The sequence below is a fragment of the Centroberyx affinis genome, unplaced genomic scaffold (genome assembly GCF_046629955.1).
Source record: "Centroberyx affinis isolate AG114_WGS23_722 - 3 ecotype Tasmania unplaced genomic scaffold, CSIRO-AGI_Caff_v1 ptg003958l_1, whole genome shotgun sequence".
Classification (NCBI taxonomy): Eukaryota; Metazoa; Chordata; class Actinopteri; order Beryciformes; family Berycidae; genus Centroberyx; species Centroberyx affinis.
In genome coordinates, this window is record NW_027281780.1 from 175,896 (window position 1) to 460,000 (window position 284,105).

Genomic DNA, 284,105 nt, shown 5'->3' on the forward strand with positions numbered 1-284,105 from the left:
GAAAGGTTTGTTACCATGGTGACAGTTCTAAGAGGTGGACACTGGACAGTCACAGGAGTAGTTTGAACTTCTGTCTGGGCAAATAAGACAAATATCTGAGGTTTTGAAAAAATTAAAAATAATTATGCATTTTTAAGTGACTTTGCAAGATCAATCAGTGTGTCCAGTACTGTGACGTCTTTATCATTGCATTTTCTGTTTTGCAGTTTTAGTTTCTGTAGGTGGCGCTCTTTTCTTTATCTGTTCAGCCATGGTGGCTATTGCTGCTCATGCTAACTACCCAGTTCTTCTTCTGCTTATTCCAAACAAACCGCTGTTGCTGCTGCCGGAGACATAAAACACATCACATCCTGTGCACAAGAGGATTTTTCCCCGGAAAGACCTACCAGACAGCAAATGTAAAAGCTTTCATCAGCTGAGTATAGGTTGAATCACTATTGTGTTAGACCAATCAGCAAATGAGAGTAGCAAAACAGGCATGTATTTATAGGAAAATGTCACATTACTTTAACTGATCGTAGCTCAACTGAAGTTTTGGCTGAGAAAATAGTCACATTCACACACACTGGATCCTCCGATAATGAATGACAAACCTCAGGACATTTGCGCCCTAAATGGATATAGCTATTTTGAATCTAACCCTTTGATCTGAGAACTAATGATTTCAGTCTTTCAAATGTTTAATGGTGGAGACAACTCATTATACAGTTGCATCTCAACAGAACAGCTGCTAAATGCCCTGTACATGGAGTTATTGCACCAACTTACTAACTTAAGATTCCATGTAGTAATATGATGTGCAAGCTCCTGTGAAAAAGATGTAGTGCATGTCACACTTTATACAAACGTGTCTGAGACATCAGTAATACCAACGCAAAGATGTGTCAGATTGAAAATGGAGCACAGATGGGGGTTTTTTCCACACAGTTCATTTACTTACATTGCCTTCTGAGGACAGAACTGCAGAAATCCAGTGTGTGCATTGAGTTATATTGTATATAGACAAAACTCAAATCTGTTGTGGCTCTGAATCTCTGTCAAGCTCACAGATGGACTGTTGTCATGTGGAAAATCAGTAATGATTCCTAGTGTAATGTCAATGGGTGTTCCCTTTCTGTAGGTGTTGCACAGTGAAGAAGGTTTTACAAGACTAAACACTTAATATGTGCAGTGCATTCAGTATCAGATGTCCTATTGATCATTATATTTTCATTGGTATGTTTGTAACCAGGCTTACTGGGGGCTTTGATACCTTGAATTACCGACTACGCCACCTAGGGAATTGCACCCCCGGAAATAATGTTCTATGCAATACTCCTTTTCTATGAAATGCACACAGGTAAATTTGTAAAAAAAAAAAAAAAAAAAAAAAACAGAGACGTGGTTTCAATCTCACAAAGTTAATTTATTAAATGTTGCCTGTGAATGAGGGACGCCAGAAGCTGCTATGGAAAAATAGTTTAACTTTATTTGTAACTACAATATAAAAATATGTCTTATTATGATTGTTATATTAAAATTGGTAAAGTACAAAAATAGAGAATTTCTTATATAAATGAGGATTTGCGTACCCAAGGGGAGTGGAGAATTGGAGGAAGCCGATAACAGGGGAAGACTTGCTAACAGGACAAAGCCAACAACGTACCACACCACACGTGTTTGTGTCCAGGTCACACACTGCAAAAAGGTGTTTAGTGCAAATTTAACTCCAGAGCATGCAAGTGTTTCAGGGAAGGGCCCCCCCCCACACTGCCAGTCCCGGTCAACACGGCCACTCTCTCCTCAGGGTCCACAAAGGGCAGTTACCTACAGCTGGTTTGTCATCTAAACAAAATGAAAAACAAATACACAAAATAATTCAAAAGGTATTCCCAGACCAGACAGAAGGTAGCTCCACACTACCACCACACAAGTGGCAATGCCGGACCACGTCAGCCGCTTAAGGCAAAAGGAAAAACTAAACCATAAATATAACTAAGGCAAAACAGCAGGGGCGGTAACGTACGAAAAGAAACACAAATCATAGTTACGTAGTCTGGATTTCAGACCATTACAAAATGAACCAAATTTAAACAACAAGAAAATACCTCTGGGCACATCAAACACCAGCTTGTACCAAAAGTCACTGGAATTGCTACACTCCTCTGGGGTGCAATGCCAGGACTTGGCTTTGCTGGATCATCCCTATTTGAGGATAAGTATTAGTCAGCCAGCATTAAAACAAAGAAAAATAAGAACACAGGTTACCTTGGTTCCCATTCAGTCCCAATCTAATAATGGGGAGCCATAAAGATCCAGGCTGCCCAAGCCTAGAATAAAGGGAACTACTTGGTGAAATAGTTATAAACCAATTTACCATCAACACCACTGACCACTGCCTTATATACACCCCCTATGATGAGGAGGAAATGAAACTCAGGTGTGTCTAATGCTACCCATTGGCTGATAATTAGCCCATTGACTTCCCTGATTATCCTATGGGAGGGGGCATGTCACACAAACAAGGCAGGGATCTACCTGTGCTCTCTACCTGTCACATGTCGATTGTTAACTAACGGCTGCTGAAAGAAAAGAGCAATAAAATATGAAGGGTTTAATTCCGAAATGCTGTATGTGGATTTGGAAAATGAGTCCTGAAATTCACTGGTCAATATTTAATAAAAAAGGATGAATTCATCTTCAATAATATAATGATTTTGTACGCAAAGGTCTTTGGTTGAGTAATCACTCAATAGTATTCCACAGTGAGTTGTACATCCATGCCAGCAATCGTGAAATATAGCTTCCACTTGCAAAATGAAAATAACCGTAAGTGCAACACAAATGCCCTGCTCCCAGAATAGAAAAGTAAAATCTGTTGTAAAATGAATCCTAAGAGATGGAGTCAATCTAACATGTACAGTAACACTAAATGTTACGAGTAGATTCAGTAAGGCCATATCCTTCTTTACAGTACTGTGTTGAGACTGTGCTGTGATTCATCAAGCTCACATTTCATTTTGCAATATGAACTTAGGAAACTTGCAAAGTTAGTGGCTGTGTTAGTGATTGTGATTTGATAGGTTGTCTATATCTGATTAGCTTCCACTTTATCATTTCATTTGATGGCTGATAAAAATTAAGACTCAAACAGGCACCATCACCAAAAACAACATTAATCAATATAACTTTGAGCTGCAGAGTAATATTTTTTGTGCAAATTGTCCAAAATATAAAGAACACATGTCATAAAACAGACTGACTTTGGGATCCAGATGAAAGCTGCTACCAATTGATTTTACCTCTAAAATCCATTTTAATTATGCAGGTGAGACAGATGGATAGGCGACAAATTAAAGAGGGATTTGCAATCCTTGATACAACTGAGACATGAATTGTGCAAAAGGAGTGCTACTCAATGTGTATTTCTCTTATGTGTATTTGGTTTTGTCTTACACCTCCTCTCCACTGATTTTGCTCCTCGTATCGATCTCCAACTTTCTCCTATGTCCTCCTCACCTCCCATCTTGTCTTTGATGTTACCTGTGCGCACTGCCACTTTCCTCCATTTTAGTTTCTTCTCAGTGCACAGCCCCGCTCCTGAAATCCATTTTCTCACCACTCTTCCGGGCCGCTCACCTCCCTGGGGTGAGGCCGGCCCTGCTGTCATCATCTTTTCTCTGCTTGTCTGCAGGTTGAAACCGTCCCCCTTTTATCTGCATGGTCCGAGGAGGCATGAACAATACTCAGATAAATGAGGAGAGTTTTTTTTTTTAAAGCTCCCTCATAGGGATAAACTGCATTCAATACAGCTTTTATACCCAGAATTTACAAGAGTCAGACCTCCGTTCTCCTCTGGCAGAATTCTAATAACTGATTTGCATTAGAGATACCAGCGGTTAGTTAAAGCAGTAGAAGCTACAAGATGGTAATCTGTGAGATCTGCATTTTATTTTTTCAAATTTGGCGATATCTTTGGTGCTAAGCGCAGACTGTGACGTCTTTTTCCTTGGATTTTCTGTTGATGAAGTTTGAGTTTCTGTAGGTGGCGCGCTTTTCTTTGTCTGTTCAACCATGGTGTGTAGTAGATGTAAACAGTACATGTAAAAGCTTTCATGATCTGGGCATAGGCTGATTCACTATTTTATCGATATCAATCAACGACAGATAGAAGAACATTTATTTATATGAAAATGTTGTGAATTGTTATTTTGAGAATACTGTTAGAGCCATTCCCAATGGCTACAAACAAACAGTCAGTGGAAGAGGCTAAGAGTTATAGTTTTCAACTTTGTTGTGGCTTCTAGGTGTAAAAATTATTCGAGATAGCTGCCTTGGAAGACGGCATTACAGAGATCATCAAAGCAGTCGCTGGATGTTTTGGTGCTACTTTGTTTGATTTCTGCCTGCTGAGTGAATTCATTTCTTTTGATTCCACAAGTTTTGATTTCTTTTGTCACCGTCAAGGTCCATTTTCTATGTGGAATGTTAGCTTGGAGTTTTGTTTTGATTTATGGCGAGACACATGACAAGTAGGCCTATACTATCTACTGTATCTATTCAAGCCACTCCATTCAAAGAGCAGCACAACTGCTGGAGTCATAGTGGATGATCAAACAGTGAGTAATCAACCAAATGCCAACAGCGTTGATCACGACTGGTGTAATGGTGTCTCTGTGGGTAGCTATCTTGAATATATTGTAGTTTATGCCTAGAAGCTGCAATAAATATTGCCATTTGTATGGAGTTTTTTATTATCTTTCAGTAGTGGAAAGCAACGACTTTCCATCTACCCCCAACAACTTCATTTCCAATCATTGCCAGCAGAAACATTGATGGCTTCCAATTTCTGTAACCTTCAGCTGAAACACTCCCAAAGGACTTATTTTTTCATCAACGTTATCTATTATCTTTGCAGTAATGTTGCCATTCATGTGCTGAATATCGGATTGCATACTGTTTCACAAAGTTGGAGCATGAACAAAAATACAGAATACTGATATTTCAATGAAATTCACAAGCCTGGCGCTGGCGTGCGAGGCTGCTGAGGGAGGTGCACCACCTTACCTCCAGGCTACGGTCCAGCTAGACTCTCCAGCCAGGTCTTTGTGTTGTGTTTCTTCCCAGCGCCTCGCTCTCCCTTTCCCTGCGGCAACTTCCCCGCTGCTCCTCCAAAGGGCCTCAGCTCCTCCACCTCCTGGATCCCCAACGGTACGACGACCTTCCCACCTCAGCCAGGACAGCAGAGTCTCTCCCCATCTTCCATCGTAACCTGAAGCCTCAAGAAACACTTCACATCTCTCCTTTCTCCCCAGAATCACATGCCAGTCTCCCATACTGTCCTCTGCTTACATTCAAAATGCTGCTGTCTTGTTAGAAAAAATATATGAATAAAATAATGTTTTTCTCCCAGGCTCTTATTTCTTCATCTGCAACTTCTCTATCATGCATGGTAATTCTAGGGATATTGTTATATTTATGGCTTTGACCCTTGCACTGTCTGCTATCGGTTGCTTGTCATGGTAGTGATCTTAAAGCTGCAACAAGCGAAATTGTTTGACCACTAGAGGGTGACAGAAACCGCAATACAGTTGTAAATAAGACACATTAGCAAAGCCACCGCACTACGGAAGCCAGCCAAGGACAAACATTGCAAAGCACCGTGCATAAAGGCTAATAGCTAAGCAAAAAGGACCATGGAGAAGTCTCACCAGTTACCAGTCTCACTTTGACAGAACCTTCTCTCGCTGAAGGTTACATGTCCCACAATGACAAGTGAAGAGGTAGGTAGCAAGTTTACTAGCTTAAAAAGTTTACTTAAGTCTTTATCGATTCCACCATTACGAGAATTTTTTTCAAGAATGGGAGGGAGAGCCGCTTTTAAACAGCAAGGGAGGAGACAAGCTAGTTTTAAAAACATGAAAAGCTACTGAATGGGCCGGGAGGAGCTTCGTTACGGAGCAGAATTTGACAACAAGCTTTAGAAAAGAGGTGAAAACAGCAACACAGTTGGCTGCTGTGTGGATATTGGTTTATATCATTATGTCTCAATGAAATCTCCACATAGCACACATAAGTTTCAGCACTTGTCATAAGGTATTGCTTATTGCAGCCAGGTTTAAAGCTTATTCTTACTGTTACACTTATTGTAAGTCATTCTGGATAAGAGCATCAGCTAAATACCTAAAATGTAAATGAGGTCAGCTTTTCCATTTTAACCAAAGCACTGCATGGCAGTTAAAGCTGATCCCGAGTCAGCCTTAGCTGCTGGTAATCCCTTCTAAAAGCAAGCCTTTTCTTCTATAAGACACTGTGCTGGATAATACAAGAAAACAACAAAGGTTTGCATGATTAAATATCAATGCAGACACAAACTGCAGACCTGGTACAGACTTACAGCTTTTGTATTGGAGCCAATTGGAGCTGAGAGATAAGAAGCACAATTAATTTTTGTTTTCATCTTTATTTATCCAGGGAAGGGTTTTGCTGAGCTTGCATGATCTTTTTCAGCACACCATCCTGCGTCACATTCATACACTCATTCATACATTTACATTCATAATTACGCTCCTTCATATCTTGAAGTAGTACTACTATTTTCTCCTGTACTGTACTGTACTGTACTGTACTGTACTGTACTGCAGCTCCACTAGAACAACTGGGATTTACGTTGCTCAAAGGCACCTTGATGGCTGTTGATGGAGGAGGGAGCATCACTTCTTCACTTCCTTGCCAAAAGTTTTCCGAGCCAGCACAGGAATTCAACACAGTGACTACAGGCCAACTTCTCTGTTAAACCATTACGACAACCCAAAAACACTGTTTGTAACATGCAAATGGGCCTAAACAGTAAACAGCAGAGAGTTATGTAAGGAGATAGATAAAAATGCTGAAATAACAAAGAAACTTGATGATGCTGGTATACAGTGTTAGTGTGCAAAAACACTGCAACCACACAACAACTCATAAATCTTTTTACAATTATTTGAGAAGAATGAAACATCAGTAATAGATCTCAGCAAAAATGTTCCATCTTATCAAGTCAATCAGTCTCAAATGTCATAAAATCATATGTAAGAATGAATTTTTCACATAAAACAAGCTAGAAAATTCAGCCAACAGGGTGAGATAGTTCCTTGTTTCCAACGCACAATGCACTTGTTTCAGGGATTTTGGGGGAAACGTGTCAATATCTTGAAACCAGGCAGAAAATCCACATTTTTTGCCGCAAAGCCACTGCTTGCCCTTCCCACCACACTATAAGATTGGGCAGGCTCATTGCAAGAAAAAGGATACAGCAACTGTTGTGGAAGAGAACGGGCAGGTGAATCAATGAATGACAAATTACTGTCTGTCAAATGCGTATGCAGGCCTACGTATGTGTGTATATGTGTGTGTTTTTGTCTGTGTGTGTGTGTGTGAAACACAGAGACAGCAAGGCAGAGACAGGCAGAAATAAGTGTGCTGTGTTTTTAGAAGCCTGTGTTTTTAGACAGTGACATCTGACGAAGGAGAGGGAGGGGAGGTGTGGGGGGGGGGGCCAGATGTACTTTGTTCATGCGTCTGACAGGTGTACCAAAAAAGCCCTCTCTCCTCTCCACTCCTCTGACATGCATGCATACACTCCTCTCCAAATCTCCCCTGAGCCGCATGCCTCTCTCCTCCCTCTTCTGTCCCCCAGTCACAAACCAACCTTCCTGCAGGTGGAACCTCACCGGCGACCGAGCGACGTGCCTGGGATCCTATTAAAAAAGCAACTCTATTGCTCTGTGTTCTCTCAAGTGTAAAGCCTATTTCTTTCCCTATGAGCCAAACAGCTTGCAGTCGCTTGACGCTCTGGTGGTTTGTTGCAGATGGAAAATAGAGCTGCAGAGGCTCGGGTTTGTTTGTTTTGCCGTTTGGTTCGGATCCAGACATGTGACATGCAGTTGAGGGGGTTCTTGGCTCGGTTCAGAAACGAGGCACGCACCTATAAGCTTCTGTCGGTCGTTCCCGAGCAGCGAATTAAACCAGTTTTGCTCGGTCCTAATTCCAAATTTGGGATTTTCTGTTCAGAGAAACTTGAGGATCAAAGATTAAAATGGTTTTTAAAGGTGGAAACTTTCAAAAAATCAAAACTGTTGACCAATCATGATCATTTGGGAATTATTTATTATTTAAAGGTTATCAGTAAAGCATATAAGATTTTAAAGGTTGAAATCGTCAATCAATATGAAGCGGTAATCCTCAAAATCTATGTTTGTTTTTTATTTTTGCTCCATCTTTGGTGATAAGTGCTCATTGCTGTCACCTATCAATCAAACAGTGTGGGCGGGACTGTGACGTCTTCTACAACTTCTACTTGAGTGAAAAATGAAAACAATCTTAAATTTGACACCAATGCTATATCTTTCCCCTTAAATGGAAATCCCAAATCAAATTTGGTATCGTTTGAATCAATCAAAACTTGAGGGTCTCATTATTTAACATAACCAGCGTAATTATTATTGCTTTCAAGAAATATTTCACTACACGTCACATCTCTGACGTCTGTATCAATTCTTGTAAAATTGGAAGAAGGTAAAGTGCAAAAAAACAGTTTTTCACCAAGACAACAACAACCAAGAGAAAATTGGTCAGACAGGCTACTGTGTGTTTACCCTTATTAGAGTTCTACCGTTTCAAGACTGCAAAGGAGGATCTGGGAAGGACTCAAATGAACCCCATCTAGCAATATATCACACCTTTGTATCTCACCACTCTATCGCTAATAAACTCACAGCACATGCAGTGGCTTTCTCTTCTGTTCTGCTGAAACTTTAACTTTGTGGCTCTTAAAATGGAGAAAACCGGGCCATAGTGAAATTACATTTCTAATTCTAAGAAGTTGCATCATGTCTTTCAGTGATGATAATGTAAGTTCTGGGGAAAAATACCCAATATCAGTAACACTCACACCCACGATACAGGGTTCACGATTCGATATGATGTAATGAATAACTGTTCAGTGACAACAAAGTCTGACTGTGCAGAATTATGTTATTTCTGAGCCACAAATCTCTCTAGCGGTGGCATTGGCTTGCTAGAATGTAAACATAAAAATACAATTTTATTTTTATTTTTTATTTGTGAATACTACAGTAGAATAAAATGGAGCTAATATCACCATTCATTTTTCTGCCCCACGATACATATTGTCACATTTCTGTATTGCAATATATTGAATTTCGATATACAGTATATCTTCCCATCCCTACCCAAATCTCACGTTGCAATGCAGTAAACCCTTGTGCAAATGTCAAGATAACTTTTATATTTAATTTGAATAATATTATATTTTTCATCATGACTAATAGTTTGAATGACTTTGTGACCTTCAGACAATTGCAATCCATTCAACTTCACATGGCTCTTTTAAATCAAGAGTGCTTGGCTTTTGAATAGTTCACTCTCTTAAGCCTTGACAGAACAAATAAGACTAGGCTGTTAGATAACAGAAGTAGAGCATTTACTATTAATATTGAAAAATATTTCATTTGGACATCAAAGTTGACGTTGATGTCCTTGACACCTAACAGTCCTTTTAAATTGTGGAATGGGGTAAGTGCAAGAAAAGAGTCTATCAACCTCAAGTCTTTGCAACATCAATGTCCAGGAGAGGCTTGTGTCTTAAAATGTGCAGTGACTTGAAAATGAGTCTGAAAGCAAATCTGCACAGGCAAACGCAAGCAAGCAACACACACACACGCATACACTCTCCCTCTGTCTCACACAGTGATTCTTATTGCTGTCACAGGGAGAAGGGCAGGTGCTGTAACCTTTTGCTGCTAGTCCTGTCAGAGTGAAAAACCCAGCTGTGCAGTGGGAGTGACATACTGCAAATGGGCCTTCAGCCTCTTATTGGCATTCAGCGAGCCTAACACATCTCTTTCTCTGTCCCCAACCCACACACACACACACACACACACACACACACACACACATCCACCCTCCTGCTTGTCACTGTGCATAATGATAAGCCCATCCAGAGCACCATCTTGTGGACGTTTTCAACTTCAGTGGGTGTCACTTTAGATTACTTTCAATTAACCATCTGACTAATCAACTTCAATCAAATGTGTCTGGGAGTTTTTATTTTTATTTTTTTTTCTTTAAGACACAATTTTAATTATGAATTTAATTTATGAAAATCAATTCTCTGTTGTTTACTTTTAATTATGGAGCATAACATCATTAGCGCTGTCGTTGACTGACTCTCCTTGGCATTAGGTTTAGTGAGATGTAGGCTACTGAGAAAAGTTTTGACGTTTCTTTATATGAAGTTGAATAAAAGGAATAAGTTTGAGAACAAGCGGCAGAACTTCTACTGTCTTTTACGACTTTTTGTACAATAAAGATGAACAGCAACACTTTCTGGCCCAACACACACACACACAACCCACCCACAGATCCTGCTACCCCCTACCAGCTCATGTAGATTACATTCAAAATTCTGTGTGTGTGTGTGTGTGTGTGTGTGTGTGTTGGCATGATATCTCTCTCCCCGGGGTGTGCAGTGTGTGCCACCCCACTGCCTGTGCTCTGGTGCAGCCATCTGGATCACAGTGGGAAGCACCTGCTTGCGGGCTGACACCTTAACACCGCATCTGCTACATTCTCCTCGCCTATCATTTCCCGCTGAAAACCTTTTCCTCTATATTAGAAATAAATGTCTCTGCCCAAAAGGCATCGGTGTAACGCATTTCACGGCAAAGCTGTCCTGTTTGGTGAGCTTTCCTGTGATTCTGCCGTCTTTTTGGAACTTTTACTGATCCTAGAAAGCAGGGTCGGTCAATTCACGAATTAACTCAATTCCAACTCAACTGAGGAATTGGAATTTGGAAAAAACCTGCAGGAAACAGAACAGGAATTGAACTGGAATGAAATTGTTAAATTCCATGTCTTTTGTTTTAACTTTCCACAGTGTTATATTATCAATACTGAATATCATAACAAGGGACCTTTAAAAGGGACCTTTCATGTGTTATTTGATGCATAACATGTAATCATAATACATGCATTATGATTGAATGTATTTGTGTCAACTTCTCTTAGAAGTGGAATATCATGGAATTTTAAGGAATTCAATTCTGTTTTCTGTCATTCCAATTCAATTCACATTCTGTTTCCTTGGAGATGGGTGACATTCCAATTCCAACTCCAGGAACTGAATTGGAGTTTCCCATGCATTCTCAATTCAATTCATGAATGCCCCCCTAACCTGCTAGAAAGGTTTGCTGCACTTTTTCAGCAACACTCTGCTTCATAGCAAGACAGTTAAACCTGGAATCTTACCCAGTAGAATAATAATCTACTCTTGGTCACTGAGCAGCTTGATAATACAGGCTATCTTCACCTATTTATGCATAATAGTGGATTAACACTATCCATTAAGTAAACACAGCACTCATTTTATCTTTATCGGCATCTTCATCTTTATTTAACCTTAAAAATCACATTTTGTTTGCTTATTTATATGTTTTCCTGGCAGAGTCAAGACAGTCAAGTGTTGGTTTGTTTACCAATCTCACTTAGGTTTTCAGCCTGCTCCAGATTTATTGACCACCTAACTCAGTCAGAAGTCGCCACGGAGACAAGCAATCAGCTGGGCACTGGTATACCCATGACCTCTGATGTCAGGCTGCTGCTGCAGGAAGCACCAGCAGCATACTGATAAACAGCCCACCGCCCGCAGGTGCAGCTGGAAAATCTATAGTTCATCCTCAGTTGCACTCTTAATAAAATGATCATGTGAAAACTCAAAATAATGCTCAAACATATCTGTGTGCATGACAAACCAAGAATGAATTGATCGCTGTAAATAATCAATATTAGATACTTAAGGATGCTACATGTGTGGTTTTCTCATTTAAGTGCTGTGAATTTAGTTTTGAGGAAAATAGGTAACACTGATGCTTGTTAACACTTTCACCATTACAAACAGTAACCCCAATGATCTCCTTTGTGTCTTTGTTTGCACTAAATCAGAAGTGCTTTGAACCTAAGAAATCCCTGCTATAGGCATCAGAAGCAGCAAAAATGGGGGGAAAATTATTCCCTGGCAGAGTGTATCACATGGAGGCTATAATATACTGCCAATGGTTATATAATTTGTTTGACAATGATCTATTTTGCAAATAACCGTCATAGGTTACCTTTAAATTAATATTGATTCAAGATAACTGTGAGAACCAGACACCCATATTAACACCTTTTAATATAGAGAGCAAAATAAGCTTAAACATAAGATTCCTAAACCAAAGAATATTACTCTTTCATAAAACAAAAGTCTGCCATCATCTGGACAGAATATCACAATTGACAGTACACCATGCTGTGCTGTCGACTGATCACATTTCTTTGCATTGAATATACTGGATGCTTCAAATCATTTTACTATCATACATGCAACCTCTTCCATTTTTCAGCACATCATCTGCACTCCTCATTTTGGTATCAAATGTCCAAATACGTGGGGAGTGAGTTGATAGTTCATTTAGGACTCTTTCTATTATTTTACATTTCCAACATGCAGAGACATTGCTGGTCGCTCAGTTCGTCCTCAGTATTTGTGACACACATTGCCATATTCGGTTATAGCTGAGAGAAGAGTTGGGCAGCATTGTCCACGTTTACAGATTCCTTTGGTGGCTCTCTGACAACCTAATAAGACAAAGTTTTACAAAAAATTTAAATGTTGAACGCTCAATAAGAGTTTTAAAATGTCTGCAATTTTGATGATAAGGCTCCACCTTTACCTTTGCTGGTTTCTTGGGTTCAGGAGCAACAGATTTGGAAATGCTCTTCACATCCCTCTGGACTTCTGTGAAGATCTGATTGAGGCTCTCCACCTTCTCCTTTTTCACTGCATTGATCTGTGAAGCCACAAATTATGCTAGAGCATGTGCACCAACAAATGCTATGAACAAATGCATACAAAAAAAGATATAACCGTTGCTTACGTGTTTGAGTGTTGTCGTGACGGGTTTTGCTTTATTCTTGTGCTTCGTTTGCTTGTTTGCCACTTGAAAGACATTCTTCTGTTTCTTCCCTTTTTGTTTATTCTTCGCCATGTTTACCTAGGGAGAAAACACCGATCATCTTGAATAAGTTCATGTGACAGTTTTCCTTCTACGCCATGGGACAGTGTTTCATCCTGTGCTTTTCCCTCACTGGTTTCAAACCCACAAGTGCTGTGCTTGCTTTCTTCTTTCAGGGACTGTTTACAAATTGATCGCACCAGCTCACCACTCTCCTAAGCGAGACAGATATTGAAGGTGTTCCTTTATTCCACCTACACTCAGCGGCCACTTCATTAGTTACGCCTCTCTGTTTACCTCGCTCAAACAGCTCCCTCCTCCAGACAGTGAGTCACGTATGAATAAAGCATAAAGTATAAAGCATGCAGACAGGGTCGAGAGGTTCGGTTACTGTTCGACTAAATGTTAGAATATATAATACATGTGATTGAAGCAATTTTGAACGCGGTATGACTGTTAGTGAACGGCCGACCTCCGGGGATTTTCATGCACTAACAGTGTCTGGAGTTTAACAGGAATGGTGCAATAAACAAAACAAATCCCGTCAGCTGCGGTGCTGTGGGTGGAAACACACAGTTGTGCTCAGAACGCACAACTCTTTAAAGGTTGAAGCAGACGGGCTGCAGCAGCAGAAGGTCACGCCGGCTTCCACTCCTGTCAGCTGAGAACGAGGAGATGAAGCTGCAGTGGGAACATGACGGCCAAAATTAGATGATTGAAGAGTGGAAAAACATTGACTGGTGCATCGAAGCCTGGTTTCTGTTGCAACCAGGGGTGGAAAGAGCACTAAAACATCCTACTCAAGTAGAAGTACTGTTATTTTGCTGAAATTTTACTGAAGTAGAAGTAAAATTACCAGTGTAAAAATCAACTTAAGTAAAAAGTAGCTCATTTAAAATGTACTCAGAGTTAAAGTAACTGAGTTACTTTTTAGAAAAGAGAACGTTGTTAGCTGTGATCTTTTCCATGTGATTCTAAAAGGACGAGAGGAAAGAGTTCAAACTGGATTCTTTTAATTGGAAAATTTGGAAATTACAAAATAAAGTGCACAAACAAAGTAAAGCCAGATTACTCTTCTCTTCTTTGCTGACTGACCGTTCACTGTAAATGGCTCCACAGTGGGCCAATTTATGATTGTTCAGTTTCTGTCACTTATGGAGAGCCACAAAATATGTACTCTGTAATAGATGTGATTTAAAATGTAGCCTAGCTAAGTACAATACCTCAGCAAAAACATACTTGAGTAAAAGTAAAATTACTGACTTTTAAAAAAAACTGCTCAATTACATTAGTTTACTTCCATACTTGGTCAGGAGGAATGATGGGAAAGTGTACAAACAAAGTAAAGCCAGATTACTCTTCTCTTCATTGCTGACTGACTGTTCCGAATCGCTGCACAATTGGCCAATTTACGAGTCTTCAGTTTCTGCTGCTTATGGAGAGCCTCAAAATGTGTACTCTGTAATGGATGTGATTTAAAATGTAGTTATAAGTACAATATTACTGACTTTAAAAAGGTACTCAAAAAAGTGCATGTACACAAAAAAGCTACTCAAATACAGCAATGTGAGTGAGTTATTTCCACCCTTGGTTGCAACCTGATGATGGCAGGGTCAGAATTTGGCAGAAACAACAACACAAATCTATGGATCCTTCCTGCCTGGTGTCAACAGTACAGGCTGGTGAAGGGAATGTTTTCTTGGCACACATCAGTACCAATGGAGCAGCGTTTGAACACCACAGTGTGTGCTTCAACATTGTTGCCGGCCAGATGCATCCCTTTATGGTCACTCTATTCTGTTTCAAATGGATACGTCCAGCAGGATAATGCACCAAGTCATGAAACACAAATCGTCTCCGGCTAGTTTCAGGAACATGACAGTGACTTTACTTCACTCCGATGGCCGGCACAGCGGAGTGCCTTTGGGATGGGGTGGATTTGGGATGGGATGTTACATAGTAGGGCTGAACGATTTAGAAAAAATGTGACTGATATTGCAACTGCAATATGATTTGTGATATTAGAGGGAATGAGAATTTTTACATCATCATTCTCATTTTCATTGAAAAAGATTAAAACATTAAACATTCAAATGATTATGGTGTGATTTTTGCGGGGATCTGTACCAAACAAAGATGTTTTCTTAAGTCTATAGAATATGATGTGTAGGCCAGGACATCTCTGCAGCACGACAATATTTAATTTAAAATGGTATTTTGACACACATTTCGCCTTTAACAAATATTGCGCCTCCTGTGATTTGAAAATTGCAGTAGGCCATATTGCGATTTGGATAAAATTTCAATAATTCTTCAGCCCTATTACATAGCATAAAGCACTAAATCTGCAGGAACTGAGTGATGGATCAAGGAACTGCTGAGGAAATCAGGACTCAGCTCAGGTTCTGAGAGTCCAAGAGTATTGCTTCTTTATTGTATGCATATACCGTACGTATGGGTCAACATACAAAGTCAGAGCATGTCTAACAAGAAGGCTACACACCTCAGAGGAAGTACTGTGAAGTAAACAAGGGCCTCTAGCTACATACTTGGCCTTGAAACATGTAACTTGTAGCAGTGAATGGCTAGTACAAACTGGAACAGCGAAGGAATGTGAGGCACAAGCAACTGTAACAGAAGATTCAAGGATAAGTGATTGGGTCTTAAAAGATTGAAGACATGAATTCAGGCTGTTCTGAAGGCAAAGTGGGGGTGTGCCTAATAAAGTGGCCACTGAGTGTATAATCAACCTTATGTCAAGCCTTATGACCTGCCTGTTGGAGAATACATTTAAATGAGTCTACCTTTATCCCCATTACTCTGAATAAGGCAAAAAACGACTAGTCAGCCACAAAATTACAAATGTTATAACCCAGTATGTAACTTAAGTTATGGAGTATGTCGAGTATGTGCATATGGGTTTGCGTGTTAAGAGCGGAGTGTGTAACGCTGTCCCTACTTCAAACCACTTATTAAACAGGAAGGACAGACAGTTTCGGACAGTCGAATACGGTTGCTTAGTAACACGTTTGAGCAAAACAACGCGAAACAATATGCGTGCATGCTAATTTAAATGTTAACATAACAATTAAAAATAAAGACAGACCTTGCTAGAGAACTAGTTGGTGTTGACGTCCGCATGTGCTGAAGTGTGCCCACTTCGTGACGTCATTTGCGTGCGACAGTCGTTGAGTTCCAACATTATCAACAGTGATTCCACTTCATTTTTTTTTCTTTGTCTCGAAAGATCGCTCAAATTAAACACAGCGAGAAATTAAAGGTTGTACACAAGTTCAAATGATCTATGGTATGGCTTATCATTACTTTTCGTCAAGATTAGCCTAAAAACTAAAGAAAAGGGGAGCAGAAGGAAGTATCGATATATGTTGGAACGCGTCCGCACCCTAATCGTCGATTTAAAGCGCTTAATATTGACGCAAGGGTGTGCCGGGAGGGCGGAGGCTTCCACAGGGAACATGAAACTGTTATACAGACTGTAGGCTACAGGGTGTAAAACATTGACAGCACAATACCTGGGTTTGTGGTGACTGTTATGTACTTTATGGTATGATGGTATTATGCTACTATAGGATTTTCTGTAGTATTTTTTTTTTACCTATATTCACTGCATTATAAAGTTTTCTTGTGATATTTGTATAGTATCATCCTTCTAAAATGTATAGGATCTTTATCATAAATAACAATCACAAGAACAACTGCAACAACAATAATAATAATAATAATAATAATAATAATAATAATAATAATAGGCTAATGATAGCCTAATAATAATGACACCTCAGCCCAAACCTAAAACAGATTATAAAACTGCACTGATTGTTACTTAGATGAAAATATAAAGTTAACTATGGCAAAGAATAACGTGTATTTATTTTCATTTTACAAGTAAAAAGAAAGTAGCCTATAAAAACACACAACAATACCTCTGAACTGGCCTTTGGACTACAAGCCCGTGTAGTCTCATGGGTAAACAGCAGGTGGCAGCTTCACATCGCCGCAGTGCGGAGACTGACTGCTGTGTTCATCACTTCACACTTCTATCACCTTGTGGAAAAACCGAGCAAGAAGAAGCAATGGCCATATTTAGAGAGCTGAATCATACATGAAAGATGGAAACAGATAGGCTTTCCATTATGCATGCACTCATAGATGTGGGAGGAGACAGGGAGACACGACACGTCCTCCTCAGTATTAGGAGAAGGATGAAATGTATTGATATGCTGCTTCAGCCGTGCGTCTGAATGAATGAATGCCCGCTCCTCAACCCAGAATTGAAATCAAACCTGCGCCCTTGCGTCCATATAGGATACAACAACAAAAGTGTGGGATCAATGAGGATGCCCAAACTGTAGCCTATAAACATGACTGCAGTGTAAGAACAGGCATATAAGCATCTATTGTCCATCAGAGAGTAAAACCTTTGTATAAACTCATAGTTTTATTGTAATTAAATAGTCTATATGTTGATATGCAATTTAATAGTCAATTGGTCTGATTGATCTACTGTGATTACGAGGTTATCGGCCCGGCTAGCTCAGTCGGTAGAGCATGAGACTCTTAATCTCAGGGTCGTGGGTTCGAGCCCCACGTTGGGCGGTGCAGCTTTTGGGCCATAATGTCACCTGTAGAAAGTGGAGAAACCGTTCTGTAACTGAAGCACCCCAACCCAAATACAGTGTTGGCAGGCAGGCACACATGGCAGACCTGCCCTGAAACAAGGCACCCGACCCGTATCAGTTGGGGCTTTGCGCTATGGAGGGGCATCACACATTGTCATTATTATTATTTTGCATTTAACTACATACCTAGAGCTATTGAAGTCAAATCACCGTTTGAATTAGCTGGTTTTATTATCATTATCTACAACTATCATTTCCAAGATGGCTAAAATGATATTTGTGTCCATAACTGCAAATTTAAATTGCCTTTTCCACTCAAACAACTTTCTTAATAATCAAACAAGAAATCAACGAGTAATCCATGTTATATGTGATGTTTTCCTTAACGAAAAATCATTATAATATTCCTGCAATAGGTAGCCTACCTATTCCTAAAGGACTTAAAGTTGATGTGGATCTCAATAGTGAGGTTATAATGAGTTTATCGTGCCTTATTAGTGTTTTCATTATAATGTTCCTTTTCTGAGATATCTGCATAGTTTATCATTCTAATGTTTTTCATTCATTGCTGTACTTCTTTTTTTAATGCGATAGCCTAACTGTTTTTCGGCTATTTTAAGGCAGTATGGATCAGTGTGCTGTCAGACGGCTACTGTAAACCCGTTACTTCCCAATCATGTCAATAGCCTGCAGTTAAACCTGTCAACTGAGAGGTGGAAATGCGCCCTTAACGCACATGGTAATCAGGGAATATCCACCTCCACCAGCTCATCCGCGCATTTCAATGAAGACTATACTGCAGAGAGAGAGAGAGAGAGAGAGAGAGAGAGAGAGAGAGAGAGATCCTCATTGATCCACAGTATTGCAGTAGCCTATTGCGGCGCATCTAAACTCCTCCCGGTCATTGCGCGGACATCATGTGGCCGAGTCCACCAGCCTGAGGGACACGGCCGCTCACCGGGGACTCTCTATATAAGCTCTGTCAGCTGTCAAGTGGAGGACACTGGCTGTTTCGCACCAGGGGACGACGCACTTTAGGGGAATTACAGCTCTAGATACCCATAGATCCAAACTGTAACAATGTCTTGGGGATACGCAACGGACAACGGTGAGGCACTCTTAGAATATGTATATGCTTTAACCTAGCGTTCATATAGAGTGGGACCTGTTATAACACCACGCATATCAGCGAGCAAGTGCTGAATGAGTGGAAAGACAGTGGCCGTGCGCGCGTGCGTGCATGAGTCATTGCAGAGATTTTAATTAATTCCTCTTTGGGGGTTTTATATTTTGCGCGTTTTAACCTCACCTCACCGTCCCACAAACTTGCAATTGATCTCATGAATGAAATCCATATCTTAACAATAAACAATGTCATCCTTGTGTCATTTTTAGGACCAGAGAAATGGGCTGATAACTTCCCTGTTGCCAACGGACCCCGCCAGTCTCCCATTGACATCGTACCTGGCGAAGCATCATACGACGCCGGGCTGAAGCCGCTCAGTCTGAAGTACGACCCTTCCACCTCCCTCGACATCCTCAACAACGGACATTCCTTCCAAGTGACCTTCCTTGATGAGACCGACAGCTCAAGTTAGTGTAACATTAATATTTTATTCATGCAGACAGCTCAGTGTGTGGCTCGAGGTGGTCTCTCCGCGCTCTGATTGAGAAATATGAGTTGGCATCTTCATATTTTCTGTCAACCTGGTGAAAACACTTTCTTTCCTCTCAGTAGTAATTATTGCTACAGTATTTTTTGTTTTCCGTTCAAAGTCTAACTGAAAGTTGCCATAATAGAGTTATAGGACTCAGTACCGTTATAAATCTTAAGGCAATCAAGGCCCCCTGATGATTTAAAGGGTGCAGTACACAATGCGTCATTCAGTTTTAATGGATGGTTGTTGTGTGTTTGGTCTGCAGCTCTATAGACGGATCCATCTCAAGGATCTACAGGCTCAAGCAGCTCCATTTAGTGCAATATTAATATTAATATTAATGCACGAGACAGGGATGCGCCCCAGACAACTTGGCACCTTATAGGACCACAGCAATATTGAGTAAATAACGCAATAATGCTGTTTATCATTTTTATCAAGCTATTAAAAACCATATGTTTAATAAAAGAAAATTGCCAACAGACGCGTCTTGTGAATAGCGTGGAGGAGATTCATTCAAAACCCACGCACAAGACATGTAGACAATAGTGACTGAATTGGTAATGTAACCCCTGCGAAACCTTTCCCACGCCGGTTCTTTTGACTCCCGGTGAGGTCAAAAGCCGAATAACGAAGGTTACTTCTTGCAAACAGATCTTAGTTAACCATTAATGTGTCAAGGGTGCATGGGAATGTGTTTAGTGACCGTATAAAACAAGTGTGATCCGACTCTCCTTTTATGTATAATGAAAATTGCATGATTAAATATATTTGCGCTCTTCAGTCACGCTGAGCCTGTTCCATCGCATTTAGATTAGACTGTAAAATCCCTAAGCAGCAGTGCAAAGTCAGGAAAGATGATTGATTTTTTTAGGCATAAAGACAAACTAATGAAACAAAGGTAGCTTCATACTGTTAAATATTAAGTGGGATTGTTTTCATGTTGCTGGAAAGTTTTCTGCATGTCCTTAGCTGATCTGAGTTAGAATATTGAAAAGTATGGTTGTGCAATGGTTGCCTCTAGTGGATAAAAAATTTGAAAATAATTGCATAATTATTGCTAAGATACTCTTAGATAAGGTGTATTTGTCATCCTTACTGTGCTTATTTCTCATGAACTTCCCAGTAAGAGATAGACTTGCTGGTCATAGTCATGCATCCTGTGTGCACACACAGTGGAAAGAAGAATACCACAGCTTCTCTATAGGCACTGTTCAGTGTATAGCTATTGTTATTTGTGCAAAGTAATCCCACTTAAGACATGCACACCCTCCTGCTGTTTTGCTTCAAGATCAATTCTCCACCTTCTTATCATGTGAAGCCAACTGTTGTGAAGCAAATATCCTGTTTGGAGAGGACAGTGCGTTTCTGGCATCAGCATTTACTGACATAGGGCTGGAAATAGAACAATATACGGGATTATCTGCTACTGCATCGACTACTTTGTATAAATAGATCCGTTATGTAACGCAGAGGGGAGGTTTGATGTTAACAATACCTGGACATCATCTTGGACTGAATCTAACCTTCAGTTTGACGAGGGATTACACAACAGGAACTGAGTCTGCCTCCATTGCATAGGAAGTCTGTCTGTCTCTGATGCATACGTGCGTTTGTGCGTTTAAATGTGTGTGTGTGTGTGTGTGTGTGTGTGTGTGGGCAGATCTTGTTCAACAACTCTGTGATCTTTGGGTGGATCCCCATGCATTGCTTCTGCAGTAGCTGTGGACTTCATCATTTTCCCTGTCACCTTGCTCAAGAAAACACTTCCTTATCAATCTTTTCTTCCTCTCAAAATCTACCCAGGTGTTGCTGTTGCTGTATTTTGCTATTTTTTTGTTCAAAGTCTAACCAAGAATTGTTCTATCGCTGTATAACAAAACTCAACGGAATCAAAGAACTCAAACTCAAAGAACTATGATCATCCATGATGATGATCTCAGGGAGGCTAAATGTGCCGTTCTAAATCAGTGTGGGTTTAATGGATGGGTGTTGTTTGTTTGGTCTACAGCTCTGGCAGACGGACCCATCTCAGGGATCTACAGGCTCAAGCAGTTTCACTTCCACTGGGGAGCTTGTGACGACAGAGGCTCTGAACACACTGTGGCTGGGACCAAGTATCCCGCTGAGGTAACGGCCCACCGAACCATCATACACATCCTGGAATATTTACATGGCTACTTTTGTTGGCATACTTTTGGCAGATGGGAGTTTTAGTTATGCTAAGAGCTGCTCTGCAGAGCTGCTCTGGAGGCAGAAATAATCTCATTGGTTGAGTTAAACCTCAATGGGCAGAGCCAAAGAACCAGTTTTTCTTGGCTAAGGAACGATAGGCTGAAGCTGTGAGAATGGCAAGAGGTAAGAGAAGAGGTAGCTAAAATTAACAAGCATAGCCCTCCTACTAACTGAAAAAAATGCAATCTAGCCATACTAAGTTCAAACTAGCCTATAGCTATTTAGGTAAGCTAGTTAGCTAGCTGCTGACCTTCCAAGATCATAAATGGTCATGAATGAATGAAAGAAGTCAATGGTATTCATATTTTTTATTATATTTTGACCAGAGTTCCTGATTTTGCCATCCAAGTTTGCCCATTAGCTAATCCTCCACAAAATTGTGATTCTTTGGCTCCGCTCACTGAGGTTTAACTTTATTTCTGCCTGTAGAGCAGCTTTGCCTCCAAGAGATGTTTGCATAACTAAAACCCCAATCTATAAGTAAATGTTTGTGTTTCATTTGTTTTTCTTTAATACAATTTTATGAAACAAGTTCCCAAAATGGTGTTTCAAGTCATTTGGTCTGGCACCATCAAGTCTTTTTCCACTAGCTTCATCTAAAAAAGCACGTTTGGAGAAAAGTTCAATTTCTTTCTTTGAACAAAACTCATTTCTATCCACATAGGCTATCTGCTTTTCACTGAATAGAAGCCTTCAGGCGTGAAACTCTACAATTGGTCTAAACCACTCTACAAAAGGTCCTAAAGCTAAGGGAACAGAACTGACAGGCGTCCCAGGGCTCTGAAAAGGGATGAATCTTTGAATAATCTAGTTATGAATGGCTTTGTCCTGCTTTCTTTTCTTCTTTTCCAGCTCCATCTGGTGCACTGGAACACCAAGTACGCTAGCTTTGGTGAAGCTGCCAGCCAGCCTGACGGCCTTGCTGTTGTAGGAGTGTTTCTCCAGGTCAGTAGCAATGGTCGAAGCCATTTCAGTATTACATTCACTGTCACAACGCATTGCATTACTGTGATTTACAGTTTAATTAAAGGGATAATACTGTTATCTATTGATCATATAATTAACTCTTGACAATATGTGTGTGATTGTTTTTCAGATTGGTGCTAAAAATGACAAGCTTCAGAAGGTTCTTGATGCCTTTGATGCCATCAAGGCCAAAGTAAGTCTCTAAACTCCATTTTTATACTATTGATGCTGATTAAGTTGTTTGCCTGAATCAGTCGATAGTAATAGAATTGGTCTGCTCTTCTTCACTTTCTGTGACTTCCTGCTTTGTTTCCAGGGAAAGCAGACCACCTTCACCGACTTCGACCCTGCCACGCTGCTCCCAGGTTGCCTAGACTACTGGACGTATGACGGCTCTCTGACCACACCCCCTCTGCTGGAGAGCGTTACCTGGATTGTCTGCAAAGAGCCAATCAGCGTCAGCCCTGACCAGGTATGACTGGTCACATAACCCCATTCACTTGTCCAAGAGGGATTTGACTCTCTCTCTCATGCTGGCTGTGTGCCCATAGTCTAGAATAGCCTCGTCTGCAAATCCTGTCTTTTATTACTATCCAAATCAAGGAGCTGATTGTTGAGATTAGCGGGATGGCTGAAACGAGAAGAAGAAACCCTCTTAGCTCGATGAAACGCAATACAGCAGCAGAGAGAGGTGTACCTATTTCACGTTAGAAATATAAAACTCACACTTGCCCAACAAGAGCAGCCGAAGTCTCATCAAACTTCACACAGTTCTAATCATGCTTCCTCACAGTAACCCATTCTGAATAAAATTTGTGAGAGTCACTGTGTGGGAACCGACTATGGTGTGGTGCAAGCAGGAAATGTTCATGCCACACAAAAAGTGCATACTGTAGGTGCAGAAACCATAGCTGCACTGTGGTGTGTGGTTTGAACTATGGCTGAATAAACACAGCATACATCATACCCGCATTCGCAAATTATTTACTTACCCAAATATATGTAATCCTACCAGTGAAATGTTATCTTACTTCTGGCCTCCCATTAATTTACTTTGCCCAGTTAAGCCCACACTGTCTCCTCCTTCAGTCCTGGCCCTAGTAGCTGGAGTCTTTCGGCCATGTGAAAATTAACACTGCCTGGTGAAATGTTTATTTCAATGCCGGCGAGTAGGTGTCTCAAGGGTAAACATGGGGTGTGTGTGCATGACCTTTAGACATGGTGCCATATACGGCTGGTACAGCAGATAATGAAAAAGAAGTCATTCATGCACAGTAAGAGCCATTACTGATAACACTTAAATCAAAGCATTTGTTAAGCATTTATTATCAACTAATTAGAGTTAGTTACACCCACAAATATCCTGAATTATTTTGCGCCAATGATTAATTGTTATTTGCTGTGTCCAGTAAGAGGGCTTTACACATTATATTGAAGTGGCTGAAGCTGTGTAAACCTATTGCCATGGACTTGTTCATTAGCCAAAGTTAATGGCAAATCCCTTAAATAGGTCATCTGATACCATCCTGTTGCTGCTATTGCAATGACTTGTTCTTCCTGCTCTGACATAAGAGTCAACCAGAAAAACAGATAATAATAATAATTAATAATAATTGATTACATTTATATAGCGCTTTTCTAGGTACTCAAAGCGCTTCACATATGGGGGGGGGGGGGGGGGGGGGGACTCAACTCATCCACCACCGATGTGTAGCACCCACCTAGCTTCATTCCACGAATCAACGCGCAGAATTCAAAGTTGAGCGCTTTGGCTGACTCGCCAAAGCGCTCAACTTTATCTTTGCGGCGTCTGCGGTGAGGCTGGTGATGTGCTGGGTGAGTGACAGTCACAGGAGGTCAGCAGGAATGACTAACTCTATGACCGTCTTCTTCCCTCTGACAGATGGCCAAATTCCGCGGCCTGCTCTTCTCCGGCGAGGGCGAGTCCGAGTGCTGCATGATCGACAACTACCGCCCTCCTCAGCCCCTCAAGGGCCGCAACGTCCGTGCTTCCTTCCAATAATACCCCCCTCCCCTCCCCTCCCCCCCTTTCCCCCTGCCCCTTTAGGCCCTGCTGCCCTCTCCCTTCCCCCTGCTTTAGTCAGACACCCAGAATTACCTCTCTTCCAGTGAGCACACATATCTCTCCGTCCAGTTTGTTTTTAAAACTAAATGAAATTCCTGTGGCCCATTCCTACAACGCTGGGCTGTCTTACTGTGAAATGGAGCACTTTCAGCATCAACCGTGTTTGTATATCTGTTTCCCTGTATGATAATAAGCCAGCGAAGACGCCCTGTCATAATTTATTTCAGAAGACAAACGCCCCACGGTGGCTCTGCGACACGTTCACTGGGATTTTGCATCTGGTGCCAATGTTTATCCAGACATCAAACTGTGGTGTGTAGCTCCTCTGTGTGTCAACCAACAAGCAACACGCAAACAAAGCTGAGGCTGAAAATGTAGAAATACAATCGAAATGAGGTTGTCGAGCCAGCAGGAAGCAGAAAACACACGCAGTCCTGACTAGGGGGAGTAGGCAGTGGGTGGATGGAACTATATCACCATCTGTGAGGAGGGAAAGGTGCAGAGAAAGACGCTTGCACATTCAGAGACACACAGATACACAGGACACACACTCATCCTGCCAGTCTGTCTGTAATCTCTGACTGACTGCCTGCCTCAGGATCACAGCAGCTTAATGAAACACTGCGGCCGCTTCCATCACACCCGATTGACTCAGAAAATCCCCCTCTGGCACACACACACACACGCAACGTCACACGCACTGTCTCATGCAGACATGCACACAGGCTGTGCCTATAGGCACTGACCTGCTTATTGATTTTCATTCTGTGTACAGCAATACAACAACAGAGGACATGAGGACACGCTGCTGCTAGTGCTAGCTACTGAGCTCCATCATGACAACGGCTTATTTCTCCATTTTAACAGCCTAATCTTCAAAGCTTTGTTTCATGTGTTGTCATCCCATGTTGTATTTTTAGTAACATTATGGATGTTTTTTAGCTTGACAGCTTATGCAAAATTAAGTGTTTTAAGTGATTCCTGAATTGTATTTTGTAACCAAACAGTCCTCTGTATTTTTTGTTGTCCTGATGATAGAACAATAGAGAGGAATGGTCCTCCTTTTCAGAAATGTGCAAAAACCCTTTCATGTGTTGTTTAAGACCCCCTTGTGTCATGTGCTAATGCTTAAAACGCACAGTCGCCTTGTAGGCGATGCCATAGTGGCTAATGCACAAAGCCAAGGAAGAAATTAACCTGCCAACAGATAAGCGTATAGTGTCACCCTGCTGTCAGGCCCTATATAGGAACCAAAATTAAAAGATCATGTGAGGTCACCTTCAGTTTTGGGACCACAGAATCTTGCCCTGTCAGCATTTCTAAAACAATGATGAAGTTTGACAAAAAATCATGTATTTCCAGAATGGATGATTGTACTTGATAATTAACTTAAAAAAAAAAAAAAAAACGTCTTATGCCAATCGTTGTTAGGGCCGTCCTGGGAGTATGTCTTGTTGTTATGCTATTTTGGAAGTGGACGTTTTATTAGTTAAATAAATATATTTTATGACTAATCTGTGTCTGCTGTACTTTGTCTGCACTCTTGTGTTTCTTACCTCTTTACGATCCAGTAAACTCTAAACTCTTTTTTTGCAGCAGCACTGTAGCTAGGCTAATTCCTACCTTTCATATATCTATTGTATATATACTTATTTCTTTTCTTTTTTGGTAAATGTGTTTTCAGAGATAATGAAGGTATTGTATAAGTGTTTCTCTTTTAGTAAGTGAACGGTCATTCTATTAATTATCAATTATTATTATTAATCCAATAATTCAATTCAGTTCTATTTGGTCTTCACAGCTAAAAAGCCTTGCTTAGCACTCAGTCAGCTGCTCTTGTATATTCCCCTTAGTGACTCCATTTTGACCTACCAACCCCTGAACCCCGACCAGCAACAGAGTCACATGACTGCCTGATTAACACCTAACATCTGACCCCCGACATCCCAACTGTCCTCTGAAGCATGACCTCATTTTTCCACCAAAATAAGGGATTCCGGATCCCGCCCCCTTTCAGTTTAACAGCGGTGCAAAATGATCGGTTGTAAAAAACTACCAACAACACTAATGTTGACATTTTTTTTGTTTTGGAGGGTTCCTCTATGATGCATTTCTGTATTTGTTGAGGTGGATTCTGATTGGTTTTGATTATCTTAATTAGCTTAGCATTCCTTGGCTTTGTGACGCAAGGATAACCCAACGTCCGCACCATGGATGTTTGCAAAATATTTTGTTTTAAATTCAGAGAACGTGATAAAATATGTAATAACTTTGTCAATTCCACTTCCATTATTTTGCCAATTTTAAGAATAGAACGATTGGATAGAACAGGATCCAAACGTTCCCATTCATTTTCACCATAGGCAAAAAAAAAAAATGGATTTGGATAGAATCTGAAAGCTCCAAAATGACGACTTGAGAGGACAATGATGCACATATTAGATGTTTGAAGTCTGACAGCACCAATCAGATGATGGTGATGATGTCATAATACCCAGATGTGGGGGCCAGCAGGAAGAGGAGGTGGTCCCAACACTGCTGGCTGCTTTCACCTCAGTGTATTGAAGACTTCAATCAGCAAAAGCATTTCTCCCTCCATCAACCACGGGGGGAACATTTATGATCGCACCTCTCTGGTAAAAAACATTGACGGGAAGACGAGACAGATTCTAATCAAAGAGGTGTCAAGTAACATTTTTACCTCCTCTCTGTGAAGGTGAGAGCTTCTCAGCTTCTCAGCCTCTCAGTGTCTCAGCTGGGCTTCAGGCTCTGCTGAGGAATGTGTGTTTCTCTCTCTGGTCCAGTGGAACACACAAAACTTGGCTTGACCACACAAAGCCCTGAATAGAGCTGGCCTCGTCCCCAGTTCATCCCCAGTAATAGAGCTGGCCAGTCCCCAGTGTACCCTCAGTCAACCCAACTGTAGCATGCATCGTCCAAGAAAAGAGTCAATAAAAATATGAGCTAAGGCCTACTGAGAAGCATGTCTATATCTAACCTGCTGAGAATCGGTAACATACTATATCACAAAATACACAGTAAGTTAAATCTACAATCCCCTGCCTGCTAAAAGAAGTGTGTGTAGGTGTGCATGCATAAAGGTGGGTTTGTGGGTGCGATCACACCTACAGTTTGTGCTCTTTTGCATTTTCATTTTTGGTTTGTCTATGTTCTCACTGCCCAAGCAAACAAAAAAAGTCACATGGACTCGCTAGTAGCTGTATTGAACAGAGTTTTGTAACCTGTCATCAGGCGAGAGTAGAGATTTTGGCAGCGGGGTGTAACCAAAACAAATCCATTTCAATTCCCTGCAACTTTAATTAAACATGATTAACTTGTGTGCACTCTTTGCCATAGTTTACCTTCACAGCAGTTCAAGAACACATGAAGAAAGAGCTCAATATGAGTATCAGTCCAGACTGCGGTTTACCTTCGGTTCATTTTGTTATGCTAGGCTTTCCGCTGAGTAACTGCTAGCTAACAGATTTCAACATCCGTCCCCTTGTACCCATAAAACCTTGCGATTTGGGGTTGTTTCCTGTAGTTCGTGTTACATTCTCACTCCTAACGAACGCTAAAGTTTGCTTGGAAGAGGACCGAGTTCGAGTCTCACCTGCTGCCCATACTGAACTGAAGGGGTAAACGCTCCAAAACCGCTCCAGACACGCTTGGTATGAGCACGGCCTTTATCATCCTCCCCTGCTGGATTACATAAAAAATCACTCACATTGATCTCTTTTATCCCCTACTGCCATTTCAAAATAGCTTCCCTCTTCCGCGGGTTAGTTATCTCACCGCTGCCGGCTCTTCATTGTTTCTTTTCATCTCTCTTGGTGTTGTGACAGCTGGGCGAGAGGAAAGATCCTGCTGGCTGCCATGCAAGACAGCTGTGGCCATGCTTATTTGTATGTTTTGTCTCCTCCATCATATGACCCCATGACATGATGAGAATATAACGTGTGCCGGTCATTTAGTCTGCAGTATGAGTGTTTTAAACCTCATTTTAATATGTTAATTTGATGTTAGTTGTTGTCAAATTGTATTTTATGTACTACTAATATCTTAGTCTTTGTTCTTATCTTGTATTGTATTTATAAGCCTAGGAGGTTGCAAATTAGCTTTGGTTAGAAACCCGCATGCATGGGATCTATTTTGTATTTTACACATGAAACAATATTTAATGTATTTCTCCCTGTTAATTAAACAAGTAAATAAATAAATAAAAATTCTCAAGGTCAGAAACAATGCCATAATAGATTCATATTGGACAGGCTGGCCTTGGGGCAACACATGAAATGCATGAGAGGACGATTGCACATTGTTTTTTAAATAGATTTTATCGAACTTAACGTGAGGAGAGAGAGCAAACAAATTGGGGTTAATTTGTATGGTCAGTGCATGACGGGCATTTGACGCACACCACTGTCAGCGAGTCATACTATGATTCTCCCAGTCTTTTTGCTAGTTGTGCAGCTTGTTACGCAATCTAGCGTGGCGGGTGACATATATTAAGCAGACAGGAACTACGCGCACATCCACACTCTGCCCTCTGCAACTGTCTCCCTTTCTCACACACACAGAGAGAGAGAGAGAGAGAGAGAGAGAGAGAGAGAGAGGGGAAACCCATCTGAATGCAACCCACTGCAGCGTGTGGTCGATTGGTCTGACGTTGTACTTCTGTGTGATTAACAACCGGTGGGAAATACAAGCCGTAGTCAAGGACAGGGACGGCCTTTTCCCCAGACCCCAGACGCAGAGGCAGATCAGCCTCCAGCAGCACTGCAGCACAGACGCAATGTCACACCTATGACCTCATTTTCTCCATAGAAAAAATTCAATAATATCGAATATGGCAGTGGGTGCAGTATCGATTATACCCTGATTTCAGATTTCCATTTGAATCAATATTATTTCCTGCTGTTATCTTTGACATTGCTTCAAAGTGTCAAAGATGATGGACTAGAAAAGCTATATGAATGTCATATTCATAACATATCAAATGAATTGTCACTGTTTTTATCATGGCTACCTTTTCAGCTCAAAGGAAAATGACTCCTTCAGTTTTTTCAGATTACTATATTAGAATGGTATTATTTAGTATCAGCAGTATACAGCATCAAAGCATAATCAAATTACAGTCATCATCACCAATGTTAGTGTCATGTTGCGTGGTATTCTCAATGAGTCCCAGCATACCATGGTACTCTATTACTGTACTGTATTATCATGGTCAGTAAGCGGACCGGTCTGAGCTTTGCAGAGGTCAGACTGACAGTAACACCAGCGGTATTTAAATTCTTCGACAGGCATGAATGACAAGCAGAACAAGATGGAGATGTTGTGGACACGCTATTTCCCTAGACTGTATCTCCTAATTCCAATATACCAGTGCAGGGAAATGGAAATGTTTGACTTGCAAGCAGTGTCGCATGAAGTTCATTTCAAGTCAAGAGTTAATTTCCAAAAGTATATATCAAATTAGAAAAAAAATCATTGCCTAAAGTTCAACAGTCAATAATTCTAAAATACAGAAGCTTATTTTGTCAACTGAGGACTTAAGTTATCTTAGATTATATTTGAGTTATGGAGAATAGAAATCTCATTTTGCAGCAAAACTCCTCAAGTCATCAGTTCGTCAGTATTCACGAAGCTCTGTAATTGGCACTTTTAAAAATTGTGAATAAGAATGGCCCCATGTAAACTTTAAAACAACAAATATACTCTGTAATTTCCTGTCCACAGCCCTCATTGCCGTTTATGTAAGCTTCAGTCTCAACACTCTCAACCGCTGTGTGGTTTCACTGAAATATCTGCATGACCTGTAATCCACTGTGATGGAAAAAAAAAAAAGCGTCTCATTTCATTTTCCTTTTCTGTTTACTTAGGAAATGAATGTTAAAACACACATTGCCCTTTAACCTGACAATATAAAGCATGAGACATTTCCAATTTAAACAAATGTATTATACCGCATAGGCCTAATCCTTTGTGTAGAACATTGTGTACTGTGTTTCATAGCCATGCAATGTATTACAGTAAAGATTATAGGCAAGGTCTAAAAACTGTGAAGATTAAAGAGGTTGGTGTATTTCATGAAATTAGTTGAAGATGAAAGAAAATGATGCATCAAAATAATTATGTTTGTGGGTACATTTTCTTGAAAAATGAAATAAATTCATTACAAGTCTATAAATATAGGCTATTAATATGCTGCGTCCACCAAGCCAGCTGCTGTGGTTGTAGCCAAGACACTTACAGACAACAGGATATTTGCCTCAAACATCAACAACATTGTTTTTACATGTTAATCCATGGGAATGATGCTGATGGCAAGAAAACATACTCTCTGTCAACAAATGAAGAGAAAAATGCAAATATTTGCGGAGTGGAATTAATTCATAAACCACTCTTACTTAATTTCTCACGAGAATACCAAATAAGAAATGCGAATACGCCAACTGTAGTTATAATAGTAGATAATGTTTTTTATCTTCATTAACCATAAGCAGAAAGACAGATTTTGCTTCAAAATTAATCACTTCCCACCCTACTCTCAACTCACTGTATTAATACCAAGTACTATGCTGTAAATTTAAAACTTCAACTGATTCCCACTGATACAATTTAAAGAACAATGAGAAGCTATTTCTTTCATAAGGAGCACTGAAATCTTTTGTAGAAGTAAGTAGAAAGTTTGACATTCTTGATCACATGTAGCTTTTAAGTGAGTACAAATAGAAGAAGACTCTATTCGACCACTCAGTACACTATGTTACTACATTGCGTATGATAAGTCCACGTAGCTGTAACATTAATGAGATCATGGGATAATCCCTGTTAAGTGGAGGGTCATGCTACTGTTGAACCATACTAATGCTGTAGCACTACATTATCTACACACAAGTAGATTATGCTGTGGATCATTAGAAACCGTTGTAACATATGGGCTATGTACTGACACACAATGCTCAACATCTGTCTGATATTGTTCATAATTTGTTTTAATAATTAATAATTCCTGCTGCAGTTGTACAGGATAATGATGACTGTGCATTCTGTGTGTGGGCTTGCTGCTCGTCGCTCTAGTCTCTCTGGTTTAAAGAGTAACTAACAAACCCAAATCTGTGTAAAACCTGGCATCTAATGGTAAAAGGCATGCTACTAAAATGGCCATCTGCTACTGGCTGATCTTTAGTACCAGGTGATGTCACCTATAGAGTACAACAGGTGGTGACATCACCCGGCACCAAAGATCAGCCAATAACAGGTGGCCATTTCAGCAGCATGTTTTTGAAGTTTGAGTTTCTGTAGGTGGCGCTCTTTTCTTTGCCTGATCAGCCACAGCGGCTATCGCTGCTCATGCTAACTACCCAGTTCTTTTTCTGCTTACTCCAAACAAATGGCTGTTAGTGCTGTTGGAAGTAAAATGCATCATTTCCTGTGTACCAGAGGACTCTTCCTGTGAAGAACGCCCTATTTTCACACATTTCACCCAGATTATGTGCAAGGAGGTGTTTTTGTAAAGCGTGCTGCACTCAACGTTTTGTTTTATGTGTTCTCAAGTAAAACAATGTATGTAATAATTTGTGTATTCAAGTTAATTTGTGGTTAATTTGTGTGTAATGTGCTGTGCGTAAACTGCTACCAGGTGTATACAACAGAAAATCTGCAAATCTAAAAGCTTTCATGACCTCAATATAGTTTGAATTGCAAATTGTGTTACATCAATCAACAAAGCAAAATATGAAAATGTCGTAGATTATTACTTTAATCGTTTCTCTAGCTGTTTGGTCTGAGGGCACACTGTCTCCTGACCATCACCGCAGTATTTTCTATACCTATCACAGAGAAGGGGCTTTGATAGCAGAAGGGTGCGGCAACTTCGGAGGCCGTCCCGTTCCCGCTGCACGCCGCAGGAATAACCTTATCTAGGTCACCTACACGGAACCTCTCCTCCTCTCCTGGCCACGCTGATAAGAAAGCGTCTTTTCAACGAGGCTCTCTGGCAAGCGGTTTGCTTAGTGAGTGTGCCAAACCTGTACCAGTCCCAGCCATTTCTTTGTTCGTTCAATTGTCCCTGGGCTCTCTTTCTCCCTCGCTCTCTTTCTCTCACAAGGAGACTTTTTGAGGCGGAGAGATGTTTTGCCTGAATAGATAAGAACAGTCGGTTATTCACTTTCTCATTCCCTCCTTTGTCCCCACCTTCCCATTCACCCAGCTTAAAAATCTTACACCATGGCTTCCTTATTCACTGTCTCGCCCTCATTATCCCCTGACCCCCCCCCCCCCCCCCATCGCTCCTCCTGACCTAGAGTAGAAGTAACTAATTACATTTACTCCTGTTAGCTTTTTTGTGTATTTGTACTTTTTTGAGTATTTTCAAAAGTCAGCAATTTTGCTTTTATTTAAGTATGCTTTTACTGAAGTATTGTACTTCACTACATTTTAAATCTCATCCATACAAATTTTGTGGCTCTCCATAAGCAACAGAAACTGAACAATCGTAAATTGGCCAATTGTGGAGCCATTCACATGAGAAGAGTTATCTGGCTTTACTTTGTTTGTGCACTTTATTTCCAGATTTTCCAATTAAAAGAATCCAGTTTGAACATCGTCCTCTCATCATTGTAGAATTGCATGGGAAAGATCACAGCTAACAATGTTGTCATTTCTAAAAAGTAACTCAGTAAATTTTACTCTGAGTCCATTTTAAATGAGCTGCTATTTACTTTTACTTTTCTACTTGAGTAAAATAGCACCAAAGTAACAGTATTTCTAGTTGAGTAGGATATTCTAGTACTCTTTCCACCACCGCTCCTGACCACAGTCAAGCACGTCTGACCCTCCAGTCCAGTTTTCTGTTCATGCTCCCCTGGTCTCGGTCGGTGGTATGCTGGCTAGCGTTACCCGGGGAGTAGAGTTTCCTGTAGAGCTGCAGGAGGTCAACTCTCTCACATTACCACCTGTTGGCAAGTGCTCGCCCTGCACTTCCCTGCATTCAACATCATGCACATAGGGGAAAAGTAGAGATGTGGGGACATTTGCTGTTCATCAATCAATCTTTATTTATATAACGCCTTTCTAAAACAAGGATACAAAGTGCTTTAAAGGAGATAAAAGAGCAGTAAAAGACCATACAGTGGAATCGAAGGACACATATAAAAGAAATCGTCTTTTTATTTTAAATATATGGTCAACAAAAGCATTTATATTTTGTAAAATTTCTCTTTGCTTGATGATGTCAGAACTTTGATTATGGTTGAGCATTATTTCAGGAGGGAGTTGTCAATGATTCATAGTAATTACATTTAACTGGTCAGACCATGCCCACTATCAGTATCTAAAGGTGTGTAGGTATTTGTTTTAGATTACGTATTAAAGATCTTGTGTTTGGTTTAGCTCTCTCTTGTATTGCACCAGCTATCAGTAGATTGCTGTAATCTACATTTTAATACCATTCCCCCCAACATTATGTGACTGTCAAAGCCGCTCCAAACACACTGCATGTATGTAATGTAATGTAAATGTAAAGTACTTCTTACATTGAATCTTAAAAACCTTTTTCTCAGCATACAGTGACAAAAATCTGCCAATGGGATGAAATACAGTAATTTCACTTTTTTCAGTCCAATCCAATTTATTCAGGAGTTTTCTTGAAACAAAAGACAATATATCTTGAAGCAAATGGAGTTTAACAAACCAATGTAAACATATGACACACTGTTAGTTTATATTTTTATCAACTGCTCTTGCATACGTAAGCAGCATGCATAACTTATAAGAGATTAAGTCAATTCGAGATAAAACCAGATCCCCTAAAATAAATAAGTCAGACATAATCCCCACAAACAAAGAGATTTATCAGCGCAAGATGGCCGCCCTAAGATGCCGTGAAACGATGCTGAGTATTATGGTGCCAACTTGCATAACATGTTGCATAAGAGGTGGAAAACAGTAAAATACGAGATTGGGGCATTTTCATTTTCACTTGATTGATTTACAAACAACAAAACAGGCAGATATGCTGAATATTCAACTGTCCTACTCTGTAATTACCTGAAGGTGCTTTGTCAACAAAACATAACCTTTTCGTAGTGAAACGTCATGCACTGTTCTCCTCTGATCCACAAATGGATAAAGACACCCAAAGAAAAGAGAAATAATCAAAGGTTTATAGCACTCATCACATAATGCTGGGATGTCTGTCACCACACCAGCACTTAGACAATATATCACAACAACTGTTGATATTTCCAAAGAATCCCTTTCGTTTCAAAGCGCCATGTGTCTGGCGCCATGTATATCAGGAAGGAAATTCTTTGAATGTAAACGGATGTACAGAAAGATAAAGCCTTTGATAGGCCAGCATAGCCTCAATACGGGGGTGTCATGTGTAAGGAAATGAATGCTGCAGCGTGGGGTGATGGGGTGATAAAGTTCTCCCTCATCGTCTTTCAGATTGGAGATTGCAGAGTGTCTGCAGGTAGAGGCCTCATGACAAGTGATACACATCTGTGGTCATGAGTTTTGTAGAATAAATAACACTTAGCCTCAATCAACCACTGCAGAAAAACTAATTCAGCTGTGTATCAAATGTTTCATTGCTGCACTTTGGCTCCATCCCCAAGAGGAATTGGAAAAATAAAGTTTTGCTCCGTTTTCAACCGTCAAAATTTGCAAGGAATAGTCTTGTAACTAACTTATTGAGAGAGGTTGGTTAATTTGGTTCTGCTGTACAACATTCAAGAAAGAATGTACAGCAGTAATAATGGAGAACAGAAGTTGGAGGAATGTATGAAAGAGGACTTATACAATGGTTACGATTGTACTGTGCCTCATACAACCATTTTATAAGCCTAAATCAAGTGGGGAACAGAGAAGAGCGTATTTGCCCGAATGAAATTCTGGTGTCAGGTATGTATATACTTCTCCCCCCACAGGAAGTGACAAATCCAAACTTCAGAATGAAAAACAAACTGTCTTCCAAACAGCAGAGAGCAGCGCTCCGTCCAGAGAAAGCTGGACTCACCAACATTAGATCTTTTTCCTCTCTCGTCTCTTTGGTTTCCTTTGGTGTAAAGCATCAAGCATCATCATGTTACATGATTTCTGTGTTTTGAAGTTCAAGTTTTTCAAACAGTTACCTCTCACTGCCATTTGGAGCAGCCAACGTGCAAAGTTACCTCGTGCAGTCAATATATTAACTTCTATCAAATTGATGATGACAAATATGTCAGAGAGAATGGAATTTCACTCAATATTATAATAATAACTAGAAGGGCACTCGGAGAGCGCAGCCAAGGTTCGTGCTATTATTGCTTGTTCGTGAGTCGGATCCTGATCCACTCCAAAATTTAATGGGTTCTTCCTTGGCCCATGCTACACCCTTCCACAAAGTTTCATGAAAATCGGGCCAGTAGTTTTTCCATAATCCTGCTAACAGACAAACAAACAGACAAACAAACAAACAAACAGCACCGAAAACATAACATAGTAGTGGTGGTATCATAATAATTATAATCATCATTGTCATCATCGTCATGTGATACTTGTGAATGTCGGATGCTTGCCAACACACAGGGCATGAACCCAGGAACTCTGAAGGATCGTCTTTCTACTCATTATATGCCACAATATTATAAAGGGAGTTGATAATGGTTATGACAAACTTAACAGCCTGTATCTCAGTAGTTGGTTCCCTTCTATATTCCCCAAACTCTGAACAAGGAACATGATCAGCCCTTCATCACCAACGTCACACGAATGGCGATCAGTTTTGGGGAAGTTGGGTTTTCTTTCTCACAGGAATGTGCACACAGTGGGTTTCACATGAACCAGAGCATCAGCAGAGATAACATTCTCATAAAGTGTGCTGAGAAGGTTCAAAGTTAAAAGACACTGCGCAATGTTATGAGGAAGGAAGGACTGGGGTGACATTGACATATGGATTTTAAATGGGAATTTTGCCTGCAATTGTCAATGAAAGGATAATGACTTGCTAAAAGGACATAAGTAAATATGTGTACCCAAGGACAGTCCTGTGTAAGGAATGCAGCATGTCTGGTAATTGCATTACTGTTGTTTGGAAGCGTGACACACACTGTTGTTATACTGTCATCCGACTGAAGGAAATGATAAACAATAGGGGATAGCTGTGTAAATGTGATGTTTGATTAATGTGTTTGGATTTCTGGGTGGACAAGAAATAAGACATCATGTTTGAATATGGATGAACACAGAAGCTTTGGCATTAAGCTCATGAAGAAGCAGCAGTCACCGGTTTCCATTTGACAGCTACTCAATAAAATTAACTCATAAATGATGCTCATAAACCATTTTTTTTTTTTTTATCACTGATAGTTTTACTCACCCTGTGCCACACCCTGTATTAAGTTAATGACCACTTCAGTCATGAATAGCACACATGTTTATATTGATGGATGCATGTAATTACTGTTAACAGAACTCACTGACAACTCATCACTTCTATGGAGTTATGTAATGGTTTATTATAGGAGTGTATAAATAACAGTGGTATAAGTGTATAAGTCTTGGCACTTCTTGAATTGATTTTTTCATGAGCAACCCTTCAATTTAACGTTTTAAAAGCTAAAGTCAGCACAAAAAATTACGTATCATGGAAAAATTGTCATCATTATTACTCAACCCTCTCTCAGCAACTATCAGCTTCACATTTGTTTTTCCATTTGTTTTCGTGATTTGCATGTGTTTTTGAATTTGCAGCGCGTTTCCCGTTAATGTATTCGCTTTGGCATTCTGCAGCGTGTCTTTTGAAGCATGTTTCTGTTCCGCTTCGGATTTTTGTGTGTGTTTTTGAATTTGCATCCTTTCTGAAGTTGCAGCGCGTTTCTCTTAATGCAATTGCTTTGGGCTCTTTGCACCCATCAGCCACCGCACTCTATAGTATTTAGGCTGTGTTTGAGCACTGTCTGTATGTAAATATTTAAATTATACTCCACTATGTATTAATGTTTAGTCTCATCTCCAAAATATGTATTGCTTCAGTTGTAAATCTGACTGGAGTGTGCCCACACTAAAAGAGACAGCATGTCTGTGCAGTGTAGCGAAAGCAGAATCCCAAAATGTCCTGAACCGCAGTCCCTCGCCCCGCGGCCCAGGAGCTGTACAAGGGAATAAGAAATGACAGCTTCACAGTAAATCTGACAAATAGCAAGACATGAGGAAGACCTCAGGGGTCAAGGCTGAGGGATGTGGGATGTGGATGCAAGCGTGTTTCTGTGTGTGTGTGTGTGTGTAAGAGAGAGAGAGAGAGAGAGAGAGAGAGAGAGAGAGAGAGAGAGAGAGAGAGAGAGAGAGAGAGCACAGTGTATGTTTGTGAGTGTGCATGGGCATAAAAAAAAATGGACAAAAAGCGAGTGCTGTGGAGCGGTCAGTGCAGCTGTTTCTCCAGATGGACATAACCTCTCTCCCTCTCCTGGGTTAGTGTATCATTAAACGAATTCTCTCTGAGACGCTCCAGAACAGCTTGGTGGAGCAGCTTAGATGCCGAGGCCAGCATATTTCTCCTAGTATTATCCTAGTATACTAGTAGTAACGTCCTAGTAGTATATTCCTCCTGTTCCTCACTACAGATAGTTGTGAAATTTATTTTTCATGCTCCAACTTAACAATACACAGGATCTGATGCAACAACACAGACACAGATAAAAGTTTGTGACATGTAGATTATGTGTTGTGGCTGGACACGAATAATGTGACGATTACCTTCCTCCGCAATGAAAGCATTATTTGAGAAGAGCACAAATTGGACATTAGAATGGGGGAAATCCAGCTAAACAAGTCATTGAGGTTTTTGCATTTTTGGCATCCTTAGGACGTCTAGTCAACATTTCTGGATGATAACATTAAATTTGGGCGGTGGCAATTTTTATTTGTGTCATGGTTCTGCCATGTCCTGCCTTTGTGTTTCTTTGTGTTTGTATTTTCCTTGTTTCTGTGTTTCCTGTCTGCCCTTGTGTCTCGGCCTCCTGGTCTATCTCTCTCTTCACCTGTTCCCCCCCTCCTGCTCCCACACACCTGTACCTCATCACTAATCACCCATCCCCACAGTATATCTACCCCGGTTCACCATCCACTCCTTGTCAGTTCGTCTGTTTTGCTTCCTGTTTTGCTACCTGTTCTGTTTCGCTACTTGTTCTGTTCTGCTACCCGTCCTGTTACCTGTTCCTGCTCTGTTCCTGTTCCTGCTTGTTCCTGTATTCCCTGCCTTGTCACCAGTTTTTGGACTTCTTGCCAGGTTGGGTTTTGTTTTCCTTGTTTTGCCTTTTGCCAGCCTGTTGCCTTTTGCTTTCTGGAATTCTTGATTTTTGTATTTTACCTTAGTTCTCTATTAAAGTCTCTACTTTAGTTAATCCCTCTGCCTGCCTGTCTGCATTTGGGTCCTCACCACACCTACCCCCTGACAATTTGCATATTTTCAAGATGGCTGCCACCCGCGTCCACCAAAAACAAAGAGCAGCATATCACAGCAACTAATGGGTCGATTTTGATGATTTTGCTGTTAAATTATACATTTTCTGGGGTGCTGAGTCAATTTCTGAGGTGACTGAAGCGAAGCAAGTCAAGGTGACATGGTCAAGTTCAATGTCAAGGTCATTTTGAACCCAAAAGCCAATAAAAATGGCATATAATTGGTAGATTTTGATTATCTTGCTACCAAAATTTATGTTTTGGGGTGTTGAGTCGATTACCAACTCCACTGAAGCAATTCAAGGTCAAGGTCATAGTGTTGAGGTCAAGGTCATTTTATCACCTGGAAACAAAAAACAGCATCTATCAGCAACTAATGGTCTGGTTTTGACCAAACAAAAGTTTCTTTGCAGGGGGTGGCAGTTTGTTTCTTCAGGGAGATCCTACCAGGTAGTAGGCCTAGTATGCCTTCATATTTTGCTTGAAGTTTCTAATAAACATGTCCTGGGTATATCCAATATATTGATATAAAAATATAAATAAAGTGATAGTTTTTGTAAAATGTTATGAAAATGATAATTTTATGAATGGTTATCGTCTTGCAATGTTATGCTAAATTCCTGTCAGTACGTTAGCTAGCTAGCATACATTCCGAGCATTAGCTAGCGAACAGCCCATACATTCTGAGCATATTCCACTCGCTAGCTTTGCGTAAAGTTAGGATCTGTTAATGTTCCCATCAGTTATTGATGGGACACTTATTATTGTAACACCGTAACATGACAAGAAGAAGCATGTCGTACTTGGGGGCAAGAAGTTGTATGATCAGGAAATGATCTATGCAAGGATCATAGGTCTGATGTCAAGCAACCGATCAGTACTGAAACCAGAAATGCCCACACCACCCAAGAGTGCAATCCTTGGTGTCTGCAAAAACAAGATGCAGCTAAATCGAATGATTGCTGAAGCCCTGCTGGATCCCGACTTCTACATCCCCGCCACACAGAATGGACACAGCTTGACTCTCGCTTGTGTGGATGACGTGCCTGTGGAGATTATGATGGGGGCACGTCTGGAGCGTACAGATCTCTCATCAAGCCATGAAGAGGCCGATCCCATCCTCGCCCAGCATGCCATAACACGGTGTATGCAAGGGGAGAATGTTCGAGTCATCTCTGATGACACAGATGTGTTCATCCTTCTCCTCCATTTCTGTGTCTCCCACAAGTGTACAAGTGCTCTGTACATGAGCGCTCCAGTTGAAAATCGTTCGATTGTGGATCTACTTTCCACTGCAGTATTTCAATGTCAAACTGCTGCCTGTTTCTGGTCATGTCTCCTCCACGTAATTCTTTTGTGATGGGGAAACATATTTCTCTCACTTTGCATACAGGGAGCATGTTATTTGCATTTTTAGACATCCGTGCTCATTCCACGAAATTTTGTAAGACCAGGCTGGATGTTACAATCACTTGTGCTATTTGGCTAAGTAGAAATCTCACATGTTAAAGCAGAGATGGGTTAAAGACGCTTGATTGAATTAGGCCCACAGCACCTCCAGAAGGCTCAACAGTAAGTCATGATAACTTGCAACACTGATCACAGCTATACTCATATACACTTCCCCATATCTCCACTTAGGCTTATACCTACTTCACAACATTACACCCAATTATTTCTAGATTCACTCCTCGTCTCATCAACAGGGTAACAGGATGGCTGCTGGCCTTCAGATATTTGTTTTCAATATGTTTTGGAGTTGTGTGCATCATGAACTTATGTAACTGCAGCACCGTTCCCCTCAACGGCTTTGATGAGCTCCTCTGATCTCCTTGGAGATAACGATGATTGCAGCCAATTAAGGTTCTGTAACACACCGAGCCATCGGAGAGCTAGTTGGGCTGGGTGTTGTTCTCTATCGCTGCGTTTCATCTGGGAGGGCAGCTACTCCTAAACCTGCAGCATAAGCCTGCTGACCTGAATTCCATGTGTGGATGCTCATTTTTTATTTTTTGACACGCAGCGCTTGGGGGCTGTGGCTACCTTTCTGCCAGAAAGCAACAACAGCAACAGCACATATTTCAGCTCAAAATAGTATTTGATGTTGGATATTGTTGGCGAGAATAATTTTTTCTGTTTTCATTCGATGTTCACTCAAGCCACATAATTCATGCGGATGGAACTTTCTCTGGATGACATTTCACTGACCTGTAGTGCTTTCACCGCAACAGCCACCGTATCTGTGTGGTTGAAAAACCAGATACTGAGTGTGTCTCAGTGTTGGCAAAGCAAACACAAATACCTCCGCCATTTCAACTAAAAACAGACAGACTAATAGGCCATCTGATTGCCATCACACTTCCTCCCTAGTGAGCAGTGTGGAGGGGGGGGCATGTGGCCTCCTTATGCAACAAGACATGGTCCGTCTGGCACCCGTACATAAACGCAAACTGATGCACAAATACAGGGAGACGAGGGAACCAGTTTGTCAAAAAAAATGTCGAGAGGGTGTTCAAGGATAATGATCGGAAAGCATCCACACACCACACACACAGAAACCTGTACTGCAAACACCGATGGCCACTCATCAGTGTTTACAGTACAGGTTTATGGGTTGCTTGGAGACATTTTGCCAGGACAAAATAACAGAAACACCTAACAATATATTAATAACAGCTTCATTCCGTGTTGGATTGCTGTCATACAAGTCATGAACGGCGTGTAGAGGGATATTGGACCATTCTTCAAGAAGGAAAGCCTCCAGTTCTTTGAGAAATTAAGTATATGAGATGATGATGATTCCTCTTGGATTTATTGCTTTTGTCATATTAAAAGATCGCTAATAGTGTGGGGACTTTATAGATGTGAACCTGTTGTGATTTTGAGATGATAATGTCCTTCAGTTTGTATCTAAATCCTCTCTCTTTCTCTCTTTCTCTCTCTCTGAAAACACTTTTAGTTTTTAAACTTGAACTTTTAGTTGAAGTTTTATTGTTATATCATAGTTTAAATGTGAAGTGATGAACAGTACAGTCAAGGATGGTTTATTACAGTATGTCAATAAAAGGGCATGAACATGATGAACATACAATAAATAAGGGAAAACTTGTCCTTACACCTTACTGGCTAAATCGTTGTTTTAGAGGCTAATATTTTGAGTTACAACAAAACCTTGTTTTCAGCCCAAGGGATTATAACAACATCCTTCCTTCTTCACCTCAAACCCCTGCATATTCCTTAAGATGCTTATGAACCAACAAAGGTCTGCATTTATTCACATTTAAGGTAGCTTTAATTGTTTTAATTCAGTAGTACTTTGCACCTGGGGCTTAGTTATGGTTGGACAAAAAGAGGGAATTAAACTTTATCCCACGCAGCACTCCCTCACTGCTGAATTGTTTTTAGGAAACAATGAAAACCATTGTGATAAAATGCTGAGTTGCTGAATGACTCATTCACTGTATCATTCATGTGTCAAGGTCGTTCCTTAAGGTCCGTCCTTAGAAAGTAGATCTCATAATCTTAATATAGCACACGACACCATTAAGCGTCTTAGCAAAATCCAAAGCCTTATAGCGAACACACATTCACAGACTAGCTATGACTGTGTGTATGTGAAACTGCAAGCTCACTGACCATTAAATATCTGCGGGAGACAGCGTTCATGGGATTTCAATTTTCACCTCATTCCCAGTGGTTCAAAGAACGCTGATCAGGCCTTTCACCAAGCATGCGTATCTGATCCACAGTTATGTGATGAAAAAACTTCAAACTCCTTGGAGAAATCTGTATATTACGTTTACATGTGTAAGGGCAAATTGCTTTTCTTTTGTGGGAGTTTCCCTTGCAGGTTATTTCCTGAACAAACAACATGGTAAAATCAGTTTTTCACTGGGGCCAAGTAATTAATGGGAACATGTTGTCCAAGTACACCATATCACGCACTGATTTTTATCTAACTGTTAAACAGAGGATACACTTGGGCTAAAAGTTATTGACCAACAGCCTGGAATTCAATCAACCCGACTCTGTCTTATGATCTGAGTGTGGTGGCAGACACTTAAATGCCTTTTTTTCCCAATCATTATTACCCACAAAGAGGATTAGTGCACTGAAGTATTGCACAGTTCAGCAGGGGCAGGAATCAGTCACGACCTTAAGCATCAACAAAAAATGGTTTAAACTTTAGGTTTTACCGAGAATCACCTTCGCCACCAAACAACAGTGTTTCAAGTTGCCGTGACGATCCTCCTTGCCTTATCATACCAATCCATTACTACTACTACACGAAAACAGATCCAACTTGTTGTGGTGGTTAGCGGGTTTTATGGTAACAAGACCTGTTAAGATAAGATAAGATGAAACTTTATTGATCCCCATGAGGAAATTAGGTCATTGCAGCAAAGGTATTAGGATCCAGCAGCGAAAAGACAAATATAAGTACGCAAATATCTGCAAATAGAACATGAAATCGGCATCCCAAAAAACAGTGGAAACAACAAGAATTGTATAAGAATTGAACAATAACAACAACAACAGCGATAATATATAATATAACAATTGTGGGATTATATAAGCATGTGCTGCTGACAATATTTACTTAGGTAAGCTGCAGAGAGGGAGGTATGGGAAAAAGTATGTATATGTATGGATTTACATACATTGTTACTTACAGATGTTACTAACAGTCTCGACTGCTTATTTAAATATGTATTAATAGATAAGATATGAAATATGTGCAGTATGAATATAAGGATACTTGGGTTTAAAGTTTATAAATCATATGAAGCAAAGTGTATTAGCCAACTCTACCTATCTACAAAGTTTAATTTTTGTATACAAATGCACCACACAATCTGGCCAATCATGAAGCTGTATGCTCTGTATTCAGATTCATATGATAAACAAAAACTCATTGCATCAGTATGATTGTTGCTCAACCAAAATGAATAATCCACCAGTTTATAGGCTAAACATTATGATAACGTTGCTGGAATCGTCGCTAATGGCTTGCAGTCATCGATGTTCTCTCTCTGTTAATTTCCACCAGCCATAATTTATCAGCTGTCTGTTAAAAATTAATGTGCATTATGTTCCGCATTATGTAACCCATGCCAAACATTGTTCATCCACCATCTATCCTATTAAAACCCATTCATGCCTGGGCCTATCTAGACTGTGATGGAGAAAACAAGGACATATGGATAATTAATATTCATACAGATTTGTGACTGTTAAAGTTTAAAGATGATCTTTGTGTTGAGACAACAAGGCAGATAACTCTTGGGTTCAACAACCTGCCCAACTGCATTCTGTCACAGATAAAGATGACTTTTGGTGATGAGGATTTTTTTCTAACTGATTTTGATAATGGATGATCTTGGGATTTTGGCATGGAAATCAAATTTTTACATTCTTTAATTTGCGCTCACAATACATATTTATTGGTTGAACGCAGATTGCTGGAGCCCTTGGAAACAACATTCCCCACTTATCCACACCTATTTTTTTATGAATGAATGAAGAAGCTCAAGACCCCAATGTGAAAACCGTGTGTTCATATGTCTGATTGGAAGTTAAAGGCCCGGAAGTCAAAGAAGAAAATGATACATATTTTCATTTCCATGGTTGGAGAGTAATTAATTACATGTAATGAGATTACAATACTTTGTGTGTGGAAAAAGCGGCAAACTTTAACAGTTAGTGTAAAAAACTCATTGGATTGCAGTTACTTTTGACAAAAGAGGTGACAATTTGTTGGATTACACAAAAACATATTTAAGGGAAAAGGCATTTACATTACAAGGCAATACAAAATAAGTCTGTAAATTAGAATAAATTGTTAAACTGTGAAGGTTACATGTTTTGGAGGCAATTCAACCCAAAAGTAACTGCAGTCAGATAGTGAGTTTCAAGAAGAAGAATGTGTAATGTAACACATAATCTAATCTGCCTTCCGCCCAGTGCATGCTGGGATAGGCGCCCATTGACATATAAAAATATGTCAATGTAAGGAAACTCCCTGATGGTGTGAATGTTTTGGTTTGTAAATTGTGTCAACATTTCAAAGCTCGTTCCACTAACACGAGAGAATTTACACCCACCTCTAGCTGGGATTAACTCAATGGGTTTTCGCCTTTGTGTGCTTACAAAAATACACACATCTTGCATCCCCCTCATCGTGCCTGGAAGCCCCCACCCCCAAAGCAGTTGCCCATTCCTCCCCAAGCAAAACACACACACACACACACACACACACCACACACACACACACACTTCCCTGTCTGGCTCTTGGATCTTAGGACTAAGAAAGAACTCTCTCTTGCCAGAGACCCAGAGGGGAGATAGGTATCTGGAAGCCAGAAATAACGGGTGGGGGGAACCAGTGCACACACACACACATACACATACACACACACACACACACACACACACACACACGCACGCACACACAGGACAACACCGTGCCAAGTCTCCCCTCACATAACGTCTGTCCTTGGGATGTATGCCCCGCAGCACAGAGACAAGGCCAGCTGCCCATTGTGCACTTTTCTGCTGCAGCCTGAATGAGTGAAAGCAAGGAGAACTCCTGCGGTGACCCCCCGTTTTCACAAAATATGATAACAAGATGCAAATACGCGCCAGCCTTATCCATACAGCAGTGACATGTGCAGCCTCTAAGGAACCTTTCTGCACTGCTCAATTTGTCTGAAGCGAATCAGCACCCTTTCTTTGTCTCTTCGTCACCACCTGCACTGCAAAAACTGACAAAGTGAAGTCATTTCATCTTGTATCCAGACTTATAAAGCTTATTTTAGGATATTTTTAGTGAAATCATCTTACTGCACTGGCAGATAATATTGGTAGTTTCAACAAATTGGACTTTTTCCAGCATAATGTAACTTGTTTACATTTACTTGGTAAAAGTGAAATTGATTTTCCTCATTGCTTTATGATGATTTCAATTTGGAAGAAGTCAATTTGGCATGTATCAAGTGAAATTTATTGAAACCAGCATATCTGCCAGTTCAGTGAGATAATTTGACTGCAAATATCATGAAATAAGTCTGGAAACAAGATAAATTTACTTGACAACTTGTAATTGTTGGCAGTGTGCACATCATCCACTTATTGTGAGCTGGCCAAATTGGAATCGGCAAACAAAGCCCTGAAAGGCAAAAGGCAGATTTTAGCATTCTGCACATCTTCAACCGGCCCATTCTCCTCTCTCTCCTTGATCAAAAACAGTTTTAAAAGAGCTGTTGTGTAAAGAGAACAAGAACTATCTCACAAGAGCATAACAGGAATAGTTACGTTATTTGTTTTTTCTTTTTTTTTTGTGTTGTATATTGAAACAAGAATTGCATGGATTTTTTTTTTCCTTGTTTACAGCTCCAACACAGTGGATATTTTGATTTGTCCAAGCAACCAGAAAAACAAGTGAAAAAAAACAAAAAAAACAGGCTTGACTGGCTTCGTTCCAAAATCCATGTCCATTCACTGTTCGCTGTGCTGTATGGCACAGGGGAGTTTCACCAGGCTCAGGACTAACGTATTGATTTTTTCACACTGTTTGCACACTAACTATGATATATGTAGGCGTCTTATTTCTAATTAGGAAATCAGTGGGAATTGGAATTTGTGAAACGAGAGTAAACAAACATTCGTCCATAGTGTGCTGGGCTGTTTCTGGTGATGTCAAGGAACCTATGAAGTGTTTTATACAGTAGGTTCCTTGGTGATGTGTGTGTGTGTGTGTGTGTGTGTGTGTGTTCAGCATCTTATGGTGGCTGAGAGCTGTGGCTGTGACCTGAATTTCCCCCAGATACAAGCACTCAAGGACATGGATGGAATATCAATAGTTTGCTGCTGGACAGTTTTCCCCTGCCAGACTGAAACGAACTGGTGCCACGGATCACAGCTCAAATCCGGTTTGTTTCCCTCTCATTCAGATGCATATGAACCCTGCAGGCTGGTCTCTCTATCCCTCTCTCTCCCTCTCTTTCCCTCTCTCTCTCTTTCACTCTCTCTCCCCCCTCTCAGCCTGGTGCTCCGGGTCAGTTTTCTTTTCAAGAGACCAGTTTTCTCTCCGTCTGGCTCTGCAGCTCACTTTGTGTGAATGTGCAGAGTGAATAGCAAAGAGGTCCTTGCACTTCTTTTGCAGCGAACCACATCTCCCTCTGACAATGACAAAACTGAAGTGGAGACATGTTCTGCATGATAATACTGAAGGACAATTCGAGACCAGAAGTACACATGAATAGACTCAAATACATTATAATATTGTCTATGAGCTGTTCATCATCTGTATGCAGGATGTAGGGTCTTTATATTATAGTATTACCTCAGAAAATCATGTAACACCACAGATTTTGACGACTGAACAACTTTAAATGCAGCCAGAGAGAGAAAGAGCAACCTAGAGAGAGAGAGAGAGAGAGAGAGAGAGAGAGAGAGAGAGAGAGAGAGAGAGAGAGAGAGAGAATACTCTATGTGTGTTGGTTCATGTGTGTGTGAGCATGTATGTGTGTTTTATCTCTCTTTACAAGCAGCAGCAGTTGTTCTGCATAAGCTGGCCTTGTCTGGTATGCGGTGCAGGGTTTAACACACTGCCAGTGCTTGCACCTTCTCTATAGCATCTGTGAGGTTATTGGTTCCAATGCAGTGGAGAAGCATGGCAAACTTCCAAGACTGGGAACGCAAAGGTTGCAGAATGCAGATGAGTAGCGATGCAGTCAGCCAAACAGTGTTTCAAGGCTCTCAATAAAACTTGTCAAGTCAATAATAATTACACGTATCAAAATATCACTGATGCATGACTAACTTTAATCAACATTTGATGGACTGTTTTGAAGAAAAGCAAATTGGGGGACGGTTTGGACTCATTCAAATTCATTCATTGAGCACTTTTTAATCCATTTGATCAGTGCTGAAATCTAGTTTAAACACAAATTGTGATTATTACGTGAGGCCTTACATAATGTAATCCGTGAAAGGAGAACATAACTGAAATCAAAGCTGCATCCTAGCGGAGTTCACTGGGAGACTCGCAACCCACAGTGAGAGTTTCTGGGAGAGTTGAACTGCCTAAAACACTTTTCACACCGCAAGGAACATGTGCATGCCTCCATGATTTATACCTTTAACCAGCTGTCCAGCAAGCATACACTATCCAGATGTATACAGTTGAAGCTATTGTTAAAGTCCACCTTCATACACGTATCCTCCATCTATCCTGCATCACTACTGCAGGCATTCCTGAATGTTATACAGTAGAACCAAATAAGTATGTGGTAAAACACAACTCTAATGTCTCTCAACCAAATAATTACCAGACTATTCCTTGTGACTTTGAATTTGTGAAAAGACAGCTAAACATGATTTTCAAAAACAATATCTCTGAAATGGTGTCCAAGTACGGATGTATGCTGTTGATTTATAATTCATTTATTTTAAGTCTAAGAGCCAAAAAGTATACAAGTACTGTATATGCTGACTTTACTGAAGTGTAACAACAGTTTCAAGCAACAGAGATTTGTACTTCAGAGTCATTAGAGTCTGAAATGTAAACCGCTCAGATTACGTAAAACGCTGTCCCCAATCCAGTTCCTCCTGTATCATCTGGGCTCAGTTTGTGTATTTTTGGATCCCTGTCTGTAGAGAAGCCTGTTGGGCACAGGAAAAGGACATAAAAGGTCAGGATCCTTTGGCATTGTAGCAGGGAACTGCACCACTATTATTCACCCTTCAAATGTTTTTTTTTTTTTCAGGCCAGTCATCCATGATAGTCTCTGGTGCCTGGAGCCCAAACTTGCTCTGTATCCCTGTGTTTCTGTGCCTGTGTGTATATGGGTATGCCTCTTTTGTCTGTGCATGTGTGACTGCAAAATGACCTTTTTTTTTTTTTCTAAAGGTACAGGATGTACAGTAGATTATATCGCTACAATGTAGCTGGAGCATAAGCAAACAAAGATGGACATACACTTCAAAAAATTAAAATTATTGAGCAGAACAAGAAATTCAAATTTCAAAGTGCTTTGCAGTCTGTTAAATTTCCTTGCCAAGTTCAGAATGTATGCATGGAGCATTAAAAGTGGTAATCTGCGAGATCCTCTTTTCTTTTTTTTTGGGCAGCATCTTTGGTGCTAAACTACAGAGTAAATATAGTACAAAAACTATCTGCATGTGCTTCTAAGATTTTTGTTTCTAAGTGATTTTTTTTTTACTTCAAAAAACTTTATTCACATTTATGAATCTTAGAAAACATGTGCAAATAGTATTTGCACTATATTCACACCATATTCAACCGCTTATTCCTTTTCAGGGTCACACGGGGGTCTGGAGCCTATCCCAGCATGCATTGGGCAGAATGCATGCTGCAGCATGGACTAGTCCAGCAGGGATCAGATGATACTTGCTGCTCATTTTAGTACGGGTACCACGGCAGACAGCAGTTGCTCACCTGCTGAGCGATTGAGTATGATGGATAACTGCTGTTCAGTTGTTTACCGCTCAGTACTGGATAAAATACATTATATAAATAAATATATATAAATAAATATTAAATACGTACAGTAGCGAGGCTGCACCTGATCTGTATGCAGGGAGAGGAAGCTGTGTGGTGATGACATTGGATCCTGCAGAGTATAGTAGAGAGACTCTTTAATAGCACTGGCACATTCTGTACGCAATGACAGTAAAGGACGTTGCTTTGAATTACTGCTTGATCCTTCGCCTGTTAGCACAATTATCTGAGTGATATAATCTGGTAGCTGGTACTGGCGGCTGAATGATATAAACATGGCGCCACTCCCATGTGGAGTATTTGGCAAAGGTGAGTATTGGCTACAAGGGGAATAAATGTGTCATGATGCAAGAGGATTTAAAGATAGCACAGGCTCATTTATATACTCATAAAAGGTCACAGCCAAAAAAAAATCTCTCTCTCTCCCTGTTCAGTATCATCAAGCAACTCTAGGTTCTACGAGCGAGCGACGAGTGACTGGCATCGCAACACATTTTGTTCTCAAGCCAAAAAAGCAAATGGCAAAACAGTATTATTATTACAGTATTCTGTATTGTGATATATTATCTCTACACTAAACCTTTCTGTAGATCTGTATTCTAATTAGCTAGCTTACCCTAATTAGCTAGCTTGCTAATTTCTATCGTGAAAATGTGATTTTATTATTTATGTCAATTCCTTATTTGGTTGCCGATACAGGTTGTTAAAAGTCATATTACTTAATTCCCCATTCACTGATTGTTATGCTTGCTCGTTACAAACAAAAATCTTCCTTGAGCCGTCTGATTGTAATGTAATAAAGCAATGGCAGCTCATTACATCAGTTACAAGATCTACAAGGTCTAGACAGTCAGCAAAGCATATTAAACACAAATCCTTAAAATCCCACCATGTTACTTCAGGTCCTTGCTGTTAAACGACACTCACAGACTCTCACATTGAAATATGATACTGTGTCTCGCACGGCTCCACTGTCATAAAGCAGAAATTGAAACAGGCCACTCGTCCCCAAAGGGCCGCAGTTGTGCAACGCTGACCTACAATATTGACTCCTTCAGACGGCTCTATATATAGCACTCAATGCCTGTTTCAGGGCCCTAATGACTGACTGCTCAACTTCAAAAGCAGCATAGCCTAAAATCACCATAGTGCCATCTTGAGACTGTTTTGAATTATCTGTGTGATGGACAGAGCAGAACACGTTAATGAATTGGCCTTGGCGCAGAAACACACCTACTGTGCTGCTTTTCTTTGTTTCCCAAAGTGGCACAGAGCTTTGCTGCCACCAAGATGAAACGGTAAAAGATCAAAGGGTGTTTTTTTTGAGAGGAAGGAGTCTTGGAGGTGGGGTATCTACAGAAAATGGATTACGTCATGTTTGTGGTGCAGATATCTGGGGCATCTCTGGCGGCGCACATCAGACAGGCGAGGCAACGTGTGGTGGGACACATTCAGTTTGAGATTCACTTGAACTCAGAGAGAAGTTGAGCAAAATGAAGAGAAGGAAGGACACCACACAGAATGATTAGTCATTTTCTCTGGAAGGAGCGATCCACTTCCACACCTATCTTCATCAGCCTGACTCATTAGTCCAGTATAAACTAGCTTGAGATCGCATTTCAGCAAGTGAGTTTACTGGAAGAGGAAGGATATTTTTCTTGACCCCTTGACCTAAAAACTGTGCATTTCTGCTTGGGCAGTGCAGGAAACACTGCCAGCCTTTCACTGAATACACTTTCATTGGCTGGATTCTTGTTGAAGTATATGAACCAAGTATAGAATATAGAATGTAGATTAATCCCGTTCTGGAGATTAATTACATGGCCCATAATCTCCTCTTTGTACTACATAATTACTTTTTTCAAAGGAGAGATTTAGGCTATAGCAGGGGTGTTATGTAGAGCGGGAAGATAAGGCTGACCACAACTTGTACATTTAGGCTATACCAATAAAGGGGGGGGGGGGTGTGTGTGTGTGTGTGTGGGGGGGGGGGGTTATATAACCCCAACCATTTTTGTTTTTTTTCCTTCTTGAACAAATTGCATGATTGAGATAGGCCTCTCTGGGACCAAAGGGAGGAACGTTTTCCGACCCTCAAAGATTAACTCTGCACAACAAACAGGACAACCTTTAGATGCCCTTACAGTTTTTTGTTTTTTTTTCACGAAGGTTGTCCCGGTATCTCTAGAGAAACGCGGGAACAAGAGCGTGTTGACTCAGATGTCTGTCACCCAGTGTTGCATTTAAATGACCCGAGAAAGAAAACGGGTGAGAAAAAGGCCTCAACTCTATCACCAAGGGAACCAATGTGGCATAGTTAAAAGCTACAGTGTGTGTCATTCAACGGTGCAGTGATGAGATGAAGGGGTTTAGGCATCTGGTGCGTAATGACTACTGTAAAAAAATAAAATTAAAAAAAAAGCCTCGCAATTATGAAGGTATAGATTGGTATCTAAGGGAAATGGTGCAGCAGTCTAAAAAGCCATTAAACGTTAGAGATTGGATCAGTAAAGGGGAATTGAATGGGAGCGTTTATGTGTTACATAACCGCTCAAAGAGGTGAGGGAGGCTAAGAGGGTGAGAAACCAAATACAGTGACATGGGGGAAAGAAGGGGGGGAGAGAAGGGGAGGCTGGGGGGGGGGGGGGGTTACAGATGAAGACACACACAAAAAGAGATAGACGCAACAACATAGGGGTGATAGTGACGGAAAAAATTGTGGGAGGAGATGGGGATGCTGCTGGGAGATGTTTTCTGAGATACTTTGTGGTTTTGTAGATGAAAGTTCAGACCGCTGGCTGCCTGCGTGTGCGTCAGGCGAGGCAGCGGGGGGGTTGTGACCTTGGAGAGATATTGTTATAATGTAAACATCAGGGCTGCTTGCTCTGCCAGCGTTACTATTGACCTGTGTTAAAGGGCAAAATAATGATTTTTCTTTTTACTGTGTGTCTCAAATACAGCCTCACTGTATTTTGTTTGTTGATTTTTTAATGTTTTTTGGTCTGACATTAAGTTTGGTGCGATGAGAGCCAAATAACATTGATGTACAAGATGCTTTTTACACATTTTTAACATGTACAGTACTGTGCAAGTCTTAGGTACCCAACCGTTTTTATATAAATTGTGTCTTAGATGTTTATTCATTTTCTTTCTGCATTAGTGTGTCAGTAGACTGCTCTTTATAGTACATTTTTTGATATTTAGAAACTTTTCATTTAATTATTTTTGAAAGCATCTTCACTTTACTTTTTTTCTTTTACATGTGCCTAAGACTTTTGCACAGTACTGTATGTCCTATGTGTTATCCAATAAATAATTAAACAATAATAACTTTTTACTTTTTGCATGGGAAGAGTGCCTTGGATACAGTTTATCTGCCGAAATGTTGATGTACAATTGTGATAATCTACTTCTGCAGAATTTTACATGAAGAACAATAGTAAGAGGTAGGTGATACGGTGGCTTAGAAGCTGTGATGACTGGGAGATGATAGACTGATCTTGCATGTGTTTTATTCCAGGATGCACATCTATCAGGGCAACAGGTTGGACAAGCTCAGTAAACAGCTATATTTCTATGCCAAGTCTGTTGGAATAACACAACTTCTCCCTCTGGAATGTCATTTCAAGCTTAGCTAATCCAAATATTTTGTTTCAGCAGAATGACTTTGTGTTACCAGAGTCTGTATAGTTTAGCTGGCTTATTTCCTAAATATAGAGCAAAAATCAAAGAAGAGCCTACTATCATTAATCAACCTGGACAGTTCATGGCTACATCGATTCAGGAAACTGCCAAGTCTCGTTTGTTTATTAGTGTTTTTTCCATTCTGTATACAAATAAAAATGTCATCCTTTTGCTTTGCAGCTGCCAAAGATTAAATAAAAAAAAATGTTAATAGTCCCATTATAGCTAAAGGATTGTTCTCACAGTTTATTCAGCAGGTCCAGAACGGTGCATCCTCCTGCCTCTCCATTGTCTCTGGCCTCTGGGAAGCTGCTGATGTGGCGCCAGCACGCTTAAGTAAACTGTTATGGCTGATGTGATGTTCTTAGCCACTAATGACAAACAGTAGCCTATATCAACAATAGCAAACATAAAGCAGGGGGAGGAAATGCAAATCATAGACAAATAAACAGATATTTGGTTATTGTGTCACAAACACAAATGACCTAGAGTATATCCTAACTTAGACTGGCTGATTTTCATATTTCACTGGAATAATATTACTGTACAATGCGTATTGAATCATGCAGTGCCTGTCACATAATTAAGCTGATTTACTGTGAGGCATCCACAGCAAGTCACATTGTACTATATGAAAAATTAATCAGTGGCCAGCCACCACTTGCCATCCCACTTGTAGCTTAAATAAACACGGAAAGGGAAGTTAAAGTGGAGTGGGGGAGGAAACAATGCAATCAGGATAGGTGCACACAAACTTGATTTAGCCTAAATCCTGCTGTTTTCCAATCAGGGCCAATCTAAATATGTCCTGCATCCACATATACAAACACCTCTCCCTCTGTCTTCCGTCTGTCTGACGTTTTCTCGCTCATAGCCACATACACATGCATGCACACACACATTATACACACACACACACACACACACACACTCACTCATACAGTCCTTTGGTGACTGATCTAGCAGGGCAAGGGGAAGGAAATGTTTGCTTACACACAATCAGCTGATGGCCGGCACCATGTTTCCTGGTCTAATGACCTTCTGTCAACTGAACTTAAGAGAGTAAGAGAGGGAAGTGTGATCCTGCTGTATGGTGTAGCCTAATAATGTCTCTACCATGTAAATGAACCATTCATGGTTTTTTGGGTGAACTCAGGATAAGCACGAGTGACCGGGTCTGTTGCTAGGAAGAGAAAGACCTCAGCCAAGGCTTAGCTGTACCCAAATACCAGTTTGTTAATCTGTCTGCAGAAATAAAGTGTGTCTATAGCAAGTAGACTCCACCAGCTGATTCATATGGTGACAGATGGTCATGGGTTGCCACCTGGTGGAAAGAGTTTGAACTTCTGTGGAATGATGATGAGAGAGACTTTTCTGACTAAAAGGCTGCATTTTTTTTTTTTAGGACTAAACTAGAGACTCTTGTTCACTTTAAATGTCGACACCTCCGTTGAGAGGCTTTAATTTATTAATTTATTTTAAATACTTACAGATTGGAAATAATCTTTCTATTTCAATTTGGATGTTATATACATACCATATGTGTTTCAAAAGTAGGTATATATGCATTATTAATACTCACCATATTATTAACTATTTTCCTGTTTCCAGGTACACCTATCTTTATGGGATATTGAATGTTGAATTATTTTGTTGAAATTACTAAATAAGCTGAAAATGACTAATATTATACAGCTTTGTTTTTCATTATTATGATTAAAAATTGTATACCTGCTTTTGAAACACTTCTGCTTGTACTTTTGTGAGTATCCAACTCCAAGGTTGCAGAGAAACCAAGGTATAGTCCATTTTTATTTGATTTTACTCGTTGCCTTTTTATTACACATATATTTCCCTTCTTTCACAATTTCGTTTTATTAAGGAAAGGTCATAAAAATGTTTGGCCCAATTTAAAATTTTACAAAACATGTCAGAGTTGAAATCAGATTAAATCAGTGAGATCAGTCTCTAACAAAAAAGTTTCACCGGTGCACCCCGTATTCACAATCGAACGCACACCACATGGGGCAGACCCAAACAAAAACTTGACCAACCATAATTGTCTGAACGCAATGAAGGCGCAGCTGATTGGCTGAAATCGTAGCCTATCAAATATCAGTATTTACCCACAAACTTCCTCAATCCACCGATTTCAACACAGTGACGCTCCCTGGCTCTGTGGTTTATGGGCCTCGAATAATATCTTTTTTGAGTTTCAGTGGCGAGTTTGTTTTTTTAGGTGTCACAGCACCCGCCCTGTCTGCTGTAGGCCTACTGAATCAAAATGCAGACGTTAAGGTGAGGAATCCTTATACATTTCTGAAAATAATATAGCAGGTTAAACATTTGCTTCTCTTATCCCCATTAATTTAGATAGGCAGTGTTAACCAGTCTCGTGTTACCATGATGCTAAAGACCAGATAGACATTCCAAAAGATTCTAAACAAGTTCAAGTTCAAATGTAGGCTGTTATTTGCCTTAAGTAATGACAAAGCAAATTAGTCTTTTCTTTTCTTTTCCTTTTTTCTCCTCCTGTTTGTCTACTTCACACCCTTCTGCTGATTGCCCAAGTTTGACTGATTTCTCAATACTTCAGAAATTTCTTCCGGAGTCCATGGTCCTCCACTGCAAGACTAGATGACAAGACTGTGATTATCACCGGAGCCAATACTGGGATTGGCAAAGAGACAGCACTTGACCTGGCAAAGAGAGGTAGCCTATAGATACACCATATATATTGTGTAGTCTTATTGTAACCTATAGGCCTACAACACCATAGTGATCCCACTGCTCAAATCACGTCAACTTCACTATGACACTGACTCACTGTCTTTGTTACTGGGTACTTGCACCATACATGCCATAGTTCAGTGTGTGTGGAGGGGCCGGAGGCTACATTCCCCGAGAGCCTGAAATAAGTGAGAAAAGTTTGGCTCATTTTGTATTCTGTGAGGTAATACTGATGTACAGCTCCATAAAGAAGAGGACTGCAAAGGAATGAAAGTTCAGTCAGTAGTTTTCTGAACAGGAACAACATGAACAGTCACATTCATGCCTTTTGTTGACTTTGAATTTGAATGAATAGGAGACTCATTTTGTGTGAACTCGTTCGTCTGAACTTTTCCAGACGGGTCAATTTCAATATGGTTTTAATGATATTCCTCTCAGTTCCAATTGAGAAAATGTATATCCTGATATCCATAAAGTCAACGTGGATGCCGTCCCATTCACCATATTTTCCATATTTTCAACTTCATTCTCTGTGGAGCTCTACAACAGATAAGTGTGTGGGGGGGGGAGAAAGAGTTAAAATGAGAGGAACCTCCATCATATCGTAGGTGACTGGCCTATCTGATTTTTAATCAAAGGTCAATATTAGAACACAATTAAAAAATTTTAACTTCAGTAGCACACACTGTGCCACCCTCTGGAGTTACCGATACATTTGCTGAATCAGAAATTGTGTGTATTATAGAGCTTAGTTGCACAAACAAACCATTTTCCATGCAGTTTCACTCAGTACACTGGAGTGGCATTACAGATTTCAGTTTTGAAATCAGTAGAGTTGTTCCTGTGCTCAAATACTGTTTTGACTGGTCCACACAATAAGAAGAACAGAGCCAATGTGAATTTGTAAATTGAGTGGCATCTCCCTTTAAGAGCCCATCTTGTAATCAGCACTTGTTTCCTAAGATGTTTAATGAATATGGGCCCCAATTCCTTTTGTGTATTGTCAATGTTACTGTCTGTATTCCCTTCTATGAAATATTACACATCCTGTACATAGGCTATAGCCTTCTTTGTCATCAGGGGGCGCTCATTACCCACATATTACCCGTATATCTCGTGTGTATATCTGTGTGTGCATAAATATGTACACAATATGTGTGTGTGTGTGTGTGTGCATAAATTGTTTCTCATATTTTATTTCACTGCAATTTCTATTTAGGGGCAAAGATCATCATGGCATGCAGGGATATGGAGAAAGCGCAGGTCGCCGTGAAAGAAGTCATTGAAGGCTCTGGAAATGAAAATGTCACTTGCATGAAACTTGACTTGTCAGACACCAAGTCGATAAGAGAGTTCGCTGAAGTCATCAACAAAGGTATGGAGCTGTGATGCTGGAATGAAGTTTCTGTCACTCCATGTGGCCACCTGCTTCAATTTATCAGAGATTCTTCAATTGTGCCTTCATGTGCTATAGGATATATTGAAAAAAAAACAAATTTCCTCCTTGGAAATTTCACGTGAACGCCCTCCAAAGTCAGATGATTAAGTGGGAAACTCTGAAAAAATGTTGCTACCAGAGTTTCAGAGTTATGACACAATGGTGACCTTTAACCTTCTCAACAAGGCGAATAAATCAAGTTTTGTGTCACTCAACAGTAAAAAAACAAACAAACACATACATATGCACCTTTATTGCTAGTCTGTTGTCAGACTAACCTAACATTTGTTTGAATGAAAATTCATGAAATTAACTTGAATGATAAACATAATGGGACTAGTAAGCCATATCAATTGACTTCTGCCTTTTTCTTTTCTGCAGAAGAGACAAAACTCAACATCCTCATCAACAATGCTGGGGTCATGGTTTGTCCATATGGGAAAACAGCAGATGGCTTTGAAATGCAGATTGGTGTCAATCACATGGGTAAGTAAAACCAATGTAGTTTCTTACCATCCTTGAATCATACAGCTAATGTTTGGTTTAACTGGACAGTTGTTTCGCCAAATTTCCAGATCCAAATTATTCTGTAGATATTTGGTGTCTTAGGACGCGTTCACATCATAACGGGATGACTTCTCGTTTGGAACCTGGAAGCGTTCACCTGTTTAATCCGTTAGGAGGCCCGCGTCCAAGTTGGCAATCATAAAGTCAATTGTTGACATTAACAGGTTATTTTATAATCAACCATGAATGAACTGCAGCAGATGTTTATCTCTTTTTGTAAGCAGAGTTAACTGTATGAGTAAAAATATAACTGTTGCTGCCAACTAGGAGATATCCACATAATATTCCCACATGTCCTACTTGTAATTTACCACTAGGGGGCTGATGTGAGTGTTTTTAAATCCAACGTAGCGTGAATGCGGCATTACTTCCTTATGCTGTAACTGTTTGACCGGGTTGCCTGGGAAATGGTAGCATCTACAAATTAACCATATTTCACTGTGCCTTTAAGGGCCATGACTTGCCTATACAATGCTAGAATACACCTATAATTATAGGATAAAAATAGAAATGCTGTCTGTCTAGTTCTGTTCTAGCTTTGTTTCAAACACAAATTATAGGGAATTCCACTTTTTGTAAGTCCTGTCATGCTGTGCTGTATATAGCCCTTAATTACTTTATTATTTAGCAGTAATATTATTTTGCTGATAAATATTTATTGGTGTTACACCTGCTTGCTGAACTGATGACCGATAAGGCAAATAGTCCCTCTGTAAGATAAAAAGGCTGCAGTTTATCAGTTATTCAGTACATTTTCTTCCCTGCCAAGGTTTATAGACCACAGTTTGAAAGGGAGAATTCTAATAACTTCCTTGTTTGTTATTTTGTGTCACTATAAAATTTGTGATTTGTGATGGCACATAACTAAACTATTAAAGATGCAGTCAGCAACGTTTTAAGTTTGTAAGCTGTGGTGGATATTTTTGTGCTGATTGTCACTGACATGATTACTATTCTACCATGTGACCATCGTCTGATCAAGCAGCCTACAAACACCTGTACACACAAGTCACATATCTGTTATTAAGTCTTTAGGGGAGAGACTGATAATCTTCCACCTACATTTCTATCTGATCTAGAATGAAAGCATTGATGTGGGACAGACAAGCAGTGTCCTCAGATCCCTCTTTATTCATAATAATGCGACAGATATTTCACTGCTCAAGGACTGTAGCAGGTAAGCATGGCAGGCTGAGCTATTACAGACATTTCTATGGAGGAAGAAAATTCCCATGCCATGAAAAGTGCTTTCCCTTACTGCAAACCTTTTCCCCTCTTTGATGTAAACCTAAGGCCGAAAATCTCTATGAACTACTGTGAGACAAACTGGTGGAACATGGGGTAAAACACCTATTATTTTTGTCAGATGTTTGCCACTTGAGACCAGGATACAAGAGCCTTTACCGTCTTTGAGTCGGCATTTTGTGCAGAATTGTCACTTCTATCGAATATATATAATAATATACTGTATATAATATATTATTATTTTCAGGTATATAATATACCTGAAAATATATTGTATTCACCTTGGAACTCCCACAAATCTCCACATTTGGAAATGTCAAGCTAGATTAATTCATTTTTTTCTCAAACGTTACTCCTTTGCGCCACAATACCTCCAAGAATCCCCTCTTTCTCCTCTCTTTGAAAATATATGTTCCTACATGACACTTATCCGAAGCTCCCTACCTTGTTCTCTAGGTCACTTCCTGTTGACGCATTTGTTGATTGACCTGATTAAAAGATCAGCGCCAGCCAGGATTGTCACTGTGTCTTCCATGGCTCACGCCTGGGGAGCCATCAACCTAGAAGACATCAACAGCGAGAAGGGATATGACAAGAAGGCCGCCTACAGCCAGAGCAAGCTAGCCAACGTCCTCTTCACTCGCTCGCTGGCCAAGAGACTACAAGGTGTGTATTATCCCACACACACAAGGCGAGTTTGCACGTCGGAGGCTTCAAATGGCGATAACAGTTTGAGTATAATGCAACTTTAAGTTCACTGGAATTATTCTGCCCTATAGAGCTGAAACATAGACGCAGGTCACCACCCTTAAATTCATAGTGTTGTCACATAATGACACCAAAATTGGTGCTGTTCCACAAAATCACTGGTGAAAACTGTGGAAAGCATTACAATTAATGCATTATGGAAGTCTGTCATACTTAGTTTCCATAGTTATATGTGCAGTGTACAGATACATTTAGAGACTTTTTTGCCTTGTACAATAATAAAACTTGGTAGAGCTAGCTGGAACTAGCTGTCAAGGTTAGAGGTCTGTTTCCCACTCATGCTGCAAATGTATTGTGCTGTAAAGCCCTTTGGAAAAAAGCATCCTAAATGGTGTATGTTATGCTAATTTGGTATTGTCTTGTGTTTCAGGTACAGGTGTGACGGCGTACTCTCTCCACCCCGGGGTCGTCCAGACTGAACTGTGGCGTCATCTGAGCGGCCCTCAGCAGCTTGTGATGAGGATGATCAGTCCCTTCACCAAGACCTCTGTCCAGGGAGCCCAGACGACCATCTACTGCGCTGTGGAGCCAACACTGGAGACAGAGAGTGGCGGATACTACAGGTAGCTTTGTGTTAAAACATGTAAAATAAGATATAAAGGCTCATGTAAAGGTCCCATCGCAAATTTCCTTGTCAACCACGTCATGGAAGTCCGGTTGTGCCCAAATAATGGCTGAATAAATTCAGAACAACCAAGCTAGAAAAAGAGATGTACATGAAAAAGATTGTTGTGGTGTGGGTGAAGGTCAGTTCAGTAATGTTGGAAGGAAAAGTGAATAGTCTGATAAATTTTAGTCCAAATTTTGGTTGCTGTGACACAGGAGATTTCAACAGCTGTTTTTTGGCTTTGTTAGCTAGCTAGCTAACTAGCCAGCAGGATAAATGTTAGTGTAAACATTAACGTTAGCAACAAGTTATTTGACATAACTAATGCTAGCTTCTACTAGATTTGTTAGCTAGTGTTCAAGTCAGATGTAGGCTAATTATAACATGACAGTGGTTAGCTGACCAGATACTGTTAGCTATCTAACAAGCTAACATTATCTGATGTAAAAACGGCACAGAAATTAACCAGGCCTGTTGAATTCTGTTGAGACCGCCCAGTTGTGCATTTCAAAACGCAATCAGCTGTTCACAGTCACTGTTACCAAAGAGCTGTGGACCTCCAATATGGCTGCCAGAGGGTTACGCCATGTAAAAGCCCTCTATACCATTTGGTGAGCTCCTTCCTTTGCCATAATTGGATACATTTTGAGCAAGAGTGACCCCAGGAAAATTGGACTCCTACTCCTGGCATTGTTAGTGACACGCTGTACCCATTGAACTTCGCAGGGCCACAATTATTGTATGAATCATGTAAGACATACTGTATCTCTCTGCCTACAGTGACTGTGCCCCTGCCACCTGCTCAGCGGCTGCAACAGACGACGACGTGGCGCAGAAGCTATGGGAGCTCAGCTGTCAGATGCTGTCTGTATCATGGGATTGAACCTCTTAGGATGGAAAATGTACTCTTTCTATTTACAGTTTGTAAGGGCCAAACACAAGTGCTTCTTCACAAGTTACAATATATCTTCATTTCTTGACACTCATTTTTATTAACACAGCCTGACAATAAATGGGTTATGTGTTACATTATCGTGATGTCTGATGTGGCCCACAACTATATATTTAATATACAGTTTTCATATTTATTTGTTATGCAAAGGAACACATTTCCACTCTGTTTTTTGCATTAATTATAATGCATCTACAACTTAAGTTTTACAATAATTATCACAATCAAAAATGTTCTGTGCATTTTGACAATACTTTTGAAATTGATATCTGGAATAACCTTGTTAACCTACTTAACTTTAGAGAAAGATAACCTTTTCAAATAGGTCAACATAACTTATTTTTCAAAAGACATATTTTCTGATATTAAACTCATTGTTGCAACCCATACTTTTGCTCTTGTCTCTGCTTACATGGATACAGGAAAGGCAACCACTATTTTGGGTCCTAATTGTTAAGGGGTAATTATGATGGCTTATGACGTATCTGCACTCTTCTTTGGCTCTTTGTGGATGCTGCTGTGCTCAGTTGTCCTAGAGAGCTCTGTTTTACATCATTTGAGGGGAAAAAGAATAGCCAAAGTGTCACAAAAATTGTGTTTGAAAATCCATATCTAAGGGTTTTTAAAACTTTGTTTGAAAACTGTTTAATGTGTTGGGAATTAAAAACCTTGGTGGATTTTAATTACTCCTTTGTTTTTATCTATGGGTCTTGATGGGAGATTTTAGTTCTGGGGTGAAATAGTGGGCAAGGCTATAACTTCTCTCATCAGAGATTATATAATGAGTGGACACAGGGATTCCTGATTTTTACAAAGAAAATTGATGAATCCCTAGCCTGGTGTCCAGCCCCTATGAATCGCAATCTTCAGCACTCTTCGAATTTGCATGGCGATTCATTATTCAATAACACCTAATGAATCACCATGCAAATTCGAAGAGTGCTGAAGACTGTGATTCATAGAGGCTGGACACCAGCCTAATGAATCCCTGGATCAGCATTTGATTTGGTGCATGTAGACTCAGAAAGCTGATGTGTTACCATGGCAACGGCATCATTTGGATGAATGTTCCAGTGGCAGTTGTGATGAACATTCTAACTTCATGAATCTCATGTTCTTTCCAAACATGGAGCAATGTTGATTTGCATGACAACATTATCATAATTCTCTTTAAGCCATGTTCGGTTTACCAAAGGAAATTACCATGATACACTGGGAAGCGTCCTTTCTATCCATTCAGGTTCTGTGTTTCATAGAACAGATGCAGCAATAAAGAAAGCCACAGCTAATCATTTTAAAATCACTGTATGATAATTAACTTATGAAACGTACATAGGTAATAAAAGGACGATAACTGCTGAATATGCATCTCACTGCATATTGGAAAATCCATTAAGGAACTAATAGGATGTAGATAATGCAGCCAAAGTATCAAGGTGTTCTTGGTGCTGCTTTTTTACAACATTCTCTGAAACTCTATTTAAATTCAAAGTGAAAACTTGCCTCATGTAAAACATGTTGATTTCACTGAAGCAGTTGAGAAAACTCTAATGTTAGGCTATAAATTAAAGTGAAAACAATACTTACAGTACATTTAAGAGTAACAAATTGAGGAGGGTTATGAGGAAATATAATTCTTACATAAATGTAAATGCTCTTTGTTTATTCCTATGATCTTTGTTGTTTTAGTTAGGGTGAGTCCAAAGGTTAGTTTTGCTTACACTGGCCTTTATAGACATCATTCCAATGTATGTGAAATGAAGCAGAGGACCTATTGGATGTTATAAAGAACTAAACAACTTATCTGTGTTAATATGCCTCCATCCAAGGTTTGTCAGATGACATTTGATATACAGTTTGTCTTCAATGGCAACGTCTACCTTGACCTGAACATATCTAAACAAAACATATAATGGAATATATAGGCCAAACTCTTACTTAACAAGCATTGTATACATTATCTAATGTTTTGGAATATAGATAACATTGTTCACTCATGTTGATGAGTTATGAATGGGTGTTACTTAATGTTTAGGGTGACAAGTTTGTGTGATTATTTATAGATTAATAAACTTAGTAGGTTTTACAGTTTCAGAATGATGCCTGTGAGACTCTGAGGAATATAAACTTATATAAACTTGATTTTCTTCCTTGTTTGGTTGTTTGTTCCTCATACGGCAAGACGGTAATCAGCCTCAATGAAACAAGACCTAAAGTCACCCCATTGTTTGATAACGTATTGATTTACTCATTAAACTTGGTCTAATCATTTGCAAGGCACCATAAAGGTGTGCATTGAAGTCCTTCATCTCCATGGCCACGTTTACAGTCAATCATTAATGTTTTATTAAGAAAAGAAACTCGGCTATAAGAATCAACTGTAAGTCAGGCAGTGATACCATTACCAAGGTTAAAAGGTATGGTGAAGGAGGCATGGGTGCATGACATGACTGGACTAATATCAGGAAGTTTGACAGAATAATAACCTCATTTATTTCAGCTATTTCAGCGATACTGTCTTAATTAACTTTATTGACTTGATGGTACAATGATAATTATTGTTTTTATTCCCTTTGCAGTTGTTTTCAGTGATGTACCATAAGCATGGAAGAAGCTGAAGATGGTATTGCTGTGGTGGGCATAGGATGCAATTTTCCAGGCGGTAAGCCACTTGAGTTTTGAATCTTTCAAACCTTTTTAGGGTTTCTCTACATTTTACTGAATAAGTAGCATTTACAGATCTATCTCTCTCTCACACACACACGCACCCACACACAGTATATAATAAGATATAAAAAATATATATAGAAAAGTGCGAAACAAAAAATACTAAATCTAGACATATTTCAACACTTTTAGTCAAATTCTGAAATTCATTATTTTGAGTAAAACATGTTTTCTTACTAAATGAAAAAAAAAAACATAATAACATTTGGAGTTAGGAAAATGGGAAAATGGTTCCAATTGGATTTTTTGATTAAATATTCAATAGTTCAGAAGTTCAAAATTCAAAAGTTAATGTGGCCAAATTCTAAATTTGTTTTGATGAAGCAACTTCTCGGCCTTTCAGTACAGATTAGTGTTTATAAACCAGGACAGGGGAATCAATCTTTTAAAAAGTGCTTGAAACAAGGGGTGGCCATTTTAAATCAACAATTATGTTCACAATATCATGATAGAGCTGTTGAAGTATATATCTTTTCAAACAGGAGAAGGGCTTGAAAATTTCTGGAAGGTTCTTGTGGACGGAACAAACTGTTCTGTGCCAATTCCCAAGGAGAGGTTTGACCTAGCCAGCTGGTATGACGCCGATGACAGCAAAGCGGGTAAATCCCGCACAGCTAAGGCGGCTCTCATTGAAGGGTAAGACCTTTAAACCTGCATCTCTTTTTAAATGAAATTAACAACAAATATTTCCATGACTCATGACTAGCATAACCACTATCGCTATTAATATGTGAACAAATGATGAGATAATGAGTCATACTCATGAGTATTACGACTGATAATGATGTGCCAGTTTAACAGCGGCACATCAATCCAAATTATATGAATCTCTTAAGCCATTTCATTTTAGGCTAACCACTAAGTGATATGTGAATTTTCCCAGGTTCAATGAATTCGACCACAAGTTCTTTGGCATTAGTGATAGTGAAGTGGAACAAATGGACCCTCAACAAAAACAACTTCTTCAGTGTGTGTACAGAGCTTTAGAAAATGCTGGAATTCCTATGGAGAAGGCCAATGGGACAAGAACAGGAGTGTTTTTCGGTAAGACAGTAAAAATGGGTCGTTAATTACTGAGTATCCTTAATTGGTGTGATATTACTAATACTGCTTCTGTGTTTTTCTCTGGGTTTTTTTGTGACATTTTGAGTATTTTCCCTTATGTAAGTTTTCACTATGCAATACAGTATATGCTACATTTCTGGACAGCATTAATGAAGTAGCCACTACAAAATGTGTACATTTTCTACATGTTTTTATGTTGTTTCTGTTACAGGTCTAATGAACAGAGATTATGAGCAATCTGCTGCACATGTGCACCCATCTGTGATCAACCACTGGACTGGCACAGGACTAGCTATGAGTATAGCGGCGAACCGAGTCTCCTACATTTTCAACTTCACTGGACCCTCACTGTCCATAGACTGTGCCTGCTCATCATCCCTTGTGGCTCTTCATCTTGCCTGTCAAGCCATTAAGCAGGGTCTGTACAGTATGTCTCACTAAAGGCAATAACACAGGGTAATTATTTTGGCAACTCTGGTGGGAAGCTGTGCCCAATAAGTTGCCTGAACATTATTGTCTTAATCAGAAAGAAACATCTTGTCAGGAAACTTATACTTCTGATGCTGTGGCTCACTTTGTTGCCTGCTGCTTAGAGGGTTGCCAATATGCATTGCCCAATCTATTAGTATCACCATTATAGCATAACATATTATTGTCTGAGATTTTAACATTTGTTAAAATTTGTTTTGTCTTATCAGGAGACTGTGAGATGGCTCTGTGTGGAGGTGTCAGCTGTATCATAGAGCCAAGAGTGTTTGTCGCTCTCAGCAAGGCGAAGATGATCTCACCTGAAGGAACCAGCAAGCCTTTCTCCAGCAGAGCAGATGGCTATGGCAGAGGAGAGGGATGTGGAGTAGTTCTGCTGAAGCCGCTGAAAAAGGTCAGAACATGCAGAAATTAATGAAAGGACACAAACTGTATTTACATTAAAGTTGGGCAACAATAGGAATTTTCTAATTTTGCTTGGGATCCACAATTTCCAAAGCAAGTACTTTTTTACATTGTATCAGATATTAGATCAAAGTAACTTCTCAAACGTAGCCAAAACCTGTATCGTGCTATAGCTCTAATACTCTACAGGCCGTACTTTACTGCTGTGATTTTGAGATGATTTCTGACCACACTGCCCTAGTAAATTGCAATAAAACACATCCTTTACTACTAATGCTTAGGTACTATGGCTTTCATACAAGATGCAAAATAGGACAAAGCAAGAACGATACCTTAGCCTATAGCAACCAATTCTATTTTTGATAAAGCATGGCTATCCATTCTTTATGGGAATTATCAGCGTGGTTGGAATGTGTCTTTGATGTGTCATCAGATTGCTTTGCTGAAATCACCTATTGTATTATTAGTGGCAGTAAATTATATCAGCTCACCTTTATACTTGTTACACCTACTTGACAAGCAAACAGCTCATCCTCAGATGAACTCTCTAATTGAGAATCCATTGATCATGCACAGTGAATTTCTCTTGAACTTTATTCTCTGTAACTTTAACTCACTGTAATGTTAATTTACCTAGCATTTTGTACTGAAGTTGCTTTTCTACAACACTTGCTAGCTTGTACCACTGTTTACTATAGCTATACTACTTTATGCAATGGCATTTTGCTTCTTCTAAACATGAAGTATTTATAACAGTTCATTTTCCATATCAGTATTGGTAACTTCATGATTCTGTGTTAGTGTGTAATTCATTTGTTGTTCTGTAATGGGTTTTAATAGTTCCTATTCAACCTAATAATCTTAATATTTAAACTTGACTGTGTACAACAATATGCCATCATAACACAGTATTATAATTTATAGAATAATATTACAACTTCTTTATATGTCAAACAGGCTATACAGGACCGTGACCATGTATGGGGCATCATTAGCAAAACAGCAGTCAACCAAGATGGTCACACAGTCTCTCCAATCACCAAGCCCTCCATGCTTCAACAAGAGGAGCTGCTGCGGAGAATATACTCAGAGTCTGACCTTGCAAATGTCCAGTACATAGAGGCCCACGGGACTGGAACCCCAATTGGAGACCCAACAGAGGCAGGGAGCATCTCAAACGTCATTGCTAAAGCCAAACCTCCAGGATCAGAGACACTCCAGATCGGCTCTGTGAAGAGCAACATTGGACACACAGAATCTGCAGCTGGAGTGGCAGGACTCATTAAGGTACTCTTAATGATGAAGCATGAAACCATTGTTCCCTCAGTTTTCTACTCTGAAGACAGTGCCAGTGTAGATGCCAAAGCCCTAAATATAAAAGTTCCTACTGAAGCAGAAAAGTGGCGAGCCTCTGGTGAAAGAATAGCTGGAGTGAACAACTTTGGCTTTGGCGGAACAAATGCACATGCTATTGTCAAGCAACACAAACAGTCATGCCTTCTGCAAAACAATAATGGGAAACAAAGGAAGTATTTTGTCATGTCAGCAAATTCTCCAAAATCTCTCACTTTGATGATGGAAGACACCATTAAACAGCTAGATGCAGAAGGCATGGTTGATCTAGATTCTCTGGTGTACACGTCAGCTTGCAGGAGGAGCCATCTAAAACACAAATACAGAAAGGCCATCATGATTTCATCTGCAGTTGATCTTAAAGATCAGCTAAAATCTGCCCTAAGCAAAAACATTGCCCCCTCCTACTCAGATCCAAGGTTAGTGTTTGTTTTCTGTGGAAATGGCGTCACTTACCATGGCATGTGTAAGCAGCTACTAAAACAAGAGACTGTATTCAGAGATAAGATCAAAGAGATTGGAGAACTTTTCCAAAGGTTGTGTGAACTGAACATCTTGGACAGGCTTGAGAGTGAGTTTGAGAGTAGTGACTTCACAAAACCAGATGTTGTCCAGCCCCTCCTGTTTGCCATTCAGGTTGGCATTGCCACCCTCCTCAAGCATTGGGGTGTGAAGCCTGATGCAATACTTGGCCACTCTGTTGGAGAGGTTGCAGCTGCTCACTGTTCTGGCCTCTTGTCTCTTGAGGATGCAGTAAAAGTCATCTATTTCCGCAGTACTCTCCAGAGCAAGGTCACAGGAGGGAAAATGCTTGTGATCAGCAACATGGCTGTATCAGAGGTTGTTAATCTTCTCCCTCGTTACTCTGATAGGGTTTCCATTGCTGCTTTCAACAGCCCCCAGTCCTGCACCCTCTCAGGTGATGCAGATGCAATAAAAAGCCTCCATGATGAGCTAAGCACCTCAGACAAGAGTCAGACTCTGTTCCTCCGTGTATTAGATGTCCCTGCTGCTTACCATAGCCACATGATGGACCCAATTCTGTCTGAAATAGAAGAGAGCATTGGTTCCTTACGGATGAATGATCTGGAGATAGAGTTGTTCTCTACAGTCACAGGCAAGGAGGTAGAGCAGCCTGATTTTTGCACAGGAAAATACTGGGCCAGAAACATTCGTGAGCCAGTGTCTTTTGAGCAGGCAGTGAGATCAGCAACTAAAGGGAAGAAGAATGTAGTCTTTGTGGAGATCGGCCCAAGAAGGGCCCTCCAAAGGAACATCATGGAATCTCTGGGAAATGACACCCCGGTTCTTGCCTCGGTGCAGCCAGACAAAGATCATGAAACGGCAATGAGCGCTGTGTCTAAGCTGTTCGAACTAGGGGTTCAGGTAGATTGGAACCACTTCTACAGAGGATATGAGACAATGCCATTGCCTTTCCCGAGATACCAGTTTGATTGCTCTCAGAGAGATGTTATCATTGGAGCAGCACAGAAAAGCACAGCAGGTAATCATCCTGTGCTCTGTCAGACTGGCAATGGAAGCAATGTTTTCAGCTGTGATCTGTTGTCTGATTCTTCATCTTACCTGAGAGAGCATAAACACAATGGTGTACCCATCATCCCTGGAGCCTTCTATGCTGAGTTGGGTTTAGCCACATTCATGGCCAGTGCCAAACCAAAGGTGCCCCTTAATTCACTTCAGCTCAGTGTCAATTTTCAGAGTCCATTTGTCTTAACCCAGAATGCACCAGAAATGAAAGTGCAACTACAGCAAGCGGGGAATGAAACTAGTTTCACAGTATTCTCCCCATCTGCAGTCTATGCATCAGGCACAGTAGTTTCCAAGCGAGAGAGGTTAATTGAGGAGCAAAGTATTTCATTAAGCTCCATCTACAAAAGATGCAAATCTGTTGTGAGCTCTGAAGACTTCTATGGATATCTCTCTCAAGGTGGCTTTCAGTATGGGGATGTTTTCCGAAATAAGGGGGATGTGCACTATGGGGAAGAACTGATGGAGGCTTTTTCAGTTGTCAAAGTTCCAGAAGAATTACGGTCTCAATTGCATGACTACTGCATCCATCCTGTTGTGCTTGATTTCTTGATGCAGCTTCTCCCAGTTGCAATAGCACATGCATTTGCTGGCAGGCCAGGGTTTCCGGCCAAAATAGGAAGCTTGACTGTGTTTGAACCCTTGCAAGATGAGATGATTATCTATCTGAGAGCAATTCATGTGGGTCTTGATCACTTTGAGGTATGTGGCTGCTTCACAGATAAAGAAGGCAGAGTGTTGGTTGAGGTTAACCATGTGCTAATCAAGTACCTTGGTAGTCGTTCTCATGTAGTTGAGGAATACTTCTACCATAATGACTACAATGTTGTCTCTGAAGACACCACATCCACTCCTCCTCCTAAGGCCTTGGTCTTCTGTGACTTTTTAGGGATATCTAAAGCCATGCAACCACATCTGGACTCAAGATCTAGATACATTCCCTTGACACATGCAAAAGATATCTTGAGCCATGGATTCCCTGCTCTCTTGGCAAATCTCAATATCACAGATATTGAGAAAAACTTTGATGAGATCTTGTTCGTGTGGGGTAAAGAAGACCTCAGTTCACTGGCAGCTGATATTATCCTGCAGAACTTGGTGGAGTGCTGTGAGATTTTCCGACAGATAGTCCTTGAACTGAAGGTAATTCGATTTCCAAACTCCATCAGAGCAATAACCTACCGTTCGTCTGAAATCACAGTAGACCACATAAGTCCAGGTTTTGCCCTCTCTGGCATGACAAGATCATTTGCTGCAGAGATACCAGATCTTTCATTTCAGCTGATTGACATAAATTCTGTCTCTGCTAAGGACATTGCAGCTCTGGCTCAGGTCTTAAGATTATATCCTTGCAGTAAGTACCCAGAATTGGTGGTGAAAGATGGGTTGGTTTTGAAACCTTCCATTGTCCGCACCCCTGTTGAAATCACTGACAGTTCAGAGGGCAGTTTCTGCTCTACATTGTCTGAGCCCTACATCCTCCAGACAGCTGATGCGCATGCAATGACTCAAGTGTGTGCCACTCATTTTGATGATGAACACCAGGCAGTCAGTGAGAGATCAGTTGAAATTCAGCTCAGTAAGATATGTGTTCATTCATCTGATTATTTCCCTGTCAGTGCTTCACATTTTAAATTTGGCCAGACACTCTACTGGAACAAATACTCATCTCAGAATCATAAGCTACTCGCTCTTGATTTCAGTGGCACTATTACAGCAGTCGGAAAGGATGTTAGAAAATTGAAAGTTGGAGACCATGTTGTTTCCTGTTACCCTGTTGTGGCAGCCAACAGGGTCACAGTTCCAGAGGACATGTGCTACAGTATGAAACGGTTCCAATTCCTTCAGAAAACACCCTGTGTTTCATACTTTGTGCTGGCATGGGAGATCCTGCATCGAGCCTTGCCCAGAGCCAAACAACATCTAGGAATCATATCCTCGGTTCCTGACTCTGCTCTGATGAAAGTCTTGGCCCTCACATCTCACAAATCAGGATGGAATGTCATTGCTGGCACACAGTGCAATGGATCATTTGTAGATGTTAATCAAATGGATGCATTTGTCCTCCTGCCTCCATTTGATGAATCTCTGATTGCTAAAATTTGCAGCTTTCCTGGTGTCCAAAATGTTGTCATCATCTGTGAATCTCAGTCTCAGTGTTTGCTTGCTCAAGATGCTTTCCAAAGTGTCAAGGAAAGTGTTCACATACAGACCATTCATATGCCAGCCATCTTGCAGAAGGGATCCCTGAGTGCACGGAGGCCACACATTTATCACTGGCTCAAGTCCTTGAACTTGAACAGGAAATTTGCCCTTGAGAGCTTTACCTTTCAGAGTGTGACATCCGAAAGCATCAATGCCCTTCCTTCAGAGAAATCAGAATCATACTTCAACTCAAAGAAACTGCCTGTTGTGGCACTGGAAAAAGATGTCAAAGGTAAAGATGTCAAAGGTAAACTATCCGACATTCCATTGCTACCAACAAAAAAACTGCTTTTCCGAAAGAGAGCTGTGTACATTGTGGCAGGTGGTCTCTCTGGGTTGGGCTTTGAAACAGTCAAGTTCATTTCTCAAAGAGGGGGAGGACACATTGTCATACTCTCCAGGAGCAGACCCACACCGGACATGCAACAAGAGATAAACAATGTGGAGAAACAGTGTGGGTCATGCATTACTTGCATGGAGTGTGACGTATCTGTCTCCGAGAATGTGCACAAGGTTATCAGTGTCATTGGCCAGAAATTCCCTGCATGTCCAATCAGAGGAGTGTTCCACAGTGCAGTTGTCTTGCATGATGGGCTGATTGAGACCCTTGACAAATCTCTCTATGAGAAAGTTCTCAAACCCAAAGTAAACGGTGTTCTGAATCTGCACCATGCAACACAGAAATGTCAGTTAGATTACTTTGTGTGTTACTCCTCCATCTCTGCTTTTCTGGGAAATGCATCACAAACAAACTATGCAGCAGCCAATACATTCCTTGACACATTCTGTCAGTATAGACGCAAACTTGGGCTCCCTGGTCAGTCTATCAACTGGGGAGCTCTGAACCTTGGTCTCCTCTTGAACAAGGAGCATTTCCAAAGGTTTCTGGAGGCAAAGGGGATGATGGTGTTGGATGTGGCTGAGATTTATAAAAGTTTGGAGCAATGCCTTGTGCTCAACAGACCCCAACAGGCTGTTTGCAGGTTTCACTTCAAAAACATCAGGTACAACATCCTCTCTCAAAATGCTGCCTTGACCATGCGCCTGTCCGCATTGGTAGAGGAGGCTTTCCAAAAATCCAAAGAAATGGATTCAGAATCTAAACAAGCAGATTCTGTCTCACCAAAAGAGTATGTCAAATCACTACTCAGTGAGACCATTGGTACTGACAAAAGTGAGCTGAACGATGAATCGCCTCTTTTGTCCTTAGGCATTGACTCAATGCAGGCCATGACTCTGCAGAATCTCATCTTTCAAGAGAGAGGTGTGAATGTGCCTTTGGTTAAACTGCTGGACCCCAATGCCACGATATCAACAGTGGTAGCAATCCTAAGTGAAGGAGCAGAAAGTGAAAATTTCACTGATAACCAAGAATCTCTTCTGATTAAAGACATTGTTGCTGCTTCAACAAGATTGTAAAACTGTCAAATGCAGATATTATACAGATGTAAGGCATTGCCAGTTTAACCATTATCATAACATAATAATGCTAGACTAATTGAGGATTTTTTTCAGAGAATTCAATAACAGGTTTGCAAAGGTTGTTACAATATAACAGCATTCCTGTGTTTCGCATGCTATTAACATGCTATTAACACATAGCATGTATTCGTTTTGCAGTGTTTTGTTATGGTTATTGTTTTGATTTATTTTTGATATTGTATTTTTAAAGTGCGTTTTACATTGTTTTAAGCCATGTTATTTTGCCCAATTTTGTATAGACATATCCAATTTTGAATGGATATTTTGTATTAGAATATAATTTTACTCATTAACCTGTTTATGATGAAAATGCTCAACATTACAATTATTTATACCATAACTGATGTTTATAAATGATTTTATAATGGGCAATCATTTATGTAAAACATATTAAATTATTTTGCTAATATTTCATAAATTAGAATCTTTAAGCTCCTATCTGTATGTTGTTGTTTTTTGGGGGTTTTTTTTTTGAGTATATCAGATGGAAGTCAAATTAATAAAAACACCAGCGTCAACACTCTTTTATTTTATGCCCATGAGTTTCTTTTTCTGGCATGTTTTCATCCAGTCATCTCTTACAGATCAAGGTCAATGCTTATCATTACTAGTTCATTGATTCTGATTGATCATCAACTTTATGACGGTGATGGAACACAACATCTCAAACACTGTTCCTGCATCTCCCATAAATGTTCAACTGGGGTCATGTATGATTACAGAGGCTTTGGCACATGGCTGACATCAGTATTTTGCTGTTTAGACCATTAGGTGATCACACTTTGTGAGCATTGTTCTCCTGGAAGACATTGCCACACATGCAAAATGGACTGAGGACAAATAATTAGGACCATTATATTGGTAGTGATTAGAATATTTTTAGTCTAGAGGTTTAGTTTAGAGGAATAATTGGAATCACAAATTAAGTTTAGTTCCTACTCTCAATCCAGAATTGATTTGGATATATTATTTTGCTTTCAAATAAATTATATATAAATAAGAGTTTTAAAAAAAGACTTAATATTCCAACCTTTGTAACCCATTGTAACTCAAAATAGACCGATCCTTGTACTTTGAATCTGTAAGTAAGCAATCCATGATACAATAGCTGTTTCATCCTATCAGCAACATGCCTCTTGTATTATTTTATTTTGATCTATCATAACATGATCAACAAGCTCCCAGTTTCTCTGTCCACTTTGGCCTGACAAGGCAGGTTTATTTACAAGCATTCTGATGTAATCAATGCAGATTACACATTGGCAATTTTATCGAGCTGGCAAAGGTGTCAGGACTTCCAATTTGCTCCAAAGGAATTGGCATGGGTGTTTTGGCATCATGCAGGTCTTTTTTGTTTGCTTGTTTGTTTGCACAGCCTGTCTTTGTTTCAATCTTTAGAAACATTACAAATGTAAGCAAATATTTACAGCTTCAAAATACATTTAAAATAAATGTACAGTCTATGCATCATTGTACCAACTGCTGAAACTACAATTAATGGGGTATAGCATTAATGCACTGGTGTGCACAAAACCATTGTGGTAAAAAATGTGACTTAAAAAAAAATAAATAAAATTAAAATAAATAAAAAATGTGGCAGTAGGCTTACCCTCTCCCATGTTTCAAAATGTGGAACTGGACAATGTCAGCTCATTTACTTTTTGTAGCATTGCTACCATCAGTTCTGTCAAAATTGTATGAAAAAACTAGCAGCAGAGTTTTTTGAGTTGTGTTTACCTCAAATTAAAATGGCAGGAGCTATAATAGCCTATCTGTTTTATTAAAGCAATATGGCCTTGAGGAAAGGGATTGTGGAATATATTATCACTGTGCTGTAACACACTTACATAATAATCCACTACCTCCCAGTCATTAATGTTTAATCAAACCATGCCAGAAAATGCACACCTGCACGTTCCCAGCTGAGCCCTCAGCAGTAGACTATTTATGTTTTCTTTAATTTTGAACATACCCTGCAGATTTTTGAAGGTTTTCTGGTGAAAAACTATCTGCAATTTTGAGACTCCACCACAACTCCACAATAAAAGTCAAAATAAAAGAGCCAAAAACCTAAGATACTGAATCCAATTACACAGATGTAAACAATGTCAGTTGTGAGGTGCAAGTGGGCCACAAGTAGCGCTATACTCAGATTGAACTACAAGCCTACCTTTTATTTGAATAAAATTCATTTTAACTAGAAAAGGTACTATTACTATCTTACTACTAGGCTGCTAACTGCTATTGTTGGAAAGAAGTCTGAGTTGTATTTTTTTTTTTTTTTTTTGTATGAGCCTTTTTTCCATCAAAACAATTAAAATGCAATTTATGATGCATGACAAAATTACCAAGGCCACTAACCATAATCCAGTTTTTCTTTAATTTTACATTAATCGAAGGCATTTTTACTGTTACTTTGGCACACGGGTTATTGAAACAGAGTGAGAGGCCCCCATACAGATTATTTCCTGGAGTTTCTCTCATGGAATATTATTAGTGCTCACTGTATTGTGCACAGGCACAAAGTGGAATGAATAGATTGCATCACGTTGCTGAAGACCTTAATTAGTCCTTCAACTCCAGTTTGCTGTCATAATTGAATTACATACTTTGTTGACATGAATGCAGTGTCTTTCTGATGAACGGGCCCGTTGATGATGTGCCCAGTCCCCTCCTGTATTTTCACATAACTGTTACTCTGTTTGCGACAGCACAAACCTTGAAGATGCGCTCGAACCGTGAGTACGACCAAACTCTCCTTTCTAAAAGACAAAATGTTCTACTGATAAGCAAAGTGTAATTGTTGATCAAAATGCGATGTACCTGTCAGTCATAAAACGATAACAAGGATATGCCTGGGATACTGGTCCCATACAAATAAGTTTAGTCAAATAGCCTATTAATAATATTATGATACAATAAAATCGGAAAAAGTCTAAACTAAACGGGATTTTATAGGAATATTATATTGATACTATGCGAGATATAGGATACCACAAAGGTCACTATATAAAATCATTATTGGGCTACCTCAGACACACGTCTATTTAAGTCCATATAAGGATATTATAGCAATATTATAGTGATTTTTTAGTTAGGGTGAGAATGTGTTGACATTGGTGGGAATTGTAAGGTTTACAGAAAACTCCATACTAATAATAATAACTCATTCCCTCGGCATATTGCTTGATGGATGGTGACAGCATCATGAGGTTCACTTCCATTTACAAAGCCACTTTTAGCAGTTCCCAAGAGTGGTCGCTCTAGGCTGGTTAGACTACTTTACAGGCAAGTGCGTCAGAAAATGTTAATACCCGTATGCATTATGTATCCAAGCCTCTGCTAAAATGAAGTTTTCATCGGGAAAAAACTTTTGATTAGGCCCAGAATCAGTCACTGATACCTAAAGCTATCACAGGTATAACGAGTAATTGGGAGTAATTGGTCCTTATGTGAAATAAGGTAACCAACTTAGAAGTTTCTGCTCTTTTTTTTCCTCTCCAAAATGCCTGGATGCCACACAGACTGTGTTGAGAAGCCTTTCTCCATTGGATTCCACAAGTTCGGCCGTTTGGTGGGAAGGCATCCTTGGTATTTTTTTCTTGCGCCTCTATTCATCTCGACTGTGCTTGGATCTGGGTTTTATTTTCTAGAGGATCGCGAGGCCAATGACATTGAAGACCAATTTACACCAACAAACGGACCCGCAAAGCTGGAGAGGCAGTTTGTGCAGGAGAACTTCCCATTGAACAACTCCGTTTTCTCCAACCAGAGGCTTTACACCGACGGTGTGTTTGCATCCTTCATCGCGGTCTCCACAGCCAACAACATCTTCACCGACGCTGCTCTTCAAGAGATACTAACTTTAGACAAAAAAGTCCGGCAAATCAACATCACCGCAGGTCATGAGCAGCTGACTTTTGACGGGCTCTGCGCCAGGAAGTATAATAAATGCATCCCGAACAAGATCATAGATATTGTGAATCGTTATGGCAGCAAAATTGAAGAGACTGAACTCACCTTTCCATTTTTTCGTTTTGGATTTGCATATATTTTTCTCGGATACTCTGTCGGTGGAGTCAATGTGAGCTCGACAGTCATCAAGAGTGCCAAAGCAATAAGACTTTTCTATTTTCTGAAGGAAAGTAACCGCTCAGTAACAGACCTGTGGCTGAACGAATTCCTCAGAGTTTTCCCTTCTAATCTTTCCCTGAAATACATCAAGGTAAGACATAATCACTGACTTTATTGAACACAAAAAAAAACGATAAAGATGTGTTTTTAAACGTTTTAATTTATATTTATAAATCTCCAGACAAAATAATCTAACCTTTCCAAAATAAATGAAAATAGACGCTCCTCAGTTCTATTGTTGCACTATACTCTTGTGTTTTCTCTGCTTGGTCATATCTACAATAACATCAAATGTAAGCATGTAAGCCTAAATATGTTAGTCTTACATGGCAGCTATACCAACATTGTTAAATGTATATTGTTGGCTATACATCTTAAATGGGTCATGTTGCTACAGAATGCCTAATTATTCCACAATGATCAAGCCTAGTGATGATGCTGCTGATGAGAGAGAGAGAGAGAGAGAGAGAGAGAGAGAGAGAGAGAGAGAGAGAGAGAGAGAAAGAGCTCTACTGCTGACGTTTGTAAGGTGATGACAGAAATCCTCGGGCCATGAAGCATGTCTAATCTTTCAGTGAATGGCTCTAGCTGCTGTCTCCAGCAGCAGTAACTGGTCTCCAGTCTCAGAGGAGCCAAGTCTTACATAAGTCAACAGGCTTTGTCCATCCCTCTGTCAGGATGGGGCTGCTGGCCGCCTGCCATATAGCTGAAGACTGATGCTGGATCAGCCATAGTGGCATATAGCAATGCATCTATTACTTCTCTACAGTTCACATGAGTCCATAGCCCTTCTGTTTGTGCTACAGTATGTGAACATGCTTTTTAGTAAGACTTACACTGAATGCCCGACATATTAGGGACACTTTCTCTTTTCATGAAGTACACTGATGAGGTGAATTCAGGTAAAAGCCATTATCCCTCATTGATTTCCCTTATCAAATCTACACCAATCGCAAAGGAGGAGATGCAGATACAGTTACAGAGATGCAGATAAGAGAAGCAGAAGTGTTACAGAAGGATTTTCAAGCTTTGAGATAACTGAGATGTGGATTGTGCAAAGGGGGATGTAGCTCAATATCAGGAAGATGTCCCTAATGTTTTGTATATTCAGCGTAAATACTGCATAGACATCTGATTTTACATTCTTCCTTCTCACAGGTTACCCATTCTACATCGCTGTCCAGGCAGGTGGAGTTTGAGGCCAACACAAAGGATGTTATTCCCCTGTTTTCCATCACATATGTCATTGCCATAGCCTTTTCCATTCTGTCATGTTTGAGGTATGTATGCCATGCTTTGAAACACTCAGCTATGTATGATTGTATTGTACGTAATTCAACTGATTCTAACTTTTAATCCACAAATCCAACATGCCCCATCTTTACTTTCCAGGCCAAAAATCTTGAATCCCTGTTGATTTGGTAGACTGAATTTATTGTCTATAGGGAGATCCTATTTACAGAAAGTAAAGGAAAAGGAACACTGCCTTGGCTTAGATTCTCTTGCTCTTTGGAAAAATGGGGCAACTCTGTGGCAAAACAAGGATAAAAAAAATCCAAGGTGTCTCTCTCTTCAGAAAATATTAAAAAGCTTTAATTTATTTGGACATTGCATCTTTACCTTGTTTATGGGCACATTTTTAACCTTGCAAGATGCAATAGCCAAATAAATAAAGGCAATACTTCCAGAGGAGAGAGTTGCCTTGATTTTTTTGCTGCATTATTTTTTGTTCATATGCAGATTTGACTGTGTGAGGAGTAAAGTATGGGTGGCCACCTTTGGTGTACTTTCTGCTGGACTGGCTGTGTTGTCGTCCTTTGGGATGATGCTGTACATCGGGGTGCCGTTTGTCATGACTGTAGCTAACTCTCCATTCTTGATTCTGGGTAAGTACAGCTTTTTTTTGTGTTTGAATTGATCATTATTCACCAATACTACAAAATAATTGAATGCCTCTCTATTTGAAAACATTTATTTTACCGTCTCGTTTAAATAACAGCAAAATTGTCAGTGTCAATTTGACTCTGAGTGTAAAAATCAACATTATACCAGTGTTACTTTAACTCCACACCCATTAGAGTTAATTTAACACTTCTGATAGTTTTGAACAGCCACCCCAGAGTCATATAAGCTCTGTGAGTGAACAAACAACACTCCAGTCAATGTCAACACAAAATAAATTGTCACTTTGGAAATGTGCTGTGCACCTATCAAGCTGCTTTATCGGAGTGATTTCCTCTTCTCAGGTATTGGAGTTGATGACATGTTCATACTGATATCATGCTGGCAGCAGACGAACGTCCATGACCGAGTGGAGGACCGCCTAGCGCACACGTACAAACAGGCAGCCATCTCCATCACCATCACCACTCTGACGGACGTGCTGGCTTTCTACATCGGGCTGATGACGCCGTTCCGCTCTGTCCAGTCCTTCTGCCTCTACTCCAGCACGGCCATCCTGTTCTGTTACATCTACAGCATCACCTTCTTCGGGGCCTTCCTGGTCCTGAACGGAAGGCGGGAAAACTCCAACAAGCACTGGCTGACCTGCAAGGAGGTTCCCCACGACTGTCCCGTCGGTCGCTCCAAGTGGTACGAGCTGTGCTGCGTGGGAGGAGCTTACGACCGTCATTCTGGAGCCGAGGAGGTACAGCCGATGAATCACTTCTTTAAGAAGTACTATGGCCCTTTCCTCACTAAGCCGTGGACCAAGGTGTGTGTTATCCTGCTCTATGCGGTCTATCTGATCGTTAGTGTTTATGGATGCTTCCAGATCCAGGAAGGGATAGATCTTCGTAATTTGGCGGCGGATGATTCATATGTGGTGAGGTATTATGATGATGAAAAGGCGTATTTCTCTGAATATGGCCCAAATATTATGGTTATTGTAAGGGGTGAATTTCCATACTGGGATGAGAAGAACATGTCCGATCTTGAATCCTGTGTCGAGGACTTCAAAAATCTGTCCTTCATTGAGAAGGATATATTTACATCCTGGCTGAAATCGTACAAATACTATGGATACCACACAAACCTCAACTTGAGTGCTGAAAATGTTTTCAAGACGAATCTAGTCTCCTTCCTGAGATTCTACTCTGACTTCAAGCAAGACGTAAATTTCACCAATAATTCAATCCACGCGTCTCGATTCTTCATCCAGACGGTCAACATCTCCACGGCGATCGATGAAATGAACATGTTGAACAAACTTCGAGATACTGCGAAAAGATGCCCTGTACCCCTACTGGTCTATCATCCTGCGTTTATTTACCATGATCAGTATGCTGTGATAATGAGTAACACCATCCAGAACATTGCAGTCACCAGTGCCGTTATGTTATTTATCTCTCTTCTACTGATTCCCAACCCGCTCTGCTCTCTGTGGGTGACTTTCTCGATCGCTTCAGTCATCGTGGGTGTCACTGGTTTCATGGCCCTCTGGGATGTCAACCTAGACACCATATCCATGATCATTCTAGTGGTTTGTATTGGATTCTCCGTGGATTTCTCGGCGCACATTTCCTACGCCTTTGTTTCGAACCAAAAGCCGAGTGCGAATGAGAAGGCTGTGGAAGCTCTGTTCCATTTGGGCTATCCCATAGTTCAGGGGGCCGCGTCAACTATCCTGGGGGTGGTGGTGCTGTCTGCCTCCAAAAACTACATCTTCAGAACCTTTTTCAAAATCATGTTCCTGGTCATCTTCTTCGGTCTGTTCCACGGCATCACCTTCATCCCCGTCTTTCTCACCTTCTTTGACATTTGCAGCGGAAGCTCAAGCAAGGATGGCTCGGAAGAGAAAAGAAAGCCAGAAGATCAAGCTATAAGTAAATACCAACCTAAGATCGGGCATGACAATGTAGCCAATGAGCAGGAGAAACAGATCTACGATAATCACACGTTTCTGCCCGATAACCTTCAGATCTGCCCAACGCAGACTTGCACATCAGTCTGGACGCTCACAGGCAGCACCAATCACACCCAGAGCAGTCAGGTGTGCATGGCTAGCACCATTCCCATGTTCAGGGTTGATAGTCAAACCTATGAAGTTCAGATGTACACACCCAGTATCAACACCCAATTAACAGGCATCACTAAACAAAGTCTGGATCCAAGTGATCAAAACAGTGTGGTGGGTCACAGCCAGCCACTGCCCCATGAGAATAATATTTCAGCTGTCAACTGCTCAAATTTTTCTCAAAAGTCCGTGAAAAACCCAATCATGTGATATCGTATGTGCAGTTGTTTATATGTGGCTGCTAAATTACACAGATTATTAAAGCAATTATGTCACAATGTTTTATGAATTGAGCTGTCTAAAAGCTATTTTTTGAGCACTCAAAATTCTATATTTCAGACATAAACATCAAAAGGCCCTACAGTACATCTATAACATCTGCATTTAGGTAGTTTTAATTATTTTGTTTTCATGTATTTCATGTGTATTTGCTGTCCATGTTTTTATTTAAAAAGAGAATCAAAGCTTTACAGATGTATTTAGGACCTGTGATATATGTACAATTTAATCACTGTATAATGATCAAATTCATTGTTTTCATTATTGAAATATTTGAGGCAATAGCATGTAGGGGAAAAATGAGTCTCACCCTTGTGGGTCAAAATGAATGAGCAAAGGTTCAAGAGTCTTACGTGGATTCTTTATTCAGACATGTCTGGAGAGAAAACCTTAAGCACACACACTTCAGTAGGCTGCAGGATATTCTCTGACGAAGGGTAGAAATGTCAGTTTCTTTATACACTTCAGTATGTATAGTTGCTTTGTTCATCCTTTTCTAAGAAATCAATATAAGACTAATGTAATATGCACGCTTCAAACTAGTCAAAACCAGTTCTACAATACACACTAACATAAAGTCTATTCTTACATGATTGTCTCTAACAATGAACACTAGTCTGAGGCCTAAACTTTTAATATCATGTGGAAGTCATACATGCACTCATGACAGCTGCATGACTTCTTCATGTGATCAGGACATGATCACATGAAGATCCTTTACTGAATACTCCACTATGATATTCAGGGCAAAGGACACATTGTTCCATTTTATTTCCTACAAGCATCATACATAAAGTTCATAATTGCTGGATATGTTAATTTAACTGTCAAGACACACTATAAGCAATATTGTAACGCTGAAACTAATAAAATACAAGCACTGGTTATTTTCACTTTTGATCTTGTTACCATGAATACTCTTACTTTGTATTCATAGTGTTGAGAGGATTATTACCACAATGGATGCATGTGTACCACAAGGTGGCAATGTGGCAACATACCATGTGGCCCTTAAGTCCATTTCTTTGATGTTTTTCTCTTTTATGTATTTATCCCTTATGTATTGATTAGTTACCTCAATACAAACTTTGGCACACATATGTTATAGAGAGAAATGCCTTTCAAATATAGCATCTACTATTATCTCTTAAACTTAGAATAAGCAGAACATTTTACTTACTAGGATAATTTTGTTTGGGCCATCTTTATCATAAAAATATGCACTGTATATCATAATGAATGACAATGACAATTGTGAATGTTTCAAATGCCCTTCTTACTGTGAATATTTTGCATACTTGTTAGGGGGATTTAGTGCGTGGGTGAGGTTGAGACCTCAACATGCAAAGCCTTTAACTCTTTGCTGGGGCTACAAAGTGCAGTCTGTGAGCAAACAGCAAAACTGGATTTTTCAAAGAACCTAACTGCAGAAAAAAGCTGAAAATGTATATTTTATTCTTTACAACAGAGCAGTGTGTTCCCATTAAAACTGCAGAGGTACAGACAGTAATGGGAGATGGAGTCCCCAAGGTCTGAGTTGATAGTGCTTCTGGTACTATTTGCTTTGTATCACATATATCTTGAAGCAATGCCTTGGCTTTTGACACTGTGGTTATGTCATCCAGTAATTCAATGAACCTTTCTGCAACATTTGATAAAGACTTTAAGCCTACTAACCAACACTCATCAATACTCTAACTTACCCACAGAATGTCACCATAGCACTCTGATTTAATACGATGAAATGATTACAGTTATTATACAGATTAATGTAAAACACACTACAATTGCAAGCAAAAAGTAGCACAGCACTTTATTCAAAAATGTTTCACTGAGCCAAGAGTTAAGTTACTTAAGTTCTGCAATTGTATCACTATCCAATGACTTTCTTAAGATAAGATGAAAGTTTATTGATCCCTTTGGGGGAAATTTGGTCATTGCAGCAGCAAAAGTAAAATGATTCAGCAGGGGAAAAAGACAAATAGAGTATCAGCACAAAAATAGAATATAAAGTAAGCACCAAAACAGTATAAATAATATATGCAATAAAACAATAATAAAATATAATATAAACAATTGTGGGATTGTATAAATGTATGTAGCTATTTCAATACAATTCAATACAATTTCAACCCATGTTAAGTGGACTGTTATAACAGTACCGCAGCAGTGAAGCAGAAGTCCCTTTGCAATAACTAAAATGACTCCATCTTCATGCAATCACAAAAACATTTCTTAGTCGCCATGTAATGATTTAAAGAAATATCACAGAAAATTATCCACTGGCCCTTACAATAAATACCAATGTCTTCAGTGTACTATTGGGGTCCAGTAATCTAACCAAAGGCACATTCACACCTGTCGCTTGGAAAATCCTGTTCTGCAGAGTCATGGCCAACATTGAGTCAATACCCAGTGCATAAAGAGCCAAGTCATCATCCAGCTCATCTTCGCTAACATTACTTATCTCACTGACAATTGTTCTCACACTGTCATGTACGGAAGACAAATGTTGAACCCTGGGCTCCTTCATTATATTGTCTTTCAGTTCCATTTCCACCAAAGCTGACAGTCGTTCCCTGAGAGAAGCATTTTGTGAAAGAACATGGTTGTTTAGATGTCTAAAGTTGAACTTGCATATGACTTGCTGTGGTCTGTTCATCAACAGACACTTTTCCAGAGCCTCGTGAACCTCACACACATCCATAATCATCATCCCCTTTGCCTCCAGGAATCTTTGGAAATGGTCTTTGTTCGACAGGAGACCCAGGTTCAGGGGACCCCAGTTGATGGACTGTCCAGCAAGTCCCAGGTTTCTCCGATAATGACAGAATGTGTCTAGGAAGGAATTGGCTGCCGCATAGTTACACTGAGAGGCATTACCAATGAAGGAAGAGATGGAGGAGTAACACACAAAGAAATCTAACTTGTTGTGCAGTGTTGCATAGTGAAGATTTAAAGCCCCGTTCACTTTTGGTTGTAACACCTTTTGAAAGAGGGACTGATCAAGGGTTTCAATCAGCGCATCATGTAAAACTGCAGCGCTGTGAAACACTCCTTTGATTGGACAAGAGGGGAACCTTTGTCCAATCTTTGAGAATGCCTCCACCACCTGCCTCGACTCAGAAACGTCACACTGGACATTCATGATAGCCACCCCACATCTTTTCTGCAGTGTTTCCATCTTAAACTGCATTTCATCTGATACAATACTTCTGGATAGTGTTGCAATGCAGCCTCCACCATTATGCGCAATGAACTTGACTGTCTCAAGTCCCAAACCGGAGAGCCCTCCAGTCACAATGTAGACATAGGTTTGTTTAAAGAGTTGTCTTGGCCTTGTGAGCAAAGGGATATCAGACACTGGACAATTAGATCCTTCGTGGTCCAAAACCACTTGCTGCACTGTCTTTGCTGTAAAATAGGACTCAACATCTGTACTGGTCTGAGCCTCTCTTGTGCCGGGTAATTGAAACGTATCCCTTTTCAGAGGTAGAGACACTGTATCAAAACCCAATGACATTAGCCAATGAAAAATCTTTCTTTGTTGTGTTTTTAGATTGGTTCTCTTGAAAACATTGGACACATTAAGTTTGTGCACATGCATGTGTTCACTCTCCAATGCAAACGTGTTCGCTGAGAGTGAGGATGACATTTGATTGTTACACACAAAAATAATGTGTCTCTCCAGGTCATCACTTTCATTTATCCCCTGCCAAGACTGATCAAATGGTGGCAGAAAAACAAATGCATGACACTGATCAATATTCAGGAGTTCTCTTCTGAAATGTGGCTGAGAGGTGACATTCCACCCTGACCTGTTTGCTGTCAGAGCTAAAACCTTCAGCAGACCAGAGGCTGGAGTGGAGGAGATGATGGCCAACTTCCTGTGTTGTTTTACCTTAGGTAGCATTCTCTGCAGGATCTCCCATGCCAGCACAAAGTAAGATATACATGGAGTCTCTCTCAAAAATGGAAGTCTGTTTGTGTTGTAGCACACTGCTTCAGGAATCATAATCTTTGAAGTGGCAGCTACTGGATAACAGGAAACAATATGATCTCCCACTTTGAGTTTATGAACATCTTTCCCAACAGCTGTGACAATGCCACTAAAATCTAAAGCCAGAAGCTTGTGATTCTGGGACGTGTGCTTGCTCCAATACATTGTCTTGCTAAAGTTCAAATGTGAAGCGCTGACAGGAAAGTAATCAGATGAATGCACACATGCATTCATTAGCTGAATCTCAACTGACTTCTCTTGGACAAGATTTCTGCTTATGTCACAGGGGGTGGCAGACAGGTTTGCCATTCTGTATGGATCAGCAGTCTGTAAGACAAAGTCGCTCATATACATTGAGTCCATACCATCCTCACATAAAGCCATGTCTTTTATGGGGGTTCGCACTATTCTTGTTGCTGATGCCTGCCCTCTGCTGATCATGACCTCTTGCTTTTTACAGGTGTTCATTACATGAACCAGAGTTTGAATGTCTTCACTGGTCACAGAGGCAAGGTCAATCAGCTGAAAAGAGAGACCTGCCATCTCTGCTGCACAGGCCCTTGTCATACCAGACAGCACACAAGCAGGACTGATATGGTCCACAGTCTTCTCTGTTGATCTATAGGTTATGACCCGCAGAGTGCAAGAACGTTTGCTCTCTTTCAAGGCTAAAACAATCTGGCGAAATAGCTCACAGCAAGAAACCAAGCATTCCAATGTCTTCTCAGATGACAGGTGACTCAGGTCCTGTATACCCCAAATGAAGAGAACCTCCTCCAAATCCTCATTAGTGTAAAGTGAGTGAAACACTAAGTCTCGAAGTTGGTCTGACATCCAATGGTCTCTGCTCTTCACAATGGTTGATTCTGGGTGTACATATTGTCTAAGTGTTTTAGCAATGCCTAGTTTGTCTTCAAAAACTAAGGCCTTTATTTTGCAGTTGAAGTCTATCTCCCCAGGTATTGAGATTGTTTCATTGTGGAAGAACAGTGACTCAGCAACATTTGAGCAGTGGCCCAAAAATGAGATCCTCACCTCCTTAAGCTCCATCAGTACATGCCCCTCTTTAGTGCAAAAGCAACCACATACATCAAGAAAGTCTGGAGTCTCTTGAGTTGCTCTTAAATACATGACCATTTCCTCTTGGAGTGGTCCTGATATGGCAACACAACCAATTGCTGAGGGGAATCCCTGCTTGGCTGTTAGCTTTCCAAGAGCTACTACAGCAGTCATTTGCAGGAAATAGTCCAATAACACAGGGTGGATAACATAATCATGAAGGTGTTTCAGAATCTCACCAGGGACTTGAATTGCCGTCACAGCTTCCTTGAATGCATCCCCAAAACGCACATCATCAAGCTGTTTGAAAACAGAGCCATATTCAAATCCTGCTTCAGAAAGAATTGAATAAATCTCTTTTCTCTTCATAACCAACTTGCACCTTTGGGAGATAATATCAAGGCAAATGGCTTGTTCTTCTAACAATGGCTGGCCAGTTGTACACCTATATGCACCAGATGCATGTGTTGCTGAAGAAGACTGTATTTTAAATGTAGTCTCATTCTCAGCATGCTCAAGTGTTACTTTCAACTGATGAGAGTTTGAGCAGAGTGTAAACAGACTGTGAAAAGTTACACTGAGCTGGAGCAAGGAAATGGGCTTCTTTAGCCTTAAACTTGCCATTACTGAAGCATAAGCTAGTTCAACATACAACGCCCCTGGCACAATGGTGACACCATTATTTTTATGCTCCCAAAGATAGGGTGCAGTCTCTAATGAGAGGCTGCATTTGTACTCTTTATTATCCTGTTTTATTTGGGATACCAGTGGATGGTGAGAGAAAACAGTTGATTCATCCCCTTTTCTTGCAGCTTCAAAATACACTTCTTTCTTCACGCTATCAAACTGATAGACTGGAAAAGCTGTTGGCAGTGTCTCGCTACCGCTATAGAGCTGATGCCAGTCTATATGGACACCCAGTTCAAATAGTTTTGCCACTGTAGACAGGATTGTCTCATAATCTTTCTCTGGCTGCACTGAGGAGAGCACGATGTGGTCATTTCCCAAAGTCTCATGGATGTTCCTTTGAAGAGCCCAGCGAGGTCCAATCTCCACAAAGACCACATTCTTCCTTGACTGCTTGTGCGTGGTTGCAGCCTGCAGTGTTTGCTCAAATAAAACAGGCTCTCTGATATTCTTTGCCCAGTACCTGCCTGTGATAAAGTCACCGTTTGAATAGTTGGCCTTGTCTCCGGTCACTGTCGAAAAAAGTTCACACTCCATACTGTTGACAGCCAAAGTGTCAATACTTCTCTCAATATCATCTACTATGGAATCCATCATATGGCTGTGGTATGCAGCGGAAACATCTAAGACATGGAGGAAGAGGTTTTTATCTGTAACCATGGTCTTCAGCTTCTGATGGAGGGTGTCTATAGCATCTGCATCCCCTGACAGAGTGCAGGACTGAGGGCTGTTGAAAGCTGCTACACAAATTTTCCCAGAGAAGATTGGAAGGATTTCCAAGACCTTTGCTACAGGCACATTACTGACAACAAGCATTTTCCCTCCTGTGACTTTGCTCTGGAGAGTACTGCGATGGTACACCACCTTTACCGCGTCCTCAAGTGACAAGAGGCCAGAACAGTGAGCGGCAGCAACCTCTCCAACAGAGTGTCCAAGAACGGCATCGGGTTTGACACCCCAGTGCTTTAGAAGACTGGCGATGCCAACCTGAATAGCGAAGAGAAGAGGCTGGACTACATCTGGCTTGGTGAAATCATCATTGTCATATTCATCAGCAATTTTTTGCCTGATGCTGGTGCTTTCATAGCTCTGGAAGAGATTCTCAACTTCTCGCACCTTCTCTCTGAACACAGGCACCTCTCTCAGAAGCTGCTTACACATTCCCCTGTAGGTAACCCCGTTTCCACAAAACACAAACACCAATTGGATGTCTGACTTTGCTGACTCAACCTTCTTGTTCAGTGCAGCCGTCAGCTGACGGTCTAAATCCGAGAGGGAAGTTGTTAGGAAGGCTTTTCTATATTTGTGCTTGTAATGACTCCTCCTACATGCTGAGGTATATGATAATGCCTGGATGTCAACTGTTTCATCTCCGCAAAGCCTCTGGTGAGTGTCAGTGATGGACAAGATCAATGATTTCTCAGAGGCTGCAGATATTACAAAGAGCTTTCGACTGTCATGTGGGCTCAATATGGGAATTGCCTGCCTGTACTCTTTTACGATTGCATGTGCATTTGTGCCTCCAAACCCAAAGCTGTTGATCCCAGCTACCCTATCTAATGACCCATTTGTCTCCCATTTCTCAGTTTTGGTAGGAATATTTATACTCAGAGCTTTTACATCTATACTGGCACTGTCTTCAGAGTAGAAAACTGAGGGAACAATGGTTTCATGCTTCATCATTAAGAGTACCTTAATGAGTCCTGCCACTCCAGCTGCAGATTCTGTGTGTCCAATGTTGCTCTTCACAGAGCCGATCTGGAGTGTCTCTGATCCTGGAGGTTTGGCTTTGGCAATGACATTTGAGATGCTCCCTGCCTCCGTTCGGTCTCCAATTGGGGTTCCAGTCCCGTGGGCCTCTATGTACTGGACATTTACAAGGTCAGACTCTGAGTAGATTCTGCGCAGGAGCTCCTCTTGTTGAACCATAGAGGGCTTGGTGATCGGAGTGACTGAGCGTCCATCTTGGTTGACTGCTGTTTTGCTGATGATGCCCCAAATCTTGTTGAAGTCTCTTATAGCCTTTGTACAGAAGTCATACCATTAGTAGGCTAGCTATTATCTCTATGGGTGTGCAATTATTCAGACAATGACAGGACACAGCTGTGAAAACAAACACTATAATGTACTTACATTTTTCAGTGGTTTCAGCAGAACTACTCCACAACCCTCTCCTCTGCCATAGCCATCTGCTCTGCTGGAGAAAGGCTTGCTGGTTCCTTCAGGTGAGATCATCTTCGCCTTGCTGAGAGCGACAAACACTCTTGGCTCAATGATACAGCTGACACCTCCACACAGAGCCATCTCACAGTCTCCTGGTTGAGGAAAAAGTTATGAAATGAGAAACATCTAAAAAATGCAGTAATTCCTTATAATTTATTATGTGAACATTCGTCAGGAAGACAGAACTGAAATACTTTGCTTGATAGCCTGGCAGGCTGAATGCAGAGCCACCAATGAGGAGGAGCAGGCGCTGTCAATGGTGAAAGAAGGGCCAGTGAGGTTAAAGGTGAAGGATATTCTGTTGGCAGCAACACTCATAGCCGTTCCGGTGCTGTTGTAGTGGGTTATTGTGCTCGGACTGTTGTTTAGGAGCGTCTCATAGTCCCTGTTCATAAGACCTGCAACAACATGTTTAATACAGAGTATATTATAATCTGTATATTATTAAATTGTGCTGTTTCATGCATCATAGAACAATAGTGTTTACCTATATAAACTCCAGTTCTGCTTCCACTGATGGTCTCCACAGCCATTCCAGCATCTTCTAATGCCCTGTATGCACACTGGAGAAGGAGTTTCTGCTGAGGGTCCATGAAGTCAGCCTCCGTTTCCGTGATGCCAAAAAACTTATGATCGAACTCATTGAACCTGAAGGGTACATGGTTTCCATCATGAATGCAAAACTTTACCAAAGAAGAATCAATACATAGATCTCGACAGATATCACAGTGATTAGAAAGTCTTATGTCTAGAGCTTACCCGTTCATGAAAGCAGCTTTGGTTGTCTGTGTCTTTCCAGGTTTGCTCTCATCAGGATCAAACCAGCGAGTGTGGTCAAACCTCTCCTCTGGAATATCTACAACACAGTTCTTTCCCTCCAATAGAACTTTCCAGAAATTGTCCAGGCCCTCGCCTTAGAAACAGACATACCACAGTGGTTGTGATTTGTCTAAAATTCAGACTGAACTTGATAAACATTCATTTTAAAATTCGTGGTATTGCATCATGCTTTAGTCTTACCTCCAGGGAAATTGCATCCAATCCCAACAACAGCTATGTCGTCTTCTGCGTCCTCCATTATTTATTTGGTTATCTACTCAAGTAGTAGATCTTACCTGAGGAGTTTGTTGCCTCATTCTAAAGCCTAAGGTGAAAGTTGGCCATTTCAAGCCATTCCATAATGAAGCTTGATGTTAGTCCAAGTTGCTGTTTTGGGCTTGAACTAAGGCCTGTCTCACGAAGCGAGATTAGATTAGTGGCGAACTAACTTTGGGTTTAACCCTGGCTTTTCGGTCTCACTAAAGCGTCTCACTTTTATCCAGGATAGATCACCATGGTAACTTATGCTGCACGGGCCGGCTATAGGATCAAAACGTATGAAAGGCCCGCCTCCTGACCAATCAGCTCTCTGGAAACAGGGAGTCGCTATTCCTACAGGATCCCAATATGGATAAATATACTGCATTCCAATGAAAATGACAAGTTATAAAGGAAACTGTTTGGCTCAGAATTTGAAGTAGAATCAATTTGTTTTCCCTGATAGTTTATTATATCGGAGATATAGCAGGTAGCCTACTTAATTGACCATATTATAAATGTTACAGTTGCATATTAATTGCGACATTCCCGACAGTGTTTGGTTCAGCCCCTTTATGAATAGAAAATCTTTTTACAGCCTCCACAAACTATTTTATCTATGGAAAGTTTGCCCACTGTGTCACGGGGCAGTTCCTCCAGTAATCCTCTCTAGACTTGGTAGCAGAATCGCGGTTAGTTTTGTAATGCTCACATTATTCATTATAAGAGTTCATTATAAGTGAAGAACACAATGTTAGTATCAATTTCTTTCCGATACATGTGTCGAAAATGTCAGCAGTATATATTAGGGCATATATAATCCTATAATTAGGTCTATTTATTGTCTATGGCTTTTATTATTGTATTTTCGCCTATTTCTATTACTTGTTTTGATAGTTTTGCGCATAATAGCCTATTCTTTATCCTTTTCCCCGCTGAATCATATTACTTTTGCCGTTGCAGCAATCTAAGTTCCCCATGGGGATCAACAGTTTCAGATCCAAATTGTCTGGATATGTCCATGTTGCATGTGATTGACTATTTGTTACAAACGCCGCCCTTTCATGTGAAAAGTGAAAATGTGAAATCCTGGGTTGACAGAGCCAGTTTATCACCAGCTATGTGAGACCGCTTATCCGGGATCGCCAATGTTAGGTTTAGTGAAGCCGGTAAACTCAATGACAGCTTGACTTTGTTGAACTCGCTTCGTGAGACAGGCCTCTGAGGACTCTCACAATAGACCGACTTGTTAGATCTGTTTATTATTCTGAGTCGGCTTCATTTGTAACTAAATACGTTAATTGCAGGTTAAGATCTAAAATCAGCAGTAAATAAGCTATTGTTCTGTTTTGCAGGTTGACGAGAAGACACAGGGGGATGTTGATTATTTTCTCTCAGGGGCAGTTTTCAAACTCCTGTCACTAAAAGCTGAGGCCAGCTGGGCCCAAAAAGGATATAGTTATATTGTTACTTCAGAGGTTTCTGATGATGCCATTATTAGTAGATGTCAGACAGCGGTAATCAGGGATGTGATCAGATACAAAAACACAGGAGAAAAAGCAGGAGAACAGTAAACTTCCATTAAAAATAATTTCCAAGGGTGTTCTGGTGGCACACACCATGTAATCGTGATATCCTGGATTTCAAATTCAGCCAGCCTCAAATTCACCCCAAAAATAATACTTAATTGCAAGTTATATATCCAAACAAAACAACACAGTAAAAAGATGAAGTATAGTTTTAAAACATTGTCTCTGTGAGTCTACAGTTACATTTGGCTGAATACATGCAGGATGCTGGAGCGACTAGATTTCTCATAACTGCTCATAATTATTATATTAAAAAATTCCATCCGTTTACAGATTATGCTGTTTTCTATATAAAATCACACACTATAAAACGCATCCATGTAGAATAACTTTTATTTGAGCTTCAATGAGGCCCATTTCTAATTCTGAGAAACAGACAGAAGCACAAACCTGATCCTTACACACACTTACAGTATGTACATGTCCCCTCATATGCCAATTACAGGTTGAGCTTAGAATAGGACATGAGGGCCTAACACTAATTTAAGAAAGAAAAAAAAAAAAAAAAGAATGACACACTTTGGGCACTTAAATAAATAAAAACAAAAAATGTGTCTAGTATAGGTAGTAGATGCAACTGAAATGCATAATTTAGAGAAAAAAAATGGAATATGAAGAGCTCAACAATGAAGAGATGAAGACTATCACTGGTACCTTGCTACAGCCAAATGGTACATTCTATATGCACTTTAAGGTTCTACGGTGTTCACCTATCTGTACAAATCTAAAATGAAGGGTGTGTAAAATGAAATGGACAAATACATGAAACTACAATTTACAGGAATAAAGCCTGATCTGTAGCCAATTCTTTCACCTCATAAACTTGATAACATACCAAATATGAGATTTTGATGTACGAAGCTACTACAGAAGTCATTTGTGATTACGTCTGAGGACAGCGAGCCCTTGTTGAAAACTCAACGATGTTTGCGAATTAAAGTATACAATCTTGTAGAGGGGAAAACTCCAAACTGCTGTTAAATAATTTGAGAACGAAAATTTATGCTATCCAATTTAAGTGTGAAGTGCTTTAAAATAGAACTGAAACAGGCAGTCTGCACTACAGCAAAGTTAAAGTCAAATGAATAAAACAAAAATGTGTACATGGGGTGCAACATCATTTCAGTGTCATTTTTACATTGATAATAAGAGAAATACAAAGAACTGAATGAACTACAAGGCCCTCCATTGCACAGCTTCATATATACTGTATATACATGAAATAAAAAAAAAGTCTAAAAAGCCTTGTCTGCTGAGGTATCTAGTGGTCCAGCGATTTGCCCTCCAGCACCAACTGGATCTCTTTGGCATCCAGTGTTTCATATGTTAGCAAGGCATCAGCCAGCTTCTTGTGCTCCTTACTGTACGTCTTCAGGAGGCTTTTAGCTCGCTCATATGAGTCCTGGACAGAAGAGAAAGATGAATCACAGTTGAATAAATTATTTAATGGCTCTTTGAATGCCACTGTTATCTACATTGAGGAGACAATATCTGCAAACAGACACATCAAAGTTACAAGTGTTATTATGGGGAAGCTCACCTTCAGTAGAGCCCTCACTTCCTGTTCGATGGCAGCTTGCGTCTCGGGGCTCTGCTTTGATAGGTCGGTGTAGGTCATGACACCCAGCTGCCGCAAAACACAAAGAGGTTTAGTGTCAGGGTAGAGGAACAGTAGACACTAATAATTACTGAGCATTATAAAGCTGTGAGGGCGTATTTGAGAGACCGTAGTTACACAGAGTGCTTCAGTGCCTTAGGTATAATTAGGTATAATTGTATGTCATGGTGATGTCAGGGTTGACAGTGCCGGTTAAGTAGGGCAGGGGCTCTCAACCATGAGGCCAAAGAGTATGCTGGTTTTCACTCCAACTAAACTCTAAATCAGATGTGCCAATCATTACATTATTACATTATGTCATTTAGCAGAGGCTTTTGTCCAAAGCAACCAGTAGTCAAACTGACCATATATCACAGTCTTCATCAGCTAAGCCTTTAATAGAAAAGTAGCATTTGTAGAATCAGAGTTTTTTTTAAAATTAGGAGTAGAAGGGGAAGAAGATAGTTACATGATAAACAGGTCAATTTTACATGTAATCAGTGAAATCTGCTGCTGTAGCGTTTGGTTGGAATGGAAACCTACATACTCTCGGGCTTCGATGTTATGATGTATGAGTTTCAAATTGATATGTGAATGTAGATTTACACTTTGCTTTGCAAATGTAAAGCACCAGTGTGGGTTGAGTCTTGTTAGGCGCATGCTGAGTAGTAGTAGCACAAGTCTCTCAGGGTCACATCAGAGCGAGATAGGGCTGAGGATGGGATTATGGCGGAGGTGGGAGTGAAGTCTGGAATGTGTGGCTGCTCGCTAAAGCTTACAATGAAATCCCTGCCACATGTAAAAGCCTGAGAACAGCATTGTTTTAGTGACAAACTCTGCCTTTTATGTTAGTGGAAATGCGTTTTTTTTTTTTGGGCAAAGCTGTTCAGTCATACAAATCAAAATGTTACCTTGTCGCTCATTCCGAATCTGGTCACCATCAATTTTGCAATTTTGGTTGCTCCGTCAAAGTCGCTGGATGCTCCTGAAACGCACAACAGCAGGGAAAGTTTGAAACTAAAGCTGTGTGTTACAAGGAACCTCAGCACACAATATATTTCATCATAGATAGACTACAATATCATAGCATGGCTATTCTGTAATTATCACAATTTTTTAACAAGGAATAGAGATTTTGTATCATAAAAGCAAAGGTATGATTTGATAGCATTAGAAACGATTTTCTTTTAACTTGAGGATACCATTCTGTCAGAACAATATTTAATAAGTCCCAATACACTGTGCCAGAGTATACCACAATATGTTGATATCACCTACTTGAAACATGTCAAAATTACCTAATGTTGTGTAGCAGCACATACACTGCTCCCAAGGATATTTACAAATTTTCACCGTAACTCATGTAGTTTATCTTTTGCAGCATTTTTGGTGCCAGTAGCACAATAACAGCATTGATTCGATAAACTTCAATAAAAAAAAATCCTCTTAATGTCGCACCAGTGGTGATGTAATCGTCTCCAAAGATGAGCTCCTCTGCTACTCGACCGCCCATGCTGACATCCATCTGAGCCAGCAGCTGGGCTCGCGTCTCGCTCCAGCGGTCATTCTCTGGGAGCATGGACACCTAGAGAGGCCAGGAGAATACAGATCAGTTTTAGGACTTGGTTACAAACAGTGACAGCAACTTTATTGGTAAAGAGTGCTAGTTCTATTGTAAATCCACAACAAATACTCACATGGCCGAGAGTCGGGCCTCTAGGCATGATAGTGGCCTTGTTGATGGGCATTGCATCTTTGGTGTAGTAGGCAACGATGGCGTGTCCAGACTCATGGTAAGCTGTGATGGTTTTATTTTTCTTGTCAATTTCAACACTCCTCCTCTCAGGGCCTGGAATGAAAAGGACAAAGGAAAGGGACTCAGTGATTTTTTTTAAACCTCGAACAATGCAGGACTTAATCGACACTAGACGAGAACGACAGCAGGCTCATTCAAGAACAAAGGCCATTAAAACTCACACTCCTATCAAAGTACTGAACTTTCCTACAACAGGCCAGTCTTGAGGCTTGGACCACCAAATTCTGGGAAAACTTCAGCTCAGGAAAATACAAGGGACACCTGACATGCACTGATCTGACATTCTTGCTGTCCAGAATGTCTCTTAACTAGAGTGTGTGTGGATAATCTGTCTCATGTGATGCTCTGCAGGGCAGGACTATGCGCTGTGTGTATTCACCCATGAGGATCTTGTCCTTGGCGAACTCCAGCTCCTTCATTGTGACCATCTCTTTCTCGTCCACGGCTGCCTTCAGGGCCGCCTGGTTGACCAGGTTCTCCAGCTCCGCCCCGGAGAAACCCACTGTGCCCCGGGCAATGATCTCCGCATTCACAGCTGCAAAAGACCAAGACAATAGAAGAACAGTTGATCGATAAAGGTTATCAGTGTTTGAGAGACAATGGTGTACTTTCCCGCAACAGGAAAAAGAAGGTATTCACTCAGGTTTGCAGTTCGGAACATTTTAAAAGGTTTTTATTGATAAGGAGAGTATTCTAGTTTCAGAAAAATGCCGCGCTCCAACAGGTGAGGATCAAAAGAGAATTATCTTCTTTAAAAAGGCATCATGTGCAGGATGTTCTCATCAATGGATCACAAGGGGCAAATCAGAGATCAAGACTCATTTTAAAAAAAACTAACAACAAAAAAAATATATATATTACACAATAAGACCACAGGTAACTAGTAGCTTGAGAGATCTGCTCCATGTTTTCATTTGGGACAATGTGTGGAGCTTCTGTTCAAAAACTTCATTAAAGTCTGGTAGACTTGTGAGGAATTCTTCAAAAAACACTTGAGAAAATGAATGCAAATGAATGCCTTTGGTGAAGTGGCTCACAGATGCTGAAGTAGATGTTACAATGTTTGTTTTAATAGTTCATTTGACTGTGATAACTTAAGTGAAAATCATACACACATCGTTGATTTTGTGTGTATCGTTTTTTCATTGAGACCTACCAGGATCCACTGTGATCTTGGACAGGTACCAGTTGAGAATTTCAGTGCGTCCTTTCACATCAGGACGAGGGACCGTCACCTGCATGTCAAACCTCCCAGGTCTTATCAGAGCACTGAAACGCAAAGAAGTAGTAATTCAGACTCAAAGTAAATATACTCTTCCATTCTGTTAAACAGCCGGGCATTACTGCCATTTTTTGGTGTTTGAGTCCTACGTCATTTGCGCACTGGGATTTAATATATTGAACTGTTCTATAACATAATGTTCACTCATCATTTCAGAGAGTGACACCTTGGAACTGTTTTATAATTTTCATTAAATTAAATGAAAAAAAATAGTTTTGTGGAGTTTTTATCATGTTTTCAGATACACAGGAGGTTTATAGCTATGATTAATAAACAAAAAATGACTGCCCTGTATCTGGGCAAATAAGAATTTCAATAAATCCCCGTCTTGGGTTTTAATTCTTTGTCAAGGTAAAATTAGAATGGCACTGGACGCAAATGATAAAAATAGTTTGGATTTTTTTTCAGCTGCATGGCATGTTTATAAGTTACTTCACTTGCATATATGACAAATTCAATGTAGAATCAGTCTAAGAGGTTGTGCTTGTTGTCTGACTGTAGCTGATGTAACACAGGTCAATGGTCAATTTAGACTGTGAGTGTTTGTTTTGCTCTTTGTGTACATGAAATGGTTCCATTCAAACAGTGTTATGCTGGAACTAGGACAAGGCCACAAGGAGGAAACAGCCAGAGGCATCTGCAGGACAAATGTTGCATAATAGTGGGCCACTGAACTGGAGTAGCAGTGGTGTTTATTTGCATAAAATGTAGATCAATGTTTACACATCTTTGCTCATGAAGCATTTTTTCCCCTGGATGGATTGGCCTTATTGTTGCAATCCTCCAGTTTGTGTGGTATGCAACTCTTAAATCCATAAAGCACTATTCTTGGTAATTATTCAACTTTATCCTGCCAAGCTTGAAAATGACTGGCTTGGATAAAGGCCTATGGAAAAGACTGTTTCTCTAAAATGCAAACATACTTATCCAAAGCCTCTGCGAAGTTTGTAGCACCAACAACGATGACGCCTTCATTTGGTTTAAACCTGTAAAATACCAAAAAAATGACAATGAGCAGTGCAGGTTATGGTCCTTCCAGCAATATTACATCATATCCATGATATGCAGATTAGAAATTAAAAATTTCCCCTTTTGCTATTAGTTATCGTACGTTATAGGAGGGAGAAGGCAGATAAATGTTTATTGACAATGACAGAAAACTAACCCATCCATTTCAGCAAGCAGCTGGTTGATGGTTTGTCTGGAGTAAGGATGCATGGGAGACTCAATCCTCTTTCCACCAACACTGTCCAACTCATCAATGAAGATTACACAAGGAGCATTAGCTTTTGCCTCTTCTGCAAACAAACAACAAAGAGAGAGAGATAGGAAGATTGGAGCTGGGCAGAAATATTTTCAAGTTGTTTCCCTTCATTACCCAAGAACAGTGTGGAAAGGTAAAAGCAACACGGTTGAAAACTGTACAGGCTTTCAATTAAATGCGATTTTACAAGCGAGACCGAATCAGGGACAATTCAATTCTTCTTTTTAACAGCCAACAAACTCACTGAAGAGGTTCCTGATGCGGCTTGCACCAACACCCACAAACATCTCATCGAACTCTGATCCGGAGGCGTAGTAGAAAGGCACGTCAGCCTCTCCAGCCACGGCACGGGCCAAAAGAGTCTTTCCTGTGCCTGGCGGACCAACCAGGAGAATCCCTGAGAGAATGACAGAGAAAACACATTAGGTTAAAATAACAGAACACTAAAAAGTTAGGTGGAGGTGGAAGCAGAAACGGAAGAAAAGAACCGAAAAGGAGAAAATAAGACTATACTACCTTTAGGTAACTTTCCGCCCAGAACGGTGAACTTTTGGGGGTTCTTGAGAAACTCGACAACATCTTGAAGTTCATTCTTCGCCTCCTCCACTCCTTTCACGTGGTCAAATGTCACGTTCTTCATCTGGATGGGGTCTACTGCCGAGTCAAGACCAGACGTGGTGCGGAACCTCACTGTGGAACCCCAAAACAACCCATTCAGCACGATAACTCCTGAGAGACTTCATGAAAATATCTCATGATTACAGAGGATACAGTTGTTGATTACGATAGGCTTACTGCTTATAGTGCCGTTTGTAAATACGGAGATCCAAATGCGCACCACTGCTTTTCCACAATTATCACTTCCAAGTATTCGAATATAATCCCAGCACACAGGCATGAAAACATAAATAGTTGATAGATAATTTAGTATTTAGCAGCAGCATAATCAGTCAAACCCTACATGCACACCATATGAGAAATGTCATGTGTTATTATCTGAGCTATAAAAGAGCCTAATAGCCTAATAGTACATATATCAAAGAAATATTGGATCACAATACTTGCACTTTGTGCAAAACAGGCACATAAAAAAGGCTCCTATGAAACACTCACTTAATTATACATCCATGGAGAAGCTTTGCTCTATTTTTAGTGTGCATGTAGGGTTTTGGGATTGATTTGCAAGCATAGGAATGAATGAAAACTGAAACAAACCAGTATCAGAAAAGGAGCCTTTACCCGATAGAAACGGGGTTCTCGACAGACCGTAGACGCCGACAAGGAGGAGGACCAACAGGATCAACCTGGTCCTCCTCAATGAGTCTGTCAGGACAAGGCAGAGACAAAGGTTAGTTATGAGAGACCTTCATGTCTGTCACGAGATCTCTCTGTAATTTGACTCAGCGCTGCCACCCAATGAAAATTTGGTGCAACTGCTAATGGTATCAGTTAACAACCATGGCTACCAAGGCTTATGGGAAAATAGACTACAAATGAATCCTATGGTTTTATATGGTTTCTGTCTAGATCAAAGTGCAGTGCCACATGCCTTGTGTCCTCTGAGTGAAGGCCTGTGACCTCATGAAGCCCTCGGTGAAACCCGTCTTGAAGGCCTCCTGCTGGTTCTCCGGAAGGTTCCTCTGTTTCACCACTTGGTCCATTGACTGCACCTCTGGTCCCTTTTCCCTCATCAGCAATCCCTGTGAGTGAAATGAAGACTGGAGTAAACACATGGTACAAGTAGGACAGGACAGACTGTTTTGCCCATTGGCCACAATGGTTGGTGGATTCCAAAATTCAGCCTTTTTCACTTCTTTATCACCAATCTTCATTTTTGGAATACAAAGTAACCTCCAAAAATGGCTGGTTATCTGCAAAGTGGCTAGCAGAGTAGACAAAATGTACCAGTCCAAGACAAAAGTTACCAGTATTTGGCTGGTGTTTGATATGAATTATATATAATATAAGTCCAACATTCAAGAGGGTGACAAAAAAATGGTGAGAGTGAGATACAGAGAGGCTCAAAATCCGAGTTGAAAATACACAAATAAGGTCATACTTCAAGCAAACACTAACATTCAGTGAAAATAAAATTGCACTATCCCAGCTAGGGCAAACTTTTATCTACATGGTACTTGTGTGGCTTGTAGTAAACCCCTGTTAAAACCCTCAATGCTACAGTTTCATAAAATACCAGAGAATAAACCAATATTCACATTGGCAGAGAGCAACCAGTGTGTCCATTTCGTTGGAGGGGATGTGTTAAAAAACCTGGAGTGCAGGAGTAACATGCTTACCTTCATGAAGTTTGGAGTGTAGGCCTCCGACTCCACTGGACCATCGTAACCAGACTCCGCTCTTCTAGTCTTCGTCCGAAGTGTCTTGAAACCCCGATTCTGGACCCATACTAAAAGGAAAAAACAAGTGGAAAAGGCAAAATATGAAATGGTGTCCTATATTTTAAGCCTTACACACCCTTTACACACACAAATAACTCACTTAGGTTAAGTACCGGTAATCATAGTCAGTTTCTTACCAGGCAAGAATTGTAGCTCTGAGCAAACTTCTTTTAGAGGACTGTGGTATTGTCTGTGGAATATTGGTGAGCCAAAAACCCCCAACCTTCTGTGTGAAAACCCTGTGAAACAAATTAATAATGTTAAATTGTACATATGCAAATACTCAAAAGTCTAGTTTCATATCGATAAGAGAGTATGCAACATTATGAGATAAAACAGGATGGCAAAGAAGTCGAATTCGCCATCTTCAGGGCAAAAGTGACTAGGATAAAAACAGCAGAATACTAAATTCCAACTCAATAGCAGCATTTTTGATAAAGGCTCGGGTCTGTCCATATTTTGACAGAAAACACTAAAGCGGGAATGGCAGTAACCTTTCCAGCTCGTTTGACTGAGCTGCTCACCATGCTTGTTCTGGTAGAAGGAGTCTGCAGAAACGTGAGACGTCCTCCATGGTGAGGCAGCAGCAGGAGGCTCCTCTGGTCCCTGTGTCGGCAGTAACCTGCTGACCAGCTCATCTAGCTGACCGATCCTGATGTCTGACAGGCCCAAGTCCCTCAGACTCACACTGGGCTGTGGAGACAGGACAGCAACAGTGAGGAAACAGCTGTCGTTGGAATATATACCTTTGCACAACAATTATTTAGGCAGTAATTATTAATTTTAGAACAGTCAAGAGACGTTATTAGACATCTCTCTCGCTCTCCGATAGATAGATAGATAGATAGATAGATAGATAGATAGATAGAAGCTTGATGTGCTTTATTACCATCACAGAGTGAGAGTGGCCTCTTCTTTAATATTTAACATAGCATGCATATAATTATCATCCTTAGTGGCTGACTGAAATAGCCCCCACGGACTATAGCTTCTCATTCCAGTCATGCACAGTACCCAGAATTGAATATGCATAGGTTAATGTGCCAAAATTACTTTGTGCTATTAATATTTACCGTCATAAAGATGCTAGTGCGCTATGAGTAAAGGTTATGACTAGTTATGCGTGAAAGGATAGACAGGTAGGCTATGGGTGAAAACAAAAACTAGCAGTGCTCAGTGGAAGTTTTGGAGAAGTGCTAGTAATGGCTAATAATAGTGAGAACACATTTAAAGCGTAGTGCTCTCTTGCAATTGTTGATGGTTTGCTTTGAGCACTTAAAATGTTCTTCTTTTCCATTGAAAACAACAAATAAAAGTGATATATGCAGCTATGGTTTATGCATAGATTCTTGACTTTTAGGTGCTTTCACAGCTCTAACCCCATTATTTTTTTTTTGCAGAGGTTGTACCAACCTAATCAAACTTGGGTGCACACCAAAAAACCAGAGTCCACCTGACAATTGTTTGTCAATTGGCAATGACATATAACCAAACCAATGACAAACTGCAACTTAGTATCAATTTCACTTCTTATTCAAACCCATTAAACTATAAGGGGAGAGAACAACCTATGTCTACCATGTTCCCATGCAGAACATCTTACCTCTTTGAGTAATGGATTGTGCTCTGGAGTGAAGTCTTTGTGCAGGCTTTGGACTGAGGCTGTGACTGCAGAGTTGGCCGAGCTCTTCAAAGAGTGGAGGGCATTGATGAGCTGGCTGAGGGGCACTATCATCTGTGAAAATATAGAACAGGTGGATGAAGAAATGTTATTATCAGGGAGTGAAAACATGAATTATGTAGCCTGTATGACACTCCAATACACTTATGTCAGTTTCCTGGAGTTTAGCAGAGACAGTGGGGCAGGTCAGTTATGTCATCGGCAAAGCCCCATCTCTCCAGACCAGACAGTGTTATTCAATCTTTCTCCACCACACACAGCAGTGTGTCACACATACGTCAAGTCTGTGCGGGTTATGTAACCTAAACTCTTTAACACTCTTTAATTTCCTTTCACCCTACATCCCAACACAACATCATTCAACAATGGTATGAGCAAAGCATCACGTAGCAAGCTTGCTAGATGTGGCCGGTCGGCCTACTCAGATAACGTGACGTAAGCATGGGCTGATTATCAAGCTATCCAACGTTAGCGAACTACCGTTAGCGTTAACCGGACAATGTTGCCATTTACTGTAAGGTTAAATGAAGACGAAACAGGACACACACTTGGCACCGACGAGATTAGTAATTTTTGCCATTATTGTCATAACATGTTTTACTAGGTGGCGCTGAATAAGTAACTTTATGTCAGATAAGCTGTCAGTACAGCTCACGTTAGCTAGCCAAAAGCTTACCTGCTGTGGCTGAAGCGATGTCGAAAGTGAAAACATTATTCCAGAGTAATGAAAATGAGCAGAAATATTGAGGGTTGATGTATGAGGACAGACCCTCTGTATAACTGAATATGCCCTCCTAGAGCACTGTCCTTTTGTTTTCCCTGTTACACAACTTTCAGCAGCTTACTAACACCAAATGGATTCTTCGGAGGTCACCAAGCCTACAAAGTGACGTAAAAGAGAATTACTACCGGGTACAGCTTGCACCGTTACATCAGTTCTGGATCTCAGACTCAAAATACACGTTTATCAAAATCAGAATAAAAAAAAGATTAAGCTTTACATGGCAAAAAAAACATTTAAACTGTGATTTGACCATTATGTGCATTATGTGGACAATATATATATTTTTTCATTTTCAATGTGTGCCCGAATACCGCCTGATTGAAAATAAATTTTGCATAATAACAACATCGTTCCATTATATTTTTTCCGAGCATACGCGGCTCTTTGATATAATTGATCACTTTTATAATTAACATTTACAGCTAACATTTACTTCATTGCACTGCACTCCGAGAACATGTGATTTTTGCACAGGCAGTTACTTGTGTAACAAAACAGGCGTCACAGGACCCCGCGACAAGAGCAGCGTAATTTCAAATTTCAAAACAAACCCGACCGTGTTGTTTTAGCCTGCAAATGTTTACTTTGGGATAGCTGGCTACAGACCCAACCCGACCTCCTCCTTTCAAACCAGCAACATGGATGCGAATGAAAAGCACGCAATGTCGCCCCATTCCTGTTCAAACGATAAATCAATCGATACTCCCAAGCCGCCTTCAATCGAAGATTTCATCGTTTTGAAGCCCATCAGCCGAGGCGCTTTTGGCAAGGTGTACCTTGCACGGAAAAAATGCAATTCACGACTGTATGCCATCAAGGTGAGTCGGTTTATTCTTTCACAACATTGGAATAATTTACTGAAGCTCTAGCTAAAATATCCGCAATGGTGTTTTGTTTTGTGTTTTTTTTTTCCAGGTGATGAATAAAGCAGACATGGTTGACAAAAACATGACGGGGCAGATGAAGGCAGAGAGAGATGCGTTGGCTTTGAGCAAAAGCCCCTTTGTGGTTCACTTGTTCTACTCCCTTCAGTCTGCCTCCAAAATCTACCTGGTAACACTCGTTTCAAATGACACTTACCTACAGCAAATTAAAAGTACTTTATAGGGTTGTTATCTATGTAGCGTGGTGTTAATTATTCGTATTTTGCTGCTCACAGGTGATGGAATACCTTATTGGCGGAGATGTGAAGTCTCTCCTTCACATCTATGGATATTTCGACCAGGATATGGCTGTGAAATTTATTTCAGAAGTTGCACTGGCTTTAGACTACCTCCACCGCCACGGTATCATACACAGGTACTTTGACACTGAATTCAAAATGCTTGGGTGTTAATGTGTCACCTAGAGTAGGGCTCGGCGATATGGTTCAAATAAATATCATGATACTGATAAGTTTGTTATTTTTACGATATCGATATATATCACGATATGGCTCACATATGCAAAAATCACGTTAAAGTAATCAAATTAATGGTAATATTAGGTGTGATGTCAAGCAAAACTGACATTTTCAAATCATATTCCATAAAATGTTTTAAACCTCATTTTGTTTTTACATAAGATTTGGTTGTTATCATTGGTTTAGACAGCAGAATTGTGTGTCATGATATATCGCAAAATCACCATATCATCATTATATGATTCCACTGAAAGACGATAAACGATAATATTGAATTATCGCCCAGCCCTAGAGTCGTTAATATTTGGGTGTCATTCAATGTGTGACCCGTAATTGATCTGAATCCTAACTTTTTAGGGACTTGAAGCCCGACAACATGCTTGTATCCAACAAAGGACACATCAAGCTGACAGACTTCGGCCTTTCCAAAGTCAAGCTTGATAGAGGTACTTTACTTCATTTATATAGCACCTTTTATAATCGACAAAGTGCTTCACAATAAAAACTAGAGTTAAAAATGTAAACGCACATATCACACAAAAACAAAATTACATATGGAATCTAATATGTTGGAGAAACTATGACCCCCACCACCAGTATTGTTATTTATCCTCTGTTATCTCTGTGTTTTCTGTGTCAGAACTGAGTCTTGTAGATATCCTCACAACCCCGTCCCTGGCAAAACCCAAAAAAGATTACTTCCGCACCCCTGGCCAAGTCCTCTCCTTAATCAGCTCCCTTGGATTCGTGAGTAAACGCGTCTCATTTTGCATGGAGAAACACCCTGCATCTGCATGCTTCATATTTTGTATTGCATAATGACTCTTTATTTTATTTTATTTTTTATCAAACACACAGAATACACCTGGTGTCCAAGGCAAGCGCCACAGCAGTGCGTCAGCTGTGTACAGTCCCATGTCCTGTGGCAAAATAGAGCAAAAGAAAAACTCTTTTTGTTCGCCTTTGATGAAGAAGAGAGATCACCTGTACTCCCCGGTTTGCTACTCTCGGAAACTGGGTACGTCATCTTAGATCTCCCACAGCTCGTATCTCCTTGTCTTTCGGGTTTTTATCTGTTGTGGAATGACTGGTTATCAGGTGTGGCTATTTGTGGAGCAAGTTTTGGCTTATTTGTGTTGTTCCCTCAGGACCCAACAATGGCGTGTTTAGCCCGCACGCGTTGGCCAAGAATCTGACTCCCACGCTGCTGAAGACCAGAAGGCGGTTTGAGACGATGAGTGCAGGCAGCACCTCCGACTCTGAAGGTGGAGTCAGTCCGCTGTGGGAGTGTGAGGAGGTCAGTGTCTGCTAGAGAATGACTTTTGACCTTTGTAAACCTGTAACCTCATTACAAAGCAAGTTATGTTGTGATTAAAGTGTTCATTTGTGTGCTTCCTTAGAAAGAAAATCAACATATTGGTGAAAGGAAGGGGAGAGGACACTCGGTGTCATCTGAAACAAAGCGAGGACCGGTAAATTCAGAGCAAAAAGTGCCGGACCGGGACTGTGCACCTGCAGCATCGGACAACTTTGAGTTCCCTGCTAAGGCCAGCAGAGGACATTCAGATGCCAATCCAAAACCTAATCCAGGCAATCCTGCAGGAAAGAGGCCTCACATTGGCAAAGTGCAGCCGCTCTACATACCTCAAGATGATTTACTTACACCAATATCGGACAGGAATCAAAGTGCAATGGCTTTATCTGTGAAGAGGACATTTTCAGATGTGGAAATAAGCCCAGAGACGCTGGAGATCCAAGCCAAGAAGTGCAATGCAGCGTACAAGAGATGCTATGAGATTCCAGAAGAGGACGTAAGGTTTCACACTGGCCTGACTGGAACGTTTTCCACCGTTCACCTTCATGACTTCAGGCCGTCCACTGAGGGAAGTGGGTTAGTGGAAGATCTGGTCCCAAAGCGCTCCAGTCCTATTGTTGTGGCCAAAAATCTTTTCTGTGAACTGGAAGAGCCAGTAGACGATGACTTTGCAGACGGCACCAGAGAACTGTCAAACTCAAGTTTCACATCGCCGTTTGCTGACGACCATGAGATTTGCAGGAGCTTGAGCCTTGACTCTGACGGGTCTCTGCATGAAACATCCATCACCGTCGACAGCCAAGCGTCCCTGAAGCCAAGCCGTTGTTCCAAAAACAGGAATTCGACGTCATCTGAGGAACTGGAGGAAAACAAAGACTCGCTGCCCCAAACTCCCACTGCCGTCAGCACTGAAACGCCCAAACTGGGTAATTTCGTCCGGAGAGGCGAATCTCAGTGCTCCTTCTTCAACCGGCTCCCTGTCGCCCAGTCGCCCTCGTTCCTCAAGCCGAGGAACGTCGTCGCTTTCCGCAGCTACTGTAGCTCCATCAACCGCTCCAACATCTCCTGTAACTCCCATCTCAGCATGGGATCTGTGGAGAACATGGATGTGTCCACGTCTGCTTCTTACCACACTGTGTCTGCTGCTGTGACGCCAGTGCAGAAAAGACCCAGTTCTAATAGCTCTCTCTATCAGGTAGGCATTAAAAGGATACATTTTAAATTTGAATCTTTTTTTTTTCTCCCTATAAAGACATTTGTCACTGTGTGGGGAAGAAGGTTTTGTATTCTGTTGTGGCATTCCTCATTCAAAGTAGTTGGTACTAGTAGATGCAAGCTAGCTAATTAGCTTGTAGGTAATGGTACCCACTGGTTTCAATGAGGAATGCTCACAGGCCTTGTTTTAGAATTGTTTTACTACAGAGTTAAACCAATATATCAGGCTGGTATTGGCTTTTATCAGCCAATATCTTTTATCAGATATTTTTATGATGGAGGTTCCTCCCTGACCACAGCTACATAAAAACAGTCTGTAAAACCTGCCATGAAATTACATTTTCTTTGCAGGTTGTTCAATAATGTTTTTCAAAATTAATTCTTGATTTAAAGGCAATAATGTATCCCAGAGTTTCCCCGACCATTTAATCAGTGCGGTGGGTCCTTAAAGAGCTGCTAACACCAAAAAGAAATTCATTAGTCTGGGTTTAAATGGAGAGCTTTAGTGTGCCATGACGGTCTAAATGCTGTTTCAGAGGCTTTTCCATCCTGCCAAGAATACAATTCTGGTAGAAACACTGAATCCTTGTAATTTTTGGGCTTGAAAGTGGTCAAATTTAAAGATCATCATTCAAAAACCCACATTGGTTGAACCGTAATATATATTATAGTATGTAGTCAGTGTATTTCATGTACTTATTTGATTCTGTTATTTGTGATTCCACCTTCTTACCTTTTTGTTTTGTTCCTCCTCACATCAGACTCCTCAGCCCATGACGGCCTCCTATACTCCCTTCAGGACTCCGAAGAGTGTTCGAAGGGGTGCGCTGCCCGTTGAGGGTGCACCCATTTTAGGAACCCCCGACTATCTGGCTCCAGAGCTTCTCCTGGGGAAAACACATGGTAAGAGAGGGAACTCAAAATGCCAACTTCCAACAACAACCACAATGCTTTTGTTTCAAGAGATACACTAATCAAACCGTGTGTTTTGGTGCTGATGTTGGATGCTCAACATTGCAGCCTTTGTGACAGGCATTCTCTTTAAGTTTCAGGAAATTCTCAGTGTGGTAAGTTTATAATAATATCGCTCTTTTTGCAAGCAAGCATGCATGTTCACCCAGCCTTGCTAATACGCCAGAGGAAATGAGCTGATTTTCCCAATTTCCCTGTTCCCACTGTTTTCTGCCCTTTTGGATGGGGTTGGTGAACAAACTGTTGAGCCTGACCGAATGAAAATGGAGGGTATTTTTTGTGTGTGATTGTGATGGTTGGAAAACTGGTTCCTTAATATCTACAAGATTGAACTAACACCATTGACAGCAGTATGGGAATCAGATTTGTTGAGGCTGAAATGCTTTTAAATGGACAAAATGGGATTTCTCTGCTTTAAAAATTGGTAGATTTCTTCTTGGTGCATATTCAGTGATGTGTTATGGTACTGAGGATTTTTTTTTCACATTCAGCAACTGACATGCAAAAAGTAATCTAATAAGACGTCTGTGGAACATACTATTCAAATGTTAATGTGCTTAGGGCAGCATTTCTTGAGTAGTACAAAGTCACTTTGTATCATGATTGCTGCCATATGAATTCATGAACAGCCAGTCTGTGACAAACTATCTTGCCTGACAATATTTAGTCACCTCTGCTGTTGAGGATTTTAACTTGATAATGGATAATTTTGATAATTATAAATCATAGCAGTTACCGACAAGCAAAATGACTTCTTTAAAAGTACAATGCTGGACACAAATATGATCAAGGTTCAAGTGTGTTAGATTTCATTGTTGTTTTCAAAATAATGAACGAGAGAGATGGATTAAGATATCAGTGGTTGACTGTTAATGAACTCATGGAAGTTTGCGTGCTAAAAAGTGTTAAAGTGTTAATGTCCTATCAAAGTGAAGTATTGCTATAAACCTAACAATCCCCATGATTGTCTTCAATCATTTGAACCCATAAATTTAATCCTTCCATCTTGTATATTTAACTAACTTAGTCCCTGCTTCTGCCACCGCAGTAGGATTAATGCACAGACTCTAACAGGAATCAGTGGGGAAACTGATTGTTGAAGGCAGCAGTTGTAAAATGAAATGTGACTTTTGTTTCCTATCCCCCGCCCAGACTTCATGGTGGATTGGTGGGCGCTAGGTGTGTGTCTTTTCGAGTTCCTCACCGGTGTGCCGCCCTTCAATGATGAGACGCCTCAGCTGGTCTTCCAGAATATTCTCAACAGAGGTGGGTGGTGTTTGCTTTTGCAGCGGCAATGCAAAGTTAAACTCAGAACTTCTCTGCAACTTCTCTTCTTCACAATACTGTGACGAGATATTTGACATACTGTTTGACTGTCATCTAGCCTGTCCATAGCCCTCTTTTGACAGTTTTAATGCTTGTTTTTTATGTTCATATATCATCATCATACATGCACAGTAACAACATGCACACTTTGATGCCCTGAACATTTTCCAGAATTGGAACCATTGCAAAAATGATGCAGATTGTCTGTTTTTCTTTCTACTCTTTCCTGTATAACTTCTGAATTGACCATGATAGGATTGAAAAAATATGTCTCCACCTATGTTGTTGTTGTTGTTGTTTTGTTTTTTTTATAACTCCTGTCTATCAACCATGTTAGATATCCCCTGGCCTGAAGGAGAGGAGGAACTGTCTGCCAATTCCAGGAACGCCATTGAGATTTTACTGACCATGGACATGACCAAACGGGCCGGCCTCAAGGGTGAGAACAACTTTTCAATATAATTTAGATTTCAGCCTGTTCAACATCAGCAGTGTCTGTTTTTTTTGGTAAAATATATGAATTAACGCTTTCCATGTGGGCTACATTTTTGTTTCGGTGCCTTTTGTTTTCTTGCTTTGGCATGAACAACAATGTGTCAATAACTATTCCAGTAATTACTCCCCATGTATTACAAAACAATTATGATTAGCAGTCGTTTTTTTTTTTTTTTTTGTCTTAACCTCCACCAGAGCTGAGGTGCCACCCTCTGTTTGAGGGCTTGGACTGGGACGACCTGCAGAACCAGCCGATGCCCTTCATACCCCAGCCGGAGGATGAGACCGACACCTCGTATTTTGACGCGAGAAACAACGCTCAGCACCTCGCTATGTCTGGCTTCAGTCTGTAGAGTTAAATAAACAACAGAAACAAACAAACAAATATTTCACTTAGGGCGAGCGTTTTTATTTAAGCAGCAGTCAGCAAATACTGGCTGCTGATGAGTTGACAAGAGTGTCTGTTGTCATGTGGCTCACTTGCTTTCATTCTTTAAAACCTCATCTAAAAATCATCATACCTCTGACACATACATATTACAGTGATGCGGACCCTGTTTTTCTCTGTCTAGGGTTGTGACTTTTAAGATTTTACCTGTTCGATTATCAGTAATGAGAGCCAGAAAACAGCCTGAGTCTGGCATTTGGTTGACTAACTTTTCAGATTGACTTCTCATTAACTCATATGAAGGTTTACAGGCTAGAAAGTTGTTTTTTTTTTTTTTCTTCCTTAGTGAAATATTACCATATTATATAGTTACGTCTCTGTAATGAGGCTGTTCTAACAGCGAAACACTATTTGTTACCGTTTTGCCATTTAATTGCCTTTATTTTCCTTGTTGCTATGGCGTTATATTGATCAAACAAAATAACCGTGTGTGTTTATGTAACTGGCAAGAACGTGATCAATGCCGCACTTACTACCTGGTGTTAACTTTTCATGTTTTTCTCCATTTGTGCTGCACTATTCATCATTGTGTTGTTGCCCTGCTGTCAGCAGACTGGGGGGGCAGGCCTCCTGAATTTTTCTTTTAGGGCTACAATACTGCTGAAAAGAATTTGGTAATATATTCATTAATAATGTATTTTATGTGTAAATCTTGTTTATTACATGCACTGTCCTCTTTTTAAGAACAGAATGGGTACTTTGTATTCTAACCGCACTGTTTTGCTGCTTTTATGTGATTTCCATTTGTTATTGTTATTATTGATGTTTGATATCCTATCTGTTTCCCCACACTACTTATTTGTTTGTTTTTTAGATAAGTTCACTAAAGGCTCCCATTGCTGTGTGAAATTTTATCTTGTTCACTCTAAGAAAAAATTACAAATAAAATTTATGTTTGTAACATGATCATGTACTTGGTGTCTCTTTCCTACACATAAATAAACCAACAACTAGAAATAACCGCCTCGCGGTTGTATGCCTCCGCCAATAAACTTTGTTTTATCATTGCAAGAACAGTCTTTATTTATTGAACATATAGAATTAATGTGATTATTAGGTCAACTTAAAGGATTTTGGTGTCAGCAAAAATAAGTGACAGCACTTCCACCGTTTTTTGTAGAATGACCCAAGAGCGTTTTCTCAGCCACAGTGACCTTGACCTTTAACCTTTGACCAACAAAATCTAATCAGTTCATCCTTGAGTCCAAGTGGATGTTTGTGCCAAATTTGAAGAAATTCCCTCAAGGCCTTCCTGAGATATTGCGTTCACGAGAATGGGACGTACAGATGGACAACCCGAAAACATAATGCCTCCGGCCACGGCTGTCGCTGGCGCGGAGGCATAAAAATCATTCAGTTCCATTATGCATGTTGGAGGAGTATTTGGCAATTCATCTCCAAACAAATCAAACTTTATGCTTTATGAAAACTTTATTTGAGGCTTAGATTATCAATCACATGCGAACACCACTCTGCCCAAAGGCAGAAAGTTGAGAAAGCCTTAGTCCATTTCAGTAGAAAGGTAAACTATTATTCAATAAAACATAATGGCTCTGGAAAGATTAGTGCTATTGCAGACGCAAACCTCGTTAAATATGATATACATTGTACTCTATATTAATATATGGGAATGCAATTAAAATATTGCATTTTAATCATTATCTGAACTGTACAGCTATTGTATACAATTTATATATTTCTCACTGCTTTGCAATATTTGAACACACTTTATAAACCATACATCACTACCATCAGTCGGACAAAATCAGTGTTTAAGTTCCACAATGTCCTTACATACATGTCACTACATTAAACATGAAAATTAGACGACATACAAAAACGTGAGAGAGTAAACAGGATATACAGTGATAGGTGTGACGCTTTAATTAGAGAGCAAAGTGGGAACTATAAGGCTACACTTGGTATAGCTAAGGTTGTGACTGTCAGATGGGGATTTCCCACCCAATCACGGCTCACTGGTTAGCATGATTTGTGTCTTAATTTGGTCCAACAGTGGAACAGGTACGCTACAGTATGTGAAGATGTGTGAACTGTGAACTAAACAGTAATGCCGCCTATGAATGTACCTTATGATGTTGAGGCACTTTTCCATTTGGAAAACAATGATGTTGAATCAGACCACAGTGAAGTAAAGCATGGGCTGATATGCAGTAAATTTGGTGATAAGAACCAATCAGGAACCTCGTCTAACCTATATCACAACATTTAGTGGACACTTAAAACATAAACCTCACTTACACAGCTAAAATCTAGCGATACCTTCATTTTAACTGTTGCTAAAAGCAATAAATATTAGATTAAATTATTTTCAGAATTAAAAGAATATCTGAAACAATATATTATTACATTCAATCCTCTCTAAACTACAGTTATCACAACATTTTAGCAGCATTGCCTGGGCAACTAACAAAAGTGAATTGTTGTGACAATTTATAACCACATCAAGCATTATGCTTCAAAGAAAATATTAGGCCCATTTTATGTGCAATAAAGCCTTAATTATGGGAATAACAGAAAGAGAAGCTACTGTAATTGGTCTATGAACATATTGGCAATGCTCCAACCAGAAGTTTTCCCTCTCAACACAAATAAGCCATTTCTTTCAGAGAAAGGAAAATAGTAATCCAGTACAGCATCATCTTGAAAAGTTTGTAGAATTATAGGCCGCGAGCCAATACATTCATATATATCTTTGATTCCACATCCACAGTACTAGAGACGTGTGAGCTGTCTTCCTCTCACTCACTGCTCTTGGTGCCATCTTCATAGTGCAAAAGCGAATTACTGAGTTGTGTGGGTCTAAGCAGAGGGGAGTTACAGCCATTAGCTACCCAGCCAGACATTTAGGGACTCTTCTTGGTGGTCTATGCCGTGGGTGTTTGGGTCCGAGCAATTTCAGTTGATCCGTCTGTAAAGAGGGTAAAAAAAATCCCACATGTTGAATAAGGTACTGTATGTTTGAAAATGTCGAAATATCTTCGACAGCAATGTTGAATTTCATATACCTTCTCCTCCGCTGAAGGTACAGGCGGATAAGCCACTGCACCACAAATGGCCATATAACAGCAAAGGCCAAAGTGCTGGGAGAAATGTCAAAAGGCCACCAGGTTGGTTTCTGGGAAATAAAAAAAGAAGAAAAAGGCAGATCAACATTATTTCAAATAAAACTAAGGCTTACCATAGTGGAAAAACTTGTTTAAAAACAAAAAAACACTTTGCCTCAATCTATTTATTCAAAAAAAAATTAAATCATTGTAGTTCCCCCCTGTGTGCATGCAAGCTTCATTTAGCTGAGAGACAGGTTTCTGGTGAATGATACAAAGGGCAATATCAGTCTATCATGAATATCGTCCAAATTAAACAAACAAAAAACAAATATCAGTGCAATGTCTTTTGAACTGTTTACCTTGCTGCTCTTATTCAGTGGGGGTGATGCAAAAGTTGGAGACAGAGCCATTGATCTTGCCTGGAGAAAGTATGAAATAGGAAGAGAAAAGTCCAGTAAGTTTACTTTTGTCAAAGGAAGAGGCACTCACCAGCAAGATACAGTCTAAATGCTAAAGTTCAACATGTAGAAATTGATTAAAATACAGTGCAGGACAATGTTTGTCAGTTCTTTCATTTACTTTGCCAAAGTTCAGCCACATTAGCTTCTGTGCTGAAATGCCTCTTCTACACACTGAAATCATAACTCATCAGGATTAAGATGAATTTAGTTATGAACTCAAAATTAACTTTCAATTTAGTCAGATTTTAGTCGTATCATATTGATTAAATTAGGATTTTAGTCCACAAAAATAATATTACGGTAAATGAAAATACATTTGCTGCAGCAGCTCTTCAACTGTCTATTAGAACAATTATCACCACTGCATTAGTGTGGACTGCATTTGCAACATTTAGACATTTTCTCTGTCTGTTGATCGGGGAGCTACACACATTCACTTCATCCATGTGTTTCCAGTTTATTGTTTGTGCTTCATGCTAACATTTTAGCATACACTATGTTAAATGATAGTAGGCGACGAGCATTATCCAAAGAAGACTGGCTAATAAAAAGTTATTAATAATGTTTATTATATGGCCTGCAGATTAAAAATTAATCATTAACTCAATATAACTGATGTAGCCAGGTTTATTTTTGGAACTATTTCAGGTGAGCAACTGTGTTTCCATTCTCTGCACAGGGATTTGTAGCTGTACAGAGCTAAAACAATCTACTGGGGACAACTGGATGATTTTGCTGTTATCATCACTAAACAGATGGGGTTAAGTAATGAGCCAATCTCCCAAAAAACATGGTTCATTCCTTTCACACAGATCAAGGTTTTGCTCATGCCCCTCCTCCTTCAGAAGGCAGTGACAGGCAGGACGGGTCTGACCTGGGTGGCAGTAAGAGCCTCCAGGGTGTGCAGCCTCTCCAGGACGCTCTGCATGTCCTCCTGCAGTCTGGCCAGCGCCACCACGATCTGCTCGTTCAGACTCCCTCCGGGTGTCACCGCTCCTCCCCAGCGCTCCCCGTCCCCGTCCCCCCCGCCCTGCATGGGCCCCGCGGCCCCAGAGCCCAGGCCAGAAGACCTGGAGCCTGAAACACAGACACAGAAATTTGATAGTAGAAGAGCAAATGGTAAAAACAAGACTATTATGATGATTTGTCTAACTCACTAACAGTGCGTTCACACTGCAAGCAACACGATCAACAAGTCACTGAAAGTCTATGGGATCAATAAAGGGTCTAAAAGACTTTGAGCTTGCAATTGTAGCTGTATTTTTTTACAAGTTCAAATCTTTTTAGACACTTTATTGATCCCATAAAACTCCATTCATTTCCTTTGGACCTGAGCGACCAGGGAAGCTTGTCGGCCAAAACAAGTTGGCCGTGACTGAACTTTTTGTGGTCATCGGCCGTCAACAGCCAATCAGATTTCCGCACTTCCTTGCTCCCTAGAGATGTGATTCTGTTTCATGAACAATATCCATTTTGCACTTGGAAGAACCAAGTGCAAAATGGATGAAAAGTTGATTACAGCAATTCAAAGCTTCCCAGTTCTGTACAACTTCTATTTGAAAGACTGCAGGAATAAATGGTAAAAATGCTGCTTGGAGAGCGGTTCCATTGTTGGGATCTGGGATTTGCCTGTGCAAAACTTGCTGAGGCTGCAACACAGATGCAATCAGAGCCTCTGGCACTGCCCACAGTCAGTCAGAATAGAGCGACCCACCAACCAAGCTGCTCACAGTGTGAAAGCACAGTCAGGACAGCCTTACCTCTTCCTCTCCTGACCAAGGAGCCGTCTGGCATGTCTGCGTTCAGCCTCTGCCTCCGAGAGATGGTCCCCCCGGTCTCTCCATCCTCTCCTCCGCAGCGGACGCCCTCTGGCGGAGTGTGAAGATCCTCCTGGTTCTCCTGCAGCGCCTGAGGCTCCTCCAGAGGCGGCAGGACCTGGTTCTCCTCTTCGTCCAGGTCGTCCATGGAGCGGTTATGCTCCGAGCTCTGCAGGAGACACACGTTAAAATATATTTGAGACGGCAGCAGATAACGCGGATGCTCAATTTCAGCTTACTCATCAGTAATAAGCGATGTGATATCACCGCTGTACGTAACACAATCCTTATTTATGGCAGTTTGTTTCACAGTGGGTTTAAGTTAACTGTGTGTGTGACTTGCCTCTTCCTGGCCAAACTGGTCCACAGAGTCGCAGTAGACTTCACTGTCCGAGTCGCTGGCCAGGTGACTGGGACCGGACACTTCCCCACTGGGATCTATGGTCGGTACAAAAGACACAACATCCCAAAAAACATCAGACTTCCCTTTCTTCAGATAAATTATTTTAGAAATTCTCTCTATTCCACTCGATACTTATTGCTGCTGATCTTCTGAATGCTCGTCTATATTGTAATTAACAGACTGATATGGAGGAGGGGCAGTTTTTACTTCGTATGTGGTAGGGATGGGACAATAATCGGTATTGCTATATATCGCAGTACAATAACAGTTATGACACCGGCCCTAATTTTTATTACCGTGACAACTGCGATAACCGCCGACCTGTTTAAAAAGGAGAAATGTCTTGTGATTGATATGATAAGTTAGTTTTTAAGTAATTGAAGCATATTACAGTACTGGTTTTAAGGTTTTCATCTTATAATTGTCAGGATAATTTTGTATATCAAGATAATTTTGGCCAAAATAAAAATATGAAATTGTCATATCGCCACAGACCTAGTTTGGGGCTCTCCATGCTACTTCAACAGAACCATTAATTTACACCATTAAAACTGTCCCTGGATCAGCTGATGTGTTAAGTTTTCAAGTCCCCACGAAATGAAGAGTGTGGAAAAGAGTGTTGTTCATGGTGACCTCATGCTGCACTAGTAGGCGTAAATACACATTTCTAACCAATAAAACGATCCGATTTTTGAACAATCCCGCCCATCAAATAAAATTGCCTTTGTCTCCCTGACTCATATTCCATTGGTTTACACTTTTGAACAATCCCTCTCTGCAATATGTCCCACCCCCGACATCCTGTTTCAACAGGAAATGCATCAAATCCAGGAAGTAAAGATGCCGTTTCATGGGGTCTTTAAGATTCAGTGGTCGTTCCTGGGTAAAACCGCTGAGTTGCTGTGGCTCTGGGAATAAAGCTTAGCAGATTATCTGATCACATGGTCAAGGACACACAGGCAGCCAGAGTGGGCGAGGTGGTAATCTACAGTACAGAGTCCTCAGTAACCATTTTGAAGCATTTCATAGACATCTCGTGAAACTTTGATGCGATCATTGAACAGGAATCCCCAAATGCAAGATCAAAGCAGACATCAAAGCAGAAAGCGCAGTATATTGTCATGCAGGGTTGTGTTTCTCACCTATGTGGTGGCCGTTGAGCTGCGGCTCACTGGAGCCGAGCGGGCCGTCCTGGGAGTCGTCGCTGTTCAGGGAGGCCTTGGAGTGACTCCCATTGGTCAGGTGGGCGACCCCATTGGCCACTTTACCGTTGGACAGCGGCACTTTGGGTCTCCGTGCCGAACCCTTCTTCTTCGGCAGAGACGCTGCTGCTTTCTTGTCTGGAATAAAATTCAAAAGAGTTGCTGCTGGCCTTTTTATGACACCCACATCATTTCCTGATTGTTATTTTAACATGTTTTGTACTTCATTACCTTTTTTGATGTCCCTTATCACAACTTCTTCTTCCTCTTCCTCCTCCTCCTCATCATCCTCTTCTTCCTCCTCGTCTCCCTCCTCCTCCTCCTCCTTCTCTGCCTCCTCCTTGTCCCTCAGTTCCAGGAGCTTTTCGTGTGGTTTGACCCTGGCCGGCCGGCTCTCCAGAGTGCCGTTCAGCTCCATGGTCCTGACGATGCTCTTGGTGACGCTCTTTGACGGCATCGATGACAGCAACGACCCAAACCCTGCGCAGCAAGAGGGGAATTACTTCCTCTAAGGCTAATTATACTTTCTTTATATCAGAATCAAATGGAAACTACACGCTACTGTCAGCGTTTATGAGAATCACTACATTTTATTATCACTATATCAGCTAAATGGAGAACTGTTTTGAGCTGACAAAAATGCTCACGCAGTTTAGGAACAGCGGATAAAGCAGAAGTGTTTTCAGTGCCTTGACACAGATAAAGCTCGGATTTATCTGTGTCAAATGAAACTGAATCCCAACCACATTCTCTATTCTACTAATTTAGCATCCGAAATTGGACTTCTACTGAGAACTAAAAGCATCTGAACTACAGCAGCAGACAAAGCGTGTGCTAAGCTACATCACCAGACAAAAGGAAACCGTGTAGGGATTCACACACAGTGATGTACTTGCCGTCAAGTTGCCTAGCAAACTTTGTCAAACGGGCTGAGCGTATGATGAGAGGCAAATTAAAGAAGGTTAAGCTCCACATACTTGACATTTCAAAGAAAGTAAATGACGGGTGAGATCCACCCGGTAGCTGAACGTACCTGCGCTCAGGTCTGATATCTGACTGATCTTTTTCTTCTCGTCCACCAGCTCATAGAAGGGACCGAGGACCCGCAAGAGCTCCTCCACCTCGTCTGTGATGGGCATGCCCTCCAGGATCTACACAACAAATACAGTAGAAAAGTCTCAAAGCCTCAAAGTCCTAATCAATATACACTACCAGTCAAAAGTTTGGACACACCTGATTGAATGTACTACGTTGTTCATTCTCTTAAAGCCATTTTGATCTAAAGGCTTATGCTTAAATTCTTGAAATTTGTTTCTTAGACAAATATAAATAGTTGATGCCTATGTATGAATTTCTCTCCAAAGCCTTTGCCTTTCCATCAAGGCAAAGGGCGGCTACTTTAAAGAATCTAAAATATGAGATAGTTTTGATTTGTTTAACATGTTTTTTGGTCACTGCATGATTCCATTTGTGTTATTTCATAGTTTTGATGTCTTTACTATTATTCTAAAATGTGGAAAATAGTAAAAATAAAGAAAAATGTGGTGTGACCAAACTTTTGACTGCTAGTGTACAAACCAGAACAAAATAGTTTCCATTTTGAAATCAAAGTACTAGTATGCCTACGTATTACCACTGTGACATCAATGCCTATCTGCACTAAAAGTAAAATTATCAAGAGAGAAAAAAAAAACATACCAGCTTCATTTCGTCAACATAGGCAGTCATCGCTTCTTCCTTTGGCATTTCTCCAAGAGAATTCCACGCATCCCTAAACAAATGAGAATTTAAAAAAACACTGCATTGTATTATTTTATCAAGTAAAAAGTAAAAGTTTCTTCAATATAGGGAATCTAGTTCATCAAAATCAGTTTTGAACTGAAATACTGAAATATGAAAATGAAATCTGACTGTGTGCTGTGTATTCTGCATCCTTACCCCTGCTGCCTTGTCTTTTTCTTTTCCTTTGCTTATTTATATATTTTTCATTTACTTAATTTTCTTTATGTCAGACTGTTTGATTTGTAAATCTTGTCATCAAATTAGGGCTGGGCTATAATTCAATATTATCGTTTATCGTCTTTCAGTGGAATCATATCATGATGATATGAAGATATTTTGATATCGTGACACACATTTCTGCTGTCTAAATTGATGATGACAAGCAAATTTTACTTAAAAACTCTGATAAAATGAGGTATGGTAGGAATATCATTTGAATATTTCTGTTTTGTTGACATCACACCTAACATTACCATTCGGTTCAATGAGATGAACATTAATTTGATTATTTAACGTGATTTTGCATACATGAACCATATCGTGATATATATTGATATCGAGAAAAATCCTTATGATTATCATGATATTGATTTCAACCATATTGCCCAGCCCTACATCAAATCGTCATCAAAATCTGCAATAAAATTTAAATTTAAAAGTTTTGAATACTTGCATTCCAGTTTCCAGCTTTGTCAACAGTGTGAGTTTATTTGAAGACAGTGTGTCTTTGTTTGTTTAGGGTCAAAGGCCTAAACCTAAATATAGTTAAAAAAGCACCACGCAACCTGCGGGGGGGCAGTGACTGACTGAATCTCAATCATAACCAGATCATTAATAACTAGCGCTCTTCCTAAAATAACTGCTTTTGCAATTTCGTGACATTTTCCACTCGTTCTCTAATGTTACTGAAACATGAGAAAAGTTACCGAGCCAAGTGGGTAAGAGGTTACATTCCAAGTCACATTTCACCGTCCACAAGTCCAGAGATCACTGAACATTAACATAACCTGAGACTGGAGGGTAGGAGTAACGTTCAAAAGCAAATCCAGAGAGCAGAATTTAACTCTGCCTGTCCTGTTATGCAAAAGCAGCATGCTGTGCCGTTCCTACGCAGTTTCAGTTCTAAGTTCCTCTCTTTTTCCAGACTTTAGTTTCTTGAATTGCCATGAAGATATCAGAGAGAGATTAATAGGACTTGTGCAGATTGTTGTCTTACCTCTACTTACTATGCCATATTACTCTATGCATGAAAATTATTCTTCAAAGCAACAAATATCAGAATATATGAGATGAAAAAGATGTAAAAACACAGAAAATGTGTAGGAGAGTACAACAATATTTTTCTGTAACTTCTTTGTGCAGTTTCCAAACTTATCAATATCTGGATATTACCAAATTAATTTTCCATATTTCCAGACTCTCCAGACCTGTGTAGGAACCCTATGTGCATTTAAATAAAAACTTGTTGATAGACTATGCGTTTCTATTTTCCATTACCATTTAGCCTTTCCAACAGCGTCCCAGAAGCCGGGCCGGGGGACGTTGCAGGGGCCCAGTGTGGCTTGCTTGTAGTAACTGTAGAATTTGAGCATCATGTCATTGGATGGCTGAAAAGAACCTGAGGGACAGAAAATTAAAGCATTAAATAAGGAATTGCAATTTGCTTTTATTAGTCACAGTTTTAATTGCTTGAGACATGACTTCATGAATGAAGGGAATACTTGAGACTTGACTTTGACTTATACTTTGATGACGAGAAAATGTTTCTAAAGTCTTGACTTGAGATCTTGTGTTTGTGTAAATGACTTGGATTGAAAGTGATGAGATTTGTTCCAGCAGACGACTGAACTGAAAACTGAAGTTTTCTGAATTTGTATGGAATGATTGAATTTATTGAAGCTGAAACTGATTATAGAAATCAAACTCATGATGCTCTTACCAAGTTTTTATCCTATTAAAACCATATTGCATTGAAAAGTCCTAGACATTTTCTTATCTAGGACTGTTATAGGACTAAATACTTGTTAGATTTTGTTATTAAATTGATACTGGACTCTTGATTTGTTCCAGCTTGACTTGTTGGTGTTCTACATTTAGACTTGAGACTTGACATTAATGACATGGACTTGACTTGACTCGGCAATCTACATTTAGACTTGTGACTTGTGCCTCAAGACTTGAAGTTGACTTGGTCACTCTGGTCATTTGTTAAGTCTTTCTGCAGAACAACAAAATTATAATCAACAACAAAAATATGAAAGATTTGAGACTAGAGTTATTAGAATTATTAGAAAGAATATTAGATGGATTGTGAAGAGATAATGTATGTTGCATTATTGCATTAAGTGGTAGAAGCAAGTCTGCACCGCAAAATGGTAATGTGCTGCTTGCAAAGTGGGTTAAGCCTTTTAATTCACACAAAGATGCCAAGCTAACCAAGCTGCTGCAGCTTGCACCTATAGGTCTGCCAACCTGTAACACAACTCAAGCCCTGGTGTAAACTGGTAAAACTGGATTAAAGCTGCAGACTGTTAGCTATACTACTCACCGTCTGGAGGTAAACTCTTGATCACTTTGACGGCTGCTTCAAACCTCACCTCCGTCACGCGCCCTTCATCCACACTGACACACTCCATCATGTCACTCAGATGGACAATTAGCCTAGAAAACCTGGAAAAACAAACACACAACTGCAACATGAGAGAGACGCGCAGAAGTGTAGTGACACTGATTTCTACACGGACATTTCTTTATCATGTTTGCTGATATCAGGAAATAAAATCACACTTTGCAACGCCATGTCTTGCGATATCCTTGTTATGACAAAAAAAACAAAAACAACATAGCCTACTTCTTTGAGAAAGCCACCAGTAGGAGGAGGCTGTGTCGTTTATGTATCTAGGGCACTCTGTTTAGTATGCGACATGCCTCTAACTAACCCAATATTTATGCTTAATACCATCTACACTGATTAATTATCCACCAAAAAGCTGAAAAATAGCAGGCACTTACCATGAAATAGTCTGGCCTATCTGCTTGTAAGAAGGCGACCTGTCTTTTGCTCACGAACAGACGCCATGAACAGAAGAATAACGCCAGGCGGGGTGTGCGGAGGGAGTTGTAGTTTTTGACTGGAAAGATGGGTACTTTGAGCGACCGCCTATTTCCTACACGCCCCACAATGCCCCACCTGTAGACGGCTTAGTGGAAATGTAGTTTCAAGTACAGTAAGCGGCTTACAGAGTTGACCGCGGTATTTTTTCATAAAGAATATGAAGCAAATAAAGCGAGAAAAGTGTGGAGAGTTAAAAATATCAAAGGTGATGTTACAATGTTTCACTGTCGTCACGGATTCATACCATGTATTCACTGTAGCCACTGTACAGTGTAAGACTACGTATCCCAGCATCCTCTAGTCAGGCTCCAGTGGTTTTGTTCTGTGTTTTTCTTTTTTTTTCCCAAGTGGGGGTGGGTGATAAGCAAGAGCTCTCACTCTGCCTCTAGAACCCGGTACCACAAATGTCATCGTCAGACCAGAGTCTCCTGTTTTCCGCTCAAGTGTTGTCGTCATTTCAGTGCTTTCGGGTTCCATTTTTTTTTTTTTTTGCCTATAGCAATGGGATTTTTGGATCCTCTTTCCCAATCATTAAGATCTTAAAATAGGTGAAATAATGTAAGTAGAAATGTCATTTTGTCAAATGTTACTGATTTTTTTTAATACATATTTTGCTAACACAACCATGGCGTGGATGTGTTATTCTTGTGTCATAAAATCACAAAATGCTGGAATGCTAAGTATGGCTAGGGATCCTTTATTTTATTTTTTTCATTTCAGCTTCAAAACCCCATCAGAATCCACCTCAACAAATAAAACAATGCATAGCAACCCTCAAAAGCAAAAACAGTCAATACTAGCGTTGGATGTAATTAAAGTCAATCATTTTACACCCTTATTCATTTTCACATTAGATTGAAAGGGGGCAAGTTCTGAGTAGTTTTTTTTTTTTAATTCTCAATAAATAAATTTTAATCTAGGGGATTCTCATTACAGAGTTCATTCAAAGGCAGCTAACTTTTTTGTTTTTCATTATAATGAAAGAATAATCCCCTAACTATCGAATAGCTTTTTTAAATTTTTTATCTTGGTTGTTTTATTTTATTTCATTTTATATTATTTGATTTTATATTGTATTCATTTATTTCAATTTTCATGTATATATTTTCATGTATATATATATATATACATTGTATATATATTATATATTGTGTATATACACACACACACACACACACACATATATATATATAGTTAATTTCTTAACTTGTAATAATAATATAATAATAATGAGAATGTAATAATACACTTTATTTGTGAAGCACTTTTCAAAAACAGGAGTTTACAAAGTGCTGAACAGAAAAAAATAAATAAATGAGATACAATAAATACAATTAAACAATATAAAATAAATAAATGAGATATAAAACAATACAACAAAACACACAATGACATACAATAAAACAATACAATAATATAGGCTACACAGATAATAGTAGCCTATATTTTTTTTTTACTTTTTGAAATTGTAAACTTTTACTACTAAGTGGGCTAAGTAAGATGTTCCAGTTGTAGATGTAAACGGCACATTCAAAATTTAAATAAAGTATTGGGAAACAATGAACAAAATAGCTGGAGCGCGCATGCTTGCAGACCGGAAACCCAGTACCACCCCCCCCCCCCCACCCCACCCCACCCCACCCCCACCACCACCCCCCCTCATCTATTGAGTGATTCCTCTTCCCAAACATAGACGATCTTCGGCGCCGGAGCCGGAGCGAGGGCAGGAATCCCACAATAGTTTTTTTTTTCTCTCTCCGAGCCGAGGCAGAGCGGAGCTGGTGGTTGTTTCAATCAAAGGGAAAAGGCGAAGGGAAGGGAGGCTCTGCGGAGAGATGTAAGATGGCAGAGCTACAAATGTTGTTAGAGGAAGAGATCCCGGCCGGCAAAAGAGCGCTCGTAGAGAGTTACCAAAACCTCACCAGAGTAGCAGACTACTGCGAGAACAATTATGTCCAGGTAAGAGAGCGGCTATAAATCTCTTTCCACGCTTTTTTAACATATCATCACCTCCTTTGTCGCGAAGCCTGGTGGGTGAACGGCTGGGACAGGAAATGTGGATAAAGAAACTGGACATGGTTGTTGAAATTATATCCTCTCCGCCCAAAGAGTATTTTATTCTAGCGGTGAAATAAGAAGATGGAGCTTTACTGCAGTCCAGCTTGCATCTAAACCGGACTGATCACATCATTGATTACATTTAGTTCGTTTACACAGAGGGTGTGTCTACTTTAAAAAAAAAATATAGTCTCGGGTCAAAACTGCTTTCACACTCACTGCTGATAGAAAGCTATATATATATATGTTTACAGTAGGTTGTTGAACATGTTTGAGCCGTTAAAATGTTTAAATTTCATTGGCAGGAAAGTTTCCCCAACGAGAAAGAACTACAATACATTTTTAGAAGGAAACTATACGTATGTCACATCAAAACTACAAGTCTCTATAGGAATATTATAGTGACATAATAGGCGGTAAAACACCATAAAGTGTGCTAAAGTCATTAAACTCACTATTGGCTACCACAGACTCACTTTAAAATCCCTATAGGTATATTATAGTGACTTCTAATGTATTCAGCTCCAGTCAGTCTTATGGCTTTTATTGATGCTGCCCAATATTTCTTAACAACTCTAACGCCATTTATTATAAGCATGGGACTCTATAGAAGGGCTGTATATCATTTAATAGTTTTTTTTTTTTTTTACCAAGTCATATTTGATGGAGATACAAGCCGTTGTCATACTTGGAAAAGAAAGCTTGACTCAGATTTGGCTTTACAGGCTTGTAAGTAAGGGAGAGAAAATGTAATTGTATTGTTACTTGGACAATAAAGGTTGGAGATATTGATTCCCCCCCCCAACTTATTCATGGGAACTGAACCTGGTTTAATCTGCTAAATGGGACTGCTTGAATTCAGCTTTAATGCTTTAATGCTTCTGATTCAGCTTTAAGTTGATGTTTTTTGGAAGTATCAGCTAATTTACTGGTCATTAATGTTTTTTCAATTGACTTGCTCCTGCCTTAGAATTATGTTTTGACAGTATTTTGATGTAAACGTCAAAATGAAATTGTTCTCAGAGTTGATCAGTGTCAGATGACCGTAGATGTCCTTTTATTTTGGTTATTGGTGAGATGATAGCTGCAGAAATCCTACTGGAAAACTCAGGATCTGCCTTTGGAAAGAATATGCGAGTGACAGGCAGTGGTGAGAAAACATATTTCTGGCCACGGAGCAGGAAGACAGCCCACCATATCAGCCGGAGAGGGTGTGTCCATTCCAGCTGTCCTCCCCCAGGACCAGGACTCCCTGTAATTTAGTTTTCTGGGCAGTTCTCTTACTCGTCCTCAGATGATTTCGGCTGTGTAAGGCAAGGCCTCTGAAGCTTTGTGCCAATTATACACAGACACAGAAACAGTCTCGTTCTCCTTGACAGGGTTTTTGCCATCTGAGGAAGCGCTGTGTCTAAGCCTAAGTGAAGTGGATGAAGCAGTTTCCCCCCCGCTGCTTTTTGAAGTCAGATCTAAAGCTGTGGGATGTGGCTGTTTGTCAATGTGGCTATTCATCATTATACTTCAGATACAGTGAAGCAACAATGTACAGCGTGGGGGCTGAATATATATATATATATATTTATGTATAGTTAAAATATTACTACATATATTCCTAGCATTCTGCCCATAATTTTGTATGGAAATACAAGGCTAAGTATGAGTTATAGTCCAGAGTTTTCTCACTGTGATATCAGACAGACCCACAATGAATAGATTTCCCAAAATGGCACAATAACGAGGGCTTGGAGCCAAAGGGGCATAAGTGCGTTATACTATACAAACTTGGATCAGCTGCCGTTACCACATACTAAGCACAATATTTACACTTTTTGTGTTATCAGATTGAGCATTACTATAAAAACAATACTGCTACAGTTTTAGTTGAATTATATTTGTTAACTTTTTTTAAAAATGGCAAAAGAGTGAAATACGCCTTTTTGGCACAAACATTTTCCCAGTACAGCCATGCAGAATATGGGCGTATGTAAGTAAACAATTGTAAAACACATTCATTCAACAAGATCAGAATGAATATCTTTATCTTGAAGTAATGCTCAGCAACTTTCACCAAGGCCTTTAAAATTGTAGGCAAATTGATATCAAATTGATTGATAATTTTTTTTCTGTTAAAAACTTTTAATAAACCTTTTTAATAAACCTCAGTAGACATAAGAAACTACTTTTGATTCTAAACTACTACTTTTTTTTCCTTTTGCTAGTATAATACATACACTGTACAGACCTGTAAAACTCCTCATAACACTGAGGGAGAACTTCAGCTACCAGCAGTCTGACTACCACAGCTCATCTTGACCATTTCACACTCCTAACATTATAAAATAACATTTTGAATCTGTAGGCCGAAGTATTTCATGGGAATATTAACATTCATCTAATATTGACCTAGAATATTAATTGGGATATGAATAGGATACTAAAAATGATGTGATCATGCTGCCATGCTAGCATTACTTACGTCAGCATGCATTTTGAGTTGACCTAAGTGCTGTTAGAATCCTCTACCCACAATGCTTGTTCAGTGTCAAAAGTGAGGTTTTGCTTGGTGTCAAAAGGGCGAAAGTGCAGTTACACCCTTTTGGCAGCAAACAAAACCCTACTTTTACTGTTACAGCTTTCAGTTTTTGTTTAATTAAAACTTATGGGTCATGATTTCAGTTGTGTCCTTTTGGCATCGAAAAGATCTCACTGAGACCTTCAATTGATATATAATACTCGTATTCGTCCAAAATCGCACTTACTCCCCTTTGGCTCCAAGCCCTAAACATTAACAAAGCTTTTTATGCTATATGTAAAAAAAAAAAAAAGTATTTTCTGCTGCGTTTACCCCACCCACCTCAACCTGAGAATCTATGGGAAACATATCTAGTTGTAGTTATTATATTATCTGATATATAACCTGATATAATAACTACAGCTAAATAACAAAATTCACAAACCAATAACAAAATTCTATATATGGTAGATATTGTTTTTTCCCATATACAGTTGCCTTCAGTTGCCTGAGATACAAGTTGCCTTAACTTCTGTAATAGGCAGCTGTTTACTTTTGAGTTAATTTTTAACACCATGATGATGTTAAGGTTTGTTGAAGGTATGACTGATATGGTTTGTCCGATATCAATATTTGTAGACCAGTCCATAAGCTGCCAATTTTTTTGACCATTTTAATGCCAAAAAATGACAAGGATTCAGTGATTGGTCCCAGGATTTTATTCTTGGCACAGTGGAAAAACCTCTGAAGCAGCATTTAGAGCATCATGGGACACTAAAACTCTTCACTGAAACCCAACCAGACTAATGAAATTCTTCTAAGTGGGTCAGCAGGTCCTTAAGGCACAGTGACCCACCACTCCTTTTCAATGACAAGGAAACGCTGGGATACATTTAGCCTTTTTATAGGAGGAATTAATTTACAAAAAAACAGGTTTTACAGACTGTTTTTATGTATCTGTGCTCAGGGAGGAACATCCATTATATCGAAGGATGAATGACATGTCCGATATTTAATGTAGAGCCAATATCGGCCCCATATATATATCGGTCTAACCCCAGAGTCGTGAGTGTGTCCAAAGCCTCCTGTTCATACTGTTGACACAAAACGCAGGATTTGAAGCTTTTGCGCTACACGTTGCGAGCTCTGTGTGCAGCGAGCGTCACACTAAAAGCACACTTTTCATAAGCCTTCTTTCTGTCTGGAGATACACTCTCGCTCCCTCTGATACATACACACACACACACACACACACACACACACACTGTTGAGCTCCAGACTGAACCGAGTACATAGCAACATGCCTCAGCTTGAATCAGCTTGTCCTTTCAGCGCTCTTGCTTCACATTTCCATCCCCTCTCTCTCTCTCTCTCTCTCTCTCTCTCTCTCTCTCTCTCTCTCTCTCTCTCTCTCTCTCTCTCTCTCTCTCTGGTATTGTGAGTGTATTGACTGTAGTGCAGCTCTGCAGCTCACCAGGCAGAAGCAGATGGTTAAAGCACCGTGTAAAGAAGGACAGATCACCGCCCCACTTTCTGGCTGATAGTACTGAGTTTTGTTTGTCCAAGGGACTATTTGGAAGTGTGTGTGTGTGTGTGTGTGTGTGAGAGAGAGAGAGAGAGAGAGACACCATGACAGGTTAGACTTGCGTTTCCTGCTTCCCTGCTGACTCAAAAGATGAAATGCCTTGTCTGTGTCAGGAAGTAGCTTACCAGGACTATAATAGGACTAGTGCCAAAAAACAGTCATTCGCATTAACTTTAAGACACACTAACAAAGGTTATACTGAGCTCAGCACTTGCCTTCTCTCTCCCAAAATGTTGGCAAAAATCATATGAGAATCTGATTTATATTCTTGCCCTTGACCATAATCTTTTCAGGGATGCAAGTCAGCAGCATGTTTGTTTAACCTCTGTGAAAGTGACAGCCTCTCTGAACGAGGACACATATGCACAGTGGGCCACCTGGCCATGTTGGCAGGCTGCACTGATGTAGGTAAAAAAAAAAAGAAACGGCTGATAAATCCCACATTTATTTGTGTTTGAGATATAAAAGTCAAAGTCATATTCAGGTTGCACTTCTGCTTTTTTCTGTGCTTTTATGTGCGGTGCTGAATGTGTACAAATGTTGTGTAAAAGTGTCAAGAGTAAGCTGCTCTTTCATATTTTATTACGGCATTTCTGCTTTATTAGACAGTATACAGTAACGAGAGACAGGGGGAAATGGCAGAGAGATGATATGTGACAAAGGTCATGATCCAGATTCAAAGCCACAGCCAGCATGTGACTCGGCCTGCTGAGCCACCATGATGCCAACTTGTGTGCTTTTTAAATCTCAACTGAATGAACAAGGTAGATTATGAGCGCTCCCAAACTGGCACGGTGGGAGGCTTTATGAATGTGGGTCCCTGCCATCATGTAAGAGTGTGAGACAAAAGGGGGAGGAAAAAAAAAAGAGATGCCCTCTTTATGTCCCGGTCACATAACCTTGGTGTACCTGTCCCACGCCGCGTCCCAGCAGTTTTCCCCTGGAACAGAGCCAGACTTGCCTGAAGGTGATAAATGTGGCGTTTTCACACCGCTCCGTCTCTCTGGATTACTGAGTCCTCTTTTCCTGCTCCTCTTTCTCTCTGCCTCTCTCTCTCTCTCTGAGGAGTGGCCTGGTTTTTCTCCCAGCATGCAGAGCCTACCAGCCGAGCCCATTCATCCTTTCAACCACCTGTCACTCCCCCCCCCCCCCCTCCCTCAGCTGATGAGGCTTGGTTTGGTCCAGACTGTTGGCCTGATCTTCTACTAACCTTGCTGGAATATAGGACTTCAGAAATCAGGGGTGTGTGCATGGAGTCGACACCTTAATTTAAGATTAAAACTGTCTTCTTTAACAATTAAGCTCTAAATAATCCTGGAAAACTAGACTTCAAATGTGTCATGCAGTTGGATTCACACAGAATTTAGTCTCTATTTTCAAAGCGGCAGCCAAAAGGCCTTTTCATGTGATTAGGAAACAGTGTGAAGAATCCACCCAAAATGCCTTCATGTCGCAGTGACCCAGTAAACGGGTAGGAGAGCTCCTCAAACACTGACAAGAGAAGAGAGACTTGAAAAACTGAAGAACAGCACATGATTCGGTTTCTTTTTTTGTTTGTTTAGTGCCAGTGAGGTTTTGTTGGCCGCAGAGCTGTGACTTTCCGTCTGGACTCACCAACCTAAGAGACTGACTCAAGAAAAGGCTAATGAGTTTCTGTCATGTGCAAGGTTCCCCTTTTGTGTCCCTTCGCTGACATGCTGATGGAATTTTTAATTGCGCTTTGGCAGTTCTTCAAGGTCAGGTGGACCTTATGGCCTTTCAGTCAGCCTCCATCTGCCCCGCAGGAGGAGCAGAAATTAACAATTCGCTTATCGTACCGCTGAGTTTGGAAAGGGCCGAGACTGCAGCTCTCCAACATGTCTTCAGTTCAGACGTTTTCTCTTGGTCTTTGACGTTGCTTTCACTATCCCGTCTGTCTCTCTGGTGGCTCGGGCCGGTGTTCAGTTTCTCACAGTTTCATATTTCTAGGTGTGGTTACATTCTCCTCCATCTAGCAAAAAGGTTGATGACTCTCCCTATCGTTGAAAACAAGGGGTATTGTTTTACGATCGATACCTTCAGCAGCGGGCCGGCTTCTTGTTCCTTGGCTTAATCGACTATATTTAACTCGCCTTTAGCTCTCCGTCTTCCGTATCATCCAAGTCTAATCTGCAGCAAACGAGGCAGACAGTGTGCCTGGATTGCACATTAATACCCTGAGAGTTTACATCAAGGAGATGGGTCAATAAATCATTTCTTAAACCATGACAGAGACCTTATATCGATAATCGTTCAGCATTAATACAATTTAAAACATAATGTTGGTATTCCAGCACATTGAAAGCTAATGACAGGGCATTACCTCGCAGGCTAATCACATTTTAGTTGTTGAAATATGATCAAATTCTATAGTAGAAATCGATGCATTCTCTTTTTTTGCAAGGGTAATATTCAAAACTTTTGACCTCATTTAAGCCAGAAAGTATGTCTAGATAATGCAATCTTATATAATATCAGCTCGACTGTAGCAGAAGAAGCTAAATGGTCAGGCGATGGCTTGGAACATGTTTGGTTGGATCCTTACAAGCCTAGAAAACGCTGGACATGTCTTTCTTATAATCCCCGATCCATTGGCTTTACCTTACTCCCTCCAATCAGTGGCTGGATCTCAGACGACCACATCAATACAACAACCCACAGCAGCATCTCTCAGCTGCCTCCTGTCCCACTTATCTCACCCCCATCCAGTGGACGGTAATCAGCAGTCGATACATCACACGGAGCAAAGTGCCTGGTGAGCTCCACCACCTTCCAATTGGATTTACAGTCATTTCACCTGGGCGGGATGGCTTTAACTGCTCAATGAAATGATCTCCGCTGTGCTTTCACACATTAGCTTTTGCTTTCCAGGAGAATTTTGCCTCTGATGTCAAGAGAAACTGAAAGTTAGTTAAGGCCGATTTCTTCTCTGAAATTCTCTTTTTATTCATTTTGAAATACAGTTATTTAACAAGACACTTTTAACACGAAATGATTGCATCAAGAAGACATGATACAATAACTTAAAGTAAAATAATACCACTAAAGAGGGAGGTCCATAATTGCAATAGAAGGTACTTTCTTCATACAAAAAGGTGTAACATGAGTGACCCATTTTCCCAAATTTTCATCAAATCTGTCTTTCTGAGTTCTCAAATTAAAAGTTGTCCTCTCCATTATAAATATACAATACACTAAATCGATCCAGTCATTTTCCCTCCAACTCCCCTAACTACAGTGTTTTGAAGTTAAAAGGTATTTTTGGTATGAAACACAGTTTCCAGAATGTCAGTTTGGTCCTATTTCTGTTGTGAGAAACCTTTTCTCGTCCAACCTGGCAAGTTTAAGGGAAAACAAAGTTGAATTATAGATCTCCTGATATAGCCACGTTATGTTTGTTTTTTTTGTTCATCTGCGCTCATCCTCCAGACTTTGCGGTGTGTGTGTGTGTGTGTGTGTGTGTGTGTGTGTGTGTGTGTGTGACAGAACTCTTCAGCAACACTTGAAAGTTTCAAGATGTATGACACGGGGCGGAATTCCACGCATTCCTGGGACGATGTTTTTTTCTGAGCGCATTTCCCCTCCGGACAAGTGGGAGCACATACACGCAAATCTGCTTGTCAGCTGTAGAACTCCAGCGGTTCACTTCGCTGTATCGTGTTGTTTTTTAACTCTGGGAATGTCCATACTTGTTCTTACATTCAGCGCAAAGCAAACAGCGGCAATGTTAGCGGTTGTAGCCCATTGTTGAACTCTTTGTCGGCATGTAAAGAGGCTAAATCCTGGTTGTGCTCCAAACCTCAGCTGTGCTTAAGTTTTTAAAATGGATGATCCAGAGTTTTGATCGAGGCATTTGTCTGAGTTCCCTCTCCTCTGTTAGTCATATCAGACAGAGTCAGGAGGACTGCACATTTTGTCCATTTCCTACTTCTACCCAGAGCAGAGCTGCCGGGTGGAGAGGCAGCAGATATGTAGGAGGCAGGCTCCACCTCCCCTGACCCCAGAACAGTTTCTGTCCTGAGGGAGGAAGTCTGGACCTTTCCTTCCTACCGCCCCAACGCAGCCAGCGGGCCTGACAGCCAAAGCGATGCAACGCCCTGTTTTGAAAAAGGCTCGATTCCACTTCCAGCGAGTGTGTCGTCAGTTATCTTGCCAGACTGGATGGGTGAAGCGGTGCAGTGGAAGCATTTATCCAGTTCAGTGCTTCGTAGCCTCCTTTACTGAGCTCACACATCCCAGGAAACCGACCCATGCTTGTGACTGCCACTCCCATCTCTGTCCCAGATTTGCAGGCCTATTGCCTATTATTGTAGTTAATCATGTAAATAAAAAAGACTTTTGCCTTTTGGAGAACTTAAACTTGGAAAACCTAAACATACACTACCAGCCAAAAGTTCCAGTTGTGTTATTTCATAGTTTTGATGTATTTACTCTTATTCTAAAATGTGCAAAATATTAAAAATAAAGAAAAATGCCTGTGACCAAACTTTTGACTGGTAGACATTTTTCTATTTCCCCCATATTTTGGCTGTAATCATATTTGATTTACATTTATTTCGCCCCAGCTAAAAGTTTATTGTGAGTGCACAGACCGTGGATTCCTCTGCGCTCCCTGTTTAATCCCAGCTGAGGTGCTGACAGCCTGTCTACTACTGCTGCTTGTATATTCTGCCGTCTCTTTCACTCTGTCATTACTCAGTGCGGAAATATGAGATAAAGTGCCCCAGGAGCTTTTTGAAGCTCTCTGGGAACTCACCTCGCTCCTCTGTACCTCTTGCTCTGGCACAGTACACTCAGCTCTACCAGTGTTATTTACCCTTCTATTGGGCAAGCAAATACTTTCTTCCTTTTCTTAGGGGAATGTCCTCCAGATGAAGCACCGTTTGCTCTGGCTCGTCCTCTTGACTATCTTAGTTTCATCAAGCTATTTCTGAAGATGGATGCCCAGTCGAGCTGTGATTCCTGGGGAAATTGAACAGAAAAAATTAGTTTGAGGATATTGTGGACGGCCGGCTTCTGCTGCGTGAACAAGGGGGGGGGGGGGGGGGGGCTGGCTGGCTGGCAATGCAATCAAGTGTCACATCTGTCTTCCCGACGCCCACCGGTGACCTCACATCACAGCTCCAGCAGCAAGCGCAGAGTTTGGATTCGGTTTACCCGGAAAAAACATCATTTCCTTCTAATCTGCGCAAAGCCCAAATCCCTCGTTCAACTTTGGGACATTTTGAGTCGCCTATGAGTCAATTCATTTGTTCCTCTGTTTATGTGAAAATGGGGATGTTGCTGTGTAACTAGCTGCACAGACTGAGCTGTGGATGTGAAAGAGCAGTGTTGTTGTATATGGAGAAGGAAAAGAGAGGAAAGGAGCCCCCCCTTTTTCTCTTTCTCTGTCCAATAGATCAGGTTTTTGACAACTTAATCCAACTTGAAACCGCAGTGTCACAAGAGAGAGGAGAAACAGGAAATCACAGTGTTTTAGTAGAGGGGATGACTGTTAACAGTGTGACTCTTTGGTATACTAATTTTAAGTCCTGGTTTTGAAACTCGACACTTGACACACCGACGCAGGCTTATCATCTTGGGCCATAGGTGCTGCAAGACAAAATATTTGTTCATTGTGCTTGCTTAAGGAAATCAGAAGTTTCACATTCCGAGTAAAGGAAGTTTTTATAAACAGGAAACAAATGATAAGCTGCAATAGTATGAAAGTGGATTGGATGCATTTTTAGAAAGTTATCCAATGCAGCAACAGCAACACAGACTTAGGAATTTAAACAGAATATTCACATTATACTCTAGATTTAAGCTAGGACTACCATGAATGAATGTGTCAATGCCTCTGTGTATGTGTGTGTGTGTGTGTGTGTGATAAAGAAATACAGTATGTAAATTAATCTCTGTTTACACATGAGCGTTAAGCATCACAAGTAATGCGCTGGCATTACCGAGCTCACACATTCTGTCTGCCACATGTGTTGCAGCATCGGTTGTGGTGTTTGTTTATGCACACGGCAGCTGCAACATGTTGACAAAACCATTTTTGCGATAGTATTGTTTTCGGAATGTTTTGACTGCAAAATGAATTGCTGTATATTTGGACAGCGCTTCTGTATAATTTATTTGTAAGATCTTAAATGTGGGGAGACAAAGTTAAAGTTTAAATTTGCTCCGTTCAAATGAAATGAGAGCTATTCACTGACATGCTGCTTGATATGTAGGCCAGCGATTCTTGTTTGGTCTGAAATATTGAAAAAAAATGCCGCTTCTTGCAACTTTGAATTTGCTGTAGTGCAGAAGATATTGATATTTTATTGATGAATTGTGCAGCTGTAATTCCGTCTACCACGGTGCATGTTGCAGTGTCAGTAGTAGGTGTTTGTGTGTGCACATGAATGAGTATGTGCTCTCAACAGATGGCCTTTTGCTCTGAGGCCTCTGGAGGAATCTCTCCTCCTTCCTGAGGCTGTTATCGCACAACACATCTGCCGCTCTGATTCCCGCTATAAAAGAAACGCCACTAACTCCGTCGCCTCCGCGCTCAGCCGAGGCTAACCGGCACCGCGGCTCCGCAGGTCAGAGGCTTTTAGCTGTCCGGATTGCTCCTGGATTAGTTGCGTGCCGCCGTGGGGAATCCGTGATGAGACACACAGCGTAATGTACCGCACCACGCTGCATTCCTGCCTCCACAACATGCTTGTTTTCACTTTCTCCGTCCAGCTTCTCCTCTTTCATATCGCCCAAATCCCCTTTTCAATCTCATTTTCTCATTTCTCTGTTTTTTTTTGTCTTTGTGGTTGTTGTTCTTGGCTCTCCTGGCTTTAACTCAGCTTTTTCTTCTGGTTAACCCCCTCCCCCACCCATCCTTTCCTCCTCCTCTATTGCCACCTCCACCCGCCCCCTGCCCCAGCAGCCTGTTATCAAAGCCCAGTGTCTCTCCTCCAGGCAATGCTCTTTGGACTCAACTTTATGAGGGAGCTGTGTGGGGATTGGCCTGCAGAGATCAAACACGACGGCTCAGTTTGGCGCTCGACTCGCTCTCTCTCTGTTCTGCTGCAGCTCGTTTGATGTGAGGTGGCTCTGAAGAACGTGTCATTACCCCCGTTTGTCCAGTTCGGCGGATTTGTTGTTGTCTGTGTCTTCATGAATATCAGTGTATCGCCACTTAAAGGCAATATGGTGGTGAAATTGTTCATGCGGTAGATGTGTTTACTCAATAGGAAATACATTATGTAACACTGACACACAATGTGTGACATTGCAAGGTTACAGGACTCACCTATTGTTAAAACACATCCATAGCTTATTATTTTTCTATATAGGCTTTGTGTCGCAAACCTCGTAGCAGTCACGTTTGCCGCCATGGAGGTCCATTGGAGAAATGGCTGTGCACAAGTAGGCTAATAGCTGAATATAAGACAACCAGGCAAGAAAAAGAGAAATACCTGAAAGAGATTGTTGTTTAGGATATTGTAACACAGTAAACTTGTCTTTAGCCTCACCTTCTATTCCAAAGCACTACGAGTTGTAGTGTGTGAGTCAGCTCAGTTTACCTAAACAAACATTTGGTTTTTGGCTTTCTAGCTAACTAGCCAGCGGGGTAATTTAGCAAAGCAACTACTAGCCACTACTAACACTAACATGAGAGTCTACTAGATACATTAGGCTAGTATGCAAATGTTGTTTACAACAACACAGAGATGGTTAGCTGACCAGATTAGGTAGCTAACAAGCTGACATCATTTAAACAATCATCTAAATCGATCAAAAAATGGCAAAATTGTAAGTTCTCAGTCTAAAATCGCACAGAAGTTAACCATGTCTATTGAATTCTGTTGAGATGGCCAAGTCTTATGTTTAGAAATGTCGGCTGTTCACAGTCGCAAGAGTTGTGGACCTCCAATATGGCCGCTTGAAGGTGTGGTACATCATCTGAAAGTCCTCTATAGAGAGAACGGTCTAGGGAATGAGAGTTGGTGGGGAAAAGACTTTTTTCCTGGTTTCCCCGTGACCTCGACCTGTATAAGAAGATGGATGGATGCATGAAGAATGTTCTGTGATGTTGACACAGTAATGCTAACTGGATTCCTCTTCCATCTCTCTCTTTCTCTCTCCCTTTCCCCTGTGTCTCTTCTCCGTGCCCAGGCCCAGGACAAGAGGAAAGCTCTGGAGGAGACCAAAGCCTACACCACCCAGTCCCTGGCCAGCGTGGCCTACCAGATCAATGCCTTAGCCAACAATGTACTGCAGCTGCTGGACATCCAGGCCTCGCAGCTGCGGCGCATGGAGTCCTCCATCAACCACATCTCCCAGGTCAGGAATACACACACACACACACACACACACACACACACACACACACACATACACGTATTTGTGACCGCAGACCTTACAGCTGTGCAGAATGGTTCCCCACATTTCCCACTTCTCTCCTCACTCTCACACAAACACTTTTATTTTGAGTCACACTGCAAGGGCTTCTGTACTAACTATGGTTCCTTTATTGGTTTATCGGTCTCGCCAAAGTGTCTGACTGGCTGTGTGTTTGGCTGAATGACTGGATGACTGCTGGTCTGTGTGTGTGTCTTGTATGCTCTTGTCCTCTCCAGAGACACACACACATACAAATACATCGTAAAAACCTTTGAGCTTATTACCATTAGTCTGACTGTCTAACACACATTGAGGCTGCACAATTATTTTGCTAGATATTTTGATCATGGCTATTAATCACGATTATTAGTTTTGATGAATTACTTTTTATACTATCATCTTGACTATTTTCTATGACAGTGGATGTTCTAAATGAAATTGAATGTGCCAATATTGTGTATCAGATATTCAATGATTATCACTTGTGGAAACTGGAAAATCTTGATAATTAAATACACAATTGGGCAGCCTTAATACACACACACACACACACACACACACACACACAGTATAACCTTCACATTTACGTAGTGTAGCCCAACCCTGTGAAACCCTGGCATCATAACAGTGGTCAGAGTTGTACCTTCCCTGACTGTGTGTCTTTAGCATGAGGCCGCCGCCATGTGCAGGTAAATCCAGCCGCTCATCCAATGAAGGCATTAAGAGCTCAGACAAATCAAACAAAAGGCCCAAAGCCATGTGGCATCTCATAGATTAGAACTGGGAGGCGTTTGCCAAACCTATAACACTCATAGCGTACTCATGATTGGAGTGTGGATTACATCCAAGCATGTAAAATCAGTGACAAGTCAGGACCGGTTGTTAGGTTTCTTGTTGACAACTTGTCTTAGAGATAGACTGATCGGGTATTTAAGTGTTGCAAGAGTAGTTCCTTTAGTTTTTGTCTTTCCCATGTCCGCTATCTGTGTTTTTCTTTGATGGAGCTGTGCAGAGAATGCCTGAAATTCTTTAAAAGATACGCTCAAGGTCAGATTTTTTTAGACTAATGGAGAGTAAGAGGACTTGTGAGACTTGAGGGCTTCAGAGAGAGAGAGAGAGAGAGAGAGAGAGATCCAGCAAATCAGAGGGAAAACATGAGAAAATGGAAGATGGATGATGACAAGCTAGGAAATACTGGGACAGTCAGCAGGGACACACACACACGCACACACAGGAGAAATAGACCAAAAAAGGCATATTTGCACTCCTTCAGATTTTGAGTCTATATTCTGACAGATGGCATTCAGCCGATACCGAGGTCACCATGACGCCGCTGCCTGTGTCAGTCTCCATGACAACGCTCTGGGCCACTTCAGACGAGCATATGAAACACAGTCAGACGTGGTGTTTAATATCAGCAAAGGAAGCCGGTGCCATACTGTAAAGGTCGGGCTTACCGCACATCGTACACCACACACTGCTTCACCACTGTCTGCACTGCCAGCTCTATTCCCAGTCTCTTGTCTTGTACATGGGAAATTCCTTAGTCTGTGCCATCCTTAAGCCCTTGCCTGTGTACGCTCTGTAGCCATGGCGATGTGGAGACAACTGCAAGAGCCTAGGCGGGGTCACGTTAGGTCAACTGGCGGTCAATAAAGAACTGTGTTCCCTCTCTGTTGGGTTTCCGTCTTTTTTGTTTGAAGAAAAGGGAAGAAAACCAAAGTCAGTCCAGAGCAAAACTTTCAAATTATAAACTGATTTCCCACTGGCTGATGATTATCACAGCTACAAGAAGAACACGCTGCTCTTTGATTCCTCCTCATCTTAAACAACTTCATCTTTCTCCAATTAGCATAACTTGTCTCCCCCTCTGGACAGCTGGGAAGCTCTGAATGATTTATCTCTGTGGTTGGCAGCAACGCATTGATAACTCGGAAACTAGAAAATATGCCTAATGTTCCCTTCATTCATAAAGCCTTCATCTCTGTCTTGTTGTTTTTGCGGATAAGCGAGAGGAGAGCTCCTTTATGTGTTGGCCGTAACGAAGCATATCTCTCTGTGTTAATAATTAAAGGGGCTTGGCTATGAGCTTCCAGGCTGTGGGTGTGTTTTATGGCTCTCTGCTGTCCTGTTCAGAGGTGGATCATTATCAAGCTGCCCCCAGATCGCCCCTCTGCTCATGGATATGAGATTAGCATTAGCCCCAGAGGCTGTAGCAGCTTGTATTCTGCTGCATGGGAAATGGAGAGGAAAGCCTGCAACTTGAAAGGTTTTTTTGGGGGTTTTTTTCAGTAGTACACTACCAGTCAATAGTTTGGACACACACATTTTTCTTTATGTTTTAGTATTTTTCACATTTTAGAATAATAGTAAAGACATCAAAAATATGAAATAACACAAATGGAATTATGCAGGGACCAAAAAAGTGTTAAACAAATCAAAACTATCTTATATTTTAGATTCTCCAAAGTAGCCGCCCTTTGCCTTGATGGAAAGGCAAAGGCTTTGGAAAGAAATTCATACATAGGCATCAACTTCAGGATTTATATTTGTCTAAGAAACAAATTTCAAGCATTTAAGCAAAAGCCTTTAGATCAAAATGGCTTTAAGATAATGAAAAACATAGTGCATTCAATCAGGTGTGCCCAAACTTTTTACGGGTAGTGTATGTGTGTGAGAAAGGATAGGAAGTTGTATTTCACCAGGTGAAAATCACTGAGATGAGAAAAAAAATCTTTCCCAGAGAATCTCTTATCCTTGAGAGACCAACAATAAACCACACCTACAGAATTTAATACTTTGTATTTCACACATGATCAGCCAGCTTTTCTACTTCTTTCCACACTCTCTTTTCTTCCCGGTAAACTCTTTAGATTTCTGTCTTTAAGCCCGTGCCGATCCATGCCTGAAGCCATGTACGGCTGATGATCTGGCTCTCTCTTACATTAGTGTGTCAGTCAGTGTGTGGCGAGACGCGGCCTGGCGTCAGGGCCGCTTCACAGTGGTTTGCCAGTTAGACCGGGTTCAGTCTGGTTTTGGGTGTGTCTGCTGAGCGGCATCTCTCTGACTGGAATGGGTGCATCCTCCAGAGTTGGATGACAAGTGTAACTGTACTGTACTGCAGCACAGCCTGTGGATTTGTATGGGTTGAGTGTAGGGCTGGCCGATATTTGACAAAATCAAATATCATTACTAGGGATGGGACGATATGTTTATGTCACAATACGATTCAGTACGAGATATGGGGTTCACGATTTGCTACAACCATGATACGGTGTAATAAATAAAAGTTCAATGACAACAAATCCTGAATTCTGACTTCAGAAATGTTTATTTCTGAGACACAAATCTTTCTAGCAATACTCGCTAGAATGCAAACAACAATTAAAATTGTCATTACAAAGTATTAGGGCTGCAACTAACGATTATTTTCTCGATTAATTGATCAGTTGTTTGGTCTATAAAATGTCAGAAAATGGTGGAAAATGTGGATCAGTGTTTCCCAAAGCCCAAGATGACATCCTCAAATGTGTTGTTTTGTCCACAACCCAAAGATATTCAGTTTACTGTCATAGAGGAGTAAAGAAACCAGAAAATATTCACATTTAAGAAGCTGGAATCAGAGAATTTTGACTTATTTTCCTTAAAAAATTACTCAAACCGATTAATCGATTATCAAAATAGTTGGCGATTAATTTAATAGTTGCCGATTAATCGATTAATCGTTGCAGCTCTACAAAGTATAGCCTAAATAATATAATTTCAATGGAGAGCTTGGGAAATTGTGATGGACAAGCTGTCTCATTTGTGATTACTACAGCAGAGTAAAATCTAGCTAACATCGCGATTCATTTTTCTGCCCCACGATACACATTGTCACATTTTTATATAGCGATATATTGAGTTTCGATATATCGTCCCATCCCAAATCACAATATTTTAGACTGAATACCTCGATATCGATAATGTGAGGTTATCTTGTGGATGAGTATTCGTGCTTTCATAAGATATTTACCCACAAAAAAACATTTGAAAATTAGTAATGATCATTAGTAATCAGTAATGTGTAATCAGTAATATGTAATGTGGATATGATGAGCAGGTAAAGCCATTTTACTCAGCCAGAACAGGCTAATAAGTTCAGAAAAACATTGTGTCACTTTACTGCAACGCAGCCTAGGAAGAAGTAACATTCATGTTATTCAAGACTAGACGATATCTAGTCTTATATCACGATATCGATATTATGAAATATATGTCCCAGCCCTAGTTAAGTGGCAGATGGACATAGGCTGGGTATTGTTGTAGGGGAAAAGGATCAAACAACATGCACAATTCTGTTCAGTTTCTACAGCCGCAGGAACATTTTGCATCCTTAAATGTCCGTGAACAGTTTGAACCTCTGCAGTGTTTGAATCTTGGTGTTTGTGTGTGTGTTTTGAATTTATAGTGTGTCTACTTGAATAGCTTATTCTTATTGATATTCAATGGCTGTCAAGGTCTGGCTGCAACATGAGTGAATAAGGAAAAGTGTGTGTGTGTCTATGTGCAGTTGTGCCTGCACAAATGTGTGTGTGTGTGTGTGTGTGTGTGTGTGTGTGTGCTATACAGGTATTTGTTTGTGTGTTCCCTGCCCTGCTATCATTGTCATTCAGTGGCGGGGTTTCTCTGCAGTATTGAGGCGGAAGGCTGATGGGAGAATAGGGCGGCTAGCGGGGCTTCCACCTTGTGCTGCGTGTGAAGTGGCTGCTAAGAGGCTGCGAACAGGGAGCGCTTTGTCCGTCCGGCGGAAGAAAGAGCCTCCCATTGAGAACCCCCTCTCTGTGATACCCCGAGTACACAGAGAGAGAGTGAGAGAGAGAGAGAGAGAGAGAGAGAAAGGGGTGTGTGTGTGTGTGGATATCACTGCATGCACACATAGGCTATGTTCACACTGCAACTGAACAGTCCCAAGTCTGATTTTTTTCCCTGTGTAATGTAAAAAGTCACTGATTTTCTGATCTGGACTGCATGAATATGTTTTACAAAATTGGATCCTGAGGCACGGGACCTACATGTGACTTGTATTTGAATGCAGAATCAGAATTTGTCAGCGTTGCCATGACAATAAGTAAATCTTCCGTCAGTCACCCGAGACAAATCTTAATTTTGGCGTCCATGGCAGCTTGGTTGAGCATTAGCATGAGCAATGAGACATGACAGTGAAAACAAAGTGAAATAGTCTGTTTTGTTTGGGGAAACGCCTCAATTCAGTCAAAACTGGAAGGCACATACTGTAACTGAAAGCTGATCAAAATAAATAGGAGAAGTGTGGGTACAAAAACAAGTGTTCATGACATCTTTTGTTACTGTTACTGCACAAGTGTCTTTTCAACATCGCTGTCAGTTCATATTGGCCTCGGATATACTTCTGAGAAAAGACTCAACCCAAAAAATCATATGTGCAGCATTTCAGAATTGAGCATGAAGTCCTGCAGTGTGAACGCAGCAGCACATACTTACTCACTCTCACACACACACACACACACACAGAGCTATAATTGTAAAAAACGCTTTTGATGCCTTGTGTGTGTGTGTGTGTGGTCAAGAGAGTGTTGCCTTCTTAGAAAATTCCTTCCTTTAAATGGTTCTGTGGCAACATGAGTTGCAAGAACAAGTTACCATTTTATCCACATGTGTCTTATGACAATATGTCTGTCAGAGGGGGAAATACTGACTCACTCCTGGGAAACAATTGAGGGAAACTCCAGTCATCGAAACATTTAGTCTTTACAGGACAATAGACCACCAGTAAAATACTTTCAAATAAAACCTTTGAAACATTACTTTAGAATTGCAAAAAACTTAACTTTTCTAAGATTTTTTTTTTTCGAGGGATTGGTGAAATTTATGAAAAAATTTAGTTAAATTTTCACTGTAGTTTGAGGAATCAAGAAGCTTACTCAGTCTCAAACAGAAAATAACTTTTTACTCTTCTGTTTAATAAGTTGAGTCCTTTTTATTAAAGATGATGCTTCAAAGATGATACTGTATTATATCAGTGTATTTATCAAGAAAATGTATTAAGTGTTATTTACTTTAATTAAGTAAAATTTTGGGCAAGAGCGTAAGCAAACAACAGATCCAGAATGAATCTTTATGGGATTGATTGCAGAAAAAGGCACAATCTCCAACACTGCTTTTCCTTTCTTTCTTTTTTTTTTTTTTGGCGGTACGTCTGTGTTGACAATAATGTAAATCACCTCGTTTCATTTCATTTGCACTAGACCGCATTTACATTTGGAGCTTGCCAGTACGCTCATTGAACCCAGTGACCACAGCGCAGTGATGAAGTAGCACAATGACAGACTGGGGATACAGAGAGCAGCTGACACTCACATCTACTATAAACAGTCCCGGTTTGTTCTCATGGCTGTGCAGTTAACTGAGATGCAGTTACTACAAGTTATTTTCATCCAATCACATGAATTAGCCTAACGTTTGTGTTCTGTTTTTTTAAGTGCGAGCCGTTTAAAAAGGGAATAGGGCAAGTGTAGGATTCATGATTTAGGCTTGGCACTCGTTCGGTTTTTGGATTATTATTCATTCCCTGGATTTAGCATGCAGTTGCTCCTGCAGCTTGTGGTATGTGTGTGTTTCTGTGCCGGGCCGTGATGAGAACACACACTCTCAGTCAGTCTTGGGGTTGTGCGTGTCTGTATGCTGCAGTGCTGGCTTTTTGACCTCCCATCGAGGAGGAATGGCACTCATCCAAACAGGAAATGAAGCCTTATAGGCTGTGTGTGTGTGTGTGTGTGTGTGTGTGTGTGCGCGTGCGCTTGGAGGCTCCTTGGGTTTCCTGCTGATCCCAGTGCTTGCCTGTGTATTTTGGTCTCTCTCCTGCCTCTCAGCACATGGTGGTCTCTCCCTCTTGCCTGGCTGTGAAACGGGACAGTGTTTATTTCCATGCAGAGTTTGCCTGTATTTTTTTTTTTTTTTACTTCAGTGTTGGATATTTACTGCCTCTTTTCAGCGGGTTATAGTGATGTCTCTGTCTGCGTGGCTGGGTCTTTGTGTGGTCCGTCACCTTGGTTCAGGAAAGTAGTAGAAATCGCAACAACATCGATTAGGCTTGGGCCGATATTCGATAGTATCAGATATCACAATATTTCATGAATATCGCGATACTTTCTGCGATATCGAATATGATCTCCTCCTACACAAGTCTCTGGCACCGACCCCTTCCTCCCTCCTCCCTTGAGCTACAGTGGCCTGTAGTTGACACAATCAATAAAGTCACATTTTCACAGTAGAGATGAATAAGCTCGCTAATTACTGGAGAAATCCAACAGAAATGTCCAGTGAAGAGGTAATATATCACGATGAAAAATACTCTTGTAATAATAATACTGCTTTGTCATTAGCTTTTTTGGCTTGAGAACGAGGCTTTTTAGCTTTAGTAGCTTTGTCGAATGTCTTGCGATGCCGGTCTTTCGCTCGTAACGCCGTCCTCCATCACTGAGTAGTTGCGCATGTGAGCAGGTGGGGGGAGATTGAGTGTCTTGAAATTGCAATAGACAGGGAGTTTTTGCTCCAGAACAGCATGTGGGCTGGAAAGCGAGTTTTTAAAGCCAGAAAACTCAGCACCTGGCGAAGTAATGGTTGAGTCATTGGTATTGATCAACAACCCTATCAACCCCCTGCAGATATATTATGGCCCGGCTTTTGCTATGTGGCAGTAAAAATCTTACTTCCCTTTAACCCCCTGTTGCTCCTGTGGAGCTGCTTAGTGGCCAACAGTAGAAGACTGATTCTATTAGCCAAAAATGAGCATTCTGCGTGATGCTGTGGAGGGAGGGCGGTGTTCTTTGGTGAATCATCAGCTCCTCTGCTGTGTGGTTGCTTCCTCTCCTGCCGTTCCTTCTCCACCCCTTTCCCTCTGCAAAGCGTATTCGCCATTACCAGCGCATTCTTTCCCACTTAACAACCCTCTGTAATTACATCCAATCATTATACCTCTGTTCTGCAGTTCTTCGCTGTCTAAGAGTAGCCTAATGTAATGCACTGATTGGACAGTCCCTCCTAAACAAGGCCGATGATGAAATTGTTTTCCCTCACAGACAAACTGTAGCTGTGCTTCAGCTATTGCAGTTTGTTATCTCTCCTGTTGTCTGGTTCTTAGTCTAGCCGCTATTTACTGAAAGACTGCAACACTGCTGAATGATAGACAGGCTGATTTGGTGTTGAGCAGGAAGGGCAATATATAGGCTCGCTCTGAGCCTGTATGTAAACTTGGGAGCACAGGCTTTATGTAGCAGAAGGCTGTTTTGGCCGCAGCCCAAAAGTTAGATTGGCAAAAGTCAGCCGAGGTGTTTCCATATGTGCTGTGTTAGCAAACAAAGCATCAACCTTGGCACGCTGTCCTGACTCTTTTTAATGGTGTTTTTTTCACCGATGGGAGAGTGGGAGAGGCGTTCTGTCCAACGTTTCACAGTTCAGACGAATATTTGGCAGGTCTTGTCCCATCCTTCCATCCTCTGCTTCTGGCTCAGTCGTACTACACAAAGGTTGTTAGATTTACCAGAGGAATTCAGTTTTTGAGGGATGTTAAACAAGAAGCTGCCAAAATGAGAACTCCCTATTGGGCGTTTGACCTCCCATTTTGGCTCGCAGTGCAGATGGAAGCTCTGACATGCTCTGTGTTGCGCTAACGGCTCGGAGAAACCGCCCCACTTAGGGGCTCTTGGACAACTATTTCACTCCACACATGACGGATTTCAGATGTGCTGGCTGGCTGGAACCGTGCTGAGAAACAGAGACCAGACAAAGGGGTATTTGGTCTTTTCGAACAGCCATTTTGGCTCGGCGTACGGTTGTTGTGTTGGTTTGCGTTGCCCCAACAGACGGGCCAGACACAGTGAGAACCAGAAAATGGAGAGTGGGAGCGACAGCAGCTTAGAGGTTGGAAAAGTGGACTTGTGACTGGAAGTTCACCGGTTAAAATCTTGTATAAGGTGTTCCTGAGCAAGACACTTAAAGGAAAAACCACCCTAAAACAATTTAACACTACATTTCAAGTGCAGCTACAAGGGGATTTGATAGGAGACATGTTTGCAGCCATGTAAAGCATCAACAGTAAACATCAGGTTTTGGTGTCAGGACTTCAGAATCAAAGAGCGAGGGCTTCTTTCTACTCTCACCATTTTGCACCGACATTCAACAATCATACAGGGAGAAATCCATTGTAAAAGAGACAGAGAGACCAATTTCTCCCCTATAAGGCCATATGGCCAAGTACAAGTTCACGCCCCTTCTCTGGAGGTTGTTGAAAGTGATTCTGAGAAATGTAAGAAATCACTAACTGAGGTAGAAGTAGGCAGGTTGAGAAAGTGGGTACATCATAAAAGTATATTACAACACTTCATAAAATAACTCCTGTTATGCATTGAACATCACAAATTGATGAAGTCAGCTCTCAGGAGTGAATGTGGATAACGGTGTGTATGTGAGGGCTTTTCTCAGAAAGAACATAACACGCTTAGTCAACTTTTCCTGGATAAATAACAGTTGAAAAAACAGCGGTACACGTCTTCATCAGTCTGTCTTCACCTGTCAGCGGCTCTGACCATGTGATTACTCCTCAGGGCCTCCGACGCAGTGAGCCAGCGGGCCCGAAGTCCAGGTTCAAATGTGTTTAGCAGACATGAGCTCCGTAGTTATTATCTCCTCGTAATCCCACAGAACAAGGATGTCCAATTCCTGGACTGCTGTAAAGACAAGCTTATCTTAGCTCTCAGCCAAAGATGACCTCTAATAAGACGCTCTGCTGCTACATCTTATTTGATAATCGTGTGCAGTCCCGGTTCATGATGATGCCAGTAGCATATTACACGCCAGTCAAAACACCCCATGTTCTTATGTTCTTGGACAGAGCGCCATGGGAACTGAGCGCTTTTCAGTGGTGTGTGTGTGTGTGTGTGTGTGTGTGTGTGGTATCTCTCAAAGGAACACAGGAAGGGACTGACTCTCTGCCAGTTTGCTGAAACATCTGGGCATGGCTGTTTTTCTACTCTCTCTCTTTTTCTCAGTCCAAATATAATCATCTGCGGTTTAGCTCTATCATTAACCACTGGCACATTTGTCTGGCCTGGCTAGTGGCACACACACAAACACACACACATACACACTGGTATGAAGGGTGTGTTCATCTAGTACTATCCCCCATGTTGTGTGTAAGCTTTCTTAAGTCCCAGCTCATACTACGCCCACAGTACTGTGTACTTTTTTTTTTTGTCCATGCAATTGTGCGTAGCAGGCGTTTTATTAAGGATATCATCCCTAGGCCAGGCTGCCAAAGCGCTGAAAGGGCTGTTTTTCTCTTCCAACATATGCTGAAGTGAAACCGGCTGTCTGCGTTCCATATCAAAGTCTAGAGACATTTAAACTCTCCTTACCTCACTCTCCAAGACTGTATCTGTGTGTGTGTCTGTTTGTCTGGGGTAAGCTGTCAAGTTAAGTTTGCGTAAGTCTTCGAAATTCCATTCTAGGCCCTTTGATTGGCTGTCCCACTGGACTGTGAGATTTATGCCCCTTTTGCTGATGTTGTGCAGAGGCCTTGTGTAAATGTGTGAACCCCCAACCCCGCCCCCACCCCCCCAACACCCGCCTTGTCTGAGCAGTGTAAATCAACATGGGGCTTGGTCAAAGAGGGTCACTGTGGGAACAACCCCGATACCAAGAGGCTCAGAGACTTCTTCCAGTCAGGCAGAATGGACAAAGTCTCATAGAAATTGCATGTGTATGAACTCATTCAATCATTTCCCTTCAAGCCCTCCCTCCCCCCTAATTGAGACACCATAGATTTGCCCAATTTGCCCAAAAGTTAAGAACAAAATACAAATTCCTTAACAGCAGCAAGTGTGCAGTTTACTGATGTCATGTTTCATGATTTCTGGGTATTGAAGTTCAAAGTTGTGCCTCTCGCTGCCATTTGGAGCAACCATTGTCTGAATTTGCATAGTCAAATAATTTTTTTTTATTTATTTTTTTTTTTTTTCATTTTTTCACAAATGTTTAGGAGCTTGTTGCTACTAACAACACAAGAATCATCATGGCAACCGCTCTACTGACTCACTCGTACCCAAAAAAGAGAAGAGCTGCCTATCCCTTCCAGTCCAAAATGATCTTGACTGGATTTATTTTTTCCTTCTGGCTAGAATGTGTGGATGATGATGACGATGCTGGCAGCAGTTCAAGGTATGACCTAGATGCTCAAACCAGTCATAGAGGTGGAATGAGAGAAAGAGAGAGCGAGAGAAAAGATAAAGGAAAGCACTGGGATGCTGAAAGAAGAAGAAGAAGAAGAAGAAGAAGAAGAAAGTAGAGGGAGGAAGAGATGAAGATAATGGAGGGCAGGAGGAAAAAGAGCAGGTACAAACAAAAGAAGCAGCAAGAAGATGAGGCACTTAAATCATATAAAAGCCTGTAGCCTGACGGACAAGCCAAACACCAGAGCCAAAGCTGGTCAGTTTTCTGGGAAAAGACCTGCAGGCCTGAAGCACATGAGTGGTTGAGATCACATGTGAATCATCCACCTCTCAGTTTGGCAAGACGCATTCACATTTCAGGCCCAGCACAGCAGACTCTCTCCTCCTAACAGATGATCAGCAACAAAACAGTCTAGCCGTTGGGATCAAGTAAACACCTTAAGTGCCAGTTTCGAAGCTAGTCAGCAGAAGCAATTGCACACTCAATCCGGGGGAAAGGATGACTCGAAAGAGACAGGCAATTAAGTAGCCCAGCGCTCAGATTGCAGCTCTCCACTGGGTCAGTCGAGAGGGGTCAACCAGAATGCGCTTTTCTGCTTTAGACCTTTGCATTTTTTGTCAGATCCATTTATCGTTCTTTTGGGCCACCGGTCAGCGGATTAGCAAGCGTTCAGTCTCGACGGGGCATAGCCTAACTCTCACGCTGTGTGAAAGTTTGCTAAAGACAGACGTTTAAATTTACTTTGCTGTCAACGCTTGTGTAAGATCGGGCTCTCACTATTTCAGCAGGGCTATTTTCTCAGCATACAGGAAGGAGATGAACTCACACCATGTCGCCTTCTCACTTCCCCTCTTTGCCAGCTGCGATGCTGTTTGTCCACACACTGTTCTCAGATAAGGAGCGTATGTTCCGCCAAAAACCAGATGCTTTCCCAGTTTAGCTGCAGTATTTCAGCAACAGTCCTCTGGTTGAGGAAGAGTTACTTTCGGTGGTTGGTGGTGGAACTTTACTCTTTAAGGATTGCCCGAAAACACCCACCTCCAGATGATATCTTACAATAACAATGTCTATAATAGCTGCTTGTTACAATGCTTGTAGGCTTTAGACTGTTTTCCTGGCCTGTGTCTTTATAATGGCTTCCACTGCAATCAGAGGAGAGGTCGCTGTGGTGGGGTTCACAGTGAGGTGAAGTGAGGTTATTGCTGTGTGTTGGGAGTAAAACCAAGCCCAGGACTATTGAGCCAATCCCTCTTTCTCCTTCTGTAAGACCACTGTCAGGCTCTGAGCCCTAGCACCCCACTAGAAATAGAAGCCAGTAGACTCATTTTGGCCCAGTTGTTTTCAAACAATCATGATTTATGACATTTTGAAATCTGTGCATTATCTCTGGTCTGTGGTGTGCAGCTATTAGCTTAAATCCCATCCTAGTGGAGCTATTGCACACTGGATTTTGAAACAGGCTTACTGCTAAAATGGATTTTCTTGTGCACTGGTCTGTTCAACTCATCGGGGAGAGTTTGTCACTGTAGTCCTTTCTGAACAGAGAGCCTCTCATGTCCTGGCAGCCCACCACAGGTTAAAAGGGATTACTGTAGTCAACGCTTCGTCATCCCTCTTAATTCAAACAGGCACAACAGGGCATTGGAACTGAATGGATGTTTCCCCTTTGTATGGGGAGTCTCTATGGGAGCAATTATGCATGAGCAACTTTGCCTCTCATGAAATATTGATTTTTTTTTTTCTGTAATTTTGAGCAACACGCTTGCTTTTACCCTAGTGTACCCCGTAAGAACGTAATCATTTTTCTGCATCATTCTTTATAGATAACAGATACTTCATTGTCAGCCCTTAGGCCTATATCTCATTAATGCCATCATTTAAAATTAGATAAACATGATGTGTGCACAGACTTCATAGTAGATGTCATTTGCTTGACTGCACCGCATTGGGCTATAAATGAGCCTGCTAGAGTGTTGATTCCCTCGACTGTGGGATGAGTGATACTTGAAGGCCCAGTCAAGCATACAGTGGAACAGTCTAGAATAAAGAGGCAGAGCTAAGTCCAGCTCCAGATCCCTGTGGCATGAAAGGAATCCTCTGTTGGCGCTGGCCGCGGACTCCTTCCCCCCTGTGAGAGACCATCCTTTCTACTGGTCTGCCCTCAGCAGACATTGCAGTCTTTCATCTCTCGGAGGAAGAGCAGCTGCTCCTGGACTCTTCTTCTCTCTACTCTCTGCTCGGTGGGAGTGTGAACTCGGAGAGAGAAGAGGATGGGGGGGTTCAGTGGTGTGTAATGGTGTTGAGATCTGTCGGAGATTTCACAGCGGTTTTGAACGTGACGGTTGATAAGCCTCTGATATGCGATAATATGAAATGAAATGAATAGTAACTGTGATTTGCTCTGTGATGCTCCCTCTCTGCTCTAGGGCTGCAACTAACGATTATTTTCGTTGTTGATTAATCTGTCAATTATTTTCCCAATTAATCGATTAGTTGTTTGGTCTATAAAATGTCAGAAAATGGTGAAAAATGTCGATCAGTGTTTCCCAAAGCCCAAGATGACGTCCTCAAATGTCTTGTTTTGTCCACAACCCAAAGATATTCAGTTTACTGTCATAGAGGAGTAAAGAAACCAGAAAATAGTCACATTTAAGAAGCTGGAATCAGAGAATTTTGACGTAATTTTCTTGAAAAATTACTCAAATCGATTAATCGATTATCAAAATAGTTGGCGATTAATTTAATAGTTGACAACTAATCAATTAATCGATTAATCGTTGCAGCTCTACTCTGCTCTCTGTTTTAGGTAAAAAAAAGACTCACTAGGCAACATCTTTATGTAAAAATACGTCTTACCAGCCTAAATCACAAAGTGGAACTGCAAGTGAGAAGAGTGTTCCATCCCCCATAATTGAGACTCCGTAGACTTGCCCCATTTGCCCAAATGAAAGTCTGGTGTCGAGTATGGCCACTTCTTCGCCCACAGAAGTGACAAATCGAAACTTCAAGAACAGAATACAAACTATCTCTTAAACAAAAACTAACGAGCTCTCTGTCCAGAGAAAGCCGGACTCAACAACGTTAGAACTCTCGTATCTCTGGTATAAAGCGTTCACAGACCAGTAATTGGTAAACATGAGGTTTGTGCAGTTTACCGCCATTAGGGTAACATGATTTCTGGGTTTTGAAGTTCAAATTTGACCTCTCTCTGCCATTTGGAGCCACCAATATGCAAAGTTTCCTCGTGCAGCTTTAAAGTAATTAGTCTTTGTAAAGAAGAGTAGGTGGTTCATCAAACAGTGGAGCAGTTTCGGTAGGGAAATCCTCTTCTGTCTCAAGAAGCATAAATAATGCATCAACATTTGGCCCTGGTATTGCAGAGGGAACTCAGAGAGAAACGATTCACCAATTATAGTTATAATTGAAAGCCTTGGAAATATGATCTACTTAAGAACACAATAGATTTAATTTAATTTCTCTCAAATTGTGATTCCATGCTCTTAACACATGTCTTCCATCTCTTTCTAACTATCTCATGTTCCAAGGTTTTTTTGTGTTATTTAAATACCTTCATAATTACATTTGCTGAATGTTCTCACTACATTTTGGGGTCGTTATGCTCATTCCAAGCCATAGACTCTGTGCAGCGCTAAATGTTCAAATACACATGCTTCGGTCATGATGCCGTGCAGCGTCTGGTTCGTACCGCAGTCGATTTTATTGGTGTGCTCTGGCTGCGTAAAAAGATTAAGACCGTGGCGATGAAAAGCACAGCCACATGATTTAATTAAAACCGTCTTAAGTTGCAGTATGACGAGGTCACTCGCTCCCTTGGGTCCCTGATGTTCGTCTCCATTAGCTTCTCTGTGGCATTGATCAAATCCTCTCTTCTCCCCTCGGTGTGTCACTTACAGACGGTGGACATCCATAAAGAGAAGGTGGCCAGGCGGGAGATCGGGATCCTGACGACCAACAAGAACACGGCGAGGACCCATAAGATCATAGCGCCGGCCAACATGGAGCGGCCGGTCAGGTACATCAGGAAGCCCATCGACTACACCGTACTGGACGATGTGGGCCACGGTGTGAAGGTGAGCGCACTTTCTCTTTTCCTCCCTGGTCTTCTTTATTGATCAGATTACCTATTTTTGAGGCTTCTTCACTGCTTACTGCTCACTCTCTTATAACCTGTTCCCTACTCATGAGCTCTAAACGGTTCCTATTACACAAATAGGGCACTATATAGTATGTCTGCCATTTTGTACTAGTGTCCGAATTCTCTACGGTTAATTTGATCACTATATAGTTCACTATAAAATACCCACAGTGCACTGCAAACTGTAGTGAACAGACGATGTACCCTGCAATTTCTCCTGTATACCACAATGCAAAGCGATCATGTCTTACCGGAGGAGAAGGAGAAGGAGAAGGAGAAGAAGAGTACAAGCATAGTTTGCCAAACCAAAACAGCTTGCTACCGTTAGGTGACAGCACCTTAGTTGACAAAACCACACTTGCACACGATTAGAATTTCAAGAATTTATTTGTAATTTAATCTTCAAAACAAAAATCGATGCTACCTGAGTACATTTCAACCTGCTGTCATGATGCTTTATGATGATTAATGTAGTGTCCAAAACGTATACCCATATAGTTCACTGTATGACAAACACGCCATAGGGAATAGTGAGTGAGTGAAGGAGTGAACCATTCTGAACGCAGCTACAGTGAGTCTCGCTTTCTCCACATTCAATTCTCCGTATTCTAAATCGCTAGTTTATGTTCACGTTTGTTTTCTCCTATTCCTTCCTACTTGTTCTGATGGTATGTCTAATTTCCCTCCCTTCCCCCCTCCTCTCTGCATTGCCAGAGGTATTCCTATCTCTCTCTCTCTCTCTCTTTCTCTCCCGCTTTACTCTCATTCTCTCCCTCTCTCTCTCTCTCTCTCTCTCTCTCTCTCTCTCTCTTACACACTCCTCTCTCCCATGCTTTCTCTTTCATCTTCAGAAGAAAGCACCTCAGTGTGGGTTGGTGGTAGTCGGGTGGGGGAGGAAGTGAACAGAAAAGCGATTACATCATATAGCTTTCAGAAAACATTTTCTATTCTTGGATAGCGCTGTGAAAATGGTGAGCGGAGACAAATTTGCGAGACATTTTTAAAGGCACTTAGGCCTCGACCGCCCTCGTAATCGCTTTCCCCCTGGTTCTCTCCAGTGTCAAACTGCTACTCAGCAATCCTTTGCAGTTGAATGATTTGTTACAATTGGATTTGTCGTTTTATTTCAAACCAGTGAAAATGTGATTGGGGGAAAATGGGTCTTTGGAACAAGCAGATTTTAATGCAATGAACTCCCTCAGTAGAAACTCTTTTCACAAAGTAGGTTCTCCCAAGTATGACCCACTCAAACGCTTCCTGTCCTGCCATTAGGGCTTACTTTAGGGGTCATATGGGTCGCCATGACAGAGGTGGTAATGACATCATATCCTGATGGCTGGAGGCATTTTGCAATCTCCGTCTGCCCCCCTTTGGGCTTCCACTGCCCCATCAATCAGCCGATCAATTGCTGCTGTCAGGCAGATTGGATTAGGGGCCCACCATTACCGTCCCGTAGAATGATAGGCATTGATAAGGCGGGATAAAAGCCATTGTGCCACTCTCAATTTACTATGTGGCAGATTTCATTGGACCCGTCTGTCATGGTGGAGGGGTGTGTCGCCTAATGGGATGTGAAACGTATTATTTGGGTATGTTTCTCACCACAATGAGACCAAGTTTTCCACATTATTATGACCATAATGTAGTTAAAAGTGTCAAGTACTGTTTATGTAGGCCGTGCTTTTGAGAATATGATGGAATGATGTGTTTCTTTCCAAATTGCAGTATAACTAAAATTGCTCTTTGATCATTAGACGATATTTCAAAAAGACATTTAAGTGTTTTGCTTATAAGCAGCATATGTGAGAGTAGTTGTCTAATTTCCCATTGTTTATGAAAGGTTCGCATGCATAATTTTGCCCGTAACAACAAAACTCAAGCCAAAATTTGGTCCATGAAAAATATAACTTTGTAAATTCAGTTCAAAATTAGTAGCTCCCATTGATTTTTTCCACCCTCCAATTTTCTAACATGCATGCATAGCAAAAGTAAATGACTAAATGATAATTATATTCTTCAAAATGAATGAATCCCCATAGAATTACAGGGCAAAGAAGTAAAAACAATCATAATGAGGTCCATTTGAATCATCTTGGATCGTGACTCTACTGCAATAAATAGATGAGATGCAGTAAATTAGGATATTACTGAGATGATGGTACACATGTTTTACAATGGTGTCAAATTACTGAAAACATCATGCTTCATGGGTCCTTTGAGACTGTTTTGATGCATCTATTTTAAGAAAATTAGTGCCGCACATATTACTCTGGGCCTAATCCCAATGGATTTTCTCCCTCAAATGTCTTATAAATGCGGCACTGAGCTCGTGAATGTGATATGAGTGTGGAAAAGAACACACACACGCAGACACACACACACACACACACACACACACACACACAGGCTCCCATGCTCCCGTACACACAGCAGTCCTATATCACTCACCTCCTCTCATCTGTGCATCTCGCAGCCCAAAGAGGTAATCAATATCCAACATCAATACTGCATATTAAATCATACAGCAGCCTGCGATGACTGCTGTCAGATGCCCGGCCTGTATGGAATATCTATAGCCATGGTTTACTGACCAGAATCAATGCTTTAATGGGAGTTTAAATCATGTGTGTAGCCTCCAGTTAACTGTGAAACTATCAGCATCTGCCTGGAGTGTTTGAATTACCCTAAATGTTGAATTGGTTTCACAGTGTCACACAATGTTTAGACACTTAAATCTGAGTCACGCTAATGAGTGAACTGATAATACAGAAAAGAGAAACTCAATGCAGAACATACAATACCAGGCAAAACTTTGGATTGAATGAACTATGAACTATGTTTTTCATTCTCTTAAAGCCATTTTTATCTAAAGGCTTAGGCTTAAATGCTTGAAATTTGTCCCTTAGACAAATATAAATAGTGAAGTTGATGCCTAATGTATGAATTTCTTTCCAAAGCCTTTGCCTTTCCATCAAGGCAAAGTGTGGCTACTTTAAAGAATCTAAAATAAAAGATAGTTTTGATTTGTTTAACACTTTTTTGGTCACTGCATAATTCCATTTGTGTTATTTCATAGTTGTGATGTCTTTACTATTATTCTAAAATGTGAAAAATAGTAAAAATAAAGAAAAATGTGTGTCCAAACGTTTGACTGGTAGTGTACATTATTGAAGAGAAGCTGTATTCAGATCAGAAGGAGCGATAGAGGAATGGGAGCGATTAAAGAAAAAACGACAAGGCAGGATAGAAGGTAAAATGAATCTGTTAGATAATGTGCAGTGATCATGTAACCTGCCTTGTCACTGGAATCACATGACCAACAGATCAGCGCGTCCCTGCTTCCCAAGGCGCGCTGACAGTGACATTGGTATTTTTCAGCATTAATGCAAAAGATGAGATTTATTCCTCCAGTCAGCTGATACTTAATCTAGTCAGCGGGGCTTTCGTGAACGCAGGGCCGATGATGTCAGATGTTGTTTTTCAAGTTGGTTGCGTGTGTTGTGTCAGTTACAAGTTAACAAGTTCTATTCCTTTGCCATCTGAGATGTTACAAATGATAGTACTTTATATGGATCACCTCATTGGGGGGAAAAAAGTAGGTTTTAATGGGTTGCTAGATATTCACTGGAATAATATGCTGCTCTTAGCTTCCTTTGAAGGTGAGTGACATCTGTCTTTCTCCTCTCAGGGCCTTCAGATATGTCTAATCTCCCTGGCCTTCATTTTATAGTCACATTATTCATAACACAGTTAGCACATTAGTCACTGTCATATAACATACTTTTACTCTGGTTAGAAAAGCTTCATTCATTGCCTGGCCTCTGGAAGTGTTTGGGTTGTCTCCTCCTGTGCTGAACATTGACCCAGCAGACTCACTTTGCTTTGACAGATTGAAGCGCACTAGATTTCCAGCTTGACATGCTAAGCCTTTTGAACTTGATAATGACCTTAATCTGAACCTGTCTGTCTGTAATTCAACTCAGCTGTTACCAAACGGAGGCGAAACAGAGATACAGTATTTGCCAGAAAGATATGGGTGGCCTTAGACTGTGTAGCTTGACCTAGATTGTAAATTGAATCATGTCTTGGTCTGATAACTTGGGCAGAGTGAGTTTTGTGCATGAAGTATACCATCCGCAGCTGCACCACTTCCTGTTTTAAAGACCGGAGAGGCAGAGATCACCTCACACTGACCTACCCAAACTTTATTTTTGTTTCATCTGCTCTCTCTTGTGGTCTTGTGATGCTTCAGTGCTTTCTACAAACACCACCAGGGAGCCTGCATTATAGATGAGCCACTTGACTCTGTAGTTGTCAAACTGCAGATCGGCCTGATGTTAGCTGGTTCCATCTCTTAGACGTCAGCCTCAGCTCACACATGGTCAAGAGCTTGTTTTTTTATATTGCAAATAATGCGTTTATGATGAGAAACGGACATGATTCGGAGTTCAAACCAGGAAATAATGTGAAAAATTAGATTACAAACACCACAGACTAACAGCTGGCAGACAATACCAGCATTACGACATACAAAGGTAAATTCTTAGCGGTATACAGTCTCAGAAACCATGACAGGCCAGTTAAGATAGTGACAAACTTGTTTCACTTGTGCACAACAGTCGGGCCGTCAGATCCCTGTGAATTCCTTCCAGTCTGACTGCAGTGGGTGTGGTAGATGTGAGTCTGGAGAACAACAGTCAGGAGCCACAATGTTTTCCTGTGGCACGATGACTTGTAACCGCTGACCTGCCCAGGTCTTGCTAAATGTTTACTCGGTGTAAATAGCATGAGGAACCGTTTTTCTCTTGCTCACTTGTACTTTGAGTTGTGCTTATCCGTTTAGACACGGCCATTTTGACACACCCTCTTTCTGTCTCTCTTTTTTTCTTCTTCTTCGCCCACGCTAAGTGGCTAAAAGCCAAGGTAAGTCTGGTTTGTCACATGACCCATTTTGCCATAGTGTATTATTGATAGACTCCTCCAGCTCCCTCTTACAGCAAACCCCTATACATGTGGTTATTGTTGTCGTTTCCCATTTATTTCCCATTAACCAACTTATATTCCACTTAGTCAAGAACCCACAATCCGATCCTCTGTAACACACCTCCCCCATGTCAATTTACCAATCCTGTATGTTGTCATTTATGTTACATGTTGCATAGTTGTCCAGTTATGTCCCGTATGTACTTATGGGTTTCCCAGATGAAGCATACATGACCTGAATTTTACTTTTGCAGCATTATTTAACCGGGCAATATTCCAACTCAAATGTTATATAAAACAATACAAACATTCAGTCCTGTCACACTTTAAGTCATTATCTTTATTCATGGTTATGCGCTTGGCAGAGCATAAGAGGAACACATGAAATAAATGTGTTTTGCAAGAAGCCTTGTTGAAATTACGCAGAAGTTTCTAACCAACAGTCAACACCTTGTGACTGAGCTAAAGACCTGCAGTCATGAATAACTGGCCAGTTGGCAGCATCGGTTGCTGCAAGCTGGGGCTTGGCGTCACTTCAATATGACGACACATTCCCTTCAAATAGAGATATGTAAAGAATTGGTATCTGGGAAGCCTATAACATTCGATAGTTGTCGTACAATTACTGATCACCTCCAGTCAAGCCTTACATTTCTCTCTGAAATCAGCGCTTTAATGTTTTTTCTTCTATCCACAGCAACATGGAAACAATCAGTCGATCAGAGGAGGAACTCTATCGAGGACCAATCCACCGACGCAGAAGCCGCCCAGCCCGCCCATGTCCGGGCGTGGCACTCTTGGGTAAGATTTCCATTTTAGTCACCGTGGAAGAGAAGACTAATCCTCTAATTATGAGACGCAAAATGAAATGTGTGCTCTTGTGGGGGCGATTTTAAAGAATATACAGTTTAAATACATACATTTATTTTTAGGAGCCTTCTTACAAAACTGTATGTTTGATTGTCACATTTTGATTTATTGCTGAAGGGACTCACAGCATCTTTTTGATTTAGGTTTCAGTTTATGTGCATATACTGTACACTACCAGTCAAAAGTTTGGACACAACTGATTGAATGTTCTATGTTTTTCATTCTCTTAAAGCCATTTTGATCTAAAGGCTTATGCTTAAATGCTTGAAATTTGTTTCTTAGACAAATATAAATAGTGAAGTTGATGCCTATGTCTGAATTTCTTTCCAAAGCCTTTGCCTTTCCATCAAGGCAAAGGGCGGCTACTTTAAATAATCTAAAATATAAGATAGTTTTGATTTGTTTAACACATTTTTGGTCACTGCACAATTCCATTTGTGTTATTTCATAGTTTTTATGTCTTTACTATTTTTCTAAAATGTGGAAAATGGTATAAAGAAATAAAGAAAAATGTTGTGTGTCCAAACTTTTGACTGGTAGTGTGAAGGGAAAGAAAAACGTTTGAGAAGTTACCTGAACTTTTTTCTTTTATCTGTCAGTGTATGATAGGTGTCATGCCTTGTTGCCTGTCATCGTCTGATGCAGAGCAGCAGTCGGCGACACTAATCAGACACTAACGCCAAGGTTAAACTCTGATGTGCTCGTTTCCAGCCTTTAGCACACATGGCTGCTGCTCAGTATCCGGCTGGGTAAACTGATAGGATTTGTGACGCTCCAGTGAACACTCCCTCACAGTTTAGATAGTAGGATTCAGTTAGAATTTGCACAGAGCTATGACCAGGCTGTATTCTTGTTCTCGATTTATTTGATTTCGTTTTCACCGTCTCTGGGCCACGGCAGACGCAACACGTCCTATAAGACCCTGGAGCCAGTGAAGCCGCCCACGGTGCCCAACGACTACATGACCAGCCCCGCCCGGCTGGGCAACCAGCACGGCCCGCAGCACAGCCCGGGACGCACCGCATCCCTCAACCAGAGGCAACGCACACACAGGTAGAGGAGAGCGTTTGCACCGGGCAAGAAAATGCCCATTCACATTCACACACACACACACACACACACACACACACACATACAGATGCAGTGATTCACTTACAGTCATAAAAAGACACCCACACAGACTTAAACGCTTAGACGCTTTTAGGTGGCACATCAACAGACATGATGCTGTAAAGTAGGGTATAATGTAACGGCTTGCCGATATATAGGGTCGATATTGGCATTTTAATAAAAACTGGATATCAGCCAGTCACTGTTGCCCACAGCTAATGTGATGGAGGTGAGAGTATGATTATGTTCAACCACCAGTCTGTAAAACCTGCAGTGAAACGGGCCACACCCTGCCTTACGGAGCTGCTAACCAATCTGAGAATTTAATTAGCATTGGTTTCAGTGGAGAGTTTTAGTTTCCCATGGTCTAAATGCTGTTTCAGAGGCTTTTCCACCCTGCAAAGAATAACATTCTGGGGGGAAACACTGAATTCTTGTCATTTTGGGGGAAATCTTTTGTCATGAAAATGTGGCAAATTTAAATATACAGAATATTGGCATAAAATCTCAGCTTTTGGCAGCTTCATTGCAAAAATACTGGTGACTGTCAATTTTCAAACCCCACTACAAAGCCTGTGCACACCAATGTGAGCCTGTATAACTCTCTGAATGTTTTTTTTCTTTCTTTTAACATAACAATACCAGTGTATTCGCAGAAGTAGTGCATTTTCACATTTTTTTTTCCACCGTTTTTGGATAGACATGAGAGCAATTAGTGTTCCCAGCTGCACCTCTAAACTCAACACGTACTCTCACAGCCGCTCTCTGCTACCCATAATGTGAGAAAAGCAGCACTCTAAAAAACTATTGGTACCCGCCATGTCAGATAGTTCTAATCTCTTCATTTAGTTCAGCAGCTTAGCGCTCTTTCACACCTCTTCCTCTCCTCCGCTACACTAAATCCAGCATTTGTCTGACAAGGCTTGGAGGGATTCTGACCGAAAGCCTGAATCACTCTGATATTAATATCTCTAAAAGCCTGTGATATAAAGTGCTGTTTGAAACCCTGAAGTCAACTACAGTATAGAAACCGCAGAGCGCGGCTCTCAGAATCGTTACCCAGAAATCTGTACACTGAAAAAGAGAGAGAGACGCTTTCATCAAATTTGAGTTATGAGTGAATGAAGTCGCCTCATTAGCTAAAAAGCCTGTAATGCTGACTATGATGCTCATAAATATTACATAACTCTTCACTTTCCCCTCCCTCTCCTCACTCCTCTCTCTCTCTCACTCATGTATTTTTGCACACATGTGAAAACACACTCGCTCTTTCACACAGTCGTCCCTCCCCCACCTTCTACTTTCACAGCTTCATATCCAGAGGTGTGTGACCAAGTCAGTTTTGCTCGAGTCCCAAGTCGGTGTCAAGTCTTGAGGCACAAGTCCCAAGTCTAAATGTAGAACACCAAGTAAAGTCAGAACAAATCTAGAGTCCAGTGTCAATTTAATAGCTTAAAGAAAACTAAATATCTAGGACTTTTCAATGCAATATGGTTTTAATAGGATAAAAACTTAAGAGCATCATGAGTTTGAGTTCTATAATCAGTTTGAACTTCAATAATAAGTCACCAGAAACCAAGTCAAGTCTCAAGTATTCCAAGTCATGTGACTCGAGTCCCCACCTCCTGTTCATTTCCTTTCTCAATAAAAATACAACTCCAGGTTTTATTGCTGTCTTAATAATTAATGGCTTCAAAGCTTGTGGAGCAACAAAAAAAAAGAAACAAACTTGGTGGTTCAGCATCACTGTTTGCTGATCTGTCGTCTGGTTTCCGGTTAAAAGTCAACCAGGGAGAAATGAGACTCCAGGTAATGTCCCTTTAACAACCTGCTGCTGTCCTCTGAGTCGGACTGTACCTAGCCTGCTTAGCCTGTTATTGCTGTGGCATCACTATTTGATTATACAGGCAGCAAGCCAGCCGTGCTTATTCAGCTCATCAGTCTCTGCCATCCTCAACTGAGGTCTAAATTCAATACAGGCGTGTGTGTGTGTGTGTACGCACGCATCTCTGCAGGTGCTAGAGGTGCTAGTGTCTCTCATCTGTACTTTTCCTATTCAATATCTAATATCTTTTTTGTGGGACAGATTACAATTTCATATGCCGGGATCCTTGTTTGAAGCCATCTGTTTGTAGCAAAGATGCTTATCCTAGTCATCAGAGTCAGTCATCATCTCCTAATAATAAAATTGGTTTTATGGTGCCAACACACGGGGTTAGGGGTTTGAGTCCTGCTTGGGCCATCCATACTAAAATGTATGCACTCTAGATACTGTATGGCTCTGTGGATACAGCATGCACCAAAAGACATACATTATTCAAAATAAAATCAATATTAAACTTTATCCAGTATAACTTCGTCTCACTGTCAGTTTTGGGAGTATTTCACCCTGACTTTTCCACTTTTTCAAAACTGTCTTTTTCACTTCCCCAACAATCCACTAATCTAACAAGCTGATGAGCTGCACTTTGTTGCAAGTTAAACTTTTGTTCTGCGTAAATCCACTTGAACTCTGCTCTCTTTGTCTGCTCTAAACCAAAACTAAAAGTAATTATACAATATTTCTAACCTCGACCACCTCTTGACCCTTATCAAACCAAACCTATTCTGTTTGGTTATTGTCGGTCTCAAAATGCGGTGTGACATGCACAAGAATAAGTGTGAATCCGGCGTAATTGATACTTGGATATCCATTCCTCAAGTGACATCATACCAGCACCCACCACTACTTTGTGGGTGTGAAGCACATACTTGAACATTTTGTTTGCTTTTTCTCTGTTTTCAGTGAGAATCTTGGCTCTTTTTATTGGATTCCAGTCATTTTTGTCAGTTATGTGCAAATAAGCAAGAACTTCTCGAATGCCTGGGTGTGTGTGTTGCAGAGGGTTGCATTATATGAAGCTCACCCTCTTGAGTAGAGGCTGGCTAGTGAAATGTGAATGAGTTAGGCAGTCAGGGAAGTGGAGCAGGAGAGATTGAGCCGAGTGCCTTTTATTCCATAGCCAATGATTTGAAAGAAAGATGAGGGATGGAGGAAAAAGGGGAGGGAGAAAGAGAAAGCTGTAAAAGAGATGAATGAGTCAGGAAAGGAAGAGGGTAAGTTATAAGAGGGATTAGAAATGGATAAATCCCAAACATGCAGATGGGGAGTGAAGTATGTACGCTCACTTCAAAAGAGGGATGACACCATGTTGTTTCAGCCTTTATCCCCTCAGACACTTAGCTCCTCTTGCCACTAACATCCTCCAGAGGGGTAACCCCCGCTGTTTGTGCCTAGAGAGCCCCGGGCCTAGGCTGACATGGATCAGAGAGGAGGAGGAAGAAGAGAGGGGGATGATGGGATAGGGGATAAAGAGATGTGGGGGGAGGCGGGGGTGGTGGGGGGGTGGGGTGGCACTCGAATGGGAGGAATCAGAGGAGAAGGGGGTGAAGGGTTAGGGAGACGGATGGGGGATCGCTTTACAGACAGAGATGAGAAGAGGAGGACGAGGAGGGATAGAGATGAGAGATAGGGAGAAGAAGAGAGAGGGATCAATTGAATAGCAGGGATGAAAGAGGTATAAAGGAGAGGTGGGGTGAGGGGTTAGAGTAGGCATGAGGATCAAGGCCAGCCCTAGAGAGAGAGAGAGAAAGAGGGGGGAGGAGGAGGGGGGGTTTAGTCGGGCAGGCCATTGATCGTTGAAGCCTCAGGGTCAAAACGGGGTGACATACAAACAACATTCCTATGTTCTCCTTAGCAGCGTCCGCATCCGTGGCTGTAGTTTCCATATTCTGCGTCAAATCCATGTGTGAACTGATGGTCTAATAAAGCCTACACACAGCTAAGTCTTTGTTTCTTTTTAGGTTATTCACACAGCATGTGGGGCATTTGTCGTGCATACTATGTACCCACAATGTCCTTGTTTTGAATCTGGCCCGGGACTTTTGTCGCATGTCACCCTCTCTCTCTACTGTTAACTATCAAATAAAAGCAAAAATGGCAACAAAAAAATCCAGCATATGTATATATGATCCTCAGTGTGATTTATTTTGTGTTTTGACTGGAGGATCTGAAGGGAGACATTTTTAAAGTGTTTTGCATATGAAAAGCATAACTCCAGCCATTTCTGACCTGGACCCTATTCCATCTTTTCCCATCATGTTGATTGATTCTGACCCAAATCTCATCAATAGCTTCAATATAGAGCTATTTACATCTTGCTTGCCTGGGGGCACCGCTCTCCAATACAGTCCTAACGGGCCAATGAATCGGCCAATACTCTAAAAATCAACCCCAAAAGCACCCAAAGCATGTTTTTCAACATATCAACGATCACTTTGTAATGACAAGCAAGACTGAATTCGCTCTGTAGTGAAGCAACTGACAGGATTTTGGTCAGGATCGATCGGTGCGATGGAAAAAGATGAGAAATTACGGCTTAAGTCGAGAAAAGTTATACTTTAAAGGAAAGTGGCAATTCAACTGAGGTGTATTGTACTTCTAAATAGGACATAAGCACACGTGTATAACTGCAGTGTTACCTACTGTGTGGCCTCAGCAGGTTGGCCTCAATAGGAAGGATGTCCTGTTTCTCTGTGCCTGACCTGCTCTGCCTGTCTCTCCTCCTCAGTGGAAGCAGCGGGGGCAGCAGCAGCAGGGAGAACAGCGGCAGCAGCGGTATTGGCATTCCCATCGCCGTGCCTACACCCTCCATCCCCAACTCTGGACCAGGTGAGCCTGACTGCTGCAGCTTAGGCAGTGATGCATCCCATAATTTGGTATTCTGCATTAGGATCAGACACTTCTATCGATTTGTTGATGTAGCAGGTCGATATTGGCCTTTCAATAAAAAACAGATATCAGGCAGTTGGTCTTGCCGACTGCCGTTTTAAAAGTAGGTGATGGTAAGATTTGACTTGACTAGCTTCAGGGGAGAAATTCTGTAAAGCTGCTAACCCACCTAAGCATTTGTTTTAATGGAGAGTTTTAGTTTTAGTGCTGTTTCAGAAACTTTTCTTCCCAGGCAAGAATAAAATTATGGGGGAAACGCTGAATACTTGTAATTCTTAGATGGGTTGTTTTTTTTTTGGCATGAAAATGGTCAAAGTTATATATACAGAATATCATCACAATATATCTGTTATTTAACATACTGTATATGGCAACTCCAATCCAAAAATATCAGTATCTGCCTTCAGAAACCCTTATCAGTCAAACCCTATTCTGTGTGTCCTGTGTGTAAAATGAGGCAACACTCTTGTTAAACAGTGACAAGAGACAATGATGAGCCTACAGGGTTATGCTGTTTGTGTACATAGTGTACATGTGTGAGCTTCAGCCTTTGTTTACATTTGTACATACATCAGACAGTAGACAAACTACTACATACCACATTGTCTTGTCTTGTCTAGTGTAAAGTATGTATCTTATATATGAAGAGTGTCAATCCAGAATTTAAAAAAAAAACAACAATTATGTGTTATTATTAAAGTTACTAGTTCATTTGCTGACAAAATTGTGACATTTTAAATGATATAATCGCTTTGGTTGCAACAAACGTCAGGAAACAAGTTTTTTTTTACATACAGTATACAGTATGTATTCATATATATGTATATTCTAATAATAGGCATCACTTGACAAGGTGTAAATGTAATGTGCTATTTGCGGGTAGTGATTTGAGACTACACTACGCAAAGCCTATGTTTACCAGACAGGGATTATGCAGGCCCATTGTGTTCTAAGCACAGCTGATTCTCTATCCTACTCTGTAAATAGGCCAAGCTGCGTTAGGCCTGCTGCTTTATAGTGGAACAGTAAGGCCCACATTACACCGCACACAGGCTTCATTCAGTATCGCATTAAACCATACACAAGCCTCACATAGTACCGCGTTTAACTTTTGCAAATGATTTAAACAGAACTGAACAAGAAGTAATTTAATTTTACGTAGCAGCTGGTCTACCTCGGCTCCATCCTCCGTGGAGCCGTGATCAGGCCGGCAGCGTAGGACTTAACCGTAGCTCTCCCAGCAAGCTTGTCACCATGGCAACGCTCTGTTCATACCCGAACCACAAAAGGAGTGCGTCCAAGTATGTGTGAAACATTCCTCCCGGCCCCTGAGGGTTCTTGAATAAAGTGATGTGTCGTTATGTAATAGCATAGGGGGGGGAGGGGGGGGGGGTGCAGGAGGCTGATGGCGCTCCCGCTTCATTCAGCCTCAAACGCTCACTAATGTATCGGCTCCGGCTCCGACTCGTTTCAGTCCCGTCCATGTTCGCTCCCCCGGGGGCTCCTCCGCCTCCCCCGCCCCCCCCTCCTCCTCCTCCACCTGCTCCACCCGCTCCACCTCCTGCTCCTCCTCTGCCCGGCCTCAGCGCCCCAGCGGCAGCATCATCCATAGGTGAGACTCCTCGGGCCACAAAGGCAGCTTCTGTCTCCTCTGCTGTCTGGACGGCGGACAATCAGCAAAGCTACTGTCATCTGCTCATGGCGGGGGATGCATGGAGAGCGGTGTCTGTGTGTGGCGGGTGTGTGTGGGTGTCCGACTGCTTGTACACAGTGCAAGCAACTTGATTGATGGGTCGCTTTATTCTGATCAATTGTGATTGGTGCGAGAGGCTCTGGTTGCATTTACCAAGTTTACCAAGAAAAATTAGCTATGTATTTATATTTTTAACTGCTTTGCTTTTGCCTATTATTTGGTTGAGTAAACATAGCAAGCACTAATTAGGTAGCATTAATTGAAAATAGATAAAACAAAATTACTTGAGAGGTTGCCATCAAACCCAAACAATGGAGGCAACTGTTCTCTAAGCCTTGTTTTTGAGACATTTATTCATGTAGTTTTTCAAATAGAAGTCGTCAAACTGGTAAGCTTTAAATGGCTGGAATTAGTTTCCAGGCAGAACTATTGTTCATTAAATGAAATAATAACATTGGTTAGGGAACAAGGCAGTTTGGAAATCTGATTGGCTGTTGACGGCCAGCTGATAAGCTTGTTGACTGTCCACACATAGGCCATGTTTCCCTGGTCGCTCAGCTCTGTAGGAAAATAATGGACTTCCAGTGACTTGTTGATCATGTTGCTCGCAGGGTGAACGCAACTTATACTGTGTGCACATGTATATTGCAGCTTGTGAAGAAGGCTCTGGCCTTTCATTGTAATCACAGTTCAGTTCTGAATGCTCAGTGGTGCTGTTGCTGTACTTCTCTATTCCTCCTCATCTACTATATTAGCTCTATAAAGAAGTCTCTAATGAAACTGCCTGTTATTGCCAAAGGCCAAGCAAATCTGAAATTTAGTCTGCAGAATTGTTCAAATTGGAAATTTACATATGACCTCGAGCTAGTGAAATATCAAAGCCTATTTGCTATCCCGGTTGACAGAGTCAATGATAAAATCTACAGTTTACAGTCAAGAATTATCATTTAAAAAACTGTAGGCCCAGATACTGTGCAGGCAGAACACAGGCCATGTTTATACAGTTCAAATAAGAAAACATACAAAATTAATTTGCCCTAAGGGGTTTTTAGAGACTTCTTCACTGCTTTGTTTCCTTTTCTATTTCCCAGAAAAATGGTTGTGGTTAAAGCTGCATTAGGCAAGATTTTTATGCGAAGGTAAAGCAGCAGCAAATTCAGTTAACCTCAAACATTCAATATTGCCTAGTGCAGCTTTAATTTACATGGGGTGTTGACTCTGAATCATTGGGTGGTATATATCTGATTTACTGTCATGTTTCTGCAAGGCTGAACTGTATCCAGCTGTTGTAAAAACTATGTATGTACTGTTTATCTGCTTAAAACACTTAAATCACTGAAGACGACCACTTGAAACATGCACATTTTATCCTCAGGACATCAGTGACATATTTCAGCTGTAATTACTTCTGCCGGTGACAAAATGCAGAAGTTTGTTTGATGGTTTGTTTGCTCCTGTGTTCCTCTGAGTCCTCACTTCCTCTGGCTCCACCCATCCCTATCTAAGAGCCGGGCCTCTCCTGAGAGAGAGCTTCTGTTATCTGGCACTGCAAACGGGAAATGCCCAAGTAGAACAAAATAAATCTCTTTCTCCCTCCCCTTCTCTCTCTCTCTTTCTCTCTCTTTCTCACACACACACACACACACACACACACACATACACACACCTGGCTCAATGGTTGTAAATCCAATCCAAATGTTGTAGAGTGTTTCTTGTGAAAATGCTGATGTGAAAGAGATGATGTGGTTCTAAGAAATGGATTTGTCAGTTGTTGCCCTGCTGTGAGTTAAATTTACACCGATGTATATCTGCGCTCTATCTCAAACTCTTCGTATCTTGTGATAGTTCAGCATCATATCTTTGAAAAGTGTGTGACAGAGGGAAAAGTTAGTTTTTACTATCGATTCATTTGAATTCCACCGAGCGATGGTCAGAAACTTGCAGGATCCGCCCGAGGATTCTCGCTTCCTCTGCTCGCTCAATCCTTTTTGCCCTTTTTCCTTCGCTGCGTTTCAAAAGAACCGAGCGCATGTGATGTGCCGGTTTTATTCAGAAAGCCTGTTGGGAGTCTGTTGTTTCATTTTACCCCTTGTGAAATACAACTGTGTAAGACTGCTATCAAACAGAAATCCCTATTTTGCTTTCCTAGCTTCCCTCCTCTGTCTGATTGGTTGTTGTTGTTGGTGTCTTCTCAACAGGTTTGGGGCTCTAATCAATATTTAAACAATCAAAATATATCTTTATCCTCTTACTGATTCATATTCTGGGCCCTTGTTTTCCTCCCCCTCCTTGTGATTCTCACCTCATCCCCTTCCTGCCTCCTCTCTAACTCCCCCTTCCCTCTTTGGTCTCCTCTCTGCCTCCCTGTCTTTGGGTGGTTCTAGCGGTGGCCCCCGGCCCTGGTCTGGGCCCTATCCCCATGTCCCAGTTCGGCACCATCTCGCGGCAGATCTCGCGGCACAACCCCTCCAACTCCTCTGTCTCTATGGTTTCGGCCACGGGCACGTACCGCCGGGCGCCGTCCGTCACTTCCCAGTTCTCCTTGCAGCAGCAGCAGCACCTACAGCAGCAGCAGCAGCAACAACAACAACAACAACAACAGCTACAACAACAGCAGCAGCAGCAGCAGCAGCAACAGCAGCCTCATATTAATGGAGGCACTCCTGGTTATGGCCAGAACTCAAGTAAGACCCTTCTGTCTCCAGCTCCCCAGCTCGCTTTATAGGTTATATATTGTCACTAAGGCACATAACCTCACACTCTACAAGTCACATTTCTCACAAATCCTGCACATTCACATACTAAAAGCAAGCTAACCTTTACAGTGGCAGACAAGCAGCTCATATGCGAAAGTCTTAGTCATTGCTTTCAGAAGGTCAAGCTTGTATTCTTGACACAATTATTGACGTTCCCCTTTACTCCGAAAGTGCAGGTTAAGGCTTTTTGTCCAGCAGTGGGATGTCTTTAGTATCGATGCAGAAAGCCTCGTCCAATGTGGAATCACAGCTTTTTGGCCTCACTTAAAAGCATGATCTGATCTTTTCCTTGTAAAAGGCATTGTACATCATAAGGGTTTTGTCTCCACCAAAGGTCCGTCTGTATATACTCAACTCTAACTGTCGTCTAAATTGTACTGTCTGGGCTCCACAAGGTGACCAGCAGCCTAGAGGTGCACCGACTTAAGCACAGGGTTTATTTTTGGGCTTTTGTCCTGTCCTGCCATCCTCAGCCTTGACTCTGTTGGTAGGATGAATCGTCTATATCTGGACTGCTTCTCAGTGTCCCAAATAGAGCTGAACAATTAGTTGAAAAAAATCGAAATCACAATATGAACTTCTGCAATTAATTAATCGCAGAAGCTGCAATTAATTGCTTAAGAGAGAGTGGCGCCCAAAATGAATTTCTAAACAAGCTGTTTTAGAGCTGCAGGTAATCTTTGGTCCATGAATCGAGTACAATATTGGTGAAAACCTTTCCTCATACTCAAACTCAGTAAATCCTGCACACTGACATCTATTGGTTTTTTTTTTAACAAAATCACTTTTCTTTAAACGATTATAAAGTTCGAAAAAATTTATGACAAGAAAAACTTGAAGTGAATTGCAGTTTAAATCCCAATTGCAATATTCTGTCAAATAATCGCAATTAAGATTTTTTGTCAGTATCTTTCAGCCCTAGTCCCAACCTTTGGTGGTGTTCAAAATCAAATGTCCTGGAAAACCCACACAAATCTGAAAAGAAATGGAAAGCATGGATGGAAAGCAACGAGAGCAATTTAAATCGTGGCCTGCTACATCAACCTGCATTGTACTCCCTGCGTCTTTCTGTTCCACATTTGAATAATCTGTTTCTGACCCATCCACCGTCTTTACTTTACAAATATACTGTTGATGTAGTTCCGGTAGATAGTAGATAACAGTTAACAGGGCTGAAGGGAGTTCAGTGGCCTTAACAGGGACTAGGGTTGAGGGTGATGGCTGTTCATGGCAAACAGCGCCACCTTGTGGTCGTGGGCAGGCAATTATTTCCCTTTGGAATGATTCAAGAGAAGTGGGGGAAACGCCTGAATGAAAACAATCAAACATTAATCCCGACTGGGTTTATCCTTCTCTGTGACCTCCAGACAGCGCGGGAAATCTCATCTCATCACAGTCGCTGACGTCACTGAACTTTACACGCTCACCACATGTGTGTCTGATCTGTGTCACGTCACTCTGTCACATCACATGCAAAAGCTCACACCTCTGGCGTTAACGCGCGTTTCTTCGGTTTCTCTGTCAGTATTGTGTTTGCTTGGGATCGGGGTTCACTCTTTTAACTGTCTTCTGTAAGTTCTTGGTGACTGATTAGCTCTCTCTCTTTTTCTCCTTTTCTCTCTCCCTCTCTTTCCCTTTCTCTGTCTGTCTGTCTTTCTTTCTTTCTTTCTTCTGCTGGCTTTCAGTGTCTATCGCTCCCCCTCCTCCCCCCATGCCCCAGCTGACTCCACAGATCCCTCTGACTGGCTTTGTGGCCAGGATGCAGGAGAGCAGTAAGTGCAGAGGCCAGACACACTTCCCATGCTTATCTGTGTCCACCACCCCCATTTCCAGAAACACCCAGCATGCATTGTGCTTGTTCCTCCTCTTTCCCTTCTGTCTGTCGAGAACAATTTGTACCACCCTCTAACCACAATTAGCTATTTAAGATCGTGTCTCATAAGGTCAAGGTGTCTTATCAAGGGTTTTTTTTATGTACCTTGAAAGCATCTTTATTCCTTGAGCTACAACCTAGAACAGTTTGGTTTTTGTTTCTCAATAGCAATAGAGCTTTAATTCCTGTTAAAGCAAAATACAAAGCTGCTGGAATAATCTAGTGCTTGGCAGTAGAAGAAAGTATTGTGTGCTGTGTGATGCATAAATCTCTCCTTTATTTGTTTACATTTATGAATGTTTCTTTTAAATTATGTGTAGGTGAAAACCAGCTGAGATATTGTTGAGGCTGCCACCTACTGTACATGTCTGATTTAATGCAATTTTATAGTTGATTGAAGCTTGTTATTCAAATGCTGAACATACTCGCAGCACTTGAGGTTTGAGCTGAGGTGAATGACGGGTGTTTGGGGGGAAAAAAGTGCAAAAGGTCACTTGCAGAACAGGATTTAAGAGAAGATGGGACTCCCTGCTGCCCCCTGCTGGTACAATACTTGCAGTACTGCTGGGATATATTTCCTGACAAAAAGCAGTTTGAGATTCCTGTGGTTTACAATTAGGAATAAGGTTTGATGCAGTTATTGTGTTAGATGAGGTATTGATTTTTTGAGCAGCTGTTTATCATAGTGATCTGTTGTGTTCGCTGTCATACAAATTCTCTAACCGACTATGTCACTTACTAAACAACATGACCCAGCAGCACATGATAATCTTAGGAAGATAATGTAAGAGAACACAAATCCTGTGCAAATCCCTCTTTCTGTATGTGTGTGCATGAACACAGCTCCACAGCCACAAACTACACAAACCACTTAAGAGGCTTTAACATACTGCATGTTATCCTGTTAAGTGATCCAGAGGAAGTCTAACAGTGAAGTCTCGGATGCAAACTGGTTACCATGAATTTATTAGTCAAAATACCTGACGTAAACACGCATGTTTCGCATGTTCCCCGCCTTCGTTTTTGCATGATTCATCCGCCTCCTCTACAGCCGGGCCTGGTGGCATGTGCAGCCCAAACGTTTTGACCGGGCCTTGAGGTTTTTCTTCGACCTGATCAGGAAAATCTCTCGGCCCCCATTGTGTGTTCTACTCGTTTGTAATCTTTGTTTTTGTAATCTCACTTTCTCTCCGTCTATTCCTCGTCGTTCACCAGTTGCAGATACTCCCACTCCTCCTCCCCCTCCGCCTCCAGATGACTTGCCCATGTTTGACGACTCTCCTCCGCCTCCGCCTCCTCCTCCGGTTGATTATGAGGAGGAGGACGCTGCTGTCGTTCACTACAACGACCCCTACGCCGACGGAGATCCACAGTGGGCCCCCAAGAACTACATTGAAAAAGGTATGTCCAAAAATCTAATTTAGGACAATGTAACCTAAAGTGCTTCAGCAACTTGGTTAAAACAGTTCAGGGATGAAATGAAAAAGAAAGCCAATAACTGAAACAAGACAACCAACATCATAAAGGAAGAACAGGAGAAGTAACATTTTAAAAGTTTAGAAAGTATATATACTGTATATAAATGTGTAGGGAGGCATAAAAGCTAAATGCTGCAGATATTTTGGTTCTTGCTGTCAAGATAAGTTAAAAGACCAGCACCAGATGATCTGAGGCATCTGTTCTGGTTTGTGTGGAACAAGCGTATCGGATAAATAAGTCGGTGCCAGACTGTCTGGAGATTTAAAAACCAATACAATTATTTTTAAATTAATTAATTAAAATTGATTCTGGACCTAATCAGAAGCCAGAAAAGACCAAACAGGTTAGAAATTTCATCATTCAGTGAGTGTAGCTCATCCAGTGGTACTTTGCTATGAATGCCTTCATGCAGAGGTGTGACCAACTTTGCTCGAGTCTCAGGTCAGTCCCAAGTCTTGAGGCACAAGTCTCAAGTCTAAATGTCGAACACAAAGTCAGAACAAATCAAGAGTCCAGTATCAATTTAACATCTTAAAGAAAAATATCTAGCACTTTTCAATGCAATATGGTTTTAATAGGATAAAAACCTGGTAAGAGCATCATGAGTTTGATTTCTATAATCAGTTTCAACTTCAATAAATTGAGTCAGAAAACAGAAATTAAATTTACTCGTCTACTGGAACAAATCTCATCACTTTCAATCTAAGTCATTTACTCAAACACAAGATCTTTTATCAAGACTTTAGAAAAACCTTTTCAAGTCATCAAAGTACAAGTCAAAGTCAAGTCAAGTCTCAAGTATTCTCTTCATGCATCAAGTCTCAAGCAGTTAAAGCTGTGACTCCAGTCCAAGTCACGTGCCTCGAGTCCCCACACCTACCTTCATGTCTCTACACTTAATACCTGTGATTGTCTCTGCTCTCTTTCCTAACCTTGTACTGAAACGCACTAACATCTCTCCCCCCCCCTCCTCTTCGCCTGATCAAGTGGTCGCCATCTACGACTACGCCAAGGACAAGGACGACGAGCTGTCCTTCATGGAGGGGGCGATCATCTACATCATCAAGAAGAACGACGACGGCTGGTACGAAGGCGTCTGCAACGGCGTCACCGGCCTGTTCCCCGGGAACTACGTGGAGTCCATCATGCACTACGCCGACTGAAGGGACCCCGCAGTAACACAAGTCTATTTATTCAGTCACATCATATCCGCTGAGAGACTGACGGAAATGACAGCAGATCTGACTCCTAAGATGTGTAGACAAACCGTGTGATCTTCTTTTTTGATATGACAGAATGTTCTTTCCCTTACCGATTGCAAATAAATGAAAAAGTAATATCTATTTAGTTTATTTTTTGGTGTTATATGGGCGGGTGGGGGACGTTTATGGAAAATGTAAAAGAAAAATAAAAGTTTCTAAAGAGTTGGACTGCCCACTTGCTCACACAGGTTGTGGTCTAGGGATTTTTTTCCAAAGACGAGGGCGACACAGCTGAAGGATATACGACGTTCTTGCCTGGATTTTGAAATGGCCATCGCTAATTCATTGTGCATTAAAGAGTATTAGGCTTGATGGAACAAATAAAATTCAAATGTTACGTATGCACCTTCAGTGAAAGTGTTAGTACTGTCAATTGTATATAATGTGAGCTGCAGCCACTTGGATTTCTGTTAATGTAAATTCAGTGAATGTCAATTTTTTTTTTATATATTTTTTTTTAAATAAGCAGTCTGCCCGCCACACGGATGTGATATGTCCCCAGTTTAGGATTATTATTCTGTCTTGGATCAGGTTTTCCACCAAGTTCCTCCTCTCAGCTCCATAAGCTTCATCTGCTCTGAAAACAAATGCAGATGGCTTATCAATCTTTTGCAAATTAAAATAAATTGTGTATCGTATTTTGAAGGCAAACGAGTTACTCCTGAAATTCAGTCTTGGCGTTTAAAAAGCATGCAAAATTCTAAAAGATATATTGTAACCTTAAGTTTATTGCCATTATTGCTTCCATTATGTTGTAAATGTATACACCCTTTTGGTTCTTTTATTATACTGTTGAAATCACTGAATTGTTTAGACTCAGAAGTCGTTTGTGAACTTCATGTGGTCTTCATTTTCTAAATGCTGATTTGCATCTGAACATTTTAAAATCATGAAATTGAAATGGAGTTTTTTTTTGTTTTTTTTTTACATCTTTACATAAATTTAGGTCACAATTTGAAAAGGCTTGACGAGAGAACACATTCCATTTTTGACCGTTTTGGCTTAATATCTAGCTTTTTTTTTTTTTTTTTTTTTTAAAGATTGTGTCACATCACTGTTATTAACTTTTTACTAATCCACACAAAATCTGTAGATAGTCAAAAATCCGTCGGTTAATAAGAACCCACCTGGTGACTGGCATTAATGGACTGTGGTTATGATGGATGGTAGGTGGTAAGTCATGCAGGGTTACTAGACTGGACTTGTCATGCCTAACACTGCCGTTTTACAATTCAGATACATTCAGATACAACGGAGACCAACATAACAACTCGTATACCTCCTCAGTCTTCACACAGCAACAAGGAACTGCAATGGGTTAGGTTTCATAACTCAGGTCTAGAAATCAATCTCGATGCCATTTCACGTTCTTTCATCGCCCCTCTGACTTGCACACATCAGGTTTTTTTTTAGTAACAACATGACTTATCGGTTTTTTGACTTTTGAGGTTGGGAGTTTTTCCAAATGCAAAGTGAAGTCAGGAGTCTTTATCCTTGCAAACATTAACTGCGTTTGTCACCGTTTACCATTTCAGGATATTGCAGCTAATGCCTTGATATTTTGTCTGTTTGCTTTAGTATATCCAACAAAAACAATTAAGTGTTCCAGCTCAATTTCATGGGTAGAAATATTGAATCGTATCTCTCTCTCTCTCTCTCTGCCCTTAATTTGTATATATAATATGTTAATTGAAAAATTAATGTACAGTCTTTTATAATAAACGATTCTATGTACAACAGGCATGGTTGTGGTCACTCAGCAATCAAAAAAGAACAGAGCCTTGACTTAAAAAAAAAAACCTTTTTAATTTAATGTGAGTATATGGTCATTGTGGATGTTAAGGCCTTGGCTGTTATAGGTCACTTTTCATTACAGAAGTATCCTCATAACATTTTGCATTTTTATACAAGTCAACATGACAAACACATGACTTTTGGCCTATAAATGGTGTGGACGGATCTCTCAAGTCATAACACAGATCCACACATACACACCAATCACAATGATGCTCTTCCATCTCATTTGGAATTACATAGACTCTGCAACGCCATCACACCCCAGCACTAGCAAGAAATGAACTGTATTGAGTTACAGTCACAGTTAGCTAGTCTGAGGTGTGGGAGGCAGCTGCATTTACAGTACTGTATGCAGTGACAGTCGAGTGAAGTTGTGGTTTTCAGTGCTATCCGTCAGTCACTATGATACCATTTAGGAAATTTGAAGTTTCAAGTTAAAAACCCCATGAAATGCCATCTTTACTTCCTGTTGAAACAGGATGTTGGGGCGGGACACAATGCAGATCCACACTGATCCGTTGTGTCTGTCCGTCTCATTCATTTCAATTCATTTTCAATGAGAGGTGATGATACGTCCGTCTCCGGCAGATTTCCATCCGTTTTGACAGACAGAAAGTTCGACCCAGTTGAACTTTGTCAGGACAGACAGATTTGTCACTGTCCATTTAGCCAATCAGAGACGTTCCTACATTTGTTCTGTTTAGGTTTTCCAGGTCAGTTTCTTATTTAATTCATACTGTATAGTCTGTTACTTCTTTTTTCTATAAAGTAGCTCCTTTATGAGCGAAGCTAGTACTGTACTTTCTGCCTCTCCCACCATGTTCGCACTCCAAAACAGCCCAATGGACAGAAATCTATCAGTCAATAATTCTGTCCTTTTTCAGACGGATCAGTGTGGCCGCAGCCTCAACTGAATATGAGTCAGGGAGAGAAGGGCAGTTTTATTTGATGGGAGGGGTGCAGAGGGGCGGGATTGTTTTACTGGTTAGAAATGAATATTTACGCCTACTAGTGCAGCATGAAGACACCATGAAAGATACTCTGTTTTCCAGGAAGTAAAAGTGATGGGATTTTCATTTCATGGGGACTTTAGAAAGAGAAGTTGCACTGAAAACCACTTATACATATATGTCGTATCATTCATTTGTTCAGTAAACCGCCCTCTCCCCGCCCCATGTGTAGAGGGGTGGAGAGAGCCATGGGTCAAGTGAAACAACAGATCTCAGTTCAGAGGGACCCCTGCGTGTTGTTTTGATCCCCTTGCTCTGATTCTGGCAGTAAAGTGTTTTTCCTTTTAAGTCACAACGGTAACAAATCGCTATGCTGCTCAATTTAGCCACAGTTGGCACTAAAACCAGCAGCAGGGGTCCTTCCGAAACGAAGCAGCAGCGTAACCAACACCCATCGCTACTCTCCCCTTCTTTGCCACGAGTCCGACCCCAACCAGGGTGGGAGAGTGGGGTGGAGGGCTGGGGTTCGTGTGTCACAGGTAGCTGCCTGAAGTGAAGCCTGTGGGCGGAGGATCACTTGTCTCTGGTGAGCACCATCTCAGTGAGCCTGATGAGGGCGTCTCGCTCCGCGGAGGGCCTGAGCATGCTGATCTGCCGGATGGCCTCCTGGCAGTAGCGCCGGGCCAGGTAGTGGGTCTGTTCCACCCCGTCGCTCTGAGGGAGAAGAGAGAGCAGACAACAGGCAGAGTGCTCAGATCACAGTGGAGGTCACATTTTTTTCATTGTTTACCCAGGGAACTGAACACACAGGTTCTTTTCCAGCCACGCCCTGCTTTTCATTCATATAGTTGCACACAGTCCTATCAGGGAAATGCCCAGTAAAAACACAGGTTCAGAATTTTATTGTGAGGGTAATTTGCACTTTTTTTGCACCTCAGTCACAGTCAGCTAAGAGTGCAGAGTTTTCATCATATTCACCAAGAAATATATGCAAATCAAGCTGTGCGCTGCGTGAGTGACTTTACAGGTCCATGAGTTGCTTTGCATCTAAAAACCTGACCAAATGCTTTTTTAAATACAAAGCATGTTATGGGTTATTATTAAAGTTATGAGTCACATTAAGACATTTTGCTTTCACAATATGTTATTGAGGATAGAACCATCTGTGTTTTCGAAATATTGATACATTTTCAGGTAGCAACTTTTCCCAAAAATGTACAGTAAACTGTATTTAAGACCTTTCTAGGCTTTGAATTTAGATGACTCAATTTATGATTTTAAGAACCAGCAGACCTTCATCTTGTTGTATTATTGGTCTTACCTGGAGAACATACTGCCAGGCTCGATCTACATCTCCTTTAGAGCTGAACCGTCTAATTATCATCGCATGGAGCTCAGGAAACTGAAACAAATTTAAAACAAATGAAGTTAAAGACTGAGCTAAGTCAGACTGAAGCATGGTGTGTGTGTCTGTATGATCTAGGAGCTTGTTTCACATGTGTGCAGTATCTATGAATAGGAAGACACTGTGGAGCACAGCCATCTGGAGACTAGTATTCCCAACCCCAAAATAGATATCCCCTCTCTCTATCCTATCCTTGACCTCTTTATCCTGTTCTTGGGCTGAAATAAGCTGCACCGCATCTCGATATGATCACCTGACATGCCAACAACGCCAAGTCTCACCTGCTGACAAGCGAAGAGGACCGGTCCGGTGGCCAGGCCCAGTTTGAGGTCCGCGGCCGACGGCTTCCCCAGCTGATTGGCACACGATGTGAAGTCTAACACATCATCCACCAGCTGGAGGACGGACAGAAAGAAACCCATGTTATGAGTTCATATACTTCACCAGATAGATCAATTACGAAGCAATTATCAATACCATTACGTCCTGGATTTATTCCAAATGTACTGAAAGAGCCATCCAGTAGAGGAAATCTTTGTTATTCCTTAATGGAGCATTGGGTTTCACTTATCAAATGAATAACAGATGGCTGACATGATTTAGCCGATAAGAAATAAAGACAACAATAGATGAGAAATAAGACTCAGTCTGCTAAAAGGAATTACCTGAAATGCAATGCCAACATTCTTCCCATATTGATAGGCTATTTCATGGACTTCAGGATCAGAATTAACCTGAACCGATACCTTGAATGGAGGAGGAGAGCCAGTCAACAAAAAATTTTAACATGCAGGAAACAAGGCTTTTGTCAATGTCGGGGTTATTTGTGTGGAGATAGAACGTACATACTGCTTTACAACTGTTTGCAATAAGGCTCGCCGTCTTCTTGAAGGTTTTCTCGAGGTAGTGCTTAAATCTCTCGTTCTCATTTTCCTTTGAACCTAGCTGCATGAATTCACCTGGAGGGACAGTCATCATGGATTAGGGAACCGTGTTTTTTGTATGGGCAGAAAGACATCTTGTGAAAATGTAATAGTTAAAGCACTAGGCAAGATTTTTATGTAGAAATACACCGGTTTTATCAGCCTAAATCACAAAGTGGGGCTGCGATAGAGAAGACTGTCCCAACGCCACTAATTGAGATTTGCCCTATTTGCCCAAAATCACTCTCTAGTCCCTTTGTATCCTTTGGTATCCTTTGGTATAAAGTATCCTGTGTGCAGTTTACTGATGTCACATAACAGGATTTCCGGTTAATGAAGTCCAAATTTTTCAAACAGTTACCTCTTGCTGGCATTTGGAGCCGCCGATGCAAAAGTTGCCTTGTGCAGCTTTAAGTACAACTTTTCATTGATGAAGTTCGCAAAATGATATGATATGATATAATATGATATGATACGATTTGAGTGCTGTACCTCGCACCAGGTCCTCTATGATCTGTGACATCACTGATACCACTGTGTTGCTTCCAATACGGGCCATCACCATGGAGGCAGCCGAGAGGATGAAATCTCCTGCCAAGATAGCCTGGAAAGTAAAAACTACACTTAGTCATTTCAAGCGTCAACAGTATTATCGGTGTCATACAAATACTCTAGAGCAACATAATTTTAAGAAAATATAAGCCTTTTCACAAGGAGAAAGCATGTGGATGTCTGTTTTAGGAATTTAACTGACGCTCTTATGCAGAGCGGCTTACAATGAGTTTAACAATAGAACGGGCTCAAATTCCAACTTCACCAACATTACAATCAATAGTCAGGAGTGCGTGAGTCAGAGCCACAGCACCCTGACAACAGATATATCATCGCTGTCAGGTGAAAACCTTGTATCTTGTAACCTTGTATGTAGAAGACCATGCAAATCCTTCAAGTGAAGTGAAAACATAAAAAATCACCTAAATTGGAGTTACAAGGTTTTCACATTTTCCTGAATTTCCCCAAGGGGATCAATAAAGTGCTATCTTATCTTATCTTATCTTATCTTATCTCATCTTATCTCATCTCATCTCATCTCTAACAAGGAGAAAAGGTAGAAAAGTGTTTTCCAAATACAGGTGACAGCAGAGTAAACTTGCCGGCCGGCTTGCTAGCCACTGATTTAATTTCCCCACACCTTTCTTTCGCCCCACACATCATTGATAGTGTTCTTCCCCCTCCGCTTGTCCGATCCATCGATGACGTCATCGTGCACCAGGCTGGCAGTGTGAATCATCTCTGAGATCATAGCTATGGACCTTTGCCCTGGGAGCAAATCTCTACAGAGAGGAGACAGAGACGACAAATTGTGTGAAGTCAGGTGAAACAATACTGTGCATCACACTTCATATAATAATAAAAAGAGCTATCACAGGGTGCGGTGCCAGTGTGTTATCCCAGGTCACTTGTGGATAGTTGTATGTAAACGGTGGATCGGTAAATATTTCTTTGTGATCAGTAGGTCTACAGTGAGCACATGTAGCACTGATGTCTCACCCGTCTCTGTTGCTGTGGATGTTGAGCGCCCGGGCCATCAGGACAACTATCATTGGTCGGAAGGCTTTGCCCTTCCCATCAAAGTAGTAGTCACACAGGGACTTCAGCTCTGCTTTGGACACTAGCAGCTCCTGTGCAGCACAGAAGAACAAAACACACCTCTTTTAATTCTTTTACAATCAATCAAGGTCAGAAATTAGCACCCGCCAAGCGCCAAATGCCGGTTTGTCTTGATGGATAAATCAGTAAGAGTCAGTCAGTCTGTTGCAAACTTTGACCTGCTGCCCACCATACACCCTCTCTGACAGTGAGCCAGTCAAATCAAACTTCATCCAAACTTCTGCTGCCTGGATGCTTAACTAGCCTAACACATATTTCCACATAGCAGGTGTGAGGCCACCAAGAACAAAGGAGCAGGTATTTTTGTCCAGTTTACCAGGCCTCAAAATGTCAATTTCGGTCAAATTTAATCCAATTTCAGAAACAAGGCATATGAGGAATGAAGCTAAGAGCATGGCATAACTGAAACCAAAATGAGGATTTGATGATATGAAACCAAATGAGTTAAAGTAAAGTAATTTTATATTTACGCTTTATTTATTTTATATACTACTTTGTACAAATACTTTATACTACTTAACCACCTCTATAATTTTGTATTCGTTTATGTTTAATGTTTAATTTGACCTCTAGGAGCAACCCTCCAAGTCAAATTCCTTATGCAAATTTACTTTCATTTTTATTCTGATGATGAAATACGGGAATGCGACTACCTTTCTGATGTCATCATACAAATGTGTCAGGTCTTTCTGAGCTAGTGTGAAGGGGTCTTTCAGCTTCGCATCGCTGTGTATCCTTCTGCAACAGCAAAGCTGTGGTGTGGGGAACAGCAGCCTTGATTTGTGCCTGGGGGGGGGGGGGAAACATACAAACAGTAGGTATCATTGAGAAATAAGGTGACCAATATGATAATGTACAGAAATATAGTAGTATAGTAGTCTATGGCTTTAGGCTGACCGCATCACAGCTCACCTGGTAAAAGATGAGCTAAAGGTTGAGTTGGTGTGTGCAGGTTGTGCTGCCTGCAGGCCCTGAAAGGAAAAATAATGACACCAATGAATGAATGACTTCAGCCCAACACAAGCACATTAACCTGGCAGAGAGAAGTAACACTTGGTGCTCTTGTGGATTAGCCTAAGTCCTTAGGGTTTATTGGTGATTCGTTGGCAACAGGAATCAAATCTGTAGAAAACTGAGATACTAGCTCTAAGATTGAAAGCTTCCACTGAGGAAAAAAAAGTAAACACTGTAAGTACAAAGTCCAAGGCTCTCTAAATCCAGTATCCAGTAAGGAGGGAAGAAACTAAACGCTTCAAATTTAAAAAGCCTGTATTGTCACGGCTTAGAGCCAAAGCCTTTCAACCATAAGGACTTTGATGAAAACCTTATGGTCGAAACATGTTGGCGTGGCAATAAAGGCTTTTTTAAATTTCAAGCTCTTCCCTCCTTGCTGGATTTAGAGAGCGTTAGACTTTGTGCATACAGCTAAAGATTTTACTTTTTTCTCAATGGAGGTTTTCAATCTTACAGCTTGTTATCTCTTTATAAGCATATCAGCCTCTTTGACAAACCAGGTGACAAGAGATTAGGGATGGGAGGATATAAGATTTTATCTTTTATCGCGATAAAAACACTCAAGATAATTTTATCTTGGTGAATTTCCATTATCGGGATAATCAGGAATATCCTCACATGAGCGTGAGTTTAAGATTGTTTGATCGTTTTTGGTTTTTTTTTGCATTCACTCTGCTGTCCTTGCTGTACCTCTGTCTGTGTGATCTGAAAACAAAACAAGTTATTCATTTACTGTGCATTTACAACACATAACTAATTGAACCATGTGAATGCTTGGATATCAGGTTGATAGGTAGATTATTATTATTAATGGATTTTTTTTCTCTCATTATGATTACCTGCTGGGTGTTGGCGAGAGCTTGTTTTGTTTTTCACTAAAAATTATGTTCACAAAAAAAGATATGTGTCCTATATATGTGGCCATTTTAAGAGTTTTAAGCATATTTTCATGATTATCGGGATAATATCGTGAATCGCAATTATTTTGGCCAAGATAATCGTGACATTAAATTTTCATATCGTCCCATGCCTAACGTTAAAAGAGATTATGCGGTAGCTTGCCATTGAGGATAGGTTTACTGAAAGATGATGACCATGGGCTATAACTGACCAAACATGCCTATACCAAAACCTAAATGAATGAATGAAGACTTACTCTTCTACACTATGTGGTTATAGGGTTAGGAGGACAGCTGACAAAGTAAATGATAGGGATTAGTGCAATAGTCCTGCAATGTCAAGCGCAGGACTTGACCTTTAAATCGTGACTGCAAGCAGCAGAGGAACCAGCAGAGACCCTCCCGGATCTAGACACCGTTCATTTCCACATGTTGAGAAACTATTGCCAAAGACAAAAAAAAAATGACAGTTGTATTCAGAGGAAAGACCGCTGACTGGACACTAAACACAGCCGCTCAAGCCGAGCCGGGACTCCCATTCATTGAGACCGAGTGACAGCTCCGCGCGGTGTGTGTGTGTGACCTTCTTGGGTTTGACAGTACGCCCTCCCGGCCCGGCGTCAACCGCTAAAAAACACACAAAAACTCACCTCGTCCGCCGCTCCCGTCCGTCTCCAAGACGACGCGGAGAAAGAAGCGGGCCTGCCGGTAAAATGGCATATGGTTTCAAATAAACTCGTGCTCGTACAGTGTGTACTCCATCTCCGACATTGCCTCCACGGAACCGCCATGTTCCACAGCACGCATCCCGACGAGTCAGGACGGGTTATAAAATTGCACAGGAAGCGGAAGACAGTTTAGTAGCGGGCGACGTGTGATGACGTTTCATAACAGGGAAGTGTACTCAGAAACAAGAGAGAGGATGCTTATAAAAGTAAACTTTTGTCGGGGATGCGGCGGTAGATTAAGACTGTGGTTGTTTTGTAAGCTGAAGATGGAAAATATATCCTGCTATTTATCTCTTGGGAAGATTATTTTACATTTTTTAAACTAGAAGTAGTAAACTAGTAGGACGTTAGTGGAGGATAAACCTACCTAAATTCAAGTTACCTAACCAGTTTATCCATCTTTTTAGGATGACATCTTTATATGTAAACTCATACGTAAGTAGTTAGTAGTGTTAAACTGTTTAAAGTTGCACGAAGATAGGAAGAAAACAACATAAATGAATGCTTTTCTGGAAGTGTAATTGATTTGTGTTTGTTTATATTAGTGTTGCCTTATGATGATGACCAACTGAAGGTCGTACTAGTCCTTTTTATTTACCACTAGATCACTGCTTATACTGCTGATCAGCTCGTTGCCTGTCAGGTTTTCAGGCTGCATTTTGTGTAGTTGCTGACAATGTGTAGTTTCCACAATATATTAGTCTGTTTTCTGGTGGCAGCGGCCAACTTCAAGCCTGTATATGTACTGGAGTTTTGTGAAAGCGCTGAGCGAGACTGCCACAGTCATGATGACACGGCGTCCAACAGCCAGCTGTCCCAACACACTGTCACATCCAGACTGAACACGAGTTTAGCAAACCACAAACATGACTTGGACCAGTTCAAAGTGTCTTGTGAGAAGCTCATAGGTAAAATTCATTCTTATGTCTTTTAGGGCTGCAACTAACGATTTTTTTCATTGTCGATTATTTTCTCGATTAATCGATCAGTTGTTTATAATGTCAGAAAATGGTGAAAAATGTCGATCAGTGTTTCCCAAAGCCCAAGATGACGTCCTCAAATGTCTTGTTTTGTCCACAACCCAAAGATATTCAGTTTACTGTCACAGAGGAGTAAAGAAACCAGAAAATATTCACATTTAAGAAACTTGAATCAGAGAATTTTGACTTGTTTTTCTTAAAAAATTACTCAAACCGATTAATCGATTATCAAAATAGTTGGTGATTAATTTAATAGTTGACAACTAATCGATTAATCGTTGCAGCTCTAATGTCTTTACAGTTCAGTATACACAGAGCAGTACAATATTTTTATACACACAAATAGGGCTGGGCGATATGGTTGAAATCAATATCATGATACTCATAAGGATTTTTCTCGATATCGATATATACATATAAATATATATACATATATATATATATATATATATATATCACAATATGGCTCTCACATGCAAATTCACATGTTAAAAAATCTAATTCATGCTCATCCTGTTGTGATGTCAAACAAAACTGAAATTTTCAAATAATATTCCTACCATACCTAATTTTGTCAGAGTTTTTAAATAAAATTTGCTCATTATCATGAGTTTAGACAGCAGGATTGTGCGTCACGATATCCCAAAATCACCATATGATTCCACTGAAATACGATAAACAATAATATTGAATTATCGCCCAGCCCTACGTCCAAAGGTAAGATTTAATGTTGTCACCACTCTTTCTTCTCCGCAGAAGCTTTCCCAGTCGATGAGGTTGACGGCAACTTCGTCCGCACGGTGAAGAACTGTGTTTTCTCCAAATCCATTCCGACTCCGCTGAAAGGCCTGCTAAGACTCGCAGCAGTTTCTAAGGTGATGTTGTAACATTATCCAGTTTTGACTGTGTGTTAGAGTGCTGTGAAAAAAACAAAGGAAACTCACTTATATCTCCCTGAAATGATTGATTTGTCTCAGCAGGACGTCATCGAGGGTATCTTAGATTTGGACGTTGCTGTCACCCGTTCAGATGATTTCCTGCATTATGCCAGTGGAGGGAGACTGCTGCCAGGATCTGTCCCTCTAGCACACAGATATGGGGGTCATCAGGTACAGTTTGTCTTGAGATTTTACAGTTAGAATAGGTGTTGTTATATTGCATTTATTTAATGAAATGTCCTCTTTGGGAATTATTCATGAATACTACTCTCCATCTCCCTCTTCTTGAATAGTTTGGTTACTGGGCAGGTCAGCTGGGAGATGGCCGGGCACATTCCCTTGGTCAGTATACCAACAGGTGAGTGTAATTTTAAATCTTATACTGTATATAAGAAGCTGTTCTCTTGTTGAAGCCCTAACTTATTCTCGTTTTGATATGTGCCATTTTGCAGGAAGGGAGAAATATGGGAACTCCAGCTTAAAGGCTCCGGGAAAACTCCATACTCAAGGTATGTTGCACCTTTTTCTCCTCTTTTTCTTCCCTCTTGACTGATCTTCAGTGTGGCCTCTACAGTATCTTGCCCTACTGGGGTGAGAACTTCCAGGAAAAAGAAAAAGTCTACAAATGTATTTGCTGTTACACTGCAAAAAATGACTTGTTAAGTTATTTAATCTTGTATCCAGATTTATCAAGCATATTTTAGGATTTTTTTTTTTTGTGAAATCATCTTACTGCACTGGCAGATCATTTTAGCAGTTTCAACAATTTAGACTTTTTTTTTCTCAGGATAATGTAACTTGTTTCAGGACATTTACTTGGTACAAGTTAAATTGTCTTGTTTCCAGATTTTCCTCATTGCTTTATGATGATTTCTTGAAATAATTCATATTGGCATGAATCAAGTGAAATTTAATGAAATTAGCAAGATTATTTGCCAGTGCAGTGAGATAATTTGACTAAAAATATCATAAAAAAAATAAGATACAACGCGCTCAACTCACGATAATACCATGGCAACTGGGTGCTGGATCCTTAAAGTAGTTGATAATGAAAAAGAAAAACTAGGTCCTAGTTTTTCTTTTTTATTATCAACTAAAAATATCATGAAATACGCTTGATAGGTCTGGAAACAAGATAAAATCACTTGCCATTTTTCTGAAAACACATGTTCTCTTTTAATCTTGTATTAAGAAAACATTTATGTTGTTAATTTTTTAGCTCAGGTCCTTCATCACACCTCTTGGTTACATTATGGATAGACTGTCTCCTAGCGTGGCTATGTTGGTGTATCATTTCTTAAATTGTTTCAGATTAATTCAAATTGTTTTGTGTCACTTTGTTCAAATGTTTGAAACAAGATTATTTGTCTTGGCACAAGTGATATATATCAAGAACAAAAGAGATTTTAAAGCTGAAGTAGGCAACTTTGCTGGCGGCTTCAAATGTCTGTGAGAAGTAACTATTTTAAAAATGTGAACTTCAGTACCCAGAAATCATGTTACATGACATCAGTAAACTGCACACAGCGCACTCATGTTTACCAACCCGACCGGTCTGTGATGCCTTATAAAAAAAGATACCAAACACCAGATACCTGATTCCATACCTGGATCTACAGGGTCTTAGTTAAGGGGGATGGGGCGCTTCTCTTGTAGCCCCAGTTTGTGATTTAGGCTCATAAGGCAAGTGTATTTTTGCATAAAAATCCTTCCTGGGGAGGAGCAGCTTTAAAATTCAAGAATAAACGCAGGACAAAAACACATTCTTGTTTTTCATTTGATGTACTCTGTACCCCTGTCTGACTCCATCTTTAACATGCATGTCACCGCAGGTCAGGAGACGGTCGAGCTGTGATCCGCTCCTCAGTCAGGGAATTCCTGTGCAGTGAAGCTCTGCATTCCCTGGGCGTTCCCACCAGCAGAGCTGCAAGGTGAGAGAGGGACAGAGGTGAAGAAATGGTGGCAGACAGGCCTAATATTTCCTGTCTGTGCAAAACATTTGGGCCTAATGGTGAATCAAGAGACTGATTATAACCCATGTATAAATACTGAAAGACTGGATTTGTGGGTTAGATAGATGATTAAAACCAGGATTCCTTCAAAATTTTGCAGACCTTAATGTCTTGGCTGGATTTGAAGAATTTGGTGAGTGTCCAGTAAGATGTATATTGATAGTCATTGGGAAGTATGACTGTCAGCTAGGCCATGTCACTCTATAGCTGAAGATGTTCCTTCACAACCAGAAATATCAATATGGCAAAGGACTGGGACAGCTAGAAGATATTTTCCCATACTTTACCAGACTTGTTGTCCAATTCCCAAACTTTTCCAGACTTTTGCAGACCTGCGTTTTTCCAATCCTGTAGAGCAGACAGGTTTGTAGAAGGCTGTTAACATTCATATCTCTGGAGGAAGAACTCATCAGCCATGAAGCTTGATAAACTAAGATGAACTACCTACTTAAAGATTTTGACAGCTGGTAAAGTGTATTTGACGCCTGCAAAAGGGCAAACGTGTTTTGGAAGGAATTTTAATCTAGGAGCCAGGAGCGTGACGTTCTCCTGACCTTTTGATTGTTTTGTTGAGTCGTTACTGTGTTTGAGCTGATAATGTGTTATTGCTTTTGTTTCAGTCTTATCGTGAGTGAGGAACCAGTATGGAGGGATCAGTTCTACAATGGCAATGTGAAGACAGAGAGAGGTACTGCAAACTCATGCAAAAATACTCCAAAACTTTGACTTTATTCATGTACTGTTGCATTTAATTTCTCATCATATATGGTATCATTTACAATGACTGTTTCCATTATCCGTTCCATAGTAGTTGAATGTTTTCTCCATTGACATGATCTGCATCACAGTTGAGTATTTTGGTTTTCATCCCCAGGAGCTGTTGTTCTCCGGCTGGCCAAGTCATGGTTTCGGATCGGATCGTTAGAAATCTTGGCTCAATACGGAGAGTTAGATCTTCTGAGGTTAGACCGGTCGCTTTATCGGATCCCTTTAGAAATTCAATGACTGTTTCAGGCTATGGCTTCCCACTGCATATACTGTGACATATAACGCCAATTTATTGTCCTGTTGCTTTTAGAAAACTGTTGAACTTTGTGATTGAAGAACATTTTCCTTCCATCAATTCAGCTGCCCCAGATAAATATTTGGTGAGTCATGAGAAAATTATGTAATTATTATTCTTTCCAAAAATAAGACACCTTCCCTCCACCCTAGACTTCTGAAGTCAAACTACTAAACATAAGCATACAGTGAGTTCAGTACCATTGATGTGAATAAGTATTTGGCAAAGGGGCTCTCAACAATTCAGGTTGCCATTGTTTTTCTTCCATTTTAAGTTCATGCTAAAGTTGAATACACAATACAGTAGCTCCGTGGCCATAGTGACAATGTAAGTTGTCTGTAAGCATTATACTGTATATTATGAATTCCTCACTGTTGCATGCTGTGTGTTTTCCTAGGTGTTTTATACCATGGTGGTAAATGAAACGGCTCATCTGATTGCCCAGTGGATGTCAGTTGGGTTTGCACATGGTGAGAACCCGATTTGATGATCATTTTATCACACAGCTTGTACCGACCTCTATTGATATCTATTGTGTGTCAACAACAGGCGTGTGCAACACAGACAACTTCAGTCTCCTGTCTATCACCGTTGACTATGGACCATTTGGCTTCATGGAGTCATATGACCCTGGTATGTCCAGTGTAGTCTGTCTGTTTTTTATATCATTTAAAGTTGCTTTCATTTTCCTTTCCTCTCTTTCTCCTGTTTTTAGTGTCTTTTGTAAAATATCAAGCGGAGTGTTTTGCTCTCTGCAGATTTTGTCCCGAACACGTCTGACGATGAGGGGAGGTACAGCATCGGAGCTCAGGCCAACGTCGGCCTGTTCAACCTGGAGAAGCTGCTCGGGGCTCTTAGTCCAGTGCTCACCCTCAAACAGGGGCAGGGGTAAATATACCATGATATTGATTTGTCTTAAAGGGGCATCAAGTAATCTATTACCTTTATAAACCTTCTACTGGTGACAAGTAGGAATTGCAACAACATTGAACTTATTACCTCCTACACAAGTGGATTGGGAGTGTCTTGAAATTTCAGTGAGTGGGGTTTTTGTTCCAGAGAGAAAACAGAGAGTAAGGGCTAGAAGTGAGTTTTGAAAGCCAGAAGCTCAGCACCTGCAAATCAATCGTTAAGTCATTGGTATTGATTGGTATCAATGACCCTGTCAACCCCCTGCAGATACTGGATATTGTGGCCTTTAAATTAAAGATAGTTTCAGTGTAACGATTAGCCTAAATTGCTATCTCTACTTTCTTTGTCTTCTTCTTTCTTTGTCTTTTTGATATCTCTACTTTCTTTGTCTTCTTCTTTCTTTGTCTTTGTCTTTGTCTTTGTCCAGGGCTAAAACTATTTTAAAAGGCTACGGTGATATTTACCAGATGAGGTAAGCTCCATGTGACCATGTTTATCTTTCTCTGTCTTGTCCTTTATGCTATATCACAGAATCTACTGCATTAAACCGTGATGTGTTAGTATTACTTTCTAACCTCATTAGTGGATTTCAGGTTCCATCAGCTGTTTAAGGCGAAGCTGGGGCTTCTTAGTGAGGAAGAGGATGATGGCTATCTCATTGCATTCCTGCTTAAGGCAAGTAATCTGCATGCTTACTTTAATGGCTGACAGTTCATCTTAGTCTATCAAAGGAAGTTATTCTTAGTGGCTGTTTACATATGGTATTTGTTTCACTGTGCATCCCTAGCTGATGGAGGACACACGCTCAGACTTCACCATGACCTTCAGGCAGCTTAGTGAAGCTTCAGCCCAGCAGCTTCACAACAGGGACTTCACACAGGTAATAACCCCTGAAATGTTAATCTGCGATATCCATGTTTTGATTTTTGCGACATCTTTGATTATGAGCGTTCATTGCTGTGGTGTTACTGCACTGCACTTCCCAGAGATCACCTGTCAGGCAAACAGTGTGTCCAGTACTACTGAATCGAGATAACTCTTCTCTCTGTATCAGATGTGGGCTCTTGATGACCTGTCGTCCCACAAGCTCTTCTCTCATTGGCTCAGCCTGTACCTGCTCCGGCTCAGAGGGTAAGCTGTGATGTCAGGCCTAGTCCCAGTGAGTTTCATATGCTTTGATGAGAAGTGTGGAAGAAAGTAAGCTTTGATCATTTATATGTATTAAGTATATCATTCTTTCTTTAGTGTGTATGTGTTTGCAGAGTGGAAAAGTACTGAATCCTTCATGCAACTTGTGTACCAGATCTTTGTGTCAAGTCAAGTCAAGTTTATTTATATAGCCCTTTATCCCTTTATTTGCTTCAACAAGAAGTATATGAAAAGTTTGCCCAGGAAGATCCTACTTTTGTGTATGAAAATACTATATTCCCTCATAACCCTTTGTATACGGATCATAATGATTTTGGTTAATATAGTTTATAAAATCAGTTTTGGGATTTTGATTGTTTTGTGTTTTTAATCTATTCAGGCAAATAAATGACTGTGATGAGGATCGTCAGCGCAGAATGAAAAGTAAGCCACAAAATGGACATGGGGATGTTGATTGCCATTCAACCATGACAGATCTGAGTATTAGAAATCTGATTTATTGTCATAGTGAGGCATTCATTTTTACAGATGGCTGTTTTGTGATGATGTTTTACCTTGAAATAACGAAATGGCTATTCATCTTGTCTAATTTTCATAATTCCTGCAGATGTAAATCCTAGATACATACTGAGGAACTGGATGGCGGAGTCAGCTATCAGGAAAGCTGAGATCAATGATTTTTCTGAGGTATGCAAATGACAATATTTTGTTCTTTAGAATCTAAACCAGAAGCAATGACCCTTTACATTTCTATGGGGTTTTAGCAGCATATCCTGTGTCCGTTCATTCCCACTAGGTGGAGCTACTACACCGCACTCTGTCATTCCCCTATGTTACACAAGAGACTGCAGAGGAGGCGGGCTATGCAGCAAGACCCCCACTGTGGTCTAAGAGGTTAAAGGTCAGCTGTTCCTCTTGAGTGACTCCTCAGTGGCAAGATGCTAGATCGAAGAAGACGTATGGCTGAGTTTCTGCGGTGCATGTGGGACGAGCAGTGTGTTGGAAGACTGAACAGATTTGGTCTGAAATGTCAAGGTTGTGGCTGTTTTTACTTTTGTTCTCTTTAAGTTTACGCTCTGTTTATGGATATAGTGACAGAGAATCAATGAGGAAGACTATCAGAGACAGTTCTCATAGCCACACCAGGGGAGAAGAACTGAACTCTCAGGATTTTGCACATAAATATCACATTTTGATTATCAATGAAGCTTTTTTTGTCAGCTGCCTACATCATGTAATTCAAGACAAACATCAAAATAAAGACGAAGATGATGCTGCATTGGAAGCACTCATGTTGTAATGAATTTGTAATAGCTTGAATCATGATGCTTTTTGTGGATCCAGGTTGATATAAGAGATTTTATCCTTTTGATGGTGTCAGATATTCATAACATCTCTCCCAAACACACACATATGAATGATTTTCGAATGAAAACCAGGCTCAGTGTCTGAGGATTGTATGGCATTGCAGAGGAATAACATTGATTGGTTGTGAAATGGAATCCAGGGGGGTGTGGCTTCAGAGTTATGTCATATATCATGTGTTTTAAACAGCCAATGGCAGCCGGTTTTCCATGATGACAGCAGGACATGGACCTGTTAATTCAATCCAATAAGAAATGATGTTCAGATTTATTTCTTACGCCACAAAAAATTTTAAGGGGACACGTCAACATAGTTTGCCATAGTAGAGTGGAGGCTTTATTTAGGTAACAGTACTTCAGCAGTGGGTATAGCATATATTCTCAATGATCACAGGATGTATTTTTTACAGTATTTACAGCCCTCCATGCAAAACTTTGGAGATATATACAGTACTGTAAGAGTGTCTCTTTCCAAAATGACAGCATTACATTTCATATGTGTTGTATCATCTCTGATATCCATTCTTATGAAAAAAAACCCCATCATATTTTGCTAAAAACAACAAAAAAACCCATCTTAATATGTAACAGTGCTGCCTGTGAAATCTCCCCGCAAAAATATTCAAGCACTAAATTCCTAGTTGATCTGTACATAACTCATATGATATATAATTGGTGTTATATAACATCATCTGCACAGCTATACTATTACTCTTTGGTTTTAAGAATAATTGCCCTTTCACTTGAGTCAAACAACATTTTGCGTTGGATGTCTCTATAATCTTAAACAAAGAGATAAATGAGGCTGCAGACCGTCTTTATTGGTGTGCACTGCCTTCAACTGGAGATTTTTATTAATTGCTGTGTATATATTAGGGATGGGATGATAAATCGGAATTCAATATATCGCAATACAAACAAGTGACAATACGTATCATGGTGCAGAAAAATGAATCACGATATTCACTATTACTATTCTGCTGTAGTAATCACAAATGTTTCACAAGCTCTCCATCCAAATTATATTATTTTCACTTTGTAATGACATTTTAAAATTGTTCTAGCAAGACAATGCCATCGCTAGAAAGATTTGTGTCTCAGAAATAAACAAAATTCAGTCATACTTTGGTGTCACTTAACTTTAACTTATTACATCGAATTGTGGTTGTATTGAATCGTGAACCGCGTATCGAATCGTATCGTGAGATAAGCGTATCGCCCCATCCTTAGTATATATGAGATGCTTTGCTTGAATCAAGGAAAAATTGATTAAGGTTTAAGTCGTTCCTAAGGCTTGTGCAGGCACGGTATAGTACACAAATTAGTTACTGGTCACTACGTTTCTTATGCATGGCTTTCATCAGTTCGGACATAAAGTCTCCTCCCCCTCCTCCTCCTCCTCCACCTCCTCCTGCTCCATGTAGCGTTGGTGTAGTCCTCTTGGGTGGAGCAGGAGGCAGCTTCCTCACTGAGGTGGCAGGCCGCACCCCAGCCTGCGGGGCGGCAGCGGGCGGAGGTGGAGGTGGAGGAGGAGGAGGAGGAGGCGCTCCGGCCCCCGTGAACACCTGCGGGGGCGGAGGCGGGGGTAAAAAGCCAGGATCTGGTGGCGGAGGAGGCAGAGACTGGTCAACGCCACCGAAACCAGCTGGTGGCGGCGGCGGCGGGAAAGAGTTCATCTGTGGCAGAGGCGGAGGCGGGAGAGAGCCGAAGCCCGCGGCCGGAGGAGGGGGAGGGAGGAAGTCCGGCGGGGCCTCTGAGGTGTCGTCAGAGGAGGGGGGCAGCGGCGGCGGGGGCGGGAGGCTGTCCATGCTGGGCGGAGGTGGAGGGAAGTTTGATGGCAGGTGTCGCGGGGCGGCGGCGGGCCGTGGGGAGGAGGCTTTGGCAGCCAAGGGAGGCGGTGGAGGGGGCAGAACTGGGTCTGGGGGAGGCGGGGGGAGGATCTCCGTCAGTGGTGGAGGAGGTGGAGGTGGAGGTGGGGCAGGAGAGGCGTTTCCAAAGTCCTGAGTGAACAGAGAATAAAACCAGAAACTTTAAACCATAAACCACCTGCTAAGTCAGTGTCATCTTTTAAATCACTTCCCAAAACATACCTTTATCCTAAAGCTTACCTTTAATCCTGGTCTGCTTTTAGTTGCCTCATTCATTATCAGATTTTAAATTCTCAAGATTTAGATTTACTTTTTGTCATTTGTTTGTCTTTTTTATCTATTACAGTACCTTGAGTTTTCATTTTGCACTACATGTTTTATTCCTTGCACTTGTTCTTTGTTGTGAAGTACTTTGGTTTTGAAAAGTGCTCTATAACTAAAGTTTATTTGTTTATTATTATATAGTTTATTATTACACGCTGGGTTAGTTTTTAAGTTATTCCAACCATTTGTAAAATATACTGTCGGGTGCTTATAGAGGAAGTATTTGTTTGCCTAAGCTGTTGAATTGAATTTTTGATATGAATTTTTCTGTACCTTAGATACCGGTCTTGGTTGGGGCTTGGCAGCATGTCCATTTGCCTGGTTGGGTGCTTTGGCTAGGAGAGAGAAAGAGAGAGAGAGAGAGAGAGAGAGAGAGAGAGAGCATGCAATGAAAAAGTTTGCAGCATATCAGTAAATCTGGCTTGTCATGCGCTGTCACAGATTCCCAGTCACATCGTCAGTGAAATGCTCTGTAAGGGGAGCTGGTGTTTCCTGCTACCTTTGATGGTGGGTGAGGGTGTGGACGGATTGGAGCTAGATGGAGTGCTGCGGTTCGTCCACACAGAGGTGACGGCCGCCTTCTTCGCCGCTGTTTTATAGTTTTCATACATCGCCACGCCATACTGAAAGTTCAAGAAAACAAGGAGAAGACAAGTTTATGTCTTCTTGTTCAGTGGAGATTATATTTTAGGATATGCAGGCTTAAACCAGTCGGCCAAATTCACCTTTGCTATCCGTATTCCAGTCACCCAAAGGTCCATGGTCCAGGCATCGTCACAACACAGGTACTTGATGTACTGAGACTCCTTCTGGATCTGAGGATGCTGTAGACACAAATCCACATAACAAGCATGATTAGGTCAGTCAAACCAAACTATTAAACCAAACATTTCTTCACTTACTTTGTTAATCTATACTGCCATTTTGAGGTTCACATCAATATAACTTGGTGCATTGTTTTCTCTGCTATCTTACATTGAATGCGTCATAGAAATCTTGTTATTGTCAGCCAGTATTAACATGGTTCCCAGACAACAGTGGTTCAAAACACACTAACACCAGCCTGTGGATAGACACATGGCACCGTGTCCATCTTATACAACTAATAATTGTTTTTTCCCCTCCAGCTGTTGTTGACATGAGATCATTGCTTATATTTCATTAGTTCATTCAGAGAAAGAGAAGATGCCTTCACTCTGCCTGAGGGCCATAATTAGCTCAGCGATTAGGATGATTCAATGTTTTCCATGTGATGCCTTTGTGAGCTTTAGAGTATTAGACACCACAAGGGGGCAGAATAAGTCTAGAATCATAGTGTTAAAGGGCAACATCAATTATATGGATTTTTGATTTTATATACATTATTTCTGTGGTTTAGCGCAGTCCAATCAACATTTGTTCAAAACCAGAAACCAGAGAACTAAAAGTCAAACTTGTGTGTTATTATGCTGAAATGGTATTTGTAGTTGGACCAGAAAATGTCCCATTATCCCAGGAAAAAACCCTGGGCGCTGTGCTATCCCAGTCACTTTTGCCATCTCTCACAGTTCAGTCAAGTTCACAAACATTGACTGCACCCTAAAAATAACACGTGAACAGCATGAATAACATTATGAATTCTACAGTGGAGTGCTGTTCCCCTGAAGGTTAGCAGAGAAACAGAGTTAAATGCCCTGGTGTCATGCAGAGGTGGAAAGTAACTAAATACACTTACTCAAGTACTGTACTTAAGTACAATTTTGAGGTACTGGCACTTTACTTGGGTATTTCCATTTTGTGAGACTTTATACTTTTACTCCACTACATTTCAGAGGGAAATATTGTAGTTTTTACTCCACTACATTTATCTGGCGGCTGCAGTTACTAGTTACTTTGCAGAATAAGGTTTTACATGCAAAACGATGAGCTCATAAAATTTGTTGCATTGTTGGAGTTTAAACTCCCCAACAGTATATGGAGCAGTTAGACCTGCAACATTAAAATACTTCTTAATGCATTTAACACTCTGAAAGGGACCATTCTTCAGGATGAGTAGTTTTACTTTTGGACCTGAAGTACATTTTACTGCTAATACTTCTATACTTTTACTTTAGTAAACTTTTGAATGCAGGACTTTTACTTTTAATGGAGTATTTTCCATTATGTATTGCTACTTTTACTTAAAGGATCTATCTGAGTACTTTTTCCATCACTGGTATCATGATATCAGTTGTACATAATGGGAATAGTATGAGAGATTACCTCAGGCTATTCCACTGTATATGATCGCTGAATGATGAAGAGAAATTGAGTTGCTCTGGTCCTTTAAGTAATTTTTGGCAACCAACAAATAACACCTCACCAATCTGTCAAACACACCCTAACTTAACGCTTTGGATGCCGAATACAGTTACTTTTGTGTGATCTTCATTATGCTATACCACTAATGACGCAGTTTTAAACCTGTTACTGTTTGATTCCCAACTGCAGGAGTAGATGTAAGAGACCTTGTGAAGCCTGGCTGGCCTTCCAAAATGTCCACTCTGGCAGCTTGAGGTCACATTTCCCCGCAGCACCTCACAGCCTTCATTCCTTCAACTGTAACCTTGAGTTCTCTGTCTTTCACTGCTAGGTAATTCAGTTTCCTTGCCTCTCTAAGCTCTTTTGGCTTTGATCCTCCACATCTAGTCTAATGGTATCTGCTGATTCTAGTGTTTCCCAGACAAGATAGGGGAAAAGAAAGAAAGAGTAGTTTCAGATCCCTCCAAGACTAACCACCAACTCATCCAATTCTCACTTTTTTTTTTCGTGTCAGTCAGCATCTCTCGGTCTTAAAGGAAGTAGTAAGAATATTAATCAAAGGCAGTCAGCATACTCATGAATGCTTAGTGCTTTTATTGAAAAAAAAAAAAAGATTAAGATTAAGAACTATTTGAAAAGTCCCTGATTATTTTTATCTTCTGACTTTCAGTTGAACAGGCTAAAACTGTCTTCTTTCACTTCTTCAAACTAATAGACTATTTACTGCAAGTCACATTTCTAGTAAAGCAACCAGCTGTGTGGCTGACCAAAGCGCCAGAAACCTGCATACACAAGATAATCAATTTGTGCATTAATATCTCCAGCACCATGCAATATATTGTATAACGATATGCCTCACAACTCCGACTCAGTGAAGCCGCCACATCGACGAATCAATCAGAAGAAGTGTTATTGTAAATGTTATCTTCGACATCATGGTTAGGGGAAGTGCAGCTTTCTCTGTTTATCAATTCTGCACTGATGGGATCTGCGGCTTTGAGGCTAATAGTATTTTTCGACCTTAACGTACCTTCAGGACAAAGCAGAAGTCTGTCGGGGCTTTGTATTTGCTCTTGAAATCTTTGCCGTAGTAGACGTTCACGTTGTCAAACTGGATGAAGCAGACCAGGTCACGGGACGACTGAGGATTAAAAAAAGGGAGATTGCATTATAATTTGATCTGCAATGTTTCCAAACACTGACCTGAAGATGATTTATTGCCAAATTAACATACCACGTTCTTTTTTTTTAATAAGGCTGTTGTCATCACAGCCCCCTTGCCTCTTCAACTGATACAGTATATCTTAACAATATACAGTAGCCGGGCATAATATACTGTATGAATGGTATGTTTGAGGGTAGGAGCTGCCAGGAGATCAAAGATATACAGTAAGTGAATGTACTGTAGGTAGCCAGCGGGAGGGGAAGGCTCCAGTTATATTCAGCCGGGTTTGAAACAGGAGCGGGGTTGATGAAGCAGAGAGACTACACACTAGAACTTTGTAGTCCCAATGAAAAGGGGGAAAAAACCCTCCCGCACACATTGCATTAAGGTTTCAGTTGACATAGCGTGAATATTTGCTGGGGCATTTTCATCTTTCACCACTGCTGTTTATAAAGGGGGAACTTTCGGCCCGGCAGCAGCTCAAGTGAACGCGTGCTGGACTAGAGGCTTAGCTGCTGGATGGTGCTTTTATTGTCAGTTTTTTTTTTTTTGCCACAAATGCCCCCCTTTGACCCCCTGACTCGCTGACCTTGCTCTTCCCTTTGGGTACGTAATAAATTCCCGAGGCCCTCAGCTGGAAGAGCCGCTGTTTCCAGGACTTCTTGCCGTCTTCCTTTAGGTAGAGCGCCCCCTCCAGGTCAGGCACGATGATGGACGTCCCACAGAAGTTCTCCTATGTAGGTAAAGGCATGTAAGTACGAAAGAGGATCAGGGCCACATGTGAAAACTTTAGCTGATTTGAGTTCTGAGATTAAGCTTGGACTTCTGAGAATAAAGTCGAAAATCTGAGAAAGAAGTCAGAGTTCTGAGATTAAAGTAAGAATTCTGAGTTTAAAGTCATTAAACATCAATCAAAGGAAATGTTTCACTTATGTCTTTGTTGTGTGACTGTGTCAGTGTGTGTGTGTGTGTGTGTGTGTGTGTGTATTTACCTGTATTAATAACTCCTTGTCTCTGTCTTTTATATCTTTGAGAGCTTTCTTGTCCTTCTTCCACAGATAAAAGGTCTGCAGTGAAAAAAAAAATTAATTAACATTAATGATTAGGGTTAGACTGATATATTGGGTCACCACCACTGTGTCATCCACCTCAAATATGATGGATATTTATTGATTGATCAATTGATGAGTGATCAATTCTACACTGGTTGTCTATGGGAAGCTCTCAACCTGATTGAACCTGAATTGATTCTAATGCCACATTTTCATTGGATTCCACTTAAGTATATATACTATATATATTTATTGTTATTACTACTATCCTGGGTTTCAAAGGGGAGTTTTCGTGTTCCGTGGTCTACATGCTTTGTCAGAGGCTTTTCCACCCTGACCAGAATAAAATTCAGAGGAAAAGAAATGAATCCTTGGATTTTTTTTGGGATGAAAATGTTAAGATAAAATTTTAAGATACTGAATATTGGCAAAAAACATCGGCTATCGGCAGCTATCGGTCGAACCCTGCTAATGATCGTCCTAATGTGGCTGGACTACTTTGGCTCCGTATCATATCATAGCCTTTGTTTTCATCGCGGTGAGAGAAAGCCCTAAGGGGAATTCTGTTTTGGTAGCTTTTGTCACAAGTTGAAATGGTAAATTGATAGGGACGTATAAAGTAGGTCTGTCTTTTGTTGGGGGGACGGGGGAAGGCATGATGGAGTGCTTTAAAAATGAGAGTATCTCACAGGTTTCCATACACTCCGACCCAGCTATCCCTCCCTGCCAACAGACCGAATCCATTAAATACTTTGAGATTATAAAGGAGTCCCGCTCTATCAACAAACATGCCAAGACCTCGGTGTCTTTCGCCTGAAGCTGTTTTGTTTGATACATTACAGTGAAGACATAAATGTAAGAGGTCATCCTCTGCGCAGAAAAGGACATCTCATAATTCAGACAACAATTCAACAGTGAAGATAGCCAGATGGAGCTGAGCTGAAATAACGTGGAGATAGATTTGCGCGAACGGAGGCCAAGAAAAATGGACTAGCCAGTTGTTGAACTTTCGGGGCGTCAGGTACACATCACCTATGATCACTCAGTGTGCGTCCAGAGAGGCAAAACTACTACGGATCGCTTTATAAAAGGTGCTTACAGTGCAGGGGACGTACCTGAGGGTTTTTGAAAACCTCGTATTTGTCCTCCCTCTCTTGAAAGAGGACTTTGTTTTCGCTGTCCCTCATCCATGCTGAGAGTGGCTCCACCAGGTTCTCATGGTCTTCAAACCCCCGTTCTGCCAAGAGGAAAGCAAACTCAGATGTCAGCAAACACAGCTAATCTATTATTCTATCAGCCGTAAAAACAACCCCTCAGCACACTCAGATACTAACACCGAGACTGTAGCTTTAGAAAATTAAAAAATGTCTCCAGTTATTCAATATAATATTTATGTGGTTTTCCTATCACACTGAGTCCACAGTGCGTTATTGTTTAAAAGAGAATCAAGAATGTTGTTTAATCCCTTTGTACTCTCAATGTCACTTTCCTGCTCTGGTGTTTTAACAAAAGCTCAGCTGGATCCCCTGCTTCTCCCCTCTGTCTGTTCGTTTAGCTTTGCACCATTCAAGACATCTTAAAACAAACGCTTTACCATATGTAGTATACTCTGTTTGTCACGAAAATCTTTAAATCAGCTGAGCTTGGTTCAAAATAGGTTTCACAGCCATGCAATTGTCCACTTTAAACAGGGAGGGGAATTAAGGAAGGGCTCAATAAAACACAAACAGCTCGTTTGCTGGAAGGACTTTAAATGGCATTAAAACTCGAAAACACATTAAGAGCACTTTCCACCTCCTCCCTCTCTGCCCACCCACACACTTGGTGCTGTAGATCTCCATTATGTACCGGGCATTTGACTGTAGTTTAGCCATGATTCCCAATTACAGGTTACCAATGGAGGCAGAGGTAGGCATTAAATAAATTGCTCCCAGGGATCCAGTCTATAGTTTGATTATGGCATTCACTAAATGGATGGTGTGACTTTGCTGTTGGAGTGAGTTATTAGGAGTTAAAACCCTTTGAAGTGCATTAACCACATGGTGTGGTTGGGCGGTGTGCATGGTGAGCACATGGCCGCCCCACCGGCATGCATGCACTGTAACAGCAAAGATTTGTTTGAAGGCTGCGTTGCTGTTGAGTACTGTGGGCTTTTATTGGGCATGACTCGCCTTGACTTGTTGTTTATAAAGATTAAAGGTTGCATATGTTAGTGAAATATTACTTTACCACACTAGTTTACACTACCAGTCAAACGTTTGGACACACCTGATTGAATGTACTATGTTTTTCATAATCTTAAACACATTTTGATCTAAAGGCTTATGCTGAAAATGCTTGAAATGTGTTTCTTAGACAAATATAAATAGTGAAGTTGATGCCTATGTATGAATTTCTTTCCATCAAGGCAAAGAGCGGCTACTTTAAAGAATCTAAAGTATAAGATAGTTTTGATTTGACTTTTTTGGTCACTGCATAATTCCATTTGTGTTATTTCATAGTTTTGATGTCTTTACTATTATTCCAAAATGTGGTAAAAATAAAGAAAATGTGGTGTGCCCAAACTTTTGACTGGTAGTGTAGTTATAAAACATAAAATCGTCAGGGGGGATTATAAGTGTACAAAAACTAAATTTATACATGGTTTCCATTGACAAGCTGTCACGCTGCTCTTAGTTAGTCAGAGTCGTGACACATGAACCTCCCCCTCTCTGTCTGTGAGTCAAATGGTCTAATGGAAGAGTCCAGGGTTTTGTGTGGGTGTCATGCTATAAGCAGCAATCAGTGCATCAGACAGTGTTCAGCAAATGTACACACAGGCTATCATTTGGGTAAAAACAGACACAATGTTGACCAAAGGGAAACACGCGTTTCCTCATTTGTTTTGCACTGACAGCATAAATTTCTCATATTCATTAACTCGGTCGGAAACTTTCATGTCAAATATTTATTGCGTAAAACATTAATTCCTCTTTGAAAGTTTGTCTACAGTCCGGACTGTAATTATGAGCTTAATGTTAAAGGTGCCAGTCAGGTGTTTAGGAACGCTGTCTGCTTTGTTATGAACTGGTATTCCTATCCAAAAAGCAGAAAGCACTTCCCTTTTTGTAATTGGTATCTGCTCCAACTTTCTGTTTTGGTTGTTGAAATATTGGAACAAGTTGTTTGCATTTGTCAGCATTTGTCAGCAATGCTACAGCAAGTCAACGGAGCTTAAAGCAAGTTCTCTGAAAAGTCATTTGTAGCAGTTTCTTAAGTGTATCACAACATTAACTACTACTAATAATAATAATATAGAAGAACTCACAGTAAATATGATTTTCAAGTAAAAGAATATTGACTTGGATTTGCATTACTAACAAAGGCTAACCATTTCTACTTCTAATATCTCAATAATGTAACCGCTTTTGTGATGGACTGCAAATGATTCCCCGATCATGACAAATGAGATCGGTTGTTTAAAAATATGAGGTATCTCCTTACGCTGCTGAACCTGATCAAGTTGTTAGATCGGTGCTTTCATAGGGAAACCAGATGGCAGCGAGTGGCCAGAGAGACCGATGCTTGTGAAGTCCACCAGCTGAAGTAAATATAGCACAGACAGCACAGACGGAGGATTGAGATCATAAGGCTTCTATTTCCTCGTGACAGCGAAGATGACTGACAGTGTCCGATACAGCAAATTAAACCCACCTGTCTACACTGTGTGTGTGTGTGTGTGTGAGAGAGAGTATGTGTGTGTGAGAGAGAGAGGGAGAGAGTGAGAGTGAGACTAAGAGACAGAAAAAAGGGGGGAGAGAGAGGTGGAGGGGCGTCAGATCAATGCTTCATTGTGAGCCTGCTGCAGTGTGGCTGTCATCATGCCAATAAAAACACAGTCCATCATCTGGACCTGAATGAAATATCCCACCCTGCACATTGGCCTGTGTGTGTGTGTGTGTGTGAGTGTGTACCTGTGTGTATATACTGTATGTGTATGTTTAGTTTACTTGACAATTGAAGATGAAACACACACAGCAGGCATATGTAACATCTTTGTTAAAGTGGTAATCTGCGAGATCTGTGTTTTTTTCGGTTTTGCCGCCATGTTTGGTGGTAAGCGCTCATCGCTGTGGTGTTTCTGCACTGCACCTCCCAAAGATCACCTGTCAATCAAACAGTGTGGGCGGGGCTTTGAATTTCTGTTGATGCAGTTTGAGTTTCTCTTTTCTTTGTCTGTTCGGCCATGGTGGCTATCGCTGCTCATGCTAACTACCCAGTTCTTCTTCTTCTGTTTATTCCAAACAAACTGCTGTTGCTGCTGCTGGAAATGTAAAACGTGTCACTTCCTGTATCACGCATCACAGGATTTTTCCCAGGAAATACCTACCAGACACATCCGGGTGTTTAGAACAGAAAATGTTAAAGCTTTCATGAACTGGCTGCAGGTTGAATCACTATTGTGTTGTATCTGTCTGCGGCAGAGAGTAGCAAAACAGACATTTATTTATATGAAAATGTCATGGATTATTACTTTAAGGACAACACAATACAGTCACATTTTGATAACTGAAGTATAAAGCATTGGTATGATGGCCATAACCTTCCATAGCCTCTGTGTGTGTGTGTGTGTGTGTGTGTTAATTGAGGATTGTGGCCCTGCATAACTCAATAGGTAGAGCATGTCACAAACACTTCCAGGGTTCAGGGTTCATTCCCACTGCTGCCACCCATGTCAAAAATAAAACAATACAGTTGTGATACTGTAAGGCACTTTGTATCAAGGCGTCCACCAAATGGTACACAGCATGTTATGTTACATTTCAGTTCCTCACCCAGCTGCAGGTCGGGGTTGGTCTCACACAGGCTCCAGTCTACGTTGCAGTCGCAGTGAGTCTTCTCAAACAGGTTGTCCAGCACTTCTCTGACCGTCTGCCTCTCGTCGACCATCAGCGTCTTGGCGCTGCCATCGTTCATCAGCACCTTCACCACTAACTGCCAAGAAATACTTTTGTTTACTTTACTTTGCCTTGTCTTGCTTCACTTTGCTTTTATGCTTTGCTTTACTGTTTTGATAAAACACAGAAAGAAGAGAAAAAATGTACAAATTTCTACATATGAGCTAAAGAAAAGCAATGGGCTTATGAGAAACCAGATGATGAAGGATAGCAGTAAACCAAGACAATATTTTCAATAGCCTGTGAGGTTATAATAACAACAGTCATATTTTATGATGCCAGAATCTAGCTAATATCATCCCTTGCTTTAAGTGCATTACTCTTTCTTGAGTGGTTACATCATAAGTCAAGGTTTTCTGTTATCTGCATGACACATCGAAGGTAAAGGTTTCCAGTATGATGTGGACAACAGCAGGTGTGTCTGGAGGGAGACGTCGAATCAAGCCTTAAAACACATGCAATGTGCTGTTTTACCAGTTTAATAACAGACTACATGCAGTAAATGGATGTTTCTGTATCTTAGCATTAGTCTTATCAGAGCAGTTGGAGCATCAGTGCCTCTATCTTTCTCTTCTATTGAATTTCTGTGGCCTTTTTGTCCCTTTCTCCTGGTTTGCATTCATTTCTTTTAAACAGTCTTAGTGCCCTCTTCACCCTGAGCTGGCTGAGATTAATTTGGCTCTGGAGCGGAGCGGTGCTTTCCTCTCGGGCTCATATGGCTTCGCACTTCCTCTCATCTGGAAGCAAATCCGGCTTTAGGAAGCCGAGGATCTTCGCAGAACCGAGGTCGGCTCGTCACTCGCGTTGTGTCATAAAAACGTGGGTTTCAGAGATGCTATCGTAGCAGAGGATTTGGCGTGTTAGATCACATGTTACTCTGCCTTGACCTTCCCAGGAAAACAATACGGTTAAATAGAATGTATCCCTGGATATCAATAATCTGTCCTTCCTCTTCCCTCCTCATGCAAGGTGGGTATCTTCAAAAGAGCGGACCTGTGTCGGAAATATGCTCCAGAACCAGGGGTTTTATCTTAAGCTTCGAGGGCCTGTGACCGCAGAAACTCCGCCGCAACCACTGAGAGCGCAACCTTGCTCTTCTGCACCTCACAACCGAGGACAGATGTTCCTGTGAAAGTGGCCAGAGGTGTGTGTTTCCTCAGTGCTCGCACAGCACCAGTTTCATTTGCTCTTGCACCATTCGCTTGCTTTCACACCATCATGCCTAAAGAAACCGTCCTTTGATTTTTGCTCAGAAAACTACAATTGTGGCAATTGTTGACGAGGCATCTTTTTGCTGAGCTCTGTTTTCCTTTAGACTTCAGCCAACATATAAGAATTTATAATCCCCATCTTAAAACTGTCACACCCATGCAACTTATGAGACTTGTGAGCTAAGCCATGAGACAGAGTAGTAATGTACAACTTGACGTTTTAGGATTTGCAATCATTGTCAGATATCACGGTTGCTCCATTACATCAAAAATGGTACGCCATTCAAACGGCATGAAAGTAGTTTGATTTAGTGTAAAATCACAGTTCCTGATGCGCAGGTCTGCATGCGTGACCACATGTGCCAGCAGTTTGGTGCGCTGCTTTGAAGATGAGAAAGTGTCCACATATCACCCAGAGAGGAAGCTATCCCGCAGTAAGTTGGCCGGATAAAAGAGCCATCCATTACTTTGATTAATGGCGCTGCCAACAAGAATAGGAAGAAAGAGGCCTACTATGTTTCGACATTACCTCTTTTACAATGACTTCCAGATAGCTTCCAGATACCAGATAGATATTTCACAATGTTCTGTCGTGTTTACTGCTGCCAGTGGATTTCAGAGTCGTACACATCAGTTCAGTGTTTGTTTGCCTTACCTTTTTAACTTTGGCTTCCTTGAGCTTCTCAAGTGCAAGCTTGATTTTGTCTGCCTTCATCTGGGCCTCGATTTCCTCCTGAATGGGACAAACAATAACATGCAATGACACAGTGGAATTAAGTAGAAGAGTAGATTATTCATCTGTCATTATTTATCATGTTGTAAGACAGGGGCATGTCATGTCTTAATAGTGGGACAAGTCATTCTGTTGAAGCTACGCTAAGCTAGTTTGCATATTGGCGGCTCCAGATGGCAGCGAGAGGCAACTGTTTGAATAATTTGATACCCAGAAAGAAGAAGAAGAAGTGATGTCAGTAAACTTCACACTGCACACTCTTGTTTACCAACCCGGCTGGTCTCTGATGCTTTATACCAAAGGAAACCAAAGGGATGAGCGGCAAAGATCTAACATTGGTGAGTCCAGCTTTCTTTGGCGGGAGCGCTGCTGACTGCTGTTTAGTTTGTATTTCACTCTTAAATTTCAATTTGTCAGCTCCTGTGGGTGGAGAGGTGACCATACTGACACCAGAGTTTAATTTGGGCAAATAGGGTGAATCTACAGCATCTCAATTAATGGGGATGGGACGCTTTTTGCTACTGCAGCTCCAGTTTGGGATTTAGGCTGATAAGACGGGTGTATTTTTAAAAATCTTGCCCAGCGCAGCTTTAATGAACTTGTACACATCTTCCTGATGGTGACGCACTCGTTGCCTCGGCACACCTGGTGTTTTCACCTCAGAAGGATGAGGTAACACCACCCGCTAAAGCAATAAGCTCCCGTCTGGCTTTCCCCACCATTGCCACATCTCACCTCCCTGCTCCAACCTTTGGTATTGATCCTGTTACTGTTTCCTGTCTCATGGTTCTGTGTGTGTGTGTGTGTGTGTGTGTGTTTGATCTGTTCCAGACAGGGTCTCTGCTGTTTAGCCTCATGAGGCACTGTAACTGTAACAGATGCCTCCACTGCGCCTTTGTCCAGAAACAACTTTGCCATGATCTCACCGTCCAACTGTTATAAGAGAAATACCACTCTTCAGACACTTCTGTTTACCAGAAATTCATATGCTGGTTTTTAACAGATGCTGGCTTCTCGTTGATGGAATCTACTTCCTTATTATTAAAACAAAAAAACATCACTAGAGTCCATCCACAAGAACATGGAAACTGGTGATGTTTTCATCTAATAGGATCTTGTCACGCAATGTTGACAAAGTGGTTACTGGTGGTTAACCAGGACACGTCACCATGTTGGAGGAGTGACACTAAAATAGATATTTTTACATTATTGCCTCTCTCTGCTCCATTTTTCCCTTCTTTCATATTATAATTTGAAAAGCCTTCCACTGCGCAGAGATTTCGATTTGCATCTTATTTGTTTTGTCAAGGAGGAACAGGCAATAATGTTACAACTTCTCCTTTTGTTGTCACTCCTGCTGCATGGTGGCATGTCCCTCACAGCCATTAGTAACCACTCTCCAAACACTCTGACAGGCCTTTTTTTAAGATTCTCCTTTTTTAATTCACATTTCTGACAAGTTCCAAACAGTAGAGAGCAGAGGTGGGGACTCGAATCACATGACTTGGACTCAAGTCAGGCTCGAGGTCACAATTTTAATTGCTTGAGACTTGACTTGATGCATGAAGAGAAAACTTGAGACTTGCCTTTAAAAAGGTTTCTGAAGTCTTGACAAAAGATCTTGTGTTTGTGTAAATGACTTCGATTGAAAGTGATGAGATTTTTTCCAGCAGACGACTGAATTTAAATTCTGTTTTCTGAATTTGTATGGAATGATTGAATTTATTGAAGTTGAAACTGATTATAGAAACAAACTCATGATGAAGTTTTTATCCTATTAAAACCATATTGCATTGAAAAGTCCTAGATATTCTGTTTTCTTTAAGATATTAAATTGATACTGGACTCTTGATTTGTTCTGACTTGACTTGCTGTCCTGACTTGACTTGCTTGAGGAGACTTGACATTAATGACATGGACTTGAGTCGGACTTGACTGGTAATCCATATTTAGACTTGGGACTTGACTTGGGACTTGTGCCTCAAGAGCTGAGACTGACTTGGGATTCGAGCAAAGTTGACTTGGTCACACCTCTGGTAAAGAGAGTTCATGGTAAGTGTTGACTCACCCTTGAAGGCTTCGCACCCTGAGGGGGCGGAGGTGGCGAGAGGGATGCGGAGGAGGAGGCCGGGGTGCTAACTCTGCTGCTGCCACTGCTCTCAGGCGATGTGGGGGAAGAGAGGGAGGGGGCGGGGTAGGTGCCCAGGCCCTGGGGTGCCGGGGGCAGGTCCGGGGGCGGCGGTAAGGGCTCCTTCAGGCCCCCGATTTCTGCCGCCAGTTTCTCCTCTGTCGCGTTGAGGTCGGCCACCAGATCAGCCATGAGTGCGTCCAAATCATTATCCTCCAGTTCATTGAGGGACTCTGGTGTTAGAAGCAGAATTGGTTTATTTGCCAAGTACAAAAGATGACCAGGAATTTTGATTTAGTAATGTATATTCAGGAAAGGTGCCAAGGCAGGTCTTCTTTGTCACAAAATATTAAAACAGCCATTATTGACTGACTAGTCCATTTTGGAACAGTTACCTCAAGTTTTGTGAGCACCCACTGAAGTGCTTTTTTCCTTTATTGATGTTTTTGTTTCAGGAATATATTGACAACTAACTGAAGTACTGGCATCCATGGTCAAAGGGCAACAAGGGGGGGGGGGGGGGGGGGGGGGGGATAACCAAAATGGAGCGCTAATAACAACAGACACTGACCTTGCTGTAATATTATTACTTCTTTTACAGTCCATGAAAGCCAGAGGCAAACAGTGAATAATTAGCAGGCACAGTGACCTTAATCTTTGTCTGAAATCGCAGCCTGAACAGTAGCCAGATACACTGCAGAGGCAAAACGGAGTGTTTTTCTGCCCTTTTTACGTCAGCGTCGATTCTCCCTGTGATCATAATCATTTTAATTTTCTAGGTAATTGATGAAACATACAGTAACCCCCACCCCCCACCCCCACGGTGCAACTGGTGCACTGTAGTAATAGCCATTACGCCAAACCCAAACACCCAGCCTCTGCAGTATTTCTGACACTGCACAGACAGTCTCAGGGCTACGAATATAAGTCACCATTCAGGTCTGTGAAGCCGATGGAGAAGTTGACTTCCTTGTTGGTGCTGGAGGGAGATTCTGGAGGCACGGTTTCCACCCCGAGACTCTGCAGGGAGGAATGAACAAGGGACCGTGTTTATAAGAGAATGAATGCAATTTCTGTGCAGCCACAGGAGTTAGCGAAAACCCCTTGCAAGAACCCCAGGGTGCTCAGTTACTATAATCCACAACACATTCGGAGCGCTCTGAAAAATAAATTGTCCTGATGATTATGTAAGAAAGCATGATGTTTACATGACATCTGTTTTTAAGTATTACGCATAACTTGACTTGTATGTTTAATATGAAGCACCTCTGGTAACATGGAGGTGATTTGAAATGACTGGTGGTTTGGAAAACAACATCAAAGGGATCAGCAGGGCTTTTTGCAAAAAAAAAAAAAGGGTGATGTCTAGCTAGCTTATGAGTTTGCCATTTGACCTCCTTTCTGAAAGAGAGTGTAATTTATGGTTGTTAGATGACCACAAGGAGTGTTTCCCCTGCTGTGTCTGTTGTGCTTGCCAGTCTGAAGTGTCTTGGTGATCGATGGTGGGTTTTAGTGCAGTTGTCATCTGTCTCTAAAGTAGAAAAAGTCTATTTACTGCTGATTAATGTATTATGTGAGAGAATTGGCCATGGACAATCTGGAGAAAACATGTGTTGTTGTTCATGTGTTGCTTGTCTGCTTGTCATATTATAGCATGAAGAGTAGGCTATGGATAAAGGGTTTCATTCCAAAATGCTGTAGCTATTTATCAACGCATTTCAGCTTGAATTATCCTGCCATGCCATGGACATTTCTGGTACCAAATAGCGCTCCCACTTTTTGGGTCTTTTTGACTATATTTATCATAAAAAAAACAAAATCCACCCAAAATTCAACAGCCAGTACTTCAAAAATACAGACAAAAAATAAAAAACATATAAAATAAAAAAAATAAAGAGATAATTTCTAAGCAAAAGTCTTGGAATGGAGCTTTGGAATTAAACACTTTGTATGACCATTTGCTACGTTTTCTGCATGTCTATTTTATGTTTCACGTCTTACGGTTGTCATGGCAACTGACTGAACTCACCTGAGTGAGGAGATCCATCTCCCCCAGCAGGTCACTGAACATGGCGTCGATGTCATCCATCTGGTAAAAGCAACAACAGAAGAATGAGACACAGCAAACGCTGGAAGGGAAGACTGCAAAACTATTTTCTCATCATGTAACGAGAACTCAGACAATCATCCATTGTCAAAGCACAATGTTGATGAATGCACTTTATTGATTGGTGCTGCATGCCAAAGATTTTTCATTGATTGGATGCGGTTGTCAGGATGAATGACAGTGACAGAATGTATCAAATGAATAGTGAAATTTCCATTTGCATTTAAAAGCTTTACCAACATAATTGTAAGCAAGACTTACAACTACACACGCATGAATTACCAATATTTCTGCTTTTTATGTTACACACCCAGCTGTAAGATATTACTTCACTTTGAAACGTTTGAGGTAGTAATATGTAGCCCGAGGCTATGCTGTCTTACACAACATCTCCAGTGTAGACTGAAGGAAGAAAAAAAAAGCATGTGTGCATAACTCCAGGCATTCATTATTGGTTGCAACTTGTCTGGTAGCTCTCTCAACTAGAGAGCTTCAAATCTGCAAGAATTGTTGCCATTTAGATATTTTTGTCACATTTATAACATGTTGAATTGACACTTTAGCAGAGGCAGGTTATGATTTTCACTGTATGCGGACAGAAGCCTCTGACAGGTTCATACCCATCAGTCAAGCAGAGTCTAACTTCCTGGTGATCTCCATCAAAACACTGGTCTAATTCTGATGTGTTCATACATGCCATCTCCTGACACTCCTGCTTTCTCAACACTGTTTTGAGTGCTGAACTGAATGAAGGTTCTCAAACATACTCCAGTTTAAACCGCAGACCTTCACCTCCCAACACACTATTACAGTCAGTCCTATAATCTCATTCAACAGCAGTATGTGTAGGATAAAGCCCTCACTCTGCATGATTACAGTATGCAGTAGATATACAATAACCAGTAGAAATCATACTTCAGTGCACTTCAACACATGTTCACATCATCATATATGACAATGACAATGCATTATTTTAAATACTGTATGCTATTACTTAAAATACTCAGACTAATGCTATTTCCCATGACTTCAATTACTGTAAATTCACAAAACACTGATCCCTAAAGCATGAAACTGAGAGTCCTAAGAAAAATGAAACCATGCATACTTGTACTGTACTTATTTTACTGTATATTGGATCAAAGGTCAATACTGACTCATACACCCCATTCCTAGAGATTCATATACACAGTTTAACCCAGACATGACCCACAGTTAGACCCAGACTACGGACGTACGGAATGAAAATCAGCATCACCAAGATTAATTATTTCAGACAAAAGAAACAAAATAGCCTGTGGGTCGACTGGAGTAGCTGTGTTTTTCCTGAAAACAACTCAAGAGGATTCATTGGAGATTTCCATAGCTAATTATGTATGCTGTCTCTGTCTCTCACACACACACACATACTATGTGCAGCCCCATTTCTGGGAGCAAATGTTATGACGGGCTAGAATGTGCAGTCAAAACAGACTCCCTGTTTTCCTATAGTGGAACATGACCGGTTCAGCTCAGGAATAGGACTTCATCAGAAGTCTCAGTAGAGTGTCAATAGAGTTCATTCAGTCACAGGAGTGCATGGATGGGGCAGCAACTTCAGTGATGGCAGACCTGCAGTATATATGGAGTACAGTACAACTGCTCACTCCTCCTCAACCTATAGCTACAACATCACCTACATCTACAAAGAGCCAGCAGATAAGGGTTCAGTATTTTTTTGATCAGCTGACACCTGACAGGAAACGTGGCTGCGATCTGTCTAACCACTAAATGTGTATTATTATATTACTGACCGTGTTGTTGAGCTCTCTCCCACTCTGAGTCTCTCTGATCTGATTTACACTGGCCTACTCTTTTTTTGCAAATTGGAGTTATAAAAACATTTCTTGTTGTTTTTTTGTTTTTTTAAGTGCAAGTTAGCTAACAGGTAAACTTGAATTACAAAGAAGGAATTCAGGTCAAAATAAAAACATAAATGGCAATGACTTCATTTTGTCTTCAGTCTAACAGTCTAAATCTTTTTCTTTGGCTCCCGTTCAAGTTCACCATGCGGTTAGCTAACCTGCACTGCAAAAACTGTGGCTCCACTGAGGTTTAACTCAACCAATGAGATCACTTCTGCCTCCAGAGCAGCTCTGCCTCCAAGAAATGTTTGTACAACCAAAACTCCAATCTTATTTTTCTGCTGTCATGGCACATTAAATATGAAAATATTATCTTCCAGAAAGTGAAATTCACTACCTTCTCCCATCACAGTTTGGATTCAGTGTAGTAAAGTTTTAGATCAGACTATAAGGACGAAAATGTTTGCAGAAATTAAATCAGCAGCCAAGTAGACAGCCGGGAAAAGCTGTTAGTCACTTTGTGGAGACAAGTGTGACTGATTCTGTTCCAGACCAGAGTTCATACAGCACTCATCTGAATGTGAAATGGAAATGGATCAATATTGTTTCAGCGTCTTAGCAGATGTGTATCTGTGCGTGTATTGTTATGAAAAACTGAAGCTTATGAGAAAATGAGTGTGGTTGTTTTCACTCCTCCTTTAATTGAATAGACTGCTTCGAGTAGATCTTAGACAAAAAAAAGATGCGGGAGTGAATAATTTCGCAAGCAGCGGCATCATATTGCAAGATTGAAAGATTTCTCAAAAGAATGCCGTCAGAATGGAAAACTGACTGCATTTCTCTGAGAATCAAACAATGATCTTTATGTGTCCTGTGTGTGTGTGTGTGTGTGTGTGTGTGTGTGTGTGTGTGTATGTGGATTTGACGATGGATTTATGTATGATACAAAATGCACTCACTTCTCTTTCTTACAGTTATTTGTGCTCCTCCACCCCTTCTACAAGAATGGCTGGTGGGCCTCTAAACAGAAGGAAGTGGTAAAGGGCAACTTCCTGCGCCTTGCAATGTTGAAATCGTGTCAGAAATGGTGACACAAGGAACCTTTTGCAAATCCTGTGACCCTGTTTAGTCTCCAGCACTAACATTATGTCACGTGTGTTTTAATGGTCTGAAAACAAATAAATTGCATGCACCAAATTTACAATTTACATTTTGGTAAATACTGTGATTTTCCACATAATGGATGCACTAGCTGACTGCTCTGGCATCCGCAAATGGGGATCTTTTAGATTAACAAACACACAAACAAGCATTTTCCTAACTCCTAAATTTTATGAGATAAACAAGCAACTTCAGTTTCAAGAATGCATGGCTTAAAACACCAAAAGCATTTGGCATCAGCATCAAAATAAATGTCTAAAAAGCATCAGTCTTTGATTATTTTCATTCCTCTGGATCATTTGTTTCTCATTTTGCTTTGGTATCACATTTTATTTTGTATTATGACAACCAGTCGCACTGCAACAATCCCTGTATGATTTTGGCCCACGTCAGCTATTTGCTCACTAACAGTCACACAGAACACATAAACACTGTGTGAGCGGCTGATGCCAGTCTCAATGTGTATTTTTAAAGTCACACAAGGAAAAGATTAGTGTATCAGTCAAGTCACTCCCACCAGCTGCTTTTCAGAAGCCAAAGACATTAAAGGGAGTGGTCCCAACTCCCATACAGTAAGAGAGGAAAGTCAGAGAGGTCAACCATGGAAATAACAGGCATCAGCCATGGAGGTAAAAGTTGTTTTTTGGTGAGAAGGTGAAAATTTACAACCATCAGAGGAGCAACAAAACTTAATCTACTGCTTCTACTCCACTACATTTAAGAATTAAATTTACAGCCTGAAAACAAGGTTATGTAAACAGATATCTTGCTGTTGACCCAAAAGTTACTCTGTCAGATTATAATGCAAGAAAGGATTCATATCAGAATCGACTCTGACAGCAATGAGTATGCACTCCACCCATCAACATGGAATAAAAGCTTAGGAAACATTACATATTTATTTTTGTACTTCCCCATTCACACGTTCATTATGCGTACAATTGAAGAACCACAGTGAAGGTGTGAACCTCAAACTGATGTCATCTTAGCAAACAGCATCTAGCAATGATTGTCAGAAGAGCCTGCAAATATGATTCTTGTTCCAGTGTAAAACCCAAATGGGCATGGATAAGGAAAGAGTTAATCCTGCAATATGCTGCAACATCTACAGCTGCAGAAATCAGGCTTTGACAAGGAGCAGATTTGAAATCATGCTGGATCCCAAGTTAAGAGAAGATTTATATCAGCGTTACTGGAGAACCTTTAGAGGACTTCATGGTTGGAAGTGAAGGACTGGCATGACTAAAGCTGTTTCAAAGAGCAGCCATTACTGATGCAGAATGTGCTCTGAACTGGGCTCAGTTTTCCATGTTAATTGGACATGGTTGCCACAACGAGGCCAGATTGATGACATAGATTGGCCTCTTTAAGGCGAGATGGACAGAAGAACAGGATAACTTAATTTCCTTTCAGAAATTACATTTTGTACAGCAAGGTTCATGTTCATGTTTATTATGTCATCTATTAGCTTTCTGCAGTATAAAGGTATGTAAGTATGTTCTCATTTGAGCTCGGTTTATTATCATAAAAATATGTTTCTGCTTATTTACACCGTCTCTATTTTCTTCCTAGAAACCACTCTGAAACTATGTGATTTGTAGGCATTTATAAATATTATGGGAAACACTTGGACACAAAACCTGGCAACCTGCCAAACCCACATAATGCATTGTGAAACACACCACTGGACTTATGGTATCCGCAGAAATTTCTTTAGAGAGACTGAAAATGTGGCACGCAAAGTGACTCTTGCATTCTCAATAAAATCTCTTTAAAAAAGGGAATAGGCTATACAGTACATTTTCAACTTTTTATATGAATACACATGTGGAAGTCATGACCCTCTGGCGAGAAAATGGAAAACAGACGACAACTCTAAGTGGCCGTATCGAAGCACAACATGTATACCTTAATGTAAAGATCATCTCAAACAACTCCCTCTCTTACTCAGATCAAATATCGACGCTTGGAGTCAGATCTGTTTACATGGACATGGACTGAATGTACTGCATTGTAAAGTGGAGAAATTAGGGGTTCACTATAGCAACAGCTAAAGTCTGAAGGGCATGAAATCAAGTTACGAAGCAGGACGCTTATGTTAGATATCTCAAGTGACATTTAGCAATACACAGGATCTGATGTAACTAGTCCTTATGTAGAAATCTAGCTTGAATGTCAGAGGAAACCTGGGTGGGTGACAGCGGGTGTGTGATTGGGGTTATCAGGCGCCTCCCATCACAGATGTTTCACTGAATTTTACCCACAACACCCCCAGAGGCTTCAACAGGAAGTTCTGGCATCCCATAACCCCCCCCCCTCCAACACATAAACACACAAAGACATACTCTTCTACTCTGCACCTATCCTACTCTGACTTTACACCTACCAAAAGGTTAAACGGTGAATGGTATCCCCAGTTTCAGCCCCTCTCTGCCTACCCCAGTAGTTTGAAAAATGCAGTGAAATGGGCGTGGAGAGCAGCAGTGGGGGTGCGACTATCAAAGCAATCTGATTACGTATTTCGCACCATGAAACATCTCGATGACGTTCACCCCTGGAAATAAGAGAATGGTCGATTTAACCCCTAAAACATTGTCAGTTCAACATGTGCACTTATATGTGGAGGCAATGCCTAGTATTGTTGTATTTTATCTTAAACAACACTTAGATATCATCTTATTAGTGTTTCTGACCGCTTTAAATGGAGAAAAGTCATCAAATGCCCATTTTACTTCACACACATGCAGTTCTGTGACACTAATTGTATGAAAACAACTGTAAAACCGATGTCAATCCTTGATTCTACTGAAAATCCCACCACACTAGAGTCTGGTCTAACATCAGGTCCAGTGTCCTCTGGATTATAAACACTAAAAGAAAAACAGCCTGGCCACTAAACTGCCTTGCCCCATCATTTATAATGGCTACTTTAAGAGGTATACTTCACTAGTAATTCAATTTACGACCCTGTGATTTACTGTTATCTTAGGAGCCAAATGTACAAAATGTTTCCTACATCAAGGACAAAGCGACAGTGCTATTAGCTTGGCCATTTTAAATAAAAGGCCAACCCTATCAGTTTCATGTGGTTATTGAGTCACACACTACTCTGCTATTAAAGCAAGGTCCACCCAGTCGGAGCAGTATACAAAACCACATATACAGTAACACCCTTTCCAGCATATCACATTATGCCTAATTATGATTACCTTATCACTATAGAGGAATACAATGAAGCCTCCTTTCATAAGAAGAGAAAGGGCTGGGTGTTGTGACTGTTTGATGCCATTTTCTGCGCTGTTATGATAACATTATTTGGCTGCTTTTAAAAAGTCTGTATCACACAGGAAAGCTTAAATCAAAAGATTTTGTCAGGAAGCCTATGATTGTGAGTGCAGTATGAACTTTATCCGTCATGTCTGTTCAGGGAGATACAATCTACTGTAACTGGATGTGATAAATTGTTTGATTTATCAGTAGAATAAACTGCATCTAAAACCAAAATGCCAGTTCAGATATGAAAAAGTCACAATCAGCAGAACTCAATGTTCTTTCCGTACGCTCAGATAAAAGCAGCTATGGGAGTCGACCGTTAATTGAAGGTAGAGTTATCAAACATAACAGAGACGTAACTCACCTTTGACAATATTTTAATCCTTTTTTCACCAGTCAGTTTCAAGATAAGAGCTTCATGGACATCAACTCCACCTTAAAATGTTATTCTCTGATAAAAAAAAAAAACTTAAAAAAAGACACTCATATGCAGGCAGATTTGGGTGTGTTGAACTGGATTGCATCTGGCTCTCTGACTGTTAACTTGGCTTCCTGCTCAATGCGGAAGTTCAGGTCCAGACCTGTCAGTGCATTCCTCCGAGAGCCCAACACTTTCACAATAGTCCTGTCTGGGCAGCACTGGGCCGTCCCCCTTAACAGCCTGCTTATCTGCACTGTAGCTGGCTGTACACAGCGCTGCTTCAAAGCCCCAGACGGAGACAGAACAGTAAAAAAAACACACCAGCCACGTTTGCTGTGACTTCTAATCAAGGAGTATGGTGTTGGTAACTGGCAGCCTGTTGAGGAGATGAAGTTTTTTTTTGGGGGGGAAAGCTGGGTTTCAGTGAAAAGGAGAGAACGGCTGATTCAGCAGGAGGAATGTGAGGATCTAGGTTAATAATTCACCTCATTGAAAATGATTTACAGCGGTTCTTTAGAGACGAGTGGTAATGTGGCACGTCAGAGCCAAGGCTCGCAGTGAAGGATACCAGACTACAGATCTATATTGTCCTGTGTAGGAGAAATACAATATCTCCTCTGTACAGGACCATACATTTATAGGTACGGTTGTGAGTATTTGCAGTACAACAGTGCATGAAATTATAGTAATCTTCTTCCAAGTAACTCAGGTATTATACAGGCGTCGCTTTGCACAACACCCAAGATCTTTTCTTCAGTTTTAAAACCAGGAAGGAATATCTTAAGACACTGGTGTGGTGCAAGGTCGGTTATCTTCAGGGGAACCAAGGAGAGTCGAGCTGTCAAGCTATGAATAGCCCGGGGCCCTTATCAGACCACGCAGACACAGAGATAGCTCTATTTATTTGCATTTCTCCTTGAGTCCACCTGGGAGGCTGCGCCGAGGTTTCGCATCTCTCCTCCTGTTCGGCCCACCAAGAACGCAGCGGTGCACACGTCCACCTCCGAAGAAACTTTGGGAAATAAAGCTCAGAGAGTAGCGAGGGGCGGTTTTCTGATTACTGGGAACAATCATGATGCGAAATTATGTTTAGTTTATTGGCAGAAGAATAGTTTACCCCGATTGCTACCCCTCACTTCAAACACTTGCATCCATTTAAATACCTAAATATTAGTTACACCATTTGCAGTGCATTATCTTTCTATTATTAGCGCTGCAGTGCTGCTTCATCCACTCTGCCCTGGTTTCCCTTAAGGCTCGGCTGCGATGGGAAAGGCAGACCACCCTCTCTGTGGCAAGAGCCTGTCAGCGTACGGCGAAGTCGAGCTCCACGGGGGAAACCAAATAACCTTGAATGAGTCCAAGAGCCTTTCATGAGATGTGATGTATTAAATAAACACTCGGGGAAGGCATGTGCCCCAGCCACCCTCATTTCCTCTCCGAGAGGGTTGACAAACACATGGACACCAAACGCTGCCCAGCATTAACTCCAAGCATCTCCTAAACACTCACACATTGGTGCCTTGGAGAACATTTTTCAAATAAATACACTGATTGGAAGACAACTGTTGTCAAGTTCGGCGTGCAGAGTTTCTTCCACTTTGCACTCACTTTTCTATGACTGAGGATGCTCAAATGGAATAGATATTAATAATGATTTTTGCCTATGAATGGTTTAACTCATTTATCATAGTATCTACTGACGAAACGGTAAACGACAATGTCATTTTTCAATAGGTTTATGAAAATTTACTTGTTTAACATGGTGGAAGAGCTAAAATAAACCCTGTGAGATGGAGGAACATGAAGCTGCAAATTCAAACCATTGTCTGTGTATCTTATAGTCGCATCAGTTGATGAAATGGAGGGTCACCGGTTGTGTAGAAAAACAAAAACGATGACAAAGCCCTCTTTGACGAAGCGCAGTCTTACTTCAACGGAGAGTAGAGATTCTGAAAATTCATGCCAGGTTTCAAATAACTGCAAAACCCCAGATGGTAAGGTGTGAGGGTTTGGGGTAACATGGAATGAATGGTAAGAGAAGGGGCATACTCTAAAACCATTAGTCTCCACCATGTTATTGCTTTAAATCTGTGTGCTACTCCGCACCTCTCACTACCTTTCTTGAGCCTTTTGTATGCCAAAAGAAAATGGGGTGATAATGACAAAACCAGTAGGAAACTTGCAAAACGATAAAGCGTCTGTCAAAATGTAGTACTGGGGAGTACAAACGGTCATTATAATGATGTGAAAAGTACTGCGTTTTCTAGGAGTGTTGCAGTGCCCTCTATTGAGAGACAACACACTGTAACTCCACATGCGTCCTGCACATCACATGCTAGTGAACTTGGTGGGTGGTGTGGGGCAACTTATGCTACCAGCCTGGATTTCATATTTCCTTTCCAGAGAAAACAACAGTGAAACAGTAATCCTCACAGCATGTTTACACCAGGAAATTAATCATCAATCAGCTGGAAGTTTTTCGCCTGTGTGCAACTAATTGGGCTTTCCGATCACCCCAGCCTCTTCTTGGCAGGATTTATTTGGCATCAGAATCTGACAAACAAGGAAATGGAAGTTTGTTTTATTAATAGGAGTCAAAGCTGACCCAATGGCTCAACCTTGAAATAATCATACAATAGTTTACAGCAGAACCTGCCAAAATATAAACTCAAACACTCAATCATTTTAAATTAATCCAAACCACATAAGCCTTAAAAAAAATCCTCCCCACTGGACGTGTGGTTGCGCTAAAGCACTAAAATGAGAGTGGGAGCAGGTCCAAAACCAGCTGTAGGTTTCACATTCCTGACTTTTGCCACAGGTCTCTTTGACAAAAGTTTGACCTTTGTTGGCTGTGTCTATAAAGAAGGGTGCTCAGTGTTGACAAGGCCAGTATAACATGAAGAACGCTGGGTTGAGGACCAGCAGCTGTCTCAACATTCAGGATGTGATAAACAAAAAACCACTGACATTTTCAACAACCCTGATGACCATAAAGTCATACGAGTGTCAACACTGAGAGAAATGAAAAGTGACAGTCATCAGTAAAAGCTGACATACACCATACACACTCTACCAGCAGCTAGACTGGAGATGATGTTTGGCAAAAACGCACAGATAATATATTTTTTTCATTTTTAGAATCATGCGAAAAATGGCAGTAAATCTATCTCTGTAACGTTTTTATTACTTATTTCTTAATTTTATGCTGTGGTTTAGCAAATGTTATTTAAATCCCTCTGTTCTTTCATCTCAAAGGGGAATTCCTGTGCAGAGAACAGGGAAGGTGAAGGGTTAATTTGTGGCTGGGGAAACCTGATGCTAATTAAGTCTTTGGAATGCCACATACTGACACTGTAGTCCAGAAGCCTTCAGAGTGGGTCAGGCATGGAGAAAGCCAGCAGTAATGCATGTGTCTAATGTTTTTATTCCTTGCTGACAGTCGGAAAAGCCAGTCTCACCAAACCTTGGAGCTGAAGGTAATGTGCTGCCATGAGCTGCAGATCAAAAGTCTGTGTGTCAAGTCAGATAAAGTTTGTTTTCGGTTGTGACATAGAGGGATTTAATCAGAAAAGAGAAGATTTGTGATGCTTCTTCCAGCTTTTTCCCCCCAGCTGAACCACAAAACTGTTCAGATTTTCAGCTGGGAATGCTGCTAAACTCGCCTTTTTTTTTCTTTTGCAGGAAAGGAGAGGAGTAAACAGACGCAAAATGGTTTTATCGACACCGGTGCTGTTGCTGCTGCTGTCCTGGTTATCACTGCATGACACTGTGCGAGCTGTCGCAGACATGTGCCGGGGGGCGCACTGCTACGGCGGGGAGACTGGAGATCCGAGACCGTGCACCGGAGCGCACTGTCCGGGGGGCAGATCGTCCAGACCGCCCAGACAATTCAACCCGACAACGCAGGGGAGAGCGGCGCAGTTAGTTGCCAGCCAACACCATGCGTACCCGACCTCTCCAAGAGCGGCGTCGGACGCCCACCCGGCCGTCCAGCCAGTTCGCGGGCGGCAAAGCGACAGCAGTAGCGGCGGCAGCGCACGGATGAGAGCGCCTGAAGTTTTACCTGCAGGATGCATCGATGCGGAATGCGTTGCTCTTCTGAAGCAACTTCAGCCCACGAATGATACCCGGGACTGCAAAGGGATAGAGTGTAAACTGCCGCTGAGGATACGGCCAAAACCCCGACCAAAGCCTTGTGTGGGAGAAGGATGTCTGGCCGGTTCAGAGGAGAGTGTCTCCTCCGCCGCCGCCGCCGCCAGCCAGCTCCCTCCTGTCCATCTGTCCGACAGAGCCGCTCAGTTTCTGGGAGAATTTCCGGAGTTTGGATATCCATCGTCGGAACTTGGCGCCGCGCCTTTGGGTGTCCAGCTCACATGTGACATCAAACCAGGTCTGTTATCATCATCATCATCATCATCATCAAACATTTTAACCAAGGATGTTGTCTTAAACAGATTAATTAATGTGTTTAAGCTGATGAACAGATCTTCATCTTCTTCACATCTGTGCATGCAGGGCAGAAAGCAAACTCCAGTTACGCAATACCCAGTGTAAAATATTTCTAGTGCAGAGACAATCTATAAAGAAAAGTTGATGAATCATTATCTTACTCAGTAACACAGAGATCAATATGCTTAGAAATTAACCAAAAACCATAGAAGCCATGTGAGGGTTTAACTTCGTTTTTCCAGCAGTGATCAGCAAAAAGGGATTTTGATCTAAGAGCAAAGAAAGACTTTTTTGACCTTCAGCCCAAAATGATATCTGCAGAGCAACCGGTCTGCATGGCTGTGTGAGCTGCTGTAGAGCAGCTGAACTGGAAAAATGTCTGGGAGTCAATTGTCCAGAAAATGTAGAATGCTTTGATGTTGGTCCATACATAGGAAACTTTCATTACACTTGCCATGGCTGCATGGGCCAAGGGAATGGGGTCACTAGTCGTTCACACTCTGTGCCAACATTGCTTGATGGATTTCAGACAATTCAGTGCCACAGCCATTCATAATTAATTCTAAATAGTCTCAGCATACGCAATTCTGGTAATTTTCCATTTTAAATGTCAAAACAAAGTGTTTAATTGGTTGGCAGTCTTTCTTCTTCCTTTTAATTCCAAGCTTGGGCAGTTTAGATACAAGGATATTAAATATGATATATGCAGTAGGGCAACAAGGGTTTCTTTCATTGCTTATTTGTTTTATATATGTGGTATTTTTTACAACCTTGATTAATCTCATCTCCATATCCTTTCCTTGGCAGCACTGCACTTCCTAATAATAATAATAACTTGTTTGCCTATCCCTGTCTCTCATTCTGCCTTATTTTTATCTCAGGTGAAAATGAGGTTCCTTCAGAGGACGCCCTCATCCTGCATCTCCAGCTGGCCAAGGGGCAGGAGAAGCTGGTGGAGGCCCTGCGAGCCCAGCAGATGGTCATCCGCGACCTGCAGCAGAAGCTCGTCGACCAGCAGGATGCGCTACTGGCCCAGCAGCGAGAGATCCTGGAGCAGCAGCGGCGCATGTACGAGCAGATGGACGTGGTGAAGGCTCAGTACGGCCTGCTGTCGGACACCGTCAAACAGGTTTCCTTCCAGGGCCTGCAGGGAGAGCTGCAGAGCTACTTCGAAAGCCACCTGGCGGGTCTCCAGAGCCAGGCCCGCAGCCACCTGCAGAAGTCCTACGCCGTCCACAAGATGGACATGGATGCAAAGGTGATGGATGTAGTCGGGGAGGCGCATTTTCCTCAGCCTCTGTTGGGCTGTCCCTCCCCCTGCGGGCCGGAGGAGTTCTGTGATTTCCAGAGGGACCCGCCTCAGTGTGAGAGGTGCACCATGTGCCCGCCGGGCTTCTTCCTGATCTCACAGTGCTCTCCGAATGCAGACAGGATGTGCCAGGTATCAGCCTCTCACATACCACACATACCGCGTTGATATCAATGTTTTGGCTAAAATGTTCACATAAAAATATTAGAGTTAGACTGATGTACTGGTTTGCTGATACATCAAGCTGATTTTGGCCTTTTACTATAAATCGAATATCCGCCAGTCATGTCTGACCAGAGAAATCATTCCAGTGTGGTGTGGGAGCCAACCCACCGAAAAAAAAAAATATATATATGAGTGGTTTCAGTGGAGAATTGTAGTGTCACATGATGGTGGTTTTCAATCCTGTGCTGTTGAGTATGCAGGTTAGGGTTAGGTTTTTTATTCTAACCAAACACTACAGCAGCTGATTGGGAATGAAAACCTGCATACTGTTGGACCTTGATAGCACATGATTGACAACCACAGGTCTAAGTGCTGCTTTAGGAGGCTTTTCCACCCTGCCAAGAATAAAACTCAGGAGAAAACATTGGATCCTTGTCCTTTTTTGGAAGTTTTTGGTATGAAAGGGTCAAATTATGAGATAATGAATATCAGCGCTATTGGCACTTTCAATCCAAAAAATATTTGTATTTGAATATTAATAACATTAATATGTATTAATTACAGGACAGAGATGAATGCCTTGAATTACCAAACATTTGTGGAGAGCGAGTGAAGTGCCTTAACACTCCAGGTAAATTCCACACAATGCTTGTTTACTTGTTGAAATAAACAATCCTGTTTTTTCACTAGTTTATTTAAAGTACATACAATGCTAATGACAATGCTTTAACTCTAACTCTTTGGTCCTGTGCTGGACAGGAGGGTTCAGGTGCTTGGGAGTTTCGGAGAGAGAAGCAGTGACTGGTTTGTGTGGCCATGACTACTTCTACAACCAGGAACTGCAGGAGTGCCAGGCCTGCTCCGACTGCGATGGAGAGCCTGCTGGCGTTCCCTGCACCGCCATCAGCGATACCGTCTGTGGCGAGTTCTCCGAGAATCGTCTGTCCCAGTCCTGGGGGGCTAATGTGGCCGTTCCCCCCGCCAGGGCCCCCGGTAGCCACATCTTCCCTGGGCTCCAACTTAACATCCGAAGCAAGGAGAACAGTGACCTGCTGTCCAATCAGGCCGGGCGGCTGACCTTCCAGCAGCACGGCCTGGTGTGGCTGGACCACAACTTCGCTCTGAAGCACAGCTGCAGGAACTTCCTCCAGGTGGGCATGCGGCTCAATGGGAGCCATGAGGAGGAGGGTCGGGACCTAAGTGGCGTGCGCATCGAACAACCGGACGGGAAGTATTTCCAGGGTGTCAGTGTCAGCAGCGGGGTGGAGGTGGAGCCTAACCACACCCTGACTCTGCTGCTGAAGAGCCCGAACCAACACTGCAACCAGAGCAAGGACCTCCACGTCTACGATCTCAACGCTCCCTCCTTAAGTCTGCTCTGGTTGTCCCATGACACCGGAGCCGTGGCTATGACAGCTCAGATGTCCATGTCGGCGCACTACCAGACCAACTACCGCCCTACGTTCCGCATGACCTCAGTCTCTGACCCGTACATGGTTAGCTTGACCCATGACAGCCGTGGCGTGCGCTTCACAGAGAGCGGTGTGGTGAAGTTTGTCCTTCAGCAGGCGCTGTATTCCATGGGCCACACCTGCGTTCGAGAGGGTTTCTCCCTGATCGCCTACGCCAACCGCAACGGGACCGGCCAGGAGGTGACGCGGTCATTCAAGACGGGCGTTAACTACCGGGACACCTCCATCACCCTCTCCGGTGCTGTGAAGGTGGACAGTGGAGACACGCTGAGCTTTGAGATCACCTCCCCTTCCCAGTGCAACCTCCGCTACTTCGGGGACAGCACTGGGATCAGCATGTTGAGCCTTATCTGGATTCCTTCAGCTGTGTCTTCAGCCCTTACCGCTACTGTGTCCAAGACCGGTCTTCCCTCTGGAGCCGTCAGGAACAAACCGCTCTTATTCCAGCAGGTCAGCCCAGACGCTCAGCAGGTCCATTTGGCTCGCTCGGGGGAACCAAACAGCCGGAAGAACTTTATATTCCGCGAGAAAGGGACAGCAAACATAGCGCTCAACCTGAAGCTGATCCACTCCTGTAATGTAGTAAAACTCACCTTGCACCGGGTGGCGGGTACTAGTGAGGGCGGGCAGACAGGTCCTGCGGGTCCTGTGGCTCAGCAGGTGTCCGGATACATGCCTGAGGGGAGTGAGTGGGCCAGTATAGGGCTGAGGGCCTCGTTTGAGGTCAAGAATGGCACAGCGATCTACATTACCCTGGACTGCATCCGCGGGCGAGTTAACCAGATAACCCACGAGGGAGGAACTAACATTTCAATCCTCTGGGTTGCATTGTGATCCAAACACGGATGGAGCCTTTGTCACGATATCAATGCATTTTGTCCGAAAAAAAAGACAATGGTTTTGCACAGTATTGAATTGCAGAGCGGATTCTACAATTTACCAAAGTGAAGTAGGGTTCTGGTTAGGAGAAAATGTCTTATTCGTCTGTTACAAATATTTTGTCATATTAGTGTTTTGCAATTTATCTTTCATCACCTTTCTAGACTTTAATTGTGATGTCCCTATTTCGGTATGATTTACATACTGTAAGTACTGCTTTTGCTCAAAGTACTTCGGCTGGTTGAGCAGTGACCAATTCCTCATGGAATGTGTGTATGTGTGTGTGTGTGTGTGTCTGTATGTGTGTGTGTGTGTGTACACACGGGTGCAATGGTGCTTATGTGTTTGTTTGTGCACGTGTGTACACACACCCTGGTGTGCCTGCTTTTGCATGTGTGTATGCATAGTTCCATATGTATATCCCTCCATCCCTGCACATATTTTATGTATTGAACCTTTTCTACATGTCATTAGGACTTTTGAGTGCTCTAAAGACTATTTTCATTAAAGAGCAATAGACTAATGTAATGTAGTGAACTTTCAATAAGCAGGAATTTTGATATATGATGATGTTTTTGATGATAACTTATTTGACTTTTATAAAATGGAACTTATGAATTCTCCACTATCATATTTCACTTTAGATTGCATACTTGTCAAAAATGAACAAAAACACAAAAAAAGAATGTATATGTAAGTTGTATGGTCAGGCGCAATGAAAGTGTAGCACTGAGTAGGCAGTGTTGATATTCAAATACATGCAGCGATAGCCTCTATCACATGTTTATTTGCACAAGTATGGTTTAACATAGTATTATAGAATGTGCAAACATCATACTCTGTTATTCTTTTGCCTAAACGCTGTCGCCCTGTGGAAGGGTTGCCCAAGCATATCGTTCTTAATTGCCTCTGTGTGTGTTCTGTCCTCCAAACAATTAGGCATAATTAAGTGTTTCAGAGAGTTGGCAGCGAAGCGGGCGCTGAAATTCTTGAGCTTTATTCTCACTTCATCATGCTTGGTGATTTTTCGTGGCTGGGCCCCCACAAGTCTTGTTGGAACTTCAATGCATGTATTCTTGTTCAACACCAAATAAAAATGTATATATATTTTGCCAGAAAAAGAATTCCACTCTTGCATTTCAAAGCTAAATAAGTTTCCTCCTTGGTTGTGTTGTACTTTTTATTGAAAGAACATGTCAAATTTGGGCCGGATAACAGCAACTAAGAGTTTCATTGTTGATCCAACATCAGAGGCTGTTGGTAACAAATCAGAGCTGAAACATTTTACCACAACAAGTTGCACAACTATTTTTGGATGATTTTATTTTCCAAAAAGTCCACCTAAAGCATTCCTATCCCAAAGTCCAGCCACATCATGTGACTCCTCGTGTGAACCTCATTCCTTGTCAAACGCCATGGCCTTACAATGGACTTACCCATCATGACACTCAACATTTCATGTTGGATGGCTAGTATTTTCCACTCTGTAAAAGGGTAAAAGTTTAACATTCAGACATTACTCATTCCATCTAATCCCAAACATATTGAACCTATTTGAAAGCAACCTTTTTCACCGGCATAGGTGCCAAAATTGCAAACATAATACCTGGAAAATCATATACTGTATTTTCCTCTCAATTGGTCTTAATCATGTTCAACTGAATCCTCCATCTATTACCTAAAGGAAAGCTATTCTTTGGCCTAAACATGACAAATAGTCCGTGAATCAGCGAGAGGGAAAAAAATACTGGTTGTGAGAAATAATCAAATGTTTCTGTCTGTTGCCTGAATTGAAAACAGGTGTTTCAGTGGAGCAGTGCTCCAGATGTCTGAGGCTGTAGATCAAATGAGACTGAGACCCGCAGCACATGAAGAGGAATTTCAAAGACATCAGAGAGAGAACGAGGGACAGAGAAACAGAGAAAAAGCAGGAGAGAGAGAAAAACAAAGAGAGAGGGGGGGGGGGGGATGTGTGTGTGTGTTAACGCCTATCTAAAACATTGTTCTTAACTAAATCTGGTATAAAAACTGTGAGCAGCAGCTAAAGATAATTTTCACGCTGTAATGTAGAGCATGTGCTTATTCCACACTTTGTTACACGGTATAAAACACACATTCATCTTACAGGCACACATTATCCTGTCTCCAAATGTTTGACACAGGTCAGATGTGACAGTCAGCACAAATTCATCAACAAACAGTTCAGAAATGTTACGATGTAAAAACACAAAGGTGCCATGCAACTCGATGCTCTGTATACTCGCACGGCAGTATTTGTAGCAGACTGCAGGCAAAATAGAGAGACATCATTCACCACTGCAGTGCATCTGTTGTGAGTTTATTTACTTTCTCAGGACTTGGGTCTTTGTGTTTGGTCGGATGTTTAAATGTGCCACACATGAGAGTTCAACCAAACAGACAATTGCATGCAGACAAGTTACTTAGACGTCTCTAATGAGTCCAAAAGTGCAGCGTTCAGAATTGTTTTAACATCTAAACTCTCCAAAATACATCTATTTTTTCCTTATTTCATCCGCACCATTCGTTCACGTATGCAGGAAAACATAGCGTCACGTTAATAGATACATCAGTCGCAGTGATTTGTGGTTTAGGTGAACACCCTCATGACCCAAACCTGGCCCCGGTCTGCTCCAATGTTGACTTTAAAAGGACAAATCCAGAGACAGACTTGCTTTAATCAGAAGCGGATGTTACTATAAAGCCAAGGCCTCCTGTCTGCAGGGAATGTTTAGGCCATGTGGTCAAGTTTGATGCTGCAAACCTCCATGGCAGACAGTGTACTGCAGCGGCTCCCAGCATGGGCGTTGTGACAGGATTTATGGAATGTGAAAAACAAAACAAAAAAAATCGAATACAAACATATGTTGTTTTTAATCTTTTGCATGTGAAATAAGAGAAATTTATATCCTGTATGGTTTCTTCTAAGAATTAATCAAGTAAAAGTCTAGAAAGGAAAATAAAAACCGTCATTTGGTGTCAAAGTTCTCCATTCTGTGTGGTTTTGGCATCACTATGTTGACTACTGACTGTACTGTACAAACTGACAATCGTTTGGTAGCCTTGATATGATTTTTTTGTTTGTATGATCATTGTTATTCTTTATTGTCAATAATCATTATATATATATACATTTTTTATAGGTCTAGGCATATGGAAATGAGTCCTGAGAGCTTACTGTTTTGGGGCTAATTGTGAATGTTAGTGGAAGAGATTCCCTTCAACAACATGAAAAAACAAACAACACTAACCAGGACAACACTGGAAGCACTTAAAATCAGTTAAGATTAGTTTCATCTTTCTCTGTTTTCACTTACAAATACTTCATGTGATTGGGGTCATTTGTGCTGGAAGTGGATGAGATACTGTGCTGAAGTCAAAAGTATGAGGCTGTTCAGTTGGTGAGATTCCCGACTACGTTTTCTCTAAGAGCTTTGACATTTCTGTTTGAAGTTGAGTGAGCGGAGGCGTGATGCTGTGGCTCTTTGCTCTCTCAAAAGTTAAAGTATTTCACAGTGCTCTCATTCTCAGTAGGTGACTAATGGACAAACTGAGAGCTTGGAATTATAAGATACCATCTTTTTTTTTTTTTGCTGAAGTTTGCAGAGTTGGAAATGGCACAGATCATACTTCTATAAAAACTCCAACAGATGGTATTCTACTTACCTGCAGATTGGAGTTTAATACAAACATTTCTGGAGGCAGAAATACTCTCATTGGTTGAGTTAAAGGATAAGGCTGGTGTTTTTTAATGCATTGCTTACCGTCAACAAATCCTATGAAAATAACAAAATCAGCAATGATTTTGTTTTGCCAACAAGTCTCATCCATGTAGCCGGTGCCCAATGAAGCCATGTCCCGCAGCCATAGAACTCCATTGTATTAAAAAAAAACTATTAAAAACACGTCAAAGAGCCATGCCGTTGCTCTGGGCAACATATTTCATCATCACGATGCACCGGGCCAGCCGACTTTTTCCTCAAACAACTTCATAAGCCGGCTGTAAACACTTTGCGATCTCAGGAAAGTAGTTCCGTAGCACCGAAAATAGTCCCCGGCGTAATGAAGAATTTGTTCCCATTTGAATTTGATTTGGTAATAACTACAACAGTCTGACTTTTCGTGGTAACAGTTAGTGATTTTTAAAATTGAAGCTATGTTTTTGTGAGCTGTATTTCAAGGTTTTTAACTTAAAATTGGAGTCAATTACTTCTGGTTTGAAGGCTAAAAATGGTACGTGGGAAGTCACGGGAGTAGAGCAAACGCATTGTTGATTTTGTTATTTTCATAGGATTTGTTGACGGTAAGCAATGCATTAAAAAACACCGGCCTTATCCTGTAAACGTCAGTGGGCGGAGCCAAAGAACCACAGGTTTTCTAAGTAACTTTAGATCGAAGCCCAGTGAAAAAGGCAAGAGGTAAGAGAGGATAGCTAATATTAGCGTTCTTGCTGCTCACTTGCTGCAAAAGAATACAATCTAGGCATACTAAGTTATCTTTGTTAGCTAGTTAGACCTTCCAAGTTCAAACTAGCCACTAGCCTATTAGCTATCTAGGTAAGTTAGCTAACCTGCTGATCTTCTAAGGCCATGAATGCCATGATCATGAATTAATTACAAAGAAGTCATTGCTTCTTTTTCAAGTCATTGTTCCTTCTTTGACATTTAAGTTTGCTAGTTAGCTAACTTGCGCTCTGAAAAATGATTCTTTGGCTCCACCCACTGAGATTATTTTTGCCTCGAACTAAAAAACTCTAACTAAAACTCCAACCTGCTATTTACTCTTAAACCTCACTACACATAAGTGCAGATCTATTGGTTAGATTTTGGCAAAATTTTGGTTGCCTCTCAGTCTTCATTCCATCATGAATTCTCCATCATCCTCCCCTTCTCGCACATTCACTCATCTGTCGCAGCCTCCACTCCTCCTTCCTCCATCTGTGCCGGTCTTTCACTCTCGCTCCTCATTAGAGAGGTTACTGATGCATGTGTGAATGGGCTGGCAGGTCAATAGCCACAAACACTGGGTGGGATTCATTTTGAACAGCCTGTGAAAAGTTTCTCGGTCTGAGAAACAGCAAAAGTTGAACACCTGCTCTCTAATAAATTCCGTAAGATTGTCTACAGTGTTGGACAGGGAAAGTTATATCAAGCTAAAAATCAGTTTTTCTTTCCAAGTACACCATAAGCAATCTTTGCTTTCTGTCAGTGATTTGGGCCAGGCGAAGCCTATTTTCAGCCCGTTGAAAATAATCTTGTTGGACACGCAGTATCTCCCGTTTCCAGCCTTGGCAAGGTCTCTGCATAGTTCACTCCAGCGTCTGCTAAATTCCCTGATCGCTAAGAATGCAGCATTTAATTTTCTTGTTCTTTAGGTGACCTTAATCATTTCTGCATCAAGGCCAATCCAAAACTCCAGAGCCATGGGATCAGTCAGTCTGGGTATGGGAATAAATACCTGTGTGTGTGTGTGTGTGTGTGCGTGTACAATGTGTATACATCTGTATATAAATATGTAAAAGGGAGTGTCTTCATGAAGAGGCCATTTAAAGCGCTGATGATGAATAATCGGTTGGCGGGATGTGAGCGAGCCGGTCCCTCTGGTGTATATTTAAACGGTGGAGAGATGCTCTCTCACTCACATCAACTCCCCAGTGGTCCGTGAGGTTAATTGCTTTCTCCGGCGGGCGCTTACAGATTAACTATCTCACTGAATGCATCCATACAAATGACTCTGCATAAACCATAATAAGTTGAGCTGCATGTGTGTGTGTGTGTGTGTGTGTGTGTGTGTGTATGGGTGCAGTGTTTTGCTACAGAACATAGTGTATGCTTAGGTAGCAGGATGCACACTGAGGTCAGAGAAGCTAATGACTACGACTGACTTTGACTAACGAAGTGGGCTCAACAGCCGCAGAGAAAACAAGACAGCAGTGCCATAGTATTTAGAATATCTCTCTGCCCCAAATTACAATAGTCCAGCATTTATAATATGTTAAAGTGATGAACTTTGGTAGTCGGGGAGAGCGGGGTAGGATGAGCCAGTGGGTAAGTTTAATTTTACTACTGTTCTGAGAAAAACTATAGAAAAAATAAGACAAAAAATAGTTTTAATAAAGATGTTTTAAAGTGACAACATTGTCTTCAATCCCATTTGACATAGAAATAGTTTATTTGTGTTTTATCCAGACTCCAACATGAATAATTCAGTGGCTCAGTTTGCCCCCAAGCGGCTCAACGTACCCACATGCTAGGATCAATTTACCCCTACCCTGGGGCAAATTGAGCCAAGAAGTTGTATTTTCATTCTTCTTTTGTTTAGCTGCATTCTTACCAGTTCATTTGAAAGTCAACATCCTGAAATATGGGTGGAAGCATTTGTTTTAGTTCTGTCTCATTTTTCCTTGCCAACATTCTGAATAAAAACTCATCTTACTCTGCTCTCTTCTACTTGCCATGACATAACCCCAAAATCGGCGATTCTCTGTTATTGCTCCGGTAGAGACGATCGGAGAGTTTAGTTTTTTTTCTCTTTCCATTCACTGCCATTATATTGCGAAACAGGTCTCAAAATCATACTTTTAACACATAAAAAATGAGTACATATAAAAAACTAGTCATGCTGCTGAATTGTTTTTAAGTGAATCGCTTTGTTTATGTTTTTAAACATAAACAATATAGAAAACATAAAATACGGTGGGAGAAACGTTAGCCGATGCAACGAAGAAAATAGTATGTTTATCAATAATTGTAAATAGCTGAAAAAAGTTGGGAGGCCGGACTTTGACAAAGCAGATTCTGCGAATGTATAAAAAACGAGTCTCTCACTGTTTTTTCGCCTATCATTGCCAAGAAGCTACACAACCCAAGGTACTACCAAAGTTCAACATCACTTTAACTGATGCAGCAAACTGGACAGCTGAGAAATAAACACAACATATGGAAAAAAAAAAAGAAACAGACCTTAGCAGTGCCAAGCATGCGGCCTCTCCCCTAAGGTGACCGGGCTTTCATGTGTTAGGTGAGCAGTGTCAAAGTGAAACCAAACACTGAAGGATGACCCAGCAGCTTCTGGGTTGACATCAGGGCAGAGGCAGAGTTCAGGCTGTGTTAGTCGGTCAGGAGGCTCGTGAGGTGAAAACCACCTATTCTGAACGACACCAACATCTGGCGTGGCTTAGCTTCCCTTCCACACGCACAATCTGTTTTTTAGTCGTTTATGGGAGCATGAGAATCCTTTTGGCCTTCTGTCTAAATGCTTTGGTAAACTTCCTTCAAGCCAACCGCCCTGATTTTACCATCTGTTGCGTTTGCTCATAAATCACTGCCAAAATCTCACAAAAGAGCAACTTTGCCGCCTTAAACTTTACGACATGTTTGCTACATTTTCTCGTATCTGCGAACTGTGTGTTTGGATTGAAGAGCTTTTCTCTTCTTTGTGTAATCACAGGATTAGAGTGTTGTGGCTTTACAAGGCCTGTGATGTGCACCACATGGCGGGGGTTATTTCAGACGCTGAACAGATCAACCAGGTGACTCTGCTGATAAACTGCTCGGGTCTGAACGTCTCTGTAACACTGAGAGGTATGGAGCTTTGCAGGGTGAAGCTATGTGAAATGTCAAACCTGGTCATTTAGTTATTCTTTGTGTTAATTTTAATCTGTAGAAGCAGTGATGAAAATACCTTGGGCTGTGTGAAGGACTGGCTGTATATCAGTGCCGCCTGTCAGGAAGATAACAGGAGCGCAGAGTCTCCGGAGGCAGCATGTAGAGGTTGATTGAAATTAATTTGGAAGTCTCATGGCATGAGAGAAATCTGATGTCAAGAGTGTACATAGGTAATGCATTGATGATAATTAATAGAGGATGAGCTGACGAGCCGTTTTGTCTCCATGTAGCTCTACAGCAAGAACATACGTAGATTGTGAACTCCCTATGCAGCCTGATTAAGAAGACTTCATGTGTGTGTATGTGTGAGGGTTTGTGCATGTATTTGTGTGTTGATCGGTGTATGTGATGTGTGTTTGTGGGTGTGTTTATTTGTATAAATAGGGCTTACATGCAACCTAACAGACTTCAGGAGTCTCATGTCAGACTGGTGCCGGAAAAAAATCCTCCATTCAAAACCATTCAAAACAAAATTGACATTTCTTTCTACACTCATCACAGCTAATAGCACTACTTTTGTCTTACCATCAATTCCCAGATTTTAGGTTGAATCACAATGTTGTTATATAATTTATCTTTCAATGAAAATTTAAACTAATTATATCGCATTTTATCGATTGCCAATGTCTAATGGACAACAAACTCTTTCTTCCCCAGGCTTTCTTGTCTCTCTCCACTTTCAACTGTCTAATAAAGGCAAAAAATGCCTCAAAACATCTTTTAAGACAAGGGGTATGACAGTACTACTAATTGACCTTTTGACCGGAGTTTCTTGCCGTTCAAGTTTGCCATCTTACTAACTTGTGCTCTGAAAAACTGGGGTTCTTTGGCTCCGCCCACTGAGGTTTAACTCAGCCAATGAGATTATTTCTGCCTCCAGAGCAGCAAATGTTTGTATAACTAAAACAAAGATCTCCTACTTCACTGTGATTTTTGAAAACTATCCAGCACTCGTTGTACTGTCCTATGAGGCAAACCTCATGCATTTGGCACCTAAGTAGGCTAAAAACAAAAATAGTGGTTGTAAATTTAAAAACTATATAGCGCAGATCTGTTCAGTATCCATGTAGCAGTGGGAGTTGAACACAGTAACACATTGCAACATGGTAGTCATGACCTAACAGCAGTCAGACAGGGGAGTCGTTATATAGGAACATCAGCTACAGCTGCCAACCAGACTACATGCTGAAAGAATGTACAGAAGATATAACAGTGAAACAACATTAAAGTCTGATGCTTTAAAAGATGCAGAATAACCAGTTTCCATCATCTTAATGTACCTTCTTTCCTCAAAGTGTCAAGGTGGATTTGATAGAAAGCAGGCAATGGAGGGTCTATTGTGGACTTTATCATGTGGACACACTCAAACTGCTGTGTGGAAATGGTTAAATAAGTAGCTCACATCTCACATTTGTAATGTTTAAGCCATCCATCTTGTTTGACTGTCTTAAGTCGGAGCCAAATGATAATGTGCTCTCCAAATGTTTAGTATAAACCATATATCTCACTTTCGTATCCGGGCTTTTGTCATTTAAATAAACAAATAGGGTAATTCTCTGCCTCGTTGCGGGCCAAGTCTGTGTCAGAGAGAGACACACCAATGATTCCCACATGATAGTTCCCTGTCTATCTATGTAAATTATTCTACTCTCTTGAAACGGAGATGGAGGGATGAGGTAAACCATCTGGGAACCTTTCACAAAAGCTTTGGGATGTCGACATCGTCGTCTTTTTGTCCGGTCCTACTTGAAAGGATGCCCTAATCAGAAATGACTGTGAGGATATCTTAAAAATAACACAACGCAATGAGACAATATTCCAAGCACATTTACTGTACATGTGTTTGTCTGGCAGTATTTTCAGGCTTAGGGTAAAAAAAAATACACTCACGTTGCTCCTTCAAAACTAAATAGTGAGGTAGCAGTGCCATCTAGAGAACAGGTAGCATCTTACTAGTGCTCACTTTGAAAAATACGATCACATTCTTCCATTTGTGGCATCATTTCTGTCTTTTTCTCACTTCTAAATATTGTCCTGTTCAGTGAACCATGGGTATAATAATCAATAATCCACCAACATGGTATATTGGATATATCTTGAAACCTGCAGCTATGCTATGATTACAACCCCTCTCTCTCTCTCTATGCTGATGTGCTCTAATGCAGTGTCACTTTATCATTTTAGAGGTACTAAAATTACAGAATCATCTCAGGGGTTGGAAAAAGGATTATATAAGCGTGAGCGATGCAGAAAAGATGAGATTATGGGCTGAAGTAGAAGAACTCTGGCATTTCTGATCCATCCTTACCAGTGCCAGCAGTGCTGTGGTTTAGTGCCACTTCTCAGGCTCCACTTTGCGGTTCAAGGGCTTTCTGGCTAGTTTATGTAACCATGTGCACTTTGTTCTTTTTATGCAGCAGTGTGTTTTTCCCTCAGGTTGGAGTGCGCTCTCTGTTATGAGACAGAAATGACTCATGAACTGTTTTTTTAGCCTGCAGTATACAAAGCAGCATGGATTACAAAGATGCAAGCTGTGCAAAACATCGCTGTTGTGTCTGAGGGCAAAAGAAAAGACAAAAGAAGAAAAAGAGACGAATTCAACTTATCTCTGTTTTGGCAATAATATTTATTTGTATTTCCCCAAGAGTAACATATAGTTCAGGACAAATGAATGTGAAGCTAGCACAGTAGTTTGCAGAATATGTGATCCAGAATTGCACCATATATAGTGAAAATGAACCGCACTCGGAGAACTAGAGATTTCAACAATATTTCCTGTTAACAAGAAACCACTGTGTGTTTTCTTTACTGCTTTGTTAAAGACTAACACCTGCATGTGCTTTGGACTAGTTTTTGGATGACCAAACTTATCGAACATGGGTCTATTCATTATTTTTCTCATACATCGCATGGAATCAAGGGCCTCAGAAAATCAGATTGTTGTAATCATTTGGCAAGACGAAATCCAAAACACTGATGTTGTGGCACCATGACACAAGTCAACATACCATCTCAGACACAAACAGAACAACAGCGGGTAGCCGAGAAACCTTAAGAGGAAAGCGTTAGGATACATTGTTGGATATGTCATTGCTACTAGAAGGCTAAGCTAAAGAGAAAGAGAGAAAGGTCATATATGCGCAGAGTAGAGAGGAGCTTTCAGAGAGACATGCTTGGGGACTACACATTTAGATATAGTGTTCTACGTTCTGAGCTGCAACAGACTTCAAGCAGAAGAGAAAGACAGAGGATAGAGATAGTCAGATAGAGCGCAGAGAGGATTATAATGCGAGGCGATAGGTTAGCATGCTTGCGGCACAAGAAACTTTACAGGAAGCCAAAGACACACAGATCACATGTAAAGGCTATAGCGACAGTGCACTAATCTAAGAGCTAAGCTATTCATCGGACACTAAAGCTAATTACAGGAGCTACATATACTGTATATACTGTATATATATATATATAGAGAGAGAGAGAGATATATAGGAGATTGTATATCAGACAAGCTGGATAGGCAAGGCATTGCATGCACGTGCAAAGGAAGCAAGTCTAGCAGCAGCAGCAAGAGAAACAAAATGTCTGGCTTTCCAAGACTACCACAGTGAGATTCCTTTGTCGCCGTAATAAAGCCGATGTTGTTTGTGTCACAGTGTGTATGCCAATTTTCATTAGGAGATGACTAGAGAGAGATAGGGCCAACACCAGACGTGTTTTCTCAGGAGGCGTTTTTTAAAATCTTTTTAAAACTGTAGGCTACTCTCTGTTAGGATGTGACAAGAAGCTTTAGAACAAACAAGAAGCTTTAGAATATCTACAAACTGGAAAAGATCTTTAAATTAAACCAGATACTTTCATTTTCAACAGACCCTTGAATCGTTACACATTCAGACCAATGACTCTCAGTTACATTTTTTGTGTGGGTTTTTTTAAACATCAACTTATGAACACCCATTGGACATTGCACATTATTAGGTCATGTGTATACTCTAAAGTGCACAACCTCCCCTCGGAGGAAAACTAGACAATACTGGCAATTGATACTAAGGCAACACAGTTACAAACACACTAAGGTACACATTGGCACATACTGTCAAGTATCACTTGTGCACAAAAAACACAGGGCTTCAGAGTCAAAATGGCTTTGCATATTCATTTAAAATCCAAACACCAGAGTCTTACGTCTCGGTGAGTAAGACTAGTAAGTTTTTCAAGGTGAAATCTGTCAATTTCTTAAACCGTGAGTTTAAAGCCAGTCCCTGAAACACATTTTCTTTGAAATAGCTATTATAGTCACAAACCAAGTCAAGTATCTGACATACATACACACAGGAAAAAGCCTTTTGGACTAACAGGATGAAAATACAGGTAATCTATATTGGATAGAGAAAATATGAATAACTTTACCTCACAAATAGTCTCTGGTTATATGTCTTATATACACTTATGTATACACAAAGATATGTACTTAGGACATCTTGAAATTCTATTTACAATCTATGATCAAAAGTGATTGTACACTGACCAACCATGTTGAGCAAATTGTGCTTTTCTAACTTGATCTAATGAAAATGCTACAGAACCTCTGCTTGGCAAGTCAGGGTTCACATTCCATCAACTAGCCCACCAAAGCTTTGTTTTTTTTGTTTGTGTTTTTTTTTTTTGCTAACTACTGTGCGTTTTGTTAAACTGTCTGGAAACTTGATAATCATTAACTATTGTACACTTGAATTCACTGTTTCTATTCATATTTGCAGGGCATATAGATTGGACCCATGTTCAAATATTGCTTGTGAATGAATAAAGTAGAAACCTCAATTGCAATGCTAAGGAATGCTCCGCCTTTGCCTATGATTTAGTGCAAGTGATGTCAGGTATACAGTAGCTGCAAGTCTGGTGAAGTTCCTATACTCAAACAAAACACCATTATTGCCCCTCTTCCCAGTTTCTTAAGATCCTGGATCTTTCATTAAGTGCTCATCTAAAAACAATAACGCCATTGACCAAATCTCCTCTCACTCCTCTCTCAGTTTAGCACTGCAGATAAGAGGTTCTTCATCTAGTAAGTCCTTCGAGTTGCCTCATGTCCGTCTATAGGCATGGTTACACCACGTTCATATTGTAAATCATAGCATGACATGAACAGCACACTAAATATACAGCCGGGTCGGAAATGGTCCCCATTTTGATATGTGCGTTAGCTGTTGGCATCAAACAAAATGGGTTCAACAAACCTACACCATCTTAAATACACTAGAAAACAGTGAGACAGAGAAAAAGTATTTAGAAGTAATAAGTACAACAATCTTAAATTAGCATCACAAACTGCAGGCCATCCTGTCAATGATGTGCGATGACGGACATGGCTGCATAAATAGTCCAGAAATTAACAAACTAGCATGATTTGACCTTGTTTTTGTGTAATTTTGATGGAAATAATATAATTAATTCCTTCCACAACCAGGCACTTTTCCTCATCTCCTTTTTTCCTTGCCTTTCCTTGCCAAATTCATATGATTGCATGTTCGGGTTGGGATTCTTACTTAACATGTCCTGGTACCGCTATATGCTGCCAGTCTATCATCCTAAGAGAAGTATGTCCAAAATCACTGCTTGAAGTATGTGCAGATGTAAAGGCAGTTGACTGAGCTGAGGTAAGGTGAAGTGCTTTTTTGTTTTTAAACCATAAGTAAGTTTAAAATGTAGGTTACAATAGAACACAACCACAGCTGGCACTTAACAACATATCCGGCAAATGAGAATGATTGAAAAATAAACTCTTCCTCATCAACCTATTGCACAAGCGTTTCATATCACAAAAATACATATAAAGTTACATCACTTACACTACTCTACACTAGGAAAGGCAGACAGAAGCACTTTTACATAGCTTCGGACCCAGGCGGCCCACGGCAAAGCTACAATACATAATATATGGATATATCTGTAGGTCTTTTTTCTCAAATATACTTTTTAATATGTGACTTTGGAGGAAAGAGAAAAAAAAATAGATTACCAGTACATTCACGACAAACATTTCATCCGTCTAGGGGGAAAGTACAGGAGGTTTTGGTGAGATGAGTCTTATAGATCTTGGCTGAGCCGTTCGATCTCCTCAATAAGAAAGTCGATGTCCTCGAAGGTAGCAGCGGGATTTGAGATCACCATGCGGAAAAAGTTGACCTTGTCCCCCTGGGGCTGGTAGCTGACCATGGTCGTCCCGTACTCCATCATCCTGGCCTTTATCACCGGGGCCACCTGACAACAGCCAACACATACAACACACATTAGGACTGTTTCCTTTGAGTAAGAGAGAGGAGAAAGGCATGCAGAAAAGTGGAAGTTCACACCAAGTTTGTTTGAAGCGGTTTGTTTAAACTCTGGAGCGTTTACTTCTTCAGTTTGGTTAATTTCATTAGGTGAAAACAATACCATTAGAACCTGGGGTGGAACCAAATAGCCACACTGAGACACCTGAAAATGAGTCTCAGTCCTCTTTCAAATAAACTGTGGTGCAGTTCATTAGTAGCGAGAACGTAATTCGAACAAACTACAGGAAACGACCTCAAAACGCAAGGTTTCATGGGTATAAGGAGACGGATGTGACATCTGATAGCCAGCAGCTACTCATTCTTTGAAAGCCGAACTGAGGGCAAACTTGGAGTTAAGACGAAGTGAAATGCCTCATCAATATGCGGGCAGAGGAATGACTGCAGTATCAAAATCAGATAAGGTAAATTACAGCACAGAGTGCAGACAAGTCCATCATGCTTAGCTAAAGTTACAGGGACTGGAATCAGGTTTGTTTTGACTCCTCTCCCTGCTGCCAACACTCTGACCTGGCAGGATGACAGGTTACTTAAACTGTCCAATAAACAAGCTACTTGTGAGTCCTTGTGACTTTTGTTTACAAGCTCTGGTTCACTCTTAATTGGGCAGTGTGAACCTGAACGAACCAAATATAGAAATGCAACAAAGAACACTTTTCCACTCTGGTTCGGACCAAAGAAAACAAACTGTAGGTGTGATTGTATCCTAATTTTAACACTTTGGAGGAATTGTAACAAATTCCCTGAGTAGATTTGAGTGAGTGAGTGAGTGAGTGAGTGATCTGAGGCTATTATCAGAGAAATGCATGGCTCCTCTACATGGCTCTAACTTGAAATGCATGGCTCCTCTACATGGCTCTAACTTGAAATGCATGGCTCCTCTACATGGCTCTAACTTGAAATGCATGGCTCCTCTACATGGCTAACTCACCTTAAGCCAAATCAATTTAACTTCACCTGTATTATTCACTGACCAATCATACGCCTTCATTTTCTTTTGTCTTGACTATTTGAATACCATTTTACGGCATGTTTTCATGTTACAGCTTTACTTTTGGAAAAGTCTGTAACCTGATCACTGTGTTTTGTTTTGTTTTTCCTGTCACTGTAACACGTTTTTCTCAGATTACTGCAATCCTAGTGCATGTAGTCTATCACGTCCCAAGGCTGCTAACACCCAAACACAGTTTACACCAACTAAATCTGACACCAACTGGGTACACAGTACATTGACTGCCACTGCCAAGTTGAGAGGTGTCACTGTGTTTTTTTGTGCTCAGCTGAGTCTCGATGGCAGTGTGGATTCTGTCCTTTGATGAGCTGTGGCAGATTTAATTACAAGTTTGAAAGTCACACTCCTTGTTCTGGCTAACACCAGACTATTAGGCATTATTCCCATTATTCTACCAGGGCAAAACATTTCACAGGAAGATATGGATCTTTGTAATATCATTGTAGTATGTTTTACTGTCTCTATTTAGTGTCTACTACTTTCAGTTACAGGATCTGCTAGAAATGAGAAATGACCATACTTGGTGTATTTTTGTGATTCACATTCAACTTAAGCATATGCACATAACATTCAGTAACTCCAGGCGACAGTTTACCGAGGCTAAACTACAGCTTAAGGGCTTAAAGTTAGCAGTGACTCACATAACCTCGAGGTCCAGCATAATCTAGCAAGAGTTCTAATACATCTGCGGGTATTAAGATGAAAAATTTGAAACTTTGAAAACTCCACTAACTCCTCTAGGCACAGAAGGCACAAGAAGGGCTTTTTCTCCAATAGTGCACACCTTCACTCTTTGGAATAAGCGAACAATGCAGCAGCAGGTTTCAGTGTCAACTGTACAATAACGGTCTGTTGGCCTGGTGAGTGGTGTAAAAGGAGAGGCTGCACTGCTTTGGCTCGCACCATAAGCTGCTCCACAGTTCTCATCACATCATAATTACAGTCATTCCTCTTAAATCTGTTGCAGGTGTCCTGTTGCAATTGGCAAGCCTGCAATTTCAGTAAAATAATAAATCAGCAGCTGCAAATTTCCCTCAAATCAGTCATTTGACAATTTTCCAGTTTTTTTTTGTCCAGTCGGCCTTTAAAAGTAGCCATTAAGTGGAAAATGAGGAGTGTTTCTCCAAATTGGACCTTTCTCTCTGGGATCCTCGTTGTGCTAATCGGGCAACATGACATCATCCTTCAATCTCAGCGTCAGAGTCTGCAGAAAAAGAGCAAGCTGGCTAAACAGTCAGTCCAGCGGAGCGTGTCCCCGGGCACTTTTCAATCAAACTTCGGAAAACAAAGGGAAACCTCTCCATCTGATGTGCTGTGACAAAGATGGCAACGATTTATGGCTGTTGGTTTTAGAGAGAAAGAGAGGACACGGGAGAGAGAGAGAGAGAGAAAGAGAGAGAGGGAGCTCTTTGTATGGCTGGCACGCACACCATCTGTTTGTCCTAATTGTCAATTAGTCGGCCCCTGCTGCTGTGGGCTCCTCTGAATGGCCGCCACAGCAGCCGCCTCCTTGTGAATTGCCTCACTCCCCACCAATGCACTCACTCCCCCTAAACCTGGCCTATGATAGCCTAAATCTATCATAGACCATCCTATTTTACGAGCGTCACTATTTCCAAGCCCAAGAACGGCCAAGGATTTGTCTTTTGACTGCCAGTTTGTGCCTAACGAGGAGGACGTGATGGTCAAGCTGGATATGAATGAGGGGCTTGCAGGGCAGATGAAAGGTGTGTGGGGTAGATACTGTAGCCAGGCTGCTTATCTCCGCTCACCCACCTTGTGCAAGCGTTTCTTTTTCTCCTCTTTGTCCTCCAGATAGCGGACCCCAGGAGGAAGGTACCAGAAGCAGACGTTGGTGTGCTGCGGCTGTGGGAGAACACACACAGTACACAAGTCAGCAGAGGATTCAACTGCCATTTGCTGTCGCTGAAATAGTTACGCAAAATCAAAAACATGCGCAGATACGCATATATTTTACACTACCAGTCAAAAGTATGCACATTTTTCTTTATTTTTACTATTTTCCACATTTTAGAATAATAGTAAAGACATCAAAACTGAAATAACACAAATGGAATCATGCAGTGACCAAAAGTGTTAAACAAATCAAAACTATCTTATATTTTAGATTATTTAAAGTAGCCGCCCTTTGCCTTGATGGAAGGGCAAAGGCTTTGGAAAGAAATTCATACATAGGCATCAACTTCACTATTTATATTTGTCTAAAAAAACACATTTCTAGCATTTAAGCATAAGCCTTTAGATCAAAATGGCTTGAAGAGAATGAAAAACATAGAACATTCAATTAGGTGTGTCCAGACTTGTGACTGGTAGTGTATATGCACAAACATATACAGCCATGATGCAAAGTGTGCCAGGCATCCACTACTGAAATCTAATGGGCAAAAAGTGCTGAAAGTGGTCGTGCTCCATCCATTTATCAAGCTGGAGTGGATTCTGTTTGAAAAAGGCAATTCACATCTTGACAAGGAAATGCATTTGGTGGCCACAGCATCAGACAGGTAGGCTGGCTCATTCTCAGATAAACACTGAGTCTGGAAGCCTCACAGCTATATATTTGGCATCAGATGCCCTGCTAGAGACAAGCTGCCTGTTTGCAAGTGGAAAAGTATTCATTACCAACAGCTGACTAGCCATGCACACCAGCCTCATTTATACAGCTGGGCCGGTTCGGGGCTAGTGTATTCGACATCAGATTGATGTGATGGCTCTCTGGGAGGCAGAGCCAGCTGAACACCTGGCTGATGCCCAGAGGACTCGGCTGTTTGCTGTCACTCTCTGGGTTATGATGCTCTCAGCCTTAGTGACTCAGCGGGGAAAGAAAAGCCTTGAAACACTGAAGACCTTTCACTTCTAATGACTCTGGATGTCCAAGCACTCGTTTCATAAAAAGGGGTTTTTAGCTTAATAACCCCGTCGCAACCACGTATGTTTTTGTTGTTGCACTTTTGCTTGGTAGGGGATATTTCAGAAACCATGCTATTCATATGCATATGAGCAATTACAGGCCATTATGCTATTCATTAGACATAATAGCAGCACATTATACTGACAGCTAGGGGAAAAAATGGCATTCATCCAACACAAAGCAATAGCACACTGCTTGCCAATCAAGTCAACCATAAGTGACATTGAATATACTGAGGCAACATGGACTAATGTTAGCTGCTGTTTTCTGACTATGTGACTGGGGCTAATCATCCTTGTATTGTATTTTTCAACAGAGGAAAAAAGTGAAATGTCAACATACTTTTCCATCAAACACCATCTCGTATCCTTCTCTGTCCTTGATCTTGTTATACAGGTACTCCGACAGCTCCAGACACTTGTCAATTTGAGCCTCAAACCCGATGGTTCCCTGTCAATGAAAAGGTTAAACAGTGTTATTTATGTTAGAGATTAAAGCAAGACAAGCAATAGAGCTTCTGTGATTGCAGATATTTTCTTTATTACTGGGCAGCTGTGTAAATAAGAGGAGACTGCAACCAATCATTTTTTTCTGCTGGATAATTGGAGAAAAATATCATGAATTTGTATTTATTTCAGTCTCTTGGCATTTATACATCTGTAATATGCATATCATAGTATAAAATTGAGTTGAAGAGCATATTGAGCATAAACATCCAAGATTTTGAATAAAAGACCAAATAAAGCATTTGGTTAAATCTAGCAATTTGGGATAAATCCTAGCATGTTTCAGTTAATTTGTACTGTGGCAAAATGTCTTTCAGTCACATTAAAACTTCCACAGTTTCCTGAATTGATACTTGTTTGGCTGAAAGAGGAAAAATGCTTGGTGTACAAAAGCGTAAATGCTCGTAAATGCCCTGAAAACGATTGCATCTCTGTTTTTGCAATATAGATGTTGGTTCCTAACCTCACTGCCAGAGGCATATTTTTTCTGGGATTTCTATCACTAAAACATACTATTACCGTCACCTGCTTCATCCTCATCAGTCCATATTGCACATAGTCAATTTGTAATTCTAAGAGATGCATGCAGACGTATAACCAGGAGAGTAAATTCCCACTGCAGTCCGTACCTTGGCTCTCCACATGAGCCAGAGCTTGAAGATGTCCACATGGCGTCCGCACTGCAGCGCCTTGTCCCCAGTGTCGTAGGACAGATCGTAGTGTTTGTCCTGCTGGAACAGGTAGCAGGCGTGCATCTGGTTGCAGTTCTGCATCAGACCCTGTGAGAGACGGGATGCAGGACATTTATGTCTATGTCCTCTATCAGGGTTGGAGCCATTCATGAACTAAACTGAGAATGCATGGTAAATTCCAGTTCAATTCCTGGAGTTGGAATTGGAATAACTATAATAATAGAATAACTATAGCTAACCAGCTCTAAGGAAAGATAATGTGAATTCCATTGGATTCCATGAAATTCCACCTCTAAGAGAGTTTGTCTTGACTTGCTAAACATTATAAATCAAAAATTATGAATCAAATAAAAGACAGTTCAACAAATCAAATATATTCAGTCATAATGTAAGTATTAGGTCTCTCTTGAAAAAGAGATTGCATCTCAATTAAACAACCTGGTAAAATAAAGGTTAAATAAATAAATCAATGCATTAAATTATGCATCAAATACAACCTGAAGAGTTCCTTTAACATTTTAAGACGTTCAGTATTGATAATATATAACACCATGGGTAATCTCAGATATGTGGTAAGAAAAAACAAAAAAACATGGAATTTCACAGAATTTCATTGAATTAAATTCAACTTCCAATTCCAATTCAATTCCAATTCTGTTTCCTGTGGGTTTTTTCAAATTTGAATTCCAAGTCCTCAGTTGAATTGGAATGAAATAAAATCAACATGTATGTGACGACGGTATTTTGTAAGTGGGATGAGGCCTACCTCCTCTCTGACCAGTAGGGCAGAACACTGCAGGGGGACGGACATCATCTTGTGCGGGTTCCATGTTACTGAATTGGCCCTGCGGTTAACGACAAAAATACCCATCATGCACCTGTACTTCGAACGCTTCGCAGTTTGAGTCCACCTAAAAAACAGACAGCCCCCCCAGCTGAGATCGATGGCACTTGCCTGTCAACTCCATCCAGCTTCCACCTGTGTCTCCTGGACATGAGGAGACTTCCTCCCCACGCACCCTGAGGAGACAAATGTTCATCAGACATGTTATAAATAGAGCTTAGGCTGTAGGCTACAGGTCATTTAGTACCACATCAAGGCAGTGGGGTGTCAACTATGGTTAGACTGATATATCAGGCTGATATTCGCCTTTTATTAAATATTGGATATCGGCTAGTCAGTGTCGTCCATTTCGATATGATGAAGGTTCCTCCCCGACTACAGCTATAGAAAAACATGAAGCTGCAATGACATTTTACTTTTGTTAAACAGATTTTATTTATTCATTGAAGTGCTCAATAATGTGTTTTTTTGTAAATTAATTCTTAATTTAAAGGCAGTAATGTATCCCAGAGTTTCCCCTACCATTGAATAGATGAGGTACAGGAGCTGCTAATGCTAAAAGAAGTCACAGGTTTCAGTGGAGAGTTTTAATGTCCCATGATAAAATGTCTAAATGTTTTTTCACCCTGACAAGAATAAAACTCTGAGGGAAACACTGAATCCCTGCAATTTTGGGCATGAAAATGGTTAAATTTGAAGATACAGAATTTCAGCACGAAATATCGGCAACTTCAGTCTAAACACTGGTATCAGTATCAGTCTTCAAAAACCCAAATCGGTCCAACCCAAGTGTCAACAGCTTCCTCAGATGTATTTTCAGGCTTTGTTGGATTTCGCAACCTCTTGTACCACGATCGCTTCATAATGTTCACTCCAGTGTGTTAAAAATGCCACCAAACACACTGTGACAACGAAGAGCTGCCCCCACCAAAGCACATATACCGATAAATGCAGCAGGTGCCAAAATATAGCAGGGTGTTTTTTTTGTGTTTTTTTTTTTTCATCCCGACTGGTTGAGAAATGATGGACAAGGCCGTTTATGTCTCTTAATGGAGGTGTCCCCCTGTCAGGCCTAAATCACCTTCATTAATAGATAGAGTTCTCTCAGTGAGAGAGCCCATGATGGCAAAGTCAGGGGAGGAGATGATTTACAGCCTCTGCTCCAGTTTTTCTAATCTCCAGTGTTAGATAGGAAATGGCTAGCTCCTATCTGGGTCAAGCGAAAGCAATAGAGGCGAGACAGATATAATACATTTGTCAAACCTCACTGGTAAGCTCAGTAGTCCTGTGTGTTCCCCTACTAAAAGACTTCGGATCATACATGTTTGAGGTAATAATATGTTTTAAAATGGAGAACAGGCTTTAGAGGAACATAGATTTCACCAAGAAGGGTTACAATCTGTTTACATAGCTCAGTGTGTCTTGTAAACCAGTCTTGTCAAGCTGTTTTACTCACATCCACATGCATCCAGACGTTGTACTTTTTGCAGATATCAGAGATGGCAATGAGAGGGTCGAAGGCTCCGTACACCGTTGTGCCGGCGGTGGCGCTCACAAAGAAAGGGACGAAACCCTGCACAAGCACAAACAACACAAGGATCGCACATGAAGCTCTTGTGGTTCATTTGCAGTAATGTTGCAGAGCCTCCATGTCACAGCACCTGCCGATGCAGTTATAATGATGCCGGTGTGTTACCAGATCCATATCACCACATTACCATCGCCATGGTTTCAGCTGAGTGAGTACCATATAGTCAGTGCTGTATAAAGTAATATCTAATATTAATGTGGGTCATATTACCTTCTGTTTAGCCTCCAGTATTCTCCTCTCCAGGTCAGATGGGATCAATTTACCACTGCAAAACAAAACAAAAGCTTTTGTTACCTGAATTTGTAAATTCACACATTGACATCTAATGATTTATCTTTCAGTTGTACCGATCAAATCAGAGGCCGACTGTACCTTTGATCCGCTTTGATGCAGATGACGCTCTCTGTCCCGATGCCAAGGGCCGCCGCACCTTTTTTGATTGAGAAATGGCTCTGAAAGATAATAGAACGAGAGAGAGGGATTGAGTTGAAATATCTGTTAGACAGCAGCATGGTTTATTTTTAAGCCTGTTTGGCCTGATTCTGCTGTACTGAGGTCAAAGCAGGGGAAATGAGAAAATGCAGAGTGAAACTTGGGAAGACAGCTCTCACTGTGAGAGGTTTGTGTGTTGTTTACTGGATTTTGCTCACAGCATCTTTCAAAGGTCCTGAGAAATATGACATGCTGCAGCAGACAGATTCACCTTGCGTTTTTCTGTATCTGACACACATAATGTCGGTTTTATATCAGCTCTGGCAGTGTGAATGTGACACAGAGTCATTTCTCCATCTAAGAAACAGCTGCTGCTAGGTGCCAGCAGTTTACAGAGCAGTTTACAGAGTCTCAGAGCCTTTCTTTTTTTTGGAATAGGTATCCAAAACTATATGAGACATTTCTTTTAGATATGGAAAATACACTGTATTCTTGTTTAAAAAAGATCTTTTTGATTTGATAAAAAAATGTGTTAAATTAAAATGGTGTCCAGTATTCAGTTGTATTTGATCCAACCATACACATGTTCTCCATCAGTGAAGAGATGGATCACTACCAAATGAAAAAGCAATTAAAACATTAAAGAGCTGAAATGAAACAAAATGAGCAACCATTCAAAAAAAAAAAAAAAAAAAAAGGAGAATATTGAAATGTTAAAGCTGCCTACATGTTCAGATGTGAAGGCCACCAGTCTGGGAACAGATGACATTCCTTTCTCCTTCACTTCGGGGAACATCTTGAAGCGGGCCAGCAGCATGGCGTACATGTTAGAAATAGCACCACCTAGAGGACAGACAGGACGCTCACCGCTCAGTGATCCACCATCACTCACTGTCAGTGGCACGTCTCTCCACATCACCAGGCATAACGAGCAAACCTCATGGGTGTGATGCTCAGCTTCTTACTGACACGAAAGCGTAAGAGATATTTTTTTTTTTAAAAAGCCCATGCATGCTAAGAATGAAGAAACCCCCAAAAAATTCCTTTGTTTGTACACAGCGTATCAGAGATGACACAGCATGCAAAATCACATTAATGCAATAGCTCACTGTCCACAATGTCTCACTATGTCAAGCACATTGCTAGAGAATCTCATCATGGGAGACTTCTTTGACATTAGATTCTCCAATGATTACTCTTCATTGCGTCAACCAGAAGTGCATGGGAGACATTAAAGACTGGAAGGGATGAAGTCAAAAAAAAGAAAATTGTTTTATGCTAATCGGCTGTTCCATTTATATCATCGAAATGCAAATTGACACATTACAGCACACAGGCCGTTCCATTTTCCCGGGAAACAGAGGGGTGTGTGAGTGATTGGCGTCACCTAACATACCAGGAGAGAAAATGCCGTCCCCTCGCCCGTCCGGCCAGCCAATGATCTCCCTCATCTTCTTCAGAGTGACGTATTCCAGCAGCACAAAGACAGGAGCCACCTCATAGGTGAACCTGTGTTACACAAGGGACGTCACATGGGGCCAGGTTACACAAACATGGTGCCAGATGCCCACAGCGAGAAGAAGACACAATGCGTCATGACTCATCGCCACAAAAAACAGATATTTATTCTCCCTGCAGTTTGGAGGTTTCAGGATGTATTTAGGCTTGGTAGGTGTTATGGAAATTGATGTTTCAGGGTTAAACTAGCTGCTGAGCTCTTACAGAGTGAGAAAGAACACATAATATTGCAAAATCCAGAGAGGAAAACTATATTATTATACTATAACTGTAGAATTACCCTTGAACGTTACATTTAGCACTGAATATAAAGATTACACCTTAATTTCTGAAGGGAGAATGATCTTACTTTCAGTTGATGCTTCTAAACAAAATTAAATACAAATCAATAGATTGTATATTAACTTTTTGTACATTTACATTCATTGTTTTCAACAAATAGCACACAACCCCTTCACAAACTTGACTGTACTGTCTGTTGTTCAGAAGTGCTACACTTCCACTGTCCCTGCTGCATTACACAGTGAATTTCCACTATGTGCCTCCTGATATATATATTTTTAATTAATACATGCCTTTGATTCACATAAACTGTAATAATTTTAAAAACCCGGTGTCAACAGAGGGCTTATATTGCAGAGTCTCACAGTTGCCAAGGCTGACGCTCACAGAGTTTATCACCCACAACACACACTAAAATTAGCTTCAGATTAGGCTGAATTTAATTTCAGAGCTAATTTTCTCCCCTTGAATCCCCATGGGGATAAGAGGTGAGGTGGGGGTAAAAGGATGGGGGGGTGGAGGGTAGAGGAGGGGGGTAGGGGGGGGGGGTTGTGCCTTTTATTTCACCCTTTTCATTTGCCATGATTGACTGAAAAAAAAAAAGAGCCGCTATCAGCCTGTGCAGACGCAGAGCAGAATGCATATGGATGGACCGGAAATGGAATTCACTGTCATTACCATTATCACTGTTTAGATTGTGATGAGGCAGCTTACATATTGGTGTTAGCGGTGGATGTTAGCCAATCTGCTGCCAGGCCAACCATGTCTAATCCTGTAGAGAGCTGATTGAAGTACCTGGGGTGGGCTGAATGAAAAGGAGCAAAGAAGAGAGAGAGGGGTGGGGGGTGGGGGGTGTGTGTGAGATGGCTGCAGTTTAACACTCTGTTTGGAGTCAGGGAAATTGAAATGCTGCAATGTGTTTTTTTATGTTGAGTTCAAGTTAGGTTTGTGCAAATTGGATCTAATTTAGTGTATATTAGATTCAAAAGGTCACACAGGGAACAATGCAACTGCAGTGATTTTTTTTAATCATCTTGAGAAACACTCATAGTGTTTTGTGTGATATGGATAACCAAGAGTGCAGTGGAGGGTAAACACTCCCAAGTCCACCTTGTTTTATGACATAAATTCATAATATACTATAATATGCAGTCTACCATATCATCCTGAGTAGCTTCAAACTGGTGTAAGTTATAGGAGGTTAAGATCTTTTTAAGGAAAGAAAGAGAACTTAATGCTTTTCTGAAAACATGAAGTGACTGTTATTTGTTTATCTCTTTGGCTGTGATGCCTAATGATGATCACCTAATTCACATCAATTCAGATAATTCACATAATTTCCCATTCATTGCCCATTCTCAATGAGAACTATAGAGCAGCATTTTCATCATGGCCAAATTCGTTAGAAAACACACCTATTGTTGTTTTGGAGGGGATAAATGACGTCCCGTCCTGTTGTCGTAAATTTTCTCCTTAGTGCTGCGGTCAGGAGTCAGGAGAGAATAATGGACTTGGCCTGGTTATTATTATTATCTCCTGTGTGGTTCAACAGATTTACTGCATCACCGTATTTATCGGTCTAATGGCCGAGAGGTAACGAGGACCATTTTCCAGTGATGCTTTCGAGGTGTCATTCAATCTTTGAAACAGATTTTATTTGTTTCTTTTTGGAAATCTTTGCCAAAACTGTCCTCGCTAAACGGATTTCTGGAGGAATCCCAAACGAAAAATGGCTATAATATTCCTATAATATTCCTATAGGGATTTATAGTGTGTCTATGGTATTCTGTAGTGAGTTTATAGTGATCTTTTCGGTATTATTTATCACTTATGATATTACTAGCCTATATGATTTTCTATGGTTTATTTTTTTTAGCTATAGCAGCTGCATGATATTTTACTTTTTTTTTTTCTGTCATAGGCTATTTGTATAGTATCCTTCTAAAATGCATTATAGAGTTCCTGTAGTTCTTTTTCGAAAGGGATTAAATGTTCAATTTGAGTAAGAAATAATGATAACGCAAAGACAGGCAGCAGGCCGAAATTTAGGCCTAGTCAAGAGGAACGAGAGGTGTGATGTAGCTTTTAAATCAGAAAACAAATAAATGCAGGCTAATAATCTTACAAAAACAAATAGGAAACGACTATCGCTTCCTTTTAAAGTGAGAAACCTATTGTTATTTACATCCAAGCCTACCTGTTTTGATCGCGTATTTGAGAGTGGCACGACAGCTGATCAAGATATCATCCAGAGTCTCCGGCTCGTCCTGCAGCTCCCAGTTGTTCCTCTGAAGCAATTCATTCGGATAGTGAAAATCAATCACTTTCGTTTCCCTATCGAAAGACTCCGCGATGTATGCGAGTAAAATATCCACCACTTCCTGCAGAAACGTCATTGTTTTGGTGTCACCGTTCAAGGCAGGCAGCAGGTCTGCAAAACAACCAGGAGAGGCGTTTTAATATTTTACCTGCAGATGTACCTTTTCCTGTAATGCTTGGTAGTAAAGGATTTATTCTTTAGAAATGGGTATTTAAAGCTATTTGCATGCATCATTAAGCTGCGCATAGGCCTCTAAAATAGGAACATATAGGCTAAGTATAATTTTGCAATAAAATATAGGCCTAAAAGCGTGAATTAACCAACCGAAAGAAGACCCAGGTATTTATATTTTACTTTAACAATCCTGTGTCTGAATAGCAGCCTTACGAAGCTCAACACCTGAGAACAACAGATTTTTGCTGAAGGTGACCCCGCCGAAATATTCCACCACTGCAAAAAATGTCCAACTTAAATCATTTAGTCTTACATGTAGATATTCAGTCTTAAATTCGTATTTTTCTCACAAAAGTGAGATGTTCTGCGAGTAAGATGAGAGAATTCCATTTGTTTCCAACGCAGTTTCACTTGTTTCAGGTAGGTATGTGGAAACAAGGCAGAATAAGGCGGATCACCTGCACTAATGTCAAGAAAATTACACATAAAATTCTTTAAAAAAGTCGATTTTTTATTAGATCCAATGCAATCATCTCACTCACTACCAGATGTTTTTTCCCCACTTGTTTTAAGAAAAAAGGATTTTAATAGCCTAGCCGACTCTATTGCTTGAATCGTAAACGTTTGTTTTGGCAGTGAATAGACTAAATGAGGCCGTGTCCGGACAAGGCCAAGCTTTGCCTTATAGACAGTGATAAAATCCAGGTTTGCGGTGTGGTTTTTGTACCTGTTGAATAGAGATCGGAGAAAACCACAGCAGCTTTAGTGCAGTTGCAGGGTTTGTTGCAGCCGCAGGTCTCGGCCGCTGTCTCCGCCTGTTTGACGGACGGCTCGGCCGGCTTCTCCACTTCTCCCACATTGAGCAGAGCTTTTTGCACATCACAAATCATTATTATTAAACAAAGCACGAGGTATTTACTGAGCTGAATTGACACCAGCAAGGCCAAGCAGTAAATATAATAAATGGAAATAACGGCATATATCTCCCATCCCCACCCCCCTCTCCCCTCTGAACCAACATACCACATAATTTCGATCCAATGCCTCCGGATAATTTCTGGGCCGCCGCCTGGCACCAAGCCCTGGCTGCAAGAGAGAGGTGATAAATCAAATAAGGACGAATAGTGCATGGAGAGTCCAACTTTAGAATAGCGCCATAAACCCGAAACACAACGAGCACCGCGCAACTTGGAGTAAAACACTCCTACGGTGAATATTGCCTCTTGCAAGGTAAATTAAGAAATATGAGTAAAGCAGGTGCATCGACAACATGCAGCGGGCCTGTTTGGTTTGTCACTCGGTGGAAATGACAGTGTATCATCAAATGCAGGACGCTGGCTGGAGACAATGCACTGGAAACGACAATTAATTTTCCATCAGAGGTGGTTTGAAGACAAAAAAAAGCCACTCACGCGTATTGGGGCTCTGACTCCCGGTATTGTCCCCCGCATTATCTCCGCCAAGAGACCAGAAACCGTGTGATGCCATTGTAGCCGGTAGTTAGGAGCTGCAGGAGAGACGGAGACCTACAGAGCCCATCCACACGCGACGAATGGGAGCTGTTCAAAGCGGTGGTGCTGAATCTGCCCAGACCTCTCCGACTGCTCACAATCCAGCCGTGCATCCGACACACGCTCTATAGGAAAGCCCTAAAAATACAACGACCCTCGTCTGGAAAAAAAAAATAGAAAAATAAAAAAAACACACAAGGCGTCCCCGGTGTTTCTGCAGGCGTCCACAGGTGCACAGCCGGGCTGCACGAGGCAGCGTCTTCCCAGAGAAATCCGCAAACACTTGACTTACCCGGCGCACTTGTCAGTCAGCGCTTCCACGCAAAGCGCAGCCGCTCTCTGCTCTCCTCATACAGACTGGAAAAAGAGGATCGTGCAAGGCAGAGTCTAAGTTCAGAGCGCAAAGGTCTATGGAGAAATCTCTCCCTTTAATGGAAATTCAAATACTGGCTACTACATTTCAAATCGAAATAATAAAAGAAAAGCCAAATGAGCTGGAGGGAAAAAGTGGTTTAAATAGACGGCTATAGGTTAGAGCTGTTGGCATAAGCCATCCCTAATTGCATCTAACCTAAATTTCACGTCACCAAAGAAATCCCATCGTGATTCACTTCAGGTCATGACGAACTGGTTTGCGTCGTGCGTCGTGACTCCATACATTCCCAACATTTGTCCCTTCCGTGCTCAACTTACAAGCTGCTGAAAACTTACCCCCCCGTCCCTCCCTCCCATCCCATCCCATCCCATCCCTCCCTCCCTCCCTCCCATCGTGCAGACAGTGAATGCCAACTAATTCATCTGCCCAGCAATTGCAGACCTATTTCTTGGCGACTGGCGGCTGTAATTGTCCCCCTCCGGTAGAGGAAACACTGGGGCGGCGAGGAGACTTGGGTAAAATAAGTGCGCATGGCTCCCTCCTCTCTCCATGTTGGGGGCTCGTTACCCCAAAAGTAACGCATTACCCAATACTCATCGCAAAAGTAATATTATTCCTTTACTTGTTATTTCCATGGGGAATAATTCGATTCCCCAGGACTCACCTCTCCTGTGGATGATCAGGGAAACTAAACAGCGTTGATGTCAGTTGTTTTTGCACGATAGCCTAGTAGAGAAAGTAAACTTTTCTGCCATTTTACAACTAAATTTGCTTACAGACTAATTATGAAGAAAGGAGGAGGGATAAGCTGGAGATTTTGGATAAATCAAATCAATCTGATATTTAGAGGGCTGGTAACAAAAGGAATGACTTATTTATTATAGGCTATTTGGTAACTGTAGCCTAACCTCGTTACTTCAATTGTAGCCTAATAGTAATTCTCATACTCGTGAGTGACTAACGCGTTACCACCGTCTCTCTCGGTCTGCTCCGTCTGTCATTTGTAACCATGAATGAGAGCAAACGGAGCCTCCGGGCATCATAACCAGACCGAGCCGTATCTATAGGCTATGTTATGATTTATGCAGCATGGGCCAAAATCAGCTGGAGTCCAAAGACAAAACGGACTGATTTTATTTTTTAGCTCATAATAAGGTATCACTACAATATCCCTATAATAACTCCTATACAGACTTAAAGCTGTGATACTTCTATAGGCTAGTAACCTTCAAAAATCATTTGATTATTATTTTTTCTTTCTTTTGTCGTAATTCCCAGCACATTACTTAAAGTAAAAGTCGTTTGCGAAGTAATTTTGCGCAAAAAAATTCACCTTCAACAGCTGACCATCGCCCAAACAAACGGTTCCTTCCTGAGATTGTTTATGGGTTTCACAAAGGGAACAGAAACCAACAGCGCATTGTTCTGGTCGGTGGTTGCTGTCGGTGTTTGTCAGGATTTATTTGGCCGCATGTTGTCGTTTTGGTGCCAGTGTGCGCAGTCAGCGCACTGCTGGCGACTCACTAACAACCCCTGTGGGTTTTTCTGCTTTAAATGTCACATAAAGGTTAGAGGTTGGCTCTCAAAGAAATGTTCAAGTCAATATGGAAAAGAATAGAAGAAGAATTCACAAGGCTGCTTTGATGACAAGATACAGAAGCTCATTTTCACTCCTGCAAGATTTACTCGAATTCAAGTGGAGTGCAGTTTATAGGAAGATGTCATTTAACACACACACACACACACACACACACACACACACACACACACTGACAGGCAGGTTGTGATGGCTTTTTCGGAAAATGATGGATTGCTTTGAATTATACATTATTTTGTACACACACACCTAACCCAACCCCTTTTCTTCAGTGGTTCCTGCAACATTTTTCTTCGGAAATTTTAATAAATCTCACAGGGATTTAAATGCATAGGCTGGGTTCTCCTCAAGTATTGGATTCAAATATTATCCATAAATGAAAACTGAGCTCTAGTATTTTGAAGCAGAGTTTACTCTACACCCCAAAACCCAATTCTATATGAGAAACCAGACATCTGTTTGTTATCAAGAAAAAACTAAATTGGAACAATTTGGAAGAAAAATAATGTTGAAACCTCTTAACTGCAACCCAAAAGTAAAGTTGAAGCAGTATGTTTTATGAACTAAAAAAATAAAATAAAATAGCACAAGGAATCTGATAAAGCATATATTTAAATGGACAAAATGTAGATACTGAAATTACAGCAATAAAAGACTGTGTGTTACAACATGATACAACAGGATAGAAACACTGAGGCTGAACCTGAAGCTGAACTTTCTGCCAACAAAATGTGTATAGTGATTAAAATGCAAAGTCTTCAAGTGTGAGAGAATGGCCTGGAATCATCTATTTTCCTTGGTGTATTTACACATGATCTACAGATATTATAAAATGACATTTGGTGTTTAAATGGATATGATCAATCTCAAACACAATATAAGACAAACAAAAAAATAACCCCAATCAAATCACCTTGATTACTCAAAGCAACAGAATTCAAAACAGTGAATGAGAAATATTACTGTCTACATTACACATTACATAAATAAAACCCTCATTTACAACAAGGCAGTTTGCTGACCTAACCCTCACCAAGTTACATCCAAAACATGAACAACACCATAAAATAAACAGCTGAACAGCACATACAATCTTTACAAAAGTGTAAAGGGAAAGCATTTATTATTTACAGTTACCCATGACCTCTCTACTGTATAATGTGCTGGATTTAAAACAGTTAGCCTGGTAGTGACTCATGTGACTCTGCAGTATATAATGCAGTGAGTGCAATAATGTCCAAAACACATCAAACTACAGTATATGCTATGTACCTCACTTAAAAGCTGCAAAAACCCATGTAGAAGCTGCGATGAATTAAATACTCCATGTGTTTATGTGTGGATTATCGCACACCATGATATGAATTATCATGATAAATTGCCACATAGTGAGCGTCGTGCTTCTGATTTTGCCAGATTATGTGGCCAGAAGTTCAGTCCTGTGCTCAGTACTGTTTGATGAGCTTTCGTCTCTGGGAGGTCTTCCTCAGTAGATGTCTATAGTCGTACGGGTTGTCGTCAGTCCGACTCTCTGTAGAGGGCATTCTGGGAACGGAGCGCCTGTCAACGCAACGCAGGAGATAAAGTGAAACTCGGCAAGAGAGAGAGGGCAAAACAGAGACATGGAAAAAGGAGAACAAGAGATGCCTTGAAAGATCTGAGTCAGGGAACAGAGAGAATGAGAGAGGGAAAACAGATGAAAAGATTCACGTTCAAAGGAAGGTTTTCATATGTATTGTTTACTCTCTCCAGCAGCCATTTATCATGTGCAGTGGCTCTGTCTCAGGCAGCGGCCGGACAGAAACGGATGAAACGTGTGAAATTCGTATATGATTCCCTCACTGTCCGTCTTTTGTCTGATTGGAAGGCAAAACATAGGCGGAGCGTTTTTGAAAAAAGGCGGGTGGACGATCTGAATACATAGAAACATGGATCTCGACAAGCACAAGCTCCTTGCTATTGCTATTCATGTACAGCTATGCTTTCTAGCCAACTAAAATATGAATATCAGGATTCACAATTTGAATGGGATCAAACCTATGACTTTTCAGTTGTATAACAGTTTCACATACATCGATGGTGTACCTCTTTTCTTTGGCGGTTGGTGGTTTGGGAGGCTCCGGTTCGGAGGCGGCCCTCTCTCTGGACTGCCTCCTGTCGACAGCTGTTCTCTGCTCCGTAGACTGCCTCCTGTCCCGGGACTGTCTCCTGTCCATGGACCGTCTCCTCTCTATGGACTTCCTTCGCTCCACAGACTGCCTCCTCTCAGGCATGCTGGGGGTTTTTCTCTCACTGGAGATGGAGGAAGTGGAACTGCTGGAGGACAGGCCCTGGTAGTACTGGTCATCTACATCCAGCAGCTTCCCCGGACTGGAGCACAGACAGAGGGGATGAATGGATGATTAGGGGGATGAACTAGGTGTCAATCACTTAGAAAGGCCTTGATTTCACTGGTGGTGGTGTTGGCAGTGTTTTAGTAGTGGCAACTCTTGTGAGATGGGCTTATCCTGTCTAGGCTACATTCAAACCGCAGACCTTCATGCTCAATTCCATATTGCTGCTTTTTTTTTTTGGATGCCTGTTTATATTTATTCGTGCATGTAACTCATATTGGATACTGGTATGAACTGACAGTGATGTAAAAAAAAAACCCATGCATGCACAGAGTAACAATAACAAAAGAAGTCACATCCATTATGTGCCTTCGAGTTTTGACTGAATAGAAGCGTCTCCCCAGATATCCCCAAAACGTTGGCTATTTCCTCTTATTTCCATTGTTGCGTCTCGTTGTCCTGATTTACTTATTGTCATGGCAATACTGACAAATTCAAATTTAAACAGTCAAATACAAGTTGCATGTACGTCACATGTGTTGGGATCCAGTTTTGTAAACATATCCAAGTGATCCAGATCTGACCTGAAAAAATGCATCACTATGTAGCTTTTTGACGTTCGCGCTGATTTGAAGACATCAGATCTGTGTTACATGTAAGGGAAAAATTGAGACATTTTCAGCTGCAGTGTGAATGCTGCCAAAGTAAGGCAGGAATGCATAGGCCATGATGTTATACAATTATACAATTAAACTAAAACAATCAAAGCAATGTCCTGCTAGGATTTTATTTTGGGAGACTGTTTTGGCTTGCCAAATTCCACTGCTTGCTGATCAATTGAATACACAGCAAAACTTTCAACCAGCTGAACCTGCTCTCTGACCTCCCAGTGGATGAGAGTGAGTGGAAACAGCATTTCAATAAAGTATCAATAAAGCATCACACAACATTACCATACGGTGACTACCGCTATTGGAAATCAGCCTCTTTGTAACTACAGCGCAACATCACAAGCCTAAACAGTGTCTAGTGCAGTGATTCTCAATCTTTTTCATATCAAGGACCCCTAATTTAGTCCACATTAGAGCCACGGACCCACATTTGATAAGATTTTGTCTCTCGGACCCAAATCTGACAATATTTTTATTGTTAGATATGATTTTGTCCAGAATTCCATGACTATCTGTACTGTAGGTAGAGAGATAACAGTGAAACTATGACCAAAACAGTCATTCCTCTACATTCTCTAATTATGTTAACTTCTTGTAAATGAAATAATGCTGAAATTGAACAATTCATCAATTTGTTGGGGACCCCATGGAACCCCCTCAAGGACCCCTGGTGGTCCCCGGACCCCACGTTGAGAACCACTGGTCTAGTGTTTTCTTGAAGAGTGTGAACATGAACTGTTACTCCACTATCTCACTCCAACAGTGGGATGAGTTTGAGGCGAGTGTATCATGACCTTATAACCTCAGTTTTAGAGGCAATCTCCCTGGTGATGAATCACTGTCCCCCTGCTCCTTTGATAGACTGAAATGCAAATTTCCCCTCTGTTTTTTTTTTTTAAGTTATCTCCCCTCTTCTCTGGGATTATTGGTTGAGTTATGTAATTGAAACAGCAGTAGCAGAGGAAAACCCCAATGGCTTTTGACACTCAAACAGAATATTAACATCTGTTATATCAGTTTATCAGCTATTCATGCATCAACACTGGAAACTTTATTTACAAATGGATATTAAAACTAAGTAGAGCTTGGTGGTTAGTTTGGGTCAATATTCCCATAGTAAACAATGAGCGCAATACTGATTAGTTTACAGAGTTATTTCATTAAGTTCTGAGCCATTCCTTGATGAAGTGTTGATCAGTGAGATCCTTTTTTTTTCTTTTTTACAATTTTGGGACTTTTTTAGCGCGAAGCACTCATTGCAAACAGTGTGTCCAGTACTGTGACGTCTTTTGCTTTAAATTTTCTGTTGATGAAGTTTGAGTTTCTGTAAGTGTCGCTTTTTTCTTTGTCTGTTCAGCCATGGTGGCTATCGCTGCTCATGCTAACTACCCAGTTCTTCTTCTATTTATTTAAAAAAAACGCTGTTGCTGCCGCTGCCCAGGGAAGACCTACCAGACACCGGGTGTTCAGAACAGCAAATGTGGAAGGTTTCATGAACTGGATATAGGTTGAATCACTATTGTGTTATATCCATTGGTGATAGAGCGTAGCAAAACAGACATTTATTTATATGAAAACGTCATGGATTATTACTTTAATATTGGCCGTAATATGTGATTACTTTTATGTGGTGCTCACTCAGTTTCTGATTAACTCTCTCTTTCTTTCTCTATGTCTTCGCTCCCATTTATTATCATCACCAGCTCTCTCTCTCTATCCCTTTCTTCTCTTCAGTTTCTCTTCCACTCCCCTCACCACCCATGTTCTCCCCTCCTCCTCCGCTGTCAGCTTGAGCCGGAGATGCTATCTTTCCTGTTGACCTTCTCGATCTTAATGATGCATGTAAACTGCTCCTGTCCATCGCCGGCTTTATTTATCTGCTAACAAATTATTACCCTTGATGTTTAGCGTTGTGTCGCGCCGTGCACTTGTGTGTGTGTGTGTGTGTCAGGGTATATGTGTGTGTGTGTGTGTGTGTGTGTGTGTGTGTCTTCAGACTGCTGTGATAAAGCACCCCGGCCCCTCCTTGTTCGGCCGGCCCTATCGGTCTATCTGCCTGCCCCTGCAGCTCCTATCATCCCCTCACTCTGGGCGGTGTGCTCACCTTGTGACCTATACCACACATACATATGCATGCACACCCACACACACTCTCCCTAACACACTTTCTCATCACCTTCTTTGAGAAAGTGATTGATCTGTGGTTCAATTTAAAAATATATATAAAACATAGATCACATGCGCATCATCTTATGAAAACTTCACAAATCATCAAATTGGATCCTTTGCGGAACAAGATAACACTGATAAACACCATATATATTACTGAAGCGTAATAGTAGGCATTATTTCTCTTTGTCGTTTCACAAGCTGTTATGGTCTGATTTCACTGAGTACATTCAGCGGATGGAAGCGAGGTGAAAGAGGAGGCTAATTAATTTCATGGAGGATGTGTAACGCTGCAGATCGTTAAGTTTGGACCTAGACACTGTCCTTATGTTGGCACCGGGCCACAGTCATTACTCTGGGGCAGGGGTGCCAAGCAGGCAGCGAGCCAGCCTCTTTAAAACACTGCCAGTGCATTGTTAAAATGGGGTGAAGCAGGAGCCAGATACTTACTCCTCTTTCCTGGGCTTGCGTTTATCATCCTGGACCGACCGCTGTGGAGTGGAGAGACACATTACAGATTAATTTATGTCAATCAAACGCTCTCAATCTGTGTTCAAACGAGGCACATGACCACATATTCCAATTATTCACCTTGTAATCAATAAATCAATTTGAAACATTAATTTAAAAAACAAAGCATTACCTGAAGTTTATCATTCAATATCTCTCCAGTATAGATGATCCCTAATTATGTTATAATTTTGTCAATCTTGGACTTAAATTATTTTCTATCCTTTAAAAAGTTTCCCTAATTTGTTTTTATTTGGAACTTTCAGTCATTTTGTAGTAGTAGTAGGCTATTTTTTTCTAATGGTAGATATCTCATTTTGGAATGAAACCTGGAATGATTATGATTAGATCCATCATATCTATGAATTAGGTCAACTAAACAGAAGGACGGCATCGTAAACAAACCTCAAGTGCTGCAAGAAGATCTAATTTGCGCTGTGCAATTGTGCGCTGAAATTATTATTACAAACAATGAGGTAAATATTGAAGTTTATAGAACCTGTCTTTATCACAAATGAAAGACTAACTAGTAAAGGAACGTATTCATAGCAAATATGTCATAAAACACTGTTCTCCACACAATTTTGTGATGGTCTAATATTGTTTGCCTTCGACATACTGTTCTACAGAACAACAAAAAATTGCCAATCAATAGTTCACTGTGGATGCCAATAGCTAGGAAAGTAGTTACAATGTCACATGGCAGCTGACAGTAAAGCTTAGCTGTGGTATCTGAAATCGTTCAGCATCGCTCTTGGACTCACATGAATCAGGTTGTAATAGGTGGAGTCTTCTGGTGTGTTCAGGGTCTTTGGTTTCTGGGTACGACGGGGCGTCCGCGACACTTTCATGTCAGCTGAGAAATAGAGAAATGACAAAGACAGTTAAAAACATCATCAATAGTAAAAGATGTATGTTTTGTTATTTAAATTTGCCATTTGCTGCTACTTTTCAGACACAAGTGAAAACTGCTTTCTGAGTGCACTTAAAGGAAAAATCTACCTTCAGAAACACTGTTTTTCATCAATTTGTGATTTTCAAAGCATTGTTGAAATTTAAATTTTTTGGTGTCCCTACTTTCCCTCAAGCTGCCTCATCTACTTTTACTTCAGTTGGTGATTTCCTACATTTCGCAGAATGCCTTTAGACAAACCTTTCATTCTTTGCATTCTGGTCTATTTAGGCTACTGTGGGTGGAGAAATCGGTCTCTCTTCCTCTTCTACGATGAATTTCTCCCTGTATGATTGTTGAACTTTGGTGCAAAATGGTGGCTACCAAACTCCGTTGCAGCTGCATTGGAAATAGCTCAAAGTGATGTAACATTGTCTATGTTTGCATTTACGTCTGCAGTTATCCAGGGGAATAAGAAAAACACACCACCAAACAACAAAATAGGTCCAGAAATGCAAGGCCAATACCTGTTCTTTCCTGTTTTTTCCTGTCAGAAAATAAATGGCCTCTAAAAGATAAGTGGTGATAAGTCCTGGGCCTTCCCAGATTCATGACAGAACAAAACAAACTTCCTCTTGGTATACTCAGTTTCGGACTGTCTCCGAAAGGGACAAACATAAAACTGAAATCTGTCCTACCTCTAATTTAAGTGAAGATGGTAAATCTAGACTAGCTTCTTAAGTGAAGGTGGTGTTAAGCTCTGGGGAAACCTGTGACCACTGCTGAATGATGTGAAGTGATATGGTGGCTGCTACAATGTGGAGGGGGTTAAAGAAGGTATCATGGTAAAAGCAAGCTTAAACCTGACCATCTACTTCAGTACGTACACCTACATTAATCGTCAGGTTAGTGTTAATGTATTGCCTGTCATTTGAAAGTACACAATGAACCATTCCTTATCTTGCTAAAGTATATGGCTAATATGGATACATATGGCTGACTGGATTACTGGAGAGACTATTGACTGCCAGCTGACACCAAGCTGACCTCTTGACTCTGTTGTGCTTATTGAGCTGCACTCCATCCATACTGTAGTTTAACCCTAAGGCTTTTGCCGGTTTGAATTTTCCAACAGAGATTATTCAAAACAACCTTTGCCATTTACAAAGTGTCCGATGACTTCGTGACCAACCGAGTTTGATTCCCAGCGCGGTATTGAACGCAAAGCGAGCGGTGTTTGTCTGAATCTGATCAGCAGCTGATCAGCGGCGCAGTTTGTCATGCATGACATCTACCATACTGTAGTGAGTGTGTTGCAATTTATCATATTTGTCGTAAGTGATAATCTCTAACAATATTCCCCTAGGGGGGCATGTCTACGTTATTGCAATTATGAATATATTACAATGACCTTTGGTTCTGTTACTCATTATTAATCACTGTTCATGCAGGGAAAAAACACACCGCAAAAAACATCAATCAAACGCAAGAGCTCTCAGGTAAAAGAGGTAAAAAGTTTGTGATATTATTGAACACGTCTATCTAAAGGTCATTCTGTATTGCTCAAACAAGTAAAGCCAATTTGATACACCCTCATATTAATTCCTGCCATAATTGTTGGAGCGGTTGCTCACAAAACATGATTAACATTTAATGACCTTTCCCATGAAGAGCAATGTGACTGAGATCTACCCTCTTTCGTTCTGTGTGTCAGAAATTATTCTAATGAAGTTTATTATGTCAATGAAATTTATTAGGACAGCTTAGAGCTGTCAATGGAGAAATTATCCAATGGGTCTGAAAAGCATAATTTTGTAGGAGTTGAAGGAGCCTGTGGAAATAACACAGATAATTCATTCTGCTCGACCTCGGGCATCATGCTGCTCTGAAGAAAAAACACTGTAAAGGGCATGCGTGCCTAGATTTAGGGAAGATTGTACTCTACTGGAAACTAGAAATGTAGACTAGTGTATGTGGCTGCAACTCCAAGTGTGTGTATAAATTCCAGTCTAAGATGTGTGTTTATTGTCATCAGAATCAAGTCAATGCAAATCCAAACATCTAGAAGCAGATGCACATTGTATATGTAGCACTGCATTTCTGTATGCATCTGGGAATGTGACTACTGTGTGTGTACGCATGCGTGTGTGTTGGGAAGATTGTACTCTACTGGAAACTGGAAATGTAGATTAGTATATGTGGCTGAAAGTGTGCGTTTTGTGTGTATAAATTCCCTTCTTAGATGAATACTCATTATCATCAAAACCAGGTCAAAATCAAAATGTCTAGAATCAGACACACATTGTATAAATACCATTGCAATAGATTATAGATAGAGATTATAGATTATTCTACTCTACAATATTTAGTAATAAAACTCAAAAAGACACAAAAACTCTGATAGATGGCATTGTCATCATAACGCCAGCCAAGGAAAGCTAATCATAGGAATTGTAATTATTACATTATTTCCTCTGGACACCTAAACTTATGAAGATAATGAAATTTCCGCTGCCAGCTCCGTTTGCCACACCATGCTGAGACGGTGAACTTTCACTTTGCTGTCTTCTCCCACTCAACACCCCCCCGAAAAGCAATTACACATATCACCTGAGAAAATCAAATGAACAATAGATCCATGCAGCTGAGGGATATTTTTTTTTTTTTGATGACACATCAGGTAGAGAAGCGCTCCCTGTTTTGGCACTTGACATTCCCAGGTTTTCTGATACAATCAAGCCTCACGAGAGAGAAAACTCTGTCCGTCACCTGCTACTGTGAGAAGACATAACAACATCTGTGTCTTTCTGAGTGTTTGTTTTATAGCGGGCAAGCAAGAATAGCATGAAAACAACTAAACTAGAATGATGCCACAAGGCCACAAACCTCAAAATATTAAAATATCTATCATTCTGCTATTTTAATGTTACGGCCATACTCAGCGATACTGAATACTAGAAATACTGAACAAAGAACAATTTCCTACCCGGGGATAAAAGGACCAACTAACAAATCCTGAAACCCTTAAAGTTTATATTGGAGAGAATCAAGGCTGGCTTGGACACACTCCCATCTTTTTAGTGCGGAAGGAATTGGCCGTAATTGCACTCTGACTTGTTTGGGTGAGAGTCACTGAACTCCATTTAGCTGTCTGTGAGGCATAACCTCAGAGGAGTGAAATCAAACAGACTGGCCAAACACTCCTGAAAAGATGGACAGACTGGAAAAACGGATGCATTCCCTCCTTAGACAGTCAATACCGTTTGATTACCCAGTGTGAAACTGGTTTAGGGCTTCAAAAATAGAAAAACAGAACCAAATGTGCACATTAACCATGGTGACGATATGCATTATATTCATTGCTTTGTCAACAGCATTGTTATAATCTGTTTTCGCAGTGCCCAATCTCACTTATCTTACTTGATTGTTGAATCTTGGGAGCAAAGCCATTGATTGCATTTCCTCTCACAAACATGCCATTGTTCTCTGGGTTTGATTGATGGGCCTGGATGATCTCGTTCAACTTCTGTTGGACGGCAACAAAGTCCTGAGAAGTCTTTGTGATCTGTAAGACAGATAGGACAAAAGGAGAATGTGTGAGAGTGGTATTTCCTTGTGTTAGAGTAGCAATATGAGATGTGTGTAATGGTATTACTTCTTTGGAGAAAGCTGCAAGCTGCTCAGCTTCTTTCCGAGCCGTTGCCTTGTTGGCCTTCAGGTTCTTCCGGTCCTTGTATCCTCTGAAGTTGCTCTGGATCTTCACCGCAGCCTGCTCCTCCTCCAATCTTTCATCTTCGTCTTCTGCCTCCTCTTTACGTTCTATCACCACATCAGTAACGTCCAAAGCGCCCACCTCCTCGTTAGTCTCCTCTTCTACATCACTGTGAATCACGGTTTCCTCCGTTGCTTTCTTTTTGGCTTCTCTTTCTGCTTTCAGTTTCTTTCTGTCCCGATGGCCTCTGAAGTTACTCTGAAGGACCGTAGCAGCTTTTTCTTCGTCCACGTCCCCCTGGTCCTCAGCAGGTAGGTCCTGTTGGAGTTCTGGCACTGGTTCTTCTTCCTGCATGACCTGTTCCTCTTCCGGAGGTTCTAGCGTAACCTTTTTTTCCTTCTTCCTTTTCTTTGGGATCTTTCCCTCCTCCTCGAGTCGTTTGCGCTCTTTGTGGCCGCGGAAGTTGCTTTGAAGCACCACAGCGGCCTTGGCCTCTTCTACGTCTTCTGACTTTACTTCACTTGTAGAAGCATCTGCGTCTTCTTCAAGGTCCTGTAATTCTTCTTCTTCTTTTGTCTCTTCCTCTGCTGGTATTTCAACTTTGGGCGCTTCTTTCTCACTAGTAGGGCTCTTTGCTTTCTGTTTCCTGGCTGGGATCTTGCCTTCTTCCTCCAACCTCTTCCTCTCTTTGTGACCCCTGAAGTTACTCTGGAGAACAGTGGCTGCCTTGGTTTCCTCTTTGAAGTCGACAGCCTCATCCCCTGCAGCCTCCTCTTCTTGCCCATGCTCTGCTGGCGCCTCCACATCCACCATCTCGTCTGCCACTTCTGCATCCTCATCTTCGGGTACCTGCGTGTGATCACTGTCATTGTCCTCCTCTGCTTCAAAGGTATCCTCCTCATCCTCCTCTTGTATATCATCTATCTTATCCCCCTCTTCTTCCACGTTGGAAGGCCCACCCTCATCCTGTTTTACCACTGTGGTTGATGGTAACTCCATCTCGCCTCCGGCCGCAGTCTTCTTTCTCTCCTTAAATTTCTTCCTCTCTTTGTAGCCCCTGTAGTTACTCTGGAGAACCACAGCAGCTTTAGTCTCATCTTCATCCTCTTCAACGCTCTTCACTCCATTGTCTGGACCAGAGGCATTTCCCTCGGGGGTGCTGTTCTCCTTTTCGGGCCTCTCTTCCTCTTGTTCTTTAGAGGTTTTCTTCTCTTTCTCTTTGGCCTCCCTAGAGACAAAATGGGTGCATTTCTGTGAATCTTGTCTTTTTGTGCTCTTTATCATTGGTAATCACTGTGGTCATTGTGCTGAAACTGCTGAGTAAGTTATTTCTACATACAGGATACTATGGTAATTGCTGCTAAGCTACATACCTTTTTCTTTTGAAACTCTTCCTTTCCTTGTGGCCTCTGTAGCGGGCCTGGATCTTGGTTGCAGCTTTATTCTTCTCATCCACCAACTCCTTGTACTTCTTTTTTGCAAGATAGCCCCGGCAAACTGAAGAGGAAGAGAAGAGAGGCGCAAAGCAATTTATTACTCTCCAACCTGGGATTCTGCAGGCTAACTGATTCCACTTCAAATTGTCCTTACCAGCCTGAAACTGGATGATGAAGGTCTCGAACTTTACTTTGGTTTTATCATCAGCGACCCTCTTCCGAACTTTGTGCCCTCTGTAAGCTGGTGGGTTTGAGTCAAAAATTAAAAACAGGAATTGGCACAGAAAACAACTGGCTTGCCATACATTTATTAGCATAATGGCTCAGTGACTCATCCGTGTTCTGGTAGATTAGCTGTGAGCGTACAGTTTACTGACCTGACTGTAACACCAGAGCACTCTGTTCTCTCTGCTCCAGTGTCCGGCGGTACCGCTTGGCCCCCAGCCAGCCGCGGACGTACGCCTGGACCAGAACGATCCGCTGCGTGGCCTGCTGCACCATCAGATTCAGATGTTCAACGTGGTAGTACTTCAGGAACACCTAAGAGAAATAAAAGGATAATGATAATGTGATTTATTGATCCCCACAGGGAAATTCTCTTTTTACTCGAGCCCCTCCACAGCGAAGCCAGACTGCAGGGTCAGCTGGAGTTGCAAGGGCAATTTCCATGTTTGTTTGCGCCTCAGTTGCTTGAGCAAAGAATTTTTGTCTTATTCACAAAGAAATGTATGCAAATCAAGTTGTGGTGCAAACAAGAGCACTGCACCCTAAAGTGCTGTTTATAATTGGAACATTCTCTGATCTAATTTGAAAGTCAAGGACAGAATATCCTCTCCCTTGCTTGCCTGACTCTTTACGCAAAGTCATTACGCAACCTTTCAGATTATCTTATATGCGCTACAATAATTTAGGGGAGTGTTTTGAGTTGAATTGGCTGCAATCTTGATTTCCATGGCATTGCCTACACATAGGCAAACTATTATGTGGGCAAAATAATGAGATTTACATTATGCATGATCATGACAGGCTAAAAGAGGCTTTTTGCTATTAGGCATGCTTACCCCCCTTTGCACACGGTTAGTGCATAGCATGACATTATGATTTGGTCATTTTGGCGATATAGTGCACACTCTTTCCTGCACAAACCTTTAGTGAATCTGGGCCTCAGTGTCTTGCCCAAGGACACTTCAGTAGAGAGATGTGTGTAGAAGTAGTACCAACACAAGCTACTACCTCACTAATATCTAATGTAATTTTGCTCATCAGTACTGAGAGAAAGCCAATCTCCCTACACACATAGAGCTGACTGAAAAATAAACTCAGGTGAGATATTTACTTACTTTAGTTTTACCCATGGCCCAGTTCTCCAGCTTGGCCTTCTCCAGTATCGCAGCACACGTCTCTGGAGTCGCAGCCGGCTCTTCATGAGCACGGAAAGCCAAGATGTAGTACCTGTAACAATCAATGTAGTCAAATGGATACTAATAAGATAATCCCAGCAAGCAACACACAGTGATTTTTCATTTCGTTCACGGACTGCTTCTCCGCTGACCTCTTGATGAAGTTAGCGAACAGGATGCGGTGAGAGTAGCCCTGCCGCCTGATCTTGGCAGTCTCCAGAACCCCGGTGTATCGCAGCTGAACCAGAACCTTCTCCCGGTCAAACTTGTTGGCTTGGCGATCGTTATTGGGTTTGATGCAGCGCACAAAGTGGGGCTGCCCTGCCACCATCTTCGACAGCAGATCCATCAGAGAGTACTAGAAAGCGCACGAGGAAAGGAGAGTAAAAACCTATGAGACAGCTTCATTAAGGGTTTAATGTAGCAATATCGGTGGGATAAATTGAGATAAATTGAATTAAAACGGCCTACAATGCACTTCTGCAATAAGAGGCAGCTTTTTAACAAAATTTCCAATGAGATATGGACAATTAACAGGGAAAACACTCTTACTCTGAAGTAGGAGGCCACCGTCTGTGTTCTCATGTTGGTGGTTTCTCTCGGGTGGCAAGTGGACTCTCCAGGTTCACCCTGATGAACAAACAAACATTAAGCTTGTCAAAAACCATAATAAACATTAATTACACTGTACTGCATGGGTAGCTACTCTCTGTGCTATAAAGTAATGTACTTTATGGGAGATAAGGGAACATTTTTATACTATGCACAATAGGCCACCTGTGTAGTTGAGCATAAGGGGATGAGATGAGGATATTGAACACTAAGAATAGCTTGTAGGTCTTTATGACTCATTTACTGAATGTCTATCAATCTCTATGTGAACAGTTTCATTAAGGCCATGGTAGATTAGTATTAGCAACTGTCTTAACTGATGCACACCTGATTCACATTTTTAAAATATTAGAGGCCCTATTTCCATTACCATTGTTATACCATGTTTCATCAAAGCATTTGATCTTTTTTTTGAAAGCCACCAATCACCGTTTGCGTTTGTACTGTGTCATCAAGAGGCACAGGGGGCAAGCGTTTTTTTTCAGGGGAGAGCGTTAATTTCCGAGAAGGCTGCAAAAGAGATGCATAAAATGCGTAAACAAAAAAAAAGTGCCAAATCAAGAGTACATTCTATTTGAAATACTGCTCATTATCAAAAACAAAACTATACATGTAGCTATACGCCTAAAAATGGTCTCATTTGCAGAGCAATATGAATGAGACAAATTAGATATGCAAATGTATGCTAATATTGGACACAGCCAAATATTAACCATGACATTGCATATATAAGAGATACGTGGTCTATATGTAACACTAAGCACTAATACACTAGGGAAAAAAACACCTTTATACCAAGCCATCGGCCTAATACTGTTTGTAGTATTTTAAACGCTCATTGTGGCTTGTTAAGAAGGAATCCTTTGATGCGCTTTCTTAGGCGACAGTCTAAAATATGCAGATGAATGGAAATAGATTCAATAACTCATCAAACACAGTTCATTTATATGTAGCTACTGCCAATTGCTTTTAGGTGAACAAGCTGCCTTAAGTCTTAGATTTAACAGGCATTGCAATCATGTGCTGCCACAGTTTCAACTAAATCACTAAAGAAGTCACAGAATTAAGTTGCCAGAGTCTCATTTGGCTATTGGCAACTAACAGGAATATCTTTGGGGCAGATTATTTTATGCTTTGAATGCAAAATTTAAAGTTTATATACTTTTTAAACCTTTTTTTTTAAACCGTTAATTTACAATGCAAGTCATCCTCTCAAAAGTAGTGAGGCATGGTGCTATAAACAAACACAGCAATGGATATGAGATAAGGCCCAATTACAGGCATCAACACATGAAAGGGCCTCCTTCAGCTCCTACACTCTAGCATCTATAAACTGAAGCCAAGACAGCCTGATTGCTCTTGTATCTGCACACTGACATACAGACTGTAAGCTCTCACAGCTCTCACACAGTTTACTGTGCGTAGATTGTACACAACTATCTAGTAGACGTGTACAGAGACGTCATTATCTGTATCTGTATCTGTTCAACCAACAAAATTATCTGTCTCTGTATCTGTATTCGGATAGAAGACCGGAAGTGGGCGTGGTTTATACCGGAAGTCACGTTAAATCAGGCAAATGTTGTATTTTCTAACCTAATATTCATTGGCAATGCAATTTTTGTGCCTTCAAAGTATCAACTTGATTTAATATTGGCATATAATTAATTATGAAATATATTTCCACATCCTCATACTGTACTTTCCATCTCTCTCTCTTTTTTTATTTTTATTTTTAACTAAACTAAGTTTTATGAACTGTCTGAACCCCACCACCACCCCCCCTTTAACTGGGGGACATTGAACAATCAGAAACTGAAAAAAATGTTTTATAAATCGAAATATTCTTTTGCATTGGAAATAGAAACTATTTTCAGTAAAGATATACAAAAAAATATCCTTCAGTTGAAGGGAATAATCATGAAATTAAATTCCAATGATGCTGTGTTGGCATTTCTTGATGTGTTAACATTACTGCAGTTCGCGAGGGAAACGTGAATTACTACTTTACAACAGTAATTACATAACAGTAATACATTAACTTTTTTTTGCCTGTTTTATTTTATTTTATTTATTTTTTTTCCCCTACTGAACTACGTTTGGATAGACTGCAAACCATCTGAAACCCACCACCACCCCCCCTAATTTCAACTGGGTTTTTTATTTAAATGGAGGAAATTAACACATACAGCTAAAAACTACAGGTTCTAAGCTTCATTTTGATGTATCGGTTGCAGGGGGAAATCCAGCTGCCACACCAGGCTTTTGTCTCGCTAGCTCCCGCACCTGACTCGGTGGAGGCGACTACAGAATAGCGATCACTTTTCAATAATGTGTAGTAAATGAAACGACTAGTTAGTGAAATCAAAGTCCTATGTTGCAAACAGAATGGGCATTTTTATCTTGTGGCCATCCACAATGATATGAATCAATTTGAAGAAACATAATGGCTATTAGAAACACAAACCACTCTAGATCTACTCTACATTTAGATCTACTGTAGGTAAGGGTGACTGATGGTAAACAACAAACAAATACTCAAACACAAAGCTCACATAGAAATATGTTCATTACCTCACTGAAAGAAAAAGAACTGTATAACGTAAGCACTCCCATCTTTACGAGAGAAAAAGAGACAGATATGAGAGAAGGGAGACAATAAAAGGATGAGATGAATAGTTATAATTACAGTTTGTTGACATGAAAAAAGGAGAGTGACACACGTAGGAGCACCATAATGAAAGCAGCAAATAAACACAACACTTAAAGAGGAGAAAGACTGATTGTAATTCAAAAGCTGTCTTTGCTTCTGAAAGTGAGAGTAAGGGAGAAAAATAGAGAGCGAACCAAGGTAGTTTTTTTGGGGGGGAGAACTTCTAGATGTAGAAGATAATACAGCGATAATGCAGACAGTGCTGTAAGTACCTTGGCAAAGTTGATGGTGCGTGTAGGGGTTCGCGGGCAGCGGATTGTGTTTATGCCTTTACCCTTGGTGTGGGCAAGGTTGCCTGCGAAATAAACAAAGAGAAGATAATGTATGAGAATCGGTTAACACAAATTGCCCTGAGTCACCGGGGGGCTGTTAGTCATACATCTAGAAATCATATGCAGTCGCAAAGCTGTACGCAAACTTTTATTAGCCAGGGAAAAACAAACCTGAATGTTAATGAGGAAATCGTTAGTAGCAGTTGTAAATATCAGTGGAAACCAAACATATTCTGTGAAAGAAAGGTGCAGCTCCTGTCCTACTGTACACTCTCTATCAAGATTAACAGGCAGTACTATTGATATTTAAAGCTTTTATGAAAAAACTTTATGGAGCAGTTAAAAGGAGAATTCATCACCCTTCCCTTCCCTTCCCTTCCCCTTTCAGGCATTAGTGTTGATGAGGTCAGGAGGAACGACCCCACGCAGTTAAGGAATACCAAGCCTCGATAAAGCGGCTTTAAGACTACATTAAAGAGTGATTATGTGATTATGGGCCGGGTGATTCGATTTTGACAGAGTTGGCAGCGTCCTCTGCCAACAGAAGGGTACTCACACTGCAAAGACCAGCTTTTCACAACAAAAGTCTGGCAGCCACGAGGGGTAAGCCTGGCTGAAAAGAGTCACAGTGGCCAGTTGTTTTGCTTTCAGTTGTACTTAATAAATGAATAAACTTTATCATTATCATTATTATTATTATTAGCAGTAGTATAGTAGTAGTAGTAGTAGTAGTAGTAGTAGTAGTAGTAATAGTAGTAGTAGTAGTAGTAGTACTTGTAGTAGTAGTGGTGGTGGTAGTGTTAGTGGTAAGAGTAGTAGTAGTAGTAGTAGCAACAGTCGTAGTAGTAATAGTATAAATTAGTATTAGTATTGATAGACAACCAATTAGTGCTACAATCCTAAAATCAAAGGTATTAGAAGTATTAAATAATATCCCTAGATCCCAAGAGTTGTACAGCAGAAAAATAAAAGATATTAAAAGATATTAAATGGGAGTTAATGTGATTGATTTGAAGGCTTAGCTGATGAAGACTGTGATATTTGGTCGGTTTTGACTGCTGTTGACAATATGTACTTATTGGAAGTCGCTTCAGACAAAAGTATCTGCTAAATGACGTAATGTAATAATGATGTGAATAAATGATTCACTGTAAGTTGTTAGTGTTTTTTGTTTTGTGGAGAAAGAGCAGGTATCCAGTTTACCTGTTTTGGTGGAGAGGATGGGTGACGAGTTTGCGAACAAGTGTGTTTTCTGACGATCTGAGCAGCAGAACAATGTCGGCTGGCAGCGTGTCTCGATTCTTGGCCAAGAAACCTCCGGCGTTGTAAATCACCTGAGAGTTTGGCAGAGAGGGAAAATACTTATGTAAAGGCCCAGCACATATTGATTAGCTTCAAGTTTGTATTAAAACCTTTCTGCACACATTACTATAATAATTAGCACTGATTGAGTCAACTTTGAGAGCACAGACTGACACAGTAATTACCTTTCCAGCATAGTGGTGAATACCAAAGCCAAGGTCAACCCTCTTTGGTCTCCAGAAGCTTTTGGTCTTAAGATTGTCTTCAAACTTCTCTAAAATAACAAAGTGCATCAGTTAATTATCTTGATCATCACCAGAGACTGGATAGGTTACATAAACAACACTGAATGACATATCTATCCTTTGATTTCACAAGTACATAATAACTGCTGTATGAGAATGTTAATTTATTTTAAAATTACAAAAGACAAATACTACTGAATTTCAGATTTGACACTAGCATGTTTTTCTGTGTAAATGGACATTCACTTCTGTCTCTGATTGCCAGAAACAAGGGAATAGACTTGGTCCAGTCCCAACCTACTTGAGTTTCGCACTCAAAGCGGTTGAGTGGGAAAAAGATGATTATCTGTAGTTGCCGGTACATTTTCTGGATTTGATCTGCTCATTTAGATGCAAAATTTCAGACAGAAGTCTGAAAGTTACATCCATTGGCCTCATAGTACATCAAAAAGTTGTACACAGATATCAGTTTCATATTTTGATCTATTTTTTTCTGGTCTCAACCCTGAGAGAGAGAGTTCTTGTTGATGTTCATAATATCAGTTGGTCCTTCCTCTGCCATAATAAATATATTAATTCATAAAGTGTGGATCATAGACTGTCTGGGAAAACATGGTTGGGGAAAGTGAATAAGAAACACTCGTCCCTCGCTCCACAACTGCTGAGGTACCTTTGAACAAGGCACTTGTTGTTCTCAGTTGTTCCGGTGGGGCGTTTCAGTGGCCAACAGTAAAAGATGTGTGGTTTCACTGCTCCCTGGTGTGAATATGTGTGACCGTGTGAGTGTGAAGAAGGGTGTTGCTGAAAAAGAGCATGCGTGCTCGGCCGACCGTTAAAGAAAGTGAAAATCCACCCTAAGACAGATTTCCTCCTGCGGTACTGGAAGGGACTCACCTACAAGAGTCTGGTCGGTGGCCTGCGGGAAGCGGCTCTCCTCGTCCAGAAGAGCGAGCATCCCCATAGGCTTCTGCAGGAACAGGTCCAGGAGGGGCCGGTTGTCCTCATACTCAATCATCCGAGCATCCACCTCCTCATTGAGGTACTCGTCCTGTACAGCGGGGGGAGGGACCGTGACTTAAGAGATGGGGGTTTTAAGAAAGCGGAATTCCTTTTCCTTATGTAAGATTTTCACTGTAATCTAGAATCTAGCCTGCAATCTTCTCAGAAGGTCTAAAGATATGGTGGAAGGATGAATTTGTAATCAATTGGTTTGTTGATGTCTCCTTGAGCTCAGTGTATTTTTTCTGGGTCGTATAAAAGTTCCTCTCCTATAGTTGCCGCCCCTCTCAGCCTGTTGTGAGGCCAAAAAAACCCTGGTATGTCTCCCAAATCGCCTTTGATAGAACAAGGTAAAAAAAAAGGAATAAACATTAGTATTGCTACTGAAAGATGGAGGAACCTGAGACAGACCAAAGGAATGAAAACCAATGTCGAGTTGGCTGTTTTTCTCCTAGACAGATAAACGCAATTTACATTACCTATAGACTACTGCTACCCGGGAAACTAGTCTACCCTTCAAACTAGATCTAATACCTAATTTTCATTACTGAGAACCAGGCTGTGGGGAGCTGTGCAATGTTTTTCCATTATATACAGAGCTAACAGAACTAATTATATGATTCTTGCAATGCTGCACTGCTGTAGTGGCTATATATAATACTACATTATAACGTTATAAGCTGTTTGTCTGTTATACTAATTGTGGCCGACCGAGTTGCTGAGGGATTATTATGAATCAAGGAATTATGAATAAATGATTTAGATTTGATGCAGTTTTATGTTGTTTTATGTTTTCCCTTGGTGTTTTGGTGTCAAAGACATGTTACATTACACATAACTGTTAGCTTTATTCCCTTCGTGTCACAACTGAGCATTCAAAAGCCTCAAAAGAGCTTTCAAAACTTCACAAGATCTGCAATGAATAGTCAAAATTGGACAAAATGGATATCATAAATTGGGTATCAGCCTAGCAATGACAGGACAATGCTAAAGCCAGAATTTGTTGCTTCTCATTGTGTTGTAGCCGACTACTGCGACACACTCCCCCTCCCCCTCCAGATACCTCTGGGCTCGAGGGCAGAGTGAGCTTAGTACTCTTTTATATTGAGCTAACCTGATCACATCAGGTTGACTGACTCTGAAAGGTCCTAGTATGACTCAGCAACATTACCACAGACACAGATTTCTATTCCCAGAGGAAGAGAACAAAATGGGGGAAAAAAACATAAAATCAACGTGCTTATCCTAGCATGAACTGCACAAAGTGAAGTAGATAAGCCAAATTAAGAAATCTGCATGGTTAAATGCAGATACACAAGCATAATATGTAAACACACATATAAAGGAATAAATACAGAAAGATTCATGAGTCTGAAGTAAACTGGAACATCTAGCATACAGTAATGTTACATAATCTCCTTTGTTTTAGATGTGCCAATAATGCTCTTGAAATAGCATAATCACAGTCAGAACTACAGAGAAGTCCCAGTGTAAGAATGAGTAAAAATGTAAAAGCATCAGCTCCGAAAAAATAGGAATTCTGATATATCACTCCCCCCACTTTTCTATTCATGTCCAACTTTGTAGAATGAAGTCTTCCAGTTGACAGGTAGTTATACATTTTCATCTACCACAGTCGGATTATTTCAGGTTATGTGATGGATATCAATCACACAGCACACTACGACTCCCTTATGCACCGCATATATGGTGCAGTATAGGACAACTGTATTTCTGGGCCTTTTGCCAACAGTGCCCAAGAGTGAGTTTAAGTCCTACGCAAACTGTCTTCAACTCCTAATTGACCCTCGTTGGGGATGATTTATAGTGCCTCTCCCTGGGTGAGACTAAATCATTTAACATTAGCAAACCATTCTCTGCCCCCAAGGCAAAACACACCCACGAGACCACATAACGGGAGAATCGCGAACCCCATTCTCCCGTAAATAAAGACAGCAGCATATTTTACCCTTGCCAGCTCTCTTAAAGCGCGAGGTGACAAATGATGACATGCTATCACCATTTAGATGGAAATGAGGTAGTATCAAGGTGAAAAGTGCATAGGAAATACTTTCCCAAAGGTGCCGAAGCACTCAGAAAGTCGTCATGTGATTTCAGTGACAGGTTGGCCGCGCTGTACCTGCTCCCATGCGAATATGTGTTGATTGAAGTAAAACTGGATCTGCTCGTTGGCGATGTTGATGCAGAGCTGCTCAAAGGAGTTCTTCTTGAAGTTCTCGAAACCGAAGATGTCCAGGATGCCGATGTTCAAGCTCTTGTCATCCTCTCTGACGGGGAGAGGAAGAATGAAAGGTCAGGCAACTACTACAGTAACGGAAAGAGACGTAGTAATTATGAAACTGAGATCACGTTTCTTACATATTTCCCATTTAAAAATTCTATTCTTGACTGGTTTGATATTTTGGTTAGTGTCTGATAAATGATTGCTGTCAGCAGCTGGGCAACATCCCAACTATTTCATATCACTGCTGAAGCTGAAGATGGAGATGAAGATGATTATTCTTCACAAGAACAACTATCACCATATATGAAATGACAGTGGGTCTACAACTATATACAATGTGCAATCATGTGTATCAAGACCATGTTTCGGCAGAAAAATGTGATCTATGGCACTCTTCCCATACAAAAACTAAAAAGCCTTAACTATTTATTGGCTAATACATAGTATACACATGTTAAAAATGTTTAAAAAGCACAGACACATTGCGGCACATACACAGCCTTCCTCAGGGTGCAAAGATCAGTTTTCCATGCTTTCTAGACTTTTGTGCAAATCCCATAGCTTTCAGGAGCTGATAATTATCAAATCCACTGTCCTTACTTTTCCTATTTGTGTAGGAATTTGCGAGACGACCACATTCCTGCATTCATCACATCTAACTGAACCACATCACACTTTTCCCCATCTCACCCTAGGTGGCTGTCGGGCCGGAGCAGGGTGTTGATGCGGTTGACAATCCAGCTGAAGAGACGGCCGTAGAGGGCCTTGCCCATGGCGTCCCGCACCTCCGCCGCCTTCTCCACGGTGTTGGGCCTGACGATGGTCTCTCCCCGGGCGACCACACAGTGGGAGGTCAGCGCCTCCTGGAGCTCATCTGAGCGGATGCACAGCAGCGACGACACTGAAGGGACACGGGATGAGAGATGAGATGAGGTGAGGAAACTTTAAATTTCCAAAGTTGAAAGAGAGCAGGGGCATATGTGAAGGGGGTGTAAATGTGCATCCTTTACTATCCTCATTTCAGACTCAAAGATGAGTACATAATCTGACCGTAAAAAAGGAACATGCATGAGTTGATAGAAAATCACTTAATGATGAATGTGTAGCCATTATTCATTGTTTCTTCGTTGTATTGCAGATGATCAGAGCCTAAATATACAAATAGTGAGACAAATACGTGCGGTCCCATTTTGACAAACAACCAGAAAACACATAATTCATTATTCATGAAAAGCATGTAGCTTGTTCTAAGCATGATAAGCGAAGAAAGTCTAGCATCATCTGCTGCAACACTAATGCTCTCCTGCTCATCCATCATATCTAGCAGATAAACCTAATCTAGACAGCTCTGTAAACTACCAGGCACAGCAGACGTTCATATTTAGAAAATGCAATAACAGAGGACAACAATGTCCCGTTGTATTACGGTTTGTACACTGGGTCCATTGCAAATACACGTTTTGAAATGATGTACCCCCAAATACAGTAATAGCATTTCTATACCAATAGATAGTTCATTTCGACACAATATTTTCCGGTATTTATCTCCACTGCAGCTTAGTCCACCTTGAGCTCTCTGCAGAGGTAAAGGAGAACAGCAGAGGAGTGGGGGGGGGGGGGGGGGGGGTGCGGTGGGGGATTAGCACAGAGAACTCAGAGTCATTTTAGCTTTTACGTCATCACACCAGGGAGTGTAACCGTGTCTCTGTCTCTCACCATTCTCCAGGACAGAGACGTTGGAGATGTCGCTCTTGTCGGTTTGGTGCTCCGTGGCAACCGGAGAAAACTCTATGTCGCCTGAGTTGAGGATGGCAGCCAGTGTGCTGTAAACACTGCCCAGTTCCTGTAGGACAGAGATGGAGGACAGGAAACTTATGATGACTAGCTCAACAGAATTGATTTATGTGGAAGGGAATTTAAATGAATAATTTGTGAAATATTTATTTATATAAATGTATTTTTTTCCACGCTCTATCACCAATTGATATAACAATTGATAGAATAGTCATTCAACTTATAGCCAGTTCATGAAGGCTTTTGCATTTGCTACATTTGCTGTTGTAAACACTCTGTGTCTGGTAGGTCTTTGATTATTTATTGTTTTATTGTTTTATTTAGGATCCCCATTAGTTATTACCGCAGTAGCAACTATTCTTCCTGGGGTCCACACAAAAGACAAGAGAAGACATTCAAACATCACATAATGGACAATCCACAATATCAATAATTGATGACATGATTGATGCGTTTTATGTTTCCGGCAGCAGCAACCGTGGTCCGGTTGGAATAAATAGAAGAAGAACTGGGTAGTCCTGTACCTACAGAAACTCAAATTTCATCAACAGAAAGTCCAAGGAAAAAGACGCCACAGCACTGGACACACTGTTTGAAAGACAAGCGATTTCTGGGAAGTGCCGTGCAAAAAAACAAAGATGTCAAAACAAAACAAAATATTTTTTAGATTACCATTTTAATACAGCCTTCATTCACCAGTGGCATTTTCACAAGTCTGTCTGTTTGATTTTTCTGATGGTACTGGTACATGTCATGTCCTTTACTGAGAATGATGCTGCCCACAGACTAATAGCTGCCAAGCTCTCTCCAAATGGGCAGCTACTGTCTCAAAGCTACGCCTCAAAATAGATTACATTGCTTCAAAGATACACTTTATATACGCATTCTGTGATTTCATGCAAGACGAGAAGTTGAATAGGAGGCAGTTCCTCCAGCACTGCCAAGCGATTACAGGATAAGTGCTATTGACGTGCAGATCCCAGAGGCAATCAGTTCTTTGGGCCTCATTAGCCTCCACACTGCCAATGGCTGACTGCCTACATGTGCCTATAACATCACGCTGCACCACCAGCCACACACTGACCCTGACTAACTGCTCTTCCACTGTGTTTTGAAGCTTGTCTTTATTGTTTGAGTTACTGATTAGCATTCTTAACCCATGCTCATTACATATTGTCTATTAGTTAGTTTGTGGTTATCATACATCAGTGGTGGAAAGTAACTAAGTGCATTTACTCAAGTACTGAACTTGAGTACAATTTTGAGGTACTGGCACTTTACATTTTGTGAGACTTTATACTTTTACTCCTGTAGTTACTAGTTACTTTGCAGAATGAGGTTTTACATGCAAAACATATGATAAACTCATAAAATATGATGCGTTATAGAGTTTAAACTCCCCGACAGTACATGGAGCAGTTAGACCTACAACTTTAAAATACTTCTTACATGTTAATGCACCAATAATCTAACTCTGAACTGGACCGTTCTTCAGAATGAGTACTTTTACTTTTGACACTTAAGTACATTATACTGGTAATACTTTATATACTTTTACTTAAGTAAACTTTTGACTGGAGGGCTTTTACTTTTAATGCAGTATTTTTCCATTATGATATTACTACTTTTACTTAAGTAAAGGTTTTGAGTGCTTTTTCCACCACTGTCATACATTGACTTTCATCACTAAGGATTTTCTCTATTCAAACATGAAGCACATTGGGTGACTGTTTGTTTCTATGTTGGTACTCATATCTGTGCACACGTACAGTATATGTGTGTTTGTCTGTGTGTCCATGCGTGCATTTGTACATGCAAGTGTCAAGTACGCAGAACGTGAGTGCGTGTGCGTGTCTGCCCAAATGCAAGGATCAAGGTTATGCTGAACCTTGTGGGTAGGCCTCTTTCGGGTTTGTAGCCAGTAATTAATGCAGCGGTCTGTACCTCCAGGGTAAATCCAATGACTTTGAAACACTGCTCCACCGCATCAAACTGCTCCTTGTAAAAGGCGTTGCTCACGATGTCAGGCCCTAATTTAATGTGCTCGTTACACAGATATCTGCAGGACAAAAAGAAACACAAATAAGATCAGGATTGGGGTCTCAGGGAAGTAGGGGGTTTCACTATGTGAGTGGGGAATAACAGTGTTTAAGACAAGGTTAAGGAATGTCAAACATACTTAGGAGTTTTGCTGTCGGAGAGTTTGTAGTGGGCGAGTTTCTTCCTGTCAGCCAGACCAGCGTAAACGTAATAGAAGATGTGGAAGTTCCTCTCGCCTCTGTAAAGACACATATAATTCAAATCGTAAAAGCACAAGACATTTGACAGCTAACACTCATGTTGCTAATTTGCTGAGTGTCAAATCTGTTTTGCTAATTTGAGGGATGCCGGGAAGAAAAACTACAGACAACAAAACCAACACGTCAAGGCATCTTTATAACATAATTTTTGCCAAAACATGGATTCTCCTTGTCAGATATCCCACCAGAATTAAAATTCAATAGCAGCCTGAAGGAAAGTGTAGCTACACACGATGCTCACACTCAATTCAAACCCTCTGCCCTCTGTGTCTGTTTTCTAATGGAATACTTGAGTCTGCCTTTGAAGTTCCAATAAGGACACTTGCAGGACCACAATCTTTGATCAAACAGGAAATAAGCTCGCTCCTCCACTTGACCCTGTGTGCTCCCCAGACACATGATAAAAAAAAAGATAGATTGACTGAATTGCAAGGTGAAGGCGGATGCCACCTGCTTCAGATGGAGGAGTATAGGAGAAAAGAAAGAGAGAGAGAGAGAGAGAGAGAGAGAGAGTCTATTACGCACTGATCCCTGGCCAATAGGCTGAAAAAATAACCCTTGTGGCCAATGTCCTTTCAGAGACACACAATTTACATTTCTATGAATGTCAGTGTCAAATGAGGGTCATAACAGTGTCATACCCTCATAAATGCCATGGGGTTGCTAGGATACATCATGTGAGGACTGTATTTAACAAAGACAGAAAGAAGGAAAGCATGCTATTTACGCAGCCTGGTGGATGACTCTGGATTTCTCCAGCAGGTACTCGGACATCTGCGCTCCCACCACCGTTCCTCCGCAGGTGAACTTCATCTCCAGGTACTTGCCGAAGCGGCTGGAGTTGTCGTTGATGACGGTGCAGGCGTTCCCAAATGCCTCCACCAAGTTGTTGACCAGCAGGATCTTCTCCTGCAGTGTCCGATTATTGGCCTGAGTAAAACATTACATAAGAGTATTGCTGGTAAGTAAATGATTGAAAGACAATGATTTTGTGAGAAAATTATGTATGAATTTCTGGCTGCTGCCGTTCTATTCCTATTAGTAATATCAAACATGACATCGCCTTTGCTTATTTCATTCCCCCATTCATTTGACATCCAAAAAGTGAATCGAAGCGCTTCAAATTTCTTTCCAATTAGGTTGTGAAATCATGACTGACTCCAGCTGGAGCCTCAAACCAACTACGGTCTTTCAAACCGCAAGGCCGCCCCACTGCGTTAACCCACTCTGCTTCCACTGCCCACTGTGTTACTCTGAAACGCTTCCGTACAGATTATTTATCCTCTGAAGCAGTTTCTGATTTCTTCCCAGTCGTAAATATCCCTTTCTGGATTTTCAAATAGGAGGGACACTTCAATGTCATGTTGCGTTTACGGAAGCTTATGACTCACCTTCCCCAGAACTGTCAGCTGCTGCACCAACAGATGAGCGCTCTCCGTTTTCCCCGCTCCGCTCTCCCCGCTGATCACTATGCACTGTGCACAGAAAGTCACCAAGATGCTATTCAGTTTCAGGTATTCATAACTACTGACTTATCTCAATTACACAATAATAACAGCACTAATAATAGTACTAATGATACTACTATTAATCCTGCTAATCCTCCTCCTAATCTTGCAACTGCTACTACTACTACATCTACTACTGCCTTTACTACTACACCTACTACTACTGCTAATAACAATAGTAATATTAGTAGTAAAATTACAGTGCCGCAAAAAAGGACTGTTGATTCCATTAGTACTGATAGCTTTAGAAACCATATTTGTCTTTCAAACAAACAAATTAACAGTACTACAATAGTATCAAAAGTTCAGTTAAATGCAACTTTTTTGCTCTTAGTATGCTGTAATAAATACATGAATACGTAATTAAACTAGACGTTCTGAACAACACATTACCTGGTCTGCATTGTATGTCACCATGGACTGGTAGGCGGCATCAGCCACAGCAAAGACGTGCGGTGGGTTAGCTGTGCGCTTCGCTCCTATGTACATCTTAGTGTACTGCGAAGAGAGGAGGGTTGAGGATAGAAAGACTTATTTAAACCATGTTTATCAATGCAGTGGATGCTTATCGCTATTATGTAGTAGTTTCCATGAAAAACAATTAGTAGCATTAAGAGGTGAATTTGCCATGAAGTTGTCATTATTATTGAAAGAAATATTACAAAACTCATGTCACTACACCCACATAAAGTTTTCCTTTGTAAAAACACTTCCATTACCAAAGCCCTCTGTGACCATACAATATATTATGCTTTTGTTCAGCAAGGAGAAAAGAAAAATAGCTACATATTTGGAGCAAAGAAAAGCATGATGATTGATAGGAAAATACAGTCAGTGAAGTATGGAAGAGGCAGAGAAAGAGGGGCAGTGTGTGTGTGTGTGTGTGTGTGTGTGTGTGTGTGTGGGAAGGCTAAATGGGATGCAGCAGACTCTGAACAAATGCAGAGGCACTAATGAGATATGGTGGGCTACATTCAGGGCATTATTGGCCAAATGTACAAGCACGCATGCGTGAACACTCACAAACACAAAACACAAACACGCACACACACACACACACACACACACACACACAAGCCTATCCACAGACCTGCGGAGTGTACATCTCCATTGTACGGAAAGGATTGACTGCGATGAGGATGTCTCCCACATACGTATATATCTGATCCCTTCCATAGCGATTCTGAAGCTGTTCTGTGACTGTGTTCTGAAAAAAAAGAAACAATCAAGACTCATTCTCCAGATATAAAATGTTGATTTAATATGTTTTCAGGTAAACAAGCCATAAACTTACTAGATCATCAGAATCATAAGAGATAACTAAAGGAAAATCATTATTAGAACCTAAGTACTTAAGCCCGTGTCTTGCCTCAAGTCAAGGCCTGTGAGGACTGTAACATCAATGTATTATCTTCATGTCACACGTTGATTAATTTCCCTGTCTTCCCACTGCCCAGGCAGGTGCATCAACAACAGCAGGGCGGCACTGCCTCCCTCATAATGCAAAGCTTCTCATCTTGAAGGATGGGTGGAAATATCCGCTGGCAACGGAGACTGGTTGTATCATTCAATACGTCAATGGGGCGCTCAGATTTGATAAATTGCTCCGAATGTAATTTGTACAAAAGACGGTGCTGAGCTTTTCTCACTCTATTCAGTCAACCAATCAACATGGGAGCTTGGGAACAATTATGCTGAATGCTGTAGTTAGCGCTGGGAACAACATGTTTTCCTTACAAATATCAATGATAATATCTCAGGCCTACCTATATGACAGGCTAATCTTGACCTTCTTACCTCATCTAGAACTTCTAGGGTGGCGAGGTCTTCCACCTCATCTGCCGCAAGCTGTGTCCTCATGTGGCTGCCTCTTTTAGTGTGAATGCGCTCATGCCTAGAATTCACAGGACGCACAACCAAAAGTCTCTTACTGAGCGATGTATATAATGTATGTCCCTAAATGCATGAATATATAAATGAAACAACCATATGAGCATTTGAATGAGATAGCAATGAGTGATGCGGCTAAAGGTGTTTTCTGAGACACAGTGGTAAATCTCTTAACTCCTAAAACAAACCCAGAAGAGACTAAATATAATCAAAGCTTCAACTAGATTCAACCAAAGATCTAAATGTAATTACAAAACACCATATAATCAATGCTGAACAATTGGGCCCATCAGTATGCAGTTCCCTCCTTCCCCTGACTGCCTTGGCCGGGGCTAAATGGTCTCACCAGGTGTGGAGAGCCTGAAGCTGACTGCAATACAGTTCAACCAGATATTAATCAACCTTAATCTGCCTGACCCTCGTTCCAGGAACGCTCTTCGTTCCCGGTTTCATTGGACGCCACATAGGCATGAGCATATTTCCTTTCTGCCCTTCAATAGACCAGGTCATTCACAATAGTAGCCGTGTGATGGATGTTTATTTTTGGATACATTGTGGGGAATAAGGTAAACCAGGAGGCTGCCATCTTTCAGCATCTCGTCTATTTCAAGCAGCAATGGAAGGACTTCACATCTAAAATCCTACTGCCAATCTTTCTAGTGTGACTATTTGTAGTGGCTTACCATCTTAAATACCAGTTGAACTAAGAGACTGAAATTTTATTTAAATGTAGCTACATGGCCATGGCACTAACAGCACATTTAGTGGTGCAATCCAAACTACTGTACCAGCTATTAGTATTATTAGTGGTGCAAAGCCTTACCATGAAGTACTGTAGTTTGTAGGAATACCTCATGACATCCTACTATGCCCTCTCATGTAATGTGATGTAAGAACCCAAAATAAGTAGTTTGAATTTGAGCCAAAGATTTATCAGTATGTGGCTGGTGGCTGGTGGTAATTTCCCACCCTGATTGCAACCAACCTCTGAAGTGAAATTTGGATACCATCAGCTGCTGTGGTTAGTTTACGAAGACATTTATGACCCTGGTTACACTACAACAAATGTTAGGACATTAAGAAAAGACAATGTACAAAAGACAGAGGAACGAGTAACAACAAAATGACTCATATGGAGATGATTTTAAATAATGGCAGGGTGGTAAGCATGAAAACAATCTAACACCAGTCCATGTAGTTGATTGCAAATACATGTGTGATCACAACTACAACAAGAGCTCTGACTGGACAAAAAAAAAAAAAGCCAATTATCATCTACTCCTACTGTGGCACAAGAGGTGTGGGTTACCTGTCATTACTGTCTTTGCTTCTGTCTGTCTTTCCATGATGGCTTAAATGACAGAAATAACATTAACATTTCATAAACGGAGATGTCACATTTTCAAAAGGGGGGAGATCTGGTATCTGGGCCAACACTCATTTGACACACACTGTACAGAATCCACCTCAAGTGATGTTGGTGCAGGATTGAGCAGTTGTTTATGTTAAGGTGACAGGGCTTGTAAAACATCCAGCAAGGAGACTAATTTGGATTACTGTCTGCATCCAGACACAGAGAGTTAAGCTGCTGCCTACCACATTAAACCCACTGACAGGCAGTCTTGCAACCTTTAAGTTATTCCCAGGGGTTTGAAATGGAGACTATCAGGCACTTTATGGTGTGTGAGTATTCATTGCTCACGGTGCTAGACAAATAAAAATGGTACAGGAGGACAACAACTTGTGGAGTTTATGTGATGAATGATTTTCCCACTCCTACTATTAGAACTACTACTAGTACTACTGCTGCAGCTTCTACCATAACAAGAATATATGTGATAATGAATGATATTGTTCTACACTTGACTTCCCCATGAAGGAAACATACAGTGGCATTCCTTGGTGATTAAATGCAGTTCAGACGGTACCTTGTTTTTTCAATGGTTCCTATTTGCTGATTGAGATCAATAAGTTCCATCAATTGTTTCTGAAGGACTTTTTCTCTGCCAACAATCTGTTTGATGAACACATGCTGGAGCAGGTCTAGTACATTTGGTCTTAGCTCAAAGTCCTTAATCAGACATCTGTAGGATAGAAAAGGGGAAAAGGAGAAGGTGTTGTTTGGCAAAAATTAAACGGGAGGACTGCAGTGAATATCTTGGATTTATATTCAAAGTGCGTGTGGTTATGTACTATCAACCTAAAGAT

The 284,105-nt window shown here is 41.0% G+C and overlaps 15 protein-coding genes and 1 non-coding gene across 58 annotated transcripts in view; 8 read left to right on the forward strand and 8 right to left on the reverse strand.

Moving 5' to 3' along the window:
- Window positions 1-11,426: 11,426 nt before the first annotated feature.
- On the reverse strand, window positions 11,427-16,287 carry LOC139663229 (ribosomal biogenesis factor-like). Its single transcript, XM_071541846.1, has 4 exons — window positions 16,144-16,287; window positions 12,960-13,076; window positions 12,756-12,872; window positions 11,427-12,660 (listed from the first exon to the last, which is right to left on the reverse strand). Exons 2-4 carry the CDS (start codon window positions 13,068-13,070, stop codon window positions 12,592-12,594), a joined length of 297 nt encoding a protein of 98 aa, XP_071397947.1. The 5' UTR covers window positions 13,071-13,076; window positions 16,144-16,287; the 3' UTR covers window positions 11,427-12,591.
- A 1,294-nt stretch (window positions 16,288-17,581) lies between these two features.
- On the forward strand, window positions 17,582-17,654 carry trnak-cuu (transfer RNA lysine (anticodon CUU)). The gene has a single exon. It is a non-coding gene; the product is annotated as a tRNA-Lys (tRNA).
- Window positions 17,655-18,606: 952 nt separating this feature from the next.
- On the forward strand, window positions 18,607-26,136 carry LOC139663205 (carbonic anhydrase 1-like). The gene is made up of 7 exons (XM_071541781.1): window positions 18,607-18,785; window positions 19,073-19,270; window positions 21,347-21,465; window positions 22,423-22,515; window positions 22,667-22,729; window positions 22,853-23,008; window positions 24,440-26,136. The coding sequence occupies exons 1-7, from the start codon at window positions 18,758-18,760 to the stop codon at window positions 24,557-24,559; spliced, it is 777 nt and encodes a 258-aa protein (XP_071397882.1). The 5' UTR covers window positions 18,607-18,757; the 3' UTR covers window positions 24,560-26,136.
- A 29,301-nt stretch (window positions 26,137-55,437) lies between these two features.
- LOC139663204 (retinol dehydrogenase 12-like) lies at window positions 55,438-62,272 on the forward strand. The gene is made up of 7 exons (XM_071541780.1): window positions 55,438-55,580; window positions 55,879-55,994; window positions 57,232-57,387; window positions 57,832-57,936; window positions 59,719-59,928; window positions 60,401-60,593; window positions 61,418-62,272. The coding sequence occupies exons 1-7, from the start codon at window positions 55,567-55,569 to the stop codon at window positions 61,518-61,520; spliced, it is 897 nt and encodes a 298-aa protein (XP_071397881.1). The 5' UTR covers window positions 55,438-55,566; the 3' UTR covers window positions 61,521-62,272.
- Window positions 62,273-64,193: 1,921 nt separating this feature from the next.
- Window positions 64,194-72,797, forward strand: fasn2 (fatty acid synthase 2). Its single transcript, XM_071541784.1, has 6 exons — window positions 64,194-64,251; window positions 64,799-64,952; window positions 65,200-65,360; window positions 65,593-65,799; window positions 66,080-66,261; window positions 67,230-72,797. The coding sequence occupies exons 1-6, from the start codon at window positions 64,194-64,196 to the stop codon at window positions 72,795-72,797; spliced, it is 6,330 nt and encodes a 2,109-aa protein (XP_071397885.1).
- Window positions 72,798-76,365: 3,568 nt separating this feature from the next.
- On the forward strand, window positions 76,366-81,219 carry ptchd3a (patched domain containing 3a). The gene is made up of 4 exons (XM_071541834.1): window positions 76,366-77,085; window positions 78,153-78,274; window positions 78,735-78,880; window positions 79,241-81,219. Exons 1-4 carry the CDS (start codon window positions 76,366-76,368, stop codon window positions 81,217-81,219), a joined length of 2,967 nt encoding a protein of 988 aa, XP_071397935.1.
- Window positions 81,220-83,563: 2,344 nt separating this feature from the next.
- pks1 (polyketide synthase 1) lies at window positions 83,564-90,335 on the reverse strand. Its single transcript, XM_071541852.1, has 6 exons — window positions 90,278-90,335; window positions 90,017-90,170; window positions 89,745-89,905; window positions 89,452-89,655; window positions 89,168-89,349; window positions 83,564-89,056 (listed from the first exon to the last, which is right to left on the reverse strand). Exons 1-6 carry the CDS (start codon window positions 90,333-90,335, stop codon window positions 83,564-83,566), a joined length of 6,252 nt encoding a protein of 2,083 aa, XP_071397953.1.
- Window positions 90,336-92,238: 1,903 nt separating this feature from the next.
- Window positions 92,239-102,828, reverse strand: LOC139663211 (ATP-dependent zinc metalloprotease YME1L1-like). 4 transcript variants are annotated; one of them, XM_071541788.1, is made up of 18 exons: window positions 102,639-102,828; window positions 101,885-102,016; window positions 100,806-100,974; window positions 100,419-100,520; window positions 100,180-100,289; window positions 99,432-99,582; window positions 99,122-99,205; window positions 98,399-98,572; window positions 98,127-98,279; window positions 97,784-97,916; window positions 97,542-97,604; window positions 96,493-96,605; window positions 95,716-95,871; window positions 95,218-95,369; window positions 94,979-95,105; window positions 94,432-94,505; window positions 93,464-93,550; window positions 92,239-93,325 (listed from the first exon to the last, which is right to left on the reverse strand). In XM_071541788.1, the coding sequence occupies exons 1-18, from the start codon at window positions 102,672-102,674 to the stop codon at window positions 93,185-93,187; spliced, it is 2,157 nt and encodes a 718-aa protein (XP_071397889.1). In that variant the 5' UTR covers window positions 102,675-102,828; the 3' UTR covers window positions 92,239-93,184. The 4 variants fall into 4 exon arrangements, with proteins under 4 accessions (XP_071397889.1, XP_071397888.1, XP_071397890.1 ...); XM_071541787.1 differs by having other exon boundaries at window positions 99,098-99,205; XM_071541789.1 differs by having other exon boundaries at window positions 101,885-102,009; window positions 102,635-102,828.
- Window positions 102,829-103,905: 1,077 nt separating this feature from the next.
- On the forward strand, window positions 103,906-110,703 carry mastl (microtubule associated serine/threonine kinase-like). Its single transcript, XM_071541844.1, has 10 exons — window positions 103,906-104,045; window positions 104,506-104,594; window positions 104,789-104,895; window positions 105,007-105,166; window positions 105,297-105,445; window positions 105,684-106,658; window positions 107,440-107,581; window positions 108,803-108,916; window positions 109,314-109,415; window positions 109,667-110,703. The coding sequence occupies exons 1-10, from the start codon at window positions 103,909-103,911 to the stop codon at window positions 109,822-109,824; spliced, it is 2,133 nt and encodes a 710-aa protein (XP_071397945.1). The 5' UTR covers window positions 103,906-103,908; the 3' UTR covers window positions 109,825-110,703.
- Window positions 110,704-111,151: 448 nt separating this feature from the next.
- On the reverse strand, window positions 111,152-121,776 carry acbd5a (acyl-CoA binding domain containing 5a). Its single transcript, XM_071541791.1, has 13 exons — window positions 121,665-121,776; window positions 121,201-121,322; window positions 120,150-120,270; window positions 118,569-118,641; window positions 117,904-118,021; window positions 117,102-117,350; window positions 116,811-117,008; window positions 115,609-115,703; window positions 115,209-115,434; window positions 114,323-114,525; window positions 113,347-113,406; window positions 112,946-113,055; window positions 111,152-112,848 (listed from the first exon to the last, which is right to left on the reverse strand). Exons 2-13 carry the CDS (start codon window positions 121,289-121,291, stop codon window positions 112,836-112,838), a joined length of 1,557 nt encoding a protein of 518 aa, XP_071397892.1. The 5' UTR covers window positions 121,292-121,322; window positions 121,665-121,776; the 3' UTR covers window positions 111,152-112,835.
- A 1,755-nt stretch (window positions 121,777-123,531) lies between these two features.
- On the forward strand, window positions 123,532-172,964 carry abi1a (abl-interactor 1a). Of its 38 annotated transcripts, XM_071541805.1 has the most exons (15): window positions 123,533-123,726; window positions 129,984-130,005; window positions 134,335-134,360; window positions 136,080-136,247; window positions 151,469-151,645; window positions 156,619-156,633; window positions 157,391-157,494; window positions 158,464-158,616; window positions 163,284-163,384; window positions 163,773-163,794; window positions 164,971-165,029; window positions 167,522-167,678; window positions 167,772-167,821; window positions 170,982-171,167; window positions 172,233-172,964. In XM_071541805.1, exons 1-15 carry the CDS (start codon window positions 123,610-123,612, stop codon window positions 172,406-172,408), a joined length of 1,533 nt encoding a protein of 510 aa, XP_071397906.1. In that variant the 5' UTR covers window positions 123,533-123,609; the 3' UTR covers window positions 172,409-172,964. The 38 variants fall into 38 exon arrangements, with proteins under 38 accessions (XP_071397924.1, XP_071397918.1, XP_071397922.1 ...); XM_071541799.1 differs by lacking the exons at window positions 129,984-130,005; window positions 134,335-134,360 and adding an exon at window positions 169,579-169,665 and having other exon boundaries at window positions 123,535-123,726; XM_071541803.1 differs by lacking the exons at window positions 129,984-130,005; window positions 134,335-134,360 and having other exon boundaries at window positions 123,535-123,726.
- Window positions 172,965-174,293: 1,329 nt separating this feature from the next.
- On the reverse strand, window positions 174,294-181,957 carry pdss1 (prenyl (decaprenyl) diphosphate synthase, subunit 1). Its single transcript, XM_071541837.1, has 11 exons — window positions 181,817-181,957; window positions 180,166-180,224; window positions 179,907-180,039; window positions 179,134-179,264; window positions 178,775-178,916; window positions 178,075-178,186; window positions 177,509-177,618; window positions 177,325-177,405; window positions 176,941-177,054; window positions 176,576-176,656; window positions 174,294-175,968 (listed from the first exon to the last, which is right to left on the reverse strand). Exons 1-11 carry the CDS (start codon window positions 181,955-181,957, stop codon window positions 175,828-175,830), a joined length of 1,245 nt encoding a protein of 414 aa, XP_071397938.1. The 3' UTR covers window positions 174,294-175,827.
- A 118-nt stretch (window positions 181,958-182,075) lies between these two features.
- Window positions 182,076-190,528, forward strand: LOC139663226 (protein adenylyltransferase SelO-like). Of its 2 annotated transcripts, none has more exons than XM_071541842.1 (19): window positions 182,076-182,802; window positions 183,631-183,749; window positions 183,852-183,983; window positions 184,106-184,170; window positions 184,265-184,321; window positions 185,645-185,743; window positions 186,445-186,512; window positions 186,699-186,786; window positions 186,903-186,972; window positions 187,285-187,357; window positions 187,437-187,520; window positions 187,646-187,775; window positions 188,227-188,271; window positions 188,393-188,474; window positions 188,587-188,679; window positions 188,854-188,930; window positions 189,328-189,371; window positions 189,556-189,635; window positions 189,745-190,528. In XM_071541842.1, the coding sequence occupies exons 1-19, from the start codon at window positions 182,571-182,573 to the stop codon at window positions 189,865-189,867; spliced, it is 1,761 nt and encodes a 586-aa protein (XP_071397943.1). In that variant the 5' UTR covers window positions 182,076-182,570; the 3' UTR covers window positions 189,868-190,528. The 2 variants fall into 2 exon arrangements, with proteins under 2 accessions (XP_071397943.1, XP_071397944.1); XM_071541843.1 differs by having other exon boundaries at window positions 183,855-183,983.
- A 95-nt stretch (window positions 190,529-190,623) lies between these two features.
- apbb1ip (amyloid beta (A4) precursor protein-binding, family B, member 1 interacting protein) lies at window positions 190,624-214,934 on the reverse strand. 2 transcript variants are annotated; one of them, XM_071541841.1, is made up of 14 exons: window positions 214,760-214,934; window positions 208,040-208,099; window positions 206,943-207,030; window positions 205,951-206,243; window positions 203,805-203,882; window positions 201,816-201,975; window positions 198,117-198,238; window positions 196,942-197,016; window positions 196,539-196,682; window positions 195,815-195,925; window positions 193,230-193,328; window positions 193,004-193,127; window positions 192,778-192,833; window positions 190,624-192,312 (listed from the first exon to the last, which is right to left on the reverse strand). In XM_071541841.1, exons 2-14 carry the CDS (start codon window positions 208,097-208,099, stop codon window positions 191,638-191,640), a joined length of 2,085 nt encoding a protein of 694 aa, XP_071397942.1. In that variant the 5' UTR covers window positions 214,760-214,934; the 3' UTR covers window positions 190,624-191,637. The 2 variants fall into 2 exon arrangements, with proteins under 2 accessions (XP_071397942.1, XP_071397941.1); XM_071541840.1 differs by having other exon boundaries at window positions 192,778-192,839.
- Window positions 214,935-236,865: 21,931 nt separating this feature from the next.
- gad2 (glutamate decarboxylase 2) lies at window positions 236,866-250,898 on the reverse strand. Its single transcript, XM_071541782.1, has 16 exons — window positions 250,823-250,898; window positions 250,434-250,496; window positions 250,138-250,278; window positions 249,114-249,347; window positions 247,631-247,721; window positions 246,513-246,625; window positions 245,844-245,959; window positions 245,057-245,136; window positions 244,895-244,949; window positions 244,550-244,666; window positions 243,205-243,269; window positions 243,016-243,094; window positions 242,187-242,336; window positions 241,394-241,501; window positions 239,899-239,988; window positions 236,866-237,039 (listed from the first exon to the last, which is right to left on the reverse strand). Exons 1-16 carry the CDS (start codon window positions 250,896-250,898, stop codon window positions 236,866-236,868), a joined length of 1,752 nt encoding a protein of 583 aa, XP_071397883.1.
- A 2,605-nt stretch (window positions 250,899-253,503) lies between these two features.
- The window catches only part of myo3a (myosin IIIA), a 66,990-nt gene continuing 36,388 nt past the window's right edge, over window positions 253,504-284,105 (reverse strand). The window contains exons 8-39 of the mRNA XM_071541785.1: window positions 283,826-283,981; window positions 283,207-283,248; window positions 281,805-281,901; window positions 281,098-281,214; window positions 280,401-280,505; window positions 279,891-279,974; window positions 279,227-279,429; window positions 278,379-278,477; window positions 278,144-278,258; window positions 276,122-276,248; window positions 275,096-275,306; window positions 274,301-274,448; window positions 272,056-272,209; window positions 271,102-271,190; window positions 270,822-270,948; window positions 269,555-269,640; window positions 269,204-269,245; window positions 268,011-268,013; window positions 267,059-267,139; window positions 266,570-266,647; window positions 266,170-266,375; window positions 265,958-266,069; window positions 264,995-265,157; window positions 264,772-264,858; window positions 264,555-264,678; window positions 264,141-264,409; window positions 263,125-264,020; window positions 262,890-263,034; window positions 259,342-259,433; window positions 258,518-258,558; window positions 254,980-255,264; window positions 253,504-254,454 (exon numbers count right to left, since the gene is read on the reverse strand). Coding sequence (XP_071397886.1) covers window positions 254,340-254,454; window positions 254,980-255,264; window positions 258,518-258,558; window positions 259,342-259,433; window positions 262,890-263,034; window positions 263,125-264,020; window positions 264,141-264,409; window positions 264,555-264,678; window positions 264,772-264,858; window positions 264,995-265,157; window positions 265,958-266,069; window positions 266,170-266,375; window positions 266,570-266,647; window positions 267,059-267,139; window positions 268,011-268,013; window positions 269,204-269,245; window positions 269,555-269,640; window positions 270,822-270,948; window positions 271,102-271,190; window positions 272,056-272,209; window positions 274,301-274,448; window positions 275,096-275,306; window positions 276,122-276,248; window positions 278,144-278,258; window positions 278,379-278,477; window positions 279,227-279,429; window positions 279,891-279,974; window positions 280,401-280,505; window positions 281,098-281,214; window positions 281,805-281,901; window positions 283,207-283,248; window positions 283,826-283,981 — 4,699 coding nt within the window. The 3' untranslated portion in view covers window positions 253,504-254,339. The remainder of the gene's footprint in view (window positions 254,455-254,979; window positions 255,265-258,517; window positions 258,559-259,341; window positions 259,434-262,889; window positions 263,035-263,124; window positions 264,021-264,140; window positions 264,410-264,554; window positions 264,679-264,771; window positions 264,859-264,994; window positions 265,158-265,957; window positions 266,070-266,169; window positions 266,376-266,569; window positions 266,648-267,058; window positions 267,140-268,010; window positions 268,014-269,203; window positions 269,246-269,554; window positions 269,641-270,821; window positions 270,949-271,101; window positions 271,191-272,055; window positions 272,210-274,300; window positions 274,449-275,095; window positions 275,307-276,121; window positions 276,249-278,143; window positions 278,259-278,378; window positions 278,478-279,226; window positions 279,430-279,890; window positions 279,975-280,400; window positions 280,506-281,097; window positions 281,215-281,804; window positions 281,902-283,206; window positions 283,249-283,825; window positions 283,982-284,105) is intronic.

Bases quoted from the DNA above. Each gene is read 5' to 3' on its own strand.
- LOC139663229 (XM_071541846.1), bottom strand. From the start codon at position 13,070: ATGGCGAAGAATAAACAAAAAGGGAAGAAACAGAAGAATGTCTTTCAA. The intron at 12,873-12,959 runs GTAAGCAACGGT...GTGGCTTCACAG, and splicing joins TCACGACAACACTCAAACAC to ATCAATGCAGTGAAAAAGGA. The intron at 12,661-12,755 runs GTAAAGGTGGAG...TTGTCTTATTAG, and splicing joins AACCCAAGAAACCAGCAAAG to GTTGTCAGAGAGCCACCAAA.
- LOC139663205 (XM_071541781.1), top strand. From the start codon at position 18,758: ATGTCTTGGGGATACGCAACGGACAACG. The intron at 21,466-22,422 runs GTAACGGCCCAC...CTTCTTTTCCAG, and splicing joins GGACCAAGTATCCCGCTGAG to CTCCATCTGGTGCACTGGAA. The intron at 22,730-22,852 runs GTAAGTCTCTAA...CTTTGTTTCCAG, and splicing joins TTGATGCCATCAAGGCCAAA to GGAAAGCAGACCACCTTCAC.
- LOC139663204 (XM_071541780.1), top strand. The intron at 55,995-57,231 runs GTAGCCTATAGA...ATTTCTATTTAG, and splicing joins ACTTGACCTGGCAAAGAGAG to GGGCAAAGATCATCATGGCA. The intron at 57,937-59,718 runs GTAAGTAAAACC...CTTGTTCTCTAG, and splicing joins GATTGGTGTCAATCACATGG to GTCACTTCCTGTTGACGCAT.
- fasn2 (XM_071541784.1), top strand. From the start codon at position 64,194: ATGGAAGAAGCTGAAGATGGTATTGCTGTGGTGGGCATAGGATGCAAT. The intron at 65,800-66,079 runs GTCTGTACAGTA...TTGTCTTATCAG, and splicing joins CTGTCAAGCCATTAAGCAGG to GAGACTGTGAGATGGCTCTG. The intron at 66,262-67,229 runs GTCAGAACATGC...TATGTCAAACAG, and splicing joins TGCTGAAGCCGCTGAAAAAG to GCTATACAGGACCGTGACCA.
- ptchd3a (XM_071541834.1), top strand. From the start codon at position 76,366: ATGCCTGGATGCCACACAGACTGTGTTGAGAAGCCTTTCTCCATTGGA. The intron at 77,086-78,152 runs GTAAGACATAAT...TCCTTCTCACAG, and splicing joins TTTCCCTGAAATACATCAAG to GTTACCCATTCTACATCGCT. The intron at 78,881-79,240 runs GTAAGTACAGCT...TCCTCTTCTCAG, and splicing joins CTCTCCATTCTTGATTCTGG to GTATTGGAGTTGATGACATG.
- pks1 (XM_071541852.1), bottom strand. From the start codon at position 90,335: ATGGAGGACGCAGAAGACGACATAGCTGTTGTTGGGATTGGATGCAAT. The intron at 90,171-90,277 runs GTAAGACTAAAG...TCTGTTTCTAAG, and splicing joins TGGATGCAATTTCCCTGGAG to GCGAGGGCCTGGACAATTTC. The intron at 89,057-89,167 runs GTAAGTACATTA...TTCTGTACAAAG, and splicing joins TGCTGAAACCACTGAAAAAT to GCTATAAGAGACTTCAACAA.
- LOC139663211 (XM_071541787.1), bottom strand. From the start codon at position 102,674: ATGTTTTCACTTTCGACATCGCTTCAGCCACAGCAG. The intron at 98,280-98,398 runs GTAGTATAGTCT...TCATTCTCTCAG, and splicing joins GGGCGGAAAGTTACCTAAAG to GGATTCTCCTGGTTGGTCCG. The intron at 93,326-93,463 runs GTGAGCTTCCCC...TCTTCTGTCCAG, and splicing joins AAGTGAGGGCTCTACTGAAG to GACTCATATGAGCGAGCTAA.
- mastl (XM_071541844.1), top strand. From the start codon at position 103,909: ATGGAATACCTTATTGGCGGAGATGTGAAGTCTCTCCTTCACATCTAT. The intron at 104,046-104,505 runs GTACTTTGACAC...CTAACTTTTTAG, and splicing joins CGCCACGGTATCATACACAG to GGACTTGAAGCCCGACAACA. The intron at 105,167-105,296 runs GTACGTCATCTT...TTGTTCCCTCAG, and splicing joins TTGCTACTCTCGGAAACTGG to GACCCAACAATGGCGTGTTT.
- acbd5a (XM_071541791.1), bottom strand. From the start codon at position 121,291: ATGATGGAGTGTGTCAGTGTGGATGAAGGGCGCGTGACGGAGGTGAGG. The intron at 117,351-117,903 runs GTACGTTCAGCT...CTTGCTGCGCAG, and splicing joins GATATCAGACCTGAGCGCAG to GGTTTGGGTCGTTGCTGTCA. The intron at 115,435-115,608 runs GCAAGTCACACA...TGTCTCCTGCAG, and splicing joins ACCAGTTTGGCCAGGAAGAG to AGCTCGGAGCATAACCGCTC.
- abi1a (XM_071541793.1), top strand. From the start codon at position 123,610: ATGGCAGAGCTACAAATGTTGTTAGAGGAAGAGATCCCGGCCGGCAAA. The intron at 151,646-157,390 runs GTGAGCGCACTT...TTCTATCCACAG, and splicing joins ATGTGGGCCACGGTGTGAAG to CAACATGGAAACAATCAGTC. The intron at 157,495-158,463 runs GTAAGATTTCCA...GGGCCACGGCAG, and splicing joins TCCGGGCGTGGCACTCTTGG to ACGCAACACGTCCTATAAGA.
- pdss1 (XM_071541837.1), bottom strand. From the start codon at position 181,957: ATGGCGGTTCCGTGGAGGCAATGTCGGAGATGGAGTACACACTGTACG. The intron at 180,040-180,165 runs GTGAGCTGTGAT...CCCCCCCCCCAG, and splicing joins TTTAGCTCATCTTTTACCAG to GCACAAATCAAGGCTGCTGT. The intron at 177,619-178,074 runs GTACAGCACTCA...CTGTCCCTCCAG, and splicing joins CATAGAGGACCTGGTGCGAG to GTGAATTCATGCAGCTAGGT.
- LOC139663226 (XM_071541842.1), top strand. From the start codon at position 182,571: ATGTGTAGTTTCCACAATATATTAGTCTGTTTTCTGGTGGCAGCGGCC. The intron at 188,272-188,392 runs GTAAGCTCCATG...AGTGGATTTCAG, and splicing joins GGTGATATTTACCAGATGAG to GTTCCATCAGCTGTTTAAGG. The intron at 189,636-189,744 runs GTATGCAAATGA...CATTCCCACTAG, and splicing joins AGATCAATGATTTTTCTGAG to GTGGAGCTACTACACCGCAC.
- apbb1ip (XM_071541840.1), bottom strand. From the start codon at position 208,099: ATGGATGACATCGACGCCATGTTCAGTGACCTGCTGGGGGAGATGGAT. The intron at 206,244-206,942 runs GTGACTTATATT...TTCTAACACCAG, and splicing joins CGGCTTCACAGACCTGAATG to AGTCCCTCAATGAACTGGAG. The intron at 203,883-205,950 runs GTGAGTCAACAC...TGTCCCATTCAG, and splicing joins AGGGTGCGAAGCCTTCAAGG to GAGGAAATCGAGGCCCAGAT.
- gad2 (XM_071541782.1), bottom strand. From the start codon at position 250,898: ATGGCATCACACGGTTTCTGGTCTCTTGGCGGAGATAATGCGGGGGAC. The intron at 244,667-244,894 runs GTAATATGACCC...GTGCTTGTGCAG, and splicing joins TACTGGAGGCTAAACAGAAG to GGTTTCGTCCCTTTCTTTGT. The intron at 239,989-241,393 runs GTATGTTGACAT...GTTCTCCCACAG, and splicing joins AGATGGTGTTTGATGGAAAA to CCGCAGCACACCAACGTCTG.